Source organism: Cricetulus griseus, chromosome 2 (genome assembly GCF_003668045.3).
Source record: "Cricetulus griseus strain 17A/GY chromosome 2, alternate assembly CriGri-PICRH-1.0, whole genome shotgun sequence".
Taxonomy (NCBI): domain Eukaryota; kingdom Metazoa; phylum Chordata; class Mammalia; order Rodentia; family Cricetidae; genus Cricetulus; species Cricetulus griseus.
This window is the reverse complement of record NC_048595.1, coordinates 339,290,962-339,579,319: the sequence shown is the minus strand read 5'-3', so window position 1 is coordinate 339,579,319 and position 288,358 is coordinate 339,290,962. Positions and strand designations below refer to the sequence as shown.

General features: G+C 38.7%; 1 non-coding gene and 3 pseudogenes across 1 annotated transcript; 1 reads left to right on the top strand and 3 right to left on the bottom strand.

The window, feature by feature from the left end:
- Nucleotides 1-89,634: 89,634 nt before the first annotated feature.
- On the bottom strand, nucleotides 89,635-251,892 carry LOC100771811 (annotated as a pseudogene).
- On the bottom strand, nucleotides 126,631-126,771 carry LOC113834200. Its single transcript, XR_003482577.1, has one exon. It is a non-coding gene; the product is annotated as a U4 spliceosomal RNA (small nuclear RNA).
- A 5,717-nt stretch (nucleotides 251,893-257,609) lies between the features above and the next one.
- Nucleotides 257,610-271,111, bottom strand: LOC100771520 (annotated as a pseudogene).
- A 14,113-nt stretch (nucleotides 271,112-285,224) lies between these two features.
- On the top strand, nucleotides 285,225-287,037 carry LOC100768144 (annotated as a pseudogene).
- Nucleotides 287,038-288,358: the final 1,321 nt, after the last annotated feature.

The following is a 288,358-nucleotide window of genomic DNA, read 5'->3' as shown; positions in this document are numbered from 1 at the left end:
AGTTCTTTGTCTAGAGTTGAGGACTCCTGGAATTTCACCTGTCCACATTAGCATAGCTTTTATAGTTGTTGTCAACATTCAACATATGATTAGGCACTTTTGTTGGTGATACTTTATGGGTGTAGCTTCTGACATTACTAGGAGACACTTCTCACAGAAAAATTGCTGATTTTCTGGCTATTACAATCTCTCAGTCCCCTCTTCTGCAATGATGCCTGAATTTTAGGTGTGAGAGTTGTTGTATAGATGTACCCATCATGATAGGGCCTACCACTTGGCATTTTGATTGGCTGTGGTTTCCTGTAATGGTCTCCATCAATTACAAAGAGAAATACCCTTGATAAGGGGTGAGGATTACACTTATCTATGGGTGTAAAGACAATTACTTCGAATGTAGTTAGGGATTATGCTGGATTAGTGAAGTGGCAATCGTAGGTTCTCCTCAAAGATCTAAAATTCTGCCAGCCCTTATTACTTGACTAGGTTTCCAGTCCTAGGCATGATTTTCTTTTTGTTGAATGAGTCTTAAGTGGAATAAGAGAGCTGTGGGCTACCACCAAAGTATGCATGCCTATGCCACTACTGTACCCTTAGGATTATTATGCCATGATGGTCATTTTTGTGTTTCATAGACATATAACTGGTTAGCACTGATGGTTGCTTCACTCCTTGGAAGCCAGCAAGGTTCCATGGAAGGAAGGAAGCTTTCAGTTCTGTTCAGGGGCTTCTTGACTCTGTATCTCGGCTGCATTGTATCTTCAGCAACAGGGACTCACCTTCTACCTCTGGGTAGGTGGGTGGGTGGGTGAGCAACCAAGGGCAATAGCAATAGCCTGTAATATGTGTGGAGTTTCTTGGACAACCCTCATTAATAACTCAAACAAAGATTTCTCATGACTCATACTGGGATTTTTGTTAGATGTTCTTTGGTTCTTGGAGCATTGTCAGCCAACATGGGAAAATTTCATTTAAACTATAATGCATATTTATACACATACATATATATGTGTGTATTGTAGGTTTTTATGTAGATGGTTAATAATATAGTTAGTTATGACTTTTCAAGACATCCTTATTGCTATTTACCCTTATCTCTCCTTCTTCTGTATTTATCTCTTCCCCATCCCTAATTAAAGCCCCCTATTTCTCCCATTTTGTTCATGTTCATTTTGTCATTTCTATCCTTATATTCCCCTCTCTATTGCTCCCCACCCTAAACACCACAGTAATGGTCCCTTTTTACTTTTCTTATTTCTATAGGGTATGTACTCAAATTTGAAGATTTGGAGCTAGCAGCCTCAGATCACAGAACATACAATATTTGTCCTCCTGGATCTTCATTGTCTCACTCAATATGATCATTTCTAATTCCATTTATTTACCTGAAAATTTCATTGTTTATTTTCGTTTACATAGCATCCCATACTGTTTTTGTGCCACATTCCTTGGACCGTTCATCAGTTGAAGGACAATTAGATTCTTTCCACTTCCTACACATTGTAAATAGAATGGCAATGAATGTAGCTGAGCAAGTATCTGAAAAGTAGGATGTCAAGTCCTTTAGGCATATGTCAAGAAGCAGCATAGCTAGGTCATATGGCTCATTTATTTTTACTTTCTTGCGAATTCTCGACCCTGATTTCCAGAGTGACTGAACCAATTTGAAGTACCACCAACAAGGAATGAAGATGCCCTTTTCCCCACATGCTCCTCTAGCATTTATTGTTTCATTGAGCTATGCCAGCATGACTGGAGTAAGGGGAAATTTCACAATTGTTCTGATTTGCATTCCCTAATCACTAGGGATGATGAATATTTTTTGAGATACTTATTAGCCATTATTCTTCTTATGAGAACTTTTGTTTAGGTTGCTGACACATTTTTCAAATGTGTCTCTTTTTTCCATTCTTTTTTTTTTGAGTTCTTTATAGATTCTGAATATTAATCCCATGTCATATTGTAGTTCTAAGAGATTATTTCCTCTTCAGCTGACTAATGGTTTCTTTAGCTGTACAGAATTTTTTAGTTTTATGAAGTCCTACTTGTTGATTGCTGGCCTTAATTCCCAAGCAAATGGAGTTCTATTCAGAAATTCCTTTCTTATGTCCATATCCCGTAAGGTACTGCTTATGTTTTCTTGTAGCAGTTTCAGTATTTCAGGTTTTGTATTTAGATCTTTGAGTATTTGGTCTCTGTTTTTGTACAAGGTGATAGACACAAATCTAGTATCACTTTTCTGTTTGTGGGCACCCAGTTTCCCAGCACCACTTGTTGAAGATCCCTTTCATTTCTCCAGCATAGGATTTTGGCATCTTGGTCAACTATTAAATGGCTGAAGTTGTGTGTATTCATGTTACCTAAAAATGTTTTATGTTTCAATTTCTTTTAAAAGCAGAAAAAGTTGAGTACATAATAATGAATCCAAATTGTATTTATTTTCTAACAATGGAATTGTAAAATACATCTATGTCCATATTTTTATGAGTGTTATTCACAGAGATAAAATGTGCAGAAGTCACAAATCTAATGTTATACCAATCTGAAGTTGGGCTTCAATAAGACATGGTCTTTCATAACCATGTCTTATTTCATAACTTTTTTAAAAAGATACAAAATCTAACATCAAGGAGATAGGAGATCCCACCAAGCAAACAGAAGCTGACTTCCTCAAACATTTTGGCTGAAGCCAGTCAAAATCAGCAAAGCCACATAACTAACCTATAACTCTCAATAGCACAGAAATGAGTTGTAAGCAGAGGTTTCTCTGTCCTGTCTCATCCCACAGCCACTTCTAAATAATGACTCAGAGGCTTAATATTAATTTCAGAATGTTTGGCCTATAGTTCAGGCTGATTGTTAATTAACACTTACAACTTAAATTAACCCATTTGTATTTATTTATTGTCACATGGTCTGTGGCTTACTGTTCCTCTAGCATCTTGTTCCTTGGGCAACTTCCCCCCACCTCTGACTCTGCCCCACTTCATCAGAGTCCTTGGTTTGATTGTTCAGCCCAACCTTATTGTGCCTTGCCATAGGCCACACAGCTTTTATTATTAACCATTGGGAACAACACATACTCCAGCATGCAGAAAGATCATCTCACAGCATTATTGTAGAACATTGAGGAGGGTTGAAAGAAAATGGCCCCCAAGCAGAGTGACATTATTAGGAGGTATGGCCTTGTTAGTGTAGGTGTGTTCTCGTTGGAGGAAGTGTGTCACTGTGGAGGCAGGCTTTAAAGTCTCACATATGCTTATATGTCCAGTGAGATGGACCAACATGTAGGACACCATGATGATAATGGACTAAACCTGTGAAATGGTAAGATACCCTAACTAAATGTTTTTCCTTTATAAGAGTTGCCTTGGTCATGGTGTCTCTTCACAGTCATAGAAACCCTAACTAAGACAAGCACCATCCTTAAAACAGAAAGACCATCATCTTCACCAAATAGATTGTGCCTGGTTGTAAACAGCTATCATACTGGGCCTGGTGACTGCTAATCTAGAGAGAAGAAGTCACTGCACACTACTTAAAAGTCCATCCACTCCTCTCAGTCATTTGTACACAGATTTGCCCTATTGTAGGTGGCTTTGGGGTCTCAGAAGATACTGGAGTACATAGACTAGAGAAGGTGACAGAGAGGTTCCATCTCTAAAGTTATAAACATCATCAATGCTAGGTGATTATTTTCTGATACAGCTGCTTTGGGGGTTGCCTTTGCTTCTGTGACACCTCACTCATATCCTGTGAGTAAGCCCAATAAACACTTTGGCTCACAAGGTTAAATTTTAGGGGAATCATTGATTTGTCATTGGGAACTTATGAGAAGGAGGTAGAAGTTCTTTATTTATTCCAAGGAAGCAATTCTCACAACACTGAGCCTACCTAGGACCAGGTGTGCCAGTCTGCTGACTGTACTCATGAGCACTAATACAATGGTCCAAAGTCATTGGTTTGGAGGTGGTTTGTGATTCAGCCATACAAACTGATACAGGTAGTGAATGGAAAGAAAAATTTCTGGCATGGAACTAAGGCAGAAAAAGTAAAATTCTGCAGTTAGGAGCAAGGAAGACTAAATACCTCTATTCCTGTGTTCCATGTGAAACCTATAGAGAAAATGTTTGGAAGTAATGATGGCTATAAATTTTGGAATGGTTGAAGCATGGTTGTAGACTTAATGTGAACATTAAACTCCCCAAAAGTAGCACAAAATATATTCTTCTCTAAATGCATTATAATGAAAGAGTAAAATATCAAAAACATGGTTAGAACTTATAGGAAGCAAAGAAAGATTAACAAAAACAAAGCAAGTAAAAAGTTATGACAAGTCGCATTACACCTTGTGTAAGTAATAACTATAGAAATTAATTGCCAGACGAATATTACCAGTTCCTTCAATCTTCTCTTACCATATGATCTGAAAATATTTTTGTCTGCCTTCTTATTTTCCATGTCACTGAGTACAAAATTTTTTTGAATAGGCATTTTGAATAGGTTTTTCTTTTTATTGAAAACAGATTTCTTTTCATATAATATATCCTGATTATAGTTTCCCATCCCTCTACTCCTCCAAGTTCTTCCCCAACTCCCTTCCCATCTGTATCCTTCCCCTTTCTGTCTCTTATTAGAAAATAAACAGAGCTTCTAAGAGATAATGATGAAATAAAAACATACATAATATAATAAGATAATGCCAAATACATCAGAATATGACACAACAAACAAATAGAAGGAAAAGAGCCCAAGGAGAGGCACAAAAAACAGATATAGACTCAGACACTCAGTCATCCACACACTCAGGAATCCCATAAAAGCACTAAACTGGAAAATATAATGTAAATGCAAAGGACCTGTAGAGTAAAAAGAGACAGCAAATAAATAATAAATAAATGCACATATCAATAAACAAAATATTTTAAAATATTTTTAAAAGCCCTGACATTGTGAAACAAGGAATCTCCAAAGATGCCATTGATTTTACTTTCTTCTAGCCATCTACTCAGTCATGGTAGTCACTGTGGTGGTCAGGTGTATGTCCACCGTGATGGTGAGCCATGGTGGTCAGTTGTAGTTGCCCCTGCAATTCCCAGTCATGGTGGCCACTACAATAGTCAGTTGTAATGTTGACTTATATTGTTGTCATAGTTGTTATTGTTTCCATTACTGATGTGGTCAGTCTTAGTGGTCACTGTCTTGGTATTGTGGAGGTCAGTTATTTATTCACTGAGGTGGTCAGCCATAGTGGTCACTGTAAAGTCAGCCATAGTGCTCAATTAGTGGTCATTGTAGTGGTCAGCTGTAATGATCATTGTGATAATAAGGCATTATGGTCACTCTTGGGACCAGTTGTTATGTTCAATCATAGTGGTCACTGTGTTGGTCAATGATGAGGTCATCAATAGTGGTTACTGTCATGGTCAGTTGTAATATTGATTGTGATGATCAGCCATACTGCTCACTATGGTGGTCACTAGGGTAGTATAACTGTCATGTGGTTGTCTTTGACACTGTAGTGGTCACTGTAGTGGTTACTGTGGTGGTCAGTTGAAGTGTGCATTATGATGGTCAGTGAAAGTGATTGCTGCAGTGGTCACTAATGTTGTCAGTTGAAATGTTCACTCTCAGTGGAAGACAACAGTCAACTAACTGCCTATAGCTCTTGATCTGGGATAAAGTCTTGTGAGATTTCATCCCAAACAAATTTGAAAGACACAGAATCTTTACAAATTCAAACACTTTAAATATGTTTGTTTGTTTTGTTTTGTTTTGTTTTGTTTTTGTTTGTTTGTTTTGTTGGTTTGTTTTGTTGGTTTGTTGGTTTGGTTTGGTTAGGTTTGGCTTTTTGAGACAGGGTTTCTCTGTGGCTTCAGAGGCTGTCCTGAAACTAGCTCTTGTAGACCAGGCTGGTCTCAAACTCACAGAGATCTGCCTGCCTCTGCCTCCCAAGTGCTGGGATTAAAGGCACGTGCCACCACCATCCCACCAAACACTTTAAATATTAATTTTAAAATTCACACACTTGAAGATATTATGTCTCTTTTAAAACCTCAACTCTTTGAAAGTTCGGTCTCTCTCCTCTAAAATAAAAAAGTAATATAAATTCTTTCCTACTTTAAGAGGGAAGAACCAGAACACTGTCACAATCTAGACAAATCAAAACTGAGCTCCAATAGTATAAATAACTCAACATCGAGTTATCTCACAATCACTTATGCTCTTCTTGGACCTTCCAAGGGGCTTGGATCATTTCTACAGCTCTTCCTCTGCAGCACACATAGTTATTTTTTGTTTTGTTTTGTTTTTTTTTTTAGGTTCCAGCTGGCACCACTCTACCACTGCTGCTGTTCTTGGTGGTCATCCCATGGTACTGGCATCTCCAAAACTCCTGGAGTCCCTTTCTGCAACTGGGCTTCTCTTTCACCAATAGCCTCTCCTGGACTCTTGTCAGGGACTCCAGCCCTGCCATACAGTGCCAAGTCTCAACTGCTCTCCATGACCAATTCATGGTTTCAAAACCAGTGCCATCTGGGTGACTCTTGCACTACCAAGATCAACTGCCAGCACAGGGTACAGCCTTGGCCAATTCTGGAACACAGCTTCTGTGTGCTGACTCTCAGGAAACACTTCCCAGAAGATTTCACCTCAGTGATGCTGGTCTCCTCTTAGTCACAGCTGATTCTTCAGCCCAGCTGACCAACATCCACTGTCCAGAAAAGCAAAGCTTTTACTTTAGTGGTTCTGCTCTCTTACTAACCACAGCTGATTCTTCAGCTCCAGCTGACCAGACACCGAAAATTCTTTATACAAAAGGCCTGGTAGAATCTTGACTTCCCTCTGAAATGTCACAAAGCCAGGCCTTCATTATCTCTGTCACTGCTCTCTACTCATTGACTTTTCTACACCAAAGTTCCAAAGATCTTCCACAATCCTCCCCAAAACAAAATGGTCATGTCTGTAACAAAAATACCTCACTACTCTGGTACCAAGCTATCTTGCTTAGAGTTTTTATTGCTTCAATGATACACCAAAAAGAAGTAAGTCTATCTACCATATGATCCAGGTATACCACTTCTTAGCATGTGTCCAAAGGACTCAGCATCCTACTCCATAGATACTTGATCAACCCTGCTCATTGCTAATCTATTCACAATGGCTAGGAAATGGAAACAACCAAAATGTCCTTCAACTTATGTATGGATACTGAAATACGTCACATATAAACAATGTAATTCCATTCAGATGTAAAATAAAATAAAATCATGAAATTTGAAGATAAACTTATGGAACTAGAAAAGCGAATATCAAGTGAGGTAACCCAGACTTAGACAAAACCTGCTGGTTCTCTGTGATTTGTGGGTCCCAGCTCTGAATATTTAGATGTGTGTATATAATTTGCAGTAACTGCAAACACCAGGTGTCTTCGTTAGAGTTACTGTTGTTGTGATGAAACACCATAACCGAAAGCAACTTGGGGAGGAAAGGATTGATTTCACGCATAGTTCCATATAACAGATCATCATAAAAAAGCAGTGAGGGCAGGAACTCAACGTAAAATAGGAACCTGGAGGAAGGAGTTGATTCAGAGGCATTCAGGGGTGCTGCTTACTGGTTTGCTCCTCATGGCTGGCTCAGCCTGCTTTGTTATGGCACTCAAGACCACCAGCCCAGGGATGGTACCACCCACAATGGACTGGGCCTGCCTCCCCTAATCTCTCACCAAGAAAATTCCTTACGGCTGAATTTTATGGAGGCATTTGCTTAACTGAGGCTCCCTCCTCTCTGATGACTGTAGCTATGCCAAGTTGACATAAAACTAGCCAGTACACTGGGAAAGTAAAATGGGACCAAGGAGGGAGGGTGGGGAAAAGGGGGTCCAGAAAGGAAGATATGAGTACTATGAAGGAGAAAATCAGAAAATAAGGAAGGGTCTTTAGCAGGGAAAGGGAGGACAGTAATAGAGAACTATACACAAACTAAACTAACAAAATCTCCAGTATGAGGCATGAGAAACCTCTTTCCTGAGTTGTTGATAAGGAGAGTCTAAGAGCCAACCCCTCAGACCAAAAAAAAAATATAGGTTGTTGTCATTGTCCTTGGTTACTTCTGAGAATTTGAAGGTAAGGTCCTATTGCAAGAGACATCACACACTTCAGACACAGAACTTGAAGGAATCAAACTGGAAATCACCTAGAAACCACTTAACTGAGGAAAGACTCTCACAGTGTTGGAAGCTGATATCGGAAAGGATCAATTGGTATCCCTGTCCATCTGTAAAGCCTGTAAAACACAAAAATGACTAAACTAGTAACATATCAAAAATGGTGCAATGTTGGCATTTTTATCATAGGGACAACCAACAACAGTCTAATTGGACTCAATAAGAAAGAATTCATGTCTGGTACTGGCAATTTAGCCAAATATACTTGAATGAAAATATCATAGATCTGAGAGAAGAGTCTACTACTTGAATTTTCACAAACTAATATAATTTCTAAGTACATTCTACATACTTATTCTTTTTTCCCTTGTTCAACTTTGCAAATGTATTTTTTCATTTTTTAATTTTTTTTATTAGAAACAAACTTCTTTTACATGTCAATCACAGTTCCCTCTCTCCCCACTCCTCCTCTGGTGCCCCACCGCCATCCCAACCATTTTCTGCTACCCAGGGAGGGTAAGGACTTCTATGAGGGATCTTCAACGTCTGTCATATTATTTGAAGCAGGGCCTAGACCTTACTCCTGTGTCTAGGCTGAAAGAATATCCCTCTATGTGGAGAGGGCTCCCAAAGCCCATTCGTATACTAACGATAAATACTGATCCACTACCAGAGGCCCCATAGATTGCTCAGACCTCCAAACTGACATCCTCGCTCAGGGGGTCTGGAACAGTCCTATGCTGGTTTCCCAGCTATCAGTCTGGGGTTCATGAGCAGCACCTTGTTCAGATCAGCTGTCCCTGTGAGTTTCTCCAGTCTGGTCCTGACCCCTTTGCTCATCATACCTCCCTCTCTGCAACTGGATTCCAGAGTTCAGCTCAGAATGGTTTCTTCGAGTTCCATCCATTTCAAGATTCCTTTTTTTTTTTTTTCTGCTGAGTAGTACTCCATTGTGTAAATGTACCACATTTTCTCTATCCATTCTTTTGTTGAGGGCATCTAAGCTGCTTCCAGTTTCTGGCTATTACAAATAATGCTGCTATGAACATGGTTGAACAGACGTCCTTGTTGTATGAATGTGCTTCTTTGGGGTATATGCCTAGGAGTGGAATTGCTGGATCTTGTGGTAGACTCATTCCCACTTATTTGTGGAGTTGCCATACTGATTTCCAAAGTGGATTTACAAGTTGGCACTCCTACCAGCAGTGGAGGAGTGTTCCCCTTTCTCCACATCCTCTCCAGAATAAGCTATCATTGGTGTTTTTGATTTTAGCCATTCTGACATGAGTAAGATGGTATCTCAGACTTTTTTGATTTGCATTTCCCTGATGGCTAAGGATGTTGAGCATTTTCTTATGTGTCTTTCAGCCATTTTAGATTCCTCCATTGAGAATCCTCTATTTAGTTCTGTACCCTACTTTTTAATTGGATTAGTTGGTGTTTTGGTCACTAGCTTCTTGAGCTCTTTGTATATTTTGGAAATCTGTCCTCTGTCAGATGTTGGGTTGGTGAATATCTTTTCCCATTCTGTGGGCTGTCCTTTTGTTTTGTTGACTGTTCTTTGCCTTACAAAAGCTTCTCAGTTTCAGGAGGTCCCATTTATTAATTGTTGATCTCAGTGTCTTTGCTACCAGTGTGATGTTCAGGAAGTGGTCACCTGTACAAATTCATTCGAAGGTATCACCTACTTTCTCTTCTAAGAGGTTCAGTGTGGCTGGATTTATGTTGAGGTCTTTGATCCATTTGGACTTTTAAGTTTTGTGCATGGTGATAGACATGGGTCTATCTGCAGTATTCTACACACCAGAATCCAGTAATGACAGCAACATTTGTTGAAGATGCTTCCTTTTTTCCATTATATAATTTTAGCTTCTTTGTCAAAAATCAGATGTTCATAGGTGTGTGTGTGTGTGTGTGTGTTAATACCAGGGTTTTCAATCGATTCCATTGGTCTACTTGTCTATTTTTGTGTCAATACCAAACTGTTTTCAGGACTACAGCTCTATAACAGAGCTTGAAGTCAGGGACAGTGATGCCTCCAGAAGTTCCTTTATTGTACAGGGTTCTTTTGGCTATCCTGGGTCTTTTGTTTGTCCATATAAAGTTGAGAATCGTACTTTCAAGGTCTGTGAAGAATTGTGTAGGGATTTTGATGGGGATTGCATTGAATCTGTAGATTGCTTTTGGCAAGATTTCCATTTTTACTATGTTGATCCTACCTATCCAAGAACATCAGAGATCCTCCCATTTTCTGATATCTTCTTTATTTTTTTTCTATAAAGACTCAAAGTTCTTGTGATACAAGTCTTTCCCTTGTTTGGCTAGTGTTACCCCAATGTATTTTATGTTGTTTATAGCAATTGTAAAGGGTGATGTTTCTCTGATTTCTTTCTCAGCTCATTTATCGTCTGTAAATACTTATTCTTATGCCATAGATAACTATTGTATAATTGGGACTATTGGAATATCTACAACTGCTCTAAATGCATAGCGTAAGTTATTGAAAGGTGCTCAACACCAGTGATACATCTTAGGTGCAAACTCTACACCTAATACTCAGAGAAAAAATTGCTGAATGGGTGAATGGGGGGAGATAGAGAGAAAGATTGTAAGTGCCAGAGGTCCATGACTTCTGCTGTTAGCTAATGTCCCCAGATATTTGGTTGTCTGAACAAAACCAAAGGAATGACAATACCAGATGGCATGCCATTGTAGACAACAGAAACTGTTCATGGTTTCAGCCCTAGATGAAAAGCTCTCAGTGGTCAATTCCCACTGACAGAAGTATAGCCATTTTCCTTCCACATTGGTTATACAATCCCAAGTGGCCATCTCTGGACACATGTATATATGAGCAAAGCTAAACTGATTCAGCAGAATATGTGTGTGTGTGTGTGTGTGTGTGTGTGTGTGTGTGTGTGTGATATAGGTGCATAGTACATATAAGAAGTTCTCAAAAGAATTACAATAAGTGAAAAATCCCAAGAGAAAGATAGTTTTAATATCATTTTTTAAAAAGCTCAAACACATGAGCAAACTTTTCTTACAACTATCACTTAACTGCCCTTTGGGAAATCTGTAGAATAAGCAAATTTATTAACCAAAAACTTAAGGCCATTTTATAATAACTGCAAATAATCAGATTTTTAAAAAATGGTAAGGCAATGAGAGATTTAGAAGTAACTATACAAGCCTCTAAACCACAAAAGTGTCTAAATTAATTCACCATTTTAACATATTCACCACATAAGCATAGAACAGAGAAACCTCAAACAAAACTACTGAATCCTATGACTAGTACTAGATATTCTACTTTCTAGGAAAGGAGCCTGATAAAGCAAGAAATGAGAAAATGCTGGACTATCCATCACATCAGTGAAGCCAATTTCTGAACAGTACTAAGAAGGAAGATACATTCCCACAGGCTCCCAGGCATATGCCCTGACACTTCAATATGTAAACCCACAAGTTTCAAAAGTGGTGGGGGTGATTACTGTATCTAGGGACTTTGAATAACAGTTTCAAGTCCAAGGGGGTTTTCCAAGTTAGCCACAGATGACCACAAAAGACAAGCTTATGAGCTCCGCCACTTCCTAGCTACCTTGTTTGTGGTGTGATGTTCTCACTTATGGAGGTTTTTACTGTATTTTGGGCATCCTAAGCTCTTTATTAACCAGCTCATTTAAACACAACTGAAGTTTGCCAGTGCTTCTGTTGTGCAAGTTCTTCTAATGTAAACAGCATAGCTCAATGACTCATCTCTTCCTAACTAAATGTAGACACAAAGAGCTGAAATAGAATGCCCAAAGAACTGAATTATCTTTCCTGAAACACTGAGGATGAAATGCTCTTAAAACAGACACATAACCCCTTAAACACACACCCTATCTATTAAAGGCTGAGAATATCACTTGTACCTTTTCTTTACATTCAAGCAAAATGTAACATAGGTAATTTTATCGGTTACCCAGTGAATTTCATAAGGACACTTCATAAAAGTCTATAGTACATTGTGAACTAGTCTCCCCCATGTCCCTCATCCTTCCCAGCCTCACATCAGTCAACTTCAGCTCCCTAAATAACTATGCTTCTACTTTCATAGCACAGGTAATTTGGTCTTCTCTTTTCTATAATTTGAAACTCTGGGTACACCTTCTACCTTCCATTTGAAAAAATATACTTTATTAGATATCCTACCAGAGGCAAAATTTTCTTTTTTTTCGTGCCTCTGTGACTGTGATTCACACTACCATTTAAGCCACAGGTGCACTTCAGAAAGCTTAGGTCTATTCCTTAGTCATAGTTCTAAATTACAAAAAAAAAAAAAAAAAAAAAAAAAAAGCCTTCATTTTATCCTAAGAAGTTTTTCCCGTCATATTTTTCTTTTCTTCTCAAAGGTGAGCAGAATACACTGAGGAAACTGTACTTCCTGCATTTCCAAGTTTGTAGTGTTAGTGTTATCTGTTTCCAGGAACACTTACCACATACTTAGATTGGAAGAACTACTTTAATACATATAATCTAGTAAAGATCTGGAAGAAACATTCAGCACACACACACACACACACACACACACACACACACACCTTTCTCTTTCAGTAGTATAAAAAGAAGCCAGAAGCCCTTATTTAAATTAAGGGATATGGGTTCCTAGCAGAGAATCTATCTAACCTTGGATGTGGAAACCACCTATACCTGCAACTGTGTTACTTGATCAGCATAAAAGGAGGAGGTAGAAACATGCTGTAGCAATAAACTACAAAGAACTCCATGGTGAGAATAAAGCTCAAGATAAATGTCAAAAGAGACAGGAAGGATCAAAAATTACAAACGAGACATTATTGATTCCATGGAAATGCCAATAAAAATCGATCAAGTATCTACTTATTAGATCCATCTATTCCTCCACATTCCTTTCACAGGGTTTCTAATCTAGGCTTTTGCATATCTCTCCACAATTACTTCAGTTCTCCTTCAATGATTTCCTTTCCAATTGCAAGGCTCCAAATTTCTTAGCTGCTATAGTGACTTGAGACATTCTCCTGTTTAGAAGCTTTAGTGGCTCCTCATTGTCTTTAAGATAATCTCAGTATACTCATTGTCTAATCCAGGGTAATTCTTATTTTGCTCCCTGTTAACTAGTGCCCTTGGTATGGAAGGGTGCACACCAGACCAGCTACATATCTTTCATCTACAATGGTGACCTGCCTGCAAGTTACACTGGTGCAATACTGACACAAAAGTTGTAAAATGTAACTAACAACTATCTGCTTAAGGCCTTCTCTATGAGATGGAACCCAGGCCTAACAATGCCCAAATGGCCAAGAACTGAGTCTTACATAGGTCATGAACCTAGGGGGAAAAACAAATTCCATTATTCTGCTGCAGGAACATAGCAAATAAAATGACTCCTAATGACATTTTGCTATACTGATAGGTTAGTACCTTACTCATCTATCATCAGAGAAGTTTTCTCTTGCAGTAGATGGGAACAAATACAGAGACCCAAAACTGGACAATGTGCAGAGAGTGAGAGATCCTGAAACAGTCCTAAATGGCCTGTCTCCATCAAAGCCTTCCTCTCAGAGCTCAGGGAACTCTTCAGAAGAGGAGATAGAAAAACTGGAGTGGAGCTGTGGAGTGGAGTCGGTGAAGATAGAAGACACTAAGAAATAAGAACTTCTAGACACAGCAAGATGGACACACATGAACTCATGGAGACTGTAGTAGCATGCACAGAGCCTGCATAGGTCTAAGTCTTGCTGGGTCCCAGTGCTAAGAAGGGGAGTGGATGCAAACCCTCATTCCTAACCCAAAGCTGTCTCCAATTGGTGGTAAACGGTCAAAAATGAAGATTTAGTTTCACTGGATATAAAAAGCACACTTATAAGCAGGCTCCAATTCAAAACTAACTCTTAAACAAGAATTTTTGGCAGGTTTCTCTCTGGGCATCCTTTTTTCACTTTATAGATTTTTTGCCTATATATTGTGTTTTCTGATGTTGTTTTATGGGTTTTCTGGGAGTGCAAGTGTGTGTGTGTGTGTGTGTGTGTGTGTGTGTGTGTGTGTGTGTGTATGCATCTGTATGTGTCTTGTGCTTTTTCGTTGACTTTTTCTGTTTTATCCAATTCTGGTTTGTTTGTCTTATTATCACTTTTTAGATGCCTGTCCACATTCCAATGAGAGACAGACAGACAAGATGTGGACTTGAGTGGATGAGGAAGTGGGAAAATCTGGGAAGAATTGGGGCAGGGGAAACCACAATCAGAACATACTGGATGAAAAACAGTCAGTTTCTACAAAAGTTCTTTTCTTAATCCATGAAACAAGAAGTAGAGGATCATAGCTTTTGCATTTTAAAGTATATTAATCTTTTTCATAATAGAAAACATAGGGCAGGTGAGATAGCTCAGTTACCCCCAAACATACATGGTGGAAAGAGAGAACTAACTCCTGGAAATTGTGCTCTGACATCCACCATGAATGCTCACTCTCTGTCTCTGTCTCTGTCTCTGTCTCTGTCTCTGTCTCTCTCTCTCTCTCTCTCTCTCTCTCTCTCTCTCTCTCTCTCTCTCTCTCTACACACACACACACACACACACACACAAACACATACACACACACATACACACATAGAGGAAAACATTTGATTAATTAATTAATAAGTGAAAAGTGTATAAAAGAAAGACAGAGTAGAAGAAAATGAATGCAATGGAATTTGGAAATCTTAAATACAGTCATTGGAGATTTCATTGGCTGTAACTGAAATTCATACATTGTTAAACATTACTCTTTCTGAGCTTGTTTAATTCAAATAAAATGATGGATTTGAAATATATTTGTTATAATTTGTATTAAATTTGTTGTATTAAATGAATGGCATTAAATTTATTCATATTAAATCCAGATTACTGGATAACCTCTAATTAACCATTAGTAAAATACTAGGAATGTCATAGATACTTACAAATTTATAGAACTAATTGGAACTTTGAAAGAAAGTCTTTTTATTTGCTTAAATAATATTTCATTATATCCCAAAAGAAAATGTTATAAGACATAAAATACTATAAAAATAAATATATTTCTCTTTTTACCAGTGTTAGCATATCCTAACTCTGTTAAATTTGAAATAGATTTCATCTCAAAAAACAAGAATTTATGGAGGCATCTGATATGCCTTAGTTGTTAGAGAGCAGAAAGAATTTCCAAAATATAGAAGAACTTAGGAATGAGGCCAAGACAGGCAGTTGTTTTGTTAAACGAGATTAAACCACATCAACAAACATAAAATCACCTACCCAGAACAGAAAGAAATGGCATAGCTGAAATTTTTTAAATAAGCCAAAGATGCCCAATATTTAGAAATGACTATTCATGCAAGAACTCATTTGAATGTTTTCTTGTTAACATACTGAGAAGCAAATACATATAATAAGTGGTGACATTTACTTTCATTTCTATTTCTCTTTTATTTCTTCTTCATAATATCCTGGAGAAAATATGAAGTTGATGACCAAATATATGAAATAAAACATAACATGAATAAGGAAGTAATAAATTCAGCACACAAAATTAGCAGTGTAAAGCAGATAGCACTAGAGGGAGGATATCACAAATTGATATTTGGGGCTCTGAGAATTTTAGTGGTTTATCAATACAATGAAATGAGTATAAGATTCACAATGCTGACAAAATAACACCTAACCAAGTTGTAGAGATCAAGCTATATGCTGGTATGAGTTACTCTGTATTGAGTCGAGAGTGGTATTCAGGCTGTGCCTTGCCGTGAGTGACTCTACTTTACAAAGTAACAGCTGACTCCATTGTAAGTGCTATTGCTGAATTAGAATGAGTCTGCATTCTATAGACAGCTATCTCTTGCCCAGCACAAACCATGAGGCATAGACTGATAAATTTCTTCATAGAAGCAATAAGTGTCACTCATGAACATAATGCAAGTAGAGGAAACAGCCATACCAAAACTACTCAGAAAATCCAGTCTCATGAACTTGTCAAATAGAGAAAGTTAAGAAAAGATATAGCTCCCATACATGTATTGAGATCACTTGGTAAACAGTAAACAGTAAAGTATGAATTTGCTGTTTGTGATGGTTTGAAAGAAAATGGCTCCCAAAGGGAGTGGCACTATTAGGAGATGTGGTCTTGTGAAATAAGTGTGATCTTGTTGGAGGAAGTGTGTCATTGTGGCGATGGGTTTTGAGGTCTTTTTTGCTCAAGTTTCCCTCAATATGACACGAGTCTACTTCCTGTTGCCTGCTTATCAACCATGGAAAACTTTAGAAAGCCAGCTTCTAAAGTCTTCTTTCAGGGTTCAAAAAAAAGGAGCCACAAATAAGTGAAGGAACTAAAATCTGAGAGGAAAAAGAATCTACTTACAGCACGATCTTTCTATGCATGCCTCTTTATTATTTTTCATCCTCCAGCAACAAAATGTTTCCAGTTATTTAACATTACAACCAGCAATTTTCCAGCCCTAGTGGGGTTCCAGAGATGGAATTCTTTTGATCCATAAAAGACAGAAGGATCTTCACATAGGGGGAGTCCTGGCTGTCAGATCAAAGGTGAGAGTGGCTAGTAAACATCCCACTTCTGTTAAAATCCTTAACAAAAAAGAAGGTTAGTTAAGAGACTGAACCATCAGGGAATTCTAGAAAGGGGGACTAGTGTGCTACACTACATTTTTAAGTGGTTAGCTAAAAGTTTATATTCAATAAAAATCATGAGTAATGCAAAGATTGTCTCTTAGCATGCAGAGGGAGTATCCTGGTAACCAGACAACCTAGTAAACAACAGAGGAATTCAGGCAAGCAGTTTTTGGTCTGCAGCTGCACTTTCAATATGGTTTCCTGCTAAAAGAAGCCTTATTATCAATTACTTAGGGCTGTAAGTCAGAGAAGGGATCTAAGTTTAATTTGCTCAAGAAACGGAACCTGGCCCTTTCAAAGCTCTGGCCTCAGTGGTGGCACAGAAAAAGTTTAATTTTTCCTAAGGATGAGCAAGTAGGCTGATTACTTTTGTTGTTGTCTTCTCAGAGGAAACACAAGCACTAAATCTCTGAGCTGAGATCTTGGGTTAATAAACTGGGATGAAGGTAAATGCAAGAAGTTTGAGAATCTTGTAGTTTGAGGTTAGTTTAGGTTATTCTTCTCTGACAGAGAGGTAAAACTAGGGCATCCTTATTTTTTTTTTCTTTCTTTCTGGGCAGCTATGAATCAACTGCTTTGGGCAGTAGTAATTTCATGTCCTAGTATATCTGGTAATGTCTTAGATGGAATGCTTTTGTCTGGGCCCTAAATACTGACCAAATGCCTGTCAATAAGGATAATTGCAGGAAGGCAGATCTCTGTAATTATACAGGAGGGGGAACAAGTACTTGATATTGGGAAACAGGTCTCACACTTAGCTAAGGGATGTTGTCAGTAAACTAGGACCTGGTAATGGAGAAAAGGTTTCACACATAGCTAGGGAATGTAATCAGTAAACTCCAAATGCATAGTAGAAATTGTGTCCAGTAAATGAACTGATTGTGCTGAACTGTGGGAAGTAAATCCCAAGTTTGTCAGAGGGAGGAATAAACTACAGGAAGAATCTACATCACGAAACAGTCACTTTTATTCATAAGACTATAACACCAAATTCAGCCTTCATATTGCTTTAAAACCTCTATACAAAGCCCCTGGCTCTGCTGGCTTGTCGCAAGAATGATGGACGTATAATTACCATGTGATCTTGTGGCATGTAGCTGCTCCTTCTCCAGCACCATGCTACCTGCAGACCACCATGTCCCAGCATGGGACTAAACCTCTGAATCTAAGGCCAATTAAATGTTTTCCTTTATAAGAGTTGACATGTGGTCATGGTGTCTCTTCACAGCAATAGAAACCTGAACTAAGACACTGTTATTCAGTAGGTACCAACATTGTAGAAGGCACAAATGTATCATCTATGTTCCTGATACACTATGCTCATTATAAGCAATGACAAAAGGAAACTACCTATCTGGACTGTTCTATGGGTAGAAATAAAGATTTATTAGAGACCAAACTGCCAAGGCTGTCTGTCAGGATGGGTGGGAGGGAAACAGAGAGAAGAGCAAAACGGCAGAAAAGCAATCAGATTTTATATGAGAGTCATTGTGATAGGGATCTAAACTGATACAGGCTGTCCACATTGGCTTGGAACTAAGCACCCTTGCCCAAGGTAGTTTACTTTGGGGGAAAGATTAAGGACATCCCTGTAGGATTAAGCATTGTTCCTCACAAAGAGGAACCTGCCTAAGGAGATCTACCTTTCTAGTAAATAGAGACCCATCTTAGGCTTGTGTATCTTATAACAATCTTTCTGTTTACCTGTTCAAAGTCCTTCCATTGAGGACAATGTCAGCAGTACTTCCATGGAGGGGGTGGGAGCTTTGAACCTAACACATATAATTTAAGTTTTCAGGAGAGTCCTTTCAAATAAAATCTGTGCTGGGTCATGTGTGTCCATCACTCTGTGTCTGTGGGACCATTGCAGTAGAAACTTGCTATATTAACATAAACTCAATTTAAAATGAATCTCATCGTTGTCTTTCTTTGCTAATGTCCTGGCAGACATTAAGTCACACTAATGGAGAATAACACTCACTTTTCCAAAGAATATATTAAATCCCAATCTGTTGCCTTAGTGGAGAGATGGGCCTTTTGTTTTCACTTTATCTCTGTATATTTTCTGCCTGTCTCCTGATTTGTCTTCCTGTACTGACTCTCTTCACTCTCTTCAGACTGTGATCCTGTCTTTGTGGCTATCATAGATGAAGTTTGTTCTTCTTCAGTTTATTGTCTTCTATTTCTACTCCTCTTTGTGTCTTAGATGCCATCCTTTCTTCATTTCCTCTCTGTCTTCACTGTTCTCACTTTATCTCTAGGAGCCTAAGGTCAAGGAAGGGCTCAGCTGACTGGGTTGAAATGTAAAATCCAGGGAGACAATGGGGGCCAGTATAAACCAGACTGCTAAGCAGCTTGCTTCCTGAAGAAAACTGGACTCCCACTGTGTGGCTGATGAATTGGTTGCTCAGCGGACATTCCCACACATTTTTGTCTATGTAGACTAAATCTCTTAGGTTGATCAAGACACCTCAGCTTCTCTATTCCCTTCCCTGTATTGGTTTCCGGTGGGAAATTCCAGCCACCACCATTAACCAGTAACATCGATTGCTTCTGAATCTACCCTTAGAAAGCACAAGAGATTTGTACTTTGCACTTTGTATCTTCTATTACTACCAGAAAAGAAAAGTTATCAAAAGTTTAATAGCTTTGACAACATTATTTGCTATCTCATAAATTTTAATTCTAGAAGGCCAACACAGTGCCAGCATCTATGCTCCCTCAGGGTTCTGTCAGTCATGCTTCCATGCTCCCTGAGTTTGCTGGCAGAATCTAGTTCCTGATAGTTTACAGATAGATGCCCCATATCCTTGCAGGGTTTCAGTTCTTCTTCTCTACCTTCTGATTCTAAGGCCCGTGTTTGCTTCTCACTATTGGGTTTGCTTATCACAAAGCTAGAATCTATGTCCCAATTATTTATGTGCTTATAATGCTTTATTTCCCTCGATCATATACCTCTTTCATGTCTATCGCTGGAGTACGTTTTCAGCTTTGAGGGATTTATGTGATTAGATTGGGCTCACGGGCATAATACAAAATAATCTATTTCAACATCTTTCTGGTTACAAGTTACAACTGAAAGGCTGTTTTGATATGTTAAGTAGTGGTAGTGTACTCATAGTTTCTGGGGTTAGGGCACCTTTAGGGACAAATATTCAGCCTACTATATGATACCTAATTCTCCTTCAGTTAAAGCCTCTGTGTAATTCTCATTTGGAGTTTTTCCAGCTACCTGAACCTGTTAAGGGCTTTTACTTGTTAAAATTTACTTTTGCTCTTTGAATCCCAACCAGGCTGTTGTAAAATGGTTACCCATCTGCCAAGGGAGTCATAATGTACTTTGTTTGGTTCCTGTGAGGAGTACTACCTTCTCTCAGTAGCCTTTGTTCTTCAAGTTAAGTACTCACTAGGTCTCTGTCTCCTTTCTCAGTCACTAGCCTGGATCTCTTGACACTTATTTGTGAGGAGTTTAAGAAAGCCATACGTATTAAAATTATCTAAGCCACTATTATTTTCACACAAAAGTCAGTGTTTTTTCTTAGAATGCTATTGCATTATAAACCACAACAATAACCAGCATGGCACAATAGACTGAAGGTTATCATATCTTGGTGCTAACCAACAGCTCTCTAATTACACTTAAGGCATGCTACAATATGAGGGAAATCATGCCTGGTACCAGAAACCTGGAGCTAGTGAGGTCATGGATCTTAGAAGAGAACGTAACCCTGCCATGTCATGATTCCTAACTGCATTCTTAATATCTACCCTTATGCCTGCTGATATCACTTACCTATCATCAAAGAAACTTCCTTTGCAACAGAAGGAGACCACTACCTAAAGCCACAATCTGTCAAACTGTGAAGAGCAAGTGATTGTGGATTATGCACTCACAGTTGATACATCTGAAACAGAAGTCCTACACCTATGGCACAGGAAACATCATGGAAAAGGGGGCATAATGATTTTAAGAGCTATAGGACCAGCAAACCTGCTGTGATATCATCATATCTTCTAGAAATGAAAGGGAAGCTATACCCATGATACCTCAACAATATGGCTGCCTAAACAAACCCTGGAAATGAACAACACCAATAGACATGCTAACATAAATAGGGAAATCTTACAGGGCCCAATTTAGAGACAAAGAACTACAGGAAACAACAACAACAAAAAAAAAATCCGGAAAGTGGGAGAAATAGTCCTCCCCAATAATAAGCCCCTAATTGGTTCAAAAATCACACATATAAGCAACAGTAAATCAACTCTGCATATTGGTTTCTTTAGTTGTTATTTATATATGTAACATATATATATATGTTGCATATATATAATATATATATCACAGTTTTGAGAGGGGACAAGGGTAACATGGGAGGAGTCAAGAATAGAAAAGGAAAGGGGGAAAGAATGTAATTATATTTTTTAAGTATTAAAAAGAACACTATTACAAATTGCCATGAGCATACTATAGTAGAAACAAAGGATTTTTTTGTCTTTCTACAATACCATATTTTATTGAGTAACAATAAATTCACATAAGGTGTCAAGCCCATGTCTACCCAGGTTCAGAGTCATCCTCAGTAAACAATCAAAAGTTGCTTGTAAAACAGTCTTAGAGTATGACAAGTTGGGAAAAAAACACTGTTTTATACAATGTAGAATAACTTAAAGACACGCACAGCTGGTGGGAACACAAATATCAAGCTGTATATTCTAACAGTTCCAAATACAGCTGGGAAAAAGCAGCTAGTCTCTGTGAGTTTGAGATTTCCCTGCAATCTCACTTTTGTAAAGTTATCAAATGTCCGAAGAAATGTATTTCAGTTAGCCAACAAGTCTAAATAATGATCCTCTTACTTCCCCAAGAGCTTGTATTTAAAGGTCTCCGCCACCCTAAGTGGTAACATTTAATTATTTTTAATGCCTAAATAACATATTTTATTAACTATAGGTACCACAGTGTCAGTCTGTTCATCAGTTGATAAAAACTTTTATTTTTTTCATTTTTGGGCTATTGTCAACAGTGCTACAAAAAAAAAAAAAATCTGTGAGTGGAGATGGTCTTTAACATGATAATTTCTTCTCCTTTAAATATATTCCAAATAGTTCTACTAATTTTTTCAAACAACATTTTAAAATATTGTTTTCCAGAGTGGCTGTAGGGACATTGTCAAGAATAAGGTGTCTGTGTCTCCTTTTATTCACACTCAAATTATTCTTGCTGGAACAAAGCACCTTTCTGGCTTCACCTCTTACTGATGATTGCTGATGTTGAGCTTGCATTTTTTTTTCATAGAGCTGTTGGCAACTTATAATATGTAGGTTTATATTTGTGAGTTTGCTCTGAGGTTTCTGGATACTGAATCCCGGTCTTACTGTGAAGCAAAGCCAGCCTTAAATGCATGATCCTCTTCTGCCTGAGTCTCCTAAGTGCTGCCATTATAGGCATATATATCACAACTGTCTGCTATGCTTCTAAAAAAGAATTCATCGCACTAGCAATGACACACAGTAGAACAGCAGCTATGAATAACCATGAGAAAAAGAGAAATGGATCCAACATACATACATAGCTGAAGAACACAGAGTTTCATTAGTTCTCAGAACACATGCTGGCCACAAAACCAGTCTCAACACATTTCTAAAGGATTCTTAAAAAAATAACTTCTTTGCAAAAATAGTGTCATATTACATATTTTCATGTTCTAGTCATATAGAAACAGAAATCAACAGTGAGAGGAAATTTACAAACTATAGAAATGTAAAGCTAAAAATTTTTAAACCATCAGTGTGTTCCTGAAGAAACAAAAAGATAAAAATTTTAAAATGATCTTGAAATAAATGGAAATGAAAAACTCATAAGTTTATGGGATACAGAAAGAAGCACTGCTAAGAAGACCCAGATGGAAAACTAGAATAAACTGCCTCGTGATACAGTTTTGTGAACTGAAAAAACAAGTCCAACATCTGGTGGAAGGAGGAAAAGGGAAGGATGGAGGAAGAGGGGAGGAAAAGAGAAGGTAGGGGGAGCCAAGGGGACGGAGGTGGGAGGGAGGGACAGAACCAGATTAGAAAAGACAGACATGTTGCCAGGCGTTGGTGTCGAACGCCTTTAATCCCAGCACTCGGGAGGCAGAGGCAGGCGGATCTCTGTGAATTCGAGGCCAGCCTGGTCTCCAGAGTGAGTGCCAGGATAGGCTCCAAAGCTACACAGAGAAACCCTGTCTCGAAAAAAAACCAAAAAAAAAAAAAAAAAAAAAAGACAGACATGCACAAAAGATCAATGAAACAAATAGTTTGGTTTGGAAAAGATAAACAAAATTGAAAATCTTAAGAGAAAAAGAAAGCTGAGTCATAAGTAAAAGCCAAGTTGAAAGGAGAGGATTCACAGATGAGTACAAAGGATTATTAGAGGCAAGAATTAAAAATGGCTTGTCAAAAAAAGTGCAAAGATGAAAGCAAAGTAACCAGTGCATTTCTTATGTGTATAACCTTTCAGAATTGAATCTTCGAGTGTAGGAGGCCTGAACAAAAAATGAATGAACAAAGTGAATCAATAATTTAAAAAAACCCTCTCCCACCAATGAAAGTCCAGCTTCACTCCTGTGTTTCCCTGGCTTTTGAAGAAGTGACACACAAATTGTTTCAGAGTAAAGAGTGAGAGGAAGTACTCCAAATGTATTCTATATGGCCAACTTGTCCTGTTACAAAACCCAGCCCATAACAGATAAAAACGGTAAGATAATATTTCTGGTAAACACATGCAAAATTTGTCAATAAAACACCAGAAAAAACAACTTTGAAAGCAAAAAAGACTTCACGGCTACCTTTTTGGAATCAAGTGGGGTTTATTTCCAGTGGCAAATATGCACAAATCAACAGATGAAATAAAAAACATCCACAGAACAAACTGAATCACTCATACATAAATGTGATCATCTCACCATCTCAATGATGTACAGAAAGTATCAGATAAAACTCACCATCTGTATATGGCAGGAACCATTTTTATCTCTCTCTTTCGATTTTTTTTTATTTAAATTAGAAACAAGATTGTTTTACATGTCAATCCCAGTTCCCTATCCTTCCAGCCCTCTCCTGCCCCCCACTAATACCCTATCTATCCCATACCCTTTCTGCTTCCCAGGGAGAGTGAGGCCTTCCAAGGGAGGTCTTCAGAGTCAGTCATACCTATAGGATAGGGCCTAGGCCCTCCCCCCATGTGTCTAGGCTCAGGGAGTATCCCTCTATGTGAAATGGGCTCCCAAAGTCCACTCCTACGCTATCGATCAGTACTGATCAGTACTACAAGAGGCCCCATAGATTTCAGAAGCCTCTTCACTGACACCCACTTTCATGAGATCTGGATCAGTCCCATGCTGTTTTCCCAGCTATCAGTCTGGGAACAATGAGCTCCCCCTTGTTCAGGTCAGCTGTTTCTGTGGGTTCCACCAGCCTGGTTTTGACTCCTTTTCTCATCACTCCTCCCTCTTTGCAACTGGATTCCAGTTCAGTTCAGTGTTTAGTTGTGGGTGTCTGCTTCTCCTTCCACCAGCTGCTGGATGAAGGCTCTAGGATGGCATATAAGTTAGTCATCAATCTCATTATCAGGGGAGGACATTTAATGTAGCCTCGCCTCTGTTGCTTAGATTGTTAGTTGGTGTCATCCTTGTAGATCTCCAGACATTTTGCTAGTGCCTGATTTCTCTTTAAACCTATAAGGCTCCCTATATTATGATATCTCTTATCTTGCTCTCCTCTTTTCTTCCTGACTCAACATTCCTACTCTCTCATATCATCCTCACCCCTCCTCTTCTCCCCTTCTCATTCTCCTAGCTTTCTCTCCCCTTCTCCCATGCTCCAAATTTGCTCAGGAAATCTTGTCCCTACCACGAGATCCAGCAGTTCCACTCTTAGGCATATACCCCAAAGAAACACATTCATACAACAAGGACATCTGTTCATCTATGTTCACAGCAACATTATTTACAGTAGCCAGAACCTGGAAGCAACGTAGATGCCCCTTAACTGAAGAATGGATAGAGAAACTGTGGTACATTTACACAATGGAGTACTACTCAGCAGAAAAAACAAAACAAAACAAAAAAACAATGGAATCTTGAATTTCGCAGGTAAATGGATGAACAAGGTAACTCAGTCACAAAAAGACAAACATGGCATGTACTCACTCATATATGGCCTTTAGACATAAAGCAAAGGATTACCAGCCTATAATCCACACTTCCAGAGAAGCTAGGAGACAAGAGGACTCTAAGAGAGACATACGTGGTCCCCCATAGAAGGGGAAAGAACAAAATCTCGAGGGCAGGAACTTTTAATGTATACACATAGCCCAGCTCTATCACTAAAAATAAGTAAAATGAATTTGGGACAGAGAAATGTGTCTCAATAAAAAAATCAGTTTCTGTTTGTCTAACTCACACACACCCAATGTTCTGAAAAAGACAAATTTAAAACCACTTCTTCTGTGATTACAAACAAGACAAGTTTGTCTACTTTCACCCTTGTACTCAAGATAATACCAGAAGCTGCACCAGAATCAGTATGACACAAGGAAGAAACAAAAGCATGCAAAGAGGAGAGAAGAAACCAAAATTATGGCACAGAAAAATGTAAAGCTTTTACCAAAGACAACTAGAATTGATAAACAAAGTCAGTAAGATTGCAGAATGAGAAACCAATATACAAAGTTGGGAAATTTCTTAGACACCAGTAATGAAATTGCTAAGAAAGAAATGAAGAAAATCCCACTCATAATAGAAAAAAAAAGGTACCATGCAATATATTTAAGAAACAAACTGAATTATTCCTATAATAAAAACTATAAAGCACTGAGGAAATAAATTGCAGATGATGTGTCAAATAAAAGGACACCCCTGTTCATGAGTTAGGATGATTAACATTGCTATAATGGTCATATCATCCAAAATTATCTCCAGACTCTACTGTTTTAATCAAAATATAAATGACATTCTTTGTAGGTTAGAAAGCCACCATGAAAGACCTCAAATAGCTAAGAGAATCATGACCCCAAGATATAGAGAAAATGTATGACCCCCAAATTATAAAATTGATAGAAGAAATTGGTTCTTCAGAACATTCATTCATCTGGGCAAAGATTTTTTGGGTGTGACCTTAAAGACACAGGCAACAATGCAAACTTGGGGTTTTATCATTGTTATTATTAAAATGTTTACATTTGAGTGCTTTCTAGATTAACTTTCAGAGTCCAAAACCAACTATTTTTTCAAGACAGGAAATGCCAGACCAAATACACCATTTCCCTTCAGTGTTCTAAGTCTGAAAAAACCACATGGTACTTGTCAACCCAAAGCCAAGACATGTTCCCTTTGGTGGGGTAAATCAGCAATGATGACAGAATTAGTACTATATTAAAGTGGTGTGTGGTGCCTGTCCTTTGTTGAAAACAAAACTCTCTCTTTCTCTCTCTATTTTTTTCAGTTAGAGTAGCCAAAAGCCATTAAAGTGTCCAGAAGACTTTTGGTAAATCGTGGGCCCAGCTGTGCTTAGCAAAACTCCACATGTGAAGGTAAGATAAATCATCCTGTGTTTGGTACCCATATGTTCCCAAATAACTTTGTGTTTGTTGCACTTTAATCAACACTAAGTTTAGATGCTGTTATCAAGCAAAAGACTACATTTGATTGGAGAATGGAAGTTTTACCATTGCTAGTTAAAAATTCCTGTTGAGTTTTTAAAGTGATGCCTAATTCACTTCTTCCCTGTGGTTTAGCTTTATTTTGTTTTTTATTTTTGCACATGTATGTATATTGTGGCTTTTAATCTCATCTTGTTCTTCAAGGAAACACATTAAAATCTTCAAATGGCCAAGCCAAGACATCAAGTTACAACTAATTGTGCTGAAGTAATTTCTGTGAACATTTGCAGAGTGTGGTACATGCATCTGTTTCCATATTTCTTACGAGCTCATCTCCCACAAGTTTGCTATAGCATAATTGAATAATTACCACATTATATTTAAAAAAAGAACAAAATATCTAACAATTAAGCTGGGCATGGTAGTGGATGCAATAATTCCCAGCATTTGGGAACCAGAGGCAGGTGGATCTAGGTCAGTCAGGGCTATATTGTGAGAACCGATAGATAGATAGATAGATAGATAGATAGATAGATAGATAGATAGATGGATATGTGATAGACAGATGATAAGTATAGCAACTTTTAATCTAATTCACAGTCTTTATTTTTCTTTGTAATATGTAACTTTTAGGTATTTTTACCTCTGATAGATGAAGAAAAGAACTAAATTTATGCTTGACAATTTACAAATATCATTAGGGGAAATATCAAAAATAAAGGAGATGAATTTGAATACATGCTTATTAAGTTCTATGCAATTTTATTTTTAAAATAGAATACTCAGATGTGATGTGGAGAGTTGTTACTTTTTGAACAGCAGACGATGAATGGTAAACTAAGTGTGCATCAAATACAACAACAGAACCCCCAAAAGTCTATAAGACGCATTTTCTTGTTGGTATCTATTTTCTATTCTGTGTACAATAGTATTTATTTTATTCAACAAAACTAATGGTGTTTACAACTGACAATTGCCTAGAATGTCCAGTTGGTCTTTCTTGGAATAATGTGTCCCTTCCCATGGACCCATGGTGAAAGCAGAGAGGAAAGAGGATCGATAAGTTGGCAACATTGGAATAAAATAACAGTAACCCAGATGAATCACAATACTCCCAAACCAAGAATGCTTTGTGGCTAATGGAATACATCTGCTTTCTATGATAAAATACTTCAAACCTCAGTTTTTCCTTGGCATCACTTGAAATGACAATTGTCTCTCTTAAAGCTACTTCCCAAGGATCAGGACTGAGCATGTTACAAGAAAGCACAGGCTAACAGTATCCACATTCAGCCCATGTCCCCATGAGTACCAATATACTTTGATATCTAGACATATGCTTTTGACCTGTGGATTAGATGGAAAGTTTATTTGTGTAGAAAGTTTGTTATAGTCTTTTAATAAGTTTCAAAAACTAACCAAGTATTTAGGACAGTGGTTCTCAACTTTCCTAATGCTTTAACCCTTTTAATATGGTTTCTCATGTTGTGCTGACTCCCAACCATAACATTATTTTTATTGCTACTTCATAACTGCAATTTTGCTAGTGTCACAGATTGCAATGTAAATATATGATATACAGGGTGTATTTTCATCATTACAAATTGACCCAAAGGGGTCACAACCCACAAGTTGAAAGCCACAGTTTGTATCTACCTCCTCTTTAAAATATTCTGATTCTATGACTGGTTTTATATTTCGGCTTTCTTGATTTAAATATCTCCCTCAACTCTGGAGGTCATTCTAAAAATTTATTCTTAATACCAGATAACTTACTTTTAAGAAAATATACTTATGGGACTAGAGAGACGACTCAGTGGTTAAGAGCACTGGCAGTTCTTCCAGAGGTCCTGAGTTCTATTCCCAGCAACCACATGGTGGCTCACAACAGTTTGTAATGAGATCTGGTGCCCTCTTCCTTTATGCAGGCAAGCATGCAGGCAGAACACTGTATATATAATAAATAATACTTTAAAAAAGAATCACCCAGTGAAAATGTATTAATTTAAATTCCTTCCAACCCTACATTTTAACACTATTTGTGTTCATATAATTTGAGAAGAAAATAATCATTATATGTTCAGAGGATTATAGACTCCCACAGAGAAGTATGATTCCCAGTGTAAAACAGATGAACACCATAGCACCTAAGCAGGGCCTGTGGTCATTGAGTATGAGCACATTGTTGGTTCTACAAGAATTTTAGTGTTGGGTCTCATTATATCACCTTATGATGTCTGTTTAGGGCCCTGTTTTCAAGAGATGTGGAAGCAAATGATTCAAAAAGGAATTTTGAATCACATAATATTTCAACTTTAGTAGCCTTAATCATCCAGGATAACTATGATTGAGAGCATTTAATTGTATACTTTGAAGTATAGTTTCTATTAAAATTTCATAGAAGATTTAGGAAAAGAACACTTACATTAAGTAATATAGAATTCTAATTTCAGACTTGAGTTCTAATCATAATCATACTTAGTTCCAAACATGATCATTCTGCCTGTCCTCTCATCTGTGGTATGTTTGCTTCCCTTCTCTAAGCTAATAGACATATCTATGAAGCTTCCGTAAGTGGGATGTTAAGAATCACATTGAAAGAAATCCGGTGCAGATATGAGCATGCCATAGCTTGCCTTCACATTCCCATGATCTACCGTGAACACATGGTCTAGACAGCCATTATTTTCAAACCATATGGCCGAAACAGAAGAAAACATTGAAGCAGCAATGACTTCAACACAGAACCCAGAATAAACTAACCTAACCCTAAACCTAAAGCAGAAACAACTAGTAGAACTGAACACAGATTAGCTGAATTCCAGCTGACCCACACATCTTGTTCTGTAAACCACTGGCTTCTGGAGAAGTTAGTTATGTACCATTACTGTGTCAATACCTCAACAATAAAATGTAAGGTGCAATATCAACTGGGCACATCTCCAGGAAAGAACTAACTCTCTGGCTTTAGTGCAACTGTAAAGAACATATATTCCAAAACAGTCCTGGGCAGAAACAAAATGTCTTTAGACCATTAAGAGGTGGAGATAAAATTAGGAAAACAAAACCGCAGAGAAACCAAAAGTTACAAATGACAGAAGGAACAATGACTATGGGTAGGAAAACAGGATTAAACTTCCAGACCAGAACCACCTCAGTAACCCTGTACTGGCCACAAACAAAGTTTTTAAAGCCAATTCCTTGGGTTGTTCACATAAAACTGAATATGGGCTTCTTAGCCACCTGTCACCTTTGATAAATAGAATCTAAATAAAAAAAAGACATAAATTTAAAACAAAACCACACAAATCCTCATTGAAAATGGAAGAAAAGTTTTGTGGCCTTGGGTTATACAAACATTTTTAAAATTTAATATAAAAAATGAAATCTGTAAAAGAAATGGTAGAGTGAACACTCTTTTTCCTTACAATGAGTCTTTGCGCAAAAAAAAAAAAAGCAAAAAAAAAAAAAAAAAGTTGAAAGAATAGGAAAATCCAGAAAATTGGAGAGTATCTGCCAGTTACATTTCCAAATAAGTTCGTGTTTTCTATTATTATTTTTGAATTAGTTATTTGTAGTATTTATTGAGATTTTAATAAAATCTCATCATTTTCCCATTCTCTTTCTTACCTCCAAACCCTCCCATATACCCACTCCTTCCTCTTTCAAATCCATGGCCTCTTTTTGATTGTTGTTGCATGTGTGTGTGTGTATGTGTCTGTGTGTGTGTGTGTGTATTTTCCCAAAAATAAGTACAGCCTGCTCAATCTTTATAATGTTACCTGTATGTATTTTTCAGAACTGATCATTGCTTAATGCTAAAGAAGCAGACATGGGACAGCTAATAATTATAATAAGCAATTGGGGAGATGAGGAGATAGCTCAGCACTTAAGAGCACAAGACTCATGTTTGATCCCCAACACCCACTTTGGGTGGCTCACAACTACTTATAAATCCATTTCAAGGAAATCTGACATTCCCCCTAGTGGACCCCTTGGCACCATACTGACATAGTATCACCCACATATGGACACACACACACAGGAACAAACACTAAATAAATCTTTTTTAAAAAAGGAATAAGCAATGAAAACATTCTGCATCGTTAAACATCCAAAAAGCACACATTAAAACCACAGTGAAGTTCCATACATAGGACCATGGCTAAACTAAAAGAAACACGGAGTTGACAATAATAAATGCTGAGAAGGCTAAAGATGATGAGAGGAAACTGGAGCCATTGTGGGTTACTAATAAGAATGAAAAATGATGTAGTCACTTGGGAAACGGTTTTGTAGCTTGTTGCAAAATTTAATATATATTTATACCATGACACAATAAATATTAATATCATCTGAAATACCACTGGGACACTACTGCAAGTATTATTGTATTTCGCCTTCACAGTGAACAGCCACTGAGCAGTTGCCAGCAAATGGTTCAATTATGACAATGTTTGCAGTGGAGTTACATAGATTTCAGTTAACCAAAGCCAGGAAGTCAGCATGTGAAACAGCATGTGTGCAGCTAGCGACAGTCTTTATGTCTTAACAGCCCAGACAATGTTTCTTTGCTAGATATACTGCTCCTTAAGACAAGTCTGTGAAATTTTTTGCTTTTTACTTGTTTGTGTGTTTTTTGAAACATGAAAACAAAAGCAAGCACCAATCTCCATGGTGACCTCAATGATTAAGACCCCCTGCTGTCTCTCACTCTTTAGTCTTTCCCACATTGTGTCTGAGTCAGTCTCTGTTAACAATGACACTGAGAAGAATGCCAGCTCTATTATTATATGTTAAAAATCTCTAACTTCTTTCTAGTTTATCCAGGAGATCTTAACTATTTTCCTTTTCTGGGACCCTCCAAAAGTGTCCTTCTTTTTACCTAGCTTCTTGGGGTTGTGGATCGTAGCCTGGTTATCCTTTACTTTACATCTAATATCCACTTATCAGTGAGTACATACTCTCTTTGTCTTTCTGGGTCTGTTACCTCACTCATGAAGGATTTTTCTGGTTCCATCCACTTGCCTGAAAATTTCAAAGTGGCACTGTTTTTTTGTTTTTTTTTGTTTGTTTGTTTGTTTAACCACTGAGTATACTCCATTGTGTAAATGTATCACATTTTTCTTTATCCATTCTTCAGTTGATGGGCACCTAGGTTGTTTACAGGTTCTGGCTAATACAAATAATGTTGCTATGAACATAGTTGAGCAAATATCCTTGTGGTATGATTGTGCAACCTTTGGGTATATGCCCAAGAGTGATATTGATTGGTCTTAAGTTAGGTTGATTCCCAATTTTCTGAGAAACCATCATACTGATTTCCGAAGTGTCTCTACAAGTTTGCACTCCAACCAGCAATGGAGGCATGGTCCTCTTATTCCACATCCTCCCCAGCATAAGCTGTCATCAGTGAGGTGGGGTAGAAGGGAGGGGATGGGGAATGGGAACATGAAAAACAAGAAGGCCGAGTTGAGGGAGGAATAGAGAGGGGGAGCAATGAAAGAGATATCTTCATAGAGGGAGCCATTAGGGGATTAGGGAGAAACCTAATGCTAGAGAAATTCTCAGGAATCCACAAGGATGACCCCAGCTAAGACTCCTAACAATAGTGGAGAGGGTATCTGAATGGGCCTCTCCCTGTAATCAGATGACTACCCTAATTGTCATCATAGAACCTACATCCAGTAACTGATGGAAGCAAATGCAGTGACCCACAGTCAAGCACTGGGCTGAGATCCTGGAGTTCAGCTGAAGAGAGGGAGGAGGGATCATATGAACAAGGAGGGTCAAGAGCATGATGAGGAAAACCACAGAGACAGCTAACCTGAGCTAGTGGGAGCTCATGGTCTACGGACTGACAGCTGGGGACTCTGCATGGGATTGAACTAGGACCTCTGAATGTGGGTGACAGTTATGTGACTTGATCTGCTGGGGGGGCTGTCCCTGGCAGTGACACCAGAACCTACTCCAGGTACATGAACTGGCATTCTGGAGCCCATTCCCTATGGTGGGACACCTTGCTGAGCCTTGATAAAGATGGAGGGGCTTGGCCCTGCCTCAACTTGGCATGCCAGACTTTGTTGACTCCCTAAAAAATGTCTTACCCCCTCTGAGGAATGGATGGGGAGTGGGAGGCAGGGGAGGTGGAGGCCATGAGAAGGGGTTGGTATTTAAATTAATAAATTTTTTAATTAAAAAAACCCTCTAACTTCTTAGATGGACACCTTCTTGCTGTTGGATCACTTGCAGTGGGGAAAGCTGTCTTGGTTAGTCCTTTGTTGAAAGGCTCTTGCCGGCAACCACTTGAGTTATGCTACAAGTAGATGCCCCTCCAGTCATGCCTTCAAGTGGTACTACAACCCTATTGACAGTCTCACAGCTTGTGGAAAACCTCCAGCCAGCATTGTCCAGCAAGGCTCCTCCTATATTCTTGACTCAAAAAAATCTGTAAGAGGATAAGGCCTAGTTTTGTTTTTGTTTTTATTTTTAGATAGCAATAACTATAATATGGGTTTAGTGATGATCACGTGACCAGAAATGCTTATTGGCAAGCAAATTAATTTCAATATCTAAGTAAAGGAAAGTCAAACTATAAAGGATGAAGTTTAAAAAAACATGACAATTACTCAGATCACTGACTCGGCTTGTTTAATCATTATTATAGATTCACACATTCCATCCTTCATAAGCAAGCTGCTCCAGGGGCATGGAAAACAACTTCAATAATGTGCAGTAAAAGTAACATAGCAGATAGAAAGTTGCAATCTATTATTATTATTATTATTATTATTATTATTATTATTATTGTTTGTTTTTTTCTATAGACTGTTTCTCTTTGAAATAGTCCTGGCTGCCATGGAACTAGCTCTGTAGACCAGGCTGGCCTCAAACTCACTAATATCCACTTGCCTCTGTCTCCTGAGTGCTGGGATTAAAGGCATGCACCACCATCACCAACTACAATCATTATTTCTTAATAAATGTATATTATTTAATAATAAAGTTTTATTATGTCTGTTACTCATTAGAAGTTACTCCTTTTTCTGATTCAGTTTGTAGTTTTATGTGAAGTTATTGTAAATGACCTGATAAAACATAAATTTTTGTAGCATAACTATTAAACACTAAATATTCTATACCTTTTACACATGGCAATATCTTTGTCATTTAATATTCATAAGTTCCGCAATTTTGTCTTTAAAATATGTAAGAAGTTTACATTATTGTGCCTTTGATAACATTTTTAAAAATATATATGTGTGTGTATGCATATACATATGTATATATTAAAATGTACTCTTGAAACTGGGAATAGTCATGTAGTTAATACTAAAGACTGCAATATATAATAAAACACACTGGAGCTAATTGTTTAAACCATCTTATGAAAAGAAAGATGCTAGTTAGTTCAGAAGTCAGCCTATAATGGGATTTTTTCATTGATGAAAATTTGTTATGTAACATTAGATAATATTGAAAATATGCCATCATATCAATACCCAAAGAAGAGGCCTAGGGTGGGGCCCAGGACATTTTGTTTTACATCACTGAACTCCAAAGATACATGGCAGTGGGCTGCTTTAGTTGTGTATTGTTGTTTGATCAGTTTGAGCTTGATATCATTATTGGAGATGTGCATATCCTGTTGCTTACTCTTTTTTTATTGATGAAAGTTTTGATGCTCTTTTCATACCCATTTTTATTTTTCTGCATTCTTAGCATATTTAACATGTCTGATTTGCCATCTGTAGCAAATTATAGATGCTTGCAAATTTTTCTTGTAATTTATTTCCTTTAGATGTGGTGTCTGTTTCCTTGCCCCTTGGATCTGTGTCTGATTAGAACTGCTCTGACCAATAGAATGTGAAAACTGAAATAGTGCCAGTTCTGGGCTGAGCAAAACAAACCAAAAAAAAAAAAAAGATCTTGCAACTTCCCCTGAGTTCTTTTGAGCCTGAAGGAGACAGGAAAAAGTTCTAATTTCTCTCTGGGAAATATAATATAGAAAGATTCTGAGCCCATTTGGAGAGAGGGGCAACTCAAGGAGTTCATCTTTCTTATTGCCACTACTAAAACAGTGTATATGACTGAACATCACTGACCACCTTGGCTATTCTGGTCCCAAATAAATACCTACTGACACTTATTGAAACCACTGTTAATGTGGCAGGGGAAATGCCAGCTCAGCCATGCCAATCACACAAGCCACAAAATGTGTTAACAAATAAACAATGGTGTGGCTTAAGATACTATTTTGCCTTAGTATATAGAAATATATATTACAAAATGTGACTTTCAGATTATAGCATTTATGTATCTAAACATCTTATAAAATACACAAGACTGCCTTCTACCAAAGGTTGGCACTCTTGCCAAGCACTGCCTCTTAGGTGTTTAGTACAGTTTCTAGTGAATTGTATGTTCTGATATTTTTCATTTATCATCATTTTTTAATTTAACCTTTATTTTTGTGCTCTTAAACTTTCTATATTGGCATTAGCATTGCTAATTTCATCTTAAGTAGCCCATTGTTTCTACCAGGAAAACATGTGTCCCTTTTACATTCGAATTTTTTGTTTGTTTTTTTTACTTTATTTACAAAATAGAAGCACTCCTTCTGTATTTTTCTTATATTCATTTTCTGTTTAATCTCCCTCTCTTTGGCCAAGTCTCGCCTTCAAGATTTCCTTTATATTTTATACATAATATGTTCTGTTGTAAATATTCAAATTTGCATCATAAAATTTACAAAGTATTTTGAAAATAGCCTGTGTTTAAACTTTTCTATCTTAAAGGGATTAAATTTTAATGAATATGCAAAAGTTTGCATGAAGTTACTCTGAAGGCATCAATTTTAGACATGAAAATTGTGTTCCATAACATCCCAAGTCTTCTGTAGGCTTCTTTTGTATATGTTTATCATTATTATACAAGAACATTGAATAAATAGCATAACTGTCATGTAACACGAAACAGTTTACTAATAACACCAAGATTTTCAGATTTAAGAAAATAAAAGGATATTATATTTCATTATTCGTTTTAGGAAATATTTGCATATGTTCATAAGGATGTCTATTGCCAACAAAAGGCTTGTTTACCATTACATCATGTTAAATAGTTGTGCATTCAGACACACAGAGTAAATGTTGGTTATTGTGGGGCCTTGAAATAGTGGTTGGCAACTCACTGCCATGTTAAAAGTTACATTCGTTTTTTCATATACAGTGTATGCACCAAAATATTTCCACCTGTTAGGGAGCTTTGTTCTACTTCATCATCTTCAGCCATGCTTGCTTGGTCAGTAACAGCTGTGTGTAAAAGCCGTGCACTGAGGACACACACAAAAATTATGTTAATGTACATAATGATGCTTTCTGTCATCAGATGTCCAGTTGGCATTTGTGTTTGCTAACAATCTTTTACCTCATAATGTTATAAATGCCACGTAAACGTAAACCTGATTAAAGACTCACTCATATAAAATAAACACATTATACAGTAATAAATCAACTTAATAAGGAACTTTGTACACAGGGATAATGCCAAAATGGACCTTTGTCTGTTTTGTCAAAAGGTGTGGTACTATGAAGACTACTGATAATGATTGCTGAGTAATTGAACACTACAACAAAACCATATCAGTGTAGCATATATGTATTAGTTTGTACTTACTGTGGATCAGTTATCTGGACATGTTAGCTGAATCCTCTGCTTTAGGGTCTTCACCAGGATAAAATTAAAATTTCAGTTAGTGCTGGGATTCCACTTGAAGTCTCACTGGGGAAGAAATCTGCTTTCATAGGCATAGGTTGTTGACAGGATTTAGTTTCTACTCTTGTTCACTATTGGTCAGAAGTAACCTTCAGTTACTTGTCATATGGATGTCTCCATTGAATAGCTCCCAACACTGCAGTTTGTTCTACCTCACCCAAGAAAGGTGTGTGGAACCCTTCCAGAAAGAGAGAAAAAAATCAGAATCCAGTGCAATCTATTCATGTATATAGCATCCACTCACACTGCCATAGTCCATTCATTAGTAGTATGTCATAGATCTTGCCAATGGGAGGGGGTAAGGACTTATAATTAGCTCTAGATCTTTGTGGCCTTCTTACAGTCTGCCTCGGAGTTTGTTTTCCAGTGCTTTGACAAATATCACGAAGGAAAACAACTTGGGGCAGGAAGAGGTTTGATTAGCTTACATTTCCCACTCACAGTCTACAAATAAAGAGAAGTCAAGACAGGAACCCGAGGCAGGAGCTGGAGCAGAAACCATGGAGGAATGCTGTCTACTAGCTTGCTCCCATGCAAGCTACCTTTCTTTTACCCCTCAGAACCAGCTGGCCAGAGACAGTATTGTCCGTAATTGGATGATTCTACCCACATCAGTCCATCAATCAAGAAAATGCCATATAGACTTGCATATAGGACAATAGTGGGGAGATGTCTTCTCAATAGTGGTTTCCTCTTCCCAATGACTCTGTCTTATGTTGAACTGACTCATCAAGGAGCTGTTTACTAAATCCCCACCAGATCATATTGGGCTCCCAGTGGGAAAGTGGAGTTGAAGTAGTGTTTCATTGTATTTTTCTTCTAAGGAAGGTGTGAAATTTCTACTTATTTACATGTTGTTGAGCAAAGCTGAAGTGTTGATAGGACTGAATAGACTCAGCTGCTCTGGATCCCAAGCAACAGCTACTCAAACTTTTTAGCCGTTCTTTAGGAGTTTTCAGGGGAAGACAAGAGCAGCTACATATCCAGCACTTGCAGAACAGTGTAGTGTAAAAAGTAGGACGTTTAGTGGGCCCAAACTTCCTCCAAATTCTGCTTAAGCTTTAAGAATACAGCAGATCTCTGTGCTCTGATTTCTCTCTCCACACCATGCTTACAAGCTGTTGTCGGTGAAGCACGCCGACAGTCTCAGCATGGCTGATGGTCTCAATTATGATTGCATTCCACATATTTCTCTTTTTTATAATTTTTTAATTTAGAAACAATCTTATTTTACATATCAATCCCCCATTCCATCTCCCTCCCATCCTCCCATGAAACATTTTTTATTTGAATTAGAAACAAGATTGTTTTACATGACAATCCCAGTTCCCTTCTCCTATTCCTCCTCCCCTACCACCCCCCAACTAAAACCCTACTTATCACATATCCTTTCTGCTCCCCTTGGATGGTGAGGGCTTCCTTAGGGTGTCATCAGAGTCTATCGTATCCTTTGGGATAGGTCCTAGGCTCACCTCCATGTGTCTTGTCTCGGGGAGTATTCCTCTATGTGGAATGGGCTCCCAAAGTGCACACCTATGCTATGTACCAAACTACTACAGGAGGTCCTGTAGATTTCCAAAGTTTCCTCACTGAAACCCATGTTCCTGGGTTCTGGATTGGTCCCATGCTGGTATCCCAGCTATCAGTCTGGGGAGCAAGAGTTCCCCCATGTTCAGGTCAGCTGTTTCTGCGGGTTTCACCAGCCTGGTCTGGACCCCTTTGCTCTTTACTTGTCCTTCTCTGAATCTGGATTCCACTTCAGTTCAGTGATTAGCTATGGGCCTGCTTTTACTTCCACTAGCTGCTGGATGAAGGCTATCAGGTGGCATATAAGTCAGTCATCAATCTCTTTATCAGGGGAGGGCACTTAAGGTAGCCTCTCCTCTGTTGCTTAGATTGTTAGCTGGTGTCATCTTTGTAGATCTCCAGACATTTCCCTAGTGCCTGATTTCTCTGCAAACCTGAAATGTCTCCCTCTATTATGGTATCTCCATTCTTGTTATCTTCTATTCTTCATCTGACTGAACCTTTCTGCTCCTTAATGTCCTCTTCATCCATCCTCTTCCCCCCTTCTCGTTCAACTAGCATTCCACCGATTTCAAAACCTATCAAGATAGGATAAGATAGCTCAATGGATGAAACTCTTACTGTACAAATATGAGGACCAGATCTCAGATCACCCCAAAAAGGCAATGGCAGCCTGCCTGTAATCCTAGGGCTCAAAAAGTGAAGACAGAATCTCCAGAGCAAGCGAGCTAACCAAACTGTTGGAATTATCAAGCTCCAGGTTAATTTCAAAGCCACTGCCTCAATTCATAAGGTAAAGAGTGATTGAGAAAAACTGACGAGAGCCTAAGGACTCCATACCCATATATACCCTAATGTCACATGAATGCAGACACACACACACACACACACACACACACACAGATAGAGAGATAAATAGAGAGAGAGAGAGAGAGAGAGAGAGAGATGCCAAAGAATTGAAAACAAAAACCCTACCAATCTAGCCTCATATTGAGGTTGAAGTCTTTAAAGGAAAAATCAGCATGTCACATGATTTTCCTTAGATTAAAATGAGATGCATATTCTCAGCAAACCCAACATTATAAACTTTAAAATGTGTAATCTCCTGAAATATAATTTTAAACTAATAAGCACAGTTGCCTCTTGTCCACTTGGCCTACACATTTATATCATTATTAGTCCATAATCTCTCTTAAATTATTTATCCACAACATCTCATGTTAATTCACAATCAAAACCATGATATAATTTCAGAATTCCCCCAATATATTAAAAATCCTAACACTATAAATAGATTGCTCCCAGGACTACATTCAGCTGCCTTTCCTGTATCTAACAGGACACGTTTTCCAAAGGTGCCTCTGACTACAGTGGGCTGTAGTCATAATCACCAGTCAAGAGAATGGCCCGTAGGCTTGCCTACCAATGACTTTCCCCAGATGACTCTAGCTTATATCAAGATGATTAAAAATAAAATAGACAACACAGAGTCTGTTCTATGTATGTATTATGTACATATATATATATATATGTATATATATGAATATATGAAGTGTTTAGCTATGTATCTCAAGGAACAAATATCCTCTATATCTATAACATTTTTTTGCTAAATTCAAGTCCATTTGCTTCAATATGATGAATCTTACAGCTTTACTATAGGTAGTATAGAATTCCCTGGATGGTAATAAGTTAGTTTCTATTGTGTCTGAAAATATTTTGTTATCGTTAAATGTCTTTATCCTAAGGTAAACTATTTTAACATGACTTTATGAGATAAAATATTTCGCTCATATAAAGCTATTTATAAATCTAAATGATACAGGAAATAAACCTAGCTTCTGTCTATCAAGTAAAAACTAATTTTTCATATTGCCAATATGTAGGTGATATTTGTAGAAAAGACACTAAAAGTCTACATATAAGAAAAATGTCAATGAAATGTACTTAACACAATTTTATCATATTACAGTAGAATCATCAAAACACACTTTAATATCATTCACAAGTGCATGGGTGTAAGTATTTCTGTTAACATACTATTAAAGATAAGACCTATTACGCAAATTATTCTTATTATTTTTAGAAAATTATTCTTATTATTTTTAGAAAATTACTTCAAGGGCACAGGGAAAGGATTACTAGTCTTCAGATCAATGGTTTGAAAGGAAAGTAAGTGTGATTTTATCCCTCAGAAAAGATTAGTGACAGTTGGAATCAAAGATTATTTGATACATAATGTTAAGAAATAACAGAAAAATCAGTCTTGCCTTTAGAACAGCAAGGTACAGAGTGATTTGCCATTACCTTTGCAACAAGGGGCAGGAGCCTTTATGTTTATCTGTGTCATACAGGATTTGTTTATCAGGAGCCTCGGTGCATCTTGAACTATGGTTGCTCTCAGAGAACTGACCTTTGCCATGGTCCTTTGGATAAACCAGGTGCACAGAGTATGAGTACTTCCTCAGAAGAAAGCAAAAATGAATCAGCTCTTGAAATGCACAGATGCAAATAACTTTCCACATTCAAAGATGCTGATCCTAGTGAATTTCCCTAAGTCCTTGCTGTAAGATAAAACCAGCTATGTCAGTATTTGCTCTTCATTCTGTCCTGGTCCAGGACCTACAGGTTCTTTGAACTTATTAGTCTTATGATCACCACCCCCCAAAAAAGTACAATTCCCTAATGAAAGACTGGAAAATGATAATCAATGGGCTTTGGGTTGCAATCAGTTCCTGTTTCTCTGTCCACTGCTTCCTGTTCTAATAGCTTACAGTGCTCCCTTCTCTGTAACTTCTCAGCAACTTTCACCAGTATCTGAATGCAGTAAGAATGAAGTTTCCTTGAATTGTCCTAATTTCCACTGTAAAATACAGTAGTACATTTTCATAATCAAAGTTCATTCATCCACACAGGAAAATGCCAGTCCTGGGAACTAAATCTTATGCACCATCCCCACCCTTTCTTCCAAAGGGGGACTGATTTCTGGGGCCTTCAAGTCTCCAGGAACACTCTGGGGAAATGGGGAATAATTATACATTTTTTAAAATGCTTGATGTAGAGAAATAGTTGTGATAGGGAAAAAACTTGAAATGCCCAGGAAAGGAGACCTTTTCAGCTGTATTTTTTTTAATTTTTGAGATTATAATGTAATTACATCATTACCCCTTCCCTTTCTTCCCTCAAAACCTTCCCTGTACCATGACTGTTCATTATTAAATTCATGGGCTCTGTGTTGTGTGTTGTGCGTGTGTGTGTGTGCGCGCGCGCGCGCAGTTTTTATCTAGGGTTGGAGTCTTATGATCTTTCCTTTATCCATATTAGCATGTCTGTTATTACCATCCTGGTTCAGGTCATATTTAGTCAGCCATGTTGGAGAGACTTCATAGGTGTAGTTTCTGGCAATCCTAACAGACACAGATTCACAGCAAACTGTGCTCGTGTGGCTCTTACACTCCCTCTGGTGCCTCTTCAGTAATGACTCTGAGCCTCAGGTGCAAGAGTTGTATAGATGCATCATCTGGGGCTAAACTCTAACACTACATTTTGATTCGTTGTGGTTTTCTATAAGGGGCTCTGTCTACTTCAAAGTTTCCTTAATAGGGCATGAGAACTATCCTTATATGTGGGTATTATTGGGGCCCAAAAAAGATTGATTATGATATTTTTGGTTTGCAAAACTCAGCTCAATTCCAGGAGCCTGAGTATCACATTGCTTTTTAGATAACTTGGCCTCAGTGGAGAATGTCTCCTAGTTTGCATAACAACAGACCTAGACCCTGAGTGGGCCAACATATATTCTGAGGGCTTGTATACATGCCTAGGGACTAGTGAGAGGCTGGTGAGGATGTGCAGTTTTAGGGGTGACTCTAGGTTTAAAGGAAATATTTGATATCAACTTTATGCATGATAATATATGTCTTCTGATATCACTCTAGCTATTGGAAAGCTATTTTAGAGGATGCTTGACTAAAACATGGACTCCAGTCTCCAGGATGGACTGAGAGCCCTCCTGAGATGACAAGGTGTCTGTGTCTCATCCTTAACACCATTGAGTAATTAGCTTCCCCAGGTCCATACTCTCCCACTCAGGGATGGACCCACGGCTATTTAGATGGTTCAGATTACAGCCCCAAAGACATCAGCCCGCAATAGATGGCCTTTGTAGTATGGGACCCTGGCAGGGTATAAGGCAAATATTTAGAATGTAGTTAAGGATTATGCTGGTTTATTAATGTGGAGGCTGTAGGTTCTCCGCCAAGGTCCATGACTTCAATAGCCCTAGATAGTTGGCTTCAGTACCAGACATGTTTTCCCTCTTGTTGAGTGAGTCTTTAATGCAATTAGAGAGTTTTTGGCTATAGCCAAGTTATGTGTGTTTTAAGAAGAATGTTATATTCCAAATTTTCTGAGAACTATTGAGCTACTTGCTTTTGTCTATATATATTTTGGCTTGAATATGCTGGCAAAACAGATCACAAAATGAATGGGACAAATACTCAAATCATTAAAATTGAAAGGCCAGCATTTTGACATTCTGAATTATATTTTGAGACTGCCCCTAGTTCCCTGGTATATAACTCCTAAAGATCTTTGAAATAGTTTCCTTTTGTGTGACTGGCAGCCCCTAGACAGCTTCCAGATAGAAGAAAGGCAAGATTTTAGTGTAGTAGTTATCTGTGGACAAGAAAGGGGCTGAAGGTTAAACTGATCAACTGAGATTGGTGACTTAATTAACCATGCCTATGTAAGGAAGCTCTACAAAAATCTAAAAGAGTAAGATTTAAAGAACTTGAACACGGATGAACAGGTTTTGGTGATCCCTGGAGGACTCTGCTCTAAAGAAGGCACAAGAGATCCATCCCTTACCCACGCCCCTTCCTCTTCATACTTTGTAATAACCTTTATACTAAACTGATGAACATAGATATATCTATGAGTTCTCTAGGTGCTTTCACAAATAAACCCAAGTATGGGATATGGAAACCTTGATTTATAGACAATTACATATATACAGCTAAAACTATCTTGAATCCAAACTTACCTGAAGTAGAAAGGGTAGTCTTAGTACTGAACCCTTGACTTGTAGAATCTCAGTTTATACCCAGATAAACAAATGGTATCAGATTTGTGTTTAATTATAGGACAGCATGATGGTATCCACAGTGGTAGCATTGCTTGTTTGCTAAATAGAAACACATGGCATCCCTAGGATCAGGAACATGTTGTGTAACCATAGTGGAAGAAACTGAGTTTGACTTTTCAACTCAAATATGTTTCTGTCTTCAAAGAAGAATAAACTTGGATAAACATTTAAATAAGTGAGAGATTGCACCAGTCTGGGGTGTGGGAATTAGAAAAATCTCTGGGGAAGATGGCTCAGGTCTGTTCATGTGAAGAGAACAAAGTATGTCAAGTAGAGCCCCTCATATGAGCCAAACGCAGATGCCAAAGTATGTGTGTGAAGCAACAGACACAGTTGGCTAGCATGCCAGATGTGGGAAGAAAAGAATGAGCTCAATAAAACACTAAAGCTGAAAACTAAGCAGGAAAATTACCTAAAAAAACAAAAATAGCACACTCATGCAAACGAGACACAGCTGTGATTAATGCCAAGCTCTCAGTGTTTGAGTCTCTGAACAGCTTTTGATTTTGGAGGGCTACATGTTTGACTTCTGTCAATGGGTGATTTTAATATTCTATATGTCCACCTTCCTTTCCTCTTACGGATTGGGAGGTTGTCTATACTCTTAACTCTCAGTATTCTGATGGGGGATGTTTTTCTGTTTATGTTTCTATTATTGGTTGATGAATAAAGCACTGTTTGGCCAATAGCCAATAGAGGTAGGAAGATAGGCAAGACTAGGAGGAGGAGAATTCTGGGAAAGATAGGCAGAGGGAGACCGGAAAGAGTCTCCTCTGGCAGTGGAACCAATGTTTATCCCTAATGCACAATTGGACTTTGGGAGCCCATTCCCCATGGAGGGATACTCACTCAACCTAGATACACAGCTATTTGTCTGTAGGTGGGACACCATGAGATTTCCACCATCTACATTAACATGTCTATTGATGTTGTCATTTATTAAGTCCTTTCACGAAGCCATACTGTTGAGTTATACTTGGTTAGCTACCCAGGCATTTCTAGGAGACTATATCTCAATCAAATATCCTGGTCCTCTGGCTCTTCCAATCTGTCAGTCTCCTCTTAAATAAATTTTAAATAAAGACTGCTGAAAGGGAGAATTAGCTTCTTGCAGGGATAAGCCCATTAGTTGTTTATCCAACACAAAGTGGTCATCTCTGAAATCATGAAAACACAAGACACTAAATGGACTCAACAGGTTATACGCATACACTTATGCATACACACACACACACACACACACACACACACACACACACACACATATATATATATATATATATATATATATATATATAGAGAGAGAGAGAGAGAGAGAGAGAGAGAGAGAATGTGTAACAGTAATAAAAATAAAGTATACCTCAAATTGAGAGAAAGTGATGAAGGGTAGAAGGGAGCAGTTGGAGGAAGAAAAGAGAAGGGAGGAAGTGATACAATTATATTTTAATTTTTAAAATTTAATTTAAATGTATCTATGGGAAGAAACATATATTTAACTGATGGGTGAAGTGATTTTAATATACCAGGCTCATCAAATTATTCAGTCCCTTTAGAGCCCCTGAAGCATACATGGGGCCAATGCTTGTCATAGATCCATGAAAGGAGCTTCCTAAATGCATACTAATCTGTCAATCTGCTCAACAATATGTATTTACTTAATTTTTTCCTTAGCATTTTAGGTAAAACACCAAGGGACACAAATTCTTAAGCAGCATAACAAGAGGAAGAATTACCTGCTTAATATGACACCTGATGTAGCACCTTATCTAGGTCTAATTTTGGACTGCATAATTTACATAGTGCCTTGCAATTTTTGATAAAGTCATTTATGTAATAAGGTTGTATGATTATGATTATTGACTGCTTTCTCTACCCTTAAAACAACCCTTTTTGAATTGAATAAACCATGTTACTTATAGTGATAAATCAGCATATTCAATAGTATACATGCCAGGTTGTATTTATGCCTTTAGGTGTGTGTGTGTGTGTGTGTGTGTGTGTGTGTGTGTGTCTGTGTGTGTGTGTGTGTCTTAGTCAGTGTTCTCTTGCTATGAAGAGACACCATGAATGAGACAACTCATAAAGGAAAGCATTTACTTGGGGCTGGCTTACAGCTTTATAGGTTTAGTCCATTATGTTCATGACAAGGAGCATGGTAGATGTGGTGCTGGAGAAGTAACTGACAGTTTTGCATCCAGATTGGCATAGCAGGAAGAGAGAGCCACTGGGCCTGACTTAGGCCTTGAAAACTTCAAAGCCCACTCCCAATGGCACACTTGCTCCAACAAGGCCACACCTCCTAATCCCTCTCAAGTCATGCCACTCCCTGGTGAACAAGCATTCAAATATATGAGCCTATAGGGAGTGTCCATATTCAAATCACCACAGTTTATGTATATATGTAACAACAGTCAATGAAGAAAGGCCATGAATCTGACAGAGAAGAAAACAAGGAGGGATGTGTGGGAAGATTTGAATAGAGGAAAGGGAGAAATGATGTAATTATATTATAATCTCAAAAAGTAAAAGAAACAATATTTTCCCTGTTTTTTATTAGAAAGAAAATTATTTTCCATGTCAATCCCAGGTCCCTCTCCCTCTGCTCTTCCCCTGCGTGCCCCCCCCCCGCCCAACTAATGCGTGATCTATCCCATGGCCTTTCTGCTCCCAAGGGAGGGTGAGGCCTTCCATAGGGGGTCTTCAGAGTCTGCCATATTCTTTGGGATAGGGACGAGGCCAACCCCCTTGTGTCTAGGCTCAGGGAGTATCCCTCCATGTGGGATGGGCTCCTAAAGTCCATTCCTATGGTAGCAATATGTACACTACAAGAGGCCCCATGGATTTCCAATGTCTCCTCACTGACATCTACATTCAGGGCGTCTGGATCAGTCCCATGCTGGTTGCCCAGCTATCAGTATGGAGACCAAGAGTTCTCCCTTGTTCGGGTCAGCTGTTTCTATGGGTTTCACCAGCCTGGGATGGACCCATTTGCTCATCAGTCCTCCTTCTCTGCATCTGGATTTCAGTTCAGTTCAAGGTTTAGCTGTGGGTGTCTGCTTCTACTTCCACCAGCTGCTGGATGAAGGCTATACGATGGCATATGAATTAGTCATCAATCTCATTATCAGGAGAGGGCATTTAAGGTAGCCTCTCCTCTGTTGCTTAGCCAGTCCTTTCCCTACTGCCTGATTTCTCTTTGAACCTATAATAGCTCCCTCTATTATGATATCTCAATTGGCTCAGGAGATCTTGTCCCTTTCCCCTTCTCCAGGGCACGATGTATGTCTCTCTCAGGTCCTCCTTGTTTACCAGCCTCTCCAGCAGCCTGGGATACAGGCTGGCAATCCTAAATTCTATGTCTAAAATCCACATATGAGTGAGTACATACAATGCCTGTCTTTTAGTGACTGGGTTACCTCGATCAGAATGGTTTCTTCTAGTTCCATCCATTTGCCTTCGAATTTCAAGATTCCATTGCCTTTTTTTTTCCCCACTGAGTAGTGCTCCGTTGTGTAAATGTACCACATTTTCTCTATCCATTCTTTTGTTGAGGGCATCTAGGTTGTTTCCAGGTTCTGGCTATTACAAATAATGATATGAACAGAGTTGAACAGATGTCCTTGTTGTAGGAATGTGCTTCTTTTGGGTATATGCCCAAGAGTGGAAGTGCTGGATCTTGTGGTAGACTGATTCCCATTTTCTTGAGGAGTCGCCATACTGATTTCCAAAGTGGATGTACAAGTTGGCACTCCTACCAGCAGTGGAGAAGTGTTCCCCTTTCTCTACATCCTCTCCAGCATAAACTGTCATTGGTGTTTTTGTTTTTAGCCATTCTGACAGGTGTAAGATGGTATCTCAGAGTTGTTTCGATTTGCTTTTCCCTGATGGCTAAGTATGTTGAACACTTTCTTATGTGTCTTTCAGCCATTTTAGATTCCTCTATTGAGAATTGTCTATTTAGTTCTGTACCCCACTTTTTAATTATTTGATTTTAATTTATTTTGATTACTTAATGTTTTGGCGACTAGCTTCCTTAGTTCTTTGTAAATTTTGGAGATCAGCCCTCTGTCTGATGTGGGGTTGGTGAATATCTTTTCCCAATCTGTGGGCTGTCTTTTTGTCTTGTTGACTATGTCCTTTGCCTTACAGAAGCTTCTCAGTTTCAGGAGGTCCCATTTATCAATTGTGGATCTCAAAGTCTGTGCTACTGGAATAATGTTCAGGAGGCAGTCTCCTGTGCCAATTCATTCAAGGGTATCTCCCACTTTCTCTTCTAGAATATTTAGTGTGGCTGCATCTTTGATCCATTTGCACTTAAGTTTTGTGCATGGTGACAGAAATGGATCTATCTGCAATCTTCTGCATGTCCGAATCCAGTTGTGCAAGCACCATTTGTTGAAGATGCTATCTTTTTTGCATTGTATAGATTTAGCATCTTTGTCAAAAATAAGGTATTCATAGGTGTGTGGATTAATATCAGGGTTTTCAATTTGATTCCATTGGTCTGCCTATTTTTGTGCCAATACCAAGTTTTTTCAGGACTATAGCTCTATAATAGAGCTTGAAATCAGGGATGGTGATGCCTCCAGAAGTTCTTTTATTTTACAGGGTTATTTTGGCTATCATGGTTCTTTTGATTGCCCGTATAAAGTTGAGAATTGTTTTCTGAAGTTCTGTGAAGAATTGTGCTAGGATTTTGATGGGGATTGCATTGAATCTGTAGATTGCTTTAGGCAAGATTGCCATTTTTACTATGTTGATCCTACCTATCCAAGAACATGGGAGATCCTTCCATTTTCTGGTGTCTTCTTTAATTTCTTTCTTTAAAGACTCAAAATTCTTGTGATACAGGTCTTTCACTTTTTTGGTTAGCATTACCCCAAGATATTTTATGTTGTTTGTGGCAATTGTAAAGGGTGATGTCTCTCTGATTTCTTTCTCAGCACATTTATCATTAATACGTACTGGGGCAACTGATTTTTTTTTTTTTGCATTAATCTTGTATCCTGCCACTTTGCTGAAGGTGTTTATCAGCTGTAGGAGTTCCCTGGTAGAATTTTTCAGTTCAGTTATGTATACTATCATATCATCTGCAAACAATGAAACTTGACTTCTTCCTTTCTTATTTGTATGCCCTTGATCTCCTTTTGTTGTTTTATTGCTCTAGCTAGAACTTCAAGGAAAATAAGAGATATGGAGAGAGTGGACAGCCTTGTCTTGTTCCTGATTTTAGAGAAATAACTTTGATTCAGTTTGATGTTGGCTGTTGGCTTACTGTATATTGTTTTTATTATGTTGAGGTATGTTCCTGTTTTCCCTGATTTCTGCAAGACCTTTATCATGAAGGGGTGTTGGATTTTGCCAAAGGCTTTTACAGCATCTAGTGTGATGATCATGTTTTTTTTCCTCAGTCTGTTTATATTGTGGATTACATTGATGGATTTTTGTATGTTGAACCATCCTACTTGATCATGGTGGATGATTTCTCTGATGTGTTCTTGGATTCGGTTTGCCAGTATTTTATTAAGAATTTTTGCATCAATGTTCATGAGGGATATTGGTCTGTAGTTCTCTTTCTTAGTTGTGTCTTTGTGTGGCTTAGGTATCAAGGTTATTGTAGCCTGGTAAAAAGAGTTTGGCAATGTCCCTTCTGCTTCTATTGTGTGGAAGAATTTGAAGAGTATTGGTATTACCTCTTCTTTGAATTTCTGGTAGAATTCTGCAGTGAAGCCATCTGGCCCTGGGCTTTTTTTGGTTGGGAAACTTTTGATGACTGCTTCTATTTCCTTAGAGGTTATAGGTCTGTTTAAGTTGCTTATCTATTCTTGATTCAATTTTGGTAAGTGATATCTGTCCAGAAAATTGTCCATTTCCTTTAAATTTTCAAATTTTGTGGAGTACAGGTTTTCAAAGTATGACCTGAGGATTCTCTGGATTTCCTCATTATCTGTTGTTATGCCTCCTTTCATTTCTGATTTTGTTTATTTGCATATTCTCTCTCTGCCTTTTCATTAGTTTGGACAAAGGTTTGTCTATCTTGTTGATTTTCTAGAAGAATTCTTTGTTTCATTGATTCTTTGTAATGTTTTCCTAGTTTCTACTTTATTGATTTCTGTCCTCAGTTTGATTATTTCCTGGTGTCTACTCCTCCGGGTGAATTTGCTTCCATTTGTTCTAGAGCTTTCAGCTGTGATGTCAACTCTCTGATGTGACTATTCTCTAGTTTCTTCATGTGAGCACTTAGAGCTATGAACTTTCCTCTTAGTACTGCTTTCAAAGTGTCCCATAAGTTTGGGTATGTTATGTCTTCATTTTCATTGAATTCTAGGAAGTCTTCACTTTCTTTCTTTTTCTTCCTTGACCCAAGAATGGTACAATTTCGTGTTGTTCAATTTCCATGAGTTGGTAGGTTTTCTGCAATTTGTGTTGTTTTTTAATTCTAATTTTTAAGCATGGTGGTCTGATAAGACACAGGGGATTCTTCCAATTTTTGTACCTGTTGAGGTTTGCTATGTTGCCAAGTTTGAGGAGGTTCCATGTGATGCCGAAAAGAAGCTATATTCTTTTGTGTTTGGATGGAAAGTTCTATAGATGTCTGTTTATCCCAATTGGGTCATAACTTCTGTTAGTTCCTTTGTCTCTTTGTTAAGTTTCAGTCTGGTGGTCCTGTCCAGTGGTGAGAGTGGGGTGTTGAAGTCTCCCACTATAACTGTGTGAGGTCTTATTTGTGCTTTGAGTTTTAATAATGTTTCTTTTACAAATGTTGGTGCCTTTGTATTTGGGGCATAGATGTTTAGAATTGAGACTTCTTCCTGATGGATTTTTCCTGTGATGAATATGAAATGATCTTCTTCATCTCTTTTGATTGATTTTAATTTGAAGTCTACCTTGTTACTAGGATAGCTACCCCAGCTCATTTTTTGGGCCCATTGATTGAATATCTTATCCCAACCCTTTACTCTGAGGTAATGTCTGTCTTTGAATTCGAGGTGTATTTCTTGTATGCAGCAGAAAGATGGATTCTGTCTTTACATCCAATCTGTTAGCCTGTGTCTTTTTATAGACCTTTAAGACCATTAATATTGAGGGAAATTAAGGTCCATTGAGTGTTTATTCTTGTTTGTTTTTGATTTGTTGTTGGTAGTGGTATTGTATGTGGATTTGCCCTGATTTTTCTTCAGGGTTTTCATAAAGTGGGATTAGCTATTGCCTATGTTTTTGTGAGTGTAGTTAATATCCTTAGGTTGGAATTTTCCTTCCAGTACTTTCTGTAGGGCTAGATTAGTGGTTACATATTGTTTAAATCTGGTTTGTAGTGGAATATCTTGTTTTCTCCATTTATAGTGATTGAAAGCTTTGCTTTGTATAGTAGTCTAGGCTGGCATCCATGTTCTCTCAGAGTTGGTAGAAAATCTAACCAGATCCTTCTGGCTTTCAGAGTTTCCATGAAAAAGTCCGGTGTAATTCTGGTAGGTTTGCCTTTATATGTTACTTGGCCTTTTTTTTTTCCTTTGCTGCTCTTAATATTCTATCTTTATTCTGTACATTTGATTACTATGTGGCAAGGGGACTTTCTTTTGTGGTCCACTCCTATTTGATGTTCTGTAGGCTTCTTGTACTTTCATTGGCATTTCTTTAAGAAACAACATTTTAAAAACCTTATAGTAGGTTTTTCAAAAACTGGTAACTCTCTTCCGATAAGAAATTTTTAGGTGGTAGCCTATGACAGTCATTTCTGTTCTAATATCACATTTTTATAAGCTGCATCTTAGAAGAATTTGAGAAGTGGTCCAGGATCTTAAAAATGAGTCCTGTTGAAAGCTAAAGCTAGCCACCACTGGCCAGCTTGCCAGAGCCCGTCTGTGCAAGGCCAGAAGTAGGACTAAGAACCAAACTTGTGACTTTTCTCCCCCTGCCTCATTCTCATGAGTGTGCCTTGGTTTCCTGACTTCTTTTTAAATGTAGCATCTTTTAAAAGCAAGTGATGCATTTGGGACTAGCTTAACTGCTGATTCATTCAGCATTTCTGGAGATGCTTAGACACACTAATTTTTGCTTCAGTTTTTAATTAATAGATTAATATTTCATAATAGTGGAAGATTACTGTGTCCCTTCAGTAGGCATCAATGACCCCTCAGAAAACTTGTTTTGGAACAGCTAATCTTTGCTGTAGACTCAGTGTTTTTTAACTAAGATTCATTGTGCACAGACACATAAGAAGTGGTTTCTGTTAATTGGTCAATGATGCATGCATATGCATGACCCATTTAAAATCCATTATAACACTATTTTGAGCTGATGTCTGTGGACTATTTGGTTCCTTGGGGGCATTCAAACATTAATAGACTGAACTGAATAGCATACTTTCCTAAGAATTTTTTCCAACAGTTCTTTGAACAGGTTGAAATACCACTATAGATTAGAGAAATTGCTCAGTGGTTAAGAGCACATAATGCCCTTTCAGCAGAACTGAGTCCAAGTTCCATCACCCACATCAGGCAGCTCACACCTGCTTAGAACTCCAACTTCAAATACTCTTACCTCCTTGGATGAATACACAGATACACATATATTCACATAAATAAATAGTTCTTAAAAAGTTTTGTTTTTGAGACAGAGTTTCTCTATAGCTTTGGAGACTGTCTTACAACTTGCTCTGTATACCAGGCTGGCCTCAAACTCACAGAGATCTGCCTGCCTCTGCCTCCCAAGTGCTGGGATTAAAGACATGTGTCACCACTGCCTGGCTTTAAAAAGTTTTAAAAGAATGGGGGAGCAGGAGAAGAGGAGGGAGGGGGAACTGGGATTGGAGTGTAAAAAACAAATTAATAAAAAATGTTTTAAAAGGAAAAAATCACTATATAATTCATCACAGGCCTGTTTGATCAGAGTTAGTAGTAGAATAATTGTTAATAATAGAATAATTGTGTCTATTACTTAAACTTATGCTAAACTCTATTAGTAGTCCCAGGACAGAGAATTGGATACCTAGAGAAACAATCTCTCCAACAGTCCTGATTCCCAATGCTTCACAGGGGAACAGAAGTGTATAATCACTTCAAGAGGGAGTGAGTAAGTTCAGGAGCATCTCATGCTATTTGATTGCCTACTTACAAGTACATTAGAGGAAAACTCTCTATGCACTATAGTGACTCTTAGAGGATGTTTATGGACTCTCTAATGCAGTGTTTTAACACAATGTGATACTTTTTATATTTGTCTTTAGATAAGGAAAGCCTTGTTAGGGTCTTCTGAGAGTGTCAGCAAATTCTGGCCTTTAAGAAACACTTCAGGTTTAAGGTCTTACACTTGTGAGTGTCTATCTGTTCAGTATTGCAGTAAAATGTTATATTGGAATATGCATGCTCACCACAAACATTTTACAGTGTTAATGATTTAAAACATAGAGAAAGGCATTACAATTGATTTATATTGGGTAGAAACATTACTAAATTAGCGGGTCCACAATGTGTTTGTAGATGAAGAGTAAATGTTTGGAAATAGATTATACACAGTTATGATTGAATTTGGTAAATAAGGAGTCTTTCATGCTGCTAGTATTTCTATGTTATAATTTATGCCTCTGTTGGTTTAGATATCTTGTCCACTTAGATGTGGGGATCTTTTAATGAGTAGCCTGTTCTTGAGACCTCAAGCCCTCAAGGCTAGTCAGAGAGAAGGAAACAGTCTGCTCATGGATAAGACTTCTGCTTCCCCTTCAGCAACCAAGGGATCTCTGTGCCGGGCTGTGGTCAGCATGACTTGCTTCTTTTGGGGGCCTCACTCATTTTTCCCCTCACTAGTCAGGTACCCTGTTACTATATTGGGGAAATCAAGATTTCCTTTCTGTTGATCTTTGGAATAGAGTCTATTTTCATTTTTTTATCTCATTCTTCTCATTCACCAGGTTACATAGAGGCAGCATCTAATTTGGCATATTGTCTCTATTCTTAATATTAAAACTTCCAAGGGCTAATTTCACTAGCAGTGTATGCTGATTAGGGTTTTTGTTTGTTTGTTTGTCTACTTGATACAAGCTAGAGTTGTCTAGTAAAAGGAAATGTCAGTTGAGGAACTGCCTTGATCAGACTGGCTTGTACAGAATTTTGAGAGGCAATTTTTAAAATAATGATTAATGTGTGAAGGCCCACCTCACTGTCACCCCTCGGGTAGACAGGCTTGGATTGCATAAAAACAAAATTTAAGTAATTGACCAGTAAACAGTATTCATTTATGGTCCCTGGCCAGGTTCCTATATCAAGATGTTCATGCTTGAGTTCCTGCCTTCACTTCCCTCAATGATGGACTGTGACTTGAGAGTTATAAGATGAAATAAAACCCTTTCTTCCCCTACATTGTTTCTGGCTATACAATACATAGAAATTAATAAACACACAGTTAAAACAGATACTAACAAACTAACAGATGCTAACAAACAAAAGCCTTAGTACCGGGAATGGGTTTCCTTTTGTTAGGTTGTTAGCAAATGGAGTCACATAGACCCCTAGCATTATAAGCAATTCCCAATATTTATGAATAACCCTGTCAACACCCAAATGTGACATGACGTCCCTGTTGCTGAAGACACCACATACTTGAGTCACAGATTGTGGAAACACAAAGCTGGTACTCATCTGGAAACTTCATCCATATTGGCTAGCTTTCATGGTGCTAGGAGGTGTTGTGCATGCTGGAGGAAGAAAAAAGTAAGACTCAGCCTCACCCAGCTGTGAACTCTGCCAGCTACAACTACTGGCCTGCCAAGACAGGCTTACAGGTTCAATAATGGTACTAATATTATGGGAGTAGCCAACTGCTTTCTGCTTGCCCTGTTCCATTCAATGGACCTATACCTAGCACTATTAAAGAGTCTAAGATCCCTTGGTTAGATAGGCTGTAGACTCTTAGGGGAAATCCAATACAATTATTCTGCTGAACTGACATAGTATCACAACAATTCCTAATCATTTCATGACATACTCATAGATCAGAGCATTTCTCGACCTTCATCAGAAAAAGATTCTCCCTGAAAAAGATTAGAAATAGCACAAAGATTGCCAACTATTTAAAACATTCAAAGAACTGGACACTGAAGTACCGAGTCCTAAACTGGACAATCATAGCTTACATACTCCTCAAGGTTCAGATATTTATGTGGAAAAGGGAATAGAGAGGTTGTGAGAGCTGTGGGTAGTTAACATCAAGATGAAGGAAACAGTTTCCTCCAGAGGTAACAAGGTAGATGGCCATATGAACACTTAGCAATTATAACAGAATACACAAGACCTTCTAAAGCCCCAGCCAGACAAAATCCCACATTGACTGGAAATGGTGGATATGTAATTCCACCACTAGCTGGGAGAGTATAGACATTTAATAGCCATTGGAAGGAGAGTCAGCTTCCTTTACTGATGTGACTTTCTGATAGGTTTGCCCATACACAAAAGCAACTCATTCAGTGGAGAGAGAGAGACAGAGAGAGAGAGAGAAAGAGAGAGAGAGAGAAAGAGAGAGAGAGAGAAAGAGAGAGAGAGAAAGAGAGAGAGAGAGAGAGTTTGAATGAAATTGGCCCTCATAAGCTCACAGGGTGTGGCACTATTGGGTGTGCCTTTGTTAGAGTAGGTATGGCCTTGTTGGAAGAAGTGTGTCACTGTGGTGAAGGTCTTTGAGGTCTCATACACGCTCAAGCTGCACCTGGTGTCTCAGACCACTGTTGCCTGTGGGTCACAATGTAGGACTCTCGGCTACTTCTCTAGCACCAGGTTTGCCTACATGCCACAATGCCCAACCATGATAATGGACTAAACCTCTGAAAATGTAAGCTACCCAAATTAAATGTTTTTCCTTTGTAAGAATTATTGTGGCCAATGATGTCTCTTCACAGCAATAGAAAACCTGAATATAAGTGTGTGTGTGTGTGTGTGTGTGTGTGTGTGTGTGTGTGTGTGTGTCTGTGTGTCTGTGTGTCTGTGTGTCTGTGTGTCTGTGTATTTGATGGGAAGGATGGGAAAATGGAGAGTGATGCAGGGTGAGAGGGCTGACTATGTAAAAGCACAATTTGAATCCACAAGAATTAATAAATACATTTTAAAAAACAGCATCTTGATTAATGTGACTTTGCCTTTCCCCATGAATGTAGAAAGTTTTTCACAAAGGGTATGGGTTATCCATCAAAAAGATTTTGAGAAGGCATGTTCAATGTAAAACTTCAGAAATGGAGGGGGATTTTTCCTGCAACAATGAAGAAGAATGGATATTTACTATCTATTACTTTACTAACAGAGATACTCAGACTATGACCTCCTGCAAGTATAACTGTGGACTCATATACCAGTGTATTCATATTATGCATTAGCTAGCCTAGGTTCACATATATTTCTTAAATGAGACATAAAACAAAAAATATTGAAAATTTCATGCATACAAAATTAAAAATAAAGTTAAGGCAAGGTGTCATAAACAAAAATGAGTACAGAGTTATAAACAAGAAAAGGTATGCATGAACAAATTACAGACTTAGTATTTAGAGTCTATAAAACCATTGATGAAAAACTAACAGAAAAAAACCCGGTAAATTAAAGATTGACTAAATCAGCATTATTTATGGAGAAGAAATTAAATTATTAATAATGTACTAAACTCAACCCAAATGCAGAATAACTAAGGAGAGCATATAATAGCCAGTTTGGAGTGCCATTTCCTATCTATTTAAATAACACAGCATTTAAAGAGGAATAATAGCTGTATATTAATACATTTAATATGTGATTATTAGAGTGTGAATTTGTATATTCATTTCAGAAAACAATTTGCCATTAACTGATGAAGTTAAAGATTATTTTTCCAGGGACAAATAAGTTATTTCCAGAAACTTTTACAACACAGAGAAATGTGTGAGGGATACACGTGAAAATATTAACTCGGATAATGGAAGTAGCCAAAATTCTGACCAACTGCAGGAAAAAGAAATACATTTTGCCTGGTTATATAAGCAACTACTTCATAATAAATAACAAGTGAAAATAAATACAAAAATTTTAGGAAAACAAATATATAATAACATTCATGAAAGTTTGTAAACAAACTTAAGAGTATGTGCTTACACATGTTAATAATCTTATATGTCTATGTTCATATTCATAGAAAATCATAAGCCACAAAGCAGATTGTTTTCAAAAACTGAAGAACTCTATACTGTTCTCATAGTATAAAATGTGTATTAATAGTTGGAGCACAGTAAATATTTGACACCTTAATTCATTAATAGAAGCCAGGTTTCATGACTTCCAATATCAAGTCTATTAATAATTATATAATATTATAAATTCATTATCTATTGAAAGATAAAACCTAATTTGTACTCAGAGTGGCTAAAAACAACTCTGAAAACATTGCTAATTTTACGACAGCCCACAGAATGGGAAAAGATCTTCACCAACCCCACATCTGACAGAGGGCTGATTTCCAAAACATACAATGAACTCAAGAAGCTAGCCACCAAAACATCAAATAATGAAATTAAAAATTAGGGTGCAGAAGTAAATAGAGAATTCTCAACAGAGGAATCTGAAACGGCTGAAAGACACATAAGAAAGTGCTCAACATCCTTGGCCATCAGAGAAAAGCAACTCAAAACAACTCTGAGATACCACCTCACACCTGTCAGAACAGCTAAAATCAAAAACACCAATGACAATCTATGCTGGAGAGGATGTGGAGAAAAAGGAACACTCCTCCATTTGCTGGTAGAAGTACAAACTTGTTAGACCACTCTGGAAATCAGTATGGAGGTTGCTCAGAAAAATGGGAATCAGTCGACTTAAAGATCCAGGAATTTCTCTCTTGGGTATATACCCAAATAATGCACATTCATAAACCAAGAACCATGTTCATAGAAGCATCGTTTTTAATAGCCAGAACATGGAAGCAACCTAGATGGCCCTCAACTGAAGAATGGATAGAGAAATTATGGTACATTTACACAATGGAGTACTACTCTGCAGAAAAACAATGGAATCTTGAAATTGGCAGGCAAATGGATGGAACTGGAAGAAACAATCCTGAGTGAGGTAACCCAGTCACAAAAAGAAAAACATGGTATGTACTCAATCATATATGAATTTTAGACATAGAACAAAGGATTACAAGCCTACAATCCTCTTCACCAAAGAAACTAGGAAACAAGAAGGACTCTAAGGGAAAAATGCATGGACCCCAGAGAATGGGAAGGGGCAGGAACTCCTGAGCTAATTGGGAGCATGAGGATAGGGGAGAGGGACCTGCCAGAATGAGAGGAGGAGAAGAGGAGGGGAGAGGAGGAAATGGAGGAGCAGAAATGTTGAGTTGGGGGAAGAATAGAGGAGAGCAGGATGTGAGATACCATATTAGAGGGAGCCATTATAGGTCTGAGGAGAGATCTGGCACTAGGGAGATTTCCAGAGACCTACAAGGATGACACGAACTGACAATCTAGGCAATCGTAGAGAGGATAACCTAAATGCCCTTCCCCTATAGTGAGACTTATGACTACTTTTTATGCCATCCCAGAGCCCTCATCCAGATGCTGATGGAAGCAGAGGCAGACACCCACAGATATACACTGAACTGAACTCTGGAACTTAGTTGCAGAGAGGGAGGAATGAAGATCAAAGAGGTCGGACCAAGGCTGATGAAACCCATAGAAACAGCTAACCTGAACAAGAGGGAGCACATGGACCCCAGACTGCTGTCTGGGAGGCCAGCACAGGACTGATCCAGACCCCTGAACATGGATGTCAATGAGGAAGCCTTGGCTCTCTAGGGGTCCCCTGGTAGTGGATTAGTATTTTTCCCTGGTGTAAGAAGGGACTTTGAGAGCCCATCCCACGTGAAGGGATGCACTCTTGGCCTGGACATGTGGGGGCGGGCCTAGACCTGGCCCAGGATGATGTGGTGGACTTTGGGGAGCCTCTGTTGAGGCTCCCTACCCAGCCTGGGGAGTGGAAGGTGGATGGGGTGACAGAAAGGTGAGGGGGTGGGGGGAGGGCAGAGGGAAGGGAGGGAGAGGGAGAAGGGATTGACATGTGAAGCAAGCTTGTTCTTAATTTGAACTAATAAAAAATAAGAAAAAAAACAGGATGAAATGTACACAAACCATAAAAAAACATTGCTAATTTTAGCTTCATCTATTTCTTTTTACTTAAATCATTACAACATGTGTTCTTAAATTCCAAAGCCATAACCTCCTCCATTTTTTCAAGTTTTAATCATTGACAGGCATTAAATTCAGATGTAGCAATATGGTGTCCCCAAGAGAAAAGTCACACTTTTCTAACAATTGGATCCATTGCTTTAGCACAGACTGCCACAGAAACAGTGTTCTCTCACACATCCAATCTGTGCTTTTATGTGACTTACCTCGTTCAAAAATTAGCGGAATCTGAGAGTTCCTTCAATTCCAAAAGCAATTCCAATGTTTATGTGAACACACAATCCCAAATGTGTCTTGGGGCTCCTGAGTCCTTTCTTTAGAAGCAAGGCATGTACATCCTGAATTTTGGCAAAAGTATTAACAGCATTTCTATCCCATACAGATGTAACTTTAATGATCCTTCTATCTTATAAAATCAAGTGAACCTTTGCTGGGAAATACATCACCTATATTTATACAGGCCAACAGTTTAGCCTGTGATACCAAACTGATCTAGGGTGTCTTTGATGAGTATAAAAACTGCATATATTTGGCTTTATCCACTTGACTATAACAAACTCAGCTTAAAATATTTAGTGTTGGTATTCTTTATTAAATGAAATCACCACCACCTCTTGATCTTACACATATTTTACACATTTTTGAACAGGTTCAAATAAAACAGATGTGATGACACTAAGGTCCGAGAGTGAGCTAAAAAAAAAGGATCCCAGCTGTTCTGAATTATGTGGCCAGAACCACATGTCCTCAAGGGAAGGTAGCATTTGGAATGAATCCACAGTGGAGGTTACGCTGTCTAAGATGAAAATAAAGTTGTTTTTGCTCCTCCAACTGAAACTATTCATTCAGCTTGTGGGGTCCTCCCCTGGGGAGTACCTCACAGGCACTATGCCTGTTGCCACTCAGAGAGTACAGAACCATCACAGACCCTTAGTGAAGTTTTCCCCAAAACACATCTTATTCCCCTTTAAAAAGGACATTCTTTTTATCTAAAGGTGATACTATTGACCACCACAAAATGAACTGCTTTCCAAAAGAATAGTTTTTCAGAGTTGAAACTTTGTCAAGTTTTATTCAGTATTGCTCATTAGGTAGTGGAAGACACTACATGGTGTCCAGAAACCACTCTCTGCTGGTCCTAACTGGGATGTGTGAATATTTGACACTACTCTATATCATCTACCCAAATGTGGGAGATGTTCTTCTTACCATCATCAAAGGTGCTACCATAATGAAGATAACTTACAGTTGTGACACTCACAAAGCAATTTGAAAGACTGTTCATTTACTATGGCCATTATAGTTTGTCCAGTCTGTGAACTTTACAAGGATACTGGGTGGCATCCAATAACACAGCTTTTAGCATCTGTTCCTGTTCAACACCATTGGGAGGAATATTCATTCACCTTAAGCCAGTTACACAAGAGGAGAACAGCAGATGATTTGAAGGAGACAGGTTTTCCAATGACAACAGAGATGTACATATGCACTAACAGTAATTGTCACAGTACATACAAAACCTGCACAATATCAAGACAGACAAAATCCCAGCCTAAAGGAGGATACATGGGCATGAAACCCCACACCTTGCTGGTGAGATATTGACCTTTGATGACTCCTGGGTGAGGAAAAGTCATTTTTTCTCAATGCTGTGACAACTGGTTTATCAACCACATTCAGGGCATGCTCTATGAGTAGATGGCCAAGACAAACAGGACTCCACTATATTTTTTTGTTTTGTTTTATGAGAGAGAGAGAGAGAGAGAGAGAGAGAGAAAATAAAAAAGAAAGAAAAGAAGGGAGGGAGGAAGAAAGAGGGCATAAAATTGGGTAGGCAGGGAGGTAAGGAAGGATCTGGGAGGAGATGAGCAGGGTGGTGAATATAATCAAAATACATTGTATAAAAAATTTCTAAGAATTAATAAATGCATTATTTTTAGAAAATTCACAAAATGGAAACACAGAAAAGACAGTAGCCTTGAGTTTCCATAGCAGCACAAGCTCCTCTTCAACAGGGAAATATTCCACCATGTAAGTCACCATCTCTCTTGCCCAGGGGTTTTGACCAACCAAGAGTCAACTCCATTAAGAATGAACTATGAGGGAAATAGTTTAATATCTATAAAGTGTTTGCTATGCAATCATAAGAACCCGAGTTCTGATCTCCAGTAACTGTGTAAAGAATGGACATGGTGACATGCCCAGGAGATGCGGGGGAGGATACCCTGTTCATCGTCTATACTAGCCAAAACAGTGACTCTAGGTTTAGAAAGAGACTCTGCCTCAAAAAATAACTTGAAGAAGCAACTGAGTACAAAATTATGACAACAACCTTTGGTCTTTGTATATGCCTACATGGACTAGTGTAAAAGCTTGGACACACACACACACACACACACACACACACACACACACACACACACACACACACACAAATTAATTCACTGTGAGAAGTGCAAGACCCTTGGTAGAGGGGGAGACAAGTTCAGGTCCCAGTTTATATCTTTTAAACATTGTTGCTGCTGGATTGAGACTGGTATGAAGGCTCTAGGTTGGCATTTACCACCCAAAGTGAGTGTGTTTATGTGTCTCGGGCATCTGTTCTTACCAACAAGATTGAATCCAGGGCAATGTGACCCTGAACAGCGCTGTGGAGCACGATTCAAGCTGCTGGCTGTTGCAACTGCACCCTGGCACAATCACTGTCAAAACTTATGGACAACACACTGGAGCACCTTCTCTAAAAGCCATATATTTTGAGATACTAATCATCAAAAAGTAGTGTTTCCATTTACTAAGAGGCAATGGATGTTGAAATCTCAATCTGTTTAGTTCCAGCATCTCTTTTCTTTATGAAGTCTTGAAATTACATTGTTCTCCAGATGCTAGCCATGTAAGCCAATCCAAGCCATTAACAGCTCGCCAAGTCATCCCAAATCTTTATGAATCCAGCAAGACAGAATTCAGTTTAATGGCTAGATTCTTAACTTAGACCGTAAGCATTTTTAAACACCCATTAGTAGTAATTTTCCAACAGTTTTTGTTGGAAGGAAGGCTTTGAGGTTTCAAAAGCCCATGCCATTCCCAGTTACCCACCCACCTCCTCCCCCTCTCACACACACACAACTAAGGATGTAAGCTCTCAGCTATTACACAAGCATTTTTCACGCTTGCCTATTGCCATTTTCCCCACCATGGTGGTCATGGATTCTAACCCTCTGGAACTGTGAACCTCAAAAAATGCATTCTTTTTTAAGATGCCTTGGTCATGGTGTCACTTCACAGCAATATAAAACAAACTAAAACAAGGGATATATGTCTGAAGGTGGAATAAAAGAAAAGAAATATACTTATTCAATAGATTTTGACTTCTACAAGAAAAACTTAGCCCCAGCACGAGAAAGTTTCTTTCCTGATTTTGGATAATGGCAAATTTACATTTTTTACATAAACTATCGTTAACTCTCTGATGTATCCTTCAATTATGTAACTCTTCTAATTACTACATAAATAAAGTTCAGGACCAGGGAAAATCAGTGACCTTACTCTCAAAACATGGTCCAGAATTTAGTGGTCTCGAGGGGTTACTTGTTGTGGGATAGAAATACACAGTTACTATTCTATATTGTAAATCAAGAATATTTGATAATACTGCATCCATACTTGGCATTCTTCTCTGTATTCCTAGGGACAAATTGAAGTTAAAGAAGTAAACTACAGTTTACCAAAATTTGACTGCATCTTGACAGGTGGTCCAATTTGTGATAAGAAGTGGCTTAAGAAATAAATATCTAGCAAAGAACCGAATCATTATCAGCTATAAATATTAAGTCTTGTGTCCCTCATATACTTCCTGCTGACTTCAGAAATTGGGTCTCTAGATTCCCTGTTTCTCCAAAAATCCTTTTTTTTTAAATCCCACCAGGCTACATGAAAAGACATTAACTACAGGTAACCATTCTTCGTGCTGCCCTGCTTCCTCACTTCTTCAACAGCTTCAAGAGGCTGGCCTATCCACACAATGGCATAAATACTGAGAGTTCAGGCTGCAATATCCATGCCATAGTAAAACAAATATGTAAGCCAATGACAAAGTTTGGAAAGGATAAAGTTAATATCCACTAGGGGGAAAAAATGACCTAATGCCATTGAGTGCTATTCAAAAGGCCCAAAAGCATCATTGAATGGCCTTGCTCTTCTGATGTATTTTTTCAAAGCCTTCATAATACCCAGGGCACACAGAGCCTCTTCTGTGATCTTTTCCCAATATCTTCCAGGAAACTTAGTTCTCCTCTTTGGGGTTCCAATGTATTCATGATCTTTCTAATAGCCAATTCACTGTAACTGTGCCTTGTTATTTCCTAATTATTTGACAATGTGTTGGCTTTTCAGACTTATAAAAGGCATTGTAAAGAACAGGAAGGCAACAGGGTCCTGATCACATTGAAGTATGAATCCTAGACACTCTCACCAGAACCTACCTAGTAAGAGTTCTTTGTTTCACATACAGGGAAAAGAAAGGAAAACTCTCTTTGATTTGGAACTGTTTGTTTTGAGGAAGCCACAGTTTCTCGTCACAACTAAAAATAACTACCACCTTCTAAATAAAATATAAGCATAGTTATGAGCAAATTTCAGTGGATATAAGAACCTCATTTATTCAAACAAGCTACCAAAGCCAGAGACAGTTCTTGAACTGGTCACTTGAAAAGAAAAACTACTTGCCAAGTAATAAGCTTGTTAAATACCAAATGTCAAAACCAGATTTTGCAGTGACTAACAGGCATTCATTGGAGCAAAAGAAAACATTTGAACCCAGTGGAATGTTAATCTAATATAAATTTGCTTATGCTAGCAAACACCAAATCTGAATAAAAAGCGTGACATGAAAACAGTAATTTTATATAAATATTTTTATACTAGAAAATGCTAAAATTTACATGAGTTGAATTTTTAGAGAGTAAGTCTTGCGTTTTTTTTTTTGCCTATGTGCACAAACATTACCTAACTTAAATTACTATAGTCCTCAAACTGGTTGCAGAATCAAAGTAGTTTTGGCCAGTGATGAAGTGCTTCAAAATAAATATTAGAGAATTTATCAAGTTCCTAGATTTGTAGATATGAGAAGGCATTTGGACTGAACTTCCTTTAATGATAATTAGAGGAGGCATTGAATAGAAAAAAAAAGTATTCTGATTGTTAAAGTAAAACATTTGGAGATGAACAGTTATGAACTAAAGTTCTAATCTCTATATTTTTACATAAAACTTTAAACGTTTTAGTATAAAATAACTAAATTCCATATGTTGTCATCTTTTACCTATAAAACTATAAGGATGCTAACATTTAACTTGCTGGATGGGTTTAAGAATTAAACAACATGATGTGTAAGCCCTCTGCCCCAAAGTCAGATCTACGTCTGGGACCCATGGTGCTTCTGTAGCATCCACTACTCAACCTGCACACTTCTCATGACATCTTACTGGAACAGCCTCCAGATCCTTGTGATGGTCTATGGCTTACAGATCATTCACTTTTGTGCAGTTTTTCTTGTTCCCTTCACTAGTATGCTTCCTTCACCTTTTGACATGATACTAAAATAGTCTACACTTAGATGCTTCTTCCCTCCACTCCACACTATTAGAGTTCTTTGCAAGATGAAAGACTTGCTTTCATTAATTTACTAAATTTTCTCTCTCAAGAAAAGCTCTTTCTCCAAAATCCATTGGGATTCCTAAAATAGTGATTTACCAATTACATGATATCTCTTATTTATTAACTTATTCAAAGCCTTTCTGACAAAGATTGATTGAAGAATAAACTAACTTGTTCCGGAATAATTTTAGGTTATCTTGACCTTGAATTAAACTTTGAATATTTTTTTCTGGAGCCATAAAAGCAGTTCTTCATTCAGGAACAAGAAGTATCACCAGGGAACCTGACAGACCACTAAAGCAGAACTCTGTTACCATAGAACAACTTGGATCTCTAGTAAGCATGGCTGATTGTTTGCTTGGCAAAAGAAGATTTTACTCTGTGTTCACAAAGACTATTCTTACTTTCTTATATTTAGTGTGGAAAAATCATCAAAAGCCTGAAAGATGTGGGTGAATGCAGTGTGAAGCCCTCAGTTCCCAAATTGCCACTCTGATAGTCTTTTGTTCTTTTTTCAAGTCTATGCTTGGTTTTTGAAACTTCTCCCTCCATTTTGTGCACAGTTCATGGATCTTTGGAAAGAAAGTCAGAATTCTTCCTTGTACATTTTTACCCTTGGGAAATAATTTTTGCTATCTACTCTTAAATATAGACATCTTGGCAGGTAGGAACAAACAGGAAGATGAGATAAAGAGACACGGTGTAGACAATCTTAGACATACTGGAGACAATGTTGGGAGCAATGACTTTAAAGTTGTGGTCTTGGCTGTTCAGAGCTGGGTGGAGTGGGAATTAGGCATAGAGCACTAATGTGGACTCATTCTTGATAAAAGGGAGCCCTTTCGACAGCACCCACGACTCTGCTTTTGCACAGAGTGACTCACAACTCCTATTCCCCCTCACTTTGGAAAACATTGGCAATGTGGGCTGCCAGGGTGGCTCAGCTGGCAGAGGTGTCTGCTGCCAAGCCTGGCCACCTGAGTTCCATCCCTGAGGCCCATAGCGAAGCAACTCTCTCTGACTTCCAAGTGCATGCTCTCTCTCTCTCTCTCTCTCTCTCTCTCTCTCTCTTCTCTCTCTCTCTCTCTCTCTCATACACACACACACACACACACACACACACACACATACACATATTCAGGCACACACACTTGCACACAAAATTAATAAAATAATGTTCTTTTAAAAGAAAGCATTGGCAATGGTACATCAGTGAGTGAAAAGCACTAAAATCTGTTTACCATTCTAGACAGGAAGTAGCAGGATGTTGGCCTTGAACAAAATATTTCCCCTTTTGGAGAGATTGAAAGAAAATACAGACGTAAAACCACTCCTTAAGCTACCATTCTACCCTTTCCCTTCCTTCCTTCCTTCCTTCCTTCCTTCCTTTCTTTCTTTTTTTCTTTCTTTCTTTCGGCATTGTCTTCTAAAGTTCCTAACCACATTATATTTGCAATTGTCATTTCACACACAAAGAGAGATACATGGGTACAAAGTTAAAAGCTCTCTCAGCTAGTGAATTATCTGAGTACTTGAAATTTGATGGAATGTGCCTTCACTAAGTAAGACCGCGGGTGGCACAACAGTGTAATTGACTTGAATGAAATCGCACCCCCAAAGCATGAAGACCACATTCCAATAATTTAAATGGTAGACTCCTGGGTATTTAGCAGCATGTACTTTTTTTTTCTCAGTGCAGAAATGTTTATAGTTTTATTTGAAATTGTCAAACTTTGAAATTAAGGAAGTATTATTTCAGAGATTACTAGTTAAACTAATGCCCATCTGAAAGCAAGCTTAGAACTAATCACAAATACAAATACCTCATTATGCCCTCACAAAGAGCACAGAAGGTCTTTGAATATATATGCTAGGTAAAAGAGATACATAGGCAACATGTACTTTATAAATCATTTTGTTAATGTGTTCTCAGAAGGGCTCCCATTGTTATTTCTTCCTTGGCACTGGATGCTCAACATCAAAAGAATCCAAATGTCAACTGTCAAATCCAAGTAGGAAATCTTACAAGGGAATTTATATCTGTAAAAATTTAACTTTTCTCTGAATTTCAAGACCAAGGGTGTAGGCTTGACATCAGACCATGGTGTTAAGATTGGCTTGCCCAATTCTAACTGTCAATGTGCCCTTACAAGGCCCAAGGCAGCCATGCTGTTTCCAGCACATCTGGATGGACAGACTGTACTAAGCAAATAAATCTCCACAATTACAAATTATTAAAAAGGAAAAAGAGAGTTGGGAAAACTTGCACAAGAATAGCGAATTTATACGACCACATGCTGAGGGGTAGAGTTTAGAGCAGGGTGAGGAGATCCAATTCTGTTTGTTTAAAACATGTCTATGTTGTATTTCTCCTGGTGAATTGAAAGTGCAAGGAAGAGGTTTCATTTCCCTATAGAAGGTACGGGTTCACTGTTTTCATGCTTTTTCTTTTGCATCGTCTTTCATCTTTGCAACAGAAACCAGCCAAGAATAGTTCTATCAGCTGTAGGAATTATGAGTTTTTTTTTTTCTGACGAGATCATTTTCACAATGTCATCTAACCAAATTTTCTTTTTTAGCATCTGGTTTCTTCTTTGCCTGTTAACGACCATTGAGTCTTTCTCTTTGGTTCAGCCTGGTTTTTTTTTTTGTCTTTATCTCATGATTTAATTGTTTTCATCATGTTATGTGACTGAGATGGAGGGCAACTACACTACAAATTTAATTTGTAAATTCTGCTATGCAAAGAGAAGGGCCAGTAACTCTCCCATGAAAATAAAGAAGAACCAGGGCTGCCGGTGACAAAAGTGACAAAGGTAGTGTCTTCCACTGAAATAAAAGGAAAGGAAGGAACATATCCCTGACCCGGGCTTCAGATATGATACAAAGTGAAAGACAGGCTCTCATCCTGAAGAAGTGTGATCCTAATGCCTTTCTAAGAGGATGAAATTGAAACAAAATCCCACAATGCCAGGAAAATGTCAGCTATAGTAATGCACTTTACATTAGATACAGGGATGAAGGGAGGCCTGAGAGAAGCATGGCGGGGGGCACACAGGGGAGCACAGGAAGGGGAGGAAATGATGTAAATACAGTATTTATGTATCAAATTCTCAGAAAATAAAAAAACAAATTAAAAATATAGGTAGGCATACTGGAAATAAAAACAAACACATAACCATCTAATGCTAGTAAGCAACTCAAACCACCCTAGGATATGAGACCTTTTCCTAGCCAGCCCTATTTGGAATACCATCCCAAAGGCCTGCTCCTTTCTGAAGGGAAAGGGAGGAACAACGGATCTAGGGGAGAGGAGAGGTGAGGAGACTGGTGGTATAGATGAAGGAGAGGTTGCTGTTGGGATGTATTGTATGAGAGAAGAATAAATCAATTTTTAAAACATCCTCCCAAGCAGTACTGGTAAAAGTATGCTGAGGAACAGGTTGGTTTCTCATGGTTGTCAGTACAAGAGCCGCCCTACCTCCCGCGCTGCTCACTGTAAATCATATAATCTCATCAGATCCTTTTGATGTCACAAGCATTCTCACAAAGACCTGGCTCAGCATCCCACAGACATAACTCACGGGTTGTAATTAGCTCCTGGGAGCCAATTTCTCTTCTGACATGTCTGATTTATACTCCAAAGCATGCATCAGTGACCATCTATATAAGGAATTCTGACGTTCTTATTGGAGATTTAGATTCCGGGCTAGAGATATATCTCATCTGTAAGAGCTCACACTTACAGGATGAACGTCCAATTCCAGCGTTCACACCAGGCACATCACCACTGGTTGTAACTCTAGCTCCAGGTTATCTAATATCCTCTTCTGGACCCTACACATAGCTGTGTTCACAGGCACATAGACATGCTAATTAAAAATAATGCATTTCTCAAAAAATAAATCAGGTTCCTTGGATCATTTCCCAAATCAATATGGTCAGAAAAAAAAAAGTGTTTTAAGGTAAAACTGAGGAATCTATATTTTCAACAAAATTCCAAGATAAATCATACAAATATTTAAATTTATACCCAGGTGACTAACAATCAGATAAGTTCTATAGGTTACAGTCAAATTCACATACACTCATCACTGGAATGTGCGTTTGCATCTGCAATGACAAGAAATGGAATAGAGGGACTGACATTATTACGATGGATGGCAACAGTGGGAATGCACTGAAGAGTAGAAACACTGAAACAAGGTAAAACAAAACAAAAGGCAAACTCCACTAATTTCTTGAGCTAAAAATTGATTCCATACTGGTCATGGGAGCACATGCCTCAATCCCAGCACTCTGGTAGCAGAGGTGAATGGGTATACCATTGCAAGGATGATCTGGTCTACATGATTTCCAGGCCAATCTGGGATATATAGTGAGATCCTGTCTCAATAATGTTTCCACAGAACAGTATTCTGTCACACTTTTCCAGGCAAAGGTCTGATGAAATAATGTCCACAGGTATCACCATCCAAAAGCTCTGTGACTCTCTACAATTTAATAGTTCTTAGCAATCCGTTGTTTGGGGAGCTTTTTCTCCATTGTTTTCCTCCTGTGAATCCCCCTTCCCTCCATGCCACCTCTTTTTCTTCTCTGTGGTTCTTCTTTCTCATATAAGGACATATGTGGTTGTGGTTTAATTTTGAGTTCCCTGGATAATCCAAATTACCTCCTCTTTTTAAGATCATTCATTGCATCTGAAAAAAAAATCCCTTTACCAAGTAAATTCTTACTCACAGTTTTTAGGAATTAGTCCACTATAGACACAGCATAGCATCAGCCAAATTATAGTAGGTGATTTCAACACTCTACTTTCTACAATAGACCAGTCATCTGGACAAAAACATGAACGTTGAAAACATCAGAATTAATAGACATCATGCATCAAATGGACATTAGAGATACGAACCGAATATTACACCCATACACCAAAGAAAATGCTACCCATAGAATCTGATATTATACAGATCACCAAATTCTAGCCAAAAAGTTCTAGAAATGATAAACAAAATCATCAATGTGTCAGGATACAACTTGCACAAATTAGTAACTTTTCTATACACCAACAACAAACATACAGAGAAGGAGATTATAGACACATTAGAGAGATCATTCACAATAGCCTCAAAGAAAATAAAATGTCTAGGAATAAACCTAACCAAAGAAGTGAAGGACCTCTACAGTGAAAACTTCAAAGTTCTGTAGAAAGAGATAAAGACATTGGAGAAAGACACTAGAAAATACAGATATCTCATGCTTATAGATTGGTAGAATCCATTCATAGTTGATATTGTAAGAATGATTGTTCTACTACAAGCCATTACAGATTCAATACTATCTAAATCAAAATCCCCACCTCATTATTCACAGAAATAGAAAAAATACTATCTTATTTTAAAATTCATATGGAGCCCCAAAAGTCTTCAGATGATGAAAGAAGAAGAACAAAGCTGGCATTATTACCATTTCAGATTCAAGATATATTACAGAGCTATCTATAGTAATAAAAATATCATGGTACTAGTAGATCTACAGACATGTAGATGAAAGGAACAAAATGCAAGACCAAAACATGAGAACATGTAACCTCTTCTGATGCACAAGTCCAAAGTGGTCACTACCTCCTGTTCACTTGGTCCAACCAACATATCACTAATACAGTGGACCAGTGTGGGAGAGACAGATGATCAAGATCCTTTTGAACTATGTTATGAATAGTCCTCAGGTTTTTTTTTTCTACTACAGTTTAATATGTTCCTAGTCTAGTTTGAAAAGGTTGGAAGTGGTATCTTTTAACTTTATTTTTGAATAGTCACACCTTCTATTATTTATTTGGTTTTTGTTTTTACATTCCAGTCAGTATCCCCTCCTTCCTCTCCTCCCAGGCCTTCTCTGCCCCAATCCTCCATCCATATCCCCCAATCTACCCTTCTCTTTGTTTCTGTTCAGAAAAGGGCAGGCCTCCCATGGATATCAACAAAAACATGCCATATCATATTGCAGTAAGACTAGGCACCTCCCATATATTAAGGTTGGGCAAGATGACCCAGTAAGAGGAATAGGGTCCCAAAAGCCAGCAAAAGAGTCAGAGACTGTTCCCACTGTTAGGAGTTCACCAAGCTACACAACTGTAACATATATAGAGAGAGAGTGCCTAGGCAGTCCCATGCAGGCTCCCTAGTTGTAGGTTCAGTCTCTGTGAGTACCTGAGAGCCCAGGCTAGTTGATTCTTTGAGTTTTCTTGTGGTGTCCTTGACCCCTCTGGCTCCTACAATCCTTTCTCCCTATCTTCTTCGGGGTCCCCTAAGCTCTGCCTAGTATTTTTAAGAATAAGATGTTTATCATGCTGTGTCTCATTGATGGTTCTGGGAAGATGGTAGTGTCCTTGTGTGCAGCAAGGTGTCTAGTCATAGTCCTTCCACATTTCCACTCAAAATGGAGTCAAGTGGTGCTTGTAAAATGGAGTAACCCAAAATGGCCAATACAGCCTGAAAAGCATTATTTTGCACTCCATAAGAGCCACTTACTGCAGGGCACAGCCTGATTTCAACACCCACGTGAAAGTAAAGTCTTACTACAGATGCTACTAAATGCAAGCATCATCTCATTCTTTACAATTTATTTCATTCCCCAACCCCAATTCTAAAGAGTAAAAGATGACCCCTGCTTTACAGAGGAAAAAAACAGAACAAAAACAGACTTATAGAGGTGAATCCACTTGCAAAAAATACCTAGTTTGGAGGAGCCAGAGATGGGTTTCACATATGATCCATTGAATATCACATCCCCACTTCCAGCTGTGTCTCTCCCCTTGAACTCCACTACAATATTGTTTTTTTCCTCTACCAAAATATCACTTTGAATTACTCTTCATTTTCTGGTGTTCCTGTCCCAGGTCTTGTGTGATTTGTTTATCTTTCATGATCAACATTTTCTTTTCAGTTTTGTTGATATGGATCCTAATTTCAAATATCCCTTAAACCCACAGACTGACTGACATAATCTTGAGGATTTTGTTTCCTTCCTCCTCCAAGTTTGCAGTACAAGTCTTTAAACTTTGTCTGCTTTCTTCTCCAACAACAACAGAACAATAACAATCAGTGTTCCTGGAAGTAAGGTAAAGACTGGGGCAAAGGATCATTGTCTCCTTAGAGTGAGATTCGTGGATCTCTGGAATTCTTCAGAGAAACCTCCATACACTTTGGAAAATCATTGCTCAGGTTTGGTTATAGCAACATGCCCTCTCTCAACCTCCTACACCATTCTTAGCATCCAGAACCCCAAGGCTCAAGTTATCTAGATGGAACTGCCCTTGCCTATATCCTGTGCCAGTTCAAATCATTTCCAAGTGTTATGTGTACCTGGCTGCATTCTTTAGCTATTACCTTGTAAATTATTCCTCTGTTAAGTGGTTAATAGCTTGTATTGGCATGACTTATTTTTTTCCTCCCAGAGGAAAATGCCTTTGACATGAGTCTCACAAAAACAATTCCAAATGCAAGACTTCACTGTTAAGAGGAGCCTCAACTATGATAAAAGTCTGATAAAATTGTCCTTCAGAGTTTGGAACCCAGGACTGAGAAATCAAGCTTCTCTCTCTCGCTGAAGCTATCATTTTATAGTTAGGAAATTAAAACATACAGACTATCTAGAAGCTCCAAACAAGGTAGAAGGCAGACTAGGTCTCTTATGCAGTGACTCAACACATACAAGTTTGTTACATTTCCCCACATATGTCAATTCAATAGTTCTTTATTCCCACCTTAGCTCTGACAATTCCAATATTCTTTAAGTAGCATCAAGTAAGACTTATAGTAATAAAATAAAATAAAATCTACACTGGGCGGTGGTGGTGAATGCCTTTAATCTCAGCACTCTCGAGGCAGAGGCAGGTGGATCTCTGTGAGTTTGAGACCAGCTTGGTCCACAAGAGCTAGTTCCAGGACAGCCTCCAAAGCCACAGAGAAACCCTGTCTTGAAAAACCAAAAATAAATAAAATAAAATAAATGGAACTATATCCACATTAAAAAAAATAAATTCTGGGACTGAAGAGGTGGCTTAAGTATTTCAGAGTGCTTACTGTTCTTGCAGAAGACTCGGGTTGGTTCCTAGAACCCTTATGGTGTTTCACAATCACCTGTAACTCCAGTTCCAGGAAATCTGATACCCCCTTCTGAACTCCACTGGCTCCACATGGTACACATACACAAACACACACACACACACACACACACAGAGAGAGAGAGAGAGAGAGAGAGAGAGAGAGAGAGAGACAGAGGCAGAGACAGAGACAGAGACACAGAGAGAGACAGAGACAGAGAGACACAGACTTAAAAAATAAACAAAACTTATATAAATTTATAATAACAGTTCTGTCTTCCAAACCCACCTTCAAACTTCAACACTTCCACCTAAGTGGTGAGTGCAACAAAAAAGAAAAGAAACCTCAGATGGATGAAAAGAAAAAAATCAATAGTAGTATTAGAGGGCTGGAAAGACAGATATAGAAATAGGAATGAAGGAGGAAAAAACTAATTAGATGATATGGGTATCTGAGATTTTTGTTGTCTCTGTGACTAATAAGGAGACCTAATGGCACACCTAAAAGAAGGAGCTGTAGTTGACCTGCTAAGCGGATGTGGGAGGCAAATTTGGCACATGCCGTGCTGATTCTTGTCAGACCAGAAGAAACTTGTAGATCAATGTCTCCAAATTTCTTATCCCAGACTCCCCCTTATTCATTTCCTGTCCACACTCCACTGTTAGATAAAGAGGTATCACCTGAGTGACACTGGTTCCCTTCTTATCAGACTCATCAGAAACGAGTTGGCTATTGATGCATACTTAACCTCGGTGCACTGTCTGGAGATTAGTGTCTAGCATTGAGTCAAGGAAAAGGGAATGATCTACTTTTCTAATTTCTCCTGTATTTCACCCATTGGTGCCTGAAGCAATTGTTTGGTCACTGAACAAATGAATATTTGTCAATTGGGAACATGTTCCCAGGGAAGCTTACAGAATATTCAATCACAATAAACTCCCCATTGTAACTTGTGTTTCTTATCCTGACTTTCTCTTTATACAATGTATAAAGAAAAATGAGATTAAAAAGTCTTTGGAAAAGACTGCATTTGAGGAATCACTGAGGTTGACATTACATTTGTCATATAATTTATTGTAGTTTTACTTGTGCAAGTGTACACTTTTGGAATAAAATGGTTATCACAGATTCATCTAAGTTATCAAAAGGTTACTGATAAAAATGTCAGTGGTTTTATTCAAAGTATGGATAAATAATCTGGAGTTTCTTATGCAGCTGCTTCCTTAACAACTTGGAAAAGAAAACCTTTGATGAAAGCCTCTCAAAATTCTAGAGATTTTCCAAGACTTTCTGTGTCTCTTGAAACATCTAAATTTCTGCTTCTAGTCTTGTTTAAGAAAACTACATACACTCAGAACTATTATGTGAAATAAATGATTTAAAAGACTGTGAATTCAGTATGTACATTGATTTAGAACATATTGGAGTCTAGAGAGAAAACAGAAATTGACAATTGTATATCTATGTTATAAAATCCCTATGAAATCTAATCAGGCAGTTCCTGTGTAAACAAGTGAAAAGAGAGTCTAGCCAAAAACTTGGAAATTGGAAAATATCCTTAAAGCCCTTGTGATAAATGAGTCTGATATTTCCAGAATGATTTGTTCAAACTCTTCATCTTGATAATGATCCTGGAGTCAAATCAAAGGACACTGAAAAGAAAATGTTATCTTTTTAAAATATAAAACTAAAACTTAGCAAAGGATCAATTAAATATCTATGGATACTATTTTACTATTTGAAAATAACAGATCCCCAAATACAATGGTCTTTACTTTATAATAATGATGACTAGAAGCATATGACAACATCACAAAACCAAATGCAAATGAGGCAATTCCACATGTGCTCTCAGAAAGATTAACCTTGTGAAAATAGATTTGGGGGTCACACAGGACAATAGAGAGAATGCAGAAACAGGCAACAAGTATTCTCCTTAAGTAAAATCTGTCTACTAAAAATCAACAAATTTTAATATGGTGATATCTCTGGAACCCTTTAAAAATCAAAAATTTCCCCTGAAAATAAAATAAAATGTACCTATAGGAATGTGTGGATGAGGGAGGATGAATAGATTCTAATGGCTCAGACTTCTGAAACAAATTTGTAAAACCCTGTGCTAAGAACACCCAGTTCTAGGTAAAAAGCCCTGGTAGGCAACAATGGCTACTTAGGCACTCAAGAATTTCATAAATTCTGCAAAATGTGAACTCTGTCAGTCCTCGAGGTCTGAGAGGCTCCTCTTTAGTGCTGGGAGCTGAGAACTCTAGAAGAAATGACACATTGGTTCCCATTAGGCAGCAGCCCCTGATGAGAGACAAAGAAGTTAGATTTTTTTGGGGGGGTGCCTAAGAAACTGTCACTTGAAAGTTGCAGGCTAGTATTGAGGACTTTCCACTAAACAGTGATCACTCACTCTCCCTGTTCTAACCTCATCTTGACCTCTCAAGAAGCTGAAATACAGATTACCTGTATTGGGTTATGAAACCTGCTTAGACAGTGGGTTGCCTTTTTCCAGTCACTTTGAACCAGACTGCAGGAGTAAAACCACAGCAGTGGGATGGAGAAAATCTTTGAGCATGCAGTCTTTGAAGTCTTTCATAAGAACTCTAGGGTAAAGTCTGGACTTTGCAATGAGTGGGTGAGAAGAGATGACAGAACTCAACTCTTCATCAGATGAGAAGAAGAAGAGACCTCAGATAAGTTGGGGAAGGAAATAAACTTGAGCTCAAACAGAGAGAAATGCAAGTTTTAGTGAAACCAAGCACCACCTCTTATTCATAACACACACACAAACACACCACTTCTTTCCCTCTGGAGAACAGAACATAAGGCTTCAAGCCCTTGGGTAAAAATTAAAATGATGGCAGGCACAGGCACATGATGGGGAATGTACTGTGTATGTTTATCTTATTCATTGTTACATAAAATACTGTTTGGCCAATGAGACAGCAAGTAGATGGGACTAGGAGTCAAAGAGGATTCTGGGAAATGTAGTAGAGAAGTGATGACCCAGACAGGAAATGACATAGCAAGGAGACTCATATTTAAGCGAAGAAGAAACAGGAAGGGCCCCTTTTTCTGTTCGCCTCCTCCAGCAGCAGGATGTGAGCCACCAGCAAGGAGGGACGCCAATAAGGCGTCGGATAAGATAAGTTTTATAAAATATATAGATGTATGATATTTGAGAATGAGCTAACAGATGAGAATCCTAGTCATTGGCCAAGCAGCATTGTACCTAATACAAGTTTCTGTGTATTCATTCATTTAGGCCTAACTCGGCCAGGCAGCTGGCGAAAAGCTCACATGTGGCGGTGGGGCTCAGCAGCTTTTGGCAGAAAGATTTATCGTAACAGGCACACACACACACACACACACAAACACACAAACACACAAACACACACACACACACACACACACACACACACACACACCTCCAGCTGTCCCTCCAGGACACCCTACTGATGAGAAGAACAGCAGTCACTGGTGTGACCACAGTCAACCATGCCAACAAAATGTAGTCATAGTCTCAGAAGTCACCTATGAGTTTACATCTCTAAAGCAGGACAGGCTCTGCACAGGTATCAAGTACTTTCTGGAGCCTTTGGGGCAATCTTCATTCCCCAACCAGAGAAGAAAACAAAGGATGAGGAAATTTAACCTCAATGTGAGGTTAAGATGAATGGATCTGCCAGGGCTCTGGTGTGTGAATCTTAAACACAGTAGGAAATAAGCAAATCTACCACATTGCTTCTTGAGGATAGAATGATGTCATATCACAGGAAACATAAAGGAAACAGACTTGAAAAAAATCTGACCTTCCTCCTGATTTATAAAGAATATTCGTTTTTTATTATGCTTTTCTCAATTACATATGCGGGAAAGCCCCTGTTTTTTTGTCTTCCCTTAGAACTTTCTATTTTCAGTCACATTAGGTCTGTATACAGTAGGTCAAAGTCATGAGGTTTGCTGATGACCAACCACACTGATGAGACCTGTGGCTGTTGAAGTCACTTCAGTTGCCTGTGCTTTTGCTTCCTCATCAGCAATTGTGGGATCCTGTTCATCAGACAGTGCTGCAGCTTTCAGCTGTTAGGCAGGAACCACCAACTAAATCAGGTGACAAACAGTTCTCAATTCTGGGAATACAGCAGTGAACACCCCCCTGCCCCCACCCCCCACCGCCTCCTCGGCCTCATAGAAAGTCACAACATAGAACTCAGTAGTTCCTGCCACTTGCCATTACAATCACATAAGTAATTTCTCTGTGGAAATCTTTGCCATGGGGATCATTTGCAGCCCTTCAAGTATTTGTCTTAAAACTTGTTCACTTAGTTTTGTGAGAAATTAGCCACACCCTAAGTGTTTCTGACAAAGTACCAGAACTGCACTCTGATTCCTAACCAGCAACCCAATCATCATGTGCAAGAGACAGAATCAGCAGACCATTCGAAAGCTCTCCATACTCCTACTTCTTCCCTGGCTACCTTCTTTCACGATGTACAAGGTCTGTTTACAACATAGTTATAGTGCTGGTAATAATATCATGATAAACTTAGGGAGCTTTACTGGTCTTCTTTTCCTTTATCTTTTGAAAAACTATGTTTATACGATTTATTCTGATCATAATTTCCCTCCCCCAGATCCTTCCTTCCCACCCCCTACCCACCCAACTCTATGTTCTCTCTCGCTCTTTCTCTCTTTCTCTCTTTCTTACACACACACACACACACACACACACACACACACACACACACATATACAAACACACACACACAGAACAGGAAGGAAAAATCCCACAAAAAACCCCAAAAACCCATCAGACAAAAATTGCTCAAATAAAACAAAGTGAAACAAAAAGTCCAAAATAATAACATTGACTTCATTTGTGTTGTTCATTTGCTACTGAGCATGGGGCCTGACCTGGAGTGTGGTTGATGAATGACACTCCATTGGATAAAACTGATTTTTTCATTTCTAGAAGGTATCAATTGTAGATAACTTCTTAGCAGTGGGACTATGTGACTAATTCCATCCCTCTGTTCTGGGACCCCATGTGGATTGAAACTGTCCGTGTTTGCCACAGTCATTATTAGTTCATATGTGCATCAGTCCTGTTGTATCTGGAAGACACTGTTTTCCTGAAAGGCATCTACCCCCTCTAGCTCTTAAAACCTTTCTACTTCCTTTTCCACAGAGATCCCTAAGCCTTCAAGGGAGGGCTTTGATGAAGACATACCATTTAGGATTGAATGCTCCAAAGTCTCTCACTCTCTGCACACTGTCAGGTTGTGGGTCTCATTGTTAATTCCCATCTAGTACAAGAAAAAGCCTCTCTAGTGAAAACTAAGCAATTCTCTGATCTGTGGACTATAACAATATGTCATCAGGTATTTTTTTCATTGCTATATTTCTTTAACAGAAAAGTAGTGTTAAGTTTCCCCCTAGATCCATGACCTATCTAGTCTCAGGTTCTTGGCCATTTTATCAGTGTCAGGTATGGATTCCATCTCATGAAGCTGGCCTTCAATCCCATCAGACAGTGGCTGGTTATACTCTTAACATTTGTGCCACTATTGTACCAGTATATCTTGCAGGCAGGTACCTGTTGTAGGTCACAAAGTTTGTATCTGGGTGATATTGCTCCTTCAGTAGCAAAACTTCCCTTCAAGTACCATGAAAACTAGTTACTGTGGGTGAAACTTCTAGTTAGACACCAGCTCAACTATACGTTTTCAAAAATCAAGTGGTGAAATTTTACTTTTATTCATAGTTGAATGAAGACTAAAACTAGGAATCACTCATCTAATTTGGGGGATTGAAAAAGACCTGCAGATGTCATCACATTTAATGGTAAAAATAGACTTCTATCTTTTAAAATCACATTCACAGTGAATTACTAGAGTTCGTAATTAGTGCAATAAATAAAAATGATGTTATAAAACAGATAAATGGTGAAAGTAGGAAATAAAACTACAAAAATCTATAGATACGATTATAAATAAATAAAAATAGATCCAAAGAGGTAGTGTATACAGATTAATTATAAAAAAATAATTATAAGAACTTCAAGAGTAAAGATATTCAGAGTAAATTAGCAATGTTTTTACATTCTAACAATAGTTAGGAAACAAGATTTTAACTACTACATTTAAAAGATCCTAAAATAGGGCTGGGGCTTTAGCTCACTTAGTAAAGTGTTTGCCTAGCGCGTCAAATATCTTTGTTTTGATTCAAGCACTTAGGAGATAGGGACAGAAAAATTAGCTCACATTCACCTTCAGTACATAGACAACTGGAGTCCATACTGGGTTGCATGAAACCCAGCTTGAAGATAAAATTAAGTGAAATATTTTGAAATATTTGTGTAAGGAATAGAACTAACAAAATGTATCAGAACTTGACCTAATATAAAGCATCCAAATTTCAAATCAAATTCATTTAAAAAATAAAAATTCTTACCTTCTGATAAACCTTGCTAATATGGAAATGTCATGAAGGAATCAAATGTCACCAGAAAAGTAAGCAAAGGGTTGACACATCTCATGTGACTACCTAAGTTCTTCCTTCCTGCAAGAGACAAGAGTCCTCTGCTCCTGGTAATAGATGGAATCTAATGAGATTTTCTCATACAGTGGGGAAATTTCAAGTCATAAAACATCTAATTTTATAATTCAGAGTGTTTTATTGCCTATGTGACATTCTCTAAGGAGCTGTGCTTCATAAATCAATAAATTTTAGGTTTGTGTACAGTAAGTCATTGTAAACCTGGAACATCCTGCTCGAATCATCCCATAGATAATGATTCTTCTCCTGGCAACTATCATTAGCCTGTTTGTCTAGAAGTCCAAAAGCTAGAGTTACAATGAAAACAGACTGGCAATCAAAGGGAAATAAATGGATCAGAGATCAGATGCCATGAATTCTACTTCCTCAGATTTTCAAGCAGAAAAATACAAAATAACAAGAAAAAATAAGTGCAAGGCCAAGAGATATTGACTATTTGAAGACAGAATTTCCCAATATTCAAAGACATATTTCTTTAATCATATAGATAAGCCCATTAAAAATACCAATCAAATTCTAGAGTTCTTTTTTTCTGCAAAATTTTACAAGCTACTTCTAAAATTTATATGGATATACAGTAGCCAAATGATGTCCAGAAACCCGAGTCAAATAATTATGGACCATTTTTAAATTAGCTAGTGGGACTAAAAGATGATTAAGTAGATTAATTGCTTTTGCACAAGCAAAAAGAATCCATATAAAATCCCAGCTTGTAGGTGTTATAGTCCTATAACCACAGCATTTGAGTGAATGAAGATAGGCAGAGGTGGGGTGGGGATCATTGGGCTAGATTAAACAGTGAACTCCAGGCTTAGTGAGGCTTAGTGAAAGAACCTTTCTCAGTAAGAAAATGAACTTAGGAAAGTGGTAGTTGTAGGTTCTCCTCCAAGATCCATGACTAGAGCTGTTGGTTACCACTGAAGTTTGCATACCACTCCTGCACCCTTAGGGCTATTGTGCCATACTGGTCATTGTTGTGGTTCATAGGCATCATATCTGGGTAGGAGTGTTGTTTGTTTTTTTTCCTTTAGAAGCTTCCTAACACCTTCTCACACCACAAAAGCTAGTCCCTGGGAGGAGAATTTCAGATGAGTTTCAGCTTAGGGACTTCTAGGCCCTATGTATGAAGTACATGGTGTCTTCCACTATAGGAACTTACCTTCCATTTCTAGGGGGCAACCATAGGCAATTACAATATCCTATGATTTTTAGAGGGAATCTTTTGGACAACCATGACCAACAACTCAAAAGAGGGATTCTCATGACTGGTATTAGGAATTTTGTCAGATTTTCTTTGGTTCTTGGAAGGAGCATTGTCAGAACAGATGAGAAAATTTCATTTAGACTTTACATGCATATAGTTTTTACTATAATCTCAAACTTAAAACAAAATATTTTTAAAAATAAAGTGGAAAATGATGAAGATCAATATATGATCTTCACACATGAACACACAGATGACCCTACCTGCATACACACACACACACACAAACACACACCACAGACACACTCACACATAGAAGTACACTTATACACCACAGACACACATGTACATACAAAAATAGCTTACAAAATATTTTGGCTTCCTGTTATTTAAGACTTAGTTCGTATGCTAAGCTGACTTTTGGCAGCTGAAATCATTGAATAAGAAGGAAGTTCTCAGACATTGACATTTGATGCACTTCACCCATGAGTGATTTACAACTTTCTGTCATTCCCAGTTGGAACAAACTGAAAAATACAAAAGAAATCTATCCCATTTAAAAAGGAGAGAGTAAGAAGACAGGGGACTTGCTTCTGCTTTCAGAACATAACAGCTCTCTAAGCGTCTGCAATCCTAGGAATTTATCTTGCTCCATCCTACATCGGCAAAGGGGAAACAACAACAACAACTGTGATGAGCTTTAACCTCCTTCTCTATAGACTTGTAAAAGATGACTAGAAAATCTTCACCCATAAGTACAGTGGTGGGAAAAGGTTTCCAGGTCAGAAGAACAAAGTTTAAAGCACAGGACAGCTATAGATGTAAAAATATATAACCTTGTGTAGATGTTGGCTTTGTGATACTTCCAATTGCTCATGTGTATAATAAAAAAAAATCTATGATTAGGGAACACTATAGAATAATATTTATAGCTTTAAGTCATAAAGAACACTTGAAAGAGCTGTAGGTAAGTTACTGTACTTATCGTTTCTATCATGTAAGGACATATAACAAAACATGATTATCTGTTAGGATATGTGTATATACAAAATTCCCAACATTGGATCCTAGACCATTTAGTTGCTAATTTGAATTTTTCTTCATGGCTGACTAAATGCTTTTCAAACAATTCATTTAATAAATAAAAATGGATTTCAATATTTCCTTGGTCTGCTTTTCTGTCTTTGATAGATTGTGTTTTCACTTGCAATTCATCTTTGGATTATTGATCCAGAATAGAAAGATCAATGACACTCTCTAATTAATGAAACTTTAAGAGCCCTCAGGGAACAGGGTTTTCCTATTAATTGAATTTTCTAGTTAATAAGAGAATAGATCAGGAATTCTTCTTTCATCCTTTACATGTATGGCTGATCTCTACCATAAGAATAATTAAATCAGAATTCATTGAAGATCATAGCTCAGGGTTAGCATTGTACATTTAAGTTTATACCTTCATGAAGTCAAAGCAATTGTAGACTTTGTGTGTGTGTGTGTGTGTGTGTGTGTGTGTGTGTGTGTGTGTGTGTGTGTGTGTGTGTTATTTTGCTGGGGTTTTGGACTGAAGGCCTTCAGCACACTAGACAAATGCTCCCCCACCACACCATAGTCTCAGCCCCTGTCAGAGTATAAACTTAGTATATTTTAAATCACTGACTAAGAAGATAGAAGTTCTCATGAGATGTTGCACTTGGTAAATACTAACTTCAAGATTTATTAAAATTTGCTATTTTTCATTGAATTTGTTTCTTTATAGCTAACTTACTCTTATTTTCTAAATGTAGCATGCCAAAACATCTCTAGAAATTTGGGTTGTAGTCTACTAGCTTCTTAGATCCAGTCATAAAAAGAATTCATTAGAAGTTTATCTCCTACATACAGAAAGCAAGATACTTAATGGGGGAGTCTAATTCCATATTAATTGACCTGCCACAGTATTTTGTGACCTTTAAGCACTTCTGCCTGTTCCTTACCTTTACCCTTTCTTAAACTGTAGCATTCTGTCACCAAAAGTACTATTGGTATGAAATAGTAACACCGTTTTAAAAGAAACAAGTAAATAGCTGACTCTGAGCCATACGTGATTGATCAGAGCTCAGAAAAAGGATTCAAGTTACCCTAAATGATATGTTCCACCAAGGAAGAGATGACGTCAACATTTATAGCCACAGAACACAAGGAAGTCACAAATCAATATATTTTTCAATTACATCAGCATCATCTACAGAAAGGCAGGAAAGCATCCTGTAGAATTCAAATGTTCTCTCACAGCATTCTTGGCTTGAGGGTGGCTGGGGATTAGACACCTGGTTAGCAATACATTATGAGGAGCTGTCCTCACAGTCACACGGATATTGGGCCAGATACAGAAAAGTAGTTGGCTGTTATAATATCTAAAATATCCCAGTTAATATGGTCCCTTACCTTAGGACATCACATCTCTCTGCAACCACAGTGCTAATCAAAGCAGTCTGCAGTATCTTTTATATTGTGTAGCTTCTTCAGAGAAGGTCAGCTCACCACAGCTGAAATAAACATGCCCATTTACTATAAATAACAAACAGGCAAAAAAAAACTGGAAACTTTGAAAGTGTAAATTTTTAACTCTATATTCAGAGCCAGGTTTTTTCAACCTGAAGCTACAAGACATTGATGCATCTCAACACATTTGTAGATGACAAGGTAACATCTCAATACCAGAAGTTTGGATACATTGGTCCAGATTCACTGGCCAAAGCATTCAAGTGACAATACCAGATAGAATATGACTTCTGGGGCTTACTCACACTGCTGTAGCCATGTGACTTCCCTAATAGCAAACAGAAACCAAACTGAAGGACTTGCTCACTCTCACACCTATTTAGAATATCTCCATCTACAAGGAAGTCCATTCAAACCTTTGCCTTCCCTGTAGTTGGTGAAAGTGGTTATATTTTTTACTTTTCTGTTATCATAAAAAACCACCATGACCAAGGCAACTTTTAGAAGGGTTTATTTAGTCTCATGGGTCCAGAGGATTAAAGTCCATGATGGTAGAGAAATCATGGCAATATTGGACCAATCAGAGAGTTCATCTCCCCATGCAAAAGCATACAACAGAAAGAACTAACAGGAAATAGCCTGAGTCTTTCAACTCTCAAGCCCATCTCCAGTTACATACTAAACCTTGCCAAACACCAACAACAACTAGGAACCAAGTGTACAAACCCCAAAAGTATGAAAAGCATATATCCCTCCACAGGGGAAGCCCTGGCCTTAATAAAATACAAAGACAAGTGCCTATTTTCTTTGTCCTTCCTGCTTTCTAGTCCCCCCACCCTACTGCTCAAGTGAACTCTTATGAGTTTTGTCTTTGTTAAGTTTCTCTCCTAACACCGAAGTGCTTTTTATTTCAATATCGTAATAAATAGGAGTTTTGTCCAGGAGCTTCATCTTCCAGGAAGTGGAAAACCCAGGCTGCATCAGTTGGCTCTCTTCTTCAGTAACTTGAAGAGCCATCATTTTCATCCCTGGTTGTTGAGCTTGAATATGAGGTTGGCTCATCTTTCTAAATATTCCTAAATAACATATTCTGTTTTCAGGACTGAGGTTCATTTAGAGCTGTAAGATGAGCTAAAGGGATTTTGTTAAGCATCATAGCAGAAGTTACTAAGGAGTCACTCCAGTCATGAGCCCTTACTCTCCTCATCACTGTAGACTAGCCCAATTTCCAGCTGCCAACACATGCCTCTTTCTCTAAGGAGTTCCTTAGGATTTCAAAGCCCCCATTCTCCTGTCAGAGCATGTATAGTTCTTGGGTTTTCCACTCCTAAGGAAGTCACCAACCGGAAACAAAAATTAGCATATTCTGTTTCCCTGCACCCAGAGGTAGAAGAACCCTGAGGTTATTGTATAGTTCCTCAGAGATTTCTGGTAGGATTAAGCCCCACCTCTCCGGCCCACACAAAACAGCCACATTTTTTATCATCTCCTTCCCTTTTCACTTTTTTATTGCTACACCTCTCTTTCCTGCATCTGCCAAACTTATTTTCTCAAATCCTTGACTCAGAGGCTATTTCAGGGAGATCTGAAGCTAAAGCAGTTATCTGTTTCTTTTCTGGTATAGATAAGCACAGACATGACAAATACTGGACAAGAAACGGTTTGTGCCTCAGGGCACTCACACTTCTGGTGAAGGGGAAGAGATGAATCAGATAATATACAGGCCCCAGCCTATACAGTGCATATGAAATCAGCTCCTTGGAATCCTGATTCTTCTCCAAGACGAGGAGTTAGATGCCCATCTGGCCAGATGATCTCAGCCTGATAGCCTAGAGATGATCTGCTAGTAACAATACAAGTTTGCTAGGTAATGTCTGAAGATTGGCTCATACTTCACCAAGAAATACAATGCAATCATTATTCAATAGTAATCTGATGACACATTGAAAATGTGTATTACTTTTCATTCTTCTGTAACAGGTTAACGTTTTCATGATTTCTTTATTATTTTTATTTTCCCTTCTGAGTGCTTTGCCTACATATATGTATATGCCATATTGCCTTGTGCCTGCAGAGGATAGAAGAGGGAACCAGAATCCCCTAGAAGTGGAATTAAAGATTGCTGTAGGCTACCATGTGGGTGCTAGGAACCAAACCCTGGTCCCCTGTAAGAACAGCAGGTAGTCTTAACTGCTAAGTCATCTCTCCAGCCCCCAGGCTGATATTTTTAAAACACTTTTCCTACATGTAGCATAGCCCAAAATAGGAATACATGATTTATTAGAAAATACATTTCAGTTACTAAGAAAGAGATAAGTGTTTATATGTCAGGTAATAATCAGACTAGTTATAGATAATTAAAGTATGACATAATGGTTAGCATTATTAAAGGGGCATTTGACTGATATTTGAGGAAGGACACTAGGAGAAGCAGAAATGAGCAAAAGGAAAACTTGACATATGTCGTGGAGAACACTGCAATTAAAATTGGCTAACAATTCTTTTCTTAATTTGAGCCATGATAGTTAGAATTTGAACATGGGAAAAGATTAAGCCCTTAAGAAAGCTACTAATCTACAAAGAAAGCAGGCCCTGAAAAGGTTGACAACTGAAGTACTTTCTTCTAGGACCTCAATAATTCCCATATGAAAGAGGAATCTAGATGGTATATCAGCACCCACTATACTATAATGACCCTTAAATATGGATCATGGTAATCTTTTGAAAATTGGTCCGATCATGATACCAATTCCAATCTTACCTATCTCCTTGTATTTTCCATGAAGCCTCTTCTTCTAATAATTATCAGGCATCTAAAACACAGTTTAAACAATTTAATGTGATTTTCTGTGATTTCCACTTAGTGGATTCTTGAGCAAGATTACTTTAATACATGGGATTTAGTTGCTCATATCAGATATTTCTCTAAAAGTCCAATTCTAAATGTTCCACAGATAGGACATGACACTACCATTCATCACAGTAATGACAAAAAATAGAAGACTCCTAGATCCAAATTGTATATGGATACAATCTTGACCAAAATGTACAATTGGTCAAAAAATAATTATCACAAGCCAAATAAAGCTTCTACTATTTCAGTAGCTTGATTTCATAGGCTTCCAAGAGCCATCATGAATATGTTAAGCTGTTATATATTGGCTAAAACAACAGAGCTATCTAAGCTACTGTGTTCATAGTCCAGTTATAAAGATGCAAAGTACACGGTCACAAAAATGTTGATCATATCACTTGTGTAAGTACCTATTTAACCTTGTAGCTGGAAACATTTAGTAAAGACATTACACTCATTTTGAGTCGGAGGATGAAAGTGCAACTGCAAGTGTTTGAGAAGGAACCATCATAGTTCAGTGTGGAAAATGGTTATATCACCATGCTGAGAATTATTGCAAGCCTTACTGGCATGCCTCCAATTGAAAGCCTAGAAAAGTCAGCATCATTTTCTCCATCTATAAAAGAACAGAATTAATGAAAGAGAATAAGAATATTTATAATATTTTTAAAAAAATACCAGTTTCAAAGAAAGATTTGTCTATGAAAATGAAATCAATTTTTAAACAGTAGACTTCATGATTTGGATTTTATAACCCATTAATGCAACTACAACTGGTATAACAATAGAATTCTCTAGAGAACATAACATTTTATATACATAATATACATGATCTCAAATTTTATATATATATATATATATATATATATATATATATATATCCCATAGAGAGAGGGAGTGGAGGGAGAGAGAGAGAGAGATGGGAAGAATGTGGGAAATGGCTTATGTGATTATCAAATCTAAGGAGCCCTCTAACTCTTCTTCTACAGGTGGGAAAACAAGGAAATACCAATGATGCAAGTCACAACTTGAGTCTAAAAGCCTAGAACCAAGACTGATCACATCTGAGAACAGGAGGAGGTAAGTGACCAAGTTTTAAAAAATGATTAATTCCCTTGTCTTTCTCCTATCTTCAGGCTGTGGGTCAGATCATGCTCATAATATGGTGTCACACCTGTCCTTTAAGATGATGTGATCTGCAATGTTTCTCTGACTTCACTGAATCTGTTTTTTTTCTTCCTCCTGTCTATTTTTCCAATAACAAACAGAATGAGATTTTCAAAGAATAACTTGGCTTTTTTTCACTATAGTGATGCATCTCCCTAATAGCTTCTCAGAGTTGCTAAGAAATGAGGAAACTATCTGGGCATGGTAGCTCACACTTTTAATCCCAGCACTCAGGAGGCAGAGGTAGGTGGGCATCTATGAGTTCAAGGCTAGCCTGGTCTATAGACCAAGTTCCAGGACAGCCAGAGCTACACAGAGAAACCCTGTCTGGAAAAAACAATATAAATAAATAAATAAATAAATATAAAAGAAATGAGGAAAATATCTAATGCACGATTTTGGTTTTGTTAATCTAGTCTACATTGGCAGCTTTTTACCACTCTGTAAGCCAAGTACACCAGTATTCTAAATGATACTACGCTAGACCCCTCCCTTCTCAAAGTCAATGAAGATGTTAGAATCTCTGCCCAGAAACTGTACTTTGACAGGTTAACTATTAGTCATGTTTTTAACCTCAACTTGATTAGCTTTATCTCAACAAAGTCCTTACAGCACTCTCATCTTATCTCCACAAAGAATCAATTTCCTTCTGGATTCCCTCACAGAACATTAAAACTGTCCCTCTAACTACTTATTCCAGGTTGGATTTCACTTGTATTTTCATGATTTGACTAATGGGAGTCTCTCCTGTCCGAATAAGCAAGATCTAAAAACACAAAAGGAACAATGTTGTTTTGCTCTACATCTTATCCTTAATCTACAGGCTTCAGTCTCATGCTCCATGATTCTTGGTTATATCTTACTGGCAAAATATTTAATTACTGCGAAGAAGCAGATCTCTTGGGACATGTGCTGTGGGAAAGCACTTGTTTTAGAGTCAAATTGTAAGGGCCTAAGATTTACTATCTGTGTAAAGAAATTCTGTGATACCATCCCACTGTACTTTTCTTTTCCTGGGAAAGACATGACAAGAACCACCCATCCACCTTGCTACATATCAAAAAAAAAGCATTCCTGCAATCCCAGCATTCAAGGGGTTGAAGCAGGAGAATTATGAGTTCAAGACCAGCTGAAGCTACATAGACCATGTACCTCACAGGTAGTTGATACAGTTAAGTGTATCAGCCCTGCGTATGCACCAGCTAATACTGTGCCTAACACATAATAACTACACTGTGAGTGTTGTCATTATTGTTATTGTTCTCATTTTGGAGTTCTTAGCCTCCAGATAAGAAAGTGTTGGCATCTGCTACAGGTTTTCGGTGTCATTGTGATGGTGATAAGAGTGGGTGAAAATGACTGGACATGGAATAGAATTTTTAAAAGGCCAAAATAGAGAAAATAGATCATATCCAAAGAGAAGCAGGGAAACTTCTTCCAGTATTCATAAAAGAATTAGAAAAGTGCTGGCTAAGGTTAGCATCAAAGACGAGTTTACTCATTCCTATTAACATGCTAATTCAAAGCAAATCTGTTTCAGTTGCTTGGTCTTAAGATGTCTAAGAGACAGCAGCAACAGTAAATGAGAAACTATGTACGATGTCCTCTAGAAATTATCTTCTTTGACTTCAGAACATTCTTACCAAGAATTTAATGTTCTTTCCCTCTTTATTATACCAGAGATTAGCTCTCTAGGTCTTTAGTTGTTCTAAAAGGTGATTATGATGAAAAGGGATTTTGGTGATGGAAGAAAATAGTTGTTTTTTTCCCTAACCAGTGAAAGCCCCACATCAACCCCAAGGTGCCCGTTTTCATCAAGGAATTAACTGCAGAGCAGCAAATGACTTTAAGTGTGTGTCTTACGGTTAGAGCCACCACAACAAAACACAGCCTGCTGCATCTGCTTCAGATCCCATTCAGTGCACTGCATTTTCATTCCTAACTGCTCTCCATTAGCACTGACATTTCCAGATTCGGTGGGGGATTAAAGTGGTGGTGACTTTTTATTCAGGGGGATGATGGTTCTCAAAAATTCATCTCTAAATGCTGCTTCCTTATGAGTGACCATGCCCTCCAACAACCACAGCATACCAGGGTGATCTCACCAGAACACACAGAGCACAAAGCTTACCTCCAGATAACTTATCAAAATCACATAATCTTTAGTTAGATACAAAAATGAGAGTCAGATTGTGTGATGACATTTGCTGAATATGGCAACATATCATCATGGTTGCTTGTATCTTACAACCTTCCACTAAAGGTTTCACCACTTCTTTATTACAAAAAAACACCTAGGCTATGAGTATATATCATTCGGATACAAAATTTAGAGTTGTTAGATAAGACTTACACAGATTATTTCCTTGCCTGCTCTTTCTAGGATTTGTGTGTTGGTATATTCGAATTCCAGAAAGAAAGTAAGCAATGGGGGATGCACAGCCATTCATGAGATCTTTCAGTTTCACTAGAGAACCAACATCAACAGTCTGCATGTAGCAGAGCATGACGACCATGGATGTTCAGTCAATATTTGCTTGCTATTTTTACACTATTTGTCATTGATATGAGTATCTATGCAATGCCATCTGTTAAATAGCATTAGGAAAAAATCTTGGTTTTGAGTGACATGCATTTCATAGCATTATTTTAAAAATAACAATTGTTCCTGAATTTTGTTTCAAAGCATATGAGCATAAATAGTTGCTCTGAGTTTAGAAAATACAACTTCTATTTATCTGCATTTCAATTTATTTCAATTTGTAAGCATCTTTGTTATCTAAATACATTTCATTTATTCTATATTCAATCCAATCAAATTCATTCATATTATGGTAACATAAATAATCTGAAGTAATTTATCAGTATCAAATACTAAACTTCAGCATTCAACATGGCTAAGAAATTGTGACCTAGGGCTTTAATTAATTAATAAGATCTTCTGGGTTAGAAAAAAATAGATCTAGAATCCCCTTCTTTGGTTAAAACAGACTGTTGAGGAGCAAGCAGATTGTTTTCCCACATCTGATTCTGGGAACAGAGAGAAAATCCAGAGAGACGATAAAAGGAAAACAACATGCTTCAGAATTTATATTTGATACAATATGCAAACTGAGAGTCTGCTATAGTCAAGGTGCAAGTGTTAGGAGGGCGTCCTTTGCCTCCCAGAAGCTTACAGTACAGACAAGCAGAACCCAATATAGCTCCCAGAAGCTTACAGTCCAGACAAGCAGAACCCAATATAGGCTAAAATTATCTTTCTCAGTTTAACATAACTGAAGATTAGCTTAGGGGTGAAAAAACAGCCTGACAATAGTACCATGCCACTGCAATGAGGACATGTGCCTTTGTTGTTCCATCCAGCTATCTGCAGGTCTACAGTTGAGGTGGACCTTCAACTGGATTAACAGAATCCCTGCCTGCTACTCAGGGTCTCATAGGAGTCTCAAGCTATATAAATATTTGGATGGTATATTTCTCCACTTTCTCTTCAAAAGCAACATTAAACCTCCAGCTGCTGGGAAAGGTTGTTTTTCTCTATTATTGGGATCAGTGAGTCAAGGCATATGTCTTTAATGGAGGTTTTGGCAAGCATGGCATTGGAGTTATTATTAGAATTGACAGAAGTAAACTGCATAGTTTATTTTCTGCACTGCAAATACAAAACAATGGTTTAAATGAAATGCTACAGTTTATAATGTGGTAAAAACACTCATATAAACAAAAGCACTAGTTGAAACACAGCATTTTTTATAACGTAAATTTTTACAAATATAAGACTACGGAACTTTAAGCAAGGTAAGAACAACCCTTCCTGTCCCCAAAGCATGGAAACCTATGCATGTCAGGAAATGTGCCACAGACCAATCTGAAGAAGATAATAATTCAATTGAGACAACTCTTCAGGTGATTCTATGTGTTGTCAAGTTAACATTTAATGATAACTAGTACAATAAGTCTAAAAATATGTTTAAAATAGTGTATATTTAATACAATATATGTCATGTTGGATATTAGTAACATCAATATTCCTGCTAGGCAAAGATTGATATTTACTGGTTAGTGTCAGATGGCCAGATCTAGGAGGATTCTTGACTCTTTCCTAATGAGAGGATTCTTTTTATTTTGTCAACAAACCATGGTTCATTTAGATACATATCTCCAAAGGAGATTGATTTTGTTTAACATTTCCTTGCTGTTTTATAATCACACAGAGGATTCTATGCTCTTCCTGGTCTACATATAATGGTGCTTAATACCTGTCTTAGTGTTCTATTGCTGTGAAGAGACACCATGACCAAGACAATTCTTATAAAAGAAAGCATTTAATTGGGTCTTGCTTACAGTTTCAGAGGTTTAATACAGCAGCATCATGACAGGGAGCCTGGTAGTATGCATGCAGACTTGGTGCTTGGAGAAGTAGCTGAGAGTTCTACATCTGAATCCATGGGCAGCAGGAAGAGTAATGAGACACTGGGCCTGGCTTGGGATTTTGAAACCTCAAAACCCATCCCTATGACACACTTCACCTAAACCTTCACAAGTAGTGTCACTACCTAATGGCTAAGCATTTAAATATAGGAGCCTATGGGGGCTATTATTATTCAAACCATGACAACATCTAAGATCCTTCCATGTCTCATGAATCCATCAATGCCTACAGATTCTTTCCATTCTAAAGGTACCAAAATCAGCATTTTGTTTTGTGGAAGCATAAGTACTATCTAGTAGTAAATGTGACTATATGAAACCTATTGTGATTTTGTCATTCTACTTTGCAATGCAATTCTCAAAAATCAAGTGTGATTAACAATAAGAAAGAACTAGTTCAAACTTTTCCAATTCAAAACTGATGAAATGGCTCAGCAGTTAAGGATACTTACTGCTTTTGCAGAGAACCTTGGCTTGGTTCCCACCACCTACATGGTGGCTCACACCATCAGTACCTCCAATTCTAGGGAATCTTGTTACCTCCATGGCATAAAACATGAACATGGTGCACAGGCATACATATGAAATACATGAGTAAATAAATAAATAATCTTTACAACTCCTAAAAACGTAGAAGTTTAACAGTCTATTATTACTATCATTTAAAAAACATAAGCCCATTAAGCCCTGTAGAATAATTATGAATAATTATGAAAAATTATTATGAAAACATCTGCAAAAATAAAACATACCATAATTATGTGTAAGTAGATAGATTATCTTAAAATAAATAGGTCAGCCACTTCTTATTGTGCTCTGACAGCCTGAAAATCAATCAGAGTAAACTTCCTAAAGTCAGCTTCATTGCAGATCCCAACTTCTATGTTGTCTTCTTCTATTTGCCCTTCAAAGCCTTCCTTGAAGGTTAAGATGGCAGCTGAAGAGGCATTTGCAAGTTCTGAACTTTCGCTTTATCTTTTCAAGGAAAGTTTTCCCATTCACACAGTTCTTTCCCATGGCCATGGCCTTCCAGGCAAAGTAATTCCCAGATGAATCAGATTGAAGTAAACACAATCCTCCTTCATTCCAACCACAAAAAAAGTAAACTCAAAATGGACAAATACCACCTGACTTGTTTGTATCCCAGAAGCTACTCTCTGTACCAGCTGGGTTTTGCAAACGACTTCTTTGCAAACAAGAGAGCATTGCCCAGAACATTTTCCAGCTCTGTGCCCTAGTACTCTGTGATCTGGGTCTCACGTCACCACACACCAAATCCAAGTGCTTGGTAATTGGGTCTACTTTGTGTGCACTTCATCCACACAGAATGGGCATGTTTCTTCTTAATGTGCTGCCCTAATTCCTGCTGAAGGGAACCTACCAACTATAGCAGCTAAATTCAGCATATTCTGTCTGGACAAGTTTACCAGCTGAAATGAATATAGTTGAAGCTGAAACAGTACCACATCATCTTTACTCAGAATCAAAGCCATGGGAAGTCTCTTGAACATGACAATGATGAAACCTCCATTGCTCACAGGTAGTCACCATCCTCTAGCAGGCATTGTCAGAGCCACATTTATAGAAAATAACCTCCATGCTCTGATCTGGCTCTCATCTTGCTTCATCATCAAAGGGTAATTAGATTTCTGAGCTCAGATAGTCTCTCCAAGCAGGAAGAACAAAAAACAGAAATGTCACAAAACTGTAGGTGTGACTCATCTGTAATTTTGTGTGGATAACTCATCAACCCTTGATAAGGACAAAGGCACAATTTTTCTACTGTTGGAGAGCAGTGCATGCATATCCCCATGAACTCTAGCACCTAGACAAGAGATAGATGCCCTAGACAGTGCTGCTGTCCTCCCAGGACCTGCTATCCTCAATGGAAGTTGTGGAAAGGGGCTGATTCACCAAATGAGTCACTCCCATGTGGATCAAGGTTCTAGAAGTATATGTCCCAAGGGCCAGGGTCTGGATACTGTGTCCTTCTGGTGTGGTAACTGCTCTCCAATCACTTGTTAACATATTTGTTTTTATTTTTTTAATTAAAAACTGAATATTTCTGTTTTGTTCTCTTTCAAAGAACAATCCCTTGGCTAATGAAAAGGGACTTATGTTTTAGCCATGAGCCATGGTCTTTCCCCAGAATTATGAGCCAAAGAGAAGCAGGCTTTTCCCTGTTATATGTGTTAATAATGTCCTCCATTTGAAGGCCATATCTAATGCATTTTTATTTATGTATTTTACTTTTAAAATATTTTATATTTAGTCATGTATTTCTTTATTCATTTATTTTTTCTGTGGTGTGTGTGTGTGTGTGTGTGTGGGGGTGGGTGTGTGTGTGTGGGTGTGTGTGTTTAGGTCAGGGGATAACTTGGAGGAGTCTATTTTCTTCTTACACCATGTAGGTTCCAGTGTTTGAACTCTAGCCCTCGGGCTTGACATCTTCACCTTCAGAGTCATCTTGCTGGCTCCTGGTGCATCTTTAAAAACCATGTGTCTGTGACGAATATGAACTTCTCATTTGGAAGAAGAGTTGGAACGACTAAAAAGGAGAACAACCAAGGCATTAGGAAATGAACACTGATGTGAGAGGTAGGGAGTTTTCATTCTATCTCTTCTTGTGATCCCAGTGAGCTAACAGACCCTGAGAAATCACTATGTTGTATACAGCCTGATTACTCTACTGTGATAAAAAGATATCAGTGAGTGAAGTTAAAACCATCCCACACTTGGCTGTAGATAAACATGTGCATAAGTAAATACAAAACTTTAAATATGTACATATTTCAGCAAGAGAGAAACAAATGCCATTTAAAATTTTGTTTGACAGATGATTAAAAATGTCTAGAAACTGCGTAATTCTACATTTCAAAAGAACCTCTCCAATCCAGTATTCTATTGCTCCATACTTACTTCACATTGACTCAGAAACACTGTTCAGTAGATTTCTTTTGGTTTGTTTGTTTTATTTGAGTTACAAACACGATTAAATTACATGACAATCCCAGTTCCCTTCTCCCTCCCCTCCTCCCCTATCACCCCTCCAACTAAAACCCTACCTATCACATATCCTTTCTTCTATTCTTCTCCTGACTCAACCTTTCTGCTCCCTCATGCCCTCTGCATCTTTCCTCTTCTTCCCTTCTCATTCTTGTAGCTCCCTCCCCTCCCCTTCCCATGCTCTCAATTTGCTCAGGGGATCTTGACCCTTTCCCCTTCTCCAGGGGACAAAGTTTGTCTCTTTTAGGGTCCTCTTTGTTTACTAGTTTCTCTGGCAGTGTGGATTGTAGGCTGGTAATCCCTTACTCTGTGTCTAAAATCCACATATGAGTGAGTACATATCATGTTTGTCTTTCTGTGATTGGGTTACCTCACTCAGAATGGTTTCTTTGAGTTCCATCCATTTTCCTGCAAATTTCAAGATTCCATTTTTTTTCTGCTGAGTAGTATTCCATTGTGTAAATGTACCACATTTTCTCTATCCATTCTTTGGTTGAGGGTCATCTAGGCTGCTTCCAGTTTCTGGCTATTACAAATAGTGGTGCTATGAACATCGTTGAACAGATGTCTTTGTTGTATGAATGTGCTTCTTTTGGGTATATGCCTAGGAGTGGAATTGCTGGATCTTGTGGTAAACTGATTCCCATTTTCATGAGAAGTCGCCATACTGATTTCCAAAGTGGCTGTACAAGTTGGCACTCCCACCAGCAGTGGAGAAGTGTTCCCCTGTCTCCACATACTCTCCAGCATAAATTGTCATTGGTGTTTTTGATTTTAGCCATTCTGACAGGAGTAAGATGACTCTTCTGACTCAGAGTTGTTTTGATTTGCATTTCCCTGATGGCTAAGGATGTTGAACACTTTCTTATGTGTCTTTCAGCCATTTTAGATTCCTCTATATTGATTCTTTGTATTGTTCTCCTAGTTTCCATTTTATTGATTTCAGCCCTCAATTTGATTATTTCCTGGTGTCTGCTCCTCCAGGGTATATTGGCTTCTTTGTTTTCTAAAGCTTTCAGTTGTGCTGTTAATTCTCTAGTGTGATTTTTCTCCTGTTTCTTCATGTGGGCATTTAGCGCTATGAACTCTCCTCTTAGCACTGCTTTCAAAGTATACCATAGGTTTGGATATGTTGTGTCCACATTGTCATTGAATTCTAGGAAATCTTTAATTTCTTTTTTATTTCTTCCTGGATCCATGAATTGTGCAATAGGGTGTTACTTAATTTCCATGAGTTTGTAGGTTTTCTGTAGTTCTTGTTGTTGTTGAATTCTAATTTTAAAGCATGGTGGTCTGATAAGACACAGGGGGTTATATCAATTCTTTCGTACCTGTTGAGGTTTGCTATGTTGACAAGTATGTGGTCGATTTTAGAGAAGGTTCCATGTAGCGCTGAGAAGAAGGTAAATTGTTTTGTATTTGGATGGAATGCTCTTTAGATATCTGTTAAGTCCAATTACACCATAACTTCTATTAGTTATTTCGTTTCTTTGTTAAATTTCTGTCTAGTGTTCCTGTCCAGTGGTGAGAGTGGGGTGTTGAAGTCTCCCACTATAAGTGTGTGCGGTTTTATTTGTGATTTGAGTTTTAGTAATGTTTCTTTTACAAACGTGGATGCCTTTGTATTTGGGGTAGAATATCTATCCAGGACCTTCTGGCTTTCAGAGTTCAAAAGTCAGGTGTGATTCTGATAGGTTTGCCTCTATAGGTTACTTGACCTTTTTCCTTTGCTGCTCTTAATATTTTCTCTTTGTTCTGTATGTTTGGTGTTTTGATTATTATGTGGCAAGGAGACCTTTTTTTTGTTCAGTCTATTTGGTGTTCTGTAGGCTTCTTGTATTTTCATTGGCATGTCTTTCTTAAGGTTGGGAAAGTTTTCTTCTATGATTTTGTTGAATATGATTTCTGCACCTTTGAGTTGGATTTCTTCACCTTCTTCTATGCCTATTATTCTTAGGTTGGGACTTTTCATGGTATTCCATATTTCCTGGATATTTTGTGTTAGGTATTTCTTGGACTTAAGATTTTCTTTGGTTGATGAAACTATTTCTGCTAGTGTATCTTCAACTCCTGAGATTCTCTCTTCCCTCTCTTGTATTCTGTTGGTTATGCTTACATCTGTACTTCCTGATCATTTATCCAGATTTTCTATTTCCAGCATTCCCTCCAATTGTGCTCTCTTTATTGTCTGTATTTCAGTGTTTAGGTCTTGGACTGTTTCCTTGAGAGATTTGTTGATATCTTGTATTTTTTGGTTTGTTTTTCCTTCCATTTCTTTAAGGGATTTTCTCATGTCCTCTTTGAGGTCCTCTATCATTTTCATGAAGATGTTTTTAAGGTCATTCTCTTCTGGCTCATCAGCATTGTGATGTTCAGGTCTTGCTGGTGTATGGTTCCTAGTCTCCGTTGGTGTCATATTGAGTTTTCTGTTGTTGAATGTGCTTTTACCTTGCCCTCTTCTCATCCTTTCTTCTGGTGGGGGTAGCAGGTTTTTCTTGCTCTCCTGGTGGGTATGGGATCAAGGTTCTCTTCTGGTAGATGCAAACAGATCCAATACTCTGATGTCTGTCCTCTTCTCTTGGATGGAGGTGTCACTGTTACCGGGGCCTTGGCAATGCTCCGGTGTGTTGGGCTGGTGGATGGAGACAGAACTGCCACCAGGCCTCAGCATATCAGATCCCACTGCCGAATTCGGATCCAGCGCTCAGATCGCTGTTGTCAGAGGACTCTCAGCAGTGACGACCTGTTCACTAGATTTCTTGTTCTTAATATTATGCTACTTTTGTTAATGACAGACATGAAATACAACATATATAAATATAAAACATGATTTTTAGGTAACTATAGAATGCATATAAATTTTGATATATGAAGTTTGACTACAGGTATACAAAATTTTCACTGGTCAATATTATTATTTTCTACATTGTTTCCTGTGAGGTATGCAACTGGGAAATATTAGTAAGCACGGCATGAACCTTCCATGTTTATAAAACCTTCCTATAAGTAATTCAGAATTATGTACACATTTAAGTCTCTAGGAAAAACTTCAGTGGAAAAACTAGAGTTCACTTGAGTCAGAGTTTCCCAAACTTATTTGACTATGACAGCCTTTGTGACCAAGATTCCTGTGGAGATTGCATGAACCATGACTCTGAAATAAGCTGCAAAACAGGACCATAGTAGCCAGTATTCCAGACAAAATGTTTGTCGTCCCATCCATTCTTGTGCTCGTGGAATCCTCAACCCTCAACAAAATTACATTTGACTTGAGAACTCTGAGAAATAATAAGGCTTTCGTGGGCCTGTGAAGGGAAGATTTGTGTCCTTATAATAAGGGGAACAGCATAGAAACTCGTGTGTGTGTGTGTGTGTGTGTGTGTGTGTGTGTGTGTGTGTGTGTGTTTCTCTCTCCCTTTCTCTTTCTATGTCTTGTCTCTCTCTCCCCATCTTCTGTCCTCATTCTTCCTCACTCTTCTCCCTCTCTTCCTCCATCCCCTCCTTCCCAGCAAAGAGAAAGGGCCCTCTGAGCACATATAACTCTAGAAGTTTCAGGCAGGGATTTTATTTCATGGAGTGGACCTTAAATCCAGTCAAAAAAGTGGTTGGTTACTTCCATAATATTTGGGCCACTATTGCACCAATATATCTTGCAAGCAGGTCCATGTTATAGGAGCCAGGGTTTTTATCTAGGTGACATTTATAATTATTTTTCACCTCTGTATTATGCAGGGTATCTCCCAGCACTATGAATGCTGATCAGTAGAGGTGAAGTATAATTTAAAATGTTTATAATCACTTTTTCTATAATTGTTTTTACATAATATATATTTACATGTAATATATACTACATATATATGTATATATTTCTAAATATATAAATATAACCTTCTAAATCAGTGTAATGTTACTTGCATGTTTATGTTTTCAGTGATGACCATTCAGCGTTGGATAACCAATTCCCTGAAGAAGATTATTTCTCCAACTTTCAACCTTGCTTATTTTCCTATAATTCTTTGTCTATGGTTGAGGACTATTGTGCTTTCCTCCTACTATATTAACTATCTATTCACATTGTCCTTGTTCAGGTCATTTTTAGGTAGCCATGTGGTGGAGCTTCATGGGTATATCTCCTTTGAATTTCGAGGAGACACAGTTTCACAGCAAATTCCCTGTTCCCGTGGCTTGTATAATCTTTCCATCCCTTTGTCCCCAATGGTCCCGGAGTCTTAGACTTAAGAGTTATGTTGTAGATTTATCAGTTACTACTGGGCTTCACAACTCTGCATTTTGATCAGTTGTAGCTTTCTGTAATGGTCTCCATCTATTGCAAATAGAAAAGGTTTTCTTGATGAGGGGTCAGGATTACATTTATCTGTGAGTATGTGGATACATTTTTAGAATGTTGTGGAGTTTGAATGAGAATGATTCTCATAGGATCATGTGTTTGAATATATGTTCACCAGTTGGTGAAATTATTTGAAAAGTATAAAGTCATGTGATGTTAGAAGACGTCGATCACTGGGACCAAGTTTTGATGTTTCAAAAGCCCACAACATTTCCTGTTAATTATTTCTACCTTGTGATTATATCTTAAGATGTGATCTCTCAGCTATTTTTCTCATGTCATGCCTGACTATTTCCATGTTCCCTACCATGATGGTTATGGTCTCTAATAGAGCCTCTGAAACAATTATCCCCAAGTAAACTTATTTTTCTATAATTTGCTATGGCTGTGGTATTTTTTTAGCACAGCAATAGAAAAGTACCTAAAACAGAAGTTGCTGCTAGTGCTGTGACAGACTTGAATTTTTTTTGTTGTTGTTTTTTTTTTTGTTTTTTGTTTTTTGTTTTTTTTTTTTTTTTTGAGGAGTGTGGAAGAGTTTGGAACTTTGGTCTTAGGAGGTGATTGAAGATGTTAAGCAGGACTTAATGGACCATCTTAGTAGGACCTTCAGAGACAATGGTTTCAGGGTCAAAGGGCTTCAGGGAAAATAAAATTATCAACCAGGCTAGAAACCATTTTCATAATGTTTGGGCAAAGAATATGGCTGCTTTCTGCCATTGTTCTAGGAATCTTCATGATACTAAATTGAAGACTTTTGAACTAAATTTCTTAGAAGAGGAGATTTCAAAATAGTAATATTAGAAATCACTGTTATGTGGGCCTACAGTGAAAAAGAATAAGTGTGGGGCAAAAATAATTATAATTATGTTGTGGTTGTTTTCTTATCCCACCAGGTCCGGCCGTCCTTCAGCCCCAATTAAATACATGGACACTGTATTAATTATGAAACTATTGGCCGATGGCTAGAGCTTCTTATTGGCTAGCTCTGTCTTAATTATTAACCCATGTCTATTAATCTATGTATTTCCATGTGGTCTTATCTTACTGGAGAATTCCTGGTGCATCCTTTATTCCTGGTCCTTACATGGCAACTGTTTCATGGTCTTCCTCTGGCTATCTTTCCCAGAGAGAGAAGTGTGCTGCAGTCAGTAAAACTGGAAGAATGAAGCCATTAAAGCCCTGTGACACCAGACACAGAACTACAGGATTTTAATAAAAATTCCCACAGGCCAATCATATGAAGGCAATTCCTCAGTTGAGAGTCTCTATTCCCAGGTCTGTTAAGTTTTGTGTAAAGCTTTAAAAAAAAAAATCTCTAACGATGACAGGAATTAGTACCAAAAAAGTTAAATTTATTGAAGAAGGAGAAGGAGAACAGGAAGAGGAAGGGGAATGGGAAGGAGGAGGAGGAAGGAAGGAAGGAAAGAAGGAAGGAAGTAAGAATTTGTTGATATTAAGAAAGAAAGAAAGAAAGAAAGAAAGAAAGAAAGAAAGAAAGAAAGAAAGAAAGAAAGAAGGAATTTGTTGACATTTTGGCCAGGAAAAGGAACAAGGAAGCATGAAGCATTGAAAACAGAAAGAATCTTAGAAGGAACTAAAGATAGAATAGCTTTATAAATAAATAGAAAAATAATTTCAAGAACACAAATAGATCATTCAAACCGCTGGATTTGTAACTAACAGGGGAACATAGCATATTACATAATGGAGCATAATTTTATAACACAGGATGGAATAACTGACTCTATTGTGCAAGATATGAACACATGCTACTGAAGCTAGAACCCATCTGATGTCTTCCAAGATCTCTATTTTCTGACCTCTGGGTTTCAGTGGTCATAAACATTACAACATATGGTACACTTTCATACTATGCATTTATTATATCATTCTGAACAAAAGGTAGGATGCTTTTGTCATCAGTTTCAGAGTGTGTCATAAAAACAAGGATTGCAATCTCTTATATAATTTTAAATATCAAACCAGCTTCTGTGAAGCAACGTGAAGAATTAAGTTTCTACCAGAATAATATGTGATCCATATTCGTTGTTATAAATTCATACCTCTGGGAACACAAGAAATTACAAGTTATTGTTTCTTCCTTCATTTCTTAGAGCTAGCGGGTACATTGTGCTTCTTCTGAGATGTTGATAAATTATGAAAACATATTTTATGTGGTCTGACCAGAACATTGTAGAACAATGCTAAATACAATTAATCTATTATAGGAAAAGCTGAATCATAAATTAAGCCAAAAAACAAAAAACAAAAAACAAAAAACAACCTCAGAGTACTTCCTGTACCCAAGATAGCATGCTAAGGGTCTATGGAGTCAAAAGCATTGCATTTAAATTCTTTTGCATGCATTCACGAACTACTACTGTGTACTCATTGCTTGTTTGATTTCTTTGTTTCAGGTAAGATTTCGTAGCTTTTGTACCACCCCCTTTATGTCTTTACATCAAATTATCTACTCAACATAAGCAGTTGGGTGACTCCACTAAAACAGGGGAAAAGAAAAAACATATCAACTGCTAATCAACTGTCTTCTAGAGGTTAAATCACGTTTTCAAATCTAATAATGTTTAGTAAGAAACATTTTGTTCTGAAGCAAATGCTGACTTGTATTTTTAAGCATTAAAGTTGACTAATGTTTATCTGGAAAAAAATCTTAGAATTAGGCTATACTCATAAACTTGCAAGGAATATGAAGCTAAATGGCAATGTGTCAAGCCCCTATTACAATCATAGACTTCTGCATTTTAGTAGTTATTAATTTGTAACTGTTTGCAAGTAAAAAATAACACTAATTAGAAGTAATCAAATAAATTGCTCATGAACCGTGGAAAGGCCAGACTAAGCCCAGAGTAAATAAAAAGAAAGCAAAGTGGCCAAGATTACAAGGATGAACAGTGGGAGAAAGAAAATGAGTTTCCACTGTTGTCTGGACCCATTTTCTGTGTGAATGCTGAATGGTATCAGAGTTGACTAAATTAATTCTGTCTAAGTCTGCCATGGGTGAAGGCAGGTGGTTATATGACTGACTGAAGGAAGAACTGGCTCTTACAGGGAACTTTGGGCGAAAGTGCCATAATGAGGGAAGAGACACAATGTAGTCAATGAGTGTTCTACTTGTATCAGACCTGGCTTTCTAAGTTCCTATTCTTCTTATTTTGGATGAAGCACAATATTTCTGAGTCACTGTTTGTCACCTGTGTAGAATAATACTCACCTTGACCTCTCTATATTAACATTACTTGAGGCCTAATCAATCTATATATTTGTATATTAAATTTTTAACATGCTATTTCTTTGTAATACTAAAGCAACAAACAGGCCACAATTGCTAGAACAGACTATAGTTATAATAATGAGGCCATAGATGAGGAAAAAACAATGAGGATAGATGAAGTAGAAACTGCATCACATAGGGGCATGTGCTACCATGGAACAGTCAGTAGTCTAGACTTGAGTTCTAGTCTGTGACTTGGCAGCTATATAAGTGTAGGCAATTAAAATATTATCCAGTCTTCAGCTTCTTTGTTTATATAATATAAATAATAGTATCAACTTTATGCTTGTTTGTTTACTGTCCAAATATCTTTAGTTTAAAACCATTTAAACAATTTCCAAGGTAATTAGTTTATACAAATGCAGATAATCACATACATTTTAAAATTAATGTGGGAACAGAAATTAATATCCATGAAAAACAAATATTTGGAGATTTGTTATTAACTTCTATTTTTCACTCCCCTTGTAACCTGATAAATAAAAATAAAGTATTTCTTTTGTTTGCTTGGTTTATTTTTGTTTGTTTGTTTTACACAAGATGATTTGTATTTCCCTAATGGCTAAGGAAGTTGAATATTTCTTTAAGTATTTCTCAGCCATTTGAGTTTTCTCTAATGAGAATCCTGTTTAGATCTGTACTCCATTTTTAAATTAGATTTTTTATATCTAGTTTCTTGAATTCTTTATATATTTTGGATATTAGTCCTCTATTGGATGTGGAATATATTTTCCATCTGCAGGCTGCTACTTTGTCAGAATGATAGTATCCTTTGCCTTATAGAAGCTTCTCAGTTTTGTGAGGTCTCATTTATTAATTGTTGATCTTAGCACCTGCACTAATGGTTTTCTGTTCAGAAAGTCTTCTCCTGTGCCCATGAGTTCAATGCTATTCCCCACTCTCTCTTCTATCAGGTTCATTGTATCTGGTTTTATGTTGAGGTCTTTGATTCACCTGGAGTTGAATTTTGTGCAGGGTGAAAAGTATAGATCTATTTGCATTCTTCTGCATGCAGACATCCAGTTAGACCAGCACCTTTTGTTGATGATGCTGTGATTTTTTTCCAGTTTGTGTTTTTAGCTTCTTCATCTAAAAGTCAGGTATCTGGAGGGAGGGAGGAAGGGAGGGAGGGAGGGAAAAGGAGGGAGGAGAGGGAGGAGGGAGGGAGGGAGGGAGGGAGGGAGGGAGGGAGGGAGGGAGGGAGGGAGGAAGGAGTGAGGAGTACTTGGGTTTGATTACCAGCAATGTCACCATGTCTACCAATCCTCTATAATTCCATTTCCAGAAGACCTGACAACCTCTTCTGGCATCTATGGACACTACACAGAAAAAGTACACAGACATATATGATAGCAAAAAAACCCTACACATAAAACTAAAAGTCAGAAAACTTAGAGAAGAACCTACAATTTTTACTTTACTAAACTTGTATAATCCCTAGCTACACTCTTAAATCTGTCCTTATTAAGTGAAGTTCCCCCCCCCATCAAGGAAAGTTCTCTTTGCAAAAGATGGGGACCATTACAGAAAACTGTAACCAATCAAAATAAAGTGTTGTGGAGCCAGATTCCAAATGGTACAGTCACAACACAACTCTATCATCTAAAACTCAGGGATAGTAGTGGGAAGGAAGTGGAAAGATTACAAGAGTTTACTCTGAGATCATGTCTACTAGAAATGTTAGAACCTATACCTATAAAGTATCACCAACAAGCATGTCTAAACATGAGTTGAGCAAGGACAACAATAATAGGCATGCTAAAATTGACTAGGGAAAGTCCATGAAGTGGGAAAATCCACCTTTAATCTGGATACATATTCTGGTAGCTTCCCCCCTCCCCCACTTGTAATCTTATCTATTTATTTATCTATTTATTTTTTAAATTATTTAATTACTACTCATATTTACATATCATTCCCCCATTCCCTTGCCCTCCCATCGTCCCATGTTCCTCACCCCCCAACCCATCCCCCAACTCCTCCCCAGGGATAGTGAGGCCCTCCACCAGGGACCTTCAAAGTCTGTCATATTGTTTGGGGTAGGGCCTAGGCTCTCCTTGCTGTATCTGGGCTGCAATAGCATCCCTCCATAGGGTATGGGCTCCCAAAGTCCATTTGTGCTCTAGAGTTAATGACTGGCTCCACTGTTAGAGGTCCCATAGACTGTCTTGGCCTCCTAGCTGGCACCCACATTCAGAGGCTTGGTTTGGTCCAATGCTATTTCCCCAGCTTTATGACTAGGGTCTCCATGCTCTCACTAGGTCAGGTCAACTGTTTCTATGGGCTTCTGCAGCACTGTCTTGGCTTCTTTGCTCATCCCTCCTCCCTCTCCACAACTGAATTTCAGGGGTATGGTTCAGTGCTTATCTGTGGGTGCCTATTTCTGTTTCGAACAGCTACTAGATGAAGGCTCTAGGAATGATAACCAAGGTAGACATCAATCTCATAATAGGGAAAGGGTATCAATGGCATTTTCTCCACCACTACTTGGATTCTTAGTTGGGGTCATCCCTGTGGATCACCTAACATTTCCTCTGTGCCAGACCTCTCTCCATACCTGTATTGTCTCCCTCTATCAAGGCATCTCCTTTCTTGCCCTCCTCTATTCATGCCCTGTCTCAGTCCTCTTGTTCTCCTCCCCCCTCCCCTTCTTCCCTTCCCACCTCCTTCCTCTGCACCACCGCCCCATGCACCCACTTTGTTCAGGGGTTCTTGTCACCCTCCCCTTCTTCAAGATACTATGCAATCTTCTCTTGGGGGTCTTTGTTTCCTAGCTCCTCTGGCAATGTGGATTGCAGACTTGTAATCCTTTGCTCTATGTCTAAAAATCATATATGAGTGAGTACATACCATGTTTATCTTTTTGTGACTGGGTTACCTCACTCGGGATGGTTTCTTCTAGTTCCATTCATTTGCCTGTGAACTTCAAGATTCCATTGGTTTTATCTGCTGAGTAATACTCCATTGTGTAAATGTACCACATTTTCTCTATCCATTCTTCAGATGAGGGACATCTAGGTTGCTTCCAGGTTCTGGCTATTATGAATAATGCTGCTATGAATATAGTTGAACATAGGTACTTATTGTATGAATGTGCATTCTTTGGGTATATGCCCAAGAGAGGAATTGCTGCATCTTGAGGTAGACTGATTCCCATTTTCCTGAGAAACTGCCATACTGATTTCAAAAGTGGTTGTACAAGTGTGCACTCCCACCAGCAATGGAGGAGTGTTCCTCTTTCTCCACATCCTCTCCAGCACAGACTGTCATTGGTGTTATTGATTTTAGCCATTCTGATAGGAGTAAGATGGTATCTCAGAGTAGTTTTGAGCTGCATTTCCCTGATGGCTAAGGATGTTGAGCACTTTCTCAAGTGTCTTTCAACCATTTTAGATTTCTCTCTTGAGAATTCTCTATTTAGTTCTGCATTCCACTTTTTAATTGCATTGTTTGGTGTTTTGGTGGCTACCTTCTTGAGTTCATTGTATATTTTGGTGATCAGCCCTCTGTCACTTTAAAGCACATAGAAGAAGGAAGCTTTTGTCTTTGAAGGTTTGCCCTCACATTCCATAACAAGTTCATTCCTTCACTGTCATTAGATCCTACTTCTTCAGGATTCCACCTTGTACTGGAGACCAGCTGAGACATCCAGCCACATCAAGCATAAGAAATTACTGGATTCTTGGTAGACAGCTACTGTTAGCCTAACTGGACCATATCTGTCATGTAAGGCACTAATATTAATTCCATTTGTGTGTATGTATGCATGTGATTATATATTTATTTTATATATATATAAATATATATATATATATTATATATATATATTCTGTGTGAACATATATATATACATGTATATGTATGTGTATGTGTATGTGTATGTGTATGTGTATGTGTATGTGTATGTGTATGTGTATGTGTATATGTATATCAGCTCTGGTCCTCTAGAGAACTCTAATACAAGTGGTGAATATACTTACTTATACATTTGGACTGTGAGGAAATACAATGGCTCAGAGGAAAGCCATGTTGATAGGTTGATTTAGGAGGTCATTTATAAACAAAAATATATTATTTGATAAGAAAGACCAGAAAGATAGTTGACAAGATGACTCTGTGGGGAAAAAAAAGAACTTGCCATGCAAGGCTGATGGCTGAGTATGATTCTTCTAACAAAGGCAGAAGGAAGAGAACCAACTCCACAAAACCAACCTTGGGCCTCCAAGTGCTCTTTATAACATGCAAACAAAATAATAATAAAATACAATTTTTGTAAGAAAGAAAAAAGATAGAAAGCACTGAAATAAAATGTATTGAGGATATAAGTTCAAGAGGGAAAAATCAATGAAAAGTCTTGTCTTCTACAAAACCCAAATTCTTTTGTCCTCTCCAAAACCCGAATCCTCCTGTATGTATGGGTATATGTGTTTCAATGTATTTCAAATATATACATTAAGACCAAGTTCACATACTATTTTTCCCTTGCAGCAGTTTCTCTACTGAAAGACAATGCAATCTATTATATAGCCCCCAGAAGGCCTGGGCCCTCCATCTCAATAGCACTCTGATCCAATCCATCACAAAAATGGAACATTATTCACTTCTGTCCACAACCCCACAGTATACCAGCAAAAGCAGCCACCTTGTTGCCTGGACTCTACAAATGCCTCATGGTTTTCTTGTCTCATGTAAGCTGTTCTGATCAGTATGTGTGAAATCTGATTACATCTGATTACCTTCAAAATTATTCAAGGAGTTTTCAGTTGCTTGGAGATTAAAACCCACATCTTTAATATTTCTGTAATCCCTCCTCAGCAAGTTCTTCCTCAATTTTTCTGTTGTGACCACACTGGCTTCTACAGTATTAATATACATCACTCTTCTTCTGTCAACCACATCACTTCCCCCTCTCTATTCATCCTTTAAGCTGAAGCACAGGTCCATATCCTCAATGAAACATCAACAAACTCAACAAAATCAAATTCCTATTGCATGTTTCCCCAGAAATATATTTTTTTCTCTTTGGAGACATCTCCCTTCTAAGTGATATTACATGTTCTTTGTGTGTATCCACAAAACTGATTACCTGTCACTCAGGCTGTATGAAGCACACATTGTGGCATGGTCTATGGCTCATGTCCAGGTTTGGTTCCTGTAGCCATGTGTTACTATTCCGTTAGGACAGCTCCATGCAACTTTAGTTGCTGTTAGTGTTTGTTTGTGTCTCATTGATAATAAAAAATCTAAATCATGTGGATTTAAGTTAGTTGCACAAAAATAATTGCCTGCAGTCTTGGAGCAATTTTTGGGCCCATCTTCCCAACTCCTGAATCTACACCTTTTCAACTCTGCCACAATGCCTCCTGAGTTTGGTAAATTTCTAATCACAGGCAAGGATCAAGTAACTCACTAGGCTAACTCAAATTTTGAGGGTTATTTTTTAATCATTCTAACTTTGATTCACACCTCTAACTGCCATTCATTGGAAGCTTGAAAATGGGGAGATGGTGCTAGCATTTTATATTATTAATTTTATCTGTTTGTGTTTAGAAAACAGCTTACCATGACAGCCCTGGTGCTCCTCTTAGGGTTTTCAAACAGCAATTCAGGCAAATGTTTTCTATAACTGAGTTAACTGGCCCATGAAATTCAGTTGTCAAGGTACAGAGTCCACCTGTAAAGGTCTGAGAATTGAAATTTTTTACTTTAGGGCTGGAGAGATGGCTCAGTGGTTGAGAATTGAAAACTTTTCAAGGTTAATGCCATATTCCATCTACTAAATTCTATGTTCTCCAAAGATAAATCAGTCTCACCAGGAAACTTCTGAGAAAGCAATTTAGAATATACTGTTATATATGACTAACAAACAATATCTTGCCCCATTAGCATTTCAATGCACTTACAGTGCACTAAAATTTCAAGTATTGCAGTAGGAGATTTCTTTTTATATTCATTATTAACAAACTAGCACCTTTGATAGGTATAAAATGCACTTAATATTAAGATTATTTTTGTAAAACATACTCTCCCTCTCAGTATCAATTCCAGCAAAATGCTAAGCCACATCTTACTATAAACTATAGTGTCCTTAGTGACTCCTGCCCAGTCAGAGTTCCCTACTTGTTATGAAATTCCTAGTTTAATTGATTTTTTTTACCTTGTATTGCCACAGGCCCTTTCTACCACTTTACTGAAATATCTGACATTGGCTTGATTTAAGACCAAAGAGAAAGGAACCCCTATTCCTTGAGGTCCTATTCAGATGTAAGGAGTATATTGATACTTCAAAACATATCAATTTATTTAATTCCCACAGGACTCCTGGAATTTCCTAATAAATGCAGGTTCCGGGTCCTTCTCTGTCAAGACTTTTGATTTACAGACGTGTCCAAACCCTGCTTTAAATCCCTGAGGCATCTTCTCTAAACACACAGCAGAAGCTCCAACTCTTAAACAGCACTGTCTAGTCCAAAGGGCAGTTTGACCTTCTTAATTAAGTTTTATGTTGATTCCCAGAAAGACTCTCATTCCGTGTGAAAAGAAACAGAAAAATATTAATCCTTTGATTTTTGTTTTCTAGAAAAAAAAATGGCATCATTTGACATGTTTCTGTTCTTGTAAGGAGATTTGGCAGCCTTTTTGTTCATAGCAAAGTCCTCAACAAAAGTCCATTTGCAAGTAAGAGTGGCCAGTGTCTGTTTGAAAAGGCTTTTTTAGGACTATGATCTAAAACACAGACGTAGGCTTCACAATAGACCAGAACTGGTCTGTCTATTGTTAACCTTTACATAATAAAATCAACTGGGACTATTAACTGAACCCATGCAGGACTTGACCATGAGTGAGTGATGAATGAACTGTTAGCCTAGTTTATCTCAGAAAGTTGGCAAAATGCTCTTATTGTATTTGTTTGTATATTTTAGCTTGTTTGTTTTAAATGTATGATTCTTTTATGATGCCAAACTAAGTACATGCTTTCGCTTAGCTTTATAGTAAATTAATAGGCAAAGTTCACAGAGCGCCATAGTGTCTAGAATGAGGACATAATTTTCCTTTGCCATTCTTGAAAGAGAGGAAGTAGTTTTGCTTAAAATACCAGTGCACTGTGTCCCTGGGGGTCAGGCTGAAACCTGCAAAGGCTTCTGTGAATGTCTGTGTATTTTCATTTGGTGTTTTAGAGACACTGTATTTCCTGATCTAATAATACATAGGACAGCAATGAGAGTTATTTTAATATGCCTGTGGATATGAATCCAACACATAGACCTATGGTAGAAAAGGAGGGGGGCAGGGACAAAGGAAGGAGGGAATGATGAAAGGAGGGAGAGAGATGGAGGGAGGGAACATAAAAGAAAGCAGTACATCATATGTACTGGTAAAATATCATAAATATAAGGTCCATGAGCTGTTATCCATAGTCAAGCCCCAGTGATGCAGTAGTATCAGGGTCACTCCATTTGTTAATATGGACCCTATCCATCATTACGTCACCTGGCCTCCTCCACCCCACTAGACTGGTGCAGTGTGGTTTTCATGCACACTCTGCAGATGAAGAGCCAGCTGTCCAAAGAGAGCTGTGAAACTAGAAGGCAGTAGAAGTTAAACTGAACATCCAGTGACCCACTCAGGTCTGATTCTACAGCTCAGTGGCCATTACATAGGTAGTTTGTTGTTTACATTTCGACTAGAAAAACAAATCATTTTGCTTAAGTTGCAGCTCCAGAGACAAGCAAATGAATGATCATCTTATTTATTCAAATCTATTTAAAATACACAGAGAGAGAGAGAGAGGGAGGGAGGGAGAGAGAACATCTCTTCCTGCACGTGCCTACAAATCTTATCAACCCCTGTAAAAGAAAAGTCATGCCTCAGTAATAAGGGTTCCATTTGTGTGCTGTTTTGCTTTGATAACTTCCCTGTGTCTCTCAGATGGCTACATTTAGAAAGTATGGAAGTAGGTAACGGGGGGAGGGGTGCAAATCTGCTATCACCTGTTTTATTCCTCTTACCCTTGAGAAATTAAATGATTGCAGCAAAGTGGATTTGGTAAGGCATTTTGTGCTGACTTCAGCATGTTACTAATAAAATAGTAATAGGATAGTCTGAGTGGTTTTTTTTTTTTCAGAAAAGATCACCCTGTAATTGTATGACTAACAACTAATTTCAAATCAGTCTATGCTCAACACATTACCTGAAGGTCAAATCACCATACTTCTACATTTTTGTATGTATTTTGTAGAGAAACTAGATTTTTATATTCAAAGAAATGTGCTCTCTCTCCCTCCCTCCCTCTCTCTCTCTCCCTCTCTCTCTCTCTCTCTCTCTCTCTCTCTCTCTCTCTCTCTCTCCCACCCACTTGTTTGCAATTGAGCTCCCTCCACTCTCCCTTTTAAGTTATAGATACTACATTCCATTTCTTGTGCTCTTGAAGAATTCACTAAACCAGATAACTTCCTGTTTCAAGCTCATAAAAAATGGACAAGGTAACACCATTTAATTTTTAATATAAAACTAAAGGTAATGCTGAAATTCCAGCAAACATAGGATGTGAACACAGAGCTATTCTTTCCTTGCCAGCACAACTACAATAAGGGATTGACCAGCACACAGGTTGATACTGGATTTAGCTCTAAGCACAGACTGCAATAGACAAAGCCATTGCTCTGTTCTTATTCTTTTGCACTCTTGACAATTCCTGGGCATTAACTCCCTTCACATCATCTCTTCACCTAGAATGTGGCCTCAAGCTGTTAGTTCCTCCTTTGAGAAGTTAAGCAAGATTAGAGCATCCTGGGAATTCACATCCCTCCTAGGGAAGTCTTTAATGTATTGGTTTGTAACCACAAATGCCCTTACAATGTGGATGGATGAAAAGAATGACCTTTAAACTTCTTTCAGATTCTAGTCAAACATTCCCAAGTGGGATTTCCCGTGGTATTCTACCGTTGCTTGGCCCAAAGCCCATTTCAGTCTTATTTCTCCATGTTCTTGCTTTTCTTGGAAGCATTTACTAATAAATCACCTCCACATAAATCTTAACTTCTAATGCCAACTGAAAACAACGACAAGTACTTGCAAGGCAGACACTCTGTGCTACGTTAAATCTAAAAACCACAAAATGTGCCAGGCAGCCTAGGGAAACCACAATGAAGCTAGGGAGGAAAAACGTGTGCAATATTTCAACATGAAAAGGTGCCTCTCAAACACGAATGTATAAAGTCAAAATTCACGTTATTTAAGAGAAAAGGAATTACCAAGCTGAAAAAATTAATGTGAGTGCTGGTTTTGAGTAGAAGAGATGCAAACCGAAATACAAAACTACTCTACAGCAAGTTTTTCCACAAACAGGGCAAGATAGGGTGGAAAGCAGAGATGCAGGGTAAAGGGAAAGCCCACAATCTAAATGCCTGTAAACCATAAAAGCTTGATCCTGATAAAAATCTTTTGCAGCAACTGAATGATCATAAGCAGTGAACAAAGCAGTATGCTTAGAAGGAGTGAAGAAAATGAATGAAAACATAACACCAGAGAAAACCGTAAGATTAACTTTCAGGACATTGTAAATAAAGTTGACAGACAGAAATAAGTTCAATGAAGCCCACCATAATCCCAGAACCCTCCAGCCACAAGCATCATTGAAGCAAGCAATTCAGAGCAGGAGAAATAAAAATTTATTCTAAGCTGGGAGAAAGCTGAGATTTCATATTCTTGCTGTAAACATGAAGAAAAAAGACAACTTTACCTTAAACAAGAAGCAGCAGGCACTACAGGAAGTAAGACAAGCCTATCAATGTTCAATGCCCGCCTCCAGTGACGTACTTCCTCCAGTAGTGCCATGGCTACTAAACCTCACCAAACAGTGCCACCAACTGTAGATAACATGTTCAAATACAAGAGATTATGGCAACATTTCTCATTCAAAGCACCACAGGCATGTAAAGCAGTCAGAATCAAAATCTAGTTTAAAAACTAAATTAATTCCTAAGAAAAATTAAACAGTATATTTCTGTTAAAGCAAGGAAACTTCGGAATATTAAAAATAACTAGAATAGTAGTTTGGACACACTAATTTGCATCAATCACTTAGCTGTTTCTGCATATATTTTAGCTATTGCTATTAATAACAAAGTGCCATACTTAATGAAGAATGTTTCCTTTTATTATGTTAACATCATTTGAATTATGTCCATGAAATATTTTCCAATATTTAATATATTAATCAGAAAAGTTTGACACTCTTTGTTGGTTTTTCTGGGCAGGCTTCATTTTTTACTGAAAAAACTTTGTTTACCAACGCTGGAAATTTCTGGTGGAATTTAATTTTTTCCTCATTGAGTATCATGGTTATTTCAGCCCCAAAGTTTTACTCAGGCACCCTCACTTGACAAATTGTTTCACATGATAAAATCTATCAACTAAGTTTTCTGTATGGTAGTTGAAATTTAAATACTAAAAACTAAAATCTTTGTGTTGAATTTTGGTATAAAATTAATTTGCTCAATTAAAGTGAGTGTCTCTATTGAAAGACTAGAAACAAACAAATCAAAACTATATATTATAAAATGAAAATAGAATTGATCTCTCATTTATTTTAATCATGTGCTGGCTAGTATTATATCAACTTGACACAAGCTGGAGTCATTGGAGAGGAAGGAGCTTCAACTGAGAAAATGCCTCCATCAGATACAGCTGTAAGGCATTTTTTTAAAAAATCAGCAATTGGCCGGGCATTGGTGGCGCAAGCCTTTAATCCCAGCCCTCAGGAGGCAGAAGCAAGCAGATCTCTGTGAGTTCGAGGCCAGCCTGGTCTACAGAGCGAGTGCCAGGACAGCCTCGGTAGTTGCCCAGAGGAACCCTGACTTGCAAAACTGAAAAAAAAAAAAAGTTAGCAATTGATGGGAGAGGCCCCAGACAATTGTTGGTGGTGCCATCCCTGGGGATGTGGTCCTGGATTCTTTAAGAAAGTCTGGGCAAGCCATGGGGAACAAGCCAGTAAGCAGCACCCCTCCATGGCCTCTGCATCAGCTCCTGCCTCCAGGATCCTGCTCTGCTTGAGTTCCTGTCCTGACTTCCATTGATGATCAACTGTGGTATGTATTGAAGCATAAGCCAAATAAACACTTTGTCCCCAAGTTGCTTTGGTCATGGCATTTCATCAAAGCAAAGATTACCCTGACTAAGACAATTATATATTTTTACCCGTTGTTATGAAATAAATATGGGTGTGTTCTATTTGTAAGCGTTGTCTTACTAATTATAGATGACTGAAATAGTCTAAAGCTAAGGTTTTGTGCTCTAGTCTTTGAATATTTGGACTTAAACATTGTAAAAGGCTGAAAAGTGAATGCACAAGTTAAGTAGCATATTTTCAAAGGATTTTGAGATGATTCATAGCTTGGTATCTTAAATATACATAGTCTTTTAAAACAGAGTTATTGGAGAATAACAAGGAGAAGGGCATGTGAACATGATGGGTTTTTTTTTCTGAACAGCATTGCTTTTCACCCTAAGATTCTATTCATAAAATCACCATCACATATGAAGCTCAACTTTTACAATATGGAATCTCAAACAATATTCTCTTGAATGAGTCGACTAAAGCTATTGAAACATGTGTTCTAACAGAAAGAAAGAAAGAAAGAAAGAAAGAAAGAAAGAAAGAAAGAAAGAAGGAAGGAAGGAAGGAAGGAAGGAAGGAAGGAAGGAAGGAAGGAAGGAAGGAAGGAAATTGGAAAAGAGAAGGCCCCAGTATGAAGATATGAAAAATGCCTCTGTTCTCTAAAGGATGCTCGCACACTAACCTCTGGAAACTCTAAGTGTCATTGTGTATGGGAAAAGCCCCTTTCCAGATCTGGAGATCTTTATTCTGGGTTGCACATGTTAAATCTAAATGTGACCACATGTTACTTAGGAAAGGGAGGCAGGTGGTTATTTTCACATAGAGAGAATAAACACAGACACCTAAACGTGGCAGCCACCAGAAAGCATAAAGGGCAGGAAACAGGCTCTCCCTTGATCCTCAATGGATATGTGGTCCTGCCAACCTTGGATCAATTAAGGTGGTTCTGGACTCTGGCATCCAATATGAGATATGCTGAACTCCAAAAGACTACTTGATATGTATTTAATACTTGGTGTGTTTATTTATAGAGATAGAAATCCAAGACCTGGTAAGGGAATGGGTATTAATGAATAACAGTAAAGAAACATGAAATTGAATCAGGTCAGATTTATTAATGAATGTTCACCTCACTTTCATGCATGGAAGTCAGCTGCTGTGACCATATTGTTGTAATAAAAAAAAATCAGAATGAGGAAGATGCCATGCAACAGAGTTCAAGCTGAGGGTTTTTTTATTAGTGGAAACAGGGAAAGGGTATGGGGGATACCAGCCTCTGGCGAAGTGGGAAAGAGGAAAGAGAGGCAGAGAGGGGGGAACTGACAGAGAGGCAGGCAGAGAGAGAGAAAAAAAGATGAGAGGTGGGAAGGGCCCTTTTAAAAAAGAACATTGTGAATAAACACAGGTGGTGCTATTAGTGGCAGCAGCTGAGGGCATATCCTATGCAAACTCCAAAGGAAAGCCAGTACAAATGCCTAAATGCTAACACACACTATCGCACTGTGCTCTTGTTCTATAGTTCTCAGGTAGCAGAACTAGACATTATCTTAGCAAAGCTCATCCTGAGAGCACCACCTCTACAGAAAATTGTTGCTTAGGGACCAAAGCTATGCAAGCCATCCTTGGACATCTAGGTAGAGGTAACAATGTATGCATAGCTCTGTGCCTGAAATCCTATGGGAGGGACAGCCTCTAAGGTGTGCAATACTTTTGAGACCATTCCCCTATCATTTAGGTGAGGATCATTTAGCTTTCTTCTGACCACACATTTATCCTCATTTTAAATAGCAATCTGACACAATCACAGATGGTGCAGGCAAAACACAAATACACAAATAAAAGTAAATAAATTATAAAATTGCTGCTTAACTGTACCCTTGGTTTTAACTCCTAAACATACTGTTTTTTATTATTATTTCTTTTTTCTCAAGGGCAGGCTGAGAATTTTCCTGATGTTAACAATATACTTCTATTTTATTTATGATTTCTATTTCTCTCTTGTAACTAATGGCTCAAGCAATTAAGTGAATCCATACAATGTGCTGAGCGCTTAAATTCTTTAAAGTGTTTGCTCAATGTTCTGATTCATTGCTTCAAATTCCAACCTTCCTTACAGTCTTGGAATTGGAACACAATTCAGCTAGGTTCTTTGCCATTTTATAACAAAGATGACTTCTACTCCAGGTTCCAATATCCTGTTCCTTGTTTCCACCTAAGTATTCATCAAAATGTGTCCTTTATCTGCATACATATATTACATATCATATCATATATAAATATATATTATACATTTACATTGACATTTTGTTCATAATAACAAGAGTATCTAAAGACTGTGATTCTTTCCTTTTAAACTCCTATATTTTACACCCGCCCACCGGAAATGCCCTTACAGCTGTGTGCATAGCAATACAAGCTCTTCCCAGGATTCAATTCGACACGTTTTAAGCCTCTACCTGAGGCCCACTTCTAACTAGGTTTCCAAAGTTTGGGGCATTTGTAAAAGGAAAACCCTAGTTTATTTGCACCAATTTTACTCCTACTTTCTTTAACATAATAGAATTTGTGATACTGATAATGAACAGAAATAAAGTTTTCACAAATCTAGAGCCTGAAAGTCAAAGATCATGGCTAAAACTTAAGGCCTTTCTCATACTGGAAGCAAAGGGGCAAAACAGAGTCCATTCCGGGAAGGCGTTATAGCAGTATTACTCAGCTTAGGAAATGGAGCCCTCATCACCTAAGCGCTTCATAAAAAGCCCAGCTTCCTAAATCTCATAATTGAGAATCAAGTTTCCAACTCACCAATTGAACTGCAAATTAAATAATCATTCAAAGTTGAAATCCAAAGCATGTTGATGGCAGCTTGTGTTATAGACTCCTACTGAAAATAATCAGAGTATAATATAAATAAATAGATGATAGATAGATGGATAAGTGATGTATAGACAGACAGATAAATAGATAGATAGGTTGATGTATATGTGTCTATGTCTGTATGTATGTGAAAATTAATGGACTATATAATATAAAATATATGTATATGAAAATTAAGTCTCTAATGCAAGAGTAAGCTTGCTAAAACAGTGAACAAATAAGACAAACTTAGTTACAACTAAGTTAAAACTAATACTTCACATGATTAATACATAAAGTGGATTAATACTAAATTAGAAAGTGCTAGATTATATGATATAGATGCTACAAAAGCAAAGAAAATTGTTATATAATCAGGAAGGAAGGTCCATTTTCAGTCCTTGGGCATCTCATTTCTTTGCTTCTGATGTTGAGGCTATGTGTATTGTGCTTAGTACTGTGTGTGTCCCATGCATACACATCATAGATAAGTACTGATAGTCAACTGTATTCATTACCAGGGCATCACCTGGCAAGTCCAACATGCCAGTGAATAGGTAAAGGGAGGAGAGCTTAGCTACTCCTAAGACAGTTGCAGGAAACAATGTGTGCTTTATTGCACATGAGTAACCACTTACATCATGGAAGCCTATCAACCACAATTGGTTAGCACATTACCTCAGATCAGACAGTGAGTGCTTGTACCACCAGGTCTCTAGCAGAAGAAGCACATGAAAGGAGAGGTGGAGAGGGGAGGGAGGCTAGCAGTCACTCCCTCAGACTGCTTCAGAGTTTAGTATTCTGACTCAGGAGAATGGTGTGCCATGTTTCTTATTTAGAAGTGAAGTGTGTCAGGTAGGCTGGCCGCCAGGGTATGCTACATTTCTCCTACAGTCAACATTGTTATCTCATTCTTAATTATTAAATGAGTACTTGCAACAAATTACAGGGAAAAATGAGTTTTTTACTAGGTTCTTAGTCATATCTTTTTACTAGAAAAACGGAAGTTAATTTTTACTCTTACTCAGCTAGCACCTCTTTCTTACGAATGGTAACTGAATTCTAATAACTTATTCCTCTTCCTTCATCTATTGAAGTGATCATGAGGTTTTGTTCTTTATCCTGTTACTATGCTAATGATATTAATGTAAATTTTTCATTAATTCAACTTGGAAATATGCACAGACAATTTTGGAAAAGTTGCAATAATCAAACTTTGGCAAGACCCCTCTTTTTTCCCCACATATTATATATCTACAACTATTTCCAAATAACATATATCATGATATATAACATATGAGTAAGCATGATATGAAATCACCTTCACTTGAAGTTTCAATACGTTTTTTAGAATTTTTTAATTTAAGCTCATAAGTTGAACTATCCTTTTTTTCTTTTGGAGGGGGGTGGTGATAGTGGTGGTCTGATTTTGTTTCAAAGTCTTATCTTAATGGACTCTAAAAACCCAGTATTATTCTTGCTACATATACATATGATCTGTGGGATATGAGAGATATTTGTGAAAGTTTTATCAACTTTTTCTTACAGGTTTGTCAAATTTTACTTTATAATATAGCTTTAAGGCTGCTCTTAGATGCTTGCAACTTAGAATTCTTGCCTTTCTGACAAATTACATGTTACATTTTATAAAGTAATCACTTTAACCACTAAATATTTTGGCCTTAGAGTTGCTTTTATCCAAAAATACTATTGTTTTGTGACACTGCTTTTTTTTAAATGTTTGTGGATGTTTTGTATCTCTTAACTTTTATTGCATATATATATATATGTATATATATATATATATATATATATGTCATTTGTATAATTCTAGCTACATTTCTTAAATCACAGCCTCCTACCATTTGACAACTAATAAATTTGGAACATTTGTAAGTTTTTATATCTTCCCTATGCCCGACCTTTCTTTTCAAATACCCTTCACTCTGCTTTTAATTATTTCTTCCATTTTCCTAAATTCCCCTTTCAGAAGAGACTGGTGACTCGATATTGTTAAGTTCTATGCTCTAGCAGTTTTTCTCATAACTCCTCCACAATCTGTATTCTAACAAACTCAGTCATCCATGATAAGGAGTTTTGCTGTTCTCAGTCCAGAAACTCCCCGTGTCTGAATTGGGTAGGTTTCCAGGGTATCTAGTTAGCTGACTGCTCCCAGGTAGCATATTTATTTGTTACCAAGAAGTCTGCTGTAGCCTTGGCATTCCTATCTAGCTGCAAGGATGTGCACCAGATATTTAAGTTCTCAGTTTTCTCATTTTCAACCTTGTGACACTGAAGAAGGTCAAATGATCTTTAGGTGGGTACTCATTTTTAACTTATATTCTATTTTGTAGTTTTTTATTGAATGTCTCTTTTGTTTTGTTCTCCAAAGTTTTATTAAATTCTAACGGTAGCCATTTGCTCTCCTTAGGAACTGTAGTTGACCTTACATTTATCGAATCAGGAAAGAGTCTGTTCCCAAGGCTCAGCCAAGTTGTGTGATTTTGACAAGGTGGCTTAAAGCCTGTTTACCTGCATTTCCTCCCCCACTGTTACTGAAGTTTCTGCTTTTAAAAATGTGTATGAATAGCACTGGACTAAACTTTGAGAGTAGAGCCTTATTGTGAATAGAAAATGAGGAACTTCCAAGAAACAAAAGTAGGGGAGGGAAAACTCTTACCCCTGGTAGCCCCTTACTACAATTTCTCTTTTTGAATTTTATATAAAAGTAATGAAGAGAAGACTTGCAATTTAAACTCTACTTTTGACCTTAAGTTAAGTATGATTAGAAAGTAGGAAGACACCAATGATGCAATAACTAACTTTGGCAGTTCTGTGTTCAGTGTGGTAACATTGCTAGTGCAGTGATTTCCGGTAGGACCAACCTGGAGACTAGCTGATTACACTACAATCCAGGATTGAGTAGAAGCAGAGTCAACAGGATTCCTTTCCACTGTCACTGGGGAGAGTAAGTACTGCAGAACTGCCACTGTCATGTTCTAAATATAGAACATAGCATCTGTTCCCTGCTGTGGGTTGAATAAATGTTCCTTCTAAGTCCTTATAGCAAAGGTTTGATCTCCAGGATACCACTACTGATGGTAGTGAGAGGGTCTAGTGTGAACTCCTTATGTCATTGAGGGACTAGTAGCTTTAGCTGGCCAATCTCAATTGTCAATTTGACTGCATCTGGAACCAGTTTCTTTTATGCTTCCTGACCACAAGGTGAGAAGTTTTCACTTCTCTGCTTTCCCCACCATTGCTATCCAGTATGCTCATCAACAGCTCAAAGCTATGACGCCACCCATTTTAGAGACTGAACCTCCAGAACCATGCACCAAAATAAACCTTTTTATTTATAACCTTTTATCTCAGACATTTTGTTAAAGGAAAATAAAACAAACACCCCACACATATTTTCCTATTGTTTCCCTTTCATGGGTTAAAAAAAAAATGATGTGATTTTGGTTGGAATTTAGACTCACACAGATCCCACAGAGTCCCACAGTGGAGCCTGAGTTGTTCACAGGGTTACTTCATTTTGAGATAGATGAATTCACTTTAAGAATCTATGTTAATCAATCAGAAACAAACCATCAACTATTCCTTAGAGAGGAGGTTATTATAACTTCCCATGATGTGGCTCTGTATGAAGGCACTTCTCCAGACCATAGAGTAACTTCAAGCTTTCAATGGAGTACTCAATATACCCAGGGTGGGAGTGGGGAGATCCAAAGCTTCTAAGGACAGCCTAAATGGGTATCTCTGGGTGTCACTACATGATCAGACCTCTGCTACACTCCTAGAGTAAAGTATACACATACTAACCCTATCTGTGCAGTCACTATGACACTGTTGATAGTATACCAGAAGAAAAGTATGGTTTCCAACTCTCTTAGACATTTTTTAAGCTTTTACCAGGGAGTTTATTTTTAAGTTAATAATCTTTAGCTTCTAATAGTTTGAAAATACATTTTAACAGGAAGGGAGTGTGTAGGGAAAAAACGTTCTTGAAAATTCTTTCAAAATTGTCATTGCACCACTGTGCTTTGCTTTATTATTTCAGGAATCAAATTTTGAAACTCTGTGAATAAAACAACAGGGAAAATGACCTCTCATGTCTTGTAAAGAGCAGAGTGGTCTTCATAGGGAAAATAAATTTGCATCTGGACATACACATAAAAGACAATTTAATTATGCACAGAAAGTTCTTCATCATCTGGATCTAACCATGTTGAGATGACAAATAAATTCAATATGAAAAATCAATGTTTGAAACAAATACTAGTGAAAAAATATGTTCCAGTGCTGCAGCTTAGGTATAAGTTATTTTCATGTACCAATCTGAAATAGTAATAGGCAACTAAATGTCAATGGGACAGAGGATTGGGCCCTTGTGGAAAACTATTCTACAATAACTACTTCACTAAGCCAGCATAATTCCTAAATACACTCTAAATATTTGTTATTATGACCACAGATCTCTTTATGCAATAGAGGGAGATCATTACAGAAAAACACAACCAATCAAAATGCAGAGTTCCTGAGATAAGTTACAACTGATGCATTTACAACACAACTCCTGTCAGGGATCCTTGTGGAAGAATAGGTGGAGAGATCATAAGGGCCAAAGGAACAAGGAGTTCTGGGAGACTGTGTCTCTTAGGAATGGCAGAAGCTACACCCATAAAGTCTCACAAACAATGAATACACAGGAGTGGTTATGGATGACATCAGTATATATGATGATGTTGATGGGGTGAGGGAATGCAAGAGGTTGCAACCATCCACAAAGAATTACAGGCAACTAATGATCAGCTTAAAATCATATACCTACAACTAACATTATACAGACTGGGCAGTTTGTGTTTATATATTTAGGAATATACATGCATATAATATATATACATATATATAGAGAGAGGGGGGATAACAATAATTAGTGAAAAAGAGGCCATGAATTTGAATTTGAAAGAGAACAAGGAGATGTATATAAGCAGGGAGAAAGAGTAGGAAAAAGTTGTAATTATATTATAAAATCAAAATATAAAAAAAGTTCATCATACAAATTTAAATAGGAGATTCAATTTTAAAAACACACATGGGAGGATGGGAGGGTGAGGGAACGGGGATGGATATGTAAATAAGAGTGTTTCTAAAAGAAAACAGACAGTAAAGCAAGACATTATATCATAATACAAAAAAAACACATTAAAATATGGTTGGTAAAAAAAAAAAAAACATCTCTTTTGGAGGTGTCTAAGAGAGACATATGTGGTCCCCTGGAGAAGGGGAAAGGGACAAGATCTCCTAAGCTAATTGGGAGCATGGGGGAAGGGAGAGGGAGTTAGGAGAAAGAGAAGGTGAGAAGAGGAGGAGAGAGGAGTACATGAGGGAGCAGGAAAATTGGGGGTCAAAGAATAGAAGAGATCTAGAAAAAAGATGCCATAATAGAGGGAGCCAATATAGGTTTAAAGTGAAATCTGGCACTAGGGAAATGTCCAGAGATCTACAAAGATGACCCCAATAATGAGACTGATGACTACCTTATATGCCATCCTAGAGCCTTCATCCAGTACCTGATGGAAGCAGAAGCAGACACCCACAGCTAAACACTGGGCTGAACTCCTAGAATCCAGCTGCAGAGAGGGAGGAGTGATGAGGTAAGGGGTCAAGACCATACTGGAGAAACCTACAGAAACAGCTGACCTGAGCAAGGGGGGGCTCATCGACCCCAGACTGACAGCTGAGAAACAAGCATAGGACTGATCCAGACACCCTGAATATGGGTGTCAGTTAGGAGGCCTGGGCAGTCTATGGAGCCTCTGGTAGTGGTTCATTATTTATCCCTAGTATATAAAGGACTTTGGGAGCCCATTCCACATAGAGGGCTACTCTCTCAGCCTAGACACATGGGGGAGGGTCTAGGTCATGCTCCAAATCATATGACAAACTTTGAAGATTCCCCCATTGAAGGTCTCGCCTTCCCTGGGGAGCAGAAAGGGATTGGGATAGGGGGTTGGTTGGGGGACATGGCAAGAGGAGAGGGAGAGGGGATTGGGATTGACATGTAAAACAAGCTTGTTTCTAATTTAAATTAGAAAAAAGAAAATACCCCTTTTGGATGTGCTTTTAATGTATCAATTTTATCTGAAATTGTAGCATCAGTCACCTAGGGAAAGATGATTTTATGTATGAGAAAAATGAATGACCCAAAAACTTCCTATGTTTGATATTTTTCTTCTGTTTTAAAATTTTTTAACCAAGAGAACATATTATATATTGAATAGATGCTAATATTTCTCAAATTTCTTCATCTTGATTTCTATTTTTAGAACCTTTCTTTAGCTACAAGTATGTTTCTTGATTTCTATTTTTAGAACCTTTCTTTAGCTACAAGTATTTTTCATTATGGAAAAGGTATGTAGAAATGTCATAATTCATATGACACTTTTTATGTGGGTTCTTGGACTCTAAACTCCGAAGCTCACGCTTTCCCAGCACATATTTTCCCAACTTAGTCATCTGCCATCTCTAATCTACATGTCGAACAGACCTCCAGGTAAAGGCAAAGGTCTTTACATTGGACTTTGATAGGAAAGCCCTCCAAGAACCGGAAATAGTTCCAAGACGAGGTCATGCTTGAGTTAATGCCTTACCTAGTGAAGTAAGATTAAAGTTCTCCAAACAGAGAAAAAGTGTATTTTGAAGATCACAAATGAATTTTCTGGTCACTTGATAATAAGCGTGGCTAGAACGCTGATTCCTTGGCAGCAAATAACATAATGTTCAAGACACATAAAATGACTAAAGCATTTTAAATATCCTTTCCACTTTTGTCTTGGCAGCCTAAGAAACCACCGAGACCTAAATCTCGAGTTCTTAAGGAACAGTACTGACGTTGGTCACCAATCAATTGTTATCCTATTAGTAATTTAGGAGAACCCAAAATTCAACCTCTCAACACAGCCAATGTATGCTTACTTTTTTCATGAACTGTACTTAAAGAACCACACTTGACATTCTCTAGTGCTTCATTACACATATGAATTTCATGGCTGCTTCTCTACAAACCCTATCTTCAGTGTTCAAATGTTGTAGACTATCATATAAATATGCTTTCATTCCAACATGGAAAAGCAGCACCTAAATCATTTTAATTGTTTCTATTTTCAGCAAAAACATTAAAGGTCATTGGCAGAGTTTCATTACAGAACACCCTACCTGCAAGCAGGAGAGCCTCAGATTGAATTGCTATATAATACAATCAAACAGACTCATCAATTCATTTATGAAATATTGCTTTAGCATTTACATTAGTTTTATAGACTTTTCCATGTGTACAGAATTGATCTTCCTGATTATGATCATGAGTTTAAGATCAGCCAAGTTTACTCCTTCATATCTGGAATGAATTTCACCATAAAACTGATTTGCCATTTAAAATGATTTGATGTGGTGTGATTTTTTAAAGTATCCTAGCTTTTGTTTATTCTCTCAAATTATTAGGAAAATCAGAAATAACAATAAAATAAGAGGAGAAAGTAAATATAGATATACATATACATATATATTTTTAGTAAACTCCCAGATGTACCTACAGGCTAGGGCAGGTTGATTAAAGATTTGTCTGTTCTGAGAGATGATGAATGGAAAATTTTAGATCATCGGGGACACAGATTTTACTTGATGTTGACTAAAGGAGGGTAAACAGATGCCTGCATGATGACCTGTGGGGCTCTGTCACACAGACTGGACAGACAAGGTGTAGAGCTTGAGCAGCGTGTGCCTTCTAAATGTTTGTGCTTGTCATTTTTTTGAGGTGACTAGAGCTTGGTAGAGTTATCCCTACAAAGTTCATCGGCTAATAACCAAAAGAAATTTTACATAGCAAAATATGGAGGTTAAAGATTTACAAAACGCTTCTGAAACAATCTCAAGAAATGATGCAACATTCTTCAAATATTTGCATGCTGGACTTTCCATCTTACTCTCAGACTTATTATAGGTCAGTTTCAACTCAGAACTTGATCTTCCCAAATTAATGCTTCAATGGAAAATTAGGAGAATTCATTATTAATTATAAATATCTTGTTATCTTCAGAATGAGCTCTTATAACTACTGTAATAAAATTTAAAAAACAATGTACCAACCAGGGTCTGCATATAAAAGCTGCTGCCCCCAAAACTTAATTACCTGACCTTAATCCTTGTAGTGATTCACATGATGGCAGGAGAGTACTGACTCCCACAAGTTGCTCTCTGAGCTGTGGAGTACATATTCTCTCTCTCTCTCTCTCTCTCTCTCTCTCTCTCTCTCTCTCTCTCTCTCTCTCTCTCTCTCTCTGTCTCTATCTCTGTCTCTCTCTCTCTCTCACACACACACTTACACACTCACACATACACACACAATAAATAAATGTAATTAAAATTTCAATAAAGGAAATATTTTAAGTAAGTGACTGTGTTCACTAAATTCCAGAGAGCTAAAAAGACACATTTTTATACAGAGGAAAAACTCAGCTAATTTTTAAAATATTTGCATGAATGATCATGCCTATTTTATTCCATGGTGAAAACTAAGAAACAACAATCTTAGATGTAAGACAATTATGATGTAATGTTGTATGACACTATTCCTGGGGAAATGCGAACAAACACAGACTCAGGCTAAATAGGGAGCTATGACGGACCAAAGTAAGGAGACCACCAAAGTCCAATTTGCTGAATCAATGAGTTTATTGGGATTACTTATAGAAGTACGAGTGAGGGTTTATATGGAGATGACTCAGAGATAGCAGTATCAATAAAAGCCCATCCTAGCATGGGAAAACCCACCCCAGCTCTTGAATACTAGAAACCTGGAGGTCACTATACAGCTTGCAGTAGCTCGACAGATTTCCGAGAGTAATGAAGCAGCTCTGTTGATGTGCATGCAACTCCCCCAGGCAGCTGGGCTTGTCTAAGAGTGTCTGTCAGAAGTCAAGTATTGCTTGAGTCACCCAGCCTGTAGCCAGCTTTTCAGCTACCTGAGGTGACGAATGGATGCACTTCTCCTCACAGAGCATCTGAGGATAGTCTTAAGTGTGATGTGAGATGCTCACAATGTCTGGACAAGACACATAACAATCACATAACTGAAGAAGACCCCGAAGATCTCAAGTTCTGCTTCTCGCTGTATCCCCAGCCGTATGTCAGTTATATAACTAAATGTCTCATGCTCCACTTCCTTGTTACTCAATGGGAAGAATGTCTGTTCACTGTGTGTTGGGATTACCATAGAGACGAATGAGGTCATGTACAGAGGCAGCACAGTATCAGTGTTTCCTTTACCATGTAGTTTTCTGCTAAACACTAGCAAGTTTTGAAATTTTAGCCTTTGTCTTGGTGTAGACATATTTCCCTTGTGCTCTCTCTTTGTAACTAATATGTCAACCTCCCTACTTGTGGTGTACACTGTTCCCTGTATTTCATTTTTTAGTCTCTGCCACAGAAACAACACCCTTGCTGCCCTACAGTCACCCACCCTTAGAGATGTCCCATTGCTCCTCACTTTTAAATACCAAAAGAAGTAACAGAAAGGCTCTTCAGAAGCATTCTGCAATTACCCAAGGGATCAGAAAAATAAAAGGTGTTTGCCCGTATGAATGCCTTGAACCATGGTTACCAGAGCAAAGGCAATGAAAGCAGAGTGATTGGTTTTCTGATTGAAAAAAAACAAAACTACCCTACATTGTGTTTTGAAAATACCCAATTTCCATTGTATTTTGAGAATATCCAACACTGTGGCCTGTTCCCAGCCCTGCAATATTCGTTAAGTGAGTCATAGCATATTAACAAATGCTATCACACCTTCCAAGCCTCCATCCTGCTTGCATTTCTTATTAAGTAGACATTTTCGCCATAAGCACACACAAGCCTCACAGACAAAGCAGTTGCTCACATGAGCTTAGGAATTTGTGACAAAAGCCTATTCGCAATAAGAATTGCTAGAGAGAAGCTGTGTCTGCAGAGGCCCATTGGCCGACTGTAACTTTGAGTGATGTGGAGAGGGTGGAATGTTGCAGGTCCAGAGCCCAATTACAATTTATCTGGGCTGCATTTAGGTCCCCAGAGAGCTAGATCTGTATTGTGATATCTTGTGACTGGGAGGTAAAAACTTTTCAGAATGTATTAACTTAACAGGGCCCTATTCTACAGAAATCAAAGGATTAAGGTTGCTAGGAGGTGGCAGCTGAGACCTAGAGTTCACTCTTGGCAACTACCTGCTTCTCTCATGTTTCCACCAATGGATTTGAAAAATGTCTTGATTCATGACTTTGTTGTGTGACTCTAAACCTTCAGACACATATTTGTACATGAAACATGTAATTTGGGGTAACCTAAACCTGTGTTCCCAGGACATGGTCACTCATATGTGGTTCCAGTATAGACTTATCTCCTTTTAGGTGGGAGTGGTGTTTGTGCATCAATTCCTAAAGGCTCTCCTTTAGATAAAGAGAAAAAATCTTAAAATTTACATCCTCCTGTAAAACAAAACAGAAATTTCAATCATGCACTTTATCAATTTTTGTTTTTCCTGAAAGTGTGCAATAAAGGGGAAAAAAAGAGCTTCATGAACAAAAACACAATAAAACAGGTAGTAAAGTTATATGCTTGCCAAAAAAAAATAAGTGACACACTGGAAGACAAATGTCACACAATTTCAATTTTATGTGTAACCTAGAAATTATGAACTTATAGGTACAGAGAGCAGAATTGTGGCTATTAGGCTTCAATGTGGGTTTTTAACAATGAGGAAATGATTGGTTTAAGGATATAAAACTGCAGTTGGACAAGAGGCATGGACTCTGTGATATCTTGAGGTCTTCTGAGAGCATGATAAATAAGGTTGATAACAATATGCTATATTTTAAAAGTTGTGAGATAGTATACTTTAAGTGTTCTCAAAACAAAAATGATGAATATGTGTGATATAACATGTTAATCGGTTTAATTTAGCCATGCCATTATGAACATACTGTATTATGTATCATAATTGTGCATGACTATATTTATAAATAATTGAATGGAATTTATAAATAAATGAATGTAAAAAAAAGAATATCACAGAATGTGACATGCAGCTCATTTCTGGCTTTCTTCTTACGGCCACCTCCTCTGAAAGAAACCATTAAATCACGTCTTCCCATGTGTCTTTATTTATCTGTGAACACAGATAGGCAGATGGAGCCCATAAATCTGTCAGTTAATTCACACATTCTTAATATTAAATCTTAGTACAGGGTGTGTGAGTGGGGGAGGTTCTTTTCCCAAAAGAAACTTGGAGAAATTATTTTCCATTGTTAAAAGTGCCAGGAAAAAATAATGAAAAGAATTCCATGACCCAGCCTATTTTTACACGTGAAGAAAAAATTTTTTTTATTCAGTCTCCATAGAGACTGTCAAAAATTGCCAATGCCAACTATATTTCAAGTCGTCATGGCAGGGTATTAGGAAAAGTTTTCAATTAGCAATAATCATGCCTCGGATAAACCTCATTAGCTACAATACTGCCACTGCAAAAAGCTTAGAAATTTTTATTTTAGCCAGGATTTGTAATATCAGTAACTCCCTTTGGAACCAAGTTTCCACCCTGTGATGGAGCGCCATTATTTAGGACTGAGTCAGTCTGAATGTGATGGCTTTGGAATGCCAACTGACTTTGTGAAGAGGCTCAGCCTGGGCCACCAGCACTTTCCTGGCACTAATTGTCCCGGAGGAGAGCCATCCCAGGTACATGTCTCTGGTGTTGGTGATGTCACCAGTAGGCAGATCATTTCCAGGCCCGTGAAGGAAAGAATGGGGCTTCACCTGGTCAGGAGGAAGAGTAAGACAAGCGACTGAAAGAAAGATTCCCCCGAGGTGGTTATTTCAAAGTGAGTCACTTACATTCCTAGGAACATATGAAGATTGCAGGAAGTGCTGCTCACACTTCTAGTACAACAGGAGCCACGCAAATTGTTCCTGAACCCTGGTATTCAGTTCATCCCCAAACATGTGACTAAATACTATTGTTCCCTGCTTTCTCTCCTTTTATAGTATCTTTAATTCTATTTTATTCCACTTAGGCATGAAAATGCTGTACTGAACTTCTAATAGATAACAATAGTCAGAAAAGAAAAGGAAAAGAAATCCTAAAGCCTTGAGCTGCATGGATAAAGTTGAGTAAAGAATGGAGAAAAGTGCTAACAATTAAACAGACCACTGTGCTGACAGGGGAGACCTTGCTAAAGAAAGTGTCCAGTTGCCAGTAAGAAATATAAATTCCAGTGCTGTAAGCAAATACAGTTGACCTAGGGAAGGACCTAAGTTATTGGTGTCTCCCAGGCTCCAAGTCACTGTCACTGGTCAAAATAAATGAGCAAAACCCTTGACAAACAAAACAACTCATATTTGAGTAATACACTAAAGTTTCCCTACTCTAGCTTTCAAAGTATACTCAACACACCTCCTGGACCACTGTTTGGAATTCCCATTTTCAAGTCCCACTCCAGTGCCAGCAAACCAGAAGCCACGAAGGAAAGGGAGGCATGTCAGCAATTCGTATGGTAAGAAACACTCAAGCTGATTCTGATGCCTATGAAACCTTGTCTGCCTAATGCAACAGTTGTTAGCCACATGGACCACTGATCATACTATCTGTAGTTATTCTAACTTGAAATGTACTGGGTTAGTCACACACTAGACTTCAAGGACTTGAGAAACACCATGTAGATCCGCAGCTTATAGTAAATGAGCATTGAAGATCGATCTCGGGTAGTATTGGGTTAACTATACTATTAAAATTGGTTTCATCTGTTTGAATTTGTTTGTTTAAATGTGGCTGCTGAAAAATCTCAATTATACAAGTGGTTAGTTTTATATTTCTCTTGGGCAGTATGGCACTAAACTTTGAAAACATTGCCATAGAACAATGGTTCTCAACTGGGGTATTTTGCTCCTGAAAAGACATCTGGTAATATTTGGTAACTTTTGGTTTTCCTAGTGTGGGCAAGTATCCTGCAGGCATCTAGCACATAGAAACTAGTGATACTGTTAAACACTCTGTAAATCTCAGGAAAGCCTCTCATAAAAAAGAAGTCACTCCCAAGTGTCAACACTGTGAGGTTAGCAAATCTACTCAATTAACATGATTCTGTTCACTAGACTCACCTGGAGAGAGTTGAAAATACTGGCTTCCTTGGCATGTCCCCAGATGAATTGGGTCCCTTATATGGAGGCCATGCACTCACTGGCAGTTCATTTTGGTTTGGTTTGGTTCATCCTGGATTGTAATATACAGACAGGGTGAGACAGGCTGTTCTGATAGGAAAATTGGAAACTACTCATTCATATAAGCCCCATACTGTAAGTACCCCCGTGCTCATGCTGACCTGCAAATGTGCATTTCAAGTACATCTCCAGGTGACGCTTAAGTCACTAGTCTGGAATCTTAGGGATGATTTAGAATGCTACAGATCCATCCTCTCCAGCCAGAGGGCACCCCACAGAACTGACTGTTGCTTTCTGCCTGGGAGAGGAGAGTTCCCTACCAATAATCTCTTTAGCTAGAAGCTGGTACATGGTCAAAGTGACTTCCCCAATTTAGCTGAGGCAAAAGTAACTCTTTCATTGGGGAAGGGGACATAAAAAAATGGTTAAAAGAGGTCAAATTCCCATGTAAATCTTTCTTGCCAATACTGCAGGTGGGAATCAAAACTTTGGGATATTAGGTTATCTTAAGTGAAACCTGTTTAACTTGACTCTTTAATTCCTTTTAGCATTCAATTAGGTCACTTCAAAATAAGTTTGTGGAGATTATAAAATACACACACCTACTTATTTTGCTATAGTCACAGTGACCTTGGTATGTTTGCTATGAGATTTATTCCTTGAAATTATCTGAATGGATAACACCCTTGTGTCCCCTGGTCTTTGCTCAAATGTCCCCTTCTTTCTTATATGTTTCCCCACTTTTCTTATCCCCCTGGTCCTTGTCCCACTTGTTTTTTGATTGCTTGTCCTATCCATAGCTGATTCCTCATTTTAACAGTGTCACCAAATTTTTGTTGTCTATTCTTTGCTTTGTTCACTGACACTTCTCAAATGTCTGAAAATGATGCCAGATGAACAGTAGATATATAATACATATTTGCTATTTGAGTAGATCTTTCTTTAAATCCAAAGCTAGTTCATTTTTCAAAGCTTTATTACTTTTATGAAAAAAAATTCTCCAAAATTCTTTTTTGGAGCAAAATGGTCAGAAGGCTTATTTCACAAGTGATCTTTATATGCATTGAAGACTCAAACACCTTTCTGAAACAGAAATGATGTCACTATGGCTACAAAATAGTGGGTGAAAGACAATGACTAAAATGAAGGTTACTCCTTTGTGTCTTGTGGACCAGGATATGAACTTCGAAAAATGTGGCTGGAGAGAATGTTCAATGGTTAAGATCATTTGCTCTTCTTGCAGAGAACTTGGAATCAGTCCCCAGCACCCATAGAGTAGAGTTACAGCAGTCTGTAACTCTAGTTTCAGGAAATCCAAAACCCTATTCTGGCTTCAGTGGGGAGCAGGCATATATAAGGTTGTCCTTTTTTTAATTTGATGAATTATTTTTTCCCTGGCCTTCTAATGACATGTATAAAAGTAGGCTTGGATTTGCTGGGTAGAGAGAAGTACTACCTAGAACTATAGAGTCAGTGCTTGGGAGGGGGAAGGGGCCATAACTGAGGCAATAAGTGCTTGCCTTGTAAGCATGAAGACTAGTTTGATTCCCAACACCACATACAATAATCCATGTATGGTCTCAACACTTGTCATCTCAGCACTAGAGGTATAAACAAGATTCCTAGGACTCACTGGCCAGCCATCCTAGCCTACTTAATGGGTTCTAGGCCAGCAAAAGAACCTGTCTCAAAATAAATGGACTGTCCTCTGGCTTCCACATATACAGCCATATCTGCACTCATATCTACACACCTTAAATGCACAAAATAGAACTGAAGGCTCAAATCATCTTCTCAGTTCACCAATTTACCCTAGATACTCACTTAACACACGACAACAGCAGCGATCAGCTGGGAACTTGCAGGAAATGCAGAATCCAGGCCCCAATCCAAAGTTCACAAATTCTAATTGGAACCCTAACTCTTCCCCTGGGATTTGGCTGTACGAAACCGATCAATGCCTTTGTTTGTAGCTCTATGAGGACCATAGTGGGAAGAGAAGAGAAAACTTTCCTCCCATTGTCTAGTTGCTAATCTGTTGCCTGAAGTCTATGAATTAAGAAACTTGGATTTTATGCTCAGAGAAAGAAGCTGTCAACAGATCAGCAAGTCTTCGAGCTCAACATCAGAGCAAGTCAAAAGGAAGACTGCCAAGGAAACAATTCCCAGAAGTCTTGCTAGGAAAGCAGGAAGGAACAGGATGAGGACAAAGTCATCCTGCTTCTGAAAACTCAACAAACCATGAAGAATGATGCTAGTGTCTGAATTTGGCCCCTTTATATTGACTTTTTCTCTGCCGTGAATGACTGAATTGTAAAAAGACAGGCATACTCTCGATGACTGTTCGTCTCTCTGTCGTGAATGTTCTTCCTCCAAATGTCTGTGTAACCAATTCCCTCATCTGCCCAATCCTTTATCAAAATTTAGAATTCCAGTGGTGCCCACTTCATCCACTCAGCTGGTAGCTACACGTACACCTTTTCATTCACACATTTCTCCAATTCTAACACCCAGCTTTATTTTTACTTTTCCCATAACATTTACCCCCTGTTAAAATGCCAGATAACCTATTTGTTTAACCTATCTACTCTTACTATCTCTGCTTGCTGGCATGCAAGCTCCAGGAGGGAGGGCCTCAGGTTCATTCTCTGCATGAACTTGAGCATCTAGTCTAGAGCTATACCTGCAACCTATTTTGTGTTGAACAAACATTAGCTAAAAGAAGGGAGTGTGAGTTCCTCAGTTAGGAGTGGTGGAGCTTTACAGGCTGGCTGCTGTTAGGCTCCAGCAGAACTTTGATTTGAACCCTGGTTTGGGTGGCTACCACATCCATGCCCTTGTCAAGTTAGTAAATTGTGTAAGTTTCTGTTTTCTCACAGGTGAGATCAGTCTTGCAGTGTTGTAGTGAAATTAAATAATGCCTGAACACTGCTACTGCTGATCAACTGGTCCTTTATTACTGTTCATGCTCAGCTTCCACAGAATTCCATCAGTCTTAGAAACATTGCTTCTTGTGCTTTTAACAGCCACTCTCCATGGTTTTCTGATTGTGTTAAAGCCAATCACTGGTGGCAGGTTAAAACCAATCACTAGCTGTGGGTTAAAGCCAATCACTAGCTGTAGGTTAAAGCCAATCACTAGCTGTGGGTTAAAGCCAATCACTAGCTGTGGGTTAAAGCCAATCACTAGCTGTGGGTTAAAGCCAATCACTAGCTGTGGGTTAAAGCCAATCACTATCTATTTGTTAAAGATGATCACTAGCTGTAGGTTAAAGCCAATCACTAGCTGTGGGTTAAAGCCAATCACTAGCTATTTGTTAAAGATGGTCACTAACTATGGGATAAAGCTGATCACTAGCTACAGGTTAAAGATAATCACTAGCTACAGGTTCACCTTTGCTATACAAAGAGTTGCTTGGGTTTTCACTGCTCAGGCAGATATCTTTCCAAACTTGGGGATATAAAAAATACATTTAACTCATGTATGCTTTTGTTAGAAGTATCATGAAGTTTTGGGGTTTGGTCTCTATTTTATTTTAACAGGTAAGGAAATTAATGTCTGAGGTTAAGATATTTTCAGAAAGTCACATAGCTTGTTAGCAAAGACAAGAACCTGAAATCTGGGTTTCTAGATTCCCAACATTCCTTCTATTCCATCTGGCATGAAAACTATTGTTGTAAAAAGTCCCAAACTTTTCACCCTGGCAGAGTTAGCATAATGTAGAAGATAAGTGAGGTCAGATCTGAGATTCCTCTCTTAGTAGCTACTAATAAAATACGCTCAGCGTATTTATAACTCAGAAGTAGTGGTTTGTCTGAGAATAAACATTAGACAAACCCTGCTTATACACTGACCGAACATTAAGGTCCTCATATACAATATAGAAGATGGTAGTCATGGGACAATAAATTAGTCAAACCAATGATGCGGGCTTTTTCAACTTTACTAGTTTTGAATCTCTTATACCATCCCTATCAGTTGCACATTTGAATTGATCTTCATTAGCAAACTCATTCCACTATTTTAGTTAAACTTTCCCCAGAATATTGCTCAAGGCTATCAGAAATAGCAAAATCCATGGAATAATTTTAGTATCATTAGTAAAAGCTCATGGATACATTCTGAAAATTGGCCCAAATACTCATCTGTAGGTAATTATAAAGTTGGCCCTTCCACCTGCACAAGCAAATGACCAGATGTCAGACGCTGAAAGATGGGCTGAATAAATATTCAAGAATGCAAGATGTAACAGTCTGGTCTGTGATTAAGCCTCAAAAAAATTACTAAAAATAATCCAAGGAAGCAAACAAAACAGTTGTTATGGAAACATGTTTGAGTCACTCAGAGCAAATTAAAATCCCTCCTATTTGCCAAACCACTCAGGCTGCACTACACACAGTACAAGCCCATGCAAATCAACATCATAAAACAATAAAAGGAATGTAATGCCATGGTAGACCTCCACAATAGAGCAAAACTCAGAATAACAGGAAGGTACCGATTGGAAGGCAATTCTGAATTTCTAACCTAAACAATCTAACCTTCTAGCCCATCTTAAGCTCATTCATTTATTCAACAAATATTTATTGAATGTCAAGTAGACTTTGAAAGCTCAGGGATTCAAAGATGAGTGGCATTTTTATGCATCACCCAGCTTACAACTTAGAAAAGAAAACCTCAACAAACTTTGTTCTGAAAACAATAGGTGGATATAGAAACGAAAATATAAACGCCCATGTACATCAGAAATCCATAAATGTTGGGCTAAGGCTGAATGTGTAATGATACAGGGATGATTTAGAAGAACAAACAAATAGCTATGTAAACATTAAACTAAAAGGCTAATCTAAGTTCAGGGCTTGAGAAGGAAATACAAGCAATAGTTTCATCCTATCTAAGCAGAACATAGATGGTCAGGGGAAGGCAAGAGCCTACCTAGCACCAATAGTAAGTAGGTAGCATGAGTGAGTCCGTGGACATCTAACGTACAGTTTAATGTGGAGTCTAATGTACATTGACACATCCACTTACATCATCACAGGCAAGTCTCTGCTAAACAGATGTGAGTGAGGGCAGTGCAGAAATAAGACACACACATTTTCACCCCGTTTCTTTCACAAAAGATAGTACCCAGCAGGGAAACCACAGAAAGATGAAACAGATTAGAAAAGATATATCAAAATGCCAAATAATATGGAATAATAAAAAGTCCCAGGCCATTTCTAGCCTGTAAGAAACAAATAAATAAATATTATTATCTGTTTAGCTTTAGAAAATGAAGAGCAGTGGAGCTGTCCTTATTTGGCTCAAAAAAAAAAAAAAAAGTGACTGCTTAGAGACCAAACTCTTGGATAGAGTCCGTTAAATCTTGCTGTGTATGATCATAGCAGAGTTAGCATTGCTAGCCTCAATTTCCACATCAGTAATAGTGGACAGTTCATAAGAAACTGCCAATGGGATTTTTGTGGAGCTTTAAAAATGGCTACCACATGGTAAGAATGAAATCATCTTGGCCAAAATCAGGACATTGTCTGCTTAACTATGATGGATGTCATACAATTGGCTATTCAATGCAATGAGGATAGAGTGCAGTTCATACAGCATTGGCCAAGTTCATTGTCATTCTTCCTAATTTCCTTCTTAAATGTATTCAGATATTGAATTTTCCATACTGTTTACTCACATTTGCCAAATGGTCTTGTGGAATTCTCTCCACACCCTCTTTCTCCTACACTACCAATATTTATTTTTTATTTTTTATTTAATTTTTACAAATTATAATTTCACATGTCAATCCCTTCTCCCTCTCCCCCCTCCCCCCAATCCCCCACCATCCCTTTCTGCCCTCTACTCCCCATAGAGGGTAGAGCTCTCCACGGGGGCTCCCCAAATTCCACAACATCATCCTGGGCCAGGCCTAGGCCCTCTCCCGTGTGTCCTGGATGAGAGCATCCCTTCACATGGGATGGACTCTCAAAGTCCCTTCTTTTTTTTTTCATTTGTTTATTTAGCTCATAAATAAAGTCATGCACAATTATGATACACAATACAGCACTACCAACATTTAAACCTACAAGAGTTATGCCTCCACCACCTTCAGCTCTTGGTCATTTATCTTTCCAGCTCTTCATTAGTTGTCTATATCAAAGTTGCCCTAACTGAAATCTCATCTACAACATCACCCACCAGGGTACTGGAAGAATGTGTAGCCATAGCACATGACCCAGTGCTGCCTGGATGGGGCCAAAGAAGAACAACAAATGGGAAAAACAACCCTGAGGATCATGTGACTGCTTTCTGAAACAATAGACCCCATCTGGCCATGCTTAATTTGGTTTTCCTCTACAAAGACAAGCACCTGGCAATAAAGTATTCCTGAATCCACAGAGGAGATATTAAAATTAGTACATAAAATTAGATCTTTAAACTATAATGCTAAAGATAATTATTTTTTAAAAAAATCTCCCCAGGTTTTTCCAAGTAATAAAAAATAGAGACATTATTCTGTGACTTCATTGTATCTTTTAGTTTTTAGCAAAATACTTAATCTATTCCGATTGGAACTCAGACATGATCTTGAGACCCTGTACCAAGTTTGGGTAAAGACACCAGAGAAATTATTTTAGAGTAGATTATAGATGTTTAGAAGATATCATTTAAAACATCACATCCTGGGTCCTTCGCAATAAGCATTGGATAGCATTACAAACTATGGCTAAAGAAAAAAAGTCCTCTTCAGACCCTCCTGTGCTCTAGGCTGAAGGAGCATTTGATACCCTGTAGATCCATCTTGCTTCTTCCTTGCTTCTCCTTCACATCCCAACTGACTTTCCCTGTCTAGCCCTAAGGATGCTAGAGATTACTGTAAAAAAAAAAAATCATGTCTGGAAGAAAAACAATACTACACAAATGAGCATTTCCTCAGAGCAGACTGTAGCTGATATAATTGTGGTTAATTTCCAGAGAGGTAAAGCTTGGTGCAATTTGCTCATCATCATGCAGCTAAGAAAGACAGAGGTTTTCTTTCCAAGCACACGTTTCTCACTGTGTTGTTGGAATCACTGCAGTTAAACTGTAGAAAATCTCCCCAGCCCACTCACATTCATAGAATTCTGCGGAGAAAAACAAAACAAAGCAGAAGACAAATGGCATAAGCAATGATGGGTGACTCTTCCTGGTTATTAGTTTTTCTCTGCATTATTTGAATATCTATTCAGTTCTCCCTGCCAGTAACATCTCTTTCATTGCCTTCTAAGCCAATGTCATGTTCCTTCCCCAAACACTTGAGAGATTATCATTTTCATTCAACATCATTTAATTTCCTGACCAAATAAATTTTTAAAATATGAGAGGTTCAAGTACACATATAGAGCTTATTTTAATTTCCTGTTTGCCCTTGTAATTGTGGTTTTAGGAAAACTGATAAATATTTGAAATATGTTTTCTATCCATATGGTCTTTCTCATCTTAAAAAAAAAAAGGCAACCATGCATTTTTAAAAATTGGTGCCCACATAAAATCTCTGGTTAATTATCTTTTATATAACTTTGTTGTTTGTATTTGGTCACAATACACTTTTATACTGCTGTGTGGGATGTAGAACAAAATATGAAGCTAAAATCACAATAGTTTCCATGCTGCCACAACTGAGAGTTGAACTTAAGAAAAATTGAAAACAGTGAAGAATGCATCAGATACTCATTTCCAAATACATTGTTACTTTAAAGATAATTTTAAGTATAAAGTAATAATATCAATAATTATATTATAGAGGCAATTCTCTTCATAACCTCTTCTGTTCCCTCTTCTTCCTTTTTGTGTTTAAGTATATTTGTTTATGTTCGAGGAGGAGGAAGCAAACAGTAGATACAGAATATTATATACATGACTTTGAATCTGCTTTTCTCTTACTGTTACATTATAATATTTTTCTCTGTCAGTAAGTGCAGATTTATCTCATGTTTCTATAGAAATTTCATATTGTTTCCTAGATGCTTATAGTATCATTTACTTAAGCACTTCCTATTTACAGACATTTTGTCAGCTATATGGACAGATAGCTCCAGTGTTTATTATAAAGGATCCCACAGAAAATCCTCACTTTACATCTCTATACAACAATGACCATGACTACAGGAGAGAGGCTTAGAAGACAGATTCTCAGCTCAGCTGCATGCTCATACAGCCTCTTCAAGTACCATGCCAAAACCTGGGAAATTTTATGTTGCCACTATGCAAAGCATGAGGCTGCTGGTTTTCCTGTATCCTCAGAAGCAGACATTGTGAACTGGTTTTCTTCTATCCTTTTTAAACCAGGTCCCCAAAAAGGAGAATGTAACAATTTATTCAGAAGATAATTCCAGGAATCAATGTGAAAGGAGGCCAAGAAATGAGTACAGAGGGAAGAAAACCAAAAAGGATCACCTTGAATTGCTACCACCACTTAAAGAGTGGTCACCTTCCTGGCTTGAATGAAGAAGGATTTCCCAAAATAGAGAATTTTAATGCTACAACTAAGAGAGGTTCAAAGATTGGGATAAGTTGTAGACCCTACTCTACAAACAACTGGGTCTCAATATAATCTGAAGACCATCAGAGAACATATACAATGCAATTTTGAGTTTTCCCAATGAAAGACAAGGATATTTATTCACTAACATTCTTCCAAAAAGGATTATTCTGAAACATTGTAGTTCACTTCCTATCTTATCTTGACAAGGGCAGGTTATACTCTTTTATCTACAGTTAACTCTGGAGGAAAGACCATGGAAGTTATTAGCATAACAAAGAACTAGCTGAAAGCATGCTGTAAAGTCACCCAAGGGAAAGGGATAGAGCATCAACCCAATCTAGAACGTGACTGTTTTCCTCAGTTGGGTTAGCAAGGATCCCATGCTAAGGATGCTTTCACTAGCATTCCTATTCATTAGGGAGCATGACCTTTTTTCCTGTTTGCCTCTCTTCTTGAGATTCCAAATCTTTGAGTTTTTAAGACAGTTTTAGGGAAAGTCGTATTCCTGGACCGGGTTACTGACATTTATAGTGAAATAAAAATGTGTCCAATTTCAAAATCTGTGTGCTTGAGAGCAGGTATAGGGAATGGAGTAAATCTTTTCATGTGATCTAAAGGTGAAAACTGATGATGTGGTCATGGTATTCCCAGGGTCAGGACCCTGATTGCGCTTCCCTATAATGTGAGGACAAAACTTGAGTGCACAGTACAGTTTTTAGGTTCTCACAGAATTGACATAGCTGCAATTCACCTGTGTTCCTCTGTCAACAGTCCTTTTTCCTTCCACATTTCCTCACAGGTGTGTTTTCAAATAACTCCTTGATCTCTATGAAACTGTCAACCGCCATGAGTGTTCCCTACACCAGTGTATTACTGCAGTAACCACTGCTGTCTGTTCCTTCAAGACTCTATCATTGGATTCTAAATTTACCATGAGGAAATCAAGGATACTTAACAGAGCTTTCAAGGACCATTATCACTGATACATAGCACATTCAAATCCTCGTGCAACTTCAAATCCATGACATTATATTACTCATAAGCTGCAGTCTGATGGGCTCACTAAACCACAAGAATATTAAGAAGTTAACTAAACATAAATGTGTCCTCTTGCTTCATTGATAAAGCCTTCATATGCTCACCAAGCACCTGAGACCTGCCACTATTTCTCTTACCTTGTTCCAGGCATTCCCCTTCACCGTGTTTCTCATTGCATTACAGCTTTTCACTGAGGTTTCCTTCTAATCATGATTTAAACTGACAGCATCAGAAAATAATGATAATGTGATAGTTTTAGTTCAGAGTAGGAAGCACTCCGTAAAGTTTCTGACTCATAAATTAATTGATTCCTCTTTTTCTGTGGAACTTTCATCTTAGCTGTCCCTATTTTAAACAGTAAAACAACCCCCACTTTGTAAATGTAAAAACCTAATGTTCAAAGCTGTAAATGAATTGCCTGAGTTACAAAAGTCATAACCGAGGGCAGAGCTCCTGTGGAGTTTCACCAGGTAAATTACTCCATTTAAATGTTCCATCTTCTCTCTCTTGCTTCTCTGGGAAGAAGACATCTCATGCATTCAACTCCCATCTTCCCACCTGGTTTGGCCCCCAGTACCTCAGCATTTTCTTCTACCACTCTTGCTATACTCTTAAATCACTCTCTGGGAGAGAAGCTCTAATTAGCTTTTTCCTGAGATGCCATCACAGCATCCACCCCTACAGGTGTGCTCTGAATGCCAGAAGCATGACAAATCTCCTCCTGGGACTTCATGCTCTGAGGGCCTTCTCTGAATAGCTATTTACCTCTTTGTGTGTGAGCTGTCTATCTATACAACACAAATTGAAGTCTGTTGAGTTTTTATGTTTATATAATTCTTTGTTTTCCCCACCACATCTGATTGCTTATCATAATATGCCCAGTCGACATTCCACAGTATTTAAAGATGATAAACTCATGTGTATGGAAAGTATGTGCATTTATGATGTGTGTGCTTAGACATTTATAGCCTTAGGGATCTTATTCTTGAGAGTGGAATAGTTATACTTAAGAAAATGGTAAATGGTAATAGAAGGGTAAGGACCAGATTTTACAACTGTTACTTTCTTTAATAAGGTAGGGTTGATTCTTAGTTTTGTTTTTGTTCATAAGATCAATTTAGCTAAAGATTTGATGAGAAGAATTTATAGTTAAAGGACTGACAATAATATGGTTTTCCTGACATAAAATTCTTTATTTAATGTGCTCCCTTAGAGATGCCAAAGGACTCGGAACTAAAATGAAATTCTATAGTATTTCAGCAGCTGATAAAGCCTGAAGGCAACTTCTGTTGCAATAGACACAGAAAACCACTTCCATAGTTCAAGGAGTAATAGATCCAGAGAAAGCAGCCCATATTTTTACCTTGTCCCTGCTTTGGCAAGATCTTACAGGCTTCACTTTCACCTTAAGAAGTTTCTTCTTAAAGAGACATGTAGAAGCCTTTATGATGTCCAGTATAGAAAAGACTAAGAAATTGGAAATAGAATATTTTTAGTGGAAGAAAATTCTAGTTAAAAGACTTAAAAATTTTCAAGGTGTTTGAAGGTAAGCAATGGTTTTAAGTTTCTACCTGATTAAGACAGGTGTGAATTCCCTAGAACTACTGGAAATCATATGGGCAAAGGAGAATCCATTTGAAGAGAAGAATTCCTAACTTGGCTAAAGAAAGAAAGAAGGAAAGAAAGAAAGAAAGAAAGAAAGAAAGAAAGAAAGAAAGGAAGGAAGGAAGGAAGGAAGAAATCCACCAAAAACCTAACACCCAAGTCTAGAAAGAAAGACAAACAAAGGAGTTTGAGGCTTTCTCTCCATACACAATCAGACATTCACACTCCTCAATGTGCACAAAAATCTCTAAAATAAAGATATTAACTTAGATTTTAATCCATGCATTCTACTACCCCCAAGAAAAGGTTTATACCAAAGCCTCAATGTTTCAAAGGGCCAGGACTGGGTGGCACCTGGGGAGAACTACTTTTAAAAGGACATATTTGGGACAGCTTACTCAGTGTGCCTAGAACCATCAACACTATCTTTCAGGCAGAGACAAGGAGTTTTAGAGTTTACCATTTAAAGTAGCCAACAAAAATTTAATAAATTGCCGGGAGTTGATGGTGCACACTTTTAATCCCAGCACTAAGGAGGCAGAGGCAGGCGGATCTCTGTGGGTTCCAGGCCAGCCTGGTCTACAGAGCAAGTTCCAGGACAACCTCCAAAGCAATACAGAGAAACCCTGATTAGGAAAAAAATATCTTAAAGAATTATTCAAAATCTATGATGACACAGAGGAAAGATATTGATATAAGAAACTAATATTGGTAACAATTCTATCTGGTCAGAAGCCACCAACTAGAAAGTGGGAGGTCTAAGGACCCTCACAGAAGCCATTGATTTACACATCTCTAGGTCCTAGAGAAAAAGCAAATACAGAAGGTTCAATGGTGAAAACTGAAAAACATGCCTGTACAGAGATTGTTGGCAAGACATTGTAAATGAAGGAAAAAATGGTTTCCTGCTTAGACAGAATTGGGAGGCTTTAGAACAATTCCTTCTGAGAATTATACTATTCTCAGCATTCACAATTCTTTATGGAATACACTACAAAATAAGTGACTGATAACAGGCCTTTATCCCCAGCTCTCTTTTTACTTTTCAAATTTTGACACATAATCTTACTAAATTTCTTCTGCCTCACCACCACAAGTGAGATTACCAATCAGTGCCACCAGGACTAATTTTGACATCAAGTTTCTAATGCCAAAATGCTGTGATTTATCTTAGGCCACAGAAAGGACCCAGGCGGCTAGACATAAGAAGACTGGAATATGACTACGTTTATCAGGAACTGTCATATAGTGCTAATAGTTAGATTAGAGTAAAGCATTTGAGGGGAAAAAAAGGAAGGAAGGTATTTTGCCATCATCCTAAAGAATTCCAAGTTAAAACCAAAAGCAGGCTAGCTTGCCTAAAATAAAATTCAGAAGATGCAGTATATACTCAGGACAGGTAAGTATAGAGAAAAAAGTCAACCTTTAACCCTTGTGCTTGCATTTTCAGAAGTCCCTGGTTAGACTACAAATGCCCTGGAGAGTAAGTCATACAGGCTTTATCAAGATTTATTAGTCACTATCAGACTGTATTGCTCTTCTGAAGGACTAAGTCCCACTTTAGTACCAAGGTAGTGGGTTAACAGCAGGCAATAGATTCCATGGGAAGAAGCCAAAAGCAGTGAAGGGCAGTATTATCACTTTATTCAGCACTTCAAAGGAATTCAGAGCCATATGTGCCTCTTTAAGGGGGCTGATATCTCAACCTCATCCTGTTAATAACGCCAGAGGAATCAGGAAAATATTAGCTAAAGCTCCTTGGTAATGCTAAAAGTTCTGATTCATGCCAGAGAAGAAACTGTAGCTCGCCACAGCCTTCTCCCTATTAAAAGGACGGTAAGTAATCTTATTTAGGGGACAACCTGTGGCCACAGTCTCACTCAGAACTTCTTTATGAATTCTGAACTGTGCTATTAAGTCAAACTATGAATTTCAGTGTGTGCTGCAGTCAGAAAGAGACAGCCTGCTTTTTGGAAAGCAATTTTGTAGACACACAACTAGAGACATATTTGCTTAAAAGAGAAAAAAAAAAAGGGATGTCAGGGGGATTTCCAAAATCTCCTAACTGAAAGTCAATGGCAGCAGTAAGTTAGTGGAGGGAATCTACCAATCACGGGAGCTCTATTTTGCTTTTAAGGAAGGGGGAACTTGACTACCAGGAAAAACAAGTGTCAAAAAGGGACCTTACACTCATCAGTCCTGTTGTGAGGGGGAAAATGCTTCGTAGAAAACCATTTCACAGAAAACACCAACGTTCCCTTCTAGCAAAGTCTCACTGTAGATGTTTTCCAGATCTCTGAAGACATTACTAGTGGTTTCGCTCTCCACTATATTAAAAAGCGTTTTCAAAGGCTCGCACTATCTCCATTTATAGTGCTTGATAATGAAGGAGCAGAGTCCATTTTTAGCCATAAAATAACTCTTTGTGAGGTTGTGAATTTGAGCCCAGACAAACCACAAAAAGTACAGACTCAACTAGATATTCGAAGTTCCCCAAACACAGGCATACATCACCACTAACGGCAAATACAGGAACCACAGACGGTTCTCCCTCACTGGTCTCTGTTTTGAGTAACTTTTTTGCCATGAAAGATCTTTTCTGGGCCTCTTTGCACTAGAAAGAAAGGGACAAAAATATTCAGCCCTAGTTTTATCACAGGGCAGACCTTTTTTTCCTTTCTCTGTGTGAAAACTTCAAGGGTTTCTGATTGCCCACAAAACATTTTACAGGCTGGTCCCACAACCCTAACGTAACTTTTTAAAGAACAAGGAAGTGCAAAGGCCTCTCTAGGGCAGTGGTGGTGTGTTTAACTGCTCCTGTTAGCCACATCAGCCTACCTATGCTACTAACACCTCTGACCGCTGGAGGAAATGGGCACAGACACCAGCCACCGCCGTGGGAAGAGAAATGTGCAGCGTGACACAGGGATGAAGCTATGGCTCTGGCAAGCTGGGACTGAGACCCAAAAAGAGTGGAAATGGTCACCAAAGAACGCCAAAGGCAGAGAGAGGATCCAGAATTCTCCATCTGGTAAAGTCAAACAGAGCCATTACCTTTCTGAGCTCACAGGTTCTCAAAACACAACAAGAAGCCCGAGGTGTGAAGAAACACAAGAACAGTACTGATTTTTGTTCTTTTGGGGGATTGAACCCAAGGCCTCACACTGACTAGACATCTGCCACTGGCTATAACCCAGTGTTTGAAATGTTTTTCATTTCCACTCAGATTTGGTATAACTATATCAAATATAATATTATATCATGTTCTTATTACATATCATAAGCAACTATGTTTTCTCTCAAAAAAATGTGTGCTACAACCCAAGATTATATTTTATCCTTCAAATTTTTTTAGTCTTCAACAACTTCACGCGTGTATATACTGAACTTGGGGCATTTTCATGCGCTCTTGCTCTGTTATCACTTGCTTTGTCCCACTAAACCTTTCTTCTTCCCAACAAGGCCCTTCCTACTTGATGACTTTTCTTTTTTTATCCACCGGGATTAATTCTAGATGCTTCAATCTGTATGAGTATAGAGTTATTAACTAGAACACAGGCTACTTATCATCGGCTACACCACTAAGGAAGATGAACTTTCTCCCCGAGAACCCTTTAACTGGTTGTAGTCCCTCAGTGAGGGGTGGAGCCTCATGAGCCTCCCACTGATGAAGGTGAGGAGTCCAATCTTGGGCAATTCTTATGCAGATAATCACAGATGTGATGGCTGTGTCATGTCCAGACAATATCATTTATCTTTTAATGTTTTTACATTATGTGTGTGTACATGCAGAGAGAAGTGTTAATATATAGGGGTGGGTACCCATGTGAACATATAAGTTTGCACATTCACTGTATGTAGAGGTCAAAAAACAACTTGTAGGAACTGCTTCTCTCCTACAGACCATGTGGATTTTAGGAATCAAACTCAGGCCATCAAGCTGAGCAACAAAGGCCCTTACCCACTGAGTGAGTCATTACTTCTCCATAAGAAACATTCTTAGCACTTCTATCCACCTTCTGGCTCTTAACTATGTCCTCCTACTGGGTAATATAGATGTCCGGTTTAGGACCAAGCACACTCTGATTACTTACTCTCTGCATTTTGACAGTTGTGGGTTTTTTAGCTAGCCATGGCCTGCTGCAAACAGAAACTTCTCTAATAAAGGCTTAGAGAAGCCCCAATCTATGGGTATAACCCTAAGCTTTTGGTGGGCAGTTTAACAAACACCATATGCATCTAATATAAGAGTAATATGCCAAGAAACTCTTCTAAATTGATTGCTCTTGGAGAAAAAACTGGTGTACTTCATCTACTTTCAGGGACATGCACAGAAGGCACATTGTGGGATGCTCACATCACTTCCAGTGTCTGATTTTGTCAATAGGTTACCTTAAACAAATGTACCTTGAACAAGCTAATTTTTGTTTCCTTCTGGCAAAAGTGAACAATTTCCATCCATGAGAAGAAGATGACAGCCTTGAGCTTAGATTACCTTGGACTGTGTGTTCTCAAGCAGCACATGTTTATACAGCCAACCATTTTAAAACTATTCCTCCATTGTAAAAGTGGGGTCTATTTCCCTGCCCTTGCATCTGTTCTATCTCATAAGCACTATGTCCAACTGTGTGGCAGAAGTGACAGTCTGCCTACAATGGGTCTTACCTCTAAGAGAAAGAGCAGTTTTCACCTTATTCTTGAGAATGTTAATGCCACATTAGAAATCTCACTTACATCACAGAGACCATTTGGAAAGGCTATGAGATGACATGGAAAGAGCAGATCAGCTACCAAACCCAGTCTAATAATAAAATCCACCAGGCAGTCAGCAAGGGACTCACTAAAGTAACCAGGACACCAGGTGAATGCCACCAGATAACACCTAGGGATGCCACATGAACAGAAACATAACCTAGAAAAGCCATTTCTGAGTTCCTAAGCAACAAAACAATGCTGTTGAGTTCTTTCTATCCTTATTCACCAAATCTGGGAAATAATTTGCATTTGTTAAGGACCAATACACAATCTCTGAGAAGAGTATATAATTTAAGATAACAAAAATCCCCAACCATGAAAAACTTGATATGTCCCAAATTTTAGTGATTAATTAAAAAGTACATTCCTTAGTTGCTCGTTTTCCATGATGTACACACAGAGTAAAGAAAAGCTGAGAAAACAAAACATAGCCCTTTACCTGTCAGAGAGACTTTCTGAAGCAGTTTATGCAAGTGGACTTCTAAAAGCTGTATGTGAAGATGGGAGGGGGGGGTGGCTTGATGGAGAAGATGCTCTTTGGACCTTAGTTCTATTTTCAGGACCCATGTCAGGTGACTCACAAACACCTAAAATTCCAACTCCAAGGGATTCAATGCCCCTTTTGGATCTCTGCAAGCACATGCATGCATCACACACACACACACACACACACACACACACACACACACACACCAACACAAAAATACATATACATAAAAATGTTTTTAAATATTTTAAAACCAAGTGAATATAAAATTTGTATGTAAGCTAGCATATGTAAGCTGCTATATATGTCATTTTGTTTATTAACCACTAGGGAACAATGATTTTATTTATATAAAATTTCTGCCCAGGAAAGTCCAGCTATCCACTCAAACATTGGCTCATCAACATGCAGATTTAAAGTTGGTTTAAATGAAGGATTAGGATATTTTCTGCAAAAGGGCCTATGGTAAATATTGCAGTCACTGCATATTTAAAGCAACTTCTAACGATATATAGAGAAATTAACAAAGGAACACAGCTACGTCCCAAGAAAACCTTACATATAAACACCAAGATTTAAATATCTTATATTTCCCATGTGCTTTGACATACTAGTTTTACTGTTTACAATCATCTTAACCAGTTCTCACTTACAAATCACACAAAAATAAATGGACTAAGTCTCTTTTCAGTATGTTCGGATGGGCCTAAAGCAAGTAGAACTCAACAAGTTAATAAATAAAATGCTCTATCCAGGTGATTCTTTCTCATTGGCTTGCCACGTATGCAAAAATAATCTGCCTTCTGATTCTGACTCCTTCCAAGATCAGGTCATGGAACCGTGGGAAACTTGAAGAATCCAGACAGGGTTGCAGCAGAGCAGGTTGTTGACCCTGTTGAACAAGAGGAAGAGCCACAGGGAGTGAGAGGTTGCCCATTCATAGAAAGACTGGGGTGTGAACAGCAATCAACAAGCACTTAAACGGGACAGTGACATTTGAGGAGGAAGAAGGGAGCACTGTTATTTTCCATTTCTAACATTTGTGAACTTCCAGATCCATTGAACAAAGTTCTTTTGTGGAAGATCCTTGAGACGCCTGGAGCGGGACAAATTGGAAAGACAGAAATAAAAGAGAAAATGTAAGATGTTCTTACTATTAAAATGTGATTTCTTACTTCTTTCAGGCAGCTGCCCACCTTTTTGTTTGTTTGTTTGTTTGGTTTTTTTTTTTTTTTTTTTTTTTTTTTTTTTTTTTTTGTCCTTCCAGGTTGTACTGTAACAAGCTCATCTTGGCAAATAGATTGCTAAAGATTTAACAATTTGCATACTTATTCATTGTAATTGCTTTGTTTTCAGATAAAGATCATCTACAGCTACTTTAAAAATTGTGAATCTATGCAGCAGATCTTTGCAGGAAGCCTGTTTGCACCCACACAGGGGCCCACAAGTATAATTACATAAAGGAGCTGTCTCTACTGAGAGAGAAAACACACATTCTGTCCTTTGTATTTGGGGTTAGGTTTGTTTCCTCTGTACAACCTTCTCACGTTTTTGGTGGCATAGAAATAGGTGCTAGTTCACCAGGGTAGCCACGGTGACCGACATCATCACATTCTAATGCACTTTGTGGCTTCCTCTTCACTTCAGGAGGGTGATGATGCATGAGTTCAAATCAGCTTCCAGTAGCTGATGACATCGGACATCTTCAGTCCATGAAGACACACAACCAACAGGATTGAGTTAACCATGTAGACGAACACAAGATAGGGCTCGTTCTGCTCTGGGGGTAGAAACTGAAAGTCATTAGCAATACACATTTTGTATGAGTTTTATGATTGATGACTAATGAGTGGTAGGGTTTTTGTTTTCTAATTTGGAAGCTCTCGTGATCCTTATCTTGGTTTTTATCCAGATGTCTCCACTTTGCTTGATTTGATAAAGTTTCCAACATCTCACAATTTTTGAGGAATGGGTTGTAGCACTATGTTACTCAGGCTGACCAGGAATTCCTGAGCCTGCATAATGCTCCTGCCTCAGTTTCCCTGATAACAGTATTCGTTTTTTGTAATTATTTTATTAGTTCAAATTAGGAACAAGCTTGTTTCACAAATCAATCCCTTCTCCCTCTCTCTCCCTTCACCCCCAACTCTCCCCCACCCTGGACCTAGCCCCCTCCCATCCATCCTCCACTTCCCAGGCAGGGTAGGGCCCTCAACAGGGCCCACCACATCATCCTGGGCTGGGCCTAGGCCCTCCCCCATGTGCCCAGGCCGAGAGTGCATCCCTTCATGTGGGATGGGCTCTCAAAGTCCCTTCTGACACCAAGGAAAAATACTAATCCACTACCAGGGGACCCCTAGAGGCCTCTGAATTGACATCCATGTTCAGGGGTCTGGATCAGTCCTGTACTGGCCTCCCAGACAACAGTCTGGGATCCATGTGCTCCCCCTTGTACAGGCCAGCTGTTTCTGTGGGTTTCACCAGCCTGGAACCGATCCCTTTGATCTTCATTCCTCCCTCTCTGCAACTAATTCCAGAGTTCAGTTCAGTGTATATCTGTGGGTGTCTGCCTCTGCTTCCCCTGGATGAGGGCTCTGGGATGGCATAAAAAGTAGCCATCAGTCTCATTATAGGAGAAGGACAATTAGGTTATCCTCTCCACCATTGCCTAGATTGTCAGTTCGTGTCATCCTTGTAGGTCACTGGAAATCTCCTTAGTGCCAGATTGCTCTTCGGACCTATAATGGCTCCCTCTAACATGGTATCTCACATCCTGCTCTCCTCTATTCTTAGCCCAACTCAATATTTCTGCCCCTCCATTTCCTCCTCTCCTCTCCTCTCCTCTCCTCTCCTCTTCTCCTGCTCTCATTCTGGCAGGTCCCTCTCCCCTAACCTCATGCTCCCAATTAGCTCAGGAGTTCCTACCCATTCCCATTCTCTGGGGTCCATGCATTTTTCCCTTAGAATCCTTCTTGTTTCCTAGTTTCTTTGGTGAAGAGGATTGTAGGCTGGTAATCCTTTGCTCTATTTTAAAATCCATATATGAGTGAGTACATACCATGTTTGTCTTTTTGTGACAGTTAACCTCATTCAGGATGGTTTCTTCTAGTTCCCTACATTTGCCTGCGAATTTCAAGAATCCATTGCTCTTTTTCTGCTGAGTAGTACTCCATTGTATAAACGTGCCACATTTTCTCTATCCATTCTTCAGTTGATGGGCATCTAGGTTGCTTCCAGGTTCTGGCTACTACAAACAATGCTGCTATGAACATGGTTGAACATATGTGCTTGTTGTATGGACGTGCATTATTTAGGTATATGCCCAAGAGAAGAATTGCTGGATCTAGAGGAAGACTGATTCCCATTTTTCTGAGAAACCACCATACTGATTTCCAAAGTGGTCTTACAAGTTTGCACTCCCACCAGCAATGAAGGAGTGTTCCTTTTTCGCCACATCCTCTCCAGCATAGATTGTCATTGGTGTTTTTGATGTTAGCCATTCTGACATGTGAGAGGTGGTGTCTCAGAGTTGTTGTGAGTTGCGTTTCTCTGATAGCCAAGGATTTTGAGCACTTTCTTAAATGTCTTTTAGCCATTTCAGATTCCTCTATTGAGAATTCTCTATTTAGTTCTGCACCCCACTTTTTAATTTCATTGTTTGGTGTTTTGGTGGATAGCTTCTTGAGTTCATTGTATATTTTGGAAATCAGCCCTCTGTCAGATGTGGGGTTGGTGAAGATCTTTTCCCATTCTGTGGGCTGTCATTTTGTCTTACTGACTGTGTCCTTTGCCTTACAGAAGCTTCTCAGTTTCAGGAGGTCCCATTAATTAATTACAGATCTCAATGTCTGTTCAGGAAGCAGTCTCCTGTGCCAATTCGTTCAAGGGTATCTCCCACTTTCTCTTCTAGGAGATTCAGTGTGGATGGATTTATGTTGAGATCTTTGATCCATTTGCACTTAAATTTTGTGCATGGTGACAGATATGAATCTATCTGCAATCTTCTGTAGGTCCGAATCCAGTTGTGCTAGCACCATTTGTTGAAGATGGTATCTTTTTTCCATTGTATAGATTTGGCTTCTTTGTCAAAAATAAGATGTTCTTAGGTGTGTTAATATCAGGGTTTTCAATTCGATTCTATTGGTCTATCTGTCTATTCTTGTGCCAATACCAATCTGTTTTCAGAACTATGGCTCTACAGTAGAGCTTGAAGTCAGGGATGGTGATGCCTCCAGAAGATTCTTTATTGTAAAGAGTTGTTTTGGCTATCCTGGGTTTTTTGTTTTTTCATATAAAGTTGAGTATTATTCTTTCAATGTCTGTGAAAAACTGTGTTGGAATTTTGATGGGGATTGCATTGAATCTGTAAATTGCTTTTGGCAGGATTGCCATTTTTACTATGTTGATTCTACCTATCCAAGAGCATGGGAGATCTTTCTATTTTCTGGTATCTTCTTTAATTTCTTTCTTTAAAGTCTCAAAGTTCTTATTGTACCAGTCTTTCACTTTTTTGGTCAGTGTTATCCCAAGATATTTTATGTTGTTTGTGGATATTGTGAAAGGTGATGTTTCCCTGATTTCTTTCTCATTGGATTTATCATCTGTATATAGTAGGGCTACTGATTTTTTGAGCTAACTTTGAATCCTGCTACCTTGCTGAAGGTGTTTATCAGCTGTAGGAGTTCCCTGGTAGAGTTTTTCTGGTCATTTATGTAGACTATCATATCATCTGCAAATAGTGAAAGTTTGACTTCTTCCTTTCCAATTTGTATCCCTCTGATCTCCTTTTCTTGTGTTATTTCTCTAGCTAGAATTTCAAGGACAATATTGAAGAGATATGGAGAGAATAGATGGCCTTGTCTTGTTCCTGATTTTAGAGGAATCACTCTGAGTTTCTCTATTTAGTTTGATGTTGGCTGTTGGTTTGGTGTATATTGCTTTTATTATGTTTAGATATGTTCTTGTTATTCCTGTTCTCTCCAAGATCTTTATCATGAAGGGATGTTGGATTTTGTCAGAGGCTTTTTCAGCATCTAGTGAGATGATCATGTGGTTTTTCTTTTTCAGTTTGTTTATATGGTGGATTACATTGATGGATTTTCATATGTTGAACCATCCTTGCATCCCTGCCATGAAACCTACTTGATCATAGTGGATGATTTTTCTGATGTGTTCTTGGATTAGATTTGCCAATATTTTGTTGTGTATTTTTGCATCGCTGTTCATGAGGGATATCAGTCTGTAGTTCTCTTTCTTAGTCTTATCTTTGTGTGGCTTGGGTATCAAAGTGATTGTAGCCTCGTAGAAAGAGTTTGGCAATATCCCATCTGCTTCTATTGTGCGAAACAGTTTGAGGAGTACTGGTATCAGCTCTTGTTTGAATTTCTGGTAGAATTCTGCAGTGAAGCCATCTGACCCTGGGCTTTTTGTTGTTGTTGTTGGGAGGCTTTTGATGACTGCTTCTATTTCATTAGGGGTTATAGGTCGATTTAAACTGCTTATCTGTTCTTGGTTTAATTTTGGTAAGTGCTATCTATCCAGAAAATTGTCCATTTCCTTTAGATTTTCGAAGTTTGTGGAGTACAGGTTTTCAAAGCATGACCTGAAGATTCTCTGGATTTCCTTGGTGTCCGTTGTTATATCCCCCTTTTCATTTCTGATTTTGTTAATTAGCATGCTCTCTGTCTGCCTTTTGGTTAGTTTGGATAAAGGTTTGTCTATCTTGTTGATCTTCTCAAAGAACCAACTCTTTGTTTCATTGATTCTTTGTAATGTTTTCCTAGTTTCTACTTTATTGATTTCAGCCCTCAGTTTGATTATTTCCTCGTGTCTACTCCTCCATGGTGAGTTTGCTTCTTTTTTCTCTAAAGCTTTCAGTTGTTCTGCCAATTCTCTAGTGTGACTTTTCTCCAGTTTCTTCATGTGGGCACTTTGTGCTATGAACTTTTCTCTTAGTACTGCTTTTAGAGTGTCCCATAAGTTTGGGTATGTTGTGTATACATTCTCATTAAGTTCTTAGAAGTCTTTAATTTCTTTTTTTTATTTCTTCCTCAACCCAGGAATGCTGCAATTGGTTGTTATTCATTTTCCATGAGTATGTAGGTTTTCTGCAATTGGTATTGCTGTTGAATTCTAGCTTTAATGCATGGTGATCTGATAAGATACAGGGGGTTATTTCAATTCGCTTGTATCTGTGGAGGTTTGCTTTGTTGCCAACTATGTGGTCAACTTTAGAGAAGGTACCATGTGGTGCTGAGAAGAAGATATATTCTTTTATGTTTGCATGGAATGTTCTATAGATATCTGTTAAACCCTGTTGGGTCATAACTCTGTTAGATCCCTTTGTTTCTTTGTTAAGTTTCTGTCTGGTGGTCCTGTCTAATGGTGAAAGCAGGGTGTTGAAGTCTCTTACTATAAGTGTGTGTGGTTTTATGTGTGGTTTGAGCTTTAGTAATGTTTCTTTTACAAATGTGGGTGCCTTTGTATTTGGGGCATAGATGCTCAGGATTTAGACTTCATCTTGATGGACTTTTCTTGTGGTGTGAATGAAATGCCCTTCTTCATCTCTTTTGATTGATTTTAGTTTAAAGTCTATTTTTTTAGATATTAGGATTTCTACACCAGCTTGTTTATTGGGCCCATCTGATTGGAAAATATTTTCCCAACCATTTACTCAGAGGCAACGCCTGTGTATGAAGTTGAGGTGTTTCTTGTATACTGCAGAAGGATGGATTCTGTCTTTGTATCCATTCTTTTAGCCTGTATCTTTTTATAAGCAGATTAAAACCATTGACAGTGAGGGATATTAATGTCCATTGATTGTTGGTTCTTGTTTGCTTTGGATTATTGTTGATGGTGTCATTGGTGTGTATTTCGCCCTCCTGTTTCTTTTCATGTTTGGTGAAATTGGATTATATATTGCCTATGTTTTGGTGAGTGTAGTTATCTTCGTTGGGTTGGAGTTTTACTTCCAGAACTCCAGAGTCCTTCCTTAGTGTTTGTAGGATAACCATCCAGAACCTTCTGGCTTTCAAAGTTTCCATTGAGAAGTCAGGTGTGATTCTGCTAGGTCTGCCTTTGTATGTTACTTGGCATTTTTCCTTTGCTGCTCTTAATATTTTCTCTTTATTCTGTAAGTTTGATGTTTTGATTATTATTTGCCAAGGGGACTTCTTTTTGTGGTCCAGTCTGTTTGGTGTTCTGTAAGCTTCTTGTACTTTCATAGGCATATCCTTCTGCAGGTTGGGGAAGTTTTCTTCTATGATTCTGTTGAATATGTTTTCTGTACCTTTGAGCTGTATTTCTTCACCTTTTCTATACCTATTATTCTTAGGTTTGGCCTTTTCACGGTATCCTATATTTCCTGGATATTTTGTGTTAGGGATTTGTTGGACTTGAGATTTTCTTTGGTGGATGACTGTATATCCTTTAGTGAGTCTTCAACAACTGAGATTCTCTCTTCCATCTCTTAAATTCTATTGGTTATACTCACATCTTTAGTTCCTGATAATTTTCCATCCTTTCTATTTCTAGCATCCCCTCTTTATTGTGTCTATTTCACATCTTTCATGCTTCCTTCACCTGTTTGGTTGTTTTGTTGTTGTTGTTGTTGTTGTTTTCTTGGCTTTCTTTAGATTCTTTAAGAGATTTGTTTACCCTAGGCCTGACCCAGGATGATGTTGTGGAATTTGGGGAGCCCCTGTGGAGGGCCCTACCCTGTGTGGGGATTAGAGGGGGATGGGGGAAGGGGGATGGTTGGGGGAAGGGGGAGAGGATAAGGGATTGACATTGAAATTATAATTTTGTAAAAATAAAAAATAATAATAAATAAATAAATATTTTTTAAATAAAAAAGATTTGTTTACTTCTTTAATTTTTTGGTTTGTCTTTTCCTCCATTTCATGTAATTTTTTGCTTGTTTTTTCTTCTATTTCTTTAAGGGATTTTCTTGTTTCCTCTATATAGGCCTCTATCATCTTCCTAAGATAATTTTTGAGATCCATCTCTTCTTCATCCTCTGTTTTGGGCTTTTCAGATCTTGCTGGTGTGGATTCCCTAGATTCTGGTGGTATCATATTGGTCTTTCTGTTGTTGTGTTCTTACTCCGTCTTCTTTCCATCTCTTCTTCCAATGAGTGCAGGTGGGGTCTCTCTCTCTGTCAGGTGGCAGGCAGAGGGCTCAGCCTCAGGCGGCAGCCGGATGGCAGAGGGTGATGGGTGGACAAGGGTGGGGTGTGTCTGAACTCAGGGTGGGCCTTCCAGTCTGGGCAGGTCCACTCTTGTCTGGGTGGGCTCAGGCAGAATCGAGCCAGGGTTGATAGGGGAGTTTGGGGGGAGCAGAGCTGTGCCCAGACTCACCTGAGGCCCGGGCGCCTGCTACAGGACAGAGGGCAGAGTGTCAACAGTATTCTTTTTTAAATTGGATTCTGTAATATGTTTTCCTTCTCCCAGTCTCATTTCTTACTACTTTAGCTCTTTGGGAAGAACGTAAAAAAAGTTTTAAACTGTGCCTGTGGATGAAGTTTTGCTTGTACTATTTAGCATTGTTTTCTGTTAGAATGAGCCCAAGTTTAACTTGATGAACCCATAACACGTTTAGGTACAAACAGTGCTTAGGTAATCACAGCTTCCCAACACATATCAGAAGCACAAATTGAAGGCAAAGAAGAAAGAAAGAGGGGAGGAAAAGAATGGAGAAATGAAAGGAGGGAAGTAATGGGATCTAAAATATAATTGGCTCATATTTCTATCCCATTTAACTGGGATTCCAGATTGACAAGGGCTCTTCCCCACCCATCCCTCTGTGACTTGACTAATAAGCAGCTTAACCTTTCCCCTAATAAGAGGAAAACCCTTAGTACCTTCCTACTGGGTAATTGTTAGCAATGGCTCCATTAGGTCATTGCATGAGGAGTGAGGCAATGAGGAACTTTCAAACTTTCCAGTTGTGACACAGCTTCTCTTTCCACCTGGAAGACTGCTGAGAGTTCTGCCAGCATGCCAGTGCCTAGATCATCAGGCCACCCGGAAGGAAGCACAAACTTGCCAACATCCAAGCTTGGATGATTGAGTCCTACATCCTCAAACGTGTCCATTTGTTCTCTAGGAAGCTACAGTGCACACACACACACACACACACACACACGTTGGAAATGTAACTCTGTGTCAAAGTACATACTTAGAATAAAAAGCTTTGGGTTCCATCGTTAGCACCCCAGAAAACAGGACAGGGGAGATGGCTCCCTTGGTATAGCACTTAGACCTAAGAAGCCATGTAAAAAACTCAAACAAAAACGGGGTTGGGCCTAGGCCCTATCCGAAAGGTTATGATAGACTCAGATGGCACCCTATGGAAGGCCTCACCATCCAGGGGGAGCAGAAAAGATATGTAATAGGTAGGGTTTTAGTTGGGGGTTGGTAGCGGAGGATGAGAGGGAACTGGGATTGTCATGTAAAACAATCTTGTTTCTAATTCAAATAAAAAATCTGAAAAGAAAAAAAGTGGTGTCCTGCTTCTGTGACCCTAGCTACTGAGATGGGAGAAGGAGACAGTGGAAACAGGTAGATCCCTGGAGTTCTTGGCTTTTTACAGTAGATGCTACTGTCTAGATACTAACAGTGAAATATTTAAAAAAACAACAACATGTGAATATTAAAATCCTCTGGTTAAAATTGACTACTTTCATTACTACTGGCTCATATAAAAGCATGGCCTCACTACATGTGTTGTGAAATAAGCAGATTATGTGTCAACTACACTAAGAATAGAAGGAGTGATATCACCTATTTCTCCCTACCATCAAGAAGGAAAAGTAAAGCCATATTTGGAAAAGAAATGTCCAACATTTACTATTTGTTCATACTTTGCTATTGTCTATTTCTCTTTGGGTGTTTTACTGTATTGCTATTGTTTTGATGTGATAATATTTAACCCCCTCCCCAATTGAAAACATGAAGCTCTTCTTAGTATACCTTTCTCCATATGGATATTCTTATCCCAAAGTATGAACAATGGTTTACTTCTCTAATAAAGATCCCTAGACCATACGCCAGACTTCAAATTTTAGGGCCCAGACACCACTTCAGCAGCCTTCCCAGACAGAGAGCCACAATTTTATGTTAATTTGTTACAGCAGTCCTATGCAAGCAGTACCACAAGGTACTTTATTGTCAATGTACAGATGAAATTGAGGTCCAAAGAGGCTAAAAGTCCTTTTAGGACCTAAAATGGCATAAACAGAGTTCACATTGAAACAGCCTCACTCCAGCTGTTAGTTGAGCTACATTTTGCCTCTTCATAGGAACTTTTCTAAGTGGGGGTTTGTTATCTACTAGGTGTGTGACCTGGAAATAGCTTTTGTCTTAATTCCCTCTGTGAGAATTTAAAACTAACTGGATGGTATCCTTATTCCATTGCATGGCAGATGACCAGCTGATGTCCCCAATCCTGGTAGTGACACCTGGTGAAGAAAACTCAAAGACTCCAGGAATCCTAGCCTTTGTTTCCACTAAAGGCCTTCCCATACCTGTCTCTACCCACATAGTAAAGAGGACAGTGGGTGTATGGAAAAGGACACACACACACACACACACACACTCAGGCATGCACATACAAAGGAAAGAAAGCTTAAAACCCTTAACATCATGGAGTTTGACAAAGGGACCTGTTTACATCAGAACCCAAAATATATCTTATTAAAGAAATAATATAAAAGTAATCAAACAACCTAAAATCACATTTCTTCCTATGCTTCACCTCAGTGACTTGTCCATATAGTGTCAGTGCTACAATAGCACACACAAGAAGTCCCCCATGCACTGACATTACAAACAGCTTTTACAGTACATACAAGCACTCTCCAGATGGTAAGTAAACACCATCATTATTAATATCAAATGCATTAAGCCTATAGTCAGCCTCTCTGTTTATTCAATAAGAAATAAATTGTTTCTAATTGGATAGCACCTGAAAATGAATGCACACTCCCACAAAATGTCTCATACAGCACTCAGAACTGACCCATAGTTGTGACTATCATTCTCCTATTTTTCAGGGCCATATATTAACTTAACATGTGGGGGCTATGTAGTGACACCAAGCACTAGAAATAAGAAAGGCCAATGAGACAATCATCTTAAATGAAATCCACTTCAATTATGTATACTCCCAGAAAGAAAGAAAATGAAAAGATGTATCACAAAATGTTAGAAGCCTACATTTTGCAAACAATGACTTGTTTTTTATTTATTTTAATTTCTACATGATAGATTTTATCATTATAATCATGAAAAGAAATCCCTTTAATGATAATGTCTTCATCCTTAAAAGGCTTGTAAGGTAATAAGGCACTCAACTTTTCAACACTAAGAACATGCTGGACCTTATCTAGTTCATTAATGATGTGGACAGATTCAAACCTTGGGCTACAAGGGTTGAAAATTCCATTTTAGGATGGAACTAGAAGAAATCATCCTGAGTGAGGTAACCCAGTCACAAAAAGACAAACATGGTATGTACTCACTCAAATATGGTTATTAGACATAGAGCAAAGGATTACCAGCCTACAATCCACACCACCAGAGGAGCTAGGAAACAAGGAGGACCCCAAGAGAAGATTGCAAAGAACCCATGAGCAAATTGGGAGCACAGGGTGAAGGGAGAGTAAGGAGGTGGGAAGGGGAGAAGAGGAGGGGAAGGAGAACAAGAGGACGGAGACAGGGGAGGAATAGAGGAGGCAAGAAAGATGCCTTGATAGAAGGAGACAGTTTGGAGAGGGGTCTGGCACAGGGAAAATGTTAGGGAATCCACAGGAATGACCCCAACTAAGAATTCAGGCAGTGGTGGAGACGCTGCCTTTGATGCCCTTCCCCTATAATGAGACTTATGATTACCTTGGTCGCCATTCCTAGAGCCTTCATCCAGTAGCTGATCAAAGCAGAAACAGGCACCCACAGCTAAGCACTGAACCATACTCCCGGAATCCAGTTGCGGAGAGTGAGGAGGGATGAGCAAAGGAGCCACGATGGTGCTGGGGAAACCTGCAGAAGCAGTTGACCTGACCTAGTGAGAAAAGGTGTAAAGCTGGGGAACCAGCACTGGAATGAACCAAGCCCTCTGAATGTGGGTGCCAGCTAGGAGGCCAAGACAGTCTATGGGACCTCTACCAGTGAAGCCAGTGTTTATCCCTAGAGCGCAAATGGACTTTAAGAGGAATAATGAAGGAATAATAGCCCAGATACAGCAAGGAGGGCCTAGGCCCTCCTCCAAATGATGTGATGGACTTTGATGGCCCCCCATGGAGGGCCTCACTATCCCTGAGGAGGAGGTGGGGGATGGGTTGGGGAGGGTTTGGTGGGGAACAAGAAAGGATGGGAAGGTGAGGGAATGGGGGGATGGATATGTAAATATGAGTGCCTCTAAAAGAAAAAAGAAAAAAGAAAATCCCATTTTATCACTGCTATCTCAAACTGACTCTGGTGATATTTTTCACTCATATAAAGATTTAAAAAATAATAAAATCTGTTATATTTAAGTTATAGACTTCAAAAGGAAACACCCATCATGTAAACCTGGACATTTGCCATCTGTGGCATCTCCCAAGGTTGCTGGTGACCCTCCTTCTCTTCTCACCCACAGATCTCTGTAACAAAGGAAATGTGGAGGAGGCATCTGTGAACATCTAGTCGGATACCCCTGAAGAAGTGCTTCAGAAGCAATTAAGTGATACCCAAAACACTCATCACGAAATTACATTAGATCTGCCCTATCATGTAATTCTGAAACACATCTAGTCCATCATGAAAACTATTCCATCCAAGGCTTAAAGGAAACCCCAGACTCTCCTGAACTAACTTACTCATTTGCAAAAAGAAATAATTATAGAGCCCAGTATTTCAAAATCTCTCTCCAATACCCTCCAAGTCATAAAAACTGGTGTATTAATATGTCTGGTAACTAATGCTGTCTTCAGTTTTAATAGCAAAAATATCATCAAGCTTATTAGAATTATTCTGAATTTTCTAACTTTATAAATGTGCTCCAACTCTTCCAATCAGGTCAGAGATCATCAGTAACACAATGACATTTGTGAGGTATTTGTGCACTGTGTGAAGATGTATTTGATGTGACTGGTGTAATTAAAAGCTGAATGGCCACTAGCGAGGAAGGAGGTATTGGCAGGATTTCCAGGAGAGATAGGAAGAGGAGGATAATCTAGGCACACAGGATGCCAAGGAGACATGGAGGAAGTTGGGCAAATAGAAAGAAAGAAAGGTAAAAAGCCACATGGTAAAACATGGATTAATAGAAATGGGTTAATTTTAAGTCATAAGATCTAGTTAGGAGCAAACCTCAGCAATAGGCCACACTTTCATAATTAATAAGAAGTCTCCATGTCATTACTTGGGAGCTGGCTGGTAGGACAGAAAAAGACTTGTGACAGACATCCTGGGTGACTTACTGAGCACAAAATGATGAATTAACACTGGCCAACAAATGGGGTGTTGGTGGTGCACGCCTTTAATCCCAGCACTCAGGAGGCAGAGGCAGGCGGATCTCTGTGAGTTAGAGGCCAGCCTGGTCTCCAGAGCGAGTGCCAGGATAGGATCCAAAGCTACACAGAGAAACCCTGTCTCAAAAAAAAAAAAAAAAAAAAAAAAAAAAAAAAAAAAAAAAAAAAAAAAAAAAAAACCACTGGCCAACAGATTCGATTGCTGTTATAATTAGGCTTGGGGGATTTTTCTCTAAATCTCAAAGAGATTACAGAATTATTAACCTCTTATTATAAACCTTACAATTGTTGACTTCAAGTCTAACAATTACTCAGCAGCAAATTTTCCATCTTTACATTTCCGGTATCTTTCTGGCCTTCTTTTGCTTGTTCCAGAAGGGTATTCTTAGCGACCTGATTTTAAAGAAAGACTGCTACAAAGGCAGGGTGCCAAATACTTTTTTTTTTTCCTGTAACCCCAACCTTTCTTTATACAGTTTAGTTTCTGCTGTCAAAAAGCTAAAATTAGATACTTCCCTCTTTCCACAAGTACCCAGCCCAGACAGATAATGACATCCAGGACCCTTGGCCTCTGGGGCACAGTTTGCCTTCTGCCACCACCTGCCCAGACAGTGAACAGTGGTGAATGCAGAGACTCATGAGTGCTCAGTGTGCTTACAATAAATGACGGTTGAGAGTTCAGCCTGGCACTGGGCATTATGCCACCACTTCTAAGACACAGGAAACACTGCAGAAGAGTGGAAAGAGTGTAAGAGCTGCAAAGTGGAAAGAAGGGCTGCAAAATGGAAAGAGGGGCTGCACAATGCTCTCTCCCGCAAAGCACGACAGAGCCATTGCAAACATGGCCTCACTGTAGCCAAGGTTGCCTGCACAAGTCTGGCCCTGTCAACAGCCAATCACTCACGGGGATAGGCTCATGACACCCTACTCCTCCCTGTTAAACTATCAGCTACTGATTGATTCTAGACAAAGAAAGTCTTCGTTTACATACCCACTGCTGAGCCCACCAGTCTCCAAGGGCTAGTTCCAAACCCCTGGCCACACAAACTGATTAAAATCTATGGGTAGCAAAACAAAAAGCATAAATGTGGAAAGGGGTGTATGGTACATAAGAAAGGAGAGATTGGAGAAAACAGGAAACACTATATGCATGCATAAAATTGTCAAAGAACAAATTTAATCAGTAAAAAACTAAAATTATAAGTTTTAAGGTCTCTTAGTTGACCCTATTTGTAGTTCTAGAGTCTGGTGAAACGCAGGTCTACCAAATAGAATGGTTGTTCCAGTGAGCTGAGAAGAGAAGTAGGCATCACAGACACAGAAAATCTGAAAAACAGAAGCACATCACAAGAAAGCTAGTCCTACAAGCTCACCATCCCCCTGGGATGGAAACAGAAAGAGAGAAATATAAAATTAACCCATGGTTGAAAGAAGCTTTACTTTTCTGAAAAGATTAAAACAGGAAATTACAGTCGGCCCAGCTGAGCTACCCTGTCTTGTTCATTTTTTATTCTCCTAATTTATCAGAGAGAAAGACAGAGACAGAGACAGAGACAGAGACAGAGACAGAGACAGAGACAGAGCTAGCTTAGTTTCAGTTGGGTGCTGAAGAATTTTGATGAATGACTCCCATTTTTCTTGAAGATTTACTTATTTATTATATATACAGTATTCTGCCTGCATGTATGCCTGCAGACCAGAAGAGGGCACAAAATCTCACTACGGATGGTTGTGAGCCACCATGTGGGTACTGGGAATTGAACTCAGGACCTCTGAAAGAGCAGTCAGTGCTCTTAATTGCTAAGCCATCTCTCCAGCCCCATATTTTCATTTTTCTTGTGGGTCACCAAACCAAGCTTCTTCTATTAATTTATATCACTGTGTAAAATACTACTCTTTAGTGAAACACTACATTAGTTGAGGTCACGGGTCTCAGAGTAAGAAGTCATGCAATCATCTGACAAAAGAACATGTGATTGAGAACAAGTGCTACAGTGTGATTTCAGCCTACACCATCACACCACAGCATGGCTCCCTGTGTACAGTCAGATCCTTCTGAAATCACAAAAGAAAGGAGAGGAAAAATATGGGAGGAAGAGGAAATGAAAAAAGGGAGTTTTTAATTCATTGTCAAAACAAAGTTTTCACCTAACATGCACTAAAAGGATTAAGAGATTTGTAAATGATAAAGAGATGTTATGTTTCTCTCTAAACATGACTTCAAAGGCTCAGAACAAAGATGGGAAAATCTATCAGGAATCATTTTTTTAAAGTTTTCATTGTTTCCATGGGGCTATGTTCAATATTATGGCCTGCCTTCACTTATTGGATTGTTTGAAATGTACATAGCATCAGTGGAGAAAAGAAATGGTGTCACTGTCACTTCAGTAAGGAGTGCCACATCTCAAAACACTGTCTTCGGCATGTGTTGAATAGCTGGTAAGTCTCACTGAGTACTCATAATGTAAGGAAGGTGTTTCCGTATTGTCTCATTTTGTCCTCATTCATTCCTACAAGGAAAGACTCAGACTGTGCCCTAATTTGCACTTATTCAGTTGCATGGTTCACTAGTCATGGCAGAAATGAGTTTCAAGTGATTCAGTCATCCTTTGTCTGACTCACTGCACCTGGGAAAAATACGCACCTGAAAAGCCAGCATATTCCATACTCTTCTGTGGAAGCAGGTACATGAGAAGCATATCAGGTAAGGAGAAGTATTCTCTTGGCATTCTACTTAAAAAATACAGTTTCCCTTCCCTATCAGTAGATGCTATTAGCTATAGTATTCTATTTCATGGCTGTCCCAACTGTTGCTTTTCCAGGCAGTCCAGGAGTCTTTAGCTATTAGATTTTCCTGCAGTGTCATGAGATTTCTTGGTAACTGTTCAGAGAATACAATATTTTATGCTGGCGATGATGTATGGCCAGTAAAATGTAAAGGGAATGGTGCCCCAGAGTGATCTTTGATACCCAGACATCAGAGGATGCCCATTCCACATTAGCATACTTCCAAGACTTCCCAGGTAGCAGAGGTCAAAGTCTCCACTATGTCCTTTCCGCCTCCATCACCTCCTTCCCCTCCCCCTCCCATGTTCTCCCTTTTCTCTGTCTTTCCTCCCACCTTACCTTCCTCACATTCTCTTCAGGTCATAATCAGGATGCCTCCAGGATCTCACTCAGGTCTCTATTTTATCACTTTCCCCATATCGCTTATCCAATCTGAACTTCTATTTTATGTTCATCTATTTCCTTGTTTTCTTCTCCCTACAGTCTGGGAATCTAGCCCTGAATCTTGCTTACTACAGTAACTGCCACACCTAATAAATATCACTTGACACAAAATAAATATGTTTGACTGCTGTGTCAGTCAAATTATTGAAAATGTAGAAATGTATAGGATACTCCCCCAAATGATCACTAAGAAACAAAACTGTTTGCTTTCTTATCTCCTCTTCTGTGTCACAGGGTAGGGATGGGCCGAGTTTTCATCCAATGCCTCAGGGCTAGAAGGTTGAATATGAAATTCTTACCTCTCACTTTTGCTTATTTGGCTCTATTCCTTTTCTATTGGTGTCAGCAATAACAAGAAAATAGTTTTCTTCTACAAAGCAGCCAGAAGTTAATGATTTCAAATTGTTGTCATTTTTTTTGCAGCAAAGCATTATTGATCTGAAATGCTGTATTGCAGTTGCTATGCTTACCAAATGAACACACACACACACACACTCTCTCTCTCACACACACACACACACACACACACACACACACACACACACACACACACTAAAAGCCTGCTTTTAAAAAAAAAATACCTACCCATGGCACCAATATGAATCAGAATGGAGCTCTAGAAAGTGTATCACAGTTTCATACATTATTTTACAGCTGAAAAGGAAAGAATGCCTGTGATTGCACAACAGATAAGTGAAAATGTTGGTGCCGTGGAGAAAAAAAGCTGTTAGCAAACCACCCACATCTATCTTCAAATCTAGAATAACTTTAGAAAAATACCCACAGATGCAATCAATAAGGTACTCATGTCTAGCTGGGCAGGTAAAGGAAGTGTGGTAGTTTCAAGGAACTACACACCCAACCCCTAAACATGTCATAACAGTCACTAATAACTGCACAAACCAAACCCTGGTTCATCTCCAAGAAGCTAGGATGTCCCACAAAAAGTCACCTGTGCTGCAAACTGTGTGGAATGCTAAGAATGGAGTTTACTTTGCCTTAGTCTCTAGTTTCCCAAACATCATAGATTTGTTTGAAAAAAAAAATAGACACTGTTTTCAACCACAGCCTTTTGCCAGGATTCTCTTAAAAACCAATTTCCACCTCCCACCACCCTGAGCTGTTATTCTTCCTTGTACAGACAAAAGCACAGAGGCAGGTAGGAAATGACTTGTCAGAAAACGTCACCAGTTCCTGAAAGCAGGCAGAATCAAAGGGAAAAAAGTAATTCTGGTGCTTGGTGACATGGTGATGCCAAAGCTATCCTAAGCAAGGCCAGTAATGTAGACTTTCATCCTGTTCTTGAACCATTCCGCTAATCCTAAGAAATGTAAAAAGTTTCTTAATTGCCATTTTCATGACATAGAGCAGGCCCTCCCTGACTGTGATGAGATGAGAACATCGCTCTCGAGTTCCCAGTTGCCAGCCAAAAAAGTTCATCACTGGGGATAGAGTGAGCTGGTTGTGATTTCTCTCCTTTTCTCCTTCTCTCTTTGTTTTATATTTCAGAGCAATCTGCATTTTCAGAATATTCCAAAATGACTCCGAGATGTTCATACTTCCTGGATATGCTCCAGATGTTTACATTCAATGGTACTGGGAATACAGAGTTAAAAACAAGATTTGTTGTGGTGTAGGAAACCAATCCAGCAGCAAGTATAAAGCATTTTAATCGTGCACTATTTGGGTTCTTTTTAGTGGATCACGTGGAGTGCATCTAAGGTTGGAGACCATAGTTACTAGCTATTCTTTCACAGCTTATCTACCAGGTTATAACAAAGGCAAGCTCCACACCCAGCCCTCTCACATACATGGCCTGACTAACTGTGCTATCAAAAGAAGGAGTCGGGAAAGGCAGTGACATGAAAGCATCCTTGGCTTGCTCAAATCCTCACCTCTACAGTATCACTCTCCAGTGCAAGCTTCTTGAGAAGCAGACACAGGATCGTCCAGACAGAAATTAGTCTAAACTACTAGAAATCCTCCTAAATTTTGGACACGTACATGGAGCACTAAGTACCATGTCAGAGGATACATTTCCAAGCAAGGACAGAGAAATTCAGCAAAGCTGCTTGTGAACTACTTACTGCTCAAGCCACTTGGATGTGCTATTAGGAATGACCACAGTCTATGACTGCTCAGTGACTACCTATGACTAACAGCAGGAACTTTTACTACACATCTTCTGGATTTCCAACACATTTCCACTCCTCCCAGTTTTGACCAGTATGATTTCAGCTCTGAGACTGATCTGCTGTCCTTCAGGACAAGGGGTTGGCTGGATTTTAGCACTCCTCGGGGACAAACAACTCAATGGGTAGAAATAATCTGAAGGAATACACCTGTCCAACAAAGCTGTCTAATATTAAAAGCCAGATATTTTCCTGATCAAACTACAGGTAAGCTGGCTTTTGTTCTGTGTCTTTAACTTATGTTTCTAGTCAAATTCACCTACACCTTTCTTTCCAACTGCTGACATCCTCCACCTCATTTCCAAAGTATATTCTGACTTCTTCTGAGATAAGGCTCAACAGAAACTTTTCTAGTACACTTTGTAGCACAAAAAGGGAGAAATAAAATGGCACCTGGTATAGGTTTATTTGTAACCTGTAATTATCCATAAGCTAAAAAGGGAGAGATGGTATATTAAGAAACAATTGAGTCTGTGTTTCTGAAATTCTACTGATTAACACCCTCAAAGTAGTCATTTATCACACACATTTATTTTTCCCTGTAAAGTAAGCCTGTTTTTACTTCTACCTAAAAGTAAGTTATATAGTCAGCCTACCTATCTTCTAGTAGTCTCTATCCTCCCTCCTCTCTCTCTCTCTCTCTCTCTCTCTCTCTCTCTCTCTCTCTCTCTCTCCTTTTCCTTCCTCCCTCCCTCTCAACTGTGAATATCTTATAATTACCACTTTCATCAAACTTAAACATCTTACTGTTTAAATGCTACTAGAATTTTCTCATGCTGACTCTTAGAAAAGTGAGTCATTTCATCTTCCACTGCCAGCTAGTACCACCCATAAGATCCTGATGGATGATGCTATCCTGCCCAATGTACCACCAACTCTAAACCTTACTGAAAAGCTGGAAGCAACTACTACAGCTTGAATCCCTTTAACTACACCCTGCACATCCCAGAGCGGGATCTGTAAAATTCAACAGACTTCTTTGTGTAATCTGACTTTTGGCAATTGTCAAGGAAATAATTTATTAAACTCTCACATGTAATAATACATTTTATAGTGAATTCAAGAACAACTATAATATGCAATAAAATTTAAAACTGGAGACATTTGTATAAAATGTCTACTGATTTAATTAATAAATTCAATATGTAATGAATAATAGAATACATAGTAGTCTCCTCTCTCCACAAAGATTACATCTCAAGACCCTTCATGGACTCTGAAAACCATCAAGAGTACCAAACTCCAAACATGCTAGCTCTTGTCCTGTACACACATACATGAATGCATACATATGATAAAATTTAATTTTTATTATTTTTTGTTCTTCTTACATAACACTACATCCCAACCACAGTTTCCCCTCCCTGCCCTCCCCCAGTCTCTCCCTCACAACTCCTCCTCTCCCCCAGATCCACCCCTACCCTCTCCCCCCAGAAAAGAGCAGGCCTCCCAGGGACATCAACCAAATATGGCATAATGTTCTACAATAATACCAGGCACATACCATTATATCAAGGCTGTATGAGGTGACCCAGTAGGAGGAAAAAGGTCCCAAAAGCAGGCAAAAGAGTCAGAGACAGCCCTGTTCCCACTGTTACGAGTTCCATGAGAACACCAAGCTACTCAGCCATAGCATACTTTCAGAGGGCCTACATCAGACCCCTACAGGCTCCCTGATCTCTGCCAGCTCCTATGAGTCAAGGTCAGTTGATTCTGTGGGCTATGTTCTCATGGTGTCTTTGTCCCCTCTGGTTTCTCTGTTCCTTCCTTCCTCCCCCTCCTCGGATAGACTCCCTGAGCTCTGCCTGTTGGCTGTGGGGCTGCATCTGCTCTCATCAGTTGCTGAATGAAGTCTCTCTGGTCGATCGATGAGGATTCTGATAGGCTTTGGTCCCAGAACACTCTGCATGCAGGACTAACTGTAGGTCCAATGTTTTGTGTCTGGGTTGGTGTCCCAATCCTTCTACTGGAAGCCTTACCTAGTTACAGAAGATGGTGGGTTCAGGGTCCTTGTCATCCATCACTAGGAATCTTTTCTAGGGTTACTCTCATAGATTCCATGGAGTTTCTATTTCCATTTCATTCCACCTCAATCCTGAAATGCCCCCCAATTCCAGTTGTTTCTCCCAGTATTTTATCCTTGTCTCCCTCCACTTGATCCCTCCTGTTCCCAATCCCACCCCCACCCCATCCACCCTCAAAATCTATTCTATTACCCCTTCCAAGGGAGACCCTTGCTTCCTGTGTTAATCCTTCCTTGTTACCTAACCTCTCTGGGTCTGTGGATGGTTGCATGATTATCTTTTACTTTACAGCTAATCCCTACTTATAAGTGAATACAAACCATGTCTGTCTTTCTGGGTCTGATTTACCCCACTTAGGATGATTTTTTTCAAGTTCCATTCATTTGCCTGCAAATTTCATAATTTCATTGGTTTTAACAGCTGAGTAATACTTCATGTGTAAATGTACTACATTTTCTTTATCTATTCTTCAGTTGAGGGACATCTAGGTTGTTTCCAGCCACTGTGGAAACTATGGATAAAGCTGCTATGAACATAGCTGAGCAAATGTCCTTGTGTTAGGGTGGAGCATCTTTTGAGTATCTGTCCAGGCATGGTATAGCTGGGCCTTGAGGTAGATTTGATTCCCAGTTTTATGAGAAACCACCATGTTGATTTCCAAAGTGACTGTACAAGTTTGCATTCCCACCAGCAGTGGAAGAGTGTTCTGTTTGCCCCACATCCTTGCCAGCCTGAGCTGTCACTTGTGTTTTTGATCTTAGCCATTCTGACAGGTGAGAAATGGAATCTCAAAGTAGTTTTGATTTGCATTTCCCTGATGGCTTAAGATGTTGAACATTTCTTTAAGTGTCTTTCAGCCATTTTGGTTTCCTCTATTGAAAATTCTGTTTATATCTGTATACCATTTTTCTAATTGGATTATTTAGTTTGTTGGTGTCTAGTTCCTTGAGCTCTTTATATAATTTGGATATTAATTCTCTGTCAGATGTGGAGTTGATGAAAATCTTTTCCCATTCTGTAGGTTCCCTTTTTATCCTATAGACAGTGTCCTTTGCCTTACAGAAGCTTTTCAGTTTCATGAGTTCCAATTTATAAATTGTTGATTTTAGAGCGTGTGCTATTGGTGTGATAAAATTTAATTTATAAATTAGGCATATTTGAAAATGTTAATACAAGAGGGTATATGAGATATTAAGAGACCAACAACAATTTCTAATATAATGGAAGCTCTTATTTCTATAGTGTTCAATGGTAAAATATTTAATTTTATATTTAAAAAAGACACTTATTTCAAAATGAGATGTCATTATTTATTTGAAAGATTCCTTTCACTGTGGCATAAGTGATTGTTTTGTTTTGTTGTAATTTTATTTTGTGAGAATCTCATGGAGATCTAGCTGACTATGCTGCATGCTGAGTGAGGATGGGTTGAACTTCCCAGCTTCTTGCTTCCCCTTCTCTAGGTCTGGGATTATAACCACATGGCCCCAAGCATTACTCACATAAATGATAGAAAAATGCAAAGCATAGGTTTCATCTAGCTAAGAAACTTTACACTCAGACAGCAGAAAACCAGTACTGAAAGACCAATCAGTGTTCAAGGGCAGTGACATTCTGAGAAACATTTAGATGCCTGAGCCTGCCCAAATGGTTGCAAAACAACTGAGGAATCAAACAGTGCCCCTGGAAGGATTTGACTTATGAATCTGAACCTCCATGAGAAGAAAAGAGACATAGGAAGTGATGATCTGAAACAAAGTCAGTCTAATGGAACCTTTGCACACTAAATTCACTTAGGAAAGGAAGAGCAGTTGCTGCTCAAGGGAGTTTCCAGTTCTCTTCACTGCTGTTGTGGGAGAATAGAGAAAGGAAACTCTGCTGGGGCTCCCTCCAGCAGTAGTCTACTAAGAAGACTAAGAGAAAACAAACAAAATATACGGCCTGGAAGGAGTTACCCTGCTAGCAAATCTCCTCAGAAAGCTAAATGAGGGAAGAGTTGCTTCTGTTTGTCTCCTACTCACTTGGAGTTTTTATGAAGCCATTATTTAAGTTAAACTTTGACCTATTACCAGTATACTCCTGATGCTCTGGTTTTTCTTCAGATTGTATAAATCTTTCACCTTTTACCAATATACTCCTGTACTTTGCAGTAGTTTTTCTGATTAATATTTTAGGCATTAAAATATTTTTCCACCTTTCAAACTTATTCATCTTAGCTCTAAGTTCCCCTTTTATTGGTGACATTCAAATGAGCATTTCAACCAGACTGAAAGAGGGAGGTCCTCCACAACAAGAATATTTCAACCAGACTGAAAGAAGTCATCTACAACAACAGTATTTCAACCAGACTGAGGAGGTCATCTACAGCAACAGTATTTCAACCAAACTGAAGAAAGGGTTTGGGTATTTTTCAATATTTCACTGAAGACAATATAAGATAAACTTGGCAATTCTTCAAGTTATTTATACTCAATATAACAGTAAAACATTTTACAGTAAATTCAAGAAAAACTGTAGATATTTTGTATAAAATAAAACTGATTTAAGTAATAAATTCAATATGTAATAAATAATACAATACATAGTAATCCCCTCTCCCCACAAAGAATGCATCGCAAGACCCTTGGTGAATGCTAGAAACAATGAAGACTATCAAATTCCAAACAAACTAATTGTTTTCCTGTATACACATGCATGCATGCATAGCTATGATAACGCTTAATTTATAAATTAGGCACATTTAATAAACATTAGTACAAGAGGTTACATGTCACATAAGAGATTAATAACAATAGTTTCTATTAAAATAGGACAATTATGATACTATACAATAATTTTATACAGTAATTAAATTGCAAGCTTCATTAATCTTATTCTTTGGACCATTATGAAGTAAAATAAAAGTAACTTGAATATAAGCACTGTAACACTTCCATAGTTAATGTGGTGACTAACAGAGAGGTAGCATATATGAGGTGGATACGATGTATAAAGTGAGGATATCCTGAGAAGTATATGATGTTTTATTATGAGTAAAGTAACGCTTTCTGTTTCTTTCTCTGCTTGGTTTTGAGTCTAGAGAACAAAAAAAAATGCTTCTGGTCTTCTATTTTTTAAATATGAAATAAGAAAATAGTGACAGCTTATATCATTTGCAAGATCTCTGCCACTATATTCTACAGTTCTATAAATACTTTCTGTTTGAGAAGGAAGAGGGAGAGGGAAGAAAATATGGCTGACAGGTTAGGCTACAGTGAGTGAATCTCCTCCCTTGGAAGAGCCCATTTTTATTGAGAAAAGCAACATGTATGTATTTATGGGTCAGCATGTAAGATGGAGAAATTTGATGTAATCATAATTCTGATGAGAGTTTGGGGGAAAGCCTTTGAAGATAGAGATGCTAGCATCCTGCTTTGGACTTTACACATTACCCATCTCCATATGTCTCAGACATGTGCATAAGTCTAGAGATATAGCAGCAATGATTACTATAGTGTGACAACAAGAAACCAAAATCTCACTACTGGGGATAATGAAATCACACAGGCCCTAAAAACATTCCTAGATTAGCTTCGTGTGTGTGTGTGTGTGTGTGTGTGTGTGTGTGTGTGTGTACATGTGTGTGTGTACATGTGTGTGTTAACACAAATTCCTGCATAACTCATAATATAAACCCAATTCTAAATTATATAGGAACCTCACAAAGTAAAATTGAATCATACTCACATAATTATTATCATTATATAGTATTTGAAATGAAATATAGTTGTCTTTGTCTAAAATAATTTAGTTTAGTTAAACATTAGGTAAGAAAATCCTAGGTAAGGGTTTCCCACCATAGTCCATAAACAGATATACTGCAAGGTAGAACATTTTCAAGTCTTGTCTTTTGACATGTGGTGAATGAATGCACCATTGAATACCACCCCTATCCCTTTGGGTGACAGGGCTTTTGATTATTTTTTATCTTTAAAATATTTTTAACTTGGATTATTCCAACAGCCACAGTCTCTAGATCATTCTCTGGAGAGAAGAGGAGAGACTTTGCCCAGTGAAACTAGTCATTGGGGCGGCAGTCCTGCATCAGGACCAGTCTTAGGATGATGACAATAAGGGATGAGTTTAAACTTGCAATAAACAGGATGTCGCAGTAGATGCCCAGGCATCCAATTGTGAGTTGTACTATTATTCAAAAATATAAGGACATTGATTAATACAAAAAGCTGATTTTTTTGCTGGTTTTTAAAATTTATTTATTTAATTTAGAGACAGTCTTATTTTACATATCAATCCCAATTTCATCTCCCTCCCATCCTTCCATGCCTCTCACCAACCCCCCATCCCACCCCATCCACTCCCCAAGGAGGGTGAGGCCTTTCATGGGGGAATCATAAAAGTCTGTGACATCATTCGGCTGAGAAAGTATCCCTGTATGGGGAATGGGCTCCTGAAGTCCATTTGGGTTATTTTTTTTTTTTGCTTGCTTTTTCTGAAGTCCATTTGTACACTAGGGATAAACACTGGCTCCACTGCCAGAGATCCCATAGACTGCTCAGGCCTCCTAACTGACACTCACATTCAGAGGGCTTGGTTTGGTCCAATGCTGATTCCCCATCTTTGCAACCTGAGTCAAAAAGCTGAATTCTTTTCCTAAACAGGATATTGAGAGACATGTTACCTAAAAGTAGAAAAAGAACATTGGGGAAAGGGATCAGTAAAAGGGAGGCAGAGCAGGTGTGATACTGAAGTTGGGGGATGAATCAGAACAAAGCATGGTGATATATGCATGCCATAACTAGGGAAACTCACTAGTTTGTACTCTGATTTTAAAAGTTAACTGAAAAGGTATAAAAATAATGAGTGATCTCTTAGGAGATCCCCATACTTTGTTCAGTTGCTGGTCATGGCCCACAAAGATGGCTTTTATCCTTATTTCCTTTCACCTAATATAAATAAGAGCAATCTGGGAACACAAACATATCTTATTTGTGTTTACACTTCCTCCTATTCTTAGCCACTGCTCCCACAATACACATGTGCAAAACACACACACACACACACACACACACACACACACACACACACACACATTCATGAGCAGAAACACATTTTTTTTCATTTGAGGATTTAATCATTTGGGTTATGGGAACTCCTTTTCATTCTCTTTGTACCTCTATTTCCTACAGTCTTTATCTCAATTTTTCTGAGCCTTTTGAAGCTATTTATGGAAACTCTTGAACCAGCCTTTATCTAAATTCCAGATCTACCACTTTTTGGCTGTGTCTTACAGGCAAGCCCTAGAACTCTGTGTGGTTCCTGATCTGTGAAATAGAGACATAGAGAGCTCACTTCAGTGCTGCTGTGAGAACAGCATGAGTTGGGCAGGCCCATTAAAAGGGTCTCTGTGTTTCACAGACTCAGCTTGCTGGTGAATTAAATGAAACATCTGGAACACTTACAAGGGTCTTTTTCATATAGCCAATAATCATAAGTTGCTAAATTACCAGAACAATTTAAAGACATGATTTTAAAACTTGTTGAGCTTGATACAATAATCCTTTTCCAGAATTACAAGGATTTATTCTTTTGTTTAACAGAGGAGTATGGACAATGTGCATTGTATATGTTACATAATACCGTGCTTTCCCATTCGGGGTTGGCTTTCTTCTTCTGATGGCTGCCTTTGCAAGACTGTCATGAGTCCACCCCAGGATAGATAGGTTCCTGGTCCATTCATTGCCGCAAAAGCACCACTGGTCAAGTTCTATAGTGATTTTTTTTCTTCTCTAAATTTAGGGTTACTCTATGGAGATTACATTAGAGGGAGAATAAAATCATCAAACTAAATAGTAAGCTCTGTGTTGGATACCCTACCATCCTTTTTCTGCATGAACAACTTCTTTAAGTTGTTCCCTCCCTTTAACCCACCATAAGTATCTCCAGCTCTTATTCCTCTTACAGATTATCTCCCCTGATCCCACCTGACAGTCCACGACACCTCCTTCCTGGTGATGTAAAGGCTATCTTCTGATGGGGGAGGTCTTCTGTACATATGTTTGTCTTATTGGTTGATAAATAAAATACTGTTGGCCAATAGGGAAGCAAGATAGGCGAGACTTGGAGGATTTTGGAAGGTGTAGGCACAAAGGGTCGAGATGTAGGACGCCAGAGGATGAAGAGGTCCCTTAAGATAAAAGATAAGGTCCGGTAAGACAAGACCACATGGAAATACATATATTGGTAGTTATGGGTTAGAAATTAAATCAGAGTTAGCCAATAAGAAGCCCTATATATTGGCCAACAGCATTATAAATAATACAAGTCTCTGTGTGCTATTTGGGGGCTCTGAGGCGGCTGCAGAACCAGGTGGGAATTCCACAGCAATCTTCAGCCCACTCTTTTCTAGCTACAAGGGCAGGTGCTATGGAGTGATAAACCATGAGTTTGCTTCCTTAATTGCTAGTCTCTTGATGAGAGGCATTTTACATCCAGAGGCCTCTTTTCCCTTTTTTGTCACATAGCTGGACTCAGTTCCTCAATTCTCATGAACCACTGCCTACATCACAACAATTGCTCTGTATTAGAAAAAGAAATACTAAAGAAACACTAAATTCCTTCATCTGAGAAGTTCAAAGAGCAGCTGGGGGCACAGATGTTAGTCATTGCCACAGCAAAGTTGTACATAAAGTGCCATGTAACCAAAGCTCAGTGCCATTAACCACGGCCCGCAAAAGCTTAGGTGTGCCTATCTCACAGGTGTAACTATCTTCATTGGTGGAAGCACACCTCCTCAAATACTCTTGGGACATAAAAGAATTGATGCAAAGTCTCACTCCCACCCAACAAGGCCTCAATCTTGTAAAAAGTACAATAATCCTCATCTAAATATGTATTTCCATTTTGAAATACTTTTTCAAGGCAGGAAGTAGCATTTTCACTTCTGCAGTGGGATTCCCTGCATGTCTCCCTAAGAGTGTAGCATGACTGTGTGCCTTTTCAGTTTGAGCCAATGATGTTTCTTATACAGATAGCACAAGACTGCTGGCTAGGATCCACTAACTTCATTGCGCCCACCTCACTTTTATTACTTAATAGGCAGCTTGGCAGACACTGATTCAGTAGTCATTGGGATGCTGGTGGGAAAGGTCTATCACACTTAGTGTTTCTCAAGAGGAAAACTGTCTGGTGGTTAGAATCAAGAATGAGTCACGAAGATGCCAATCCTAACCCAAGTTGTGACTCATTCTGTGAACTTTGCCCTACACTCTCCACCCTGAGTTTCTCAATAGATTGGGGTACACGCCTCCATTTGCTACCCATAAATAATGAGCTATACTTAGAGATTATTTGCAAACTGACTAACATTGTGAGACCTAATGTGTTCAAGGTTATGTGTCACCAACTTGAAAGCATAAATAGATGTTCACAACAAATATTTACTAAAGGTTAAATGTCTATGACTAAAGCCTTCAAGGATCCAATCCCACCTTTTACTCCTGACTTTCAGAGATGTGTATGCTGAAGTCCAGCCAGATAAACCACTTAGACCAAGCTTTTCGATGCCCAAGTCTAAACCATATGGCAGAAATGTAATGTAGGCCATTCCCGAGACCCACATGTGTCATTTTCAATTTTCTAGTAAGGACAGTTTTTTTTATTATAAAGAGTATTGACATTTATTGGGACATATTTTTCATTTTTTCTCCATTTTTTAATTTGGATTAGAAACAAGATTGTTTTACATGTCAATCCCAGTTCCCTCTGCCTCCACTCCTCCTCTGCCCCCCCCCTGCCTAACTAACACCCTACCTATCCCATACCAGTTCTGGTCCCCAGGGAGGATGAGAGCTTCCATGGGGGGGTCTTCAGGGTCTGTCATATCCTTTGGGATAGGGCCTAGGCCCACCCCCTTATGTCTAGGCTCAGGAAGTATCCCTCTATGTGAAATCAGCTCCCAAAGTCTATTTCTATGCTAGGGATAAGTACTTATCTACTTCAAAAGGCCCCATAGATTTCCGAAGTCTCCTCACTGACACTCACATTCAAGGGGTCTGGATCAGTCCTATGCTGGTTTCCCAACTATCAGTCTGGGGTTCATGAGCTCCCCCTTATTCAGGTCAGCTGTTCCTGTAGGTTTCACCAGCCTGGTCTTGACCCCTTTGCTCATCACTCCTCCCTCTCTGCAACTGGATTCCATGAGTTCAGTTCAGTGTTTAGCTGTGGGTGTCTGCTTCTGTTTCCATAAGCTACTGGATGAAGGCTCTAGGATGGCATATAAGGTAGTCATCAATCTCATTATCAGAGAAGGGCATTTAAACTAGCCTCTTAACTATTGCTTAGATTATTAGTTGGGGTCAACCTTGTAGATCTCTGGACATTTCCCTCATGCCAGATTTCTCTTTAAACATATAATGGCTCCCTCTATTAGGGCATCTCTTATCTTGCTCTCCTCTATTCTTCCCCTAACTCAAACTTCCTGCTCCCTCTGTCCTCCTCACCCCTCCTCTTCTCCCCTTCTCATTCTCCTAGCTTCCTCTCCCCTCCCCCATGCTCCCAATTTGCTCAGAAGATCTTGTCCCTTTCCCCTTCTCCTGGGGACCATGTATGTCTCTCTTGGAGTCCTCCTTTTTCCCTATCTTCTCTGTTGGTGTGGATTGTGGGCTGGTAATCCTTTGCTCTATGTCTAAAGTCCATATATGAGTGAGTACATATCCTGTTTGTCTTTTTGTGACTGGGTTACCTCACTCAGGATGATTTCTTTTAGATCCATCCATCCATTTGCCTGGGAATTTCAAGATTCCATTTTTTCCGCCACTGAGTATAGTACTCCATTGTGTAAATGTACCACATTTTCTCTATCCATTCTTCAGTTGAGGGGCATCTAGGTTGGTTCCAAGTTCTGGCTATTACAAATAATGCTGCTATGAACACAGTTGAACAGATGTCTTTGTTGTATGAATATGCTTCTTTTGGGTATATGCCTAAGAGTGGAATTGCTGGATCTTGTGGTAGACTGATTCCCATTTTCCTGAGGAATCAGTAAGGACAGTTTTTTTAAAAGTTAAGATTAATTTCAATAATACACTTTAACTTAGTGTTCAAAAATATTCATCATTTCAATGTCTAATTAACTTTAAGTATATTCATAAGCTCTTTTTCCAGTATTTTTCCCTCATACTCAATCTTTGAAATGTGATGCACATCTTTCACTTAGAGTATGTCTTAATTTATGGTAGCCACAAACCAAGTGCTCTCACAGCCTCGTGTGACTATCAGCTACCTTGCTGGACAATGTATGCCTGTACCATCACTAGTGTTTCACTTTCTGGTACAGACCAGTATGAAGTAGTGTGCAAAACTGAAGACCACGGAACTTCCTATTACAGCTCTCCCACTGTTCTCAAAAGCTCTACAATCCTTTTCTGAAGATTGCATTCTTCCGTGTGATATCCTTGGCTCTCTATTCTATTCTGAGACTTCACTCTGATTAAATCTTTGAAATTTTCTTTTTCTGCTTACATAGGCTCTCTAAGTATGTCTGGAGAAGTTATCAGTAGGGATTTTCTTATTACTTGGAAATTATCTTTAATTCCTAAAATTTCCTCTTTTTTCCCTGCTTTGTCAGAAAGCATTCCAACAGATATTAGCTTCAAAGGAGCTCATCCATCATCAGCTGGTGACATCATGGGAAGAACAGAAAATTGTCCTTATTTCCACTCCCACCCACCCCCAGAAGCTATTGTAATTTTGCCAACATCAGTTTCACTCTCAATAATACTATGCCTTGACACAGTGTCTCGTTGAATCCTCAAACACAAGGAAAGCATAACAAAATTGAGACTCTCCAATGATGAACGCTTTAATTGATTTAGTTATTACACATTTTAGACAGGTATGGAATTGCCATAATGTATCCCTTAAAGGTACACAGATACTATGTTTCAATTTGCAAAATTGGAAAGTAGTAGATGGGTGGGATCCAAGATACACACCCAGAAAATTCTGTGGCTCTCTAAGAGAAACTATATTTTGGGATTGTTAAATTCACTGCAAAAAAATCTAGAACTAAAAAGCACACAGTAAACTATACAATATGTAACATGAATATCCTTCAAATTTCTCCTGGTACTGATTTTTCCTGGCATAAGCAACAAAATGTAATTACAATAACTCAAAAATAAAACTGCAAGTCAGTGACAAAACCAAATCTACATCACCAGAATTAATTGTCCCACTTACAGACCCTTGTTTGGTATTTCTTGCAGGTAAGAGATTATACTATAATTCACCTGAAAGTCCAAAAGGACCTGGCAACAAGAAGAGAGATGATAGAAGACTTAAAATTAAAGAAAGAAACAAGACAATGAGTCACAGACAAGCAACTATTTAGAAGGGGTGTGTGTGTGTGTGTGTGTGTGTGTGTGTGTGTGTGTGTGTGTGTGTGTATGCGTGTGCATGTGCATGTGTGTGTGCTTGAAAAATAAGGACAATGTCCTAGGACACTTTTTATCATCTTGGGATCTATTCACTTTACAAAACAAGGTATAGATACCAGAATAGAGTCTCCTACAACCATGTGTTGGATGGAGAATGCCTAGGTTCTCCTCCAAGCTCCACTGTAAGGGGCAGCATGGCTTATATCTTAAAGCCAATCTCCATTTTAAAATTTCAGGCAGTTTTTAGATTCCATCGGGTACTCAACAAAGAAAAGCATTGTGACCAGATACACAGAGAGGTCTTAGAAGAGAGAAGCTTGTGCAAAAGAGGTATAACAACTGGCAAGGAAGAAACTAGATATTAACAACCCTCCCATGCATTCCCAACAACAACCCCTCCTTCTGAGAGCAAATTCTCCTTGCCTCTGGCACTCAGATCTTGACAAAGTTTAGAACAAATCTGACTTCTGCCCCCTCAATTCACACCCAGCCACACATACTATCACCAAGGAGATCCTGAGAACATAAAGGTGTCATAACAAGGGTAGCCAGGGAAGCAGAACTAAACAGATCCACAGTAGACAGGCAGCGATGTGTATGTAAACCACCACTGCCTCCTCCCACCATACCCAACCCTGCCGATGTGTAGGACTGTTATGACTGTGAAAGCATCATAAATTGGCTCTGTAGACATAGTTCTTGGTTTATCATGCAAGCAGAATTATCTTACTGTGAGCCTCAGCATCCATTTAAAAAGCTGGGTAAAGTGGTGCGCACTTGTAGTTACTCCAGTACTAGGAAGCTGAGACAAGAGGGTCCCTGTACTTGCTGGCTGCATAGTGTAAACTAATTAGTGAGTCCCAGGTTTCAAAGAGAGACCTTGTCTCAAAAACACTTGGTGCACTGCTCCTGAGTGCTGACAACCTAAGGTTGGCTTTCTGCCCTCCATTCCACTTAAACATATGTACTTGCATCCATGTAGATACATGTACTACATACATATAAACACACAACAGGAGAAAGCACCATAAATTGGGCATACATTATAAATATGAGTTTTATTACTGTTTAATTCAAATTTTCTATTATTTTTAACATTTCATACATTAGTGTTGTCTACATCATCTCTACCCCTCCTTCTATCCTTCACCCTCCTTCCCTGTCCTCTCAATTTCCTCTCCTTTTCTTCTTGAAGAAAACTGAATATCTCTCTCTCCCTCTGTCCCTCCCTCCCTCCATCTCTCTCTGTCTCTCTCTGTGTGTCTCTCTCTCTCCATTTGTGTTGGCCATAGCTGAGTTTTATTATATTAGTTTTATGACTGATAAGCATCCATCTTTACATTTATATTTTATAGTAAATATAATAACCACTAACCAATCAGGAAGACATCTAGGTCTTTGATGTGGGTATTAGTTACCTGATGACTTAAATCAGCTTTGGTTCTGGGAAAGAAACTATTCCCTAATCCTTGAGGTCCCAAAGGAATGACACAAAGCAACAGACCATCAAATGGCATCTATATTCTGAAAAGCCCCAACCACCACATGATCAAACTGCGCTACTCCATCTTTGCTAAAGTGACATAAATTACCTTCTCCATGTGCTACTGATTTCATCGTTAGCATACAGGCTGCTTTGAAGTACATTGTATGTGCAGTAATAAAGACTGTGAAAAGAAGACATCAAGGAAGCCTTCTTGTTTCATGAGATTTGTGGCCACAAAAGTTAAATATTTAATCTGGCAGGGATTCAAAGTCCAGGCGGTCTCAGGGTTTTCAACTATGTTCTGAAAGTATGTACATGAGCATTCAGATTTCGTGTCATTTCAATAGGACTAGTGCTGTGAACAGTGAATAGGTTCCTTCTCAGCTAAAGACGCCCAGTGTCGTTGGCACACCATATGTTTATAGTGGATGTGGTTGACATGAGCATTGTTTTAAAAGTTCAGTTCAACAACATATGCACCTGCTTGCATTCTGTGTATAGAATATTGAAAACAAAACCTATCCATTCATGTTTAGAGTGTTATTCAGCATAAGCCATGGTGTGAGAGTAAGACCTATGTTTTATTTTGGAAATACCCCAAAATCTTCAGACTTACATTTAATGAGTGGATTACATGGATAAATAAGCTTTGGTTTTTGTTGTTGTTTTGTTTTATTTCAAGACAGGGTTTCTCTGTGTAGTTTTAGAGCCTGTCCTGGAACTTACTCTGTAGACCAAATTGGCCTCGAACTCACAGAGATCTGCCTACCTCTGCCTCCCGAGTGCTGGGATTAAAGGTGTGTATAGTAGGTAATTACCAATACGGAGTCAGGTAGAAATATAAGGGTATTTAATAGGGAAAAGCCTTACTTACAGAGCGAACCAGCCAGCCGGTGGTAGTCTGTACAGCAAGAAGCAAAGAGAAAACGAAACCGAAAACGCAGTCCCCCTACTCACTCTGACCACGCCCTCACAAGCCCTCAGGTACTCCTGTAGCCAGCCCCTAAGAAGGCGTGGCTACAGCTTCCCCTACAGGTGTGTGCCACTATCACCTGGATGGATGATTAGTTCTATGTTCAAGAGCATATTTTCATCATCAGTAATATGCATAATTTCCCTAGATATTAGAACAATAGTCCTAGAACTAAACATCTAGAGAATCATGCCATGTGTTGTTATGAATATTTAGGAAACACAACATGCATTTGAATCCAAAGATCTGGCTCTTCTATTTGTGTGTGTGTGTGTGTGTGTGTGTGTGTGTGTGTGTGTGTGTGTGTGTGTGTGTGTTATACATGTGTGTGCACATGTGCCTAAGGGTTCATTTGCTATGTATGGTCCTTTGAGGACTCTGGTTTCCTCCTCTATTGAGTTCCACCGATGGATCTCTGAGTCCAAGACCACCCTGGGCTACCAGAGGGTGAGTCAGAGTTCATGCCTTTAATCCCAGGAATTGAGGGGTATAAAAGGTAGAGGTATTCAGTCTGAGAATTATTCTCTAGCCATGTTGAGGAGAGTTTAGCAGTCTGAGTGAATCTGAGGAGCAGTGAAGTCGAGAGCTAGTGACGAGCTGCTTTGCTTTTCTGATCTTCAGCTTGAAGCTTGAACCCCAATATCTGTCTCTGGATCTTTTATTTATCATGCTACATACAAACGAGATAAATTTGAGTAAGTAAAATACTCTGCCTTGTCCCAAAAATAACACACCAAGTATTACTAGCTTCCTGGACTCTATTTATAATTACTGAAATATAAAGAAAAGATTCTTCTCAAAATAAAAAATACAGACATTGACTTTATGTGCTTGTGACTACTGGTAAGCTGTAGAAAATTAATAGGTTAGTATTTTCAAATCTTAAAGGTGATCAGTATTTTAATGCCAAAAATAGACAGCATTTTTATTTTCTTCTTGTTTTTCTGGGTTTGGCCCACACTACCACCCACTTAACATTTCTTGAGATAAAGATGTTTCTTATGTCTGTGATTGACACTGTTCATTCTGAGAAAAGAAACTTGCCCAAGAACATGAAAGTGAAGGAAAGTGATACAACAAGCCATGGGTCCCTTACTAGATCATGATAGATTTCCAAATGCACCTTGGAAATAGAGGTGAGAACAGCTAAAATTCAATAAGAATTGATTATTTCACTTGTCAGAATGCCTCAGGTTCATCTCGCAAATAATATAGTTTCCTCCTTTCTTAAGAATGAATAATGCTCCACTATGTTTACCCTTATCTGTGGTTTTCATGGTGTCAATTACCCACAGTCAACCATTCTTCAAATATAGAAAATGGTGAAATTCCCAAAAGTAAATAAAAATTACTATGTCACTCGTGGGTGTCTTTCCTTGTTCAGCTCACCTTTGGGCAGTCATGTTACTGAAATTTTGAGGGTGTAGCTTCTGATGTTACTGGGAGACACAATGTCACAGCAAACTCACTGGTCTTCTGGTTCTTATGATCTTTCCACCCCCTCTTCAAAAATGTTCCCTGAACCTTGGCTTGGGAATGTTTTATAAATGTATCATTTGGACTGGGCTCCACAACTCTGCATATTGACTGTTGTGGTTTTCTGTAAGTGGTCCTCATCTATTGCAAAGAGAAATTTCCCTGAAAAAGGGTGAAGACTACACTTACCTGTGTGAATAAGAACAGATGTTTATAGATTGTTCTTAGGGAATGTGCTAGTTCAGTAAAATAGTGGTTGTAGATTCTCCTCCAATAACAATTACTTCAGGATCACCAATTAGTTAGCTAGGCGCATACATGGTATCCCTCTTGTTGAGCAGGTCTTAATTCAATTTAGCAAGCATTTGGTTACTGTGAAGACATATGGATAATTTTTGCAACTTTGATGTTATCATGCTTTGTTTGTCATTGATGTGGTAAATAGGTATCATAGCTGGGTAGCATTGTTGGTTGCCTCTCTCCTTTGGAAGCTTGCATGACACTTTGTGGTACCATACAATCTAGTCCTCAGGGAGGGGGTCCATTCATGTCAGTTCCAGCTCAGGGTCCTGATTCTGAAATGCTTGGTGCCTTCAGCAATAGGGACTTACCTTCTATACTTAGGTTAATTTTTTATTTTGGCTATTGTTTATACTGCTGCAATCTCATGAAGAGTGCAGATTTTTCTCCAACATATTAACTTCATCTCCTAAGGCTTTATGACATCTATGGAATGAATGAACTACATCACATGATTTGTCTGTGTTTGTGGGGTATGTGTTTGTCTGTGTGTATATGTGTGTGTGTGTGTGTGTGTGAGTGAGCTAACACATAAGTGCATATGGAGGCCACAGATCAACTTTAGGTATCTCCATTTTATAGATCTCAGTCTTATATTTTGAGACTGCATCACTTCCTAAACCTGAAATTGATCAATGTACTTAGGCTGACTGACTAATGAGCTTAAGGGACCTGTTTGTCTCCATTTCCTACTCCATAACCTACCATCTCTGGGATTACAGATACTTGCCATCACTCCCAGCTCTTACATGAGCACTGAGGATCTAAAGTCAAGTCCTAATGCTGGCACAAAAGAAAGTGTAAATACCAAGCCCCATAGATAGGGATTTATAATCTAGGGCCATAAGAGAGCTGGGTGTCATGGGAAGTGCATACACCCTAAGAAATTTTTAAAATTTTATGAGTACCTTGAAAATGGAGAGAAGCTAGCAATAGCATTTATTTTAACCTCTGAGGGATGGGGAGTGGTCTTTTAAGCCAAAGTGATTAAAACACACAGCCTGGAGTCTTTCCTCTCATACTACTGTACACATTCTGGAAAGTTGGTTAATCTTTGATTTCTCCAAAGATGGTGAGGGATAGCAATCCCAAGACAGAAGGTTACAGTTCAACACCTAAAAAAAAAAAAAAAAAAACAAAGTGAAAGAAGTTTCGATGTACTTACAGATAAGGAATTTGTCTACTTTACATGATTGGCTATGAGAATCATCATGAAACCTAATTAGGGACAGCATAAGGGTCAAAAAGCATAGTGAGGAACTGTAAACATCTGGCAGGTTTCATCTAAGAGGCCATGATAAATGGTTTTTCTTCATTACTTATACCTTCCTAATCCCTCAATGTTGACAGCTACATCACAGTATTGAAATAGAACAGCCTTCCATCGCTGGCAGTACTGAGAAGACGAGTTGAAATAGAATGTTTTCAATCTCATAAGCTATTAGAGCAGGCAATAACCTTTTCTTTCAAAACCAATCTTTGCATGATTGTGCCCAGAGGCAAGGGTAGAAATGGAAGTTGATGGAGTTGTCTTTTACACTTTAATTTTCCAAGTGGCTGGCATTAAAAAAGAATCAGCCAACCATATTCTCGGGTTCCCATACATGTTCGTTCTCAAACATCTAAGTATAAATTGAGCATGTAAGTCACAACACAGTAAATAGTAGTAGATAGGACTCTGTCTCCCCAATTATTTGCAATTTCATTTAAATAACCTTCATATATTTACATATTTTAGGGAGTTTCTACTGAATTAGGATATCATACTACTCCTTATATGACTGTTCATTTTAGCTGTCTCTCCCCATATTCCTTCCTACAATTTTTCTTCCTACCCCCTCCCGACTTGGTCTTCCCATTCTAGACCCCCAATCCATTGATAATTGTATACTCTAGTTCCATTTCCTAATAAGATCTATATGTACTCTGTAGTCCAGTGGTTCTCAATCTTCCTACTGCTGCGACATTTTGATATGGTTACTCAGGTTGTGGTGACTCCCAACCATAAAATTATTTTTGTTGCTACTTCATAACCATAATTTTGTTCCCATTATGAAACAATGTAAATATCTGATACAAAGGATATCTAATATGCAACCCCTGTTGTTTGGCCCCCAAAGGGGTCATGAGTCACAGGTTTAGAACCACTGCTCTAGTTCCTTACTTTACACCTAACCTCTGTTATTCTATGATCACTGCTAGTTTATTATTGACTTAATAGCTAATGTCCACATATAAGCAAATACATAACATATTTCTCTTTCTAGGGCTGGCAAACCAAATCCTACTGGTCTTTAAAAAACAGTGATAAAATAACTTTTAATGATATTCTGCTATACTCATAGATCAATGGCTTTTTCAGCCATCATCAGAAAAGTTTCATTCTACAGCAGATGGGAACACATACAGAGACCCAGAGGCAGGCATTACACAGAGAGGAAGAGACCTTGGGACACTCATCCCCAAATGGAATGTCTCCATGAACTCCCTCCCCTCAGATATTAGGGAGCCCTGTAGAAGAAGAGTCAGAAAGAGTATAAGAATCAAAGTGGGTGGAGGACACAGAAAGCAAGGCCCCCTAAATCAATGTAATCAAAGATCATATGAACTTACAGAGACTGAGACAGCATTCACAAGATGTCATGGAATATTAGTTTAAGATGTGTCATGTTTGTTTATGCTGTGGAATATTTGTTTAATGATCCAAAGATATGTTGCATTCTTTTATGTTGCATTTGCTTAACACTGTTAAGCTGTGTTACCTTGTCTGCCTAAAACATCTGATTGATTTAATAAAGAGCAGAACAGCCAATACCCAAGAAGGAAAGGGATTAATAGAAGGAGAAATCTAAGCTTAAGAGAAGAGAAAGAGAGGGAGCATAAAAAGGAGTAGAGGATGACATTGGGGCCAGCCACACAGTCACAGAGCCAGCCACAAAGAAGTGTGATATGTAGAATAAAGGTAAAAATCCCAGAAGCAAAGTGTAGATGGGTTAATTTAAGAAAAGCTGGCTAGCAATCCGCATGGAGGGATGCTCTCTCAGCCTAGACACATGGGGGAGGGTCTAAGCCCTGCTCCAAATGATATGACAGATTTTGAAGATACCCATGGAAGGCCTCACCCTCCCTGGGGAGCAGAAAGGGGATGGGATAGGGAGTCAGTGGGGGGCAGGGGAGGAGGGGAGGGAGAGGGAACTGGGACTGACAAGTAAAACAAGCTTGTCTAATTTAAATAAAAAGGAAAAAAGAAAAGAAAAGCTGGCTAGAAACAAGCCAAGCTAAGGCTGGGCATTCATGAGTAAGATAAGTCTCCATATTTACAACAGGGCCTGCATGGATCTGCACCAGATCCTCTGCAGATAAATTGTGGCTTCCAGTTCAATATTTTTATGGAATTCCTTAGTGTTCAAACAAGTGGGTTTCTGATCCTTGGACCTTCCCCTTAGGGCTCTTTTCCGTCTGTTGGTTTATCTTGTCCAACTTCAATGTGATTGTTTTTGTTTTATCTTATTATATTTTATTTTGTTATATTCTAATATTTTATTATTATCTCTTAGAAACCTGTTCTTTTCTAATGAGAGGTGGAAAGAAGGTGGATACAGATACACAGATGCCAGGGAGGGTAGGGAAGAACTGGGAGGAGTAGAGGGAAGGGAAACTGTAATGAGGATATACTATATGAGAAAAGAATCTATTTTAAATAAAAAAGAAGTGTGTGTGTGTGTGTGTGTGTGTGTGTGTGTGTGTGTGTGTGTGTGTGTGTGTGTGTGTGTTAGGGTTTCTAATCCTATGAAGAGACACCATGACCTAAGTAACTCTTATAAGGGAAAACATTTAACCGGGGCTGGTTTCCAAGTTCAGAGGTTCCATCCATTATCATCACGGCAGGAAGAATGTTGGCATACAAGCAGACATTGTGCTGGAGAAGGATCAAGAGTTCTACATCTGGATGGGCAGGCAGCAGAGAGAGTGAACTGCTGGGCCTGGCTTAAGCTTCGGAAACTTCAAAGGCCTCTCCCAGTGAGATACTTCCTCCAGCAAGGCCACATCTACTCCAACAAGATCACATGTTCTAGTCCTTTAAAATATATGTCACTCCCTTTGAACCGATGAGAGGCATTATCATTCAACTTCCATAGCATACATATAGATGTCTGCATGGAAAGTGTATTATCCCCGACTACATGAGCCTGTTTACAATGCTTTCCCAGCAAGAACATTTTTATGCCTTATATTAGTGTTTTTATGTTAGAAATAACACAATTTATCACACATCTTGACTTTTCTAAAAGATGATTATGCTTATAAGGCCCAATATAATTGCAAATATGACTTATTAGGAAGCAAAATCCCATCTTTTGAGTATTTTATGTCTAGTTTCATTGCATGCACAACCAAAGAACTTGATATTGTTCAATGAGATATAATCCTGAAAAGATGCTGGCTTGCTGACATTCACGCATTTCTTAGGTTGATTTTTTCATGCTATAATAATGTTTAATAAAAGCATTATAAGAAAGCAAAATCTGAGAAAAAGCTGTGATATATCTGTGTGTCAACTGTATGTGTACTACTTTGGAGATTATGAAATACACACTACTTTATCTGCTCTCTGGGAGTCCTGAAGAGTCATTTTAAATGCAGGGCAAGTATGAGAAACAGATAGAAAACAACATAAACCAGCAAGTGATTAGATGTCAAATGTGGTATAAAAACAGTAAGTGCTGGAATATTCAGAAAGAAATCTCAGTGGATAAAAGACATTGGGAAAAAAATCTCAAGAGAAGTCAGAGGAAAACTGGCCTCTAAATAATAGTAATAAATAATTGGGAAATTCAGATTACTAAAATCAGGAAGAGACATAAGACATGGGAAGGGTGATAAAATTGTCTAGGAAAAAAATAGCCTTTATTCCTAAAAAAGTACTACATTAGAAGGTAAGTATGTAGCTCAGGTCTGTAACTGACTGTATGATGTGCAAGATAAAAACAAAAGGATAACTTGAAAGATATTTGAACTATCACTACTTTATGTGAGGTTTCACAAAATACCCCCTTTGTTTTTTTTTCTTTTTTATTAGAAAATTATTTTACATGTCAATCCCAGGTCCCTCTCCCTCCCCTCCTCCCCTGCTCCCCCAATTAATGTCCTACCTATCCCATACCTTTTCTGCTCCCCAGGGAGGGTGAGGCCTTCCATAGGTGGTCTTCAAAGTCTGTCATATTCTTTGGAATAGGGCCTAGCCAACCCCCTTGTGTCTAGGCTCAGGGAGTATCCCTCCATGTGGGATGGGCTCCTAAAGTCCATTCCTATGATAGCAATAAGTACTGATCCACTACAAGAGGCCCCATGGATTTCCAATGTCTCCTCACTGACACCCACATTCAGGGGGTCTGGATCAGTCCCATGCTGGTTTCCCAGCTATTAGTCTGGGGACCAGGAGTTTTCCCTTGTTCAGGTCAGCTGTTTCTGTGGGTTTCACCAGCCTGGTATGGACCCCTTTGCTCATCAGTCCTCCTTCTCTGCATATGGATTTCAGTTCAGTTCAAGGTTTAGCTGTGGGTGTCTGCTTCTATTTCCACCAACTGCTGGATGAAGGCTATACGATGGCATATGAATTAGTCATCAATCTCATTATCAGAAGAGGGCATTTAAGGTAGCCTCTCCTCTATTGCTTAGATTGTTAGTTGGTGTCATCTTTGTAACACTCCAGATATTTCCCTAGTGCCTGATTTCTCTTTGAACTTATAATGTCTCCCTCTGCTATATTATCTCTTATCTTGCTCTCTTCTGTTCTTCCCCCAACTCAACCTCCCTGTCCCATCATGTCTTCCTCACCCCTCCTCTGCTCCCCTTCTCATTCTCCTAGTTCCCTCTCCCCTCCCTCCATGCTCCCAATTTGCTCAGGAGATCTTGTCCCTTTCCCCTTCTCCAGGGGACCATGTATGTCTCTCTTAGGATCCTCCTTGTTTACTAGCCTCTCGGGCAGTCTGGGCTGCAGGCTGGCAATCCTTTACTCTATGTCTAAAATCCACATGAGTGAGTACATACAATGCCTGTCTTTTTTTGACTGGGTTACCTTGCTCAGAATGGTTTCTTAGAATGGTTTCTTCTAGTTCCATCCATTTGCCTGAGAATTTCAATATTCCATTGCCTTTTTTTCTGCTGAGTAGTACTCCGTTGTGTAAATGTACCACATTTTCTCTATCCATTCTTCGATTGAGGGGCGGAAACTTCACTGAGGAAATTCCACTGAACAGAGACCATTCATCTGTATTCAAGAAGAGTCTAAGGCCAGAAGGGTACCAGAATTACTCATAGAGCTTTTTCATATTGTTGTGACCAAATTCTGAACCCCAAAATCACCAAGAGACCCATTTCTATGCAAAAGCAATGAGTCTTTTATTGCAATTGTTTAATGATCTAACTCCATTAGCTCGGGCCTTTTCATCCATCCATCATTGTGGATGGCTGGGAAAAGACCCCGAGAAACCATGGGACAGAGATCTTATAGGGCAACATAAGGGGAGTGTCTAGGGGTACGCACAGGCTCAGGATTGGTGTGCCTTCAGGTTTGGAGGACTTGCCCTGTGTTGATTGGTCAACTGGTTGCTATGGCCCATAGGCCAGGGTGGTTGCTATGCTCTGCATGTCATTGCTGTGCACTTGTCATAAAGCACACCCAGAGCTGTAAAGCACAACCCTGCTAGCTAACTTCTGATTGGTCCCTTGCCACGAGGCGGGCATCTCACCTCCTAGTGACCAAGACAAGGTCAGGCAAGCACGTGTTAGGCTGTTATGGCTACCAAAACAGGGAGCTTGTCCCTTCAATATAACCTATACCTGGTTTCCATGTCTAAAACATCCCTCTGATACTGTGAACCAGAATTTGTGGAGAGGAACATAATATGTAATAGTGTGTTCAATGGTAAAATACACACACACACACACACACACACACACACACACACACACACACACACACACTAGTTTGGATGAGAGCCATAGCAGAAGCACTTGGAAAACCACATAATCAACAACACAGTGCAGGACCAATATACTTTCTTATCCAATGAGCCTGACATTTTATTGAACAGAGTAATTCTTCCCACATCCTGCTGTGCTCACCAAACACATGACTTCAGGCTTATTTTAAGTCACTAGGAAATATATGAGTGTGTGTATGTATAAATTATATATATATATACATATATGTGCATATATATATATATATATATATATATATATATATATATATCAGGCAGAAATAAATAAGTTGAAGTTAAGTACATTGGGACATAAGAATGAAATGTTTGAAAAGACAGTCTTGAACACCAGAGGTTTGTAATCTACATTAACCTGCAATGACAGATTCTTACATCATTTCTTGTCATTGCAATATTTCTTAATGATTTAATGAGGGAAGGAAATTGTATCTCTTGATGGGAAGGCCATCAGATAGAAATACACAAAACAAGTGATTTCTTATAATTTATCTGATGAGCAGATATTTCATTAACTGTAAGGCTTAGGGAAATGTTTACCACTGTAGTTGGTGGTATGAACCTAGGAGGGCAGGGTCCAAAAATGAAGCAGAATAAAGTCTTATGAAATACCCAACTTTATTCAGAGCATCAGACAATTTATACTCAGAATTAAGAAGAGTCACCTAAGTAAAGTGTACAATCACAAGGACAAGCCACATTTGACAAAAACATGTTTCTCCATAGAGGCACATGAATAGCCACAGCTGAAGTAAACTCACTCCTATCTGCTACACCTGGGAGGAGCACAAAACCACATTCCAAAAACAATTCTGCATTTTGAAGAAACCGAGGTCAGGAGACTCATGTCTTGTTTCTTGGAGTCTTCTCACAAGCAACCAGAAATCTCCTTGTGCTTCAGTATTGCACAATGTTCCGAAAGTGAAATATTGTGGATAAGTTGTCTTTGTTGGTTTGTTTATTTGTTTGTTTGTTTCAGTGGTTAGGACTTCTAGAGTTGAGGATATTTGCTAATGTGAGAAAATGTGTAATTACAACATAGCACATGCTGTGGAATTCAGAAAGTCACACATCTTTTTCTGGAGGAACTAACGTACCTGAGCAGTAGGCCTGCTCTTGACTACAGATAACAGAAACAGTACTCCTCAAGTGTACTTGAGGCTTTTTGAGGTGGGCTTGTGGGACACATACAATTAGAAATGAGAAGATGGTAAAGAAATTCTCAACAAATGACTTGGGGTTTCTTTTGTTGTTATTGATTCCATATTTTCATTTTATGTGTACCAGTAGTTTGCCTGCTTATGGACTACGTATTACATCTGTGCCTGGTACCTGCAGAGGTCAGGATTGGGTGTTGGATGCAGTGGGACTGGAGATACAGATGTTGTGAGCTGTCGTGTAGGTGAGGGAACTTCAGCCCAGGTCACCTGGAAGAGTAGCCAACACTCTTAACAGCTTAGACATCTCTATTGTTCCCGTTCCTTGATTGTTTATTCTATAGATATTAAGCCTATTGTAATATCACTAAAATATTGGGATGTCTCTCTCATTGGATGTGTCTTTTATGTAGAAATTCTTCTGCTGATAATAGTATTAAATAGATAATCCATTTCAAATTTAATAATATCTTTTAATCATTAATAGACTTTAAAATGAGAATACAAAATTAATCTTATTGCCTATTAAGGGCATTATTTATATAATAACTATACCTTAGAAAAATCAGAATAGGAAAAAAAAGAGGATTTGTATGGGTATTTGTGAGCCTGTGCATGACTTGTGAGTACACAGGGACTGTCTTCTCTATTTTACCTTTCTACCATAAGCCTAGAGGATGGGAATTTAATCAAGTACTCCTATGTGCTTTCATGAGACTGTATTTATGATATAACAAAGGGTATGACTATACTCATCATTGAAAAGCTAGATTTATAATTTGGAGTTCCAGCTTCATTTCAGTGAACAGTTAGCAATAAGTTTATAACAAGCAATGCAAATTTCTCCCTTCTTGTTTCCATTAACAAGGAAAGTCAGGGAATTAACAGGGAAAGTTAGCTAAGTCAATGGCTGATATACTCTGGAACAAAATCCCATTTGGAGAAGTGGGTTCAAAGAGCAGCAGCAATGACCAAGACATAATGACATGGGTTTAATCCTTTGTCTTCACCTAAGTGTACATAAACTTTCCTTGGCTTGTCCATAGATAGTTACATCTCACTCCTGTTGTGGGATATTTGTACACTGTGTGAAGATGTATTGCTGTGATTGGTGTGATAAAAAGCTGAACAGCCAATAGCTAAGCAGGATAGGATAAGTGGGACTTCTAGGCAGAGAGAGAACACTGGAAAAAAGAAAAGTGGAGTTGGGAGCTAGGTACAGAGGAAGCAGGATGAGGCAGTACGGAGATGAGGTAACAAGCTCTGTGATATAACATAGATCAAAAATATGGCTTCATTTAAATTATAAGAACTAGTTAGGATAGGGGAGGGGAGAGGGAGCAAGGAGAAAGAGAAAGGGAGAAGAGGAGGGGAGAGGAGGACACGGGAAAGCAGGAAGGTTGAATTGGGGGAAGAATAGAGGAGAGCAGGATGAGAGATTACCATAATAGAGGGAGCCATTATAGGTTTAAAGAGAATTCTGGCACTAGTGAGATTTCCAGATATCTACAAGGATGACACCAACTGGCAATCTAAGCAATAGTGGAAAGGCTACCTTAAATGCCCTTCCCCAATAAATGAAATTGATGACTACCTTATATGCCATTCTACAGCCTTCATCCAGTGGCTGATGGAAGCAGAGGCAGACACCCACAGGTAACACTGAACTGAACTCTGGAACCCAGTTGCAGAGAGGGAAAAGTGATGAGCAAGACCCGAACAAAGGGGAGCTCATGGACCCCAGACAGATGGCTAAGAGGCCAGCATGTGACTGATTCAGACCCCCTGAATGTGGGTGTCAGTGAGGAGGCCTCAGCAATATATGGGGCCTCAGGTAGGAGATCAGTGTTTATTCCTGGAGTATGAATGAACTTTGGGAGCCCATTCCACATGGAGGGATACTATCTCAGCCTGGACACATGGGGGAGAGTCTAGGCCCTGCCCTGGATGATATGACAGACTTTGGAGATCTCTCATGGAGGACCTCACCCTCCCTGGGGAGCAGAGGAGGAAATGGGGTGAGGGGTTGGGGGGTTCGTGTGGGGCAGGGGAGGAGAGGAGGGAGAGGGAACTGGGATTGACATGTGAAGCAAGCTTGTTTCTAATTTAAATTTAAAAAAAAAGAACTAGTTAGGAACAAAACTAAGCTAAGGCCAAGCTTTCATAATTAACAATAAATCTCCATGTCGTTATCTAGGGACTGATGGTCCTGACAAGAAAGTACTACTACACACATCTAATACATAATAATAAAACACTGACTCACTTCCCAAGGATCTTTTAACCAGAAATGAGTAATGTTTTCAAAAGCTTTTCACTGTCATTACTGAAGTTTGTAATTTAAAAATCAAAATAGTTTAATATTCTTTAAGCTCTTATTTTGCAAAAGCATGCTGCCCTCATTTTAATGGAGCACTTTATCAGACATCAAGGCTAAATGTGGGCTTATGGAGGAGGAAGAGTTCATATGGGAAATGCAATTGCCAGAGGAACCAAGTTTGAGTGCTCAAATGAATGCAGTTATTAGCCATGAGCTACGTTAAGTACCAGCCTTGCATTCAAGGAAAAGGCTCACCACACTCAGAGTTCTCACCAAGTCTGTTTGATAACGGAGTTCATAGAGCCAAAGGCCACAAAATGCCTAGATCTGCAAAACAGGTTTTCATCCATGAAAATGTTCCAAGAACAGTTTGTAAGAGACAAAGTGAAGGGCAAAGAGTGACAAACAGCAGGCAAGTGTCTTATGACCACATCAAAGCAATTAATATAAATGAAGAGTCTTTCCCTGGGGAAAAAGGAGGCTCACAACCAGCCATCTCCATAGTGGGGAAAAGCCCCCTTTGAAAATGAAGTAGATCTAGCCGGGCGTTGGTGGCGCACGCCTTTAATCCCAGCACTCGGGAGGCAGAGGCAGGCGGATCTCTGTGAGTTCGAGGCCAGCCTGGTCTCCAGAGCGAGTGCCAGAATAGGCCAAAGAGAAACCCTGTCTTGAAAACAGGAAAAAAGGAAAAAATACAGTAAAAAAAGAAAATGAAGTAGATCTGTATCAGCAGCGTGTGTTTTACACCCACACATCTCTCTCAACTTCAATCATGGAAACACTTCTCTGTTCAAATCAGAGTAACCCTGACAAAAATGAATCATCCCAATCAATCATGGAAACACTTCTCTGTTCAAATCAGAGTAACCCTGACAAAAATGAATCATCCCAATCAATCATGGAAACACTTCTCTGTTCAAATCAGAGTAACCCTGACAAAAATGAATCATCCCAATTACTAGGATTCCCAGGAACACAAGAGGATGGTCAAGTTAGCATTACATACTTGTGTCCACAAGAGACCTCATTGCACAGATGTCAGCTTACAAGAAGACTCCCCACCTACTAAGTTATGAAATTCCACATCATTGCTTAAAGCTTTGTGGCCTTCCAGCAGCACTTCCCTCAGCTTCTCCAACTCTCTGTAGTGTTTCTACAAACCAAAATTGTCAGCCTGTCACATCATTTAGAGCAGGAAAAAAAAGGCATCAGCCTGTCCTGACTATGCTCTTTTGCTCTACTTCCTCCCTTTTCCTTCTCCTCATCCTCCTCTTCTTCCTCTCTCTCTTCCCTTTCTCCCTCTCTTCCACCCCAAATACACACACACACACATTTTATGTTTTCTCACCCATGATGTTTAATAAACAGTTGTAATCCTATCCAAGAATGCTAACTCCATAAAAATGAGCTTCCTTCACTGTTTCATCAGAGAATAATGAAAAGAATAATGACTAAAGCACATGTGAACGATCCAGTTAATGCAAAAACAAAAAACAAAAAAATAAACCACTAAAGCAGGATCAGACTAATAAAAAAAGAGACAGAGAAAACAAGTAAACTAGTGAATGGGAATTCAGTCACTTGAGTAATTGCATTAAATGTGAATAAATTAAGTAAATCAAAGCCAGTCTGGCTTGAAAACCAGGCCTGCTCTATGTACAGGAGACACGGTGTATGTTCCAAGACACAAAAGATTGAAAGTGAAAGGATGTGAAAAATATACAAACAGCAAGCACAAGGAAGGTGAAATAGTTCTATCAAATCATTCACAATGGACTTAAAATGAAACAAAATTACAGAGATAAGAATAGGCATTAAAATGATAAGATGGTTGACTCATTGGGAAATTAGAATAATCAAGAACACGTGCTTCGAAGAAAGCACAAAAGCAATGCTTACAATTTTTAAAGGGGCACCAAATAATTGAATACTGAGAGTTATTTATTTTTAGCAGTATATGGGTAAAGATAAGACTGGAGCCCTGCAAATCAACCTCTGATGTCTACAAAATGCTCTGACCAGTGAGAGCAGAAGCTGCATGTCTTTAATACGTCAGAGCTTCTCTGGGATCTACCATATGGTAGATGGTGGATAAGCCTTAATGGGTCAAAAAGGACTGAAATTATTTAAATGTATACCCCACAACAGTGTGATAGAATGAGAAATCAGTAGCAGAAGGAAATATAGAATGTTTCTAAATGTGGAAATTAAACAATGCTTTTACGAATAATCAATCAATAGATCAAAAGTAAAATCACACAGAAATAATAAAATCTTTCACATACATGAAAATGAAAGTGGAACCAATCAAAATTGATGGGTTGTGGTGATGGCACTGTCTGAAGGGAAATGTACTACAGAAAGAAATGCTTTCAGTGTGATTAAGTGAGGAAAGATGCTGAAGCCAATTTGAGAAAAGGAGAGAGACTAGGTAAGGGTGAAACAGAGGGAAGAAGCCAACAGTTGGAAACTGAAGAAACTAATAATAGTAAGGCCAAAAAAAGTGAACATATTTCTCTAAAAAGACTTTAAGATTTTTTTAATTATTTCTCTAAAATGATTTTATTTACAAACTAGCTTTCTAACCAAGAAGCCTGGCAGAAGAGTCAGATTACTGATGTCAGGAACTAAAGAGGACATCTCATTACAAACTGCTCAAAACTACGAAGTACTATAAGGTAATGCTGTGAGCTCATACCACTAAGTTAAACAACTTGAACAAAAGGCACAAACTCTTAGAACGAGACTCATTTCTAAAATTGTCACAAAGGGATGAAGACATTTTAACATATGTAAATACTAGAGAAATTACCTTTACAATCTTTAAAGTTTCTATAAAGAAAAACCTAGAGGCAGATGAATTCCCTACTGAATTCTAAATATCTAAATAAATAATACCAATCCTTTATGAACTCTTCAGAATGAAAGATTATTTCCCAATTAATTCTGCTAGACCAGTGTTATCCTGATAGCAAAACCAGGCAAAGAAAAGAAAAGAAAAGAAAATTACAAGAAAAGAAAAACATAGACCAATATATCCTATGTACATAAGCACAAAACTCTTCATTAAGTGCCATCACATTATGACTAAGAGACATTAATCCTAAGAATATATATAACTGGTTCCACAGCCAAAATTTATCAACAAAACATGCATTATATTATATCAATAAAACAAAGGACAAAACCATACTGTCACATTTCCTTTAGTAATTTCATCTATTTATTTGTGTGGAAGGTGGTCTGTGTGTGTGATTGATGTACACACATACCCATGAGCACATACACATGGAGGCCAGAGGAGGAAGCCGAGCATACTGCTTTGTTATTTTTAGGCTGATTACTTGAACCTGGAGCACAGTTCCTCTAGAACGGCTGGCAAAGAACCCCCAGGGATTCTCCTGTCTCCACCCCCAACAGCTCTGGCATTCTATGCACACAAGTGGCCTTGCCTAACTTTCTTTTCTGTGTGGCCACTGGGACTTGAACGGACAAGAATGTTGTTGGTATTTTGGCTCAGTGTGGTCAGAATTATTAGGCAAGCAAAAAGGAAAGTGGGGGGCACTAAAACTGGAAAAGAGTTAATGCTACCTCTATTGTAGATGATTCTCTTTCTTATTGAAAATGGAATCTAGCCATACAACATATTCTTTTTTTTTACCTTTTTTTATTTGAATTACAAACAAGATTGAATCACATAACAATCCCAGTTCCCTTCTCCCTCCCTTCCTCCCCTACTACCCCCCCCAACTAAAACCCTACCTATCACATATCCTTTCTTCTAATCTACACCTGACTCAACCTTTCTGCTCCCTCATGACCTCTGCATTCTTTCTTTTCTTCCCTTCTCATTCTCATAGCTCCCTCCCCCCTCTTCCCATGCTCTCAGTTTGCTCAGGGGATCCTGACCCTTTCCCCTTCTCCAGGGGACAAAGTTTGTCTCTTTTAGGCTCCTCCTTGTTTACTAGTTTCTCTGGCAGTGTGGATTGTAGGCTGGTAATCCCTTACTCTATGTCTAAAATCCACATATGAGTGAGTACATATCATGTTTGTCTTTTTGTGATTGGGTTACCTCGCTCAGAATGGTTTCTTTGAGTTCCATCCATTTTCCTGCAAATTTCAAGATTCCATTGTTTTTTTTTTTTGTTTGTTTGTTTTATTTTTTTTTCTGCTGAGTAGTACTCCATTGTGTAGATGTACCACAATTTCTCTCTCCATTCTTCAGTTGAGGGGCATCTAGGCTGCTTCCAGTTTCTGGCTACTACAAATAGTGCTGCTATGAACATCATTGAACAAATGTCTTTGTTGTTCATACAACATATTCTTGATTACGGTTTCCTCTTCCCCAATTCCTCTGAAATCCTCCTGACTTCCCCTGCCATCTAAACCCACATGCTGTCTCTCAGAAAACTGTACTAGGTTTCCATTGGACACCTCCAATGGCCGTCCCTTGCATTAGCTCTCTCACTTCTCTTCCCTCCACTTCCTGTTTGATCCTCCTATTCCTGCCCCCCCCACCCCGTCCAACAATAACTATTCTATGTTCCTTTCCTAGGGAGATTTATCAGTCTCCTTCCACCCCTAGTTCCTTACTCTATACTTATGGACTTATGGACTAAAGCTTGTTTATCAAACACCAGTTAAAATCCACATATAAATGGATTTCTGCATATTTGTCTTTCTGGATCTGAGTTATCTCACTCAAGATGATTTTTTTCTAGCTTCTTCCATTTTACCTGTGAATTTCAGTTTTAACCTCCAAATAACAGCCCATAGTGTAAATGTTCCACCATGTCATCTTTATCCGTTCATCTATTAATGGACATCTAGGCTGTTTCAAATTTCTGGCTTTTATGAATAGAGAAGCAATGAATATGGTTGAGCAAGTGTCTCTGTAGTAGGATTAAACATCCTTTGGGTAGATGCCCAAGAGTTTTATAGGTGGATCTTGAGGTAAATCTAGTGCCAGCTTCCTGAGGGACTGTCACATTTATTTCCATAGACAGAAGTAAAGTTTGCACTCCTGTCATCAAAGAATAGTGTTTCTTTTACTCTACATCCTTGCCAACATATGAAGAACATTCTAAGAAAGGTCAGAAGACCTATTTTAACTAACAGCTATGGCCTCACAGTGTGGTAAGGTCCAAAATCAATAAACAAAAGTCAACATTTTTGTTCCTACTGGCAATGAATAAATAAAGTTTAAAAATGTTTCATTCATAGAAGAATAAAATGCTTAGGGATAAAAGTAATAGATTTTATGAAAAACTTTTACTCTGAAAAAGTGCAAAAAGCATTGAAAAACCATTAAAGTATATAAATAAATACAAAGATATTTGCATTCATTAATTGAACACTTAAAGATCTTTGCATGGCAATACATCCTAAACTGTTCTACAAAATCAACCTAAAATTTTCTCAAAAATATCACCTAGGTGTGTGTGGGTCTGTATTTGTATGTGTGTGTGCATGCCTGTGTGTGCATGCCTGTGTGTGCATGCCTGTGTGTGTGTGTGTGTGTGTGTGTGTGTGTGTGTGTGTGTGTCGGTGTAGTACTGGGAATAAAATCCAGGATCTCATACTTGTGCTATCAAAACTGCTACTGTAATCAGGAAGGTATTAGGTATTGTACTGATATAAGGCTAGACATGTAGATTTAAAAAATAAAATAAAAATCATTATGGTTGTAATTATTATACTTAGCAACCTTAATGGCATTATTAAAAATAAATTCACACATCACTGATCAACTAATTTTCTACAGGTTACCATGAAAATTCAGTGGGGCAAGTTGTCATTATAACAAATGGCATTAGAGGAACCATCTACACATAACTGAAATAATTTTAATGCTTATGCCATGCACAAAAATTACCTCTAACGCAATAGAAACCTAAATGTGAGCAATATGACATCTTCCACATAAACATAGTAGTAAGTCTTAAAGAACTTGAGTTCGGTAAAATATAGTATCTCAAACATACATAATGAAAGAAAAGGTTTCCCAGCCTTCTCTCACTGTCAGTGAAACTGCAAACTGGTGCAGCAACTCTGGAAATCAGTGTGGAGAATTCTCATACAGCTAAAAATTAAGACTACCATACCACCGAGCTAAAACATCCCTTGGCATATCCCCACAGATATTTGTTCAGCTGTGTTTATTGTTGCTCTATTCACAATAGCTAGGAAATAGAAACAACCTAAATGCCCTATAACCAACAAATTAATAATAATAATAATAATAATAATAATAATAATAATAATATATACCACAGTATATATACCACATTCAACTAAAAATATAAAAATGAAATCTTCAGGTGAGTGGATGGCACTAGAAAAAATCATATTAAGCAAGGTAATCCAGACCCAGAAAGACAAATGTGACATCTTCTCTACCTAAAATTCCTATAATACACATAAGCCATGTACAACAATACATAGTTGAAATGAAATTTTCCCATTTGGGCTGACAATGCTCCCACTATGAGCCAAAGAAGGATGTAACAAAAACCCCAACTCCAGACATAAAAAGCCCTCTTTGGAGTTCTGGGTCAGGGTTGTCCAAGAGTCCTAAAACATGCAACTATTGCCTTTGATTGCCCCCACCACAGGTGGAAGGCAAGTTCTTATTGCTAAAGACACCATGCACTTCAGATACAAGACCAAGAGACTCTGAGCTGGAACTGACATGAATACCCCTCCCTAAGAACTAGCTTTCACGGTACCAAAGATGTCAAAAGGTGTCATGCAAGCTTCCAAATGAGGGAAGTAACCAACAGCCCTACCCAGTTGTGATGTTATGAACCACGCAATGACTAGTATGACACAATAACTCCAACAGTTCAGTAGTGGCCCACATACCCTGGCCATAATCGACAGCTCCCAAAGAGTTACAACCCACTCAACAGAAGAGAAACCATGCCTGGTACTAGAAACCTAGCCAGCTAATCAAGGCTAGTGAGGTTATGGATCTTGGAGGAGAATCTACAAGTGCCACTTTACTAAAGTAGCCTTAGTGTAAGTGTAGTTCTCACCCCTCATCAAAAAAAATCTCTTTGCAACAGAAGGAAATCATTATAGAAAACTACAACCAATCACAATTCAGAGTTTTGGAGCCCAGTCCCAGTGGATATATTTACAATGCAACTTCCATATCTAAGGCTCAGGAACATTTCAGGAGTAGGGAGGTGGAAAAGGGTAAGTGATGGGGGACATCCTTCTGTGTATGTTTATCTTATTGGTTGTTGAATAAAGCACTGTTTGGCCAATGAGGCAGAAAGATAAGTGGGACTAGGAGTCAAGGAGGATTCTGGGAAATGTAGTAAAGAAATCTTGTGATCCAGGCAGGAAGTGACATAGCAAGCCGACTCAGAATATAGGTGGGAACAAGCAGGAAGTCGCTCTCTTCCTCCTGCTCTCTGCTCTGGAGCCACCATGTGATCCCAGCAAGGGAGGACACCTGCATCTGATCGGATAAGTCTTTATAAAATATGTATATTAAGAAATCCTAGTCATTGGCCAGCAGCATTGTACCTAATACAAGTCTCTGTGTGTTATTGTGGCCACCCACGTGGCAGCAGGGCTCGGGCAGCTTGGTGGAAAGATTTATCGTTACAGGTAAGAGCCAGAAAATCAAGAAGTTTGCTGTGATAGTGTGTCTCCTGCTAATGTCAGAAGCTACACCATAAAGTCTCACCAATGTGACTGCCAAGCCATGACCTGAACAAGGAAAACAATAGAATGCTAACATGAATTGAGGGCTGAGAAGCCTGGAGGCCTCATCCCTACCCAAAGAACCATAGGCAACTAAGAAATGTGTGTGTGTGTGTGTGGTATATATGTTTATATATATGCACAGGCATATATATTTAGGAATATAGAGATTATTAAATAATAGATAGATAGAAAGATAGATAGATAGATAGATAGATAGATACAGACAGACAGACAGACAGACAGACAGACAGACAGACAGACAGATGAGGTTGTTTGGGCTTGAGTGCAACAGAGGAAATTAGGTATGATTTCTCACAAGTATGAGATATCTGTCTAGAAAGAAACTACAGTATCTGAAAATTGATTGTGGTGAGTTTAATAATCTTTGATTATGATAAAAGGCAGTAAGTTATGTATTTGAATGACAGAAACATATCCTATGTGTACTGCAGCTTCATGAAGTCATGAAGAGAAAGAAAGAGGAGAGAAAACACAAGATTGAAAGAGAGACAGGCAGAGAACATACAACGGCTTCTGAATCATATTCAAATTGTTTTCACAGGTCAGCTAGCCCTTCCGTGCTCCAGAAAAAAAAATCCCCACTGCATCTTTCTCTTTTCAAGATTATTTCCAGTTGTATTAGTTACCTACAGTTGTGTGACTCAGGAGCTTAAAACAATGACTAGTAAAATTTGTGATCAGGAGTCTGAGAGTTGGAATAAGAGTCCTCCAGCTCAGGCTGTCAGTGGCCTGGAACCATGATCATCTCAAGGTTTGGCTCAAGAAGGACATGCTTCTGGGCTCACTCACATGAATCTCACATATCTCAGGTCACACTTAGTTGCTTTCTTGAGTCATTAATTCCTTTTTACGTGGCCCCAGCGCTTGGCGGCTTCTAACATCCAAGTGGGACAGAGTGAGCAAGATGGAAGACGACATCTCTTCATAAACTGACCTTGGAAATGGTGGTCCTGTTGCTCTCACTTATTCTATTCCTTTATAAGGACAATTCTACCAAGAACCAGTGAAGGCTGTCACTAAGTGTGCCTACCACCACTCCTGACCTAGGCTGTCTAGTCTCAAATGCCATCTGTTCCACTGAAAAGACCAGAGATTGCACCCTAATCCTCTGAACTCCTTACTGTTGTATATTATACTGTGTAATTTACCCTTAATTATCTTCTGCCTTGTCTTGTTATTCAAAATGTATTTTCTCAGTAGTTTGTCTTTCTACTGAGATTAGGAAACCCAGACTCACACCATTTCAGATTGCCTGAGACAAACTCTGCACCTGTAACAAATGCAGATATGATGCTTATGCATATGAAACTTGAGAAGAACCACTGGGTTGTACCATTCAAAAATGATTCATCTTCTAAGTCTTATATCAATCAAAAGATAGTAAGTACTACATGAATTGGCACTGTTTTATATTTCTCCTCTGCATACTGCTATGCTATAATTTGGATTGTAAATGTACCCCCCCAAAAAAAAAACTGTGAATGAAAGATGTGGAATCCAACTTGGTTCTATTGAGAGATAAAGAAAATTTCAAGAGCTAAGGGCTGGTGTGATGTGTGCAATGAGCATACCCCCAAGCAGCAGGGGGCAGAGGGTATCTAAGAACCTCAGTATTTTTCTTTCCTTCAGTCTGTCTGGCCATTGAGGTATCCAGGTTTGCTCCCACCTGTGCTCTGGCCATGATGCACTGTCTTACCATGGACCCAAAGACAATAAAGCCAACATATTGAGGACCAAAACCTCTAATTCCTTGAGCCATAATAAACACTTTCTATTTTTAAGTTGATGACCTCATGTATTCATTACAGTAACAGAAAGCTCACTTAGTCACACAAGCATACACTACACACTAAAGTGCTTACCACATGTCCGAATACATGTCACACTGCTGGAAAAGAAATGCCACAAGAAGCAGGCTATATGTAAAGTGCAGAATATATAGGTAGGTCATGTCCCTACTTTGTTATTGGCCATTAGTATGACTTTCAGGAAGGGATTTTGTTACTTTGCACTTTAATTTCTTTAAAAATTTGAGCAGATTTTTTTACTATAGAATTTTTACTTTTAATCATTTCATATATTGGTCTCTTTGTGTGCAGGTGTGTGAGTGTATGTTCATGTGTGTGACAGTGATGATGATGATGTGTGTGTACAAATGCATGTGTACATGTGTACAGGTGGAGGCCAAAGGACAACCCCAGGCATCATCTTCAGTAACAGTATCCATCGCCTTTAAGACAGGTTCTCTCTCACTGGCTTGAAGCTCACCAACTGGGCTAGACTGAGAAGGCAGCAAACACCAGGGATCTTCCTATCTCAATGGTGTAATAGTGACACTTATGTCTTGGTGTGTCCAGCAGTTGTGTAGTTAGACTTACGGTCTGCTCAATAGTAAGAAATCAAGCCTGCCTTGTAAAACTAGCCAACCTATGTCTTATGAAGTCATGAATCCTAGAGGAGAACCTGCTAGTCCCACTTCCCTAAATTGCATTCTAAACTCTGATCCTCATACATAGAGATAAGTGTAGCTATCACCCCTCAACTTCCTTTGCAGCTGGAGACCACCATTACAGAGCCCACAACTTGTCAAACTGCAGAGAACATGTGACCATGGGATGCCTAACCCCAATAGCTACATCTATAATGTAACTCGTTCTCATAAATCTTGGGGAACATTGCAGAAAAGGAAATGGAAAGATAGAAGAGCCAGAGGACCAGAAAATCTACTAGTGATAGTGTCTTCTGCATGACAGGGAATGTGCACCCATGAAATCTTAACAATGTGGTTTCCTAAATAAGACTCATATAACAACAACCCCAATGTGCTAGCACAGATGACAAATCTCACAAGGTCCTCCCTTAGATGACTGAAGAAGTCTTCTCTGGAAATGAGTGCCCTTGTGGGTTATCCAATCCCAAGTGGCTGTCCCTAAACATGTACACATAGGAGCAATATTAAAGGGACTCAGAGATTTGTATTTATGTATAAGTGTATATGTGAGAGAGAGGAAATGGGGAAGAGAGGAGAGTGACTGAGTGAGTGAGTGAGTGTGTGTGTTTGTGTGTGTATATGTGTGCAACAATAATTAAAGAGGTCATGAATTTGAGATATTGGGAGGCTTTAGGAGGAGTTGAAGAGAGGGGTGAAAATGACATAAATACAGTAGTCATGTATGAAATTCTCAAAGTACAAAATCCTTCTTATTTAAGTTTTTAAATTTATTCAATTGAAAGAATGAAGTAAATTTTTAAATGAATTTTTGACTGAAGAAAAAGAGGTTTGCTCAAGTCAAATTTCCCTTTTTTTACATGCTGGGAATTACCCTTACATTTCTGAGCATTCCTGTGAGAACAGAGCTTTGAGTCCTAGTGGACTGACTGGAGTATTGGTTGTAAATCTTTGCAAATCTGCCAGAGTTCTGCTATGAATATATCCAGATCCAGGCTTCTTAGAGCCAGATTGTTTTTAGTACTGTCTCATTCTCTGTACTTGTTGTGAGTCTCTGTAAAGTCGTTAATCTCTTCTGATTTAATTTCAGTGGTTTGGATAAATCTAAGAATCCATCCATTTCTTTTAAATTGTCTAACTTAACAGAATATGGGTTTTTAAGTAGTCTCATATAATATACTGAATTTCTTTAGTGTCTGTTGTTACATTGTCCTGTTCATTTCTGACTGTTTTAATTAGGGTCTTCCTTATTTTATTTAATTTTTTATTAATTTGTTTATCTTCTCAAAGAACCAGCTCTTAGATTCATTGTTTCTTGTGTTGTTTTGTCTCTATTTCATTCATTTCTGGTCAAAGTTTTATGATTTCTTCCCATTTACTAGATTTGGGTTTGTTTTGTTCTTGTTTTTGCAAATTCTTGAGGTGCATCATTAAGTCATTTATTTGTATTTTAATGTAGGTGGTCAGAGCTGTAATTTTTCCACTCATGACTGATTTTACTATGTCCTAGAGGCTTTATTGTATTTTGTTTTAATTTTCACTTAATTCCAGGAATTTATTTTATTACTTTCCTGATTTCTTGAGATATCTTTGCTATTGGTTTTAACCTTTGTTTCATTGTGGTCTAAAGGAATACATGAAATTATTTCAATTTTTCTGAATTTAAGATTTGTTTTGTGTCTCGGTATTCAGTCTATTTTAGAAACGCAACCATGAGCTTTTGGGTAGAATGCTCAGTCTTGGATGTTTGGGTAAATATTCTATAGATAAATCAGTTTGATATATAATTTCATTTAATTTTAGTGTTTCTGTTTATTTTGGTTCAGATAAACAATCTACTGGGGGAAATGAGGTATTGAAATCACTTACTATTAATGGGTTGGGGTTCATCTATGTCTTTAAGTTCCAAAAACATACATCTGGGCAATAAATGAGCTCAACAACTTGTATTTATATATATACATTCGGGGTGTAACAATAATTAAAGAAATCTCACATTTGAAAGGGCGTTGAGAGAGGCATAGGAGATATTGGAAGGGGAAGAGTGAAGGGTAGAGATGATGTAAATACATCCCTGTGCATGAAATTCTCAAAAACTTTAAATTACATCTTACATTTCACATATTTCATCTTTCAAAGGAAAATTTTATTGTATTTCTTCACCCACCATGACAAACTTCATTCTTTCATTTACAACAAACTAACAACGAATATACACAAATTCAGTCTGAAAGTCTCTTGTCATCTTATTCAGAACACAATGTTGCTGTTGCGTCTGCCCTAGGTTTCCACTTGGTAGAGAACCAGAGCAGAGCTAACTCTCACTTGTCTGTTTTACCCAAGAACCTCTGAAACCCAGACATTGCACTTTGCCACACAAAAAATAGCAAAAAACTAATTCAATAAAGTGGTTTTTCAGATGAAAAAAGTTTAATTAATTTTTTCTGGAATAAATGTCTCATGTTCTCTCGTATGTAGATCATAATGTTTAATGTTTGTATATGTGTGTGTAAGAAGAGATGAGTATAGCTACAGCTCTTGAAGCTATGATGGGAACCAAACTATCCTGAATGGTTGTGTTTAAGGAGGTAACTGGTGCGGAGAGGGCCTATCCTCTCCTGAGCTTGAAACAAACTTGTATCTCATGGTCAGCAGAGCAAGTTCAATGGCCGAGGTGAGCCACCTCAGGACCCTAATGACACAACTGATAGTGACCCCCCTAAGTAGGAGTGGGGAATGGGGGAGGTCGAGAAAACAGCTTGGTTCTTAGAAGATGATGAGTTCCTTTCTGGCTTCAGCATCTTCTACAGGGAGAAGTCAGATCTGTCATCTAAAACTGCAGGACTGAGCTGGCTAAGTGTGTAAAGGACTAGACACATAAACAGGTGGTTCAGTATTCTGTTGTTTTGTTTTGTTTTGTGAAGGCACTTGCTGTTGAATTTCTTCTTCCACTTATAGTACATCCAATGCCAATCTGCAGAATTTAAATTGGCACTTCCCTGAGGACCTGGGCTCTAATTACATCTTATCTGTTGATCTCTGCATTCCTACAAGTTCAAGGACTCCACCTACTCTCCAGGAATAAGGAGCTGGTCACTGCCTGCTTCCTCTGGTTCTCCTGACTTCAGCTTCCTGTCCTTGCTTCCTTCCTAATTCTATGATCCTAAAACTGTTCTTACATATGGGTTTCGACTACATAAATAGATACACGCATGTGTATACATATATATATATATATATATATACACACATATATACATGCATACATACATATGGATGTATGTATTCTTCCCTGTTGATACAATCCAACTGGGCATAGAAAATTGAACTCATACAGATCAAAACTGAGTAGAATAATTGTGGAGAGAAATGAGAGCTGAGAGCTGCAGCTGCCATCGAGGAGGCTGAATTGTGGCCCACGCAAGCCTCCATACATAGCTCTTAATTTGCTGCAGAATTAATGTAAGAAAGTCTAGCTACCTACCCTTCTGTTTATAAGAAGAAGGATAATAACACTAGTAATTGATGCTGCTAGCTGACTCGAAACAGAAGCATATTTTTTTGGTTTCTGTCCTTGGGCATCAAAGTGCTTCTCTCTGCCCACCAAAATCCCCACTATCTCAAAAGCAACCTGCATTTCTTTCAAAATATAAAGGTTGTTTCTATGTAAACTGGGCAGCAAAAGCAGTTACCAGACTCTGAGATCTTTCCAGAAGCTCCAGTTCCTGGAGATCGTTATTCTAGAAAGAACATTAAGAATAAACAGGTAAGCTCAAAGTCTGCCTGATGAAAAGAATTCTGGTAGGGTAGGCAGCTAAGTTCTGCACGCAGCATTGTATAACATTAGTAAAGTTGTCCTGGAACTGTCTCTTTCATCCAGACAACCTCAGGCACCTGGACTGAAGCAGCAGAGCCATCACAAGGAAGAGAGCTACAGTAAGAAAAACATGGGGCCACTTTTCTCAGGTGTTCAGCTTTCTCAGCTGTGAAATATAACAGTTGTGTACTACTGTTTCCAGCTTGAACTTGTCTGACCAAGAATATCCTTTAAGTCATTTATTTGGACATAGATTTTCTGATATCTCCCCCAAGAGATGCTAGTTCAAGAAGTCTAACGTTAGTGTCCAGGAAAACTTTAACAGGTGGCCCAGGAAAATCTCCATAATTACCAATCAGGATCAGAGGAACTACATCTTCCATAGATCCCTTTTTGTGTAAATCAGCTAATTAATGCTCACTATTAAACTTCCATTCCCTGCACATCTACAAGATCCTCAAGATAATAGGAATAGCTCTAGTCACTGTTTTAAATGCTTTGCATATTTATTCTTCCCAATAACACTCCAAAGCAGATATTAGTATTACTCCTATTCTAAAGATACAGAAACAGATGCACAAAGATTAAGGTGTTTTCCAAAAGTAGCCTGCTTGTTAGGGAGTTACAGCTGGGGATTAATCCCAGCTTCCCAGATTATGAATCCAGACCCTCAGCCACTCCTGCTCCACCCCCAGACAAGCTTCAACCCTTAGGCTGATGTTGAATAGTTCAGGAACTCCAGTATTAGGTCTTCAGCAGATGACAAGTACAGTCCTGAAGCAAGCCAGTAATGCGCTAATTTAATAGCATCAGTCTCAGGAGCCACCATAGAGGTAATGGGGACGCTGTTTCCACTATAGTAAACTGATTTTGTCTGTTTACTACACTTAAGTCTGTCAGATTTCATTTGAGTTAAAAAAAAAAAAAATCTTGTGATTAGAAACGGAATGCTACCGCTGTGGATCTCTGCATCTGCTTCTATAAATTACTGAATGAAGGCTCTCTAATGACAATTAGGGTAGTCACCAATCTGATTACAAGAGAAGGCCAGTTCAGGTACCCTCTCCACTATTGCTAGGAATCTGGGCTGAAGTAATCCTTGAGGATTCCTAGGAGTTTCCCTGGCACTAGGTTTTTCCCTAACCACAAAACGGCACCTACTACCAAGATATCTCTTCCATTACTCTCCTCCTCCATCTCCCCCAACCTACCCAACCTGATGCCTCGTGTTCCCATCTCCCTATGTCCCCCCTCCCTTTTGCCCACAGTATGCCAAGCTCTGGGAATCCTGTTGAAGAGAGGGAGGAGTGATTTATGAGCCAGGGGAGGTCAAAGTCATGGGGAGGGATGATGGATAAAGACAGTTGACCTAAGCTCTTGAGAGCTCATGACTCTGGACTGGCAGCTAGGGAGCCTGCAAGGAGCAACCTAGGCCCTCTGCACCATGTAGATGGCAGTGGTGTAACTTGGTCTGTTTGTAGGGCTCCTAGCATTGGGATCAGGACCTATCCCTGAGCTGGCTTTTGGGAACCTATTCCCCATGCTGGGATGCCTCACCTAGCCTTGATGTAGGGGGAGGAGCTTGGTCCTGCCTCAACTTGATGTGCCAGGCTTTGTTGAATGAAGATAGAGGAGGAATGGATGCGGGAGGGTAGATAGTAGATGGCAGGTGAAGGGAGGGAACAGGAGAGAGGAGGGAGAGGAAACTGTGGTTGGTATGTAAAATAAGTGAAACTTTCAATTAAAAAAAGGAAAAAAATGGAATAGTAGAGATCACTGATCTAGGCTCCCTCCTTAATACTGCTAAGACAACTGATGTTAAAGGGCTGCAGAGCTTCTAAAACTATACACTAAGTGTCAGGAAACTACAGAAGAACCTGACTTCCAGATTTTCTTTTATGGATGGAATCAAAAATAAGCTTGTCAACCAAATAGATTTATTTTTTAAAAAAATAATAAACACTTATGGGTGCCTGTCAGTATGAAGATAAGATAAAGGAATCAAGTATATGATATCTGAGATTCACAGTGAAATGAAATGTATTTAAACCAATGGTTATATCTATATAACATCTGTGAAGCCAAGATCCATGGTGTTTTTGTAGTAGCAGTCACATTACCAATACTCAGAAACACCAGCTGTCCTGTGCTTAAGTAGAGAGATGACTAGAGTTAGAATCAGAGACAACAAATGCACTCCACCTGGGTAATGAGACTAGAAGTTAGACAAGCCACTAACCCAAGTTTATAGAAATCCTACATGTCAACATGCCCATCACAGGGAAGATTTTCAACACAGTAATATTTTTGATGAAACATTGTCATTCAACATTTGGTTTTCCTGCCTTTAGTGTGATAACATTTATTTTACCATGATATAGAGACAAGAGCTGAGTGTAGGAAAGGAGACCAAAAGGCCTGAGAAATTTCACTGGGCTCCCCCTTTTTTGGACTTCTACCAGCATATAACCCATAGAAATAATTTCAGAGATCAAGCAAGAACAAACCCAAAGACAGGCTTCTCAGTAAATGCTGTGACTGTTATCAGTGTAACTCTGTGAATGACTCAGTTCTGCCATCTGGGCACCGCCCAGAGGTCACAAGAGGTGTTAATTTAGTGGGTACTTTGGCATGGAAACTCATGTTGCTAATATTACAAACTTCTCTTATTTTCCTCTGCTAGTGGTTAGTAGATTTAGCTCTAATGGCAGACTGAAAAACATAGCAGAACATCAAAACAATGGCATTACCCAAGGAAGACTTCACTCCAAATCCCACAAAACCCAGAAAACCACAGTGATTCCATCTGTCAAATGAGCAAGACAGTGTGCTGGGTAGCCAAAGAAGGGAAGTTCCCAAGTGAAGTCACTTAACAGCCACTAAGGAGTTTCCAAGCCCAGAACCCTGGCCACCTCCATCTAGACAGAGAGCAGGACTCCTCCTTAACTCACCTAGGAGTTCAGAAGTATCCTGGTGGAGGCACCACAATATGTAACCAAGAGACTAAAGTGTTTGTCTCTATCACAAAAGTCAATGAGCAGAGATGGGAATTCAATTGCTAAACTGCTTTTTCTTCACAGAGCATGTGGTCTGAGAAGGACTAACATTCCAAAAACAAACAAAAAAATCACCTTATGTCTCATCTTCAGGCAGCCTGGCTTTATAGGGAAGAAACAAGACAAAGGCAATCAATCATCCCAGAGCTCAGTATTGCTCCTTGAGTCAGGTTCTTGGGGCACATTTCTGAGATCTGTGATATCTATATCACTTTAGTTATCATTGCTTCTACTATTCTGCCATGCTCTGAAGGTCTGGGCTCAGGTAGTTCTTGAAACCCTGGAGTCTACTTCATGTGTTAGAGCATCAACCCAGAAGGAAGGTAAGCTAAGAAAATAGCAACTATGCTAGCTTTGAAAATTCACTATATAAAAAATAGTTTTGTTGACAAAATCCAACATCCCTTCATTATAAAGATCTTAGAGAGAACAGGAATAACAGGAGCATATCTAAACATGATAAAAGCAATATACACCAAACCAACACCCAACATCAAACTAAATGGAGAGAAACTCAAAGCGATTCCTCTAAAATCAGGAACAAGGCAAGGCTGTCCACTCTCTATATATCTCTTCAATATTGTACTTGAAGTTCTAGCTAGAGCAATAAGCCAAGAAAAGGAGATCAAAGGTACACAAATTGGAAAGGAAGAAGTCAAACTCTCACTATTTGCAGATGATATTATAGTTTACATAAGTGACCCAAAAAACTCTACCAGGGAACTCCTACAGCTGATAAACACCTTCAGCAAAGTAGCAGGATACAAAATTAACTCAAAAAAAAAAATCAGTAGCCCTACTATATACAGATGATGAATGCAATGAGAAAGAAATCAGAGAAGCATCACCCTTCACAATATCCACAAGCAACATAAATTATCTTGGGGTAACGCTAACCAACAAAGTGAAAGACCTGTACAGTAAGAACTTTGAGTCTTTAAAGAAAAAAATTAAAGGAAATCAGGCCTCTGTCAGATGTGGGGTTGGTGAAGATCCAAACAATGAAATTAAAAAGTGGGGTGCAGAACTAAATAGAGAATTCTCAACAGAGGAATCTGAAATGGCTGAAAGACACTTAAGAAAGTGTTCAAAATTCTTGGCCATCAGAGAAATGCAACTCAAAACAACTCTGAGATACCACTCACACCTGTCAGAATGGCTAAAATCAAAAACACCAATGACAATCTATGCTGGAGACGATGTGGAGAAAAAGGAACATTCCACTGCTGGAGTAACTTGTAAGACCACTCTAGAAATCAGTATGGCAGTTGCTCAGAAAAATGTGAATCAGTCTACCTCAAGATCCAGCAATTCTTCTCTTGGGTATATACCCAAATAATGCACGTTCATACAACAAGGACATATGTTCATCCATGTTCATAGCAGCATTGTTTGTAATAGCCAGAACCTGGAAGCAACCTAGATGCCCCTCAACTGAAGAATGGATAGAGAAAATGTGGTACATTTAGACAATGGAGTTCTACTCAGCAGAAAAAAAGCAATGGAATGTTGAAATTCGCAGGCAAATGGAGGAAACTAGAAGAAACCATCCTGAGTGTGGTAACCCAGTTACAAAAAGACAAGCATGGTATGTACTCACTCATATATGAATTTTGGACATAGAGCAAAGGATTACCAGCCTACAATCCTCTTCACCAAAGAAATTAGGAAACATGAAGGACTCTAAGATATAAATGCATGGACCCCAGGAATGGGAAGGGACAGGAACTCCTGAGCTTATTGGGAGCATGAGGTTAGGGGAGAAGGAGCTGCCAGAATGAAAGCAGGAGAAGAGGAGAGGAGAGGAGGAAATGGAGGAGCAGAAATATTGAGTTGGGGGATGAATAGAGGAGAGAGAGCAGGATGAGAGATACCATACTAGAGGGAGCCATTTTAGGTCCAAGGAGAGATCTGGCACTAGGGAGATTTCCAGAGACCTACAAGGATGACACGAACTTACAATCCAGGCAATGGTGGAGAGGATAACCTAAACACCCTTACCCTAAAATGAAATTGATGACTACTTCTTATGCCATCCTAGGACCCTCATCCAGTGGCTGATGGAAGCAGAGGCAGATATCCACAAATATACACTGTAGACACCAAGGGGCCCCCTAGAGTGCAGAGGCCTCCTCATTGACATCCATGTTCAGGGGTCTGGATCAGTCCTGTACTGGCCTCCCAGATAGCATCTGGGGTCGATGTGTTCCCCCTTGTTCAGGCCAGCTGTTTCTGTGGGTTTCACCAGCCTGGTACTGACCCCTTCGATATTCATTCCTCCCTCTCTGCAACTAAGTTGGTGCAGACACCACACACTAATGTGCATTGGATTGACAATGCTTCCCACAGCAACCATAGACCAACAAAGAAATCCAGGAGCCAGAATGGGAAATCTCCTTTTGAATGGTTAGAGTAGTTCAAGTGACTCCTGAAACAATATGGACTAGCAATGTAGTCCTTGGTTACTTGTCAAGGTTAAGAGTGGGCCTTTATTGCTGATACTGTACACTTAGGACACTGAATCACATGATTCAAGTGGATCTGAACCACAAACCTCCTTCCTGTGCTATGTCTCCCATGGTACAGAAAATGTTATACAAGTTGTTAACAAATGGATGCGATTAAAGAATCCTGCCCAGCTGCAACACCCATGAACCGTGTTGATGACCAGCATGGCAAGACATCCATATGGGTGAAGTAAGAGTCACTCACATGTTGGTGATAACCAGCAGCTGTCTAATTGAAATTAAGTCCCATGCAACAGGAAGAAAATCACACCTGGTTCTGGAAACCTAGCCAGCTTCCCAAGGTTAGTAAGGGCACAGACCTTAGAAAAGAGTCCCTACCACAGTTTTGCTAAACCAGAATAAATTACCTACTACATTCTAAATCTCATCCTTACACACACAGATAAGTGTAGGTTGCTGCCACACCACATCAAAGAAGCCTCTGTTTACAGCAAATAGAGGCTATTGCAAAAAAGAAGTGAACACTATTCAGAGATCAACAGATCAATAAATACATCTATATCACAACTCCTGGCTCTGTGGCTCAGGGGACAGACACTAGGAAGAGATGGTGAAAAGACTGTAAGAGCCAGAATACCAGGAAGTCAACTGTGTCCATCTCTCCTAGAAATAGCTGAATAAACAAGACTGGACCAATGGCAATATCAATGTGAATGCTGACATGGAAGGGAGTAAAATGTCATGGGGCCCACCCATAGACAAATAACTATAGGTCACTAATGATTTCTAGGAGGAGAATTAGCCTCTCCCAGAGATAGAACTTCTTATTGGTTGGCCAGTGCACAGCGGTCAGCCCTGAATCTATATACACATAAACAACAGAAACAGACTCAACAGATTGACTATATATTTGTGCATACACATATATGAAACAATAATAAAGAAATAGAGGCTATCAGCTTGAATGTGGAGAGACCATAGGAGGGGTTGGGGGAAGATACCTGGGAAGGGCGTGGAGGATGAAAGGGGGAAAATGATGTAACTCTCTTTCAACTGAAAATCTATTAATGAAAATAGAAATGAACTTTCGCTATTAACTTGCAGATTATGTAACTTATTTTTCTATCATCTCCAAAGGGCTCCGAGACAGCATCTTCTCATTCACATACAGAAGGGCCATTTGCACACCCAGGACCTAAGTTACTACCTTCTTCTGAGAACTACAAGACAAGTTAAAAATTCATCTTGTGGTTCCTCAGCTGATCATGTGAAAAATCTGTGTAACAGGACCTAAAAGGTATGACATCATCTTTCTAGAGTTCCTGGGTTTTTTTTTAAATGTCACTCCAAAGGTTCCCTCTTTCTTAGCACATTCTAGTCATAAAAGCCAATGGGAATAGCTAAAAGTCACCAAGTTCTTGCATAAGGTAGTATTTTCCAAGGTTCAGAACATGAACCCAGTAACAGGGATCCAGATCTCCTGACTTCTACTTCTAGGCCATGACACAACATCACCATTCTATGACATGTATGCAGCTCTCACTTCTGCCCTGACACCTCTCCTATGCAGGTGGTTTCCTACATCTCCCTTCCTTGTCCTTTTCTGAATTCACCCAGATTTTATTTGCATATGTTTTCACTACTTCTAAGTGTCCCCAGGCAATAATTATATTAAAATCCAAAATCTAATAAAATAGTTAATATAAAACTATAGCACTGCTGTTAAAAGGAAGACAATAATTGTGACCTGACCTCCAGGGAAATGGAGAAGTAGTCAAATCACTTTTCTATTTTTACCTGCCTCTAATTATAGAAGGAATTGTATGTGTCTAATCGAATGTGCAATCACATGGACAGTGACTCAGAGCTCTGAGAAAAGTAGAACTACAGTGACAGCAACTATGCTCAAAAGATCCTTATCTTTCACTTCTGCCATTGAATTATTCATCTTGAGAGTTAGTAACCCAGTGTTGGCCCTGAGTCTCTCATCTGTGAGGTGAACGACTTGGACAACATGATTTCTAATTTTCTTTCCATGGCAAAATATTATTTTAAGGGGCTATGCAGAAGGAAACTAAGAGACTGAGTAAAGTTGAAGAGATATAGCAAAGAAAACAGGAAGCAGGAAGTATAAAAAATAGTCTTTGTCTTCATTAGGAGCCAAAGAATCTTGGGCTCAGCCCCCTCAAACCCACTCTCTTACCTCTTCCACCATTTTACTTGAAATAAAATTTCTTAACTATAAATGCTGTAAGTCGAAACATTGCAAGAGCCAGAGGTTCAGAGAGTTTGTGATGAGACTATGTCTCCTAGTAACATGAAGCTACACCCACAAAGTCTCACTGATGACTCCCCAAATGGGAGCTGAACAAGAAGAACACCAGTGGACATGCCAAGCTGGACAAGGAAACACCAGTGAAACCTCAACCCTTAAGTTATAACCCTGAAGTTATAAATTACCTTAAGCATAGTCCTAAAATGCCAAATGACCCTTTTGAGCATGGTATTTTGGATGTCAGAGATTCATAGAAATTCTTTATAGTGAGTTACATGAACCATGAGCCACAAAAATGCTACATGGGTATGAGAGAACTATGCAATGCAGAGGATTAAAAGATGGAAGCTGAGAGTGAGATAAGTTTCACCCATTCTGGCCATGAACGAACCATCACTACTTGCCACTGAGCACCTCCTTGTTAAGTTTTGGGCACCACTCCACCTAGTGTCTAGGACACTAAGGTTCTGGGGCATACAGTGACAAGGTTATCTGAAGGATCCTTTAATATATCACTCCATGAAACAGTAGGAAAGATGTATCCTTTACATAGACCAGCCCATAGACAACAAATAGTTTCTGGTCCTAAGCAATTAATAATTCACAGCATCCAAAGAACATTGCACATGACTTTGAGAACTATAAAACTACTATGGCTGAGGGAAAAAGAAAACAAAAGGAACATTGCCGTTCTGATATAGCTTCTCATTAAGCAACAATCGGACAGACTAAATTTCATAGATTACCTACAATAACATTCACTTCCACCTTAAGAGATCATTCAGCACAATTGTGAGTATATTTTTATAATCCATATTCTTTTATGACTTGAAGGGAAACAATTTCCATAGGACTGGCCAATGAAACAACTGAATCAGAGCTTGGGTCATAATCTGTGGGTAGACGGTTGTTTGGCCCTCATTTTCTCCTTCCTCTTTTCTGGTTTTAGACAACAGAAATTGATTGACCATAGATAGGACATACTTTTTATTTTCTCACACTCCCTTTCTGCTAGAAGTAGCTATAAAAGGGAAGTCTACTGGGAAAACTTCTGATAAAGTTTTGCTTTCCTAATAAAAGTAGAAGGGACAAAAATGATGTGATCTCTTTGCCCTTAGCAAGGATGTTTTTAATCCATCTTGTATTATCTGTACCAGAATATCATGGAGTGAGTAATGTTTAATAAGTCAGGCAAGGCATTTGCCATGAAAGTGTCCATTGTTCGATGAAGAGATAAAATTATGAAGGTGGGGGGCATCACATAAATACACTCTAATGTCACTGAGCACCTGCTCCAGACTACCTGTTTAGAATAAAGTCCACTAGTCTCCAAAACTTTAATGTTCTCTCCTTGTTACTGCAAGCATTCTGCCAGTAAGATGGCCTCTCAAAGAACCCAGAGCCTACAGTCAATTAACCTTCCCTTGTTCTGTTGATAACATCCACACCCAACAGCACAATCCAATTTTTGATCGAGCCTCTCAACTATGCCAGGTTTGCTTCTATTTTTTTATATTTATGCGTATACTATTCATATTCTCTCTTGCTCTTGAAAGGTTGGGATGAAGAAGAAATTACCATTAAGGTATTTCTGAAACCAGATGTTCCTTGTTTTTTATTTGAAAATATTAGGTTTCAACTTAATTAAATTCAGTATGAGCCACTTTGAAAAGAACCCCAAACTAACTAACTTGATGGTCTTGTGTTTAATTTGTTGCATCTATTTGAAAGAATAACAATTGGAATACACTACTCAGCATTCTGTTACTGCAACTAATACTGGCTACTTATGAAATAAAAAGAGATTTACTTGGACACATGGTTCTGAAGGTTCCAGTTCAAGATCAGGTGGCCCCATTGGTTTAGACTCCTAATATGGACAATGTGTATAGAAATGCAAGAGACACACATTGGAGCAAGTGAACACTCATACTCCTAAACCAAACGTTAAAAGACTGCAGGTTTCTACATCCCACACACATTTCAAGTGACCTAAAGACATTCCAGTAGGCACTACATCCTAAAAGTTCCATTGCCTCTAAAGTTGTCTCAGCCTTGAACACATGCACCCCTTGGAGAACTAGAGATGCTCATTCAAATCACAGCATAGACCCATGGTTCTCAATCTTGCTAGTTCTGAGACCCTTTAATTCAGTTCCTCATATTGTGATGACCCTCAAACATAAAGTTATTTTTGTTCCTACTTAATAACTAATTTTGTTACTGTCGTGGATTGTAATATAAGTATCTGTGTTATCTGAAAGTCTTAGAAGACCACCTGTGAAAGGGTAATTCAAAACCCAAGGGTATCAAAAGCCACAGGGTGAGAACTGCTGGCATAGACCAATATCTCTAGTGTAATAGGCAAGTGTCACATGCCATTAACCAGTTTGTTCTTCTTAACCAATAGCACTAGTCATGCAGGTCAGTGAAGTTACTTAAAGCCATCAACTTTGTCATGCTTTTTAGAATATGGCTGTACTGCTGAGCTAGGGCACAAAGAAACTGTTTCATCCAGGCTCATTTGCATACAAAAAGAGAAATATGGTGTTAAAGAATAGCTCTGAAATTTTGAGATGTGCTAATATTCTTCCAAGAGGAAGACAAAAACCAAAACCAGTCTGCTACCAAAAATATGGACTTTGTCCAATGGAACACACTCCAGAGCCAACTTACATGTCAACACTGTGTACACTTCAGGGTCAACTTACATGTCAGTACTGTGGATTTTTTTGTTCTTCATTTTCTGTTTGCTTGTTTTTCTGTAACTAAATTCTACTTTTCTCATAAAGAAGTCTAATAGGATATAATGCATTTCTGTGTTGCCTAATCCTTCCCAAACAATTTCACTAACTGGAGACAGAGCATTCAAATATATATGCCTATGGGGGCCATTCTCATTCACACACCACAAAGGCTATTAACCACCTTTTACTTCTGAAGTAAATGCATTGAGGGTAGTAAGAATCCCACAAAAGCCTTTCTGTATACACTTCCACGTTATAAAAGGATAATTGTCTCTATTGTGTTAAGTGTCCTTAATCGGTAACTGAAATACTTTTGTTTTCCACAGTGTTCCATGTGTAAAATGTAAACTGGATACCAATGGGTTAACAGAGCCCTTGCTGGTGTCTGGCTTTGATGAAGGAGAATGGGGTATGATATTATTTGGGGGTAGAAAAAAGAAAGTGGATACATTTTGACTGCTTTACAACAACCTCTACTATTAGCCTTTTTCTTGGTCCAGCAATAGGCCTAAGCAGTTTCACATGACAGAATTTCCAGTCCTAAGACCAGTGGAGAACTACTGTAGAGTGCCAAGCAAACTTGTACGGTTGGCCATCCTGTGACCCATGTTTTTCCATCTGTCCAATCTGTTTCCATCTGTCAATTATCAGTCCTCTGACGTTAATCCCATTGTCTCTTAATGGGTTAATGGATGAACAAGCTGCAATGAAGCCAAATAATGAAAGTCAACTAACAATAAAAAAGAGCAAATGAATGATTCATGGAACTATTGAACAAATCTCAAGTGTAGGATGCTCTCAGTACATTGCCAGACTCAAAGCTTACACTATATTGCAACCTTATTTGACAGACATCCGCTAATGTTTTTTAAATCCCTAAGTGATGGATAGGAAAGATTATACAAACCCATGAATGCAATAAAATCCATAGACCTTTGTACCAAAGGGCAAAAACAATCCATATTATTTATTTGCAGGAAATATTTTAAACAAAATAAATTCATTTATAAAATGCTATTTAAAAGAAAAATGTTGTCCTCATATACATCTGTGTCATAAAACAAGGAATATTATGTAAAAAAATCAAAACCTGAGACCCATATTTTATTATTATTTGACAATGTGTATATGAATACACTCAATTTTTGGTCATTTTCACTCCCCATTACCTTCCTCCCTCACTCTCTAAATGAAACCCTTCTTGCCAATAACTGCCCCACTTTGATGGTGTCTGCACGTGCATGCATGGGTAACCCACTGAGTTAACTATAATTATTTTCATGAACTTGGGTAGGACATTATTTGCTGAAACATGGGCAACTTAAAACTGGCTACATCACTAAAGAAAATGAAACCCTTCAACCAGCAACCCTTGACTACTTCAGTGAAAAAAATGGTATCTCATAAGCTGAAATGAGGATGCCCAATCTTGTGCAATTCTTATGCAAGTAACCACAGGTGCAATGAGTTTATGAACAGGACAGCTATGCTGAGTCCCAAAGACACTCTCTTGCAGCATTCCTTCACAGCCTCTGCTCTTCCATTCTTTATACACCCTCCCTTCCACAATGGCCCTGAGCCTTTGACACAGATGTCCTGTTTGGGGCCAATCACTCTCTAGTCACTTAATTCTCCTCACTTTCATAAGAGGAACCATTACCCACTAATCAAAAGGGCAGCTTCTCTGACAGTGGCTGAGAGCAGCACTTGTCTACAGCTAAAAACATAAGGATTTTGTAAGGTACAAATTGAGTTTTGGGTTTGTTTGGTTTTTTTTTTTTTTTGGTTTTGTTTTTTTGTTTTGTTTTGAGACAGAGTTTCTCTGTGGCTTTGGAGGCTGTCCTGAAACTCGCTCTTTTAGACCAGGCTGGTCTTGAACTCACAGAGATCCGCCAGCCTCTGCCTCCCAAGTGCTGTGATTAAAGTCATGCACCACCACCACCTGGCACAAATCAAGTTCTTATATAAACGTCATAAATCACTCCTGACTTCAGCATTCTGGTTTATAAAGCGCAAGTTCTAAGCCAATTCTCCGAAACCAGCTCTATAATTCTATGAAGTTATCAAGCTGCAGCATATGGAATTCCCCAAACTCTTCATCTTAAGCATTAGCAAAGACTAAGGTTAGCTCAGGGTGACAGTTGGAAGGGTCAGACATCAAATGGGAGTGTTTCATAATGTAAGATGATCACTAAAGAGGAAGTACTAATAGAAGCCTTTCTCACCAGTATCAGATTTAACAAATACTCTTAAATATTGAGCTATACACAACACCTTTCTGACTTAATATTTCAAGACAAAAAATTATGCATATTTATGGGATACCACATGATAATCGACACATGTATACATTGTGTAATGTTCAAATTAGGGTTAACATAACTATACCTCAGAGATGTATCATATCTTTATAATATAAACATTCAAAAGCATTTCTTTTAGATTTTTTGAAATTCTCATAGCATTGTTATTTTTCTATAGTTACTCTGTATGCAGAAGAATCCCTAATCTTACTTTCCTGTCTGGATGTAGCTTACAGCCTATTGACTAACCTTCCCCAGCTTATCATCCCCCATTTAATTTTTTTAAAACAATTTTCCCCTTCTTGGTCAAAATAAACTTGCAAATAAAGGGGAAAGAGAGAAAATCCTGTTTCCTTCTGCCAGGGATGAAGCTCCTGCATTTTGTTTTGGCCTTTGATGGTAGATGTACGATGAGAAAGAAGGGACTTTCTAGGCTAACAAAGCAATGTGAAGTCACTCACATGGCACACGGTGTGGACTCAATCTGAAAGCAGCAGAGCTGCTCATAGCTTCTTTAAAAAACTCCAGAACAGACAGTCGCTCTTTCCATTATATTGGAATGTCCCTTAAATTTTTGTCTCTATTTCTAATTGAGAATGCTCTATGAAACCAAAGGAAAAGAAAAAGGTCACTTCAGAGGATTTGAAGAAACCTTAAAAGATATTATAGCAGAAGTTGACCAACAGACCAATGTCATGCTGGGATCAGGGAAAGACTTCAGAAATGGATAAAGGGAAGTGTGGAGAAGACAATTGCTTTGGCATTTTGCTTTAATATCTAAAACTCTAATATACTGGACTTATTCTCATCAAAGTCTAATATTAAACCAGTATGTAGAGTATTAAATGTCATATGTGGTATTTTGGCTAGTTTTATGTCAACTTGACATAAGCTAGAGTCATCTAAGAGGAGGAAACTTCGATTGAAAAAAAAAATGCCTTCATAAGATCTGGCTGTAGGGCATTTTCTTAAACAGTGATTGATGGGGAGATACTAGTCCATTGTGGGTGGTGCCATGCCTGTGATGGTGGTCTATAAGAAAGCAGGCTGAGTAGCCATCGGGGGCAAGCCAGTAAGTAGCACTCCTCCATGACCTCTGCATCAGCTCCTACCTCCAGGTTCCTGACCTATTTATTTGAGTTCCTGTCCTGACTTGTTCAATGATGAACAGTGATTTGGAATCATAAGCCAAATAAACCCTTTCCTTCCCAAGTTTCTTTGGTCGTGATGTTTCCTCACAGCAGTGTTAACCCTAACTATGACATGTGGATGCCAATTCTCAAGATTTAACGTTTAGAAATATGAGTACTTAAAAACAAATCATTCGTGTGAGCTTGATTTATTTTCCTTGCAGTCACCAAATTGTAGCTTCCTAAGAGCCTCTTTATGTGTTAGGCTTATTGAGTGTATTGAATTTTTCTTCAATATAAGTATCTTGTAACAGGAAATCTGAATTATGTGGCAGAAATTAACCCTGGAAGCTACTGTCTGTTAAAGATGTTTTGGTTTAACATTATCACTGAAGATGCAGAGTGAATTTTGAACTAAGCAAAATATGATTACTCAGTCCATTATCTCTTGGAATCTCAGAGCCTGAAAACCTCATCTGTCATTAGATACAACCTCCAGACTGACACAGAAGCCCACTCTCCCCATCTTGCTAGAACATTTGTTTCTAAAGCCAGGCTGCTCTCTACTATCTATGACAGATGCCAACAACGTAAATTATTGTAAATTATAAATTGCTTCTAGCTCCCTGACATCCCCCCTGTTTGTTGAGACCAGATTTGTTTCCCATGGATCCAAACCAAGAACCAAGTTCTGTTCTGAAGAGTACCAAAGATGCTATCTTCTTTCTATGCATCTGTCCTGTGGCCAAATAAATTAGGATTATGTCTATTATTTTGTTTTCTCACATCAAACTTATTCTTTCTCTACAAAAGGTCATCACATTGCTTGATTTTCAGTATCTTTTCATCCTGTCTACCCTTCTCTAACTACTGTAGGGTCTCAATGACTTTCAAATTCTATATATCTACAAGAAAATACAATGGTTCCAGGTTGAGTTTCCACCTTCAAATGAATGACAATCTTCTATTGCTTTAGTATTGTGTTGTTCATCACCATGGCATTCTTTAATATGAAATAACCTTTCAATAAGAAACTTTCTCAAGATTTTACATCAGATCAGCAGGGGAGCTACTTTTATCAGCGGTAATTTCACATGAGGACCAGTATCATACGAAATTATGCAGGCCATTACCTAGTTAAAAGTACAGCTGCAGATACAGAGAGAAGCTGGTATCTGCCTGTTTAAATGCCCCACATCACAATCTCCACATTCATGGGTTGAGAAGAAATGAAGAGTCAATGTTGTGTCTCGAATGTGTTCCCCCAGGTTCATATTGGCATTTGTCAACTTATTTCATGACTGTTGTTGTAGTATTACATAACCCAGAATAGCCTCAAATGTGTATGCAGCCTCTTCTGACCCCTAACTACTGATTCTCCCATTTCAATTACCAAATACCAGAATTACAACATACAAGGCTAGAACTTGTAAACTTAATCCCTAATAATATAATTTTTAGAGCTGTGACAATTAAGAGATGACTGGGCAATGACTGATGTCATTATCATAACAAGTGGGGTTTTTTAATTCTTTAATTACCACTCATATTTACATATCCATCCCCCCATTCCCTCACCCTCCTACCCTCCCATGTTCCCCACCAACCCCCCCAACCCATCCCCCAACTCCTCCCCAGAGACAGTGAGGCCCTCCATGAGGAACCTTCAAAGTCTGTCATATTTTTGGGGGGAGGGCCCAGGCCCTCCTTGCTATATCTGGACTGCAATAGTATCCCTCCATAGGGAATGGGCTCCCAAAGTCCATTTATGCTCTAGGGTTGAAGACTGGCTCCACTGTTAGAGGTCCCAGTGAGTTTTCAATTACCTTGCTATCGTGCCACCTCTCCACCATGTTGCATTCAACCACATTGCAGTACAGGTGAAGACTCTCACTGGATGCCAGCACCATGTTTTCAGTGTCTCACCCTTTATGACTACTAGTCATATCTTTCTGTGTATTGTAAGTAGTTAGTAGTCTAGTGTATTGTATTGTATTGTATTATAGACACATAAGATGAAGTAAGTAGATACAAAGTCAAGAGGAGGACTCGGGGATGAAAAAATAAGATGAACAAACAACATAGTTCTGGAGGAGCAGCACAAACATGAAAGAATTTAAGATCCCTCCACATACCCTTAAGAGCAAAAGCCTACTCTACAGTCCAGGGGTTCCCATCAGTGAGGAGCAGACCTCCCAAGATCATTTCTAGGAAAGAAGCAAACATCTCAACACCATCTGCTCTTATACAACATGTGCAACACTGGCATTTTTTAAAATATACTTTAAGCACTTCCGAAGTTCAAGGGATTTTCACTTTGAAACTGTTATATACTCCCCATCCCATGCTCAAAAATAGACTCAAGGCTTTAAAAGATAATAATTACAGGAATTGTAAGTGAAAAGTCACATGAGGTCACTGCTCCAATTATCGTTTTGCATGTGGAGAATGAGTGGCTCAGAGCAGATGTGACCTTCCCAGGATCACACACTTAGAAGAGAGGTATGGCCATAAACCAGAACAGTTGAAAGCAGAGTATCCATGTTCTCATGGTGAGGGCAGGGTTGTGTCTGTGTAGAATTACCACTGACACAGCCTGAGTTGTCATCACCTCAATCTTCCACTGCACTTCTGCAGACTTGGCTCTGTCGCATCACTACTTCCTGACAGGAGGTTGTTTTCCTTTTGAGAATAAATAAGCAGTGAGAACCAATAAATAAATACCCTTTTATCTCAATATTTTTTCCCAGAAGATGGAATACCGCACACAAAGAAACTTCTTTTCTCCAAAGTGATAAATATTTATTATAAGACACAAACAGAATACTAAATAAAGTATCGGGATGCTTTTACTTTCTGACAGTGCAATGTTTTCTCCAAGTTCATGGGGACATTGACCCAGAATGGACACACAGAGAACAAAGTTGAGTGATCTTGAAAACCAGTTTAGACAATGTGCTGGACGGTTTTTCTGTCAACTTCACACAAGCTAAAGTCATCTGAGAGGAGGGAACCTCAGTTTAAAAAAAAGAAAAAGAAAAAAGAAAAATGCTTCCATAAGATCTGACTGTAGGCAAGCCTGTAGGACATTTTCTTGATTAGTGATTGATGGGGGAGGGCCCAGGCCATTGTGGATGGTGCCATTCTTGGGCTGATGGTCCTAGGTTCTGTAAAAAAGCAGGCTGAGCAAGCATGGGAAGCAAGCCAATAGGCGGAACTCCTCTACAGCCTCTGCATCAGCTCCTGCCTCCAGGTGCCAGCCCTGCATGAGTTCCTGCCCTTGGTGCTTTTGCGGATTTAACCATTTGTTTTATGGAACTATGAGCAAAATAAACCCTTTTCTCCCCAAGTTGCTTTTGGTCATGGTGATTCATCACAGAAATAGTAACCTAACCTTAAGACAGACACCAAGCCAATAGTCCATTAGGCCTTGGTACTTACAAAGTCAGTTCTCCTTTTCACTTTCATATGAATTTTGGGGATCAAGCGGAAGTTTCCAGGCTTGCATGGAAAGCACCATTACCCAATGATGCCTCTCTCAAATCCCAAATGACTTTTATCTAAGTCACTATTTAATCCAATTAGAAGGGTTATAAATCCTTTTATTTATTTGTATGTTTGGTTTTGGTTTTCGTTTGGTGACAGGGTTTCACTGTGTAGCCCTGGCTGTCCTGGAACTCACTCTGTAGACCAGGCTGGCTTCAAACTCACAGAGACCTGCCTGCCTCTGCCTTCTGAGTGCTGGAATTAAAAGTGTGTACCACCACACCCTGCTGGATTATAAATTCTTATTGCATATTAAGGTACCCTATTATGATTGACAGGCTTGGTGGGGAAGTTGAATCATAATGATATCATAATGTAAAACTACTAATTCCAAAATTTTCAGCTACCTGTTTAGAGTGTGGCTGGCTGGCCTTGGTCTTTGCTTTGTCCCCATCCTTCGCTTACTCTATGACTGTTCGTATTAGCATCTTTCTAAGAAGATAATATGGAAAAATAGATGATGCAGATACAAAGGATATGAAGATTGGAGGTCATGCCTGGATACCAATAACCCTGGTTCTGTGAAACCCTAACCATGTCCACTGATTTGGTAAACAAGTAAATGGTAAAGTACTTCCCTGGGTTTATTCAACTGCCTGAGTACAGAGAGCATCTCTGATGTGGCTGCTCTTCTATGTTCTGGACCTCTTTTTCTCCTCAAGAAGAAGTACTATAACCTTTATGCAAAAAAAAAAAAAAAACGCCTTCATTGTTTATGAGGACCATGTCTGCCAACATTAAAGTCTCAGATAGCAACTCTTGTGCCTTCTCTTGCCCCACTGACACAAATCAATAGCTAATTCATAGAAAAATATATAATCTGGGATGCAGAAATGGGGAGCATGGATGTAATTGGAGTGCTCCAACAGCACAAATGCAGGTTTTGCTGGTCCTCTTAGATGTACAATTGCAATAGGTTGATAAGGTGACATTCTGCCAAAGGCAAGGAACCTATTAGGTGGCCTTTGATGAAATCTCTAGCCTTATAAATCTGATTGTTGGTTCAATGCCCCTAAGACGTGTGAAATTTAAAAGACCAGCAAAATTGAGTTTTGGGGGAAAGTGTAGTTGTAAGACTGGGGCATTTTTTAATGTTCATGCTATTTCCATCATGATGGATAATTGTGATTCAAAAAGCTAGAAGAAATAAGAGACATTTAGCCAATGTGTTCTGCTAAAGATCAATATAAGATATAAATGATGCTGGCCCCTTTATTGAATTTGTAATCATCTCACATGCAGACCTGCTGGCCATTGTTTATCCACTAGGATATAGTAAGCACCCTTGTATGCATATGGTGAAGTGTTAGGAACAGAAGTTCAGGCTTGGAGTAGTAGATCTACAAGTTGAAGCCTGCCTGGTTTATATAGTGAGTTTCAGATCAGATAGAGATACACAGTGAAATCCTACCTTAAAAAATAATTCAACAAAGGAGGAAGAACAAAGAATACTGAAAAGACATTAGTCACTGACTTCAAATGACTGCAAGTGTCACACACTGAGCTTGTGCCAGTTGATTGGTCTTCCCTAAAGTGTCATGCACAGAGCCTCTGATCAGGATCACTGCCAGGACTTTCGAAAGCAGAGAACTGGACATTACAAAGCATTCTATGGCATAACATCTCTGAAAGAAGGACCCCTGTGACTCTCAAGTACAACATCTTTGATGTTGAATTGTCATAGTGATGATTTCATATTGTCTGGATACAGTCGGAGATGAGGGTGACTCAATTCCACGGAGCAAAATACATCCAAAGTCCCAGTCAGTGTTTTCTGACCTCTACTAAAGTTCACATGCCAGTGGCATTCCTTTGGCTTGTATAGCTAAAGAAAATTGTTATATGCTCCTGAATTGACTTTATTAATAGTCAAGTCATGCTTGATAGCTGAACCCAGTAAAGATTTGATTCACCTGTTAAAGAAGTCACATTACCCCTAGAGTAGTCAAAGTTAGCAGATATTTGAAAGGGAACTTTTTACCCCATTTCCTAACAATGTATTCTAAAGTAGAAATTAATGTCAAGCTTTCAGAACTGTGTGTTCAGCCTTGATGTATTTCGGGATGTGCTAAAAAGAAGAAAAATTTCTTCACCAGTTTGCCTGTACCATGGTCCATCATTCCTAACTGATAAGGAAGTTCTCCTCTCTCTGATTCAGCAAGCACTCTAATTCTAGCTGAAAAGGAACAGCAAAGAGAGAGGAAAACTCAACATTAAATATATAATATTATAGGAACGAATTTCTTAGCTATTCTCATCTCATTCCTTCAGCATCATAATCTTGAGAAAGGCTATGATGAACTCTGTTTTGTAGTTGGAGATAGGCAGTCTATGATTTGTAAGTGATAAAGCCAGATGTAATGCCAGGGTTTCCATTCTCCAACTGAAGAAGCTGCCTTTACCACACCACACAGCATTGTGTTTCTTTCAACGTAAATAGTCATCAAGGTGACCCACGTTTGCTGTACTAGGGAGCAAAGTACATAATGGGAAAAAGGGTTTTAAAACCCACCAGCATGAATTTGAATAAAGAATGTGTGCCTCTAACTCGATGCATTACCTTGAGCAGTATCCCTTAATCTATTTGAGGCTCAATTTCCTCATGTATTAAAGAGGATAGCATCTTCAAGGAGTAATTGAAACAAAGAAAGAACATTGCAATAGCTAATGGGTAATAAATTTTAGTTTGTATTCTTCCTTTTAAAAAATCAATTAGTTCAATAAGAATACTTTTCTAAAAACACATTGGAGCAGCTTGTGAAGCAAATGGAGAATGAAGAGGAGAGCATTGGTTAGGTAAGGACTCCCTGGAAAGCAGAAGGGAATGAGGTTGTTCACAGGCAGAGCAAGAGCGCAGAGGAAAATAAAATATACAGGTGTTCAAACCAAACCTCTTCTTGACAAATCTTATGAAAGTTGTTCTGATAAATAATGTTCTCATCATGCTTGCCTTAATGAACATACAAAGCTCAGTAATCAGCAGGTTCAGATGATAACTTCATGTACTCATACTCAATAAAACATCCACCTCCCTGTTAGCATAAACTAAGCTCCTACTGATTGGTTTTCACTATGGCTGAAATGTGTTCAGAGGTGTTTTCATAATGGTACTCTATATGATACCACACATGGTACTCTATATAATATCGTACATCGTACTCTCCATAACATCACACATGGTACTCTACATAATCTCACACTTGGTACTCTATACATTATCATACATGGTACTCTTCATACTATCACACATGGTACCCTTCATAATACCACACATGGTACTCTATGTAATATCACACATTGTACTCTGTGTAACATCACACATGATACTCTACATAATACACACATGGTACTCTATCCTACAGCTGACAAAACACTCATGGATTCCAGAGGTCAACAAATCAACAAGTACCATGGCACCAAGCCATCAAATGGCAAAGACTCTTCACAACTCAGACTCCTAGAAACATGGTACAATACCTACAAAGAAGAAAAATTTCCAGTCTCCTGTCACTTGTTCCTCCAAGATCCCACTGATTCCACACAGGAAGAAAAAGATTTTTATGTCTCCTTTTGCTCTGGGTATCAGCACACCAGGGTTCTTTCATTTAGCCCTTGGCCATCACACTGCTGCAAGCTGCAGATGAGAACACCAGCTGGTAGTTTCATTTTATCCTGGTTTGCCATCATCAGACCTAATGTTATCAGGCCTTGAATCCATATTATTGATTAATCAGAGCACTCAGTTCCCATACAATCCATTACCCAAAATTTCCTCCACATCAACTACTCTGACCCACTTTTCCAACCATTTTCTACCTCTGAAACCTACTGTGTCCTCTTTACTGTCACCAGTAAACATCCTTGCTATGAATTTCATTATAAGTTTGAATCCTAACACCATGATAATATTTAGAAATAAATTTATTTAGATATAACAGATGTTTCGATATTAACCTGGATGAGATCATATTGAAGTAGGATGCCCTTCTAACCTAACATGACTAGTGTCCTTAATTTTAAGAGGGCAGATTAAGACACAGGCACATGCACATGGGAGGATGTCATGGGTTGACACTAGTTATGCTCTCAAAAGCCAAAGAACTACTATAAGCTAGGAGAGAAGCCTGGCACAGACCATCCCCTGAAGCCTGCAATGCGAATGTAATGTTCCCAGCACCACTAGTTTTGATTTTTGATGCCTCAAATAGTGAGATGATAAGTTTCTTTTGTTATGAGCTACCAGAGTGTGGAACTTGTCATGTGCCCCCATTAACTACCACAGAACTTCCCCCAAAGATTCCCTCCATGGCAATATACGTAGCGACAGTCCTCAGAAGTAAAGGATTTTTTTCCTTTTTTTAATAGAAAGAAAATTATTTTACATGTCAATACCAGGTCCTTCTCCCTCCCCACCTCCCCTGCCCCCCCAATTAATGCCCTATCTATCCCATACCTTTTCTGCTCCCCAGAGAGGGTGAGGCCTTCCATAGGGGGTCTTCAAAGTCTGTCATTATTCTTTGGGATAGGGCCTAGGCCAACCCCCTTGTGTCTAGGCTCAGGGAGTATCCCTCCATGTGGGATGGGCTCCTAAAGTCCATTCCTATGGTAGTGATAAGTACTGATTCACTACAAGAAGCCCCATAGATTTCCAAGGTCTCCTCACTGACACCCACATTCAGGGGGTCTGGATCAGTCCCATGCTGGTTTCCAATGCTTGGTCCCCATGCTGGAGACCAAGAGTTCTCCCTTGTTCAGGTCAGCTGCTTCTGTGGGTTTCACCAGCCTGGTATGGAACCCTTTGCTTATCAGTCCTCCTTCTCTGTATATGGATTTCAGTTCAGTTCAAGGTTTAGCTGTGGGTGTCTGCTTCTACTTCCACCAACTGCTGGATGAAGGCTATACGATGGCATATGAATTAGTCATCAATCTCATTATCAGAAGAGGGCATTTAAGGTAGCCTCTCCTCTGTTGCTCAGATTGTTAGTTGGTGTCTTCTTTGGAGCTCTCCAGACATTTCCCTAGTGCCTGATTCCTCTTTGAATTTATAATGTCTCCTTCTATTATATTATCTCTTATCTTGCTCTCTTCTGTTCTTCCCCCAACTCAACCTCCCTGTTCCATCATGTCCTCCTCACCCCTCCTCTTCGCCCCTTTTCATTCTTCTAGTTTCCTGTCCCCTCCCCCCATGCTCCCAATTTGCTCAGGAGATCTTGTCCCTTTCCCCTTCTCCAGGGGACCATGTATGTCTCTCTTAGGGTCCTCCTTGTTTACCAGCCTCTCCGGCAGCCTGGGCTGCAGGCTGGCACTCCTTTACTCTATGTCTAAAATCCACATATGAATGAGTACATACAATGCCTGTCTTTTTGTGACTGGGTTACCTCGCTCAGAATGGTTTCTTCTAGTTGCATCCATTTACCTGCGAATTTCAAGATTCCACTGCTTTTTTTTCTGGCTGAGTAGTACTCCATTGTGTAAATGTACCACATTTTCTCTATCCATTAGAAGTAAAGGATTTTTTCTCATAATCCTCTATACTTCAAAACCTGAAGATGAAAATCATGTCTACCTGGTTCCCATTGTTCCCTCCACAGTGTTTCTTCTCTCCATCCTTCAAAGATTACTCTCTCATTTGCTTCTTCAGTTTACTCCCTTTTCTGCCCCCTACTTGCTACCGTCATCTACAAACCGTGGTCAGCTCTCATCACTTGTTCCGTACTATTGCTGTATTTTTCTTTCCACCCCACTCCTTCTTGTCAAAACATTGAATGACATCAACACTCTTGTGTCTAAATTCCCTACTTCCTTGTGTCCAGTGATTATTTGACCCTTTACAGTCCACTCTCTTCATCCATCTTATTATTATCACCATCAGTGCTTTTTCTTTCAACAGCCAACGCTCAAGTATCTTATTTTGAACACCAGGCTCTAGCCTTCGAGCTCATTCTTCTTCTTTATCATGACATTCTCTACTTTTAGTTGTACAGACTTCCAACCTATTAAAAAGTAACACACATCCTACTCTTCTTCCTGATCTTTCTTCACACCTCTTTCCTTATTTTCTTATCCAGTTCACATTTCAATGTTCTTTAATCAGAATGGTTCTCTTGAACACACATATACTCAATATAATTATTTGACAGACATTCAATATCAGTAACACCTAACAATATATCTATTCTAAATCTCTATGTCTGAAAAATTGAATTTGCCAAGATAAAATGCGTAGTTGCATTGTTACAGTTATGGCTTCCTTTAAAGTTATAATTGCCAAAATCTTTTTACCAAATGCCTTCACTGCAGGCCATCTATTCTCACTGTTAGAATCTCTTATTCCTCAGGGAGTCAAACTTTGGGATTCTTCTCATTTTGTTACCATTTATCTATGACTTATTTGTGGTCACCATACTGTGATAATTGAACTACTTAGTTCTACAGCATGCCATCCTCTTGATTTCCTCATTTCTGTTGATACTGGCTTCCCTTTACCACAAATACATACTTATCAGTTATGTCTGGAATAACATTTCTAACATCAATAACCTCAATTTTAAGTGTCCCTTCTGAATCTCAGCTTCCTATCTTCCTAGTTCACTCTCTTTCATAAGTACTTCAAAACTCTCTGCAGCTTATGGGACATTCAATCCACAGACTATACATTCTTCTTTTAAAAATCCCTTTTCTTTCTATTAAATAGACCCCAAATTTCATCATTTCAATCACTCCTTCCATATATCCTAGGCTACCTGCTTCCTTTTTATCTGATAAGCAAATACCCACCTTCTTTCATCCTACTCTAATGACAACTACATGTCTGTCGCTGTGCAGCTGAGTGTGACTGGAGGTAAATCCAGAACTGTTCTGACTTTAACCCTCAAAAAAGCAAAAACTACCTAGCAACAGTGTCCATTCTCTGACATTCTCTCTCTTCAGACACTTTTTTCTTGTTTTCAAATATATTTATTTTATCTTTGGCTGGCACATAACTGTATACTCTTAATAGGTATACTATATTTCAAAATGTTTACAATGTGTTTCCAATCAAGGTAATTGTCATACCCATCCTCTTATATAGTCATCATTTCTTTGTATTAGAAACATTTCCCTAAGCCACTGCTAACCACTGTTTTTTATCTGCTTCTGACAACAAATGTCTTAGCTGCCACATAAAAGGATATTCAGAATTTTTTCAAATGCTACTTTGAAGACTGGTCCTGCAGCCATTCAGTCCCAAATAAACACACACAGGCATATAATGTGGAAAATTATCAATACAAAGCCAGGTAAAAATACAAGGGAATTTAATAGGGAAAAGCCTTACTTACAGAGCGACCTAGCCAGCTGGCAGACAGCAGTAAGTACAGCAAGCTGAAGATGAAAGCAAAAGCATCCCACCACATAAGCATCCCTCCCTCTTAACACTTCCCTATCTCACCCTGACCACGCCCTTGCAGGCGTGGTCAGGCACACCTGTAGCCAACCCCTAGAAGGTGTGGCTACAGCATCCCTACAGGCGTATATTGATTATAAACTGCTTGGCCAATGTCTCAGGCTTCTTATTGGCTTGCCTTCTCTTAATTATTAACCCATTTCCATTAAATTATGTGTTGCTACTAAGGTGTGGCTTACCCAAAATGATCAGGAATATTATTCCTTTGGTGGCTACATGGCATCTCCCTGGTGACTCACTCTCCCTTTTCCAAGAATTCTCCTAGCCTGGTAGCCTAGCCTATACTTCCTGTCTGGCTACTGGACAATCAGCATTTATTCATCAACCAATAAGAGAAACATATATTCACAGAATACAGAAGGGCATCCCCATCAATACATTTATATCTTTTCTTCCTCTCCCCAAACCTCCAAACTAGGCTCCATACTTAGTCTAATCTGAAAGATTTACCTCATTTTTCCTAAGAAAATAGGAGTATTTAGAAGATAGTTCCTATATCTTCCACATACCAAGTTTACCACATGTATCTGTACACATACCCTCCACCGCCCGCCCTTCTCACATAGTGAATGAACTGACTTACTCCTATCAAATGTTAACCCCATTCTTAACATCTGGATTTTATTGTTCCATTGATTTAAAGATTTTCCTCATACAGGCATCTCCTCTTTTATTGCAATATCATATTTTATCATCATAAAACTATGCTGCAATCCCTCCCACTTTGGAAATACCCTCCTTAACATCCATCTTTTTCCAGCACCTGGCACTGTTCTCACTAGCAGCACAGCCCCTGCCAAGAAATGCTTAGAGGAATCACCTTGATCTTCTTGACTTCTCAAGTAGGATGGTAATGTACCATTGCTGTATCCCCATACTACTCCAACACACAGTAGTAGAAAGCATGACCTTTGGAAACCCTGAATTCTCTTAGGTCCCAGACTACCATGATTCATTTTCTGTCTCTACTTCATAGGCTGTTCTTTTCCACTTTGTAGGATACCTCTTCTGTTCTGAACACTGAGTGGTAGAGTAACCATAGCCTTCATATCTAAAATAACACCTAATCCCTAGAGTTCTCATCTAGTCCCATAGCTTACTTCCTCTCTTATGATAATGATGCCCTGGTCACCAGCCTTAACCTAGTACTTAAAACTCAAGATGTTCTTGTTCTTGGAGTATCCCCTAATATGTCTCCCACATCCATCCCTGGTGAAAATGACTAGTAATAACTACCCCACTGAAACACATTCATCAGGTCAATTATCTAAGGGCAGTCTTGGCTATCTTTACCTTTTCTGGATTTCTTGAGTTCAATCTATTGGCAAGTGTAAATTGTAGAATGATCTCAACACACAAGCATGGAGTGAATGGGTAGATGGGAAAAAAAAAAAACAAGTATACACAACTTCTTTGTGCCAGGAAAGGAATTACGAGAAACTGTTCCTTAGAGTTCAAAGACACAAGCACAGTGTTCATTCTTAGCATGTCATTTGGAATCTCTTGTGAGGAAATGAAACCTGTGATAAAGTCAACTGCTCAGATTTAGAGCAAGAGTCCTCACTTCTCAGATTTGATCACTTCCTCTCAAGTTACTGGCACAGTCAACTTCATGCTGTTATTTTGAGATATCTGATTTCTATTCTGTTAATCAGTTCATATTAGTCCTGGTTGGCATGTTGCACTTTTAATCATGGCTATTCAAAGATAACAAATGCCAAAACGTCTATAATATATTGGTTGGTAGACACTGACTTTGTAACTGACTGCTGGAGTGAAAAATCTAAAGGCAGAAAAAAATCTAATTGAACTAGTCTTATATACAAAAGAAAACATGAACTGTGCTGTATGGAAGCTGAAAGCTAGTGAACCATAGCAACTGTTTCTGGCAACAACCTCTAAGAGAAGAATAAATAAGAAATAAGTTGGGTTTTTTTTAATTTATTGTTTTGATCCAATTTTTATACTTGTTTTTCAAACCCAAATTCAATTTAAAATGTAAACAATTAATGTTTTTAGGAATAGGAAACATTAATTCACTTTCTTTCTGGTACACAAAGAGCATTAGTCCCTATAAAAATGCCTTGGATCATTGCTTTTTCAATAAAAACACTAAAAACTTGAGCCAAGGTTGACTCACATACTCATTAGCATCTTAGGTTTATTGATTGCTGTTCACATTCTTTCTAAGCTCTTATGAATCCAGAGAGAACTTAGCAGATGTTAAGTGTTCAGATCACTCACTCTAATAAAACTGTGCCTAAGACCCAACTCCACACACTGTGAGTCAATCCTGAGACAGTTAATCCTGACAAGACCACCCTCAGAGACACCCAGTGGTCAGGAGGGCAATCCAGGATGCCTGTTTCCCTCTCCACTAAGAAATAAAACTCATTTCTGTTTCTTTGTCCATTTACAGTATGATAAATTTGACAGAGATTTGAAGATAAAAGATGCTGAAAGAATCAAGTGGCTGCTAAAGGAGCAGAAACTGTCAACACAAGTTGAAAACTGAAGAGGACACAAGACACCTGTGTCCATTGAATTCATGACTGAGGACGTCATGGGATCCAGGAGGAGGAAGTTTCAGATGATTATTAGACACTGGGGAAAGCTACTGAGCAACACATGTCATGGGTCCACTAACAGGGAACAGAATGGTTAAGAACTTGAGTTTGGAGAATGAAACATTTTATTATTTTTATTATTAACTTATAAACAAGCAAGTTTGTACCACAGCTTCCTGTGGAAGTCATAAACTGCCACACAAACTACCTGTCCTCAATTTCCAAACAAGTCATTGGAGTTCAATAAAACAGTTGATAACTACATCTGTCCTGTGGGATTTTTATATAAAGGCCATCTGTGATAATAACTAACAGTAGTATTTACTGCAATGTTAGGCATTGCTGAAGTACATTTAGAGTATCTGGGCTTAATCCTTTTAATAGTTATGAGAGAGATAATATTGTTGTGTCCATGTGGAAGAGGAAACTGAGTGTCAAATATATAACCCCAAGAGCAGAAGCATCAGCGACACATGAGAGTTTGTTGGAAATACAGACTCTCAAGTCAGGACTCCTATTACTGAAGTGGAATATACTTTCAATAATATTGACTGATTCTAAAGCACCTGAGACCACCTGGATGAGAGTAATAGAAGGATATGTTGAAGCTTCTAGGCAGCAATTTCTAGCCATTGTGCTTTCTTGCCTCTTTGCATTAAAAAATACATGTTAAGTTAATATATAATAAGTATCAGTATATTTCAGGGATGCTTTGTAAATAGCTCTATATTCAAAATGAACTTTCAAAAAGCTGGCTTTAAAGTCATCAAACACAGCAGATAAGAATTTGAATCAGAGACTCATAAAATATTAAGACTAAAATGGGACAGAGGGACCTAAGAAATCAAGTGTCACTTCATGGAAATTGATAATGAAGGAGAGATTTGAGTAATTTGCCTAAGGTGAACCAGCAAATTGTGTGTGTGATAAGGACTGGAGCTTGAGCATCGTAGATAGATTGGGGTATGGTCATGCAATCTCTGGTTTCTTTAGTCTATGCTACTGCACAGAACAACAAAAAAAGACTTTTGGCTACATATGCAATTAGCAAATGCCCATAGTGTCCTATTACTATTTAAAGTGCTCTGTTAATCATGGAGGTTACTTCTAATGTCTATGAAGATAAAATATCCTAAAAATGAGCCTCTTCGAAAGGAAACAAGAAGGACCCTAAGAGAGATATACGTGGTCACTCAGCGAAGGGGAAAGGGACAAGATCTCCTGAGCTAATTGGGAGCATGGGGGAAGAGAGAGGGAGTTAGTAGAAAGAGAAGGGGAGAAGAGGAGGAGAGAGGAGTACATGAGGGAGCAGGAAGATTGAGTCAGGGGGAGAATAGAGGAGAGCAAGAAAAGAGATACCGTAATAGGTATCTATTATAGGTTTCATAAAGAGAAATCTGACACTAGGGAATTGTCCGTGTGTTTTAATCTACAAGGTTAACCCCAACTAACAATCTAAGAAATAGTGGAAAGGCTACCTTAAACACCCTTTTCTGATAATGATGTTGATGACTACCTTATATGCCACCCTAGAGCCTTCATCCAGTAACTGATGGAAGCAGTAGCAGACACCCACACTAAGCTGAACTCTGAAATGGAATCCAGTTGTAGAGAGGAGGAGTGATGAGCAAAGGAGTCAAGACCAGGCTGGAGAAACCAACAGAAAAAGCTGACCAGAACAAGGGGGAGCTCGTGGACCCAGACTGATAGCTGATCAGTATTTATCCACTACCAGACTTTGGGAGCCCACTCCACATAGAGGGATATTCTCTCAGTCTAGACACACAGGGGAGGGTCTAGGCCCTGCTCCAAATGATATGACAGACTTTGAAGAGTCCCCCCCCCATGGAAGGCCTCACCCTCCCTGGGGAGCAGAAAATGGGTTGGATAGGGGGCATGTGGGGGGAAGGGGAGGAGGGGAGGGAGAGGTATCTGGGATTGACATGTAAAACAAGCTTGTTTCTTTTCTTTTCTTTGCAGATTTTTTATTTGAATTAGAAACAAGATTGTTTTCCATGACAATCCCAGTTTCCTTCTCCCTCCTGTCCTCTCCTACCACCACCCCCAACTAAAACCCTCTCTATCACATATCCTTTCTGCTCCCCCTGGATGGTGAGACCTTCCATAAGGTGTCATCAGAGTCTATCGTATCCTTTGGGATAGGGCCTAGGCCCACCCCCCGTGTGTCTTGGCTCAGGGAGTATTCCTCTATGTGGAATGGGCTCCCAAAGTCCACACCTATGCTAGGGATAAGTACTGAACTACTACAGGAGGTCCCATAGATTTCCAAGGTTTCCTCACTGAAACCCATGTTCCTGGGGTCTGGATCAGTCCCATGCTGGTATCCCAGCTATCAGTCTGGGGAGCAAGAGTTCCCCGATGTTCAGGTCAGCTGTTTCTGTGGGTTTCACCAGCCTGGTCTGGACCCCTTTGAACAAGCTTGTTTCTAATTTAAATTTAAAAGGGGGAGATGAGTTTCTTCCTAAACCAATTGCTTACTGCTCAATAGCAGATGTGTTTCTTGGGCGTTTCCTGCCATTTGACCAGAGCACTGATACAAAATTGATGTTGTGTGACACTGTAAACTTTGAGCAAGAGTGTAACACTCCCCCCACACCAAGAACCTTTCTATGCAACATTAATCCTTACCATTCTAGCCATCTTCATAGATAACTTTTTAAAGGATATCAATGCTTTGATCTTTTATAAATGACATCATATTATTCTCATAAATATTTGTCTTCTTATTAGTTAAGCCAAGATTTACTTCCTATCTGCACAGTTAGTCTTTTTACTTCTGTAAAAATTGAGATCTACTCCTGACTGTCCATTTCTCCTTCTTTATGTACACTCTTTCAAGATGGTAGGTCATGCAAAGTATACACAGATCAATCCTTCAGTGTTCTACTTCATCCAAATTGTCCAAATATACTTTTGTCAAAACTATCCTCATTAATAACAAGTATTGTTGAAGATGACCAAGATAGTTATCTTTTTAAATAATTTTTGAGCTCCATTATGACTCTCTCTCTCTCTCTCTCTCTCTCTCTCTCTCTCTCTCTCTCACACACACACACACACACACACACACACACACACATGAGTGGTGGTGCAAAGAGGGAGAGAACAAGTGCTGGCAAGGTTGTGGAGAAAGAAGAATACTCATTCACTATTGGTGAGAATGCACATTGGTACAACCACTCTAGAAACCAATATGTAGAATATTCAAGAAAACAAAAATAAATCTACCATATTATTCAGGTAGACCATTTCTTGGCATATTCCCAAAGGGGTCAATATTCTACTACAGAGATACTTTCTCACTCATGCTTACCACCACCTTATTTCCAATAGCCATTAAATGGAAACAAACTAGATGACTTTCAACAGATGAATTAAAAATGAAAATGATTACATATGCACAATAGAACACTGTTCAGATGTAAAAAAAACTGAAATTTGCAAATAGATATATACACATAGAAAACACTATGTCCAGTGAGACAACCCAGACACAGAGAGACAAATGCCACCTGTTCTCTTCCATCTGTGTCTTAGTTCCAAATCTTCTGATATAACTACCAGTCCTAATTAAGAACTGTCTTTTTACAGCAAATGGAGAGTACCACAAAAATCAAAACTGGACACAATGCAGAGATCAATGGATCATGGAGATCCCAGCCCAACCAATACATCTATCTTCATCAAAGCTCCTGCAACTATGGCTCAAAAACATTACAGAAAAGGTGACAGAAAGATTGTAAGACCCAGAATACCAGGAAGGTTGATGTAAAACAGTCTCTCCTAGAAATATTTCCATAAACAATGTCTGAGCAATTGCAATATCAATAGAAATGTTAACACGGAAGGGGGAAATCTCATGGGACCCTACACCTAAACCTAGAACTATAGTAACTAATGACTGCTAGTAGAAGGAGAGTTAGCATAACTCAGGGATGAGACCTGAATTATTAGTTAACCATTATGAAGCAGTCAATCCTGAAATCACATATACACTAACAACAAAAACAAATAAAATTTAAAAATCAGAATTATTTCCATCGAAAAAAATGTGCTTGAAGGCACAACTGTTTCATTGTTGTAAGTCTGACTAAAAATTGTGTAAAAATAAACCATAAAATTTAAAAAGACTAGCATTGTTTTCAAGTATCATGCTTCCTTCTTTCCAAATGAGGTAATCTATTTAAAATTTTTAATAATCCTATTACCTAAAAATCCACAGGTCTTAAGTATGTTAAATAGTTTTGGATGTTGGCCGTGTAGGAGATTAACTCTGAGTCTCACTCATACTAGGTAGTCCATTATCACTGATCTAGGTCCCCAACCCTTAAAGGGAATTATAAACAATTAATCTTTAAGCTATTGATCCAATTTTATTGCCTGGATGCATATTCTAAGATTATACATTCAGCTGCAAGAGACTAAGTTTTTCTCCACAAAAAGTGGAATAGATGCTCTATTTCTACTCATGTGATGAAGCTGTGTTTGGTAAGACTTTGGCTCTCATCCTCTTGTGTGTTGTCTGTTTTTATGATCAAAAGAGAAATGGGATTCTTTGTCAAAGGTTTTTTGAGTCATCTGAGAAAGCCTCACCATAAATAGCACCATATATCTAGCAATTACGTATATTCACTTACTGGTTCACTTAACAGAACACAGTGTAAGTCCCAGAATAAGAAGATATGCAGGGTGAATACACAAATGAATTTTTGTCTCACCTATCTTGTTTTCTCATGGCAAAGATGGACATTGCACAAAAGTCCAAGTAAGTTATGGTCCTATAATAAACATGTGTGCTGGAAGACCATAAAGAAGGCTAGTGTCCCATGCCCTTTGAAATATGCATTCAGAAGTGTTTATATACAACCATATCCTACTGCTAAGAACAGTTTCTCAAGTGACAAAGTAACAGAAACTCATTAACAAGTCATAGCACATGAACAGCTATTTGCCATGGCGTTGTAATAACACAAAACTCCTTGAGTTCCCACGGTGTTACCTACCATCCAGTTAACCCTCTTCAAAGCCAGGCAACTGAGTGCCTAGAGCAGAAGTGTTAGTTCTGGCAAGACCAGTAAAGCAAAGACTCGTTGAAAAACTGTTTTCAGGCCCTGTGGAGGCTTCATGAACAATAGTAATACTATGTACTGAAACCCTGTACCCAATAAACCAACATTCAGAGACCAAGAATACAGCTGCTCTTATTTAAACATGGACTTTGACTGGAGAGATGGCTTAGTGGTTAAGAGCACTGGCTGCTCTTCCAGAAGACCAGGGTTCAATTCCAAACACCCACATGGCAGCTCATAACTGCCTGTAAACTCCAGTTTCAGAGGCTCTGATGTCTTTACACAGATGTACATGGAGGCAAAACATGAATGCACATGAAATCAAAATAAATAAAATATATTTAAAAAATTTTTTAAAAAATTAAACATGGACTTTGGCCAGAGCACAGGTCTAAGGAATACTGGTTGCTTAAAAGGGAATTGCAGATATAGACTTCAGGCACAAATTACAGAATAAAATTACTATGCATCATTTTTAATAACTGATTGCCATCAATCATTTCAGCTTCAATAACAGGGCCAGTCATATGTACACTGAGCACCACTATCCTGTATTCAGATTTATACTAGGTGCCATAGAGCAATCCAAAGGAACTAGAGTCATGATCTAGTTGACAAATTATATGTGGCCATACTATCTAAAGTTATTCTTATAAAGCTCAGAATACAACCATAAGTAATTATTGGATTAGTCTTTTTCTGACAATAATTGCCTCAAGATACTCTAAACCCTATGAGCTTACAGACAATCACTGCCTCGTCCACTACTTTATTTCCATAGCCAAGTGCCTACTAGTGAATATGTCTTAGATAGACAAGCCTAGGAATAAATTGACATATTACATTTTTTTTACAAATTGAGTCCAGCCTGAATTGAGCTTAGTATAAATAAGCACAAAGAATGGCGAGACAATTAATGGCTTAAGTGATGGGAAAAGAATAATTAGTGACTTTCATATAATCTCTATGAAAGAATACCAAACCAATTGTACCCAAATGTACAAGTTTAAACTACATGTTTGATTTACCAACTAAGCTGCAGCTCCTAAACCTACCTGCCTCTGACTGAGAGCTGCCATCCTCTGATTGTCTTCTCAATGCTGCTGTGATGTCCATAATGCCCCTACCAACTGGACAATAAAAGTTTAGGCCTAGCTCTTTATTTCCATACAATGTGGTAGAGCTGTAACTCATCACTAGAGGCTTTGGAAACAGCAAAAGCACAATTCACACAGGAGCCTATCCTGTTACAATAGGTAGCCCCACATGGGTAGTTTGAAGTCTACTAGTGGAAAAACAACCTTCCTTGTGATTTCTAGAATCTATAAGAACGAGTTCAACCAAGTCCTATCACCAAGCATGGGCTGTAAGTTGCCCAGTGCCTGCCTGTCTTCTCCTACAGTCATGATAAGCTAAATAACCTGAAGGTGTTAGACCCCCCCGAAAAACTCAGGTGTCTGGTGTCCCAGGCAATGACTGTGGTCACCCCAATCACCAGGCGGAGTCGAGAGCTTGATGCAAACTGCACAAGGCTTTATTGTAATTTAACAAGCTAACCCCATGTTAGCTCGGGTCTTTCACCCATCCGCCATGGCGGATGGCTTGCAAAAGACAACTCCTAGGGCCTCCCAAGAGATCTTGTAGGGCAGCATAAGGGGAGTGTCTAGGGGTACGCACAGGCTCACTATTGGTGTGCCTCCAGCCTTGGAGGGCTTGCCCTGTGTTGATTGGTCAACTGGTTGTTATGGCCCATAGGCCCTCCCAGGGTGGTTGCTATGCTCTGCGTCATTGCCGTGTGCTTGTCAGTAAAGTACACCCAGGGTCGTAAAGCATAGCGCCACCAGCTAACTTCTGATTGGTTCCTTGTCACGAAGCAAGCACCTAACCTCTAGTGACTAAGACAAGGTCATAGAGCACGTGTTACTGTCATGGCTGCCGAAATGGGGAGCTGGTCCCTTCAAAGGGGCAATGGGAATTCTCTGGACACATGCACTCCAGTTTGGTTTTCTAGTTTTCATGTGTCCCTCTTTCTGATAGTGTGATTGGAATCTAATCAGTTTTTCTGATATTTGTTTCATTTGCCTTTTCTCTACTAGAAACATTTACATATCATTTGCAGACACAGCCTTTATTTTCACTTTGAAAACAATTCATTCTATTACATTATTACTTTAATTTCATCATCATTTTTATTGTTTGTTGTGCATAATACATGTGTGTATGAGTGCACATGTGTGTGCCACAGCACACATATGAAGACCAGAATACAGGTCTGTGGAGTTGGTTTTCTGTTTCCACGTGGATTCCAACTACCAAACTCACATCATCAATCTTTCATGGTTTTTAACAACCAAACCATCCTGCCAGCCCTTGTTATATTTTGTTTTTATTTCTAGTAAGAATAAACTGCACATTCCTACTCACAAACATTTTATGTTATTCTTTGTGTTTTGCTCTGTTAAGTCATCAGGGCATCAATTATATTCATAGAAGGCAGATAGTTAGGGGTGTTTCAAATTATCATGTAATTTGGTTACACATAAATATTCAAAGAATAACAAGAAGGGGCCAAATTGAAAGCAATGAAATGTCCACATCCTTGGTTTCACTCAAAGAATGCAGCAACCAGGAAGCATCTCACTGTTCCTCTACGTTCACCACTGAACACAGACAAAGCCATGTATATGTATTAATTGAGTGCCAAGCCTTCTGACAGCTGCCACTGATCATCAAATTCTGTTTGCTAATTAATTCTTATCACAAATTTGGTAATTTTAGAATAATGAGCATTCGACAGAAATCAGTGTATTTTACAACATACATTCTTTTTACTATTGAACTTCAAATACTATTCCATTCCAATAGTCAGTAATATTCAAGTACAAATGAGACACGTGATGCCTCTTATGAACCCTTATCATATAAAGCTTACTTTTATGTTCATTAATATAATTATGTAACTATAAAATATTATGTTATATTAAAATACACCCGGCATGTCTCAGCCCCAAGCCATGGTAGCCATGAGGTTCGGCCTGAGTGGGATAGCGTGGACTTGGAAACTCCTAGCAACCCAATGGCGATAAACACCAAATACAGACATCTTGTAATCTTTAGAGGGCTCTCAGTTCCATGCTGCAAAACTGGAGTCTTTTCTTTATTTGGCATCTTCATGGCTGTTTCCTAACCATGCTTCCCTGATCCTGAAACCATTTCTCTCCTCCAGTCGACCCCTCTCTAGGTTGCTCCTAACTCTCCCTGTGTCCTCACTTGTCCTGCACACCTGCCTCCACCCTGGTACAGGCCTATTCAAATGCTTAGTTTTGTAGAGATGCAAACTAGGGGACATTCCCCACTGAGGCCATGCTATTCAATAGCAAATCAGCTAGTATCTGCTATTCAAGGCAAACCTGAGCTCCCAGTTACTGGAACCTGAGGTTTGGACCCCAAGATTGTCTAATGGAATTTTCCTGGTTCCCGACAATGGTGGAAGGAATATAAAACTGGATCAAGATGAGTTTATTGATATGGGCCCCCAGAGGCAAGATTCTAGGTTTAATATGGAAGCCTGCACAGTTTAAAAAAAAAAAAAAAGTCAAAAGTTTTAATGATTGACTGAAGCATTTGTGAAAAGATGGCCCACTGAAAAAGTTTGAAATGCCTGATATCCCTTGGCTTAGCGTTGATGAAGGAATTCTAAGGCTCAGGTAAATTGCAATGCTCGAGTGGGTACACTGTGTAAAACCTAATCTTCCAAAATGAGAAGGCCCAGAAGACATGCCCTTCACTAATTCTATAGGACAAAAACTGGTGAGAGGGGCACCAGTGCATTTGAAGACTTTTGTTGCTGTCACCCTTTTCCTTGTGCTATACTTTAGAGTGTGTGATACTGCTGGCTCAGTTGAATGAATTAAATGTAATGGGTTTAACTGGGCCCCAAAGTAGCAAGAGTCAGGTAGCATCACTAAGTAGACAAAGACAAGGTGATCACGTTATCACAATAGGCAACACAGGCAAAGGAATGTCCATAATGGCCTGACCCATAATGGGCAGCACAGGCAAAGTGAATTCTATGGTGCCATGACTCATATGAACCTTTGGTACTGGCTAATCAGTCATGGCATTTCCAAGCATAAAATAGATAAGACTCCTACTCCACTTTTTGTTTGATCTGTATAAGTGTTAGACCCCTGGAAAACTCAGGTATCTGGGGTCCCAGGCCACGACTGCAGTCACCCCAATCACCAGGCAAATTCCAGAGCTTGCTGCAAACTGCATGAGGCTTTATTGTAATTTAACGATCTAACCCCATGTTAGCTCGGGTCTTATGTCCACCCACCATGGCGGTTGGCTACAAAAGACAGTTTGAACTGGCTGCCGAGAGATCTTGTAGGGCAGCATAGGGGAGTGTCTAGGGGTACGCACAGGCTCACTATTGGTGTGCCTCCAGGCTTGGAGAGCTTGCCCTGTGTTGATTGGTCAACTGGTTGTTATGGCTCATAGGCCCTCCCAGGGTGGTTGCTATGCTCTGTGCGTCATTGCTGTGTGCTTGTCTGTAAAGTACACCCAGGGTCGTAAAGCATAGTGCCACCAGCTAACTTCTGATTGGTTCCTTGTCACGAGGTAGGCACCTAACCTCTACTGACTAAGACAAGGTCATAGCGAGCACTGTTACTGTCATGGCTGCCGAAATGGGGGTCCCTTCATAAGCAGAAAAACATTCTCAAACAAGGTAAAGAAAAGCTCTACTGGATCATGGCAAAAGTGACTTGGCCCCAGGAACCAATTTCCAGATTTGAGCCAATTTGCAGACCCAGAAGACCACAGCTGAAGGGAAAGCCAGGTCTGCCTCAGGAATATTAATCAGTGTTGTGATTACAATATCTGACAGAAACAACTGAAAGGAAGAAAGGTTAATCTGCCTTACTGTTTAGAGGTTTTCAGTCCATGCTGGAAGAAAAGGCATAGAGAGCCAAGTGGCTCATGTCAACAAGAGCAAGCAGAAAGGGCTGTTCACATCATGGCAGACCAAGAATCAGAGATCCAGGACAGGAATAACTTTTAAATCCCTCCCTCTAGCAAGGCTCCACCTCCTAAAACAGTACCGCCGTCCTAGGGCCAAGTATTCAAAACATGAATGTACAAAGAACATTCCAGATTCAAACCAAAACAGTAGTGAAATCCTCTCCAAAATCATTAAGCTTTTGTATTTGTCCATAGTTAATTATATTAAATTTTTAAGATAAGTTATATTTTTAATTTTTAAAAGTTCAAGTTCAGCAATGAATTCAGAGGTGATATAGCTCTGTCTGAGTGAACCCAAACAACTAGGGAATTTGTAAAAGTCCTTCAGAGTCCCTTTTAAATCATCACTTAGAGACCCATGGATGTGGACAAGTTCTCTGACAGCAAGACTTGACAGGCTAGTTGATAAAGGTCAACAACAAGGTTCTTACAACTCATCAAGCGTATTTTCCAAGACATCTACTTCTGAGTAGATCAGACTCCATCTCCCTGTGTGTACAATGTTGTTTCCTTAGCAAGTTTGATTTAGCTCAGCCAAAGGTCCTACATTTTTGCTTCCCTCAAATCTCTTAAAATGAAGATGGCATTGTCTAATACATTACTAAGTCAATGGTGTCTTCCTTATGCTCATGATAATTTAACATTTCCAAAAATCATCTATGTTTTCCCTCATGCTATAAGTGACTTCCCATCTTTAGAACCCCTTGACTGCAGACAACCTGGTATATTCCGTCACATATAGCCACCTTCTGCCTTTATAGAGAGCACAGAATTTGACTGTTTCAAAAGAGCCTCCTGTGTCTCCTTCCTTCTAACTCTATGGAAACCTAAGCCTAAAGATAATATGAACATCCAAGCTATTTTCTCATTATCAGGATGATAATAGGAGCACAAGAAATCACCCACTAAACCATCTTTCCATCTTTAGCTATTTTTTAAAAGAAACCATTTCCTGTTCATTTCCTTGTTACTATGTGATTATAATAATGTCTGCCAATACAAGAGGCTGTTTGATCTCCAGCTTTTCATGCAGGAGAATTGTATTTTGCTGAGTAAAATGCAGCAAGCTTCAGTATCTATGATAAAGATGCAATATTGATTTTTTTAAATAATGGTTGTTTGGGGGGCATATATTGCTGTGGAATACTTTGTCTCTTAGAATGCAGCAATTCACAAATGGAATCAAGATAGTGTTTTATGGATTGAAATGCTTCTGAATAGTACATTATTTATAACACAAAAATAAATCTCCAGTATGTGAATAAATCATTGATTATACAATGCCCCCCATTAATTTGAACTTGAGTATTTCAGTTTTCAACAACATAGCGTGATATCCAAATACATGATAGCCTAGTAATGTCAACTCAAATTTAAAAGTAAAAAGAATTCTTTGTTTCTGATAAACAGTTGTAAACGAAATGAAAATACCATACATTTTTAAAAGAATTCATCTAATGCCAATGGTTTTAATATTGGCTTTTCCATGAACTCAGAAAAATCTAATGGGAAAAATACTCATTTCATGAGCTACCACACATGACTTGAAAAGATAAGTTTTAGACTGATCCAACCAAAATTTAGGAGGTTGAAAGTATCTTTACCTCCAAAACTACTTACCAGTCCCATATTGTGCTTCTTAGACAGTGTGCATGGTCTATTTATAGAATGTGGTTGCAGCCAAGCTATCATCTTCATCAGCATCATTGCCCGGGTGAGCACAGTATGACTGAATCCTGGGATTTTTCAAGGGGTTGAGTCTAACATGGGACCAAACCAAGCCCTCTATATGTGGGAGACAGTTGTGAAGCTTGGGCTATCTGAGGGGCAATAGAACCAGGATCTATCCCTGGTGCCTGAGCTAGCTTGTTGGAGCCCATTCCCTATGATATGGCACCATGCTCAGCCTTAACGAAGGTTGGGAGGGTCTTGGTCCTGCCCCAACTTAATGTGCCATACTTTGTTGACTCACCATGGGAGCACTGTTGGGAAGAGTGGATGCAAGTTGGGCTGAGGGAAAGCCGAGGGGCGGAGAGGTAGAAGGGGTGAGAGGGAGAACTTTGGTTGGAATGTAAAATTAAATTTTTAAAAATTAGCACATGATTTCAAAAGTAGAATGAGCATCTGGCACTGGGTCCTGCTTCTTAGCTTCTGAAGCACTGCTGTCAACATCAACACTAACATAAAGTTGCAATGTTGGGCATATTTGTTTATTAAGACAACAAAAAATGGCACTAATGGTGGAAAATATTTTTTAAAGTAGAGCTTTGGAGCTCGAGTTGGAGTTAAAATCATATAAAGTCCTAAAATTGTACTAGTCACCTTAGGTGATGTGATGGCTAATCCTGATTATCACCTTGAGTAGATCTGGAATCAATTTGTGAAGCGTTTCTTGGTTACATCATTTGAGGTCAGAAGACCCACCCTGAATTTGGACCACAGCCTCTGGTGACACCCTACATAAAAGGACATGGAAAAAGGAAGTGTTTGTTTTTGTATGCTTGTTCTCACTCTCACTGGCAAGTTCATGTAGTCTGCTGCTGAGGCACCCCTTCACTGGTGTTAAAATGTACTTCTTCCAGATGCCAGTGTAGCCTGAGACTGGCAAAGACACCCTGCCTCATGGACTAAACAACTACTGGATTCTTGGTTTTTCTGTTGGGAGACAGCCAGTGTCAAATTATCTGGACCACAGCATGTAAGCCCCTCTGATACATCACACACACACACACACACACACACACACACACACTCATTCATTCTATCAGTTCCTCCAGATAAGTCTGTCTAATACAGGTAGATCAAAATACTTATTCTCCTAACCATGCTTTTGTAGTATGGACACCATTAGGATTGTGAAGCAGAATCAAATACCAAAGGTAACCAATACAAAGATAATTCTATTCTAGATGTCAGTAATTCTCAGACCTCATGGTAACATGTTCTATCAAAGGATCTTAGAAAAAGTACTTCTGTCATCATGGAGACAGAATGTGAATAGTTAAGCAAGCTAAACACCAGAACTTTTGTGAAGTTCTCAGTATGAGTGCAGTGTACAGTCTGAAAATGCTCTGCTAATTCAAGGCTATCTACATGCTGTGAATTAAGACAGTGAAAAGGCCACCTGTTTGGGACACAAAGTAGCCAATAATTCCAGAGACTCTATTCACAGTTAGCTTAGAGAAGGCAAAACAAACGTGTTTTTTTTGTCCACCAGCCTATCAACAGATGATCTGTCTCAGCCTGTTTACAGCTACTTCACAGTCCAAGAAGGGGCTTGAAAAACAATGATAAGTGGATATAACTTCCTGATAAAGACTTGGGATTGCATTGATATTTCCTGCAGGAAATATCAAAGCTAATTTCAGCATAAGAATCCACTTAGAAGCCACTGGGAAAAAAGCAGGGTTTAAGGACTTGCACTTTCACTTTGCAAAAAGTCCTTGCTGTTCAAACTAATTCAATATCTGAAATTCTGAGAAATGTAGGGAACAAGATGAAGAGATAGGTCAGGCTGAAATTTTATCACAAAAACACAACTCATTTGAAGGTTGGGAATCAAGAAATACCACTTAGATAAGAGGTCAATGATGGAGAAGAGTCTAGAATTAAATAGTATTACAAGGGAGAGATAAGAAGCAGTAGCAAAAGAGGAAAAAGGAAATAGGACAGTGTGGTGACTTGGAGCCAATATGGGTAAATGGTTCTGGAAGTGGGGAGTGAGTGTTCACCTATTCAAACACAGATGAGAAATGAAGGAGGATGAAGACAGATGAGTGTCCACTGTGTGTGACTAAAAGGGTATCACAACTGGTGACATCATTTTTGTGTCTATTTTATATCATTTGTGTTCTATATCTCATTTGTATTCTGTCAGTAGATTAAAGATATTCTGTTGAATTTAATGGTAAAATAAACCTCAAGTCCTCAATTGAATGCATTTTTATTTTTGATTTTTTGATTTTTTGAGACAGGGTTTCTCTGTGTAGCTTTGGAGCCTATCCTGGCTGGCCTCGAACTCACAGAGATCCCACTTGAATGCATTTTATAATTTGTAGTTGTAATGTTCCTTTTAACAAAAACTAAAGCTTAGTTTGGAGGAATTGGACACTGAAGTACAAATCATAAAATAATGAACTAGAAAAAGGAAAAATACATTTAACCTTAAATTTTAACTTGGAGTTTTGAAAAACAAATGAGCAGTATAGTTACAGTCATATCTTGACTTAAACGCTTAATAATAAGATGTGCTTTTGATGTTTCCATTTCTTTGCATCATGTCTATAAACCACAAGATGTGTTTTGAGGAAACTATAATTGGAGATGCTGTGTGACAATTGATAATTGTTCTAAATACTGTATATATAGCAGTTATATTACATTGTGGATAGGAAAGTGTTAAAAAGAAAAAAATCAGTGACTGACAGGGGCCCAAGAGAGGGGAGAGGACCGAGCAGGTGATGCACATGGCATTGTTTAGACAGCAACACTTATATAGATGAGACTATTGTGGCAGAAATATAACATGTCCATTTGTCAAAATCCATAAAATTTATGCTAAATGTATACATATGTGAAACTTTAAAACTAATCATTTAGGAGTTCCAGGGAGCCCAAGAGGAAACACAGACTAGGACAAGAAAATGTGAACATATTATAAACATGTAAAACAACCTCACTGGTAGAGTGTGCAGGTCAAAGCCTAACCTGAACATTTAAAAAATGAGTGTAGAATGCAAGACAAAGAACAAAGACCTGCTCATGAGTACTACACTTTAACTGATTAAGTTGTCCTTTCTCATCAGGATACAGGGCTAAGGGTTCACAATTCTGATGCTAGCACACATCCACACAGTCCTGGAATCAAACAATAAGTGGATCATGATTGGTAGGAATGAGTTTTCTGTAGTGGTAAGCATAAGAGTTCACAAGAAAGCAAGACAGGGAGTCTTTTATGATTCATCTGATAATTGATTAAAATATGGATATCAGTATCCTTATGATCAGATTACTATAGATGAATGTGGGCATACATATATTCATATATGCATATAGTTTTGTACATGTAAGAATATATAGGGAATGGTATGACTACAAGCATTTCATTTCTCTCTCATCTGAGATCTGAAAAGATCAAACCCTAGTAATAATGAATTCATCTAGCACCAAAATTATAATTCCCTCTGCTGTAGATAGTCCTTTAGCTGAGATGTGTACACCAGAACTGTTTGGGATTTTAGAACAGTTTCTACATTTGGGGTATATTTGTATTGAATTAACCAACAGCACACTCCTACTTCAAAACTCCTATATGCCAAAAATCAGATTTCAGAAAACTCTGTATCCCAAATTTTCAGGTTAGAATGCTCAACTTGTGTCAGTATTTAGTGAAATAAAGCATAGTTGTCTACGGACATGGTTAATTCTAGGATGCAGGAAAATATAGAAGACACAACTTTAGCATATTGCTCTGTCAAAAATAAGAAAAGTGCTCAGAAAAGGAAAAGAAGAAACTCTCTATTGATAAATATAAAGTAAAGGGAAACAGAATCCAATTGAGAGTACTTTCTGTACTAACTCCTCAAATCCATAATACTAAAATTACTCTAAAGCTTTATTATGTGTTTTATAGTAGATTGTGGGGTAAGATCAATGTGTATGTCATTTGAACAATGATGTAATAAGCCATTTCAAAACAGAAAATGCTTAAATTTTTATCTTTTTATTTTTTTTAGAAACAATCGTTTTACATATCAATTCCCCCATTCCCTCTCCTTCCCATCCTCCCATGCCCCCTACCAACCCTCTCAATTCACCCCCCACCCACTCCCCAAGGTCGGTGAGGCCTTCCATGGGAATCATCAAAGTCTGACACATCATTTGGGGGAGGGCCTAGGCCCTCCTACATATATCTGGACTGAAATAGTATCCCTCCATACGAAATGAGCTCCCAAAATCCATTTGTGCCCTATGGATAGACAATGATTTCTCTGTTAGAGGTTCCATAGACTGCCCAGGCCTCCTAACTGGCACCCACCTTCAGATGGTTTGGTTTAGTCCAATGCTGGTTCCTCAGCTTTATGGCTAGGGTCCATGTGCTCTCACTAGGTCAGGTCAGCTGGTTTTGTAGGTTTCTCCAGAAAAAAAATGCTTATTTGTAATGCAGTTGGAAATGGTAATTATGCCACCCACATACTCTTCTGGGTGCTCACACATCTGTGAAGAGTGAAAAAAGGTATTTGTTCAAAAGGAAGACAATAACATTAACAGCGTCTTTTCAAAAGAATGCACCTGACCTCACAAAACATACCATGTGACTGAACATGTCATATCTGTGAGGCAACTACAATGAGTTTCTCCACAGGGGAAGAGTACTTCTCTCCTTAATAAGAGGCACTTCTGATGGAGTGTCTTCCTTACCTGGCTTCTTCTGTAGCCATGCGATTTTCATAGCAGTGAGTTCCACTTCTTGAATACACTTGATTGTAGCTTCCCAAAGCCCAAAACAGAAATTAGCAACTGTCATCAAGCTGAAAGTGTGTACATCATACACAGACCTATTGTTACATGAAAGTAAAAGGTAATTAAATGTACTGCTGGGGTTCTGTGACTGAAATTAATGTGTCTGCTTCTAAAAGGTTCAATGTCAATGTTCCAAAAGCCCAGCCACGTCTTGACAACTGACAAAGTTTCAGCTTTAGGATCTTTCTCCCTGGGGAAAGCCATATGATTTTTCTTCTCCATTAGCCCATTGTAGCTAAGAAGCTAAGTGCCTGAAGCCACCCTGGTACCCAGCTCTGGTTTTGAGGGTAAAACTGCATCCTGTTCACATGCAGACTGAACCTTGTCTCCAATGGGACTCACCAAAGGCTCCCCTGCCTGTCTCTTCCTCCTAGGTTTGCAAGGAGGAGACAAGAACTTCACTGTCATTTTCTTATAATGTTGCCTACATGCAAGTCCTGACAAGTCATTGTACCTTCCTGGTGTTTGAGTTGTCTTTTGATACCCAATTCTTGTAAACTTGTTTTACAGTCTTGAAGCTCAAAACACTAGACAACAAGAATATGATCAAAGTACATTCTGAGTATGAAAATGTCACAATGTGACTATTTTATACAATTAAAATATACTAATAAATTACTTAAGACAAGTGGGTTCATGGCATGTTTCAGACATGCATAGAGTAAGAAATATATTTTACAATGTGTGTCCACTCTCAAAATCTTTTAGAACTAATAGACCAAATTACCCTGTCAGGCACAAGACTAAACTTTACATATCATTTTATATCATCCTAAACTTTCTTATGATTAGTAAATAAACACCTATTGTAAGCTACTGTTTGTTGAACTCACTTTAAGTCATGCATTTCCCTGTGGATTGAACATATGCTATGCCATTTGTTGTATTATTGACTGACTATATGCTACATCATTTGTTCTACTCAATAGCTTAATGTAACTCCGAGTTTAAAAGTAAGCAAATTAAACCTTAAAAGATGAGATAATAGAGTTGAATACTGCACCACAATTAAAATCTTCATGGAGAGCTGCAGTCGGAGCTGTTAAAGTCAACACCATACAGTCTGGTCACAGGATTCTGAAAGATGAAAGATGTGGTAGCCCAGGATGTATGCTATAAGCCTTTCACTTACTTCTAAGTAAATACTCTATTTCTTTGTATTATACAGAATAATGGCCACATCAGTGTTTTAGTACCTGTAACGTCCCTACATCAGAAGTCTCATCCCACATGAGAGAGTTCTTGCAGTTGTCTTGAAATATAATTTGTACTCATCACTACCAGGCATCATATAGTCATGATGTACCAGGCCTTACATTTACTGCCTTCATAAAACATAGCACAAAACTGTAAATATGTTGATTTCTTTTGATAGTATCAGTTTTCTTAAATTTTTAAGTATTTAGTTTTATGCCTTACAATATTATTTTGCAAAGAGTAAATTTCATAAGACCGACAAAAAGTTTATGGCACAAAAAAAATGTTAAAACTCTCACCTAGGGACTGAAACATTTCCTAGCAGTTAAGAACCCTAGCTGCTCTTCCAAAAGACCCAGGATCAATTCCTGGAGCCATAAGGTGGCTCACAACCAACTATAACCTAAGTTCCAGAGGATCTGATACCCTTTTCTGGTCTCCACAGGGACAAACATGGTACACAGACATACATTAATGCAAAACACCCATACACACAAAATCAAATTTAATTTAAAATAAAAAAAAACTACCAAAAATCTCTAACTCTAGGTATGGTGGCACATGCCAGTAGCCCAAACTACTCAAGAAGCTGAGGTTAGAAGATCACTTCAGCCCAGAATTTCAAGACCTGGAAACACAGCAATATCCCATAACAAAACAACAACAATAATAATAATAGTAATACAAACTCAAGAAATACTACATAAAGTGATATTTTAATAAGCAATAACATCAAAATGACTTTTTATTGCTTGAATTGAACTAAAATGTCAATTCTGTTCACCACCAATCTCCAAGCTGGCCATCTTCAATTTTTTAAAAAATATGGGATACACTCCATAAACTGATCCCTTTTAGTTACCTTTGTAAATCATCCCTTCACATTGAACTCTATTCAGAGAGTCCATTAGTCTCTGCTATTACACCTGTTCTCAGCTGCTCTATCTTGTGCCCAGCATGTCCAAGATTCCAAGATGGGAATTTTTAGGCACCAAGAAAAAATTATAGGGTCATCCGACTTCCTCTTTTTTATACTAATTCCCATAATTCTTCTAAGAAAGAAAAACATGCAGCTTTTATAATTTATTTGTGGAAGATAATTAATGTTCAAGTATCCCCTAAAAGATATGTAATTATTTACATCCACACAGAGATATAAATATGAAACAACAGCCTTCTCCTACCCCTTGAAGAAAAGTTTTAAAAAGAAAACTGTGCAATTAGAAGCATTGAAGAGGATAGGAAATGTGTCTGAAGAGAAACCAAAGTCTCTCTTACAGGTTTTAACTTTAGGCTTTAAATATCAATGATCCCCTTAATACTAGCATCAGAAGTTCCACTACCTTGGTTTCATTTTTGTCACACAGGAATGAAATTACCAGGACATCCTGACAACCTCCCGGTTCTCAAATGCTTTGTATTCACTCAGGCACATGCCATCATATGCCACAATCGGTAACGGCAAAGCCCATTTCTTCTTTATGATGAATGTCACCACGGTCAACTCTATTCCTCCCCCATAATGCAGCTCTCCAGTCTCTGGGCTTCCCATAACACAGGAAGAGTGCAATTACATGTGTTTGCTGGATGACTCATTTTCTGATGGTAATGATCACTACTTAAGGTAATTAAGATGCTTTTGATGTCTTATTTCACTCACAATTAGTGTTGGGCTATATACTTTTAAAATAAACTCTCAGAAAGTGGTGTGAGAAGGAGGGATGGTTTCACTATCCTCTGTGTCTATCTGGTTTCGGGGAATTGCTCATCACCTGTTTCTCGTCTCTTAATGAGCATCTAAAATGATGGGTGCCTAGAGATACTGAGCTTATCTGAGTTACATTTGGACACAAGAGATCTGAATCCTTGTCTTGTAAAAACCTGAGATATGACAAAATCCAACGTTCTGGAATGTTCTCTCTCCTTTTGATGGGTTAAATCTCCACTAAATCCAGGCTCAATCCAGGTGCACGCCTTTAATCCGAGCAACTGGGAGACCCAAGTGCAGAGGTAAGATGATCTCGCTGTGTTTAAGGCCAGCCTTGTCTACAGTAGGTGTTCCAGGACAGCCAGATCTACATAGACAGACCCTGTCTCGAGAAACCAAAATAACAATAATAAATAAAAATAAAATCCAGACTCAATTTCCAAACTTCAGAAAATGTTCCAGATGAAGTTACCAGATACCTCTATTACAGAGGTCAAGACAGGAAAGAAAAAAGAAATGGTTAAAACTAGATGTGGTACAAGACTATATTTTATACTAGAAATGCATGCTGTGATGGAAATCCTTCAATTGGAAAGCAGGGAGCACAAGATGGCACAGGGAAGGAGTGTGGATGTCCTGGGTTCTCTGAATGAATGCTTCTGTCTTAGGGCTTCTACTGCTGTGATGAAACACCGTGACCAAAAATCAAATTGGCTAGCAAAGGGTTTATCTGGCTAAAACTTCCAGATCAGAGTCCATCACTGAAGGAATCCAGAACAGGAACTCAAACAGGGCAGTAACCTGGTGGCAGGGGCTGATGCAGAGGCCATGGAGGTGTGCTGCTTACTGGCTTGTTTCTCCTGGCTTGCTCAGCCTGCTTTCTTATAGAACCCAGGACTGCCAGCCCATTGATGACTAATTGAGAAAATGTCTTACAGATGGATATCATGGAGGCATTTCCTCAGCTGAGGCTCCTTCCTCTCTGATGACTCTATCTTGTATCAAGTTGACACACAAAGCCAGCCAGTACAGCCTCTGACATTGGAATCAATGACTGTCTTTGTCAAAGGAAAGCTCGAGAGACCTCAATCCTACACAAAGAACTACAGGCAACCAAGGAAAACTAAAAGCAGGAGAAATAGTCTTTCCCAGTAAAGAGCGCACTAATTGACTATCAAATACCAAGTGGTCAATCCTGAAGCATTCTTACAAGTAACATTACAAGACTGGACATGTTGTATTTATGTATTTAATAATATACACACATATACACATATATTTATGGAGCAACTATTAATAAAAGAAGAGACCATGTATTTGAAAGAGAGAAAGGGAGTTCTGTGGGATGGTTTGGAAGGAGGAAAAGGAAGGGGGAATTTGTGTAATTATATTATAACCTCAAAAAATAATAGAAATAATTTTTGAAAATTCAAGTTAAAATTCAGTGCTCTGATCTCTCTTGTTTTATGATGATAGAGGATGGGGTGAGGGAGGGAACAGTCAGGAAGAATGCCCACATCATCTAGGTGTTGATCCTACTCCTAAAAATAGAATTTATTTATTGAGATCTATCTGGGAGATTCTTTATTCTACTTGCTTCCATAGCAGGCATTTTTTGAGACAGAGTTTCTCTTTGTAGCTATGGAACTCATTTTGGAAACCAGGCTGGCCTGGAACTCAGTAATTCACCTGACTCTGCCTCTCAAGTGATGAGATTAAAGGTGTGTGCTACAACGTTGATTGGTGTGGCTTTCTGTGGACAGATACTTAGAAAATAGTTAGGGATTATGCTAGGTTAGTAAAGTAGCAGATGCAGGTTCCCCTCCAAGATCCACAACTTCACTAGTCCTGGCTAGTTGGCTAGGGTTCCGACAGGCATGGTCTCCCTCTTGTTTAGTGGCCTTAAATCCAATTAGAGATCTGTGGGTTACCATCAAAGTACACATGCTGCTACTACACTCTTGGAGTTATTGTGACATGGTGGCAAATGTGGTACTTAGGTGTCATAGCTGGGAAGGACTATTGGTTGCTTCCCTCCTTTGGGAACTTTTATGGTACCATGAAAGCTAGTCCTCAAGCATGAGACATTCAAGTCAGTTCCAGCTCGGGGAATCTATGGGCCTTGCTTCTGAAATGCACAGTGGCTTCAGTAACAGAGACTTACCTCTGGAGAGGTAATAGCAATAGCAATAGACTGTGTTTCAGGAGTCTCTTGGACAGCCCTGACCAAACTCAAAAGAGTATCTTACATTAGGGTTTTTGTTAGGTGGCCTTTTATTATTCATGCAACACATTTATTTATTGGATGTACATGTGTGTGAGTGTGTGTATGTGTGTTTGTGTATATGTTTGTGTGTGTATCAGTCTGTTTGCCTGCATGTGCAGCTGTGTATATAGGCAGTGCAGCATGTCAGCCAATAGGCTTAATGTGGCTAGCGGATATCTTCCAGTCAGTTCTATAATTCCATTTTGTAGAATTTGGGCACTAGGCTCAGGCCATCAGGTTTGGTTGTAATACCCTTACTCATGTCACTGGTTCTCAAGTGTCATTTCAGTTAAGAGATAAAAAACAGTAGCAACCACCTTTCCTAAAACAAACATGATTTATAATAATTAAATAATAACTAGCAATATTTACTATATTTTATCAATTATAATATATAGGTTGTATTTTTGCTAGATGAAAAATCCTATAATATATGAGATTAGCCATAATATTTAGTATGCATTTTGTTTGTCAACGTGAAAACATACATGAAAGAAGTAAAACTTTTCATCTCAACATTTTTTTGTATTTATAAGAAAATGAATTTATATTATGTCAAGTAATTTAGACAAAGTCAACTAAGGAAAAAGTAAAAACATAATTATTGCTTCACAGATGCCTACAGTTTACAAAGTGCTAAGAATGTGTGAGAGACACACTAAAAATCACCCTCTCTTCTGTTAAATGTTTTTGCTAGTCTACTAAAATAAATAAAAATCTGCCAAGAATCATTGAATTAAAAAATGAGAATCATTGAATTGACATGAAATTCTAAAAGTGACAGTATTGCACTTAAATATTGCACTGTACTACTGAGAATTTCAATTGTTTTATAAACAGTAGATTGATAAATATAGCTGATATTTATGGGTAAGAGTTTTGTTTCTGGCCGGGGGTTGGTGGCGCATGCCTTTAATCCCAGCACTCGGGAGGCAGAGGCAGGCAGATCTTTGTGAGTTCAAGGCAAGCCTGGTCTCCAGAGTGAGTGTCAGGATAGCCTCCAAAGCTACACAGAGAAACCCTGTCTCAAAAAACAACAAAAAAAGAGTTTTGTTTCTGTTAAATATCTAATACAAAAAATATGTTTTGATAATAGAAACCACAGGTATTTTCTAAATAAAAATAATTCTGGTGTATTTATTATAATAACCTACAAAATTACCCTGTATAAATGCATATTTTTTTTAAAAATCAGCTTTTCTCCCAGAGAAGTTTATATAGTCCTATTTTTTACACAATCAACACAGGCATAACTGGTCAATGTGCTCACAGCTGTTGTGTAATATTACTTTAACTATGTAAAAATTTGTTACATTTGTTTATGCTGCATTTGTTTAACTATGTAAAGATATGTTGCTTTGCCTGCCTAAGGTACCTGATCGGTCTTACAAAACACTGAGCAATCAGCGAGGCAGTAGAGGATAGGCAAGGATGGAAGGCAGAGAAAAAAGGGTAGGAGGAGGGATCTAGTCTCAGAAAGAATGAGAAAAGAGAGACTGATGGAAAAGGAAAGGGAGATGTCAAGGTCAGCCAATCAGGCAACTGCCAGACAGCCAAACACTGAGTAAGACATACAGAATGAATGAAAGGAGAAAGCCCCAAGGCAAAATGTAGATAAAGAGAAACAAGTTAAATTAAGTTATAAGAGCTAGTTGGACAAGTATAGAGTAGGCTGAGCATTCATAACTAATAATAATTCTCTGTGTTATGATTTGGGAGCTTGCTAGTGCCCCCAAAGCCTGCTACCCTCAGTCATAGATGAACATATATATCGAGCTCTTCTACTCCAAGTTTCAGGGAGAGGGGTGAAAGATGCTGTCTTCCAGGCACAGCATAGCTTTAAACAAACAGAGCTTGTCTGTATACCAATTCAAGCTAGTTAAAATTCTAGCATGGGTGGGGAAGAAGAATCTAGGGCCCCATCTCAGCTGAAGGGCTATTGCAATTGTGGACTTGGCCACTGTTGGTTGTCCATGCTCATACTCACAGAGTACAGCACCGCCCTGCACAGAACACACTTTCTTGCTTCTTTGTAGTGAAATCCCATTCGAATTGTAACTGCCATGTGATATCTCCAGCTCTGAAAGCTATTCCTCTTTCTATGTGAGCATTTGTGCTCTATCTCCATTATAATATTAATAGACCATTTACCTGTGTTAATTGTTTTGTTTTGTTTTATTTTTTGAAACAGGGTTTCTCTGTGTAACAGTCCTGGCTGTCATGGAACTCGCTTTGGAGACCAGGCTGGCCTTGAACTCACAGAGATCTGCCTGCCTCTGCTTCCCAAGTGTTGGGATTAAAGGCATGTGTCACCACCGCCCGGCACCTGTGTTACTTTTTAATATGAGTAACTTTATAATTCAAAACTTTATTTTTTTATTTATTTTTAGTCACTTTATTTATTTTTAGTCACCCAGAATGATTTCTGATCCCCCAAAAAAATCACGGATGAATTAATAAAGAGTTGAGTAGTCTATTTCTACAACAAAATTGGTCAAGTATTATTTAGTGTTGACATAATATGTATGTTATAAAACATCTGGGTGGTACCAAGTTTCCATCCAAAGCTCTTACTGTAGTTCAGAGATGATTATGACAAAAAGTTTTAAAAAATCAAGTAAAAAATCTCTTAGAAAAACCTTAGAATTTTCAAAAAATATAAGATTCTGTGGACCTTCAATTTCCTTTATTACTTGGTTAATCATAACTACAGTGTGCCGAACACACAACAGTGCCATTTTGAGCATGACTGAGTACAGCAAGACCAACATGCAACAGTTCCCTTGACAATTTTTTTAACACTTTGATAGCATTTTATTTCAAATGCTGACTTCTGCCCTATAATTAGAAAGAAAGAATGCTGTCAGTGTGCTCCCACAGTGCCTCAGTGAAAACCCCAGTATCACATGTTTGTCTCTCAAATGCTGCTTTTCATTTTACCTCAGTGGGTAAACAAGACTTAAAAGGAAGATGCATCCCAGACATCTATCTACCTGGCCAGACATCAGACCCAGCCAGGGCAGGAGAGGGCAAGGGAAGCCTACAGGGAATAGGTGATTTTGGAGCCCCATCATCTGGGTACTCCTCAGGAGTCTTTTTTATTTTGTTTTGTTTTGGGTTTTCCAGACAGAGTTTCTCTGTGTAGCTTTGGGTATTCGGGAACTCTGTAGATCAGGCTGGACTAGAATTCACAGAGATCTCCTGCCTCTGTCTCCCCAGTGCTGGGATTAAAAGTATGTGCCACCACCACCACCACCACCACCACCACCAGGCTCCTTAGGAGTCACTCATGCCATTAGGCAAGCTGAGGCTTATGGGCCTCTCCTTGTGTCTCTTCATACTCCTCCCATGGGTTCAGCTGAGGACCAGCAATCATCAACTCTTAAGGATGGTCTGCTTAGGGGGTGTCCATGGGGGCACAATCTTGGCATGCATTCTCCAGCTCCCATACGGGTTCATCAAGTGTCTTTCTAACACCACATACTCCAGGACATCCTTAGGCACATCTTCCTGCCCATATATCAGCCGGCCAAACCGATCATGGTCAGTCTTGTACTTGAGGTCCCAGACCATGGCCGGAAAACGATGTTCAGTTGCCAAGGTATGAAGCTGGTCATGGTCTGAGTTGTTTAGACAAAGATGAGCTTCAATGAAAATATCCTTAGCTTCTTCAGGGAAGTCTTTCGTTTTAAAATTAGCATCAAATTCTTTTATCTTTCGAACTGCGAACTGTGATGCCACATTCTTTTTTGAATCCATCAGTTCTCTGTGTCAGTCCTTCCTCTGAGAGGGATGACATTTGAGCATCACCTTCAGGTGGAACATAGGGATCAAATACACCAGCTGTACAGGCCAGATGTTTAGGACACTCCAGCTTTTCCGGGGGAATAACCAATCCTGCTTTCCTGGCATATTCCAAAAAACTCCTCTGTTTTGTACTTGCGTTCACGAGAAAGGAATCTGAAACGGCTTTTTTTTTTTTACTGGAACTACAGCTGGGAATTGAGTCACCAGAATGGGCTGCCGAGACCACCATCCCAAAGCCCTGGCTAAGCAGGACAAGCCCCAAGGTATGGGGGCTGCCAATTTAAAAAAATCAAGTAAAAATCTCTTAGAAAAACCTTAGAATTTTCAAAAAATTGTAAGATTCTGTGGACCTTCAATTTTCTTTATTACTTGGTTACTTGGTTACTTTATTACTTTATTACTTGGTTACTTTATTACTTAGTGTGCCGAAGACACAACAGTGCCATTCTGAGCTTGACTGGGTACAGCAAGACCAGCATGCAACAGTTCCCTTCACAATTTGTAAGGTACCAACTACTTCTCTGATATGAGAGAGCAAAATGAGTTTTATGTGGTCCCTGGAAAGCATGGGTAGATAACCCAAATGAGTGGGCTAGCAGTTGCTTGTGAATTGATAGCATCTTAGTTACCAGAACCCAGAAATGTACCCTGAAAGTAAAAAATCTTTCACAGGAGCTGATGCCCACAGTTTCCCACCTGCACTTGAAAACATTTCCAGACCAAAAGCTTATCAGAAATCTAGTTTACAGTTGTTGAAAATTAATGAGGAAATGCATGTAAAGCATCTGGCACACAGTAATTGTTTAGTAAAAGTTATTGTCTAATTCATGAAGATACTAGCAGCCTACTTTAAATAATAACATCATAATTATCAATGGTTCAGGCCTGGTCCATCTGACTGACAGTTACTTCTTTTAATATTTATATGATGTGCCCTTATTTAAAGAGTAGGGAGTATGTGTAAGTATAAGATGCTGTGTATGGGTGGGTGGGTGTAACCCTACTTACAAGGTTTCTTGTTGGTGTTCCATTGCTACCACTCCAAAACTAGAGGGACTCTAATGTCCATGGCCCCTTCAAAAAATCTATCCTAATTCTGATTCTAGAACACTACTAGACTAGGTGCTGGGGTGACATGAAAAGCCCTTTCTTCCATCTTATGCTAAACATTATTACTGATCCTTAGAGTGCTATTGCTGGAATGACAGTCCCCAAAAATCCATCACTAATCTAAGCAATTCAGGATGCCAACCAGTGAATCACCTTCCTCACCCTCTAGTTATTCAAGGCTCGGCCACTAATTGCTTATGGTAAATATTTAACCTCACTTGTGCAAAATAAAGATATAAAATAGCCCCACTAGAATAAGTAGCTGTTTCTAAGTCCATTGTGGCAAATTACCACTTAGTGCAGAAGGTTATGTTAATTGTGTAGTGTCTACACAGGGATGCAGCCCTAACTGGAGTGTAAACATCTACCAACATTATCACATATTACAGTTCAGCTACTGAGAGCCCCAGCTGTCTGACACTCACTGTGCTAATGAAGGGATAAGATCTGCAATGATTCTGTGTTGAAAATGATGTTATAATCCTTCAGGTCAGATGTCTGACAGGCCGTGCTAAGCTGCAGATAAGAAGCCAGAAGAATCATGATGCTTTTGAATGTCCTAGGGAACAAATCCATTTCTTTGCCTTTCTATTGTAGAGGATGCATGACATCCCAGATTTAGGACTCCTTCCATCTTTAAAGCCTGTAGGGCTGGCTGGTCAAGTGTCTGTTACCTTCCACAATTCTAGCCCTGATTCTTCTTTTGATCCCTAATTCCTCCTTTAAGTATCCTTGTGATGAGTTTATCCTACCTGAATAATCCAAGATAATCTCCCAATTATAAGATGGGTTGATTAGAAATCTTAATTGCATCTGTAACCTAGTTTCCTGTTGCCATACACCTGCTCAGGCTATAATGGCTAGGACACAAGCTGTTATGATAAATGTAAATAGGTAAATAGAGTGCATTATTGATGTCCACAAAAGTTCTGTAGTAATTCCCCACCCCAGTTTGATAACATTCTGATGGGGAATGTACTATGTATGTTCATCTTATTAATTATTGAATAAACTACTTGTTTGGCCAATGAGACAGCAAGTTAGACGGGACTAGGAGTCAAAGAGGATTCTGGGAAATGTAGTAGAGAAGTGGTGACCCAGGCAGGAAGTGACATAGCAAGGAGACTCATATTTAAGCAAGGAAGAAAAGAGGAAGTGTCCTTTTCCCCTTTGCTTCCTCTAGCGGCTGGATGTGAGCCACCAGCAAGAGAAGGCGCCAGCGAAAAGCATCCTCTATAAGTCTTATAAAATATGTAGATTTATGATAATTAAAACTGAGCTAACAGATGAGAATCCTAGTCATTAGCCAAGCAGCTTTGTACTTAATATATCTCTATATTATTTTGTCCATCCATGCGGCGGACAGAACTTGGGCGGCTGGCAGAGACCACCCACTAGGCGGTAGGACTCGGGTGGATTTTGGCGGAAAAATTTATGGTAACAACAGTCTATCTTTTTATTTTTATTTTAATTATTGTTTATTAGTTCAAATTTGGAACAAGCTTGCTTTAAGTGTCAATCCCTTCTCCCTCTCCCACCCCATCCCCCAACTATCCCCTCAGACCCCACCCCCCAACACCCACCTGCCCCCACTCCATCCACCCTCCACTCCCCAAGCAGGGTAGGGCCCTCGACGGGGCTCCCCAAAGTCCACCACATCATCCTGGGCCGGGCCTAGGCCCTCCCCCATGTGTCCAGGCCTAGAGTGCATCCCTTCATGTGGGATGGGCTCTCAAAGTCCCTTCTTACACCAGGGAAAAATACTAATAATCCACTACCAGGGGCCCCCTAGAGTGTGGAAGCCTCCTAATTGACATCCATGTTCAGGGGTCTGGATCAGTCCTGTGTTGGCCTCCCAGACAGCAGTCTGGGGTCCATGTGCTCCCCCTTGTTCAGGCCAGCTGTTTCTGTGGGTTTCACCAGCCTGGTACTGATCTCTTCCATCTTCATTCCTCCCTCTCTGCAACTAGGTTCTAGAGTTCAGTTCAGTGTATATCTGTGGATATCTGCCTCTGCTTCCATCAGCCACTGGATGAGGGCTCTACAATGGCATAAAAAGTAGTCATCAGTCTCATTATAGGGGAAGGGGATTTAGGTTATCCTCTCCACCATTGCCTAATTCGTGCCCTCCTTGTAGATCTCTGGAAATCTCCCTAGTTCCAGATCTCGCCTCGGACCTATAATGGCTCCCTCTGATTTGATATCTCTCATCCTGCTCTCCTCTATTCTTCCCCCAGCTCAACATTTCTGCTCCTCCATTTCCTGCTGTCCCATCCTCTTCTCCTCTCATTCTGGCAGCTCCCTCTCCCCTACCCTCATTCTCCCAATTAGCTCATGAGATCTTGCTCCTTCCCATTCTCTGGGGTCCATGAATTTTTCCCTTAGAGTCCTTCTTGTTTCCTAGTTTCTTTGGTGAAGAGGATTGTAGGATGGTAATCTTTGCGCTGTGTCTAAAATTCATATATGAGTGAGTACATACCATGCTTGTCTTTTTGTGACTGGGTTACCACAGTCAGGATGATTTCTTCTAGTTCCCTCCATTTGCCTGCAAATTTCAAGATTCCATTGATTTTTTTCTGCTGAGCAGTACTCCATTGTCTAAATGTACCACATTTTCTGTATCCATTCTTCAGTTGAAGGGCATCTAGGTTGCATCCAGGTTCTGGCTATTACAAACAATGCTGCTATGAACATGGTTGAACATATGTCCTTGTTGTATGGACATGCATTATTTGGGTATATACCCAAGAAGGAATTCCTGGATCTTGAGGTAGACTGATTCCCATTTTTCTGAGCAACTGCTATACTGATTTCCAAAGTGGCCTTACAAGTTTGCACTCCAACCAGCAATGGAGGAGTGTTCCTTTTTCTCCACATCCTCTCCAGCATAGATTGTCATTGGTGTTTTTGATTTTAGCCATTTTGACAGGTGTGAGGTTGTATCTCAGAGTTGTTTTGAGCTGCATTTCTCTGATGGCCAAGGATTTTGAGCACTTTCTTATGTGTTTTTCACCCATTTCCGATTCCTCTGTTGAGAATTCTCTATTTAGTTCTGCACCCCACTTTTTAATTTTATTGTTTGGTGTTTTGGTGGCTAGCTTCTTGAGTTCATTGTATATTTTGGAAAACAGCCCTCTGTCAGATGTGGGGTTGGTGAAGATCTTTTCCCATTCTGTGGGCTGTCATTTTGTCTTACTGACTGTGTCCTTTGCCTTACAGAAGCTTCTCAGTTTCATGAGGTCCCATTTATTATTGAAGATCTCAATGTCTGTGCTACTGGTGTAATGTTCAGGAGGCAGTCTCCTGTGCCAATTCGTTCAAGGGTATCTCCCACTTTCTCTTCTAGAAGATTCAGTGTGGAGGGATTTATGTTGAGATCTTTTATCCATTTGCACTTTAGTTTTGTGCATCATGACAGATATGGATCTATCTGCAATCTTCTGTATGTCCAAATCCAGTTGTTGAAGATGCTATCTTTTTTCCATTGTATAGATTTAGCATCTTTATGAAACAAATAAATTGTTCCTAGGTGTGTGGGTTAATATCAGGGTTTTCAATTCCATTCCATTGGTCTATCTGTTTTTGTTTTTGTTTTTGTTTTTTTGCCAATACCAAGCTGTTTTCAGAAATATGGCTCTATAATAGAGCTTGAAGTCAGGGATGGTGATGCCTCCAGAAGATCCTTTATTGTACAGAGTTGTTATGGCTATCCTGGGTTTTTTCTTTTTCCATATAAAGTTGAGTGTTGTTCTTCCAAGGTCTGTGAAGAATTGTGTTAGGATTTTGATGGGGATTGTGTTGAATCTGTAGATTACTTTTGGCAAGATTGACATTTTTACTATGTTGATTCTACCTATCCAAGAGCATGGGAGATCTTCCCATTTTCCAGTATCTCCTTTAATTTCTTTCTTTAAAGATTCAAAGTTCTTACTGTACAGGTCTTTCACTTTTTTGGTTAGTGTTACCCCAAGATATTTTATGTTGCTTGTGGATATTGTGACGGGTGATGTTTCTCTGATTTCTTTCTCCACCAATGTGTCATTGGTGTATAGTAAGGCTACAGATTTTTTTTGAGTTAATAGTATCCAGCCACATTGCTGAAGGTGTTTATCAGCTGTAGGAGTTCCCTGGTAGAGTTTTTCAGGTCATTTATGTAGACTATCATATCATCTGCAAATAGTGAGAGTTTGACTTCTTCCTTTCCAATTTGTATCCCTTTGATCTCCTTTTCTTGTCTTATTGCTCTAGCTAGATCTTCAAGTACAATATTGAAGAGATATGGAGATAGTGGACAGCATTGTCTTGTTCCTGATTTTAGAAGAATCGCTTTGAGTTTCTCTCCATTTAGTTTGATGTTGGCTGTTGGTTTGGTGTATATTGCTTTTATCATGCTTAGATATGTTCCTGTTATTCCTGTTCTCTCCAAGATCTTTATCATGAAGGGGTGTTGGATTTTGTCAAAGGCTTTTTCAGCATCTAGTTAGATGATCATGTGGTCTTTCTTTTTCAGTTAATTTATGGTGGATTACATTGATGGATTTTCATATGTTGAACCATCCTTGCATCCCTGGGATGAAGCCTACTTGATCATAGTGGATGATTTTACTGATGTGTTCTTGGATTTGATTTGCCAGTATTTTGTTGAGTATTTTTGCATCGATGTTCATGAGGGATATTGGTCTGTATTTCTCTTTTTTAGTTGTATCTTTGTGTGGTTTGGGTATCAAAGTGATTGTAGCCTCGTAAAAAGAGTTTGGCAATGTTTCTTCTGCTTCTATTATGTGGAATACTTTGAGGATAATTTGTATTAGCTGTTCCTTGAATTTCTGGTAGAATTCTGCAGTGAAGCCTTCTGGCCCTGGGCTGTTTTTGGTTGGGAGGCTTTTGATGACTGTTTCAATTTCATTAGGGGTTATAGGTCGATTTAAGTTGCTTATCTGTTCTTGGTTTAATTTTGGTAAGTGATATCTATCCAGAAAATTATCCATTTCCTTTAGATTTTTGAATTTTGTGGAGTACAGGTTTTCAAAGTATGACCTGATGATTCTCTGGATTTCCTCAGTGTCTGTTGTTATACCCCCGTTTTTATTTGATTTTTGTTAATTAGAATGCTCTCTCTCTCTGCCTTTTGGTTAGTTTGGATAGAGGTTTGTCTATCTTGTTGATCTTCTCAAAGAACCAACTCTGTTACATTGATTCTTTGTAATGGTTTCCTAGGTTCTATTTTATTAATTTCAGCCAATTTGATTATTTCCTTGTGTCTAATCCTCCGTAGTGAGTTTGCTTCTTTTTGTTATAAAGCTTTCAATTGTTCTGTCAATTCTCTAGTGTGACTATTCTCCAGTTTCTTCATGTGGGCACTTAGTGCTATGAACTTTCCTCTTAGCACTGCTTTCAGAGTTTCCCATAAGTTTGAGTATGTTGTGTCTACATTCTCATTAAATTCTAGGAAGTCTTTAATTTCTTTTTTATTTCTTCCTCGACTCAGGAATGGTGCAATTGGGTGTTATTCAATTCCTTTGAGTTTGTAGGTTTTCTGCAATTTGTTTGCTGTTGAATTCTAATCTTAAAGCATGGTGGTCTGATAAGACTCAGGGGGTTATTTCAATTTTTTTGTATGTGTGGAGGTTTGTTATGTTGCCAAGTATGTGGTCAATTTTAGAGAAGGTTCCGTGTGCGGCTGAGAAGAAGGTATATTATTTTGTGTTTGGATGGAATCCCAATTGGGTCATAATTTCTGTTAGATCCTTTGTTTATTTGTTAAGTTTCTGTCTGGTGGTGCTGTCTAGTGATGCAAGAGGTGTGTTGAAGTCTCCTACTATAAGTGTGTGTGGTTTTATGTGTGGTTTGAGGTTTAGTAATGTTTCTTTTACAAATGTGGGTGCCTTCGTATTTGGGGCATAGATGTTTAGGATTGAGACTTCATCTTGATGGACTTTTCCTTTGATAATATGAAATGCCCTTCTTCATCTCTTTTGTTTGATTTTTAGTTTAAAGTCTAATTTGTTAGATATTAGGATTGCTACACCAGCTTGTTTCTTGGGTCCATTTGATTGGAAAATCTTTTCCCAACCCTTTACTCTGAGGTAATGCCTGTCTCTGAAGTTGAGGTGTGTTTCTTGTATACAGCAGAAGGATGGATTCTGTGTTTGTATCCACTCTGTTAACCTGTATCTTTTTATAGGCAAGTTAAGACCATTGACATTGAGGGATATTAATGTCCATTTATTGTTGGTTCTTGTTTGTTTTGGATTTATTGTTGGTGGTATCATTGTGTGTGTATTTCACCCTCCTGTTTCTTTTCGTGTTTGGTAAAATTGGATTATCTATTGCCTATGTTTTTGTGAGTGTAGTTATCTTCGTTAGGTTGGAGTGTATAGGCCATGACTTCAATGTCGCAGATATGGATGGTCTTGCCTCTCCTGGTAGTCTCCTCACTCAGTAGAGGTTGGGGGAGCAGAGGGGGAAGGGAGAGTGAGGTATTTCCAGACTCCATGGTCCTTCCTGTCCAGGTGGGTCCACCCTATGAAGGCGGGTTCACTCTCTATAGCTGCAGGCCCAGAGAGATCCTGGGGTGATGGGGATCTTGGGCAGGAGTAGGGCTCAGGAGAGGTCAGGGAGGTGGCAGGGGAAGGAAGAGTCAATAACATTCTATCTTACAAAAATAAAAGTGTTCCTCCTGCTCAAATCTGTTTCTGTGTTGTGTGTATATGCTTTCAGGGCCAATGGGTCTGCATTGGACAACCAACAAAGGGCCTCACTCCTGAAAGAGGCTAAATCTCCTTCTCCACAAAGTTATTAGTTGCCTGTAGTTCTTGTTCCAGGGGTAGAACCCCATGAAATTTTTCTCCTTCCACATTAGTATGTCCATTGATATTGGCCATTGTTTTGGTCTTGTTTAGGAGAGTTTTTTGTTGTTGATTGATTTTTTACTCTTTGACTCTTTGCTGTTTGTGGGGCCCACCACTCAGCTCCCTGGTAAATACACAGAGGCTTAGCCTTACTTACAAATGCCCGGCCTTAGCTTGGCTTGTGCCTTGCCAGCTTTTCTTAACTTAAATTATCCAGTATGTCTTTTGCCTATGGGCTTTTACCTTTCTCTATTTCTGTGTATCTTTCTTTACTTCTTACTTTGTGGCTGGCTGAGTAGCTGGCTGGCTGGCCCCTTAAGTGTTCCTCCTTCCTCTTGCTCCTAGATATTTCCTTCCAGATTTCTGCTATTTATTTTCTCTGCCTGCCAGCCCTGTCTCTCCTTTCTCCTGTCTTGCTATTGGCCATTCAACCCTTTATTAGATCAATCAAGTGTTTTAGACAGGCAAAGTAACACAGCTTCACAGAGTTAAACAAATGCAATGTATCTTTGCATCATTAAAACAAATGTTCCACAGCATAGCCAAATGTAACACATCTTAAAATAACATTGTACAACAGATTTATTTTCACAGAGTACTTCCCGGTATTCTGAATCTTACAATCTTTCTGTCCCCTCTTCTGTGATGTTCCCTGGTTCATAGATACAGAAGGTATTCTGAATCTTACAATCTTTCTGTCCCCTCTTCTGTGATGTTCCCTGGTTCATAGATACAGAAGCTGTGCTATAGATGTCTCTGTTGGGGCATGGCTTTCCTTGATCTGTTATCTCTGCATTGTGTGCAGTTGTAGTTTTCTATGATGGCCTCCATTTGCTATAAAAAGAGACTTCTTGGATGAAGGGTATTTGTGTATGGGTGTGTGTGTGCATGTGTTTTGTGTGTGTGTGTGTGTGTGTGTGTGTGTGTGTGTGTGTGTGTGTGTGTGTTGACTGTATGTAACAATAATAAAGAAAAAGAAGCTATCAACTTAGTGGTGGGTGGAAGACATTAACAGGAAGGTACCTGGGAGGGACTAGAGGAAGAAAAGGAGGAGGTGGAGAGTAATATAATTCTATTAAAACATTCCATTTAAAAACATATTTTTAAATGATGCTTACTATCTTTATCTGAAATAAAAGTTTTTTTAATTACTTTGGTACTTGTGAGGTGTGTTCTACGACATGTCATGAGGACTTTGAATCAGCCTCTATGAGCATATGCCTTTCTGGAATCAAATACCAGCTCCACCCTTACCCTGTTTAGCATATGTCTCAGTTAATTCCTTTGCAGAATGAGGATGAAGTTAGTGCCTGCATCATAGACTTGGTGTTAGGCTGACCTGAGTTACTAAGCACTTACACATGACAGAACATGGCAAGCAGCCAGTACATGCTGCCTGGTTTGACCTGATTCACATCCACATGTAAATAGCTCTAGAAGTGTCTCTCCCAAGGCAGAATGCCCATTTCCAAAATAACATTTCGTTCTGTCTTCAGAGACTTAAGAAAATTTTCACAAATTATTTTCTAATCCATCCTATCACACTATTTTATTAACAAACCAAAAGATGACATCAGGCTGCCTGACTCAATTCCAGAAGCCTACAGAGCCCACTGGTTTCCTGCTGCATCATATGGATTGAGCTTTATGATCTCTGCTTTCAAACAAATGGCCACTCATCAAACAAAGCTGGAACATACGAAAACAAATTTAACAACAACAATTCATTCACACATCACTAAATAAAATGGACCTCAAAAGCAAAGGGAAGAATTCCTTTTTTTTAGTCAGTTCTGCATTCTCATTCCTAACTCCAAGGAAGCTGCACATGATGCTGTCACTAGGGACACCTTCTCTACAATTACCAATCACATAATTACCAATCTACATCATTGTATCTCTGTAAACTATTCCTCTGCTACCCATGGATTGCTTCTAGGAACTATCTTTTCAAAGATATCTAACTCATCTCTGTAGTTTTATTTTTATTGAAGGATTATCCAATACCTAAACCAAAAAAATAAATAAATAATCATGGGCACTCATGGTATCCTGCATTAACAACTAAGCATCAAAAATAAAAATAATCACAGTGAAAACCACTTGCATTTTTACTATGATAAATAGCTTGGTAACTGGCCATCCTCCTTCCTAATTACTGCTAAATTGGAATCAGGAGATCTATCTCTATTGATTCTTTCAAGTATTTTGGCAGTGAATCCAACATGTAATTCAAAGCACTTATAAAACCTGACAATACCCAAATGTCAACTCCATGGAAAGGGCATGCAAAACCAAGGGGCTGTGCTTTATCATAATCATCCAATGAAATTAAATTTCATATTATCAAATACAATGATTTGTCTTCATGTAGTAAACTGTATAATTAATGAAGAAAGTGAATGCAAATTTTGCAAACTAAATATACAATATGATTAAATCCAGTCTGTGGACACTCAATCCCTTTTCTCAAATCTTTCAGAATATGAGGACTCTCCTATTTTGTCTTTTATGAGTCAAATGAAATTCATTTAGTGTAAAAATATAGCCATATTATGACACAAAAGGTTTCATTTTACACATTGGTCCCTTTTGGAAATATCAAAGCTAAAAATCATATTAGTCATCACTTATATCAGGTTAGAAATAAAATAATCATTCTCTTTGGCACTAAACTTGTGTGATACTTCTGCTGTATTTCAAAAAGCAATGATTTACCCAAGAAGCATAGATTCTCAACCCAATTGGGCACACAACAAAATCTTCATTTTAAGTGGCTTTTTTATTTTTATTTTATTTTATTTTATTAGTTCAAATTAGGAACAAGCTTGCTTCAGATGTCAATCCCGTCTACCCTTCCCTCCCCTCCCGCCCAACATCCCACCTGCCCTTAGCCATCCCTCCTCCACTCCCCAGGCAGGGTAAGGCCCTCAAAGGGGGCTCGAAGTGGCTTTTTTTAAAGTGGCTTTTATTTTACCTGGTTACAGTGAGTGTTTGGGTTTTTTTTTAATATGAAGAGCATCCAAGTTGTTCATTACTTTGAGGAATAGTCATTGCCTCCAAATAAGAGCTAATCACTGTTTTAGAAACTAGGGACACATGGGTAAAAGCCAGAGATGTACTGCAGTTATTGTTTCAAGCTTCTTTTTGCAATGCACAGCAGTTGGTGTAGACACACAAATTGTCAAAGTGCTAAGAGTAAGAGGCTGAGTGCTCTAGACCAACCCCCACACATGACAAGTCTCAGGGAGCATCTCAAAAAGGAGGCAGAAAGAATGTAAAGTGGGGATGGGGAGAGGTGGTAGGAAATGAGATTTTTCTGGACATGACATGGCTATCACACTCTTTGAACTCACAGCAGCTGTCATTACCTGCACAAGAGCAGCATAAGATCAAGCCAATCCAAACTTTCAGCAGAGATAGGGCAATAACTTCCAGGCTCCCTCCCTTACTGAGGAGCCATTGAGAGCTGATAATTGCTGGGGAAAGAACATTCATTCTTCTTTGAGGATGTGGTCACTGGCAGGTTCCCCATTCTCGAGTCAATAGGCCCACTCCCATACACTTATGGGCAGCACTAATTGGATATAGCCAGTTATAAAAATATGGAAACCAAAGGACATGATGTTGGGATGAGGTCATGTTGTAAAGTGAGAGGAGGATCTGGAGGAGGGAAATGGGAATGGATATGATCATGTTTTATTTTATGCATGTATAAAATTCTCGAAAATAAAGGAAAATGTAATTGAAAAAGGAAGTTCATCCTTCAAAAGAGCCAACATAGCTACTCAGAAAAGAAGGAAAGAGGGCCAAATCCAAGCAGTGTAATTAAAGCAACAAACATTATTTGGAGACAGGGTATCATGTACCTCCAGTCAACCTCAAAATTTGTGTGTAGCTGAGGATGATCTTCAACATCTGATCCCCCTGCCTCCACCACCAGAATTCTCGGATTATCGGCATGCACCAATGTGCCTGATATCAACCAATTATTATTTTTAACAAGCAAATCAAAAAAAGGATGGTTTTGAGATCTTGTGTTAAAAAAATACTGGATGTTAATAAATTGTTGAAAAGAATCAAAGATACAAAACCACAATAAGAAAGGTTGAAGAAGAAATTTTTTAAAAAATCAGCAAATGCAATAAATAAAACAGGAGTACTGGGCACAAAATAGATAGCCCAGACAAGAAACTGCCAGAAACTTAGAGAAGTAAATCTGACAGTTTTGAGAGCATTGATCTCATCTGACATTGTTTATAAAAAGGAAAAGCATCATGAACTTGAGACTGTTCCCTCCTCCTTTTCCAATCAGTGGTAACATCCTTTTGACGATGAGACTTTAAACAATTAGGAAAACATTCTGGTTTCCAGCTAATGGACTTAATAGTGATTGCCATTTCAGGAAAAGCACTTCATTGGCTTGTAGGCATGCCAAAGGTAGAAGAGAGGGGAGCTGAAAAAGCATAAACTGTACTGAAGGCCTGTGCAGCTGGCTTTCCGTCACTGAGTAACATCCTTCCTCTAATACTCCCTGAAACACTTGAGACTGCATTCATTCAGAAAGAGAACGTGCTGGCCAGAGAACAACTGTTGTCTCAACACCAGCATCGGAGAGCTCAGTACTGTATTTACTGTGCTGATGCCAAGCATTCATGGGTAATGAGTAAGCACTCCTTGAAAAAATTCGCATATATTAGAGGTTCAAACATGTAGAGACTTGTTCTCTCATTAATAAGCCAGATTTGACCTTTCACAGATTTTTCTCCTGCTCAGTGCCCTAGCACTCTGAGTTTATTCTACACCCTTGTCTTCACTCAAGAGCAAAGCAGGGTGGAGAAAGGACTATGACCCTGGGCCAGTAACCCTTTGCCACAGATCTCTTGAGTCACTAATTGGTCATTTGGGGATCTTGCTTTTCCAGAATTCTCCCTCACATTTGCCCTTTACCAATGCTTTAACTTTTAAATAGACTGAAATATGTTATTGTTTTATGTTAAGCATATTTCAACTCACCTGCAGATGTCATCATCTCAAAATTTGCTATGGATACTGGCATTAATACAAAATAGAAAAAAATGATAACTAAGCTAGATTTTATGTATGGATTATAAATAATTAGCCTAGAACAAACAATGAATTTTTATTACTGCTAAATTAACTTATGTTTAGTTTTCTTAAGATAATATCCAAATGTCTTCATTATTAATATCATTAGATTAAGCCATCTTATATTTGATTGAATTATTTCTTAGTATTTATTTTGTTTATTTTATGTGTATGGATATTTCCCCTGTGTGCATATCTGTGTACCACATGTGTGCAGTGTCTGGGGAGGCCAAAAGATTCCCTGAAACAGGAGTTATAGATGGTTGTAACTCACCATGTAAGTGAGGGGAATAGAACCCATGTCTTCTGGATGAGCAGTCAGTGCTCTTAACCATTGAGGCATCTCTCCAGCCTCTAAACTGTTATTTTAATTGCTGTGTAGGAGCTTCTATGTAAAACTGAAAGCTATGGGAAGGAAACAATAATATAGTCCTGTGGGTTCTTCTCTGGTGCTGTAACTGAGTACCCAAGGTCAGGTAACATGTAAAGAAAATAAATATACTTCCAACAATTCTGGAAACATTGTGTCAGTGTCTACTGAGGGTGCTCTTGCTGTGTCAGAACATGCCAGAGAACCACATGAGAAGACATCACATGTACTAACCAATGTGTCCTCTCCTCATCATCACCCTCTTCCTCCTCATGGTCCTCTACTTCATCATCCTCATCATCCCTTTTTTCTTCTGCTGCTTTCACTTCTCCCTCCACTTCTATTCCTCCTCCTTAGCATTCTTCTTCATCTATTGATTACATCCTGGGACCTCACCTTGTCTGATCTGAATTATCCTCAAAATGCTTTACCTTCAAATGTCATTAATATATAACTTTGGGAATTAAATCAACTTAAATTTTGGAAGGGAAAAACTCAGACTATTGAAGGTCTTATTAGAATAATGTATAAATTATAAAAGGTTTTAAGCAAAAGTTTCAGAAATCCTAACAGAATTAAAACACAGAGATCACACTTAACAAAAGACTAAATAGAATCCAGCCCAGAACTGAGTTAATAACTCAGTGGCACCATGGAGGAAATGGACTTACTCAAATTTCTAGCTCAGCCATCCTTGGTGTTCTTCCAATGTTCTTCATCAAGGTCAATGACAGTTATCAAAGGTCCAAATACGAGTTCCTCTTACAACTGTAGAAATTTTCCAATCTTATAAGTGTACTTCATTCCACAGTTGTATCACATGGCCAGTCTCAGAGAAGTCATTAGTAAGAAACAACGATTGCCACAACCTTTTACACCGAATATAATGTACACAGATATCTTGAGTCACTAATTGGTCATTATTTACTTTTCTATTGCTGTTATAATACAACACGACCAAGACAATTTATAGAAAGAAGGGTTTATTTGGGCTTATGGATCCATATTATTGGGAGTCCATAATGGCAGGGAAAAGATGGCAGCAGGTGACAGACATGGCAGCTGGAGCTGGGAGCTGAGAGCTGAGATGTGAGAGCTGAGAGCCCACATCCCAAACCACAAGTTGGAAACAGAGAGAAGCGGGCCAGGATATGGCTTTGAAACCTCAAAGCTAACCCCCAATGACACACATACTCCAGCAAGGCCACACCTCCTAAAGCTACCCAAACATTGCCACCAACTGGACAAGTATTCAGATATCTGCACCTATTAGGGACAGCCTCATAAAACCACCACACATCCTGAAGCAGATTTAGCTGGCATGTATAAAAGGCACATAACAGAGTTTCCCACCAGTATGTATGGCTATTTTAAAGTCAAAATATAACTCAATTTTGCAACTACAGTCAAAGGGAACAAGAAAAGATGATTTGGGATTCCAGAATTTTCATGCCCCTATGAAATTATTATAAGTTACCAGGTCTTCTGATTTTTTGAGAAACACAATATCTAATGACAACAATAAGAAATGAGTGCCACTGTCCATTGTCCTCAGCAATGGGAAAAAAAGAAAAAAAGCCAGTTCATCCTACATGATACAATGTTGGGACATAAAAGAATCTTTAAGGCATGAGGGCTAAAGGGAGGAACTTAGGTCATCAAGGTGCACACTTGGAGTCGATTCCGGTACTTAACCCACTTCTCATCTTTCTCCCTTTTCTTCCTGGTGGTCATGAGCCAAATCTTTCATCTATGAGGTACCATGGAGCTGTAGAAACAATGCAGCAGGACCAAAAGACTATAAGCCAAAATAATCCCTTTCTCCTCATACATTATTTATCTTTGTATTTTGTCACAGTGATGGAAGTTTACAGAAATGGTTTAGAACCACAAATACACACACAAAAAAAAAATCTAAAGTGGTAAGTCCATTTTAACAAAGTATCTCAAATGTTTTCTTCTATTAACTTCCCATCAGCCTGATCCAGCAAAGTCAATGGACAAAATATTTCTTCCATCTATTTCATGTCTTACTAGAACAATTCTGTGAAGCTTGTAAGAACTTTAAAATAAAGGCTGGAGAGATGGTTCAGTGGTTAAGAGCATATATTATTCTAGCAGAGAACCCAAGTTTGATTCCCAGATCCCAAACTCCTGTAACTCCAGCTCCAAGTGAATGACAGCCTTATGTCATTCTCATATGCAGGCAAACATATAAATAAATAATATTTTTAAAGAACCTTGAAAATAAAGCCCAGAGCACATCTCCAAGTTGCTAGCCAAAACACTCAGGTACAATGCCTACATTCCTGCTAGAATTGTATGATCTTTTGGACACAGTAGAGAAGGCATCATATTTAAAATATGGAGAAGGGATCATATTTCTGTGTGGAGCAATGGTCTCTCCTAAGATGACATATACTGCAAATTGATTCAAAACTACCACAGAGCATCATTCTAGCAATTCAGCCAGTCACTTAAGCTTTTCAGATTTATGGCTGGTATTCACTAATAGAAGAGAAAACAAAACATAAAATTGAACCTACAATAAGTTATATGGTGGAGGAGAAATCAATACTATCTGTTCATGATTGATTGACCATCCCATCATTTCTTGTATTCTCAGAAGTTCCACACTGCATGACACCAAATGGTACCCTTCATGTAGCAGAGAGCTGACACCAGCAAATCCATGAAGCTCATGCCTTCATCGTCAGCCTGACAGAGGTGACACTGTGGAAACTTCTTAAACTCTATGAGCCTCAGTTTCCATGAGTGCAGAAAACAAGGCATCTGAGCAGGACAGCCTGTGCTCTCAAAACCAGTGTATAGAACTGAGAAATCAATGTACCACTAAATGCCAGCCTTTTGTTATCTTTTTATATTTTTTCTAAATAGATATATTGTGTTATGTGCATATGATGTATATGGCATAGAACTTTTATTTGTGACATGAGAACAATGATCAAAAATCATACTGCAAACAATAGCAAGAAACTCATGCTACAAGAATGAAATGGGATTAAGTCAGATAAGACAAGAGATTTGTCATCATGCTAATGAAAGGGTTTTGCTCTCCTTGGGAACATGTTAAATGCATGGAGGCTTTGTAAATGGGCATTGGAGACACAAAACCAGAGTTCATCTGGTGTACTTTCACAAGACTACCATTTTTTCCAAGATGGTGTTTGTTTTTGTTTCTAAATTCAGATTGTGAACTTCTCATGTTATATGAGGCCAGCCACACAGCAAGCCATAGAGTAAGAAGGAAAGAAAAGATATAGAGAATGGTAAAAGCCCAGAGACAAAATGTAGATGGGCTAATTTAAGCTAAGAAAAAGTGGTTAAAAAAAATAAGTCAAGCTAAGAAAGAATCTATAAGAAAGAATAAGTAAGTCTCTGTGTATTTACTTGGGAGCTGGGCAGCAGGCCCCCAAAGAGCAAAGAAAACAACAACAACAACAAAAGAGGTAACAACAACTACTACAGTTCTCCTCTTCCCTCCCCTTTCCCCTCTTCCCTCCCTTTCCCCCTTTCTCTCTTCCTCCCTTCTTCCCTCCTCCTGTTACTGATGGGCAAGATCCCTGTCAAATATTTCCAGGTTCCTAGCCTCTTAGTAAAAGAATAGAATAAAGGTTCACAGAGAATACACAAATAGTAAGTTAACTTTATTTAAAGCAAAAGGAAAAAACAGCAATGAAGGTGACAGCTAGACATGTGAGTGAGGGCTCTCAAGGGCCCTAGACACATGAGTGAGGGTACTCAAGGGCCCTAGACACATGAGTGAGGGCACTCAAGGGCCCTAGACACATGAGTGAGGGCACTCAAGGGCCCTAGACACATGAGTGAGGGCACTCAAGGGCCCTAGACACATGAGTGATGGTGCTCAAGGGGCTCAGATTATTGCCTAGGTTTTCTTTCTTTAAAAAGACAGTTTGATTACTAGGGCTGTAGTAGTTTGGGTAATTGTCCATATTGATTGACAAAATAAAGTTATATAACTTCTTTTCTATTGGGCATGCCCTTTCTCCATTGATGCATCTAATTTTAGCCATGTGTACACACAGTCATGCATTGACTTAATAGGCTGTCTGCCCTAAAAGTTCACTTTGGAGACACAGCTTACTTTATTGAACATGCACTCAAAGCTAGTTCAGACCAAATCAACCTCTCTACCTGAACATAACTAGGGCAAAATTGAATGTAAGCAAATTTTGATGGTTGTTAAGGGGAGGAGAAGCCTTTTCCAACTGTTCAGAAAAGAGGTATGCATTCTGATCAAGTCAGGTGAGGGTGCTATGCTGCTGACAGCATGCAAATACATTGTTCAGAAAGGATGAGCATGCATAGTATGTGTGGACAAGGTTTTCAGGCTGCCAAGTGCATTATTTAAAGAGTAGTGTATGCACAGCCCAAGTCAAATGTAAACTCATGCTGATAAAGTTCCCATATGCTTGTCTGTCTCACTGTGTTAGCCTCCCAAATGCTGGGAATACTGGCATGTGCCACTATACCTTGTTCTGTTTATCTCTCTTATTCTACAACTTTCTATCTTGACTCTAGATTCTATTTCTTTTAACACACACACACACACACACACACACACACACACACACACACACACACACACACAGAGCCTTGATCTAATGGCTAATGAGCCATGAGGCCCAGAAGCCAGATCATAGTAAATACAAGAGTTTCATAGTAATTAGTGACTATGTCTCTGAAGTCAAAACACCCCAGTACTCTTACGTGTATAACATTCTTGTTACCAGAGGGATGATAACTCTGGTATTGTGCCAGTCCACACAACCCTGGGTTCTGCCCAACACTACATTGAATTTCCTTCTCTGTTTTCTAATTTTCAACCTTTCCATCACTCTTCTCAAAACTGACAGGTTTTCTCTAAGCAGTTATTTCATTTTTTACTACATGAAAGTTTGGAACAGATAGATAGATAGATAGATAGATAGATAGATAGATAGATAGATAGATAGAAGATAATTTGTCCCTCATTGATCTCAATTCAAGTTTTTCCTAGATGTGCACCACCTAGACAACAAGACAACTGCCTTCAGAACAGATAGGTGCCCCAAACCACCATTTACAAGAATTTGTGCGTAAGTTATTGTACGTATTATGTGAGAGTCCTAGAAGTTCTATTTAGAATGGGTATCACTGCTCAACCATGTTTGTAGAGCTCTTCACGATTTCCCTCTCCTTGTCACGCCCACTCAAATTTGTGACATGTTCAAGCAAATTGCAGAATTCAAAGACATGTTTGCAGTGTATCTGTGACGATGTAAATTATCCCCTCTGACAACTCATCTTTTTCCTGTGAAGTATTGGAGCAAGGATGTTTCTGGAGTCTCAGTAGCTACACCCTACTTGTTCATATTTTTCCAGTGAGATAGAAAGTGAACAAGAGGAAATGAAAGTTTCTCCTTTTAGAGAAAACAAGAATAGGGTGGTGTCAACAGATTAAAGCTATTCAGACAAATCTAAATACAGTGGTGGTGTTTCAGATGCTACTGGAAGGGACAAATCAGAGATGCTCTTTCTCACACAAATGTCTCTGAGCTCCTGCCTCTGTGGGTCCGAGAAGAGACTTCAAACTCACTCCAAAACCTGAGCTAAGAGCCTCTTGTGGGACAATACCCCAGTTATGGAGAAGGAGGAATAAAGTAGCCATGTCTCTAAGAGCCTCCTAGTTTGGAAATAGAGACCAACACACCACATGGAGTGATGATTAAAATCCCATGTGGAAAGAAGCATACCAAAGATGTCTACAAAGTGTTTTGGTCTCATAAAAGTCATAACGCTGGACTAAGTAGGAGAAGACTTCTCAGGGGCAGTGGCACGTGGCTGAAAATAAAGTGTTCTGTGAAATCTGTGCCAGGAAAGCCTAGTTTTCCTTCCTGGTTTTCCCAGAATATCTCCAATGCTACCAGCCCGACAGCATATTTCTTTAGGATGAATCATGAGAATGCTAGGCGTCTGCCAACTGCCATCTCTAATAGCATCTCTAAGGAAAGCAATTAACTCACAATTTTCCTTTATTATCACACTCATGCGCATAATTAAATATCCTTAACATACTTATTTCATGGCATTTTATGAAGAATGATAACACTGTGTTGCCTTATATTAATGATAATATAATTGACCACCATTTTCACACGCTTTGATGTATTCTTCCTTAAAATTATTCTAAAGTTAAAGTTTAATGTCAGTCTAAGATTCTACCAAGGCCCTTCCTCTAAGACAGCACTTGCCTTTATTTCACAGTGGAAAAACATCTTGAAAGGCTTGCTTGGATACATGTTTTCAAAATTACTAACATGTGTAATGATATATAGCATTAATTTACTTATCATTAATATACTTAAATATATATATATATATATATATATATATATATATATATATATCACTAAAGAGCCCACTGCTTCCTCAAAAAACATTCCTAAGGGATTTTAAGGATTTTGTCACTTTTCACATGTTTCTTTCAGCACATGGTAAGTAGTCTTTATCAGAAACTCCAGGCTCGGAACAGCAGTATAATGCCCTGAGCAGGGAACCCGACACCACAAAACTGTTTCCTGCTCAGAAATATTCAAGATGCTGTGCAAAATTTTCTTCAAGCTCTGAATGGAAGATGTATAAAACATAAAGAAGTTTCATGTTTAGAGTTCTCATTTATGTAAACTATCTTGTTATATAAAGAAAAATCCAAAATCTGAAACAACTCTGTTCTTGGGCATTTTACAAGAGATATATGCAATTACTGATGTGATTTTATCTTTATCATATATGTAGATTTATATACATAAAGAGAGAATATATGTAGCATGTCTGTGCTCAGGCATACATAGTTATATTTATAATACTATTTATATACTATATTATTTCACATATGGAATTTATACATATACATTTAAACACAAAAAGAGATGTTCACATATGATGTATATATCAATGTAAAGATATGGTACAAATCCTTTAACCTTGTCTTAAATCCCATCTCTGTTTTACAAATATCAAAAATTATTTCTTTCAAATCTTTTTCATGAATACCTTTTGGAGCAAAATGTAATGTTCCAGCCTTGGAGTATAGCATAGTGGTAGAGGCCATAATAGCACCTAGGGCATCACAGGTATCATGTCCAGCATGGAAACAAAGTTTCATTTCTGATACAAATCCTCAGTGTGGGGATTTGAATAAGAGTGGTCACCATATAATTGAATACTTGGTCACCAGGGAGTGGCACTACTTGAAAAGATTAGGAGTCATGGTCTTGATGGAGTAGATGTGGCCTTGTTGTAGGAAGTGTCACTTGGACTGGGCTTTGAGGTTTCAAAAGCCCAAGACAAGGTCAGGGTTTCCCTCTTCCTGCTGCCTGCAGATCCAGATGTAGACTTCTCAGTTACTTCTCCAGCCCCATGTCTGCCTGAGTGCTACCATGCTTCCTGCCATGATGATAATGGATGAAACCTCTGAGACTGTAGGCAAGCCCCCAATTAAATACTTTCTTTTATAAGTGTTGCCATGGTCTTGGTGTCTCTTTGCATGTACAGTTTTTAATTCATTTTGAAAATAACTGTCATAGTCTTACTTGCACTCTGTGTATTTTCAGGCTCTGCTTGAATCTGTCAAAGTGGCACAGCAAGCCTGACAGTGAGGTGATATGACATTAGGTAATAACTATTCCTATAGTTTGTTTTTTAAAAAAATTACTATATTTGTGTGTGTGTGTGTGTGAGAGAGAGAGAGAGAGAGAGAGAGAGAGAGAGAGAGATGGAGAGAGAGAGAGAGAGAGCATATGCTTGTGAGTGTCTCTGTGCATATGCATGTATGTAGCTGCCTTGAGAAAAAGACTTTCAGAACCCCAGGAGCTAGAGTACAGGCAGTTATGAATCACCCAGTGTGAGCACTGGAAACTGATCTCAGTCCTCTGGAAGGGCAGTAACCACTCTTTAACACTTGAGCATCTCTCCGGCTCTCTAATTTGGCTTTTAGTCTCTAGTGTCTTTTATGAGACTTTCCTTCACAAGTTACAACCTGCTACTTTTTAAGGTGAATAAAAATTAGCTTTAATATATTCAGCATTTCATAATATGAGCGCACATTTCAAACAATATTTCTTGTATCACACATTCTTCTTTTGATTGCTAGGATCTAATTTGGTTCAAAAAAAGTTTATGAAAAAGACAAACATGATATGTACTCACTCATATGTGGACCTGCTTTATGATACATAGTAGTAACCGTGCTTTTTCAGAGCTGTTTTTAATGATGTTGCTCAGAATGGTTTCCTTCCAGATGATGATTGAGAAGCTAATTTTAACAAAAAAATGGTGCCAGGTACCACAAGGGTAACAGAACTGTGCTGTTTTTCTGGGATTTTGTTTTTTACTATTTTTTTAAAAAATGGAGAGTGCTGGATGTTTCTACAATTTTGTTCAAATGACTGCAGAACCTGGAAAAGCTGTTGCTGCTATTGATGCATAACCTACTGCCATTATTGGTCTTTTTATATAAATATAAATATATATATACATATATAAAAAATACTGTATTGGTGGCTATGTCTTAAATTGTAAACATGTTATTAACACATAATTCAACAAAAATGTGTAACAGTAGACTTTTTATAATCATACTATTTTATTTCACTTGCTCATCTGCATTTGGATAATTAAGGTTTTAAATTCATTTTTAAAAAAGTTTATGTAATAGCTGGGAAGGAAGTTTGAGATAAAAGCTCCTAGAAGCCTAAAGTTGGAAGACATTTCTTTGCCTTTCCTTCCTTCCTTCCTTTCTTCCTTCCTTCCTTCCTTCTTTTCTTTCTTTCTTTTTCTTGTTATTATGTTTTGTTTTCAGAGTCTAGTTACACAGGCCAAGTTATTCTCAAATTCACTATGCAATCCAGGCTAGTCCTGAACTTTTAATACCTCTACCTCAGTTTCTCACCTGCTTAGCTTACAAACATGTAACCCTTCACTGGTAAGGATACATCTCAGCAACTGTATTTAAGTCTGCTTCTTAATACTTTCCAAAGCACAGCTTGGCTGCACTTGGAGGGAAGCAAACCAAAGGTTTACCTTAAATAATAAAATTAAACTTTGGGGGAACTAAGAAGTCTCAAACGTCTAGCTCATTAAAACACATTGCTGCTTTCCTTAAAAACATAAGTAGATGCTAGCTAACAAAATGCATCAAAAACAATAATATTTTATATGTATTAAAGGACATGCAATATGAAATATTAAGACTTTGCTTGAAACACTGAATGCACCAAGAACTGATTTTATGGGTTCATTTTTCTAACTCAAAGATACTACAAGACAATTTATTTCGCACTTCTCTTAAGCTGATTTTTGGCACAGGCAAGCTGGCTAAAATTGTGCCAATAGATTTCTGGTGGAATTTTTTGTTGTTGTTGTTCTTCATTTGTTCACAGTTATCTTTAAGGTCTGTGCAGAATGATTTATCTAAGCAAATCATTTATCCTTGTGGTGGCTTAACAGAAGTTAAGTTGTGTCATTCTTTGCATACCTCGTTACTCAGTGCTGCTAATGCTCCTGTGTCATTAACCATAAACCACCTGGGATTTTGCAGCTCTGTTGTGTATTCCTGGTTGCCATGCTGGAGTAGAGGTCCATGGCAGAATTAAGCACTTGTTTGTTCGTGTCGTACAGGAGTAAGGACTGTGCACTTTCTCAGAACATTTTGTCTTGAGACCAGAGGTTGGCTTTGTCCAAAAGTCTCATGCACATGTTTCCATAATTTTGAACATTGGCAGGCAAGCATGCGCTTTATAGCACATGATTTCTAAAAGGGCTCCCATCTCTTCTTCCCTGTGAACATGTTATTGTTTCTTAGAGAGAGAGAAAATGACCAGAGGAAGGTTAATAAACTGCCAAACATGCAGTAACTATCACTAGCTCCGAACTAGAGAATAGATTGAAGCTTTCGTTTCATGAGAAAAAAGATGTTCATAGAGGAGAATTATTCTGCCCCTGTTGTTCATAAGCTATCATTTGACAACTCTTTTTTTTTTTTTTGGTTTTTTTGAGACAAGGTTTCTCTGTGGCTTTGGAGGCTATCCTGGAACTAGCTGTTGTAGACCAGGCTGGTCTCGAACTCACAGAGATCTGCCTGCCTCTGCCTCATGGGTGCTGAGATTAAAGGCATGCACCACCAACACCCAGCCGACAACTCCTTCTTAATACCTCTATTTTCTAGTGTTTATTAATTTATTTCCATGCATGCATGTATTCAACAGCAAAACAAACAGTAGGTAAAGGGTTCTCAAAGTTAATTCCCCAAAAAGAGAAAACATTTTCCAGGAAAGAAAAAAACACTTTCCAGGAGACTCTCCAAGAATTTCACATAGTTGGTGTTCTTTTACAATTTTCAAGATAGTTGAAAATTAAAGGATGCTGTTTTCTCAGTTGGATGTGTTGCTCCGGGTGTTGTCCCTAATAGTCTGCTGTGTGCACTGCTTATCTTCATTTGAACATTCTATAGGGCCATTATTTATGGCATGAGTTTACTTTCTCAGCTGCTCTAAGTTAAATTTAATGGTGGTTCATGATGTCCTGCAAAGATGACTCTGACTTTCAAGAATTCTCCCACGTGAGCATACCTGGGTATTAAAATTTTCTTTCTGCTCACATTTCCTAACAAAATCACTTTCCTTGATGGCACCTCTAATATCATTTCTCTGGGAAAACCTTCAGTTGCCTTCTCATTGCCATATGCACAATATCCAAAGCCGGGGACAGTGGAGCACGCAGAAGTGCTGTGAGCTACACTAACACTCTGCTTTTGTGAAAATGAAGCTGACCGACTTCACACTTTGGCATTCATGTGTGGGATCACATCACACAGAAGAGACAGAGAGCATCTTATTCATAATGCATCCCTAGGATCTGTGTGACTTACTTTCCCAAAGAAGCCATGCTAAAGTATATGTGGCATTACAAACTCAGAAAGTTAACCAAAATAAATTAGAGCTGATGTACACACTGGTCAGCAAACAAAGATGTAAACATGCATGCTAAAACTCCTATATATAATAAAATTGTCTTTCATGTCAAAAAAGAAATACTATCAAATACTGCCATTATAGGTATAAGGGGCTGTGGAGTGTATAATAATATTCTGTAGTATTATACTTTAATATTCATGCTACAAACACCAAAGAGCTCCCTGATGTTGATCATAACCCATATCTCCCAGCAGGATCAGCACAAGTTACAGACTCAGGGTAAAGACTGGGTCTGACTCCAGGTAAAGCCCATAGGCACGTGGCAAGTTCCACATAGCACAGAGAAAGTTGAAGACTCCAGGAGGCTCAAGTGGCACAAGACAATGACTATCAGAGGAAAACCTGAGATACAGCCTCTGGCTGTAATTTGTTTGTTAATGTCATGCACACAATGTATGTCAATATCAATCCCACAGATAGAAGTGAACTCTGCTACAAATTAGTCCTACACCACTAAAAGAAAGCCCAACCTTTAATTCTTAGGTCCCATCTGTCTTTGAAGTTGAGGTGTGTTTCTTGTATGCAGCAGAAGGATGGATTCTGTCTTCTTATACATTCTGCTAATCTGTGCCTTCTTATAAGTGAGTTAAGACCATTAATGTTGATGGATATTAATGACCATTGATTGTTCATTCTTGTTTATTTTTGATTTGGTGATGGTGGTGAAATTATGTGTGGGATTATATCCCTTTTTCCTTTTGGCTGTTGATAAAGTGGAATTATCTATTGCTTATGTTTTTCTGGTTGTAGTTAACTTCCTTGGGTTGGACTTTTCCTTCCAGAACTTTCTGTAGGGCTGGATTGGTGGATATGTATTGTTTGAATCTGGTTTTGTCATGGAATATCTTGTTTTCTTCATCTATATTGATTGAAAGCTTTGCTGGGTATGTAGTCTGGGCTGGAATCTGTGGTCTCTTAGTGTAGGTAGAATATCTTATCCAGGACCTTCTGGCTTTCAGAGTTTCCATGGAAAAGTCAGGTATAATTCTGATAGGTTTGCCTTTATATGTTACTTGACCTTTTTCCTTTGCTGCTCTTAATATTTACTCTTTATTCTGTATGTTTGGTATTTTGACTATTATGTGGTGAGGAGACCTTATTTTTGGTTCAGTCTAGTTGGTGTTCTGTCAGCTTCTTGTATTTTCATTGGCATGTCTTTCTTAAGGTTGGGAAAGTTTTCTTCTATGATTTTGTTGAATATGTTTTCTGTGCCTTTGAGTTGGATTTCTTTACCTTCTCCTATACCTATTATTCTTAGGTTTGGTCTTTTCATGGTATTCCATATTTCCTGGATATTTTGTGTTAGGGATTTGTTGGACTTAAGATTTTCTTTGGTTGATGAGTCTATTTCTGCTAGAGTGTCTTCAACTCCTGAGATTCTCTCTTCTATCTCTTGTATTCTGTTGTTTATGTGCTTTTATATTGTCCTCTTTTCATCCTTTCTTCTGGTGGGTGTAGCAGGAGTCTCTTCCTCTCCTGGTGGGTATGGGACCAAGGTACCCTTCTGGTAGATACAAACAGTTCCAATACTCTGATGTCTGTCCTCTTCTCATGGATGGAGGCGGCACTGTTACCAGGGCCTTGGCAGTGTCTGGGTTTGTTGGATCCCATTGCCAAGTTCGGATCTGGTGAGCAGACCCTGGCATTAGATGTTTCCAAACAGGGCCGCAGAACCCGAGAATGCTTCATTTCTTGATCGAAGTGTTGGTTACATAATCTTGTTTAGTACCTAGTGATGTACAGACTCTTAAACATCCATTGCTTTTATTCATTGTACGTTAAATTACATTGCATGAGAACATGTTCATGCACGTGTATATTGCCTTTGAGCAAATTCCCCTTTATGCTCCCTAGTCTCCCCCTTTCCAGCCCCCACCACCTCTTGTCCCCATTCATCACCTTTGTTTTCTTAGACATTCTCCCTTCTATCTTCTCATCAGACATACATATGTGATTTTATGCATGTACATAAAATCTAGGAATCACAAATAGAAAAAAACATGTGTCTGTCTTTTTGAGACAAGATTCATTGCATAAATATGATATGATGATCTACTGTGGGATGTGCCTACTTTTTTAATTGTATTTTGATTTAAGAGGTTTTTTTAAGAATCAACAAAATCAAAAAGGATTTTCAACTGCCATGTGGGAAATGCAGCCTTTTAAAGGATCTGGGTATCCCCAGTGGATCCCAAATCTAAACATTACTAAAGCAAAGGCACAAATCAGCCAAGACTCAATCACTTGAGCTGGACAACCTTTGTTTTTAGTATGTTTTGTTGATGAATAAATTCAGGCAGAGGCTGTTAAAACACTAGAAAAGTGTGGGGCTGGAGAGAAAGCTCAGAGGTTAAGAGCACCGGCTGCTCTTCCAGAGATCCTGAGTTCAATTCCCAGCAACCACATGGTGGCTCACAACCCTCGTTATGAGATCTGGTGCCCTCTTCTTGTGTGCAGATATACATGGAAGCAGAATGTTGTATACATAATAAATAAATAAAATCTTTAAAAAAAAAAAGCACTAGAAAGTGAAAGTTATCATTTCTGACTACACTCTGCACCAAGTAGTTACAATAAAAGAAAGCATTTATGAGCCGAAATCCAAAATGGGACACCAAGCCTGCCTCCTAGGGCTCCTTGCTCTCGTTATCAATGGCCAATGCATGTATAGCCCTGAGTCGGAACAATAATGGATGCTGCCGCCAGTCTGGGTGTCTCTGGGCCTAGTGGACCCTGAAGAAGAGCTGAGTCTCACTTTTGCCCTGAAACAGCAAAACCTGGGAAGACTCTTGGAGCTGGTGCAGGCGGTGTCAGATCCCAGCTCTCCTCAATACATAAAGTACCTAACCCTAGAAGATGTGCTGAGTTGGTCCAACCATCACCATTGATCCTGCACACCATCCAAAAATGGCTCTTGGCAGCTGGAGCCCGGAACTGTCATTCAGTGACCACACAGGACTTTCTGACTTGCCGGCTGAGTGTCTGGCAGGCTGAGCTGCTGCTCCCTGGGGCAGAGTTTTATCGCTATGTGGGGGGACCTACAGAGACCCGTGTTGTAAGGTCCCCACATCCCTACCAGCTTCCCCAGGCCTTGGCCCCTCATGTGGACTTTGTAGGGGGACTGCACCGTTTTCCCCCATGTCATCTCTGAGACAACGGCCAGAGCCACAGGGGTGAAAAACTGTTGGCCTTCACCTGAGAGTGACTCCATCTGTGCTCTGTCAGCGATACAACCTGACAGCACAAGATGTGGGCTCTGGCACCATCAACAATAGCCAGGCCTGTGCCCAGTTCCTGGAACAGTATTTCCATGACTCAAATTTGACTGAGTTCATGCGCCTGTTTGGTGGCGATTTTGCACACCAAGCATCAGTGGCCAGAGTGGTTGGAAAACAGGGTCGAGGCCAAACTGGGATGAGGCCAGTCTAGATGTGGAATACCTGATGAGTGCTGGTGCCAACATCTCCACTTGGGTCAACAGTAGCCCTGGCTGGCATGAGGTACAGGAGCCCTTCTTGCAGTGGATCCTGCTTCTCAGCAATGAGTCAACCTTGCCACATGTATATACTGTGAGTTATGGAGATGATGAAGACTCCCTCAGCAGCATCTACATCCAGAGAGTCAACACCGAGTTCATGAAGGCTACTGCTCTGGGTCTCACCCTACTTTTTGCCTCAGGTGACACTGGAGCTGGGTGTTGGTCTGTCTCTGGAAGACACAAGTTCCGTCCTAGCTTCCCTGCTTCTAGCCCCTACATCACTACAGTAGGCGGAACCTCCTTCAGGAATCCATTCCTCATCACAAATGAAGTAGTTGACTATATCAGTGGTGGAGGCTTCAGCTGTTTTCCCACAGCCTTCATACCAGGAGGAAGCAGTGGCCCAGTTCTTGAAGTCCAGCTCTCATCTACCACCATCTAGTTACTTCAATGCTAGTGGCGGTGCCTACCCAGATGTTGCTGCACTTTCTGATGGCTACTGGGTAGTCAGCAACAACGTCCCCATTCCATGGGTATCTGGAACCTCGGCCTCTACTCCAGTGTTTGGGGGAATTTTATCTTTGATAAATGAACACAGAATACTCAATGGCCAGCCCCTGCTTGGCTTTCTCAATCCAAGACTTTATCAGCAGCATGGAGCAGGACTCTTTGATGAAACCCATGGCTGCCATGAGTCCTGTCTGAATGAAGAAGTGGAGGGTCAGGGTTTCTGCTCTGGTCCTGGCTGGGATCCTGTGACAGGTTGGGGAACTCCCAGCTTCCCTGCCCTACTGAAGACTCTACTCAACCCTTGACCCTTTCCTGCTGGGAAAGTAGAATTGTCCCCTCTGCTACAGGAGAAGGCTTAGTCCCTTATTCTGCCTCAATGGAAGCCCTGCTAAACTCATAACTCTTGCCTCCTGCAGCCATCTTTTCCCCAACCCTCAAATGCTGTGAGCAGGACTTGACTTCCAACCCTACTATGCTTCATCAAACTCAGGTCTCCTAACTCAACAAGGTACTATAACCAGCTTATTTTGTCTCACCCTTCCCCATCTTCCTCTTTCCAACTTGAGATGTGAAAGGAAGATGAGGAGGTTGTCTCCCATTATTGATACTAGCAGGTCCGTTGGGGCCGGGGTTGGGTACCACCTCTGCACTGACTATATGCTCTATTTCTCTTCAAGTTTCCTTCTCAATTCACTAGAATGAGACCTTTGCACTAATTGTTTAGTCTTTCTTCCCCTGGCAATGAGGTGTAATAGTCTCCCTGACATTTTATCCAGTATACACTTCTCCATCCTTGTTTTATGCTTTTTTTTTTTTTAAGAACAGGTTGCCAACAATCTCATATTCTAAAGAAAGTTAAAAGTTTGTAAACTCCAAGTGTTTTAAACATGTTCTCATTGGCAAAATTTCTCAACAAAATAAACAGGTCGTTACAAATGGGAAAAAAGAAAGAAAGAAAGCATTTATGAAAGCTACTTTATTTTTTTAATCACATCTAATTCCTATTATTACTAAACTGATTGTGAATTAAACTTCATGGGGAATTTTGTAAGGTCAAAGAAAGTGACAGCTTGTCTCCTAGAAATTTGCTGTGGCTTCATCACCATGAAGATATGTTTCCCCACCCTTGCCGTCACTTCCCCAAAACTGTTTTTTCTTTATCAAGTCAAATATGCAGGGACAAGCATTTTACCAACTATCTGCCAGTGGGACCCTACTATAAACTGTACTTCCCAGTACTGAAGCACTAGCTCATTTCAATGGTAACAGCTGGACACTTGGAACATGCTCACAAGTGACTGTTCTGATGCTTTAAATCTGGGCTCTGCAGTTTCCAAATAGCATATTTCTGAGATCATGCTATCTAGTTCAGGAGTCAAACATACAGTTGCTTTGGCCAGGAAGTTCAACAGGAACAAGATAAAGAAAAAATAATAAATATCCAGAGAAAATGTCTTGATGAATCTTGTTCCTCTGACTTAAGGGAGAAAAAAAAGTTTCTTTTATGTAATTCATCCTGACAAGACTTCAACTTCCTTCTTCATGTAAATAAATGAATACAAGAGTTCTCTTCTAACTGAAGAAGAGGTCTTTGTAGTTGCTTCTAGGACTTCCCATCACATGGGATGACCTGCTGCCACACAGCATTATTCACAGTTCCTTGGACACCTTCTCAGAAAATCATGCTTTCCTACATAAAAAGGCATATTAACCAAACCTGTGAAAGCAAACATTTGGTTAAAGTATTAAAGT